This window comes from Rhinolophus ferrumequinum, chromosome 10, assembly GCF_004115265.2.
Source record: "Rhinolophus ferrumequinum isolate MPI-CBG mRhiFer1 chromosome 10, mRhiFer1_v1.p, whole genome shotgun sequence".
Classification (NCBI taxonomy): Eukaryota; Metazoa; Chordata; class Mammalia; order Chiroptera; family Rhinolophidae; genus Rhinolophus; species Rhinolophus ferrumequinum.
In genome coordinates, this window is record NC_046293.1 from 15,770,415 (window position 1) to 16,025,803 (window position 255,389).

General features: G+C 39.5%; 6 protein-coding genes and 1 long non-coding RNA gene across 16 annotated transcripts; 4 read left to right on the forward strand and 3 right to left on the reverse strand.

The window, feature by feature from the left end:
* Positions 1-12,959: 12,959 nt before the first annotated feature.
* NFYB (nuclear transcription factor Y subunit beta) lies at positions 12,960-29,487 on the forward strand. Of its 4 annotated transcripts, none has more exons than XM_033116497.1 (8): positions 12,960-13,098; positions 15,647-15,722; positions 21,995-22,088; positions 23,502-23,632; positions 25,588-25,785; positions 27,012-27,093; positions 27,889-27,968; positions 28,352-29,487. In XM_033116497.1, the coding sequence occupies exons 2-8, from the start codon at positions 15,717-15,719 to the stop codon at positions 28,382-28,384; spliced, it is 624 nt and encodes a 207-aa protein (XP_032972388.1). In that variant the 5' UTR covers positions 12,960-13,098; positions 15,647-15,716; the 3' UTR covers positions 28,385-29,487. The 4 variants fall into 4 exon arrangements, with proteins under 4 accessions (XP_032972388.1, XP_032972392.1, XP_032972390.1 ...); XM_033116501.1 differs by lacking the exon at positions 12,960-13,098 and adding an exon at positions 13,775-13,911; XM_033116499.1 differs by lacking the exon at positions 12,960-13,098 and adding an exon at positions 13,831-14,212.
* Positions 29,488-39,114: 9,627 nt separating this feature from the next.
* Positions 39,115-82,319, reverse strand: HCFC2 (host cell factor C2). 2 transcript variants are annotated; one of them, XM_033116495.1, is made up of 16 exons: positions 82,117-82,319; positions 80,533-80,681; positions 79,190-79,350; positions 70,047-70,255; positions 69,186-69,270; positions 67,656-67,762; positions 67,360-67,548; positions 62,359-62,526; positions 61,799-61,851; positions 55,830-56,007; positions 53,706-53,909; positions 53,086-53,159; positions 51,027-51,164; positions 49,300-49,485; positions 47,635-47,920; positions 39,115-39,702 (listed from the first exon to the last, which is right to left on the reverse strand). In XM_033116495.1, exons 1-16 carry the CDS (start codon positions 82,277-82,279, stop codon positions 39,644-39,646), a joined length of 2,409 nt encoding a protein of 802 aa, XP_032972386.1. In that variant the 5' UTR covers positions 82,280-82,319; the 3' UTR covers positions 39,115-39,643. The 2 variants fall into 2 exon arrangements, with proteins under 2 accessions (XP_032972386.1, XP_032972387.1); XM_033116496.1 differs by lacking the exon at positions 39,115-39,702 and having other exon boundaries at positions 47,416-47,920; positions 82,117-82,318.
* Positions 82,320-82,570: 251 nt separating this feature from the next.
* On the forward strand, positions 82,571-135,004 carry GLT8D2 (glycosyltransferase 8 domain containing 2). 3 transcript variants are annotated; one of them, XM_033117495.1, is made up of 11 exons: positions 94,628-94,900; positions 104,466-104,544; positions 105,422-105,469; positions 107,857-107,949; positions 109,956-110,127; positions 113,676-113,793; positions 115,251-115,335; positions 115,955-116,067; positions 118,081-118,247; positions 131,563-131,675; positions 134,420-134,939. In XM_033117495.1, exons 3-11 carry the CDS (start codon positions 105,451-105,453, stop codon positions 134,587-134,589), a joined length of 1,050 nt encoding a protein of 349 aa, XP_032973386.1. In that variant the 5' UTR covers positions 94,628-94,900; positions 104,466-104,544; positions 105,422-105,450; the 3' UTR covers positions 134,590-134,939. The 3 variants fall into 3 exon arrangements, with proteins under 3 accessions (XP_032973385.1, XP_032973386.1, XP_032973388.1); XM_033117494.1 differs by lacking the exons at positions 94,628-94,900; positions 104,466-104,544 and adding an exon at positions 82,571-82,593; XM_033117497.1 differs by lacking the exon at positions 104,466-104,544 and having other exon boundaries at positions 134,420-135,004.
* A 127-nt stretch (positions 135,005-135,131) lies between these two features.
* TDG (thymine DNA glycosylase) lies at positions 135,132-153,521 on the reverse strand. 2 transcript variants are annotated; one of them, XM_033118017.1, is made up of 10 exons: positions 153,344-153,521; positions 145,648-145,790; positions 143,244-143,485; positions 142,384-142,453; positions 140,817-140,952; positions 140,531-140,613; positions 140,357-140,451; positions 138,053-138,224; positions 137,500-137,625; positions 135,132-137,075 (listed from the first exon to the last, which is right to left on the reverse strand). In XM_033118017.1, the coding sequence occupies exons 1-10, from the start codon at positions 153,364-153,366 to the stop codon at positions 136,945-136,947; spliced, it is 1,221 nt and encodes a 406-aa protein (XP_032973908.1). In that variant the 5' UTR covers positions 153,367-153,521; the 3' UTR covers positions 135,132-136,944. The 2 variants fall into 2 exon arrangements, with proteins under 2 accessions (XP_032973908.1, XP_032973907.1); XM_033118016.1 differs by having other exon boundaries at positions 135,132-137,078.
* On the forward strand, positions 153,414-161,367 carry LOC117029040 (uncharacterized protein C12orf73 homolog). 3 transcript variants are annotated; one of them, XM_033118021.1, is made up of 3 exons: positions 153,414-153,526; positions 156,877-156,994; positions 158,709-161,367. In XM_033118021.1, exons 2-3 carry the CDS (start codon positions 156,887-156,889, stop codon positions 158,802-158,804), a joined length of 204 nt encoding a protein of 67 aa, XP_032973912.1. In that variant the 5' UTR covers positions 153,414-153,526; positions 156,877-156,886; the 3' UTR covers positions 158,805-161,367. The 3 variants fall into 3 exon arrangements, with proteins under 3 accessions (XP_032973912.1, XP_032973910.1, XP_032973911.1); XM_033118019.1 differs by lacking the exon at positions 153,414-153,526 and adding an exon at positions 156,417-156,544 and having other exon boundaries at positions 158,709-161,364; XM_033118020.1 differs by lacking the exon at positions 153,414-153,526 and adding an exon at positions 156,523-156,657 and having other exon boundaries at positions 158,709-161,366.
* A 1,817-nt stretch (positions 161,368-163,184) lies between these two features.
* HSP90B1 (heat shock protein 90 beta family member 1) lies at positions 163,185-179,373 on the reverse strand. Its single transcript, XM_033117560.1, has 18 exons — positions 179,189-179,373; positions 178,110-178,209; positions 177,249-177,390; positions 176,550-176,666; positions 175,279-175,610; positions 171,342-171,453; positions 171,004-171,123; positions 170,105-170,221; positions 168,668-168,805; positions 168,496-168,573; positions 168,298-168,363; positions 167,524-167,793; positions 166,988-167,233; positions 166,346-166,482; positions 164,654-164,732; positions 164,417-164,572; positions 163,978-164,094; positions 163,185-163,475 (listed from the first exon to the last, which is right to left on the reverse strand). Exons 1-18 carry the CDS (start codon positions 179,235-179,237, stop codon positions 163,446-163,448), a joined length of 2,406 nt encoding a protein of 801 aa, XP_032973451.1. The 5' UTR covers positions 179,238-179,373; the 3' UTR covers positions 163,185-163,445.
* Positions 179,374-179,448: 75 nt separating this feature from the next.
* Positions 179,449-218,348, forward strand: LOC117028696 (uncharacterized). Its single transcript, XR_004424154.1, has 4 exons — positions 179,449-179,822; positions 192,169-192,306; positions 199,957-200,151; positions 218,221-218,348. It is a non-coding gene; the product is annotated as an uncharacterized LOC117028696 (long non-coding RNA).
* Positions 218,349-255,389: the final 37,041 nt, after the last annotated feature.

Here is a 255,389-nt window from a genome sequence, read left to right on the forward strand (position 1 = left end):
ACTCATTATTTTGAAAACTAGTAAATAAAAGGAAATAAGCATTTATCTTGCCTTTTCTATACAAACTATACTTCAGGGTAACCAAATAATTGATGAGGACATCATTTTTTTTGCAGTGTTCTAAGTATTAAAAGAAAGAATGATAAAATTAGAATATGACAATTTTTCAACTTTTAATGAATTACTGATGGTCTAGGCAACAATCATCAATGGTTGCAGGTATCTCAAAAAGAAAGCCAACCAGACGTTGCCTATCCCAATGGAGGTACCTCTGAAAGAGGCATCAAAAAAAAAAAAATCCATCTGAATCTAATCAAGTCAATTAGAGGGGAGGAACTGAGGGATGGATTGAAAAGGGGAAGGGGATTAAGAAGTACAAACTTCCAGTTATAAAGTAAGTCCCAAGGATGTAATGTATAGCATGGGGAATAATATCATGTAACTATGTAGGGTGATGTGGTTACTAGACTTATTGTGGTGATCATTTTGTAAGGTACATAAATGTTGAATCACCGTGTTGTACACCTGAAACTAATATAATATTGTATGTTAACTATAATTAAAAATAAAATTTAAAGAACTGCATCTAAATCTAATCAAATAACTAGATCTGTTAACTCATAGTAAATACCAAAGAGAGAAGGTTGTGTTAAAGGAGGTATTAAAAGCGCACTGTGACAAAGTAGCAAAATACAGACGACTCTAAACTTTACAGGACAAACAACCTGGTTTATTCAAAAAGAAAAATTGTAAGTCAAAAGAAAAAGAGAAATGGAGGGGAAAACCTATATGTTAAACGGCATTTAAGAGATATTCATTTACAATGAGTGGACTTTATTTGGATCCTGATTGAAACAAACTGTAAAAAAAAAAATCAATTCTACAATAAGCACAAAAATTTGAACATTAGTTAGATATTTGAATTAAATATTAAATTTTTTTGTTGTTTTTATGGTTTTTAAAAGAGTCACTTTTTAGACATAAATGAATCATTTAAAAATGAAATAAAAGGATGTCTGGGTTTTTTTTTTTTTCCCCCAAAATAATACTGGATTGGGGGTTAGGGGGACAGGTAAAGGTATAGATAAAAAAGGAGTAGCTCTGAGTTGATAACTGTTAAAGCTGAGTGAAGGATACATGGCATTCATTATATTATTTTCTTTACATTTGTATTGGCTTAAACATTTTATTAATAAAATATTTTAAGAAAGTCTTTGGAAAGAGTTTTTATACTTTTGCTTTTGAAATTAAAGTATGAGTAACTCATTTAATATAGCTAGGATTTTTGAGAAATCAGTTCAAAATTTGGAATTTTTTCCGAATGACAAAGTAGTGATAATAACAACAATTAGTACACATCTAGTTCTCAGAATGTGCCAAGCCACAAGTCTAAGTGTTCTACTCATTTACCTTTACATATAATGTATGAGGTTAGAAGTATAATTATCCCCATTTTATATATGTGATTACAGAGGATAAGGAAACTGAAGCTCAGAGAGGTTGAATAACTTGCTAGAAGTCACACAGTAAATAGAGGAGACAGAATTTGAACAGGGGCAATTTGGCATCACAGTCCATGCTCTTGACCAGTATGTAAGTCTACAAATTATTATTATTATTTTCTAATATGAGGAAATTTTTTTGAATACTAGATTGAACAATTAATGAAGTTGACATAAAGATGCTTCATATACATTTACTTAATATTTATTAACTTATATTTTGAGATTTTTCTCTTTGTATTTTAAAGCAATACTTTTTTGCAAGGTCCCAAATATTTTCATAGGCCTCAAATATCTCACGGGCCCTCTGTCCAGGGCTTCTCCTGCACAGTGTATAAAACAGTCTGAGATCTAGGGCAGAAAACTGATGAATTCTCAGGTGTTACCTAAGCCTGATTCTCTCATCCTTTAGATCTCCAGGTTTTGTCAACTTTTAATATCCCTCCAAATGTTTTCTATCCATCTCATTTAGTGCAGCCACTCATCTTCTTGAGTGGACCCCAGTTAATTTTGATTCTTCATTCTATTTTGACCGCTTGTATTGGTTTGCCCCTAGAGAATGTGTTTTGGCTTTCTCAGTTCCCCTCAGCTCAAAGGTTCTCCCTCTTTGGTCAGAATTCACAGGATCTCTGGGCCGCAGAGAAATGTTAGGAGATGGGTAGGGTACCTCTGGCCTCAAATTTTCTTCCCAGTTGATACTTTATCAGTTCAGTTTATGCCTGAGGACTTTGAATAATTCTATCCAATGCTATTCTTGGATCTAGCTGCTGTGTAGTGATCACCTGGGTGTGGCCATAGCTTCACAAGTGGACCAAAAAAAAAAAAACAACACATAAAAGACCTGCACACAGTCAGCCCGTGAATTCCTCCAATATTGGAAGCGAGTGCGTTACAGGACCCTGGGCTACCTCATGCTTCTTGGTCATCTTGTTGTATGTCTAATTTTCTTCTTGAGGCTGTTCTTGGCATTAATTTTAGTATCACTTAATCTGCCCTAAATGTTTTGAGCTGGGAGGAAGGGACAGAGTGTAATTTGCCCTGAGCCCTCATAAGCTGGGGAGAGCTACTAGCACTAACCCTCCTTAAAAATAACTCTGAACACAGGATAAACATGTTTTAATGAGAGTTCTGTAATGCACCAAGAAATAAAAAGATAAGCATAGACTGACTCAAAGATCAAAAGGGCAGAAGAACTTTGAACTTCCAAATCAATGTTTCCTCCAAAACATGTGTTTACAAATTGTTATTGGCAGCAAACCTGAAGGATTTTGGTTTTGTGATCTCACATAAAAGCATATAGCCAACTCCAAAGGCTAAGGCCTGTTTGGGTTGGTTCCATTCTTCCTTAGAAAATAAAGCCCTATTTGTTGAAATGCCTCTATTGGTCCCTGCAGGGCCCCTATCTCTGCTAGGGTCTCTGGAATTCAAGAGTCGGCCTGTTCGATCTTAAGTGGTTTAGGAAATTGGCCCAAGGCAAATAAGATTCAGAGCCAGAAACAGCCTGCTATCCCTGAGAAGATAAACAAGAGAAGGACGGAGCCATACTGTATGTAAGCTGGTGAAGATTGATGTTGCTGTTTTCATCATTCCAATTAAAAGAGGGTTGGTACCCAAATAAAATTTCCTACGATTGTTGTGATGTAAAATAGTCCAGAGTGTGCGAGGTAAAGGTTTTCTGAGCCTCGTGGTGGTGTGGAGTGGTGGAGGGGGAGTTAAAATGGAGAACAAGTTATGACAGGTGTATGAAGGGTGAGTCACCATGTTGCACAACTACTGGGGACGCCATTTCTTACAGTCTGCATGAATGGTGCTCCTTGGTATTGTGAAGTCTGTGCCCTAAGGGTCTAAGAGAGTGAGGGAGCCATCACCTCACTAACCCAGCTGAATAAAGTCCTGGCAGACAGGCAAACACTCCTTTCCCACTTTGTCTCCCCAATGAGTGACAGCTACTTTCAGTTTTAGAATGTGTTTCATTGTCCCCATCCTCCCTGGATCTTTCCCTAACACCACACCCCCACCTTGGAAAGAATGAACAGTATCATCTTCTATATTCCATGTCTCCCTTAAACACAATTTGTTCACTGCATATACCACACCGAAATTGTAAGAATTACATGCTATTTCCCTTACTAGATTATTTTTTGAAGGCAGGAAACAGTGCCTGTTTTATTCATTTTTGTAATCCTAGTGCCTGGCACATAGTAGACACTCAGTAAATGTTTGTTGTATTGCACCAAATGCAAAGGATGGCGTCATCATCTCTTATATTCAAATCTAGAGACGAGACAAGCTTATCCTGAAGTGTGGCCCACAGGACAGTAGTCCTAGAGAAATGTTTTTCCAAAAAGGGGAAACACTGCAACCAATGTATCCATGTCATGAGACTCACAATGCACATTATATAATACAGACTCTAAGAAGTCCCGCAACTAAAAAAAAATTTTTTTAATTAATTTTGAACTCAGAATTTCCACACTTGTTTGGGCACGGGATCCCCCTTACCTCTTTCTTTTTTTTTGTAACATAACATTTCTACAGACACTTAAGAAACACTGTACCAGAGCATCTCGATGTATATAAAACAAGCTCTAGTCACAATCCTCAAATCCCAGACAATTTATATATTGATTGGGACTGTTGGATTGCAAGTAATAGAAACTGAACTCAAACTAAGGTAAGGGATAAAAAAGAAAGGTGGGGTGATTTATTGGATACTGGAGTGGTTCTCAGAATTGACACATAACCATTCAGCCTCTGAAAAGGCGAACTAGGAAAGTTCAGGAATTTCAGAGACTGAATTCAATTCTCTCTCTGTCTCTCTCTGTCTCTCTCTCTCTCTCTCTCCCTCTCTCCTTTTCTGCATTTCTTATCCTATGTGGACTAGCATTTTCTATACTTCAAGGGAGATGCCAATTGAGAACTCTCGGTTACATCATGGCTTTATCACCTAAGAGGAAAGAAAAGTTCTTTGCTTCTTCTTTCCCTAGATTTTCCCCCCTAGATCTTTTAAAACTCTGTCGTGATTTGGGTCACATGCCCAGTCCTCAAGCTAATTATTGTCGCTGTGGAGGTGAGGTACTGTGATCTCCTTAGCTTGTGTCAACTACCCACATAATATGATTGGCTGCACCCACTAGGACCATGTGGTTGGAGTGAGGGAAGAGCAATTGGCCCCAAAAAAGGAGAGTGATGTTCCCTGAAGAAGAGTGGAAAGGTGTGCTGGGCAGACAGTGACACACTGTATTCACAAGCAATGTCTGTTCTATTAATCATACCGACATAACAATTTTTTCTCAGTGCCTGCCATGATTACAGTGCTAAGATCCTTAGAGTGAGCTACAGGACAAACATGGCCACGTGACTCCTGCCCTGTTGGTGGGGGCAGTGGGGGCACGAATAGAGGAGAGGGCCACGAACAGGACATCTGGAATCAATTCAGTGTAAGGCATAGAGATTCTACCTAACAGTTTTCCAAGTGATCAGGCTAGACTTGTAAAAGTTCAATTCTAATGCCATAAACAAGTTTTTTCAGCTGAAAATTAAAAAAAATTGGAAGTCCAGTTCGCCGCGTCTCGCTCTGTGCACTCCTCTGTCTCACACGCTGTACTTCCTCAGTGCTCCCTTGTGTTCTAGCCTGTCTCTCTAACTATAAGCTTTGGGATGATTTCTTTTGCACTGCACGTCACCTGGGATGGTAGAGAGCTGGGTATATATATTAACTCAGATGAAACGTGATGACAAGCTGTAGCACAATGAACAAAAGTAACTTCCCCTTTGTGGTTATTATGTCTGGGACTTGACTTCAAAGACAAAACCCGGCTAATACTAGTTTGGACAAAATGGAGAACTAGAGACTAGAACGCTATAGAGACTCTCCTGATTCTCCTCTCTACTTCTCTGGTTGTGTGTTGGCTTTCTCCCCAGGGGTTGTGGCCAGGCACCTAACAGCCACCAGGCAGGTTCCTCCCAGCTTTGACATCAGAGAGAGACTGACACTTGCTCTCCTCGGTGTCCAGTTTACAATTCTGGGTAAGGATTCATACTTGGGATGGATTGGAGGTTGAACAAACACCAGTGGACAAATCTCAGATCTGCCTTCAGAGGTCAGGCAGGTCACATCAATGTGAGAAATAGCTCGGTAGGAACAAGGTACGGGTGAGGCCTGGGCCACCAGTAAAGAAGCCATCAACTTCAAATGACTTTAATTCCACCCTCCCCACTCCAAACCTTGCATAGGTGAAATAAACTCACGTGTGCTGCCTTCAAAGACCACGCTAGCTGGGTAGGAGTTTGTAACATTTCAGCTAGAAGATTTCAAGAATTTCTTAGCAATTCAGTAAACGAAACTCTGACTTTTTAGATAATAAGCAAACAAAAGTGGGAGGAGATTTTCCAGACAGGAAAACCCTATTTCAGAAGGAAAATTAAGGTGGGGGATGTGCCCATTTGGGAGGGGCACTTGGCAAGGGAGGCATCCTGCATTTTTACATTTCATAAAACTCAGTGACTTCGAGAGTACGGTCATAATCACGCTAGGCTCAGAAAGTAACACTCATGTAAATTCAGTCTGTGCTTCTCATTTTATAGCCTTTGGTTGGATTGGGTTGTCATTGGACTCAATGAGTCAAAGGCATGGTTGTAGAGGGTCTCTGATTCTTGAGGGAAGGGCAGTGTTAGGGTCCTGGAGACAGGTCATAGTGACCTCCACAGACCTGACAGAAAACTTTGTCTAGCCAATTATTGGAAAGGGGTGAATCCAGGTCACTCTTTTAATAATTTATGCATTCAGTAAACTTTCATTCAGCTTTGAGCCAGGCACTGTTTAGGGTGCAGTGACAAATAGGACAGACATGGCCCAGCTCTTACAGAATCTACATTTCAGAGGAGGTTGTGCTTTAGAGAACACGATGGATGTAATTCTGAGGCTTGGACTTGGAGAATCAGGAAAGGCTTCCTGGAGAGGGTGATATCTAAACTAAATTCTAAAGGATGTGTCAGCCAAATGGAAAGGGGTGAGGGGTCAGTGCCCAAAATTTCCCAGGTGAAATTACCTTTTATGCAAACCAAGAATGTGTTCAGGGACTAGCAAAGCAGGGATATCAGAAAATTAGGGGAATTATTATTATTTTTTTTTTTGGAAAGAATTTGAAATTGAAATACAAAGCAAAGTGCCCATTTTGGAGAAAGCAGAACTTAGTGGGACGTCCATCCATCTATATATTTTGCAGTGAAGCATCCATTTTATTTTGAATTACATACAGGAGACATGGCATCATAATCTTTTCGTTCAGAGCCACTAAAACTCCTCAGGGGCTGTCCTGGTCCCAGAGGTGGGACAGAGTTCTGTGGCCTCCCATTTCCTCCCCTTCAGGTACCTTGCCGAGCAGTTTCTTCCCCTCCAGGGCTCAGCCTGCCTCATCACATCTCCCTCAGAGGACCTTTCCCTAGAGTCCCTATTGGTATTAAATTTTACAACCCTTTTATTCCTTCCCCAGGCACCTCTAATCCACAATGATGATGGGTGTTACAGATCACATTGCGTATAAATTACTCCCATAGCTGGGTAAACCAGGTAACCTTTAAAGATGGCATGATTCCACTGTAATAAAAAAATATTAATAACTATTACACTTCTTGTATTCACAGTCATTCTTAATTTTGATTTCTTTTTCAGTCATCCCCTTCTCAGTAATTATAACAACAACAATAATGACTAATGACTGTTGGCCATTTTTGAATTTGCCATGCTCTCTTCTCAGTTCTTTATTCTAACTCATGCCTCCCAACAACCCTAAGAGTTAGGTTGTTATCTCCAAAATGGATGAGGAAAAGCATCACTTTGCAGGTAAAGAGATTAGGACATGCAGACATTATGTGTAGCCTGTGAACCCAAGGTCACTCAGCTGGTAGTTGATAGTACCAGGATTTTATACTAAGCAATCCAGCTCTAGAGCCTGTCCCACCTTCCACTCAAGTTACCCAAGCCAACCACCCAAGAATAAACCCTATTTATTCACTATTCCTTTTTTGGCACTAAAATGTTCTACCTCTAAAATGTATTGCCAACCTATCCACAACCTTCCATCTCTCTATTTTTAACACTGCCACCATAGCAGAAACCACCATGGAGCTCATCAAGAAATGAGTTTTACTAGAGCAGGGACTTGATCTTGTTCCCCACTTTCCCCCCAGGGCTGGCTGACCTGTTGTAGATATTCAATAAAAATGGACTGAATAAATGATTTTCTAACTGAAATCAACAAGCATGCATTGAGCCCCTATTCTGTTTTTCAGAGAAAACTGCTGACTTTCAACATATTTACTTGCAGGTTTTCTCTGTTAGTATTCATATAAATATAAACTTACAAAATCGGGGTTGCATTATATATCTTTGTGCCGTTTGTTATATTCTCAACATTGTATTCTGAACATCATCCCATATTATTAAAAATTCTTTAAAAAATTTAATTGCAGCATAATATTTTATTTTGTGACATACTTTATTTAAACATTTCAAATTGTTAGACAATTAGGTTGTATTAGTTATCTATTGCTGTGTAACAAATTACTCTAAAACTCTGGCTTAAAACAAGAAACATTTCTTATCTCGCAGTTTCTGTGGGGTAAGAATCTGGGAGTGACTTTGGCTCAGGGCTTGGTTCTCGAGGCTGCAACCAAGCTACCAGGTGGACTGCTGTCATCTCAAGGTTCAAGTAGGGGGAAAGACCCACTTCCAAATTTACTTGGCTGTTGGCAGAATTTGGTTCCTTGCTGGCTTTTGGCTGGAGACATGTTTTCATTCTCTCTCTCTCCCTCTCTTTCTCTCCATATTTATACACATACTTAAAGACACACCTATATCTATATCTATTTACACATCTATCTATCTATCTATCTATCTATCTATCTATCTATCTATCTATCTATATATCTATCTATCATCTATCCATCTAATCTGTCATCTATCCATCCATCAAAAAGTTACCAAGACAGCATTCACAGTCTCTTTGTAATCTAGTGTTACCTGCTGTACTCTATTCATTAGAAGCAAGTCAATAAGTCCAGCCTACACTCCAAAAGAGAGGATTATACAAAGGTGTGATTATACCATGAGGTGGGGATCATTTGGGGGACAGTTTAGAGTCTGCCTACCACATAGCTCTTCCCAAAATTTTTCTACTATTAATAGTAACAGTGCTCTTCTGAATACCTTATTGCCTAATTATCTTATTAGCTACATTACAAATGATCTCCTTATAATATATTTATTGACTAGAAGAATAAGACATTGTAAAGGCTGCTAACGCACGCTGACTAATTGCTTTCTAGAAAGCTTCCCATCATCAGTGTATGGGAATGTCCATCTCAACACATCTTCATCATTGTAACATTTTTTGCTTATTTGATAGGTTTCTCCTTTTGATTTGCACTTGTATTTTGTTTATTAGCCATTTGTATTTTTTCCTTTTATGAATTTTCTATTTTATGTTCTTTGCTTATTTTTCTATTCGAGATTTAGTGTTATCAATTTGTGTGTCCTTCCATACAAAGATATTAACAATGGGTAGGATTTTTTGGTAACAATTTTATTGGGATATCATTTACATATCATACTATTCACCCATTTAGCGCATATGATTCAATGCTTTTTAGTATATTAATTCATCTAATCCATGGAGAAATACTGCTGAATGATTTGAATATTTTGATTAACACGTTATAATAACTTGAGGAATTTTAAATATGTTCATTAACTCTGTTTCTCTGGAGAAAGATAACTCATAAGGCTTTGGTAATTTCATGGTCATTTACATTATCAATTAAAATATAGTTTTTTTCCAATGCTTGCTCATACATTCATTCCACGCATGCATATCTATGGAGCTCCTACTATGTGCCAACTACTGTTCCAGGCACTGAGAATACAGTGGTGAAAACAAGGTCTTTGTACTCAAGGAGTTTATATTCTAATAAGGTGAAATATTAAAAATCCATTCATTCAACAAATATTTATTGAGTACCTACTCTGTGCTTGGGATGCACTAGTGAGCAAAACAAGCAAAAATTCTTGTCCTGATAGAGTAACTTCTAGTGGGAAAAGACAAACAATAAGCCATGAACAAAATAAGAGGAAAGTCTATAGTTTGTTAGAAGGTGGTAAGTGTTATTGAAAAATAAAATAAAGCAGTTAAAGGAGAGTGGGGGTAGTTAGTTGAAATTGCAATTTTTACATAAGGGATCAGGGTTGGCTTCATTAAGAAATGGAAGGAGATGCGAGAGTGAACTGTGAGGACACTGAGGGATGAAAAATCTGTTCCATTGGCAGGTGGAACAGCCAAAGCAAAGGCTCTGATGCAGGAGTGTTCCTGCCAGAAATAAGGACAAAAAGGAGTGGACTGAGCAAAGGAGAAACTAGGAGGAGATAAAGTTAGAGGGGAAGGAGAGAGGGGACAGATCATAGATCTCATGAGGTCACCATTCATCTCTAAAAGGAAACAAAAAGTACTGAATATATTTCTTGCTAAGCAAAGGACATCTGCATTGTAAGGTAGAATATCTCTGAACAAAGAAATCTGTGGTCTTACATAGTGTTTTGGGAACACTATGAGGTTCAGGGAGTAGCACTTTTAGAAGCTGGATGGTTTAGGGATGAGCTGACAGATAGCTAAGGAAGCAAGATTACTGGGGTGTAGCTATTGCTGATTGGCTAATTTCCAAAACAAGGGGCTGTCCCTGATTGGGAGGTTGTCATTGATTGATTAATTAACATACATTCTGGTGATTACTTGTACTGTGGCCAAAGAACAACTAGACTTTTTCTTCTACTTTGAAGGATCACATGCTGGCTGCTATGTAGGCCAGGGTGGAAGCAGAGACACAAGTTAGGAGGTAAAAGGAGATGTGGCTTGAACCACGGTGGTAGAAGTGGGGGGTAATAAGAAGTGTTCTCATTTGGAATATGTTTATAGTCAACAAATAAACAAGATAATCCAATTAAGCTAAGTGTATTGGAGTGAACATAATATTTACCTTCACATAGGATGATACGACTGGATGACATTCTAGAGAGTAATGAGGTGAGGCTACTTTAGGAGTCAGAGAAAGGCTCTTTGAAGAGGTGAGACCTCAAAGATGAAAAGAGGCCAGTTAAGAGCTTACAGCAAGAACTTGGTGTGTGTGTGTGTTTGTAGCAGAGTCAACATGAGTCTGTCTAGAAGGTGGGGGGTGGGGGTGCGGAGAGAGGCAACCTAAAGCCCAGATCCTTCCAGGCCTTTACTGCATAGAATGGATTGAGAAGAAAGGGGGCAAGAGTCAAATCAGGAAGTTGGAAACAGGGACAATACTATAATAGACACTGTCATCACGGGACTATGAGGCCTCATTAAAGCAATAATGTAAAATCCAGCTAAGTCTTCATTGTGCCCAAGATTCTGGTTTTTTTGTTTGCCGAATTATGACTCATGTAATTGGTGGTATAAACTAAGGGATAGCTGTAGTGTAGGGACTGGGAATAAAGAAAGACCCCTCTCCTCTGTCCTCTGACTTTAATGCAGGATCTAGATTAGCTATAATGTCTTTCCCAAGACTAAGTTGTGATCCACATCTCTCTTACCACGTGAGCAGGAAAAATGGTTAACATTTATTGAGGCTTTCTGAATACAGGTATAAAAGGACAGGTTGTCCTTGGGATTCAACTGCAGAGAGGTTGTGGACTAGGTCCCCGTCACCTAGAATTAGCAACCGAGGGTAAAGTGAGTGCTTTGTTCACCTTTACAGCCTGGGGCTCCTCACACAAGTGCTTGGTAAACAGTAGGAGCTGAATAATCTTTTGTTGAATCTGAATTAAGCATGTAGGTTAGATCAACAGTACTGAAATAACATATTAACTCAGAAAACAGTCATCTTTGCATCGTTTGGTTCACTATCCAGTGTGTGGATTAGTCATACTTCTCGCAATTCCGCTACTGCCTTTTTTTTTTTTTTTGTATTTCCTGCTTTTGAGCACATCATTTCAGTCCTAAAACTCCACTTTATAGGTAATCATGGAGAAAGGGAGAAGTGAAATGCAGGCCAATTTTACTCCTGTTTTTTTTTTTTTAAAGCAAATAAGTTTTTAAAAGTTTGATGAAGATTAAAAATCATGTCCTATAAAGATCTTTAGTAATAAGCCAACTTTTCTTTAGTGCTTTCTATGTGTATTATGTGTATTGACTTTATGTTAATTCCAAACAAGCCTAAGAAGTAGCTAGTATTACCTCCCTTACGGAGGTAAGGAAACTATCAGGAAGAGGTAAAGCAATTTGGCCAGGATCACAAGTTGGCAAGAAGAGCTGGAATTCCAAACAGGTCGTCTGATTCCACAGTGGCACGCTGCTCCGTACTACTCTTGGAATAATTTGGAGACTTCATTTGTCTTTGCTTCCTTCATTGCTCCAGAAAAGTTAAAATATGTGGAGAAACAGTAGGAGCCCTATAAATAAAACACGTCTATATATTTTTAAATGATTAAAGCTAGAAGGATGAACGTGGCACCAGCCCACTTGTTTAGTGGAAGTAAAGGAGATTCCCGGCTCCCTTTGCAGAAATCCTGCCGCTCTTTGCAGCGAGTGGCTTCTGGCTCATTGCCCATCTATGATGGTCTCAGCCCAGGGAAGTAAGTCCCACCCAGACTGCAGTCCGGGAAAGTCAGTGAAGGAGCTTGGCTGCACCGAAGCAAGAACGGGCCACGGATTCCTGCAGCCTAAATGTCATCTGGTTGGGAAAAGCTACATGTCAGGTTGCAACTACTATGGAGGTGGCAGGAAATGCAACATTTTAAGTTCGGGGTGAAGGATGGCTCGACTGACGAACTTGTTAAACCTGAGGGAGAGGATTGTATCTTTAGATGAAATCCGAAAAAGCGAACACCGGAGCTCAGTAACCAAGTCAGAGGGAGCGTTGTGCATTTGGCAAAGTTAACAGCGGACGCAAGGAAAACACGAGGTGCTGAAGGCGTTCCAGGAGCTAACTGCCTTTCAAATCCACCCAGTAGCTCGGGTGTCGTCCTGGCTGGCGGCTTCTGCCCTTGGTTTCCCCTTCTTAAAAAATCGAGGCGCAGGCAAGCTGCACTCAGGCGGGTGAGACACTTCCACGTGGGGACGGCGGGGGCCTTAAAGAGAGGAAGACCTGAGAAATCACGCTTCGCAGAGGCCTGGGGAAAGACCGTGGGAAGAAAGCCCGCGGAGTCCTTAGCAGTGCGCCGGCTCCTGGCCCTTGGAAGAAGCACCGGCTCAGCAAACAGGCCGCTGCCACCCAAAACCTGCCGCGCGTGGCCCACAGCCCGCTCTGCAGGATAGCGCAGGGGTGGCCGCAGGGCTCCCGGGCCTCGGGCGGGGCCTCAGCGGGGGCGGGGCGGGGGGCGGAGCCGCGGCCGGCGGGAGGGCGCGCGGCAGGCGCGGAGGGAGGGTGTCGAGCCGAGGGAAGCGGCCCGCGGCGGAGGGAGGGGAGGCCGAGTGCTGGAAGCGGAGCTCCGCGCTGGGACTGGTTCCTTCGCAGCCATTTTCTGTCCAACCAAACAGCCGATTGGAGACGGGAGCCAACCAGGGCTGCATTGGAGGTTTGTGTCTCGCTTCGGCCAATGATCGCTCCTAAACCGACTCCACTTTAGCTCGAATGAAATGTCCGTCTCCTGCCGGCGCCGTCCCCGCCGCCAACGCCGCGGCGGCCGGGGGCACTCGCCTCCCTCCCGCCCGCCCTCCCGCCCAGGTCGGGGCCGGGGCCGGTTCGGCGTCTGCGAGGCCGCTCCCGCTGCGGGCCCGGCCGGGAAGCGGGCGCGGGGCCGCGGTGCGGCTCTTTGTGCGCGGGGCCGAGGAGCGGCGGGACGCTGGCCAGGCCGCCTCCCGCTCGTCGCCGCTGAGCTCCGGGCCGGAGGCCGAGAAAGGGGCGCCGGGGCTCCGTCGGGCCCCCCTCTCGGCGGCGCCCGGACCAGCTCCATTTTGCGTGGGGGCCTGCCGGGGGGGGCGGGGGACGCAGCTCCAGCCCCCGATCCCGACCCTGTTCCTTCGGCCTGGCAGCGGAGCGGGGGTCCCTGGGGAGTGCCCCCCTTCCGCCCGCGGGGGCATGGCGGGGCCGGGCCGCTTTGTCTGTCCCGGCAACCCTGGCACCGCCCGGCGGGCGGGCGGTAGGCGTTGGGCGCGGGCCCGGGGCCTGGGCCAGGCGTGTTGGGGGGATGCGCGCCAGGGGCGTCCGCCGGGCACAGGCGGGACTGACAGATCGGCGGGGCAGTGGGGCTGGGGCCAGCTCGCGCACCTTCGTGGGGAGGTAGCGAGGTCCCTGGGAGGAAGGAGTGGATTTGGTCTCCCCGCAGTCTGGTTTACACGTAAAGAATGCAACCATCTGGCGGCTTGCGGTCCCTGGACTTGCCCCGAAGGTGGGAAGGAAGCCTTTCGGATTGGACTAAGGTTTAATCTTGGATGGGAGGCGGGGAGGATATTCCGGGCCTTAGGAGCAGTAGTCTGAGAGAACAAAGAATTACAGAGCACCCACAAGTCGTGATCTCCCCCAAAGTACTGTAACAAGATAAATTTAAACAAGCTCAGGTAGCATACGACCTTTAAAAAAACAGCATCCCACTATCCGTCATGGGCTTCTCAATTCCGTGGTTCATGCTACGAATCACGGGTGGTTTGGGCTCTCAGTATGCAAACTGATCAGCAACCTAAAGTGATAAGGTAAACCAAACAATATAAGTGACATTAATAAATAGGGGTTTTATTTGTAAAGTATTGAAAGTTTCATCAGAATTCCTTAAAAGGCAATTATTGTTTCTCCCCACTGCTCTTGTAGCTTAATTTAAGGATTATTATTGATGCAAAACTCTGGTGGGGAAGAATGGAAGGTGGAGGAAGGGTCCGCTGCATTTCTTGGATACAAATTTGCATTTCTTGAAACCTTAAACAGATGTATGGGTTCCCTTGAGCTTTCTCACATGTATCATAACCTGCCTTTAAGAAAATATATACCATATGAGATGGTAGTGTTTTTCTCTAATATACTGAATCTAAATAAATACTCAACTGTTTGGGTGAGTGTGGTGAGGTGTGACTCTTCCCCTCCCCCAAGCAAAATACATAATATATACAGCTCTTATAAGTATTCTGAGGAATTTGTTTTTTCAAAGACATGCTTAACAAATAACACGGCTATAGGGAAGGAATTTGGGGGTTGGAGGACAATATTTGAAAAGAAATTAGAAATTGCTTTTACGATCATAGCAGGCAATGTCAGCCTGCCTTTGCTGCCTCCACCCTTGAAGTGGCTTTTTAAAAATTCAAATCAGTGGCTACAATTTTTCTGCTGTTTCCTAGATTTCATGCTGGAATGCACGTGTAGTTTTTCTTTCCTTAAAATTAACACTGAAAGGATGCTTTTTGACATCCCCCCCCTTAATTGTTTCACTTGAAAAAAAGGAAAAGAGCAAATGAGAAATGGAGATTGTAATTGATACCAATTTATTCAGCTATGTACAGTGAGAATGAAGAGCTAATGAATGTAGTTTTAGTCCAAAATGGTGGTGCTTTAAAATTATAAATAGAGGTCTTAATTGATTGTGTTTGTTCTATATATGTTCTTCATGGTTATGGGGCAGCATGGTTATCTTCTTCCCAGTATAATCTGAGATATTCAATGTAAAAGCATTACATTCCGAGGTAAATTTTTCTCTTTTGAGGTTTTGGACCCCTGAATTGCACTCTAAAACATTAATAAAACCATTCCCCCCAAATTCAGTTGGTAAGTGGGGTGTTTGTGCCTTGGGTGTTAATATTTTAAGTAATATAGATGTGTAATTTTTGGTCTCTTGCATATTATATAATTTGATGTGTTGTGATGAATATTTATGGGGAGCATGACTAACTTCAGGGTTATGTTGGAAAAGCCATTCCCCCACCCTCCGCAATGGAGTCAACTTTTAGAGTTCAGTTCTCCAAAATGAATCTTCCAATTCAACACACATTTATTGGGTGCCTGCTTTTTTGCACCATTTTATACCACGCACCCCATTGAATAAGAATAGTAGGTAAAATTATGTGTGCCTTTAAAATTTTTACTAGGAAGAAAGCCTGTAGGCTGTACATTTTTACTACTAATAGATGTTTATCTTCTAGGTTGAAATTGGGCAACGATTAGACACCATTTTAGACAGGTGTTCTTGAACGCCACTGACAACAGTATTTCATGACAGTAAGTATGTTTTACCATTTTTGGTTGTTAATTATATTTGCACAGTAACTAGCTGGAAACAAAATTATAACTGAGTTATGTTGGAGATTCCTGATAGAATGACTGCCTTTCAAGTCTAGACAGATGGTACCTATGCTCATTCCTAAAGCTTCCTTCTTTTTAGTGACTTGCATGTAGTATTTCCTAAGGGCCCCTAAGTGCTGGCAAAGCTACAGGGTAAAGCTTATCCCAGCTCTTAAGAGGCTTTCTGTTTATCTGGTAAGACTTTAGTCGAATTAAAAGAGGACAGTTATATGAAGAATGGAAAATGATGGTTCTAAGGATAGTAGTACACGTGAAAAGCAGAGGTGTGGAAGGCCGGGGTAGTTGGGAATGTCTTGGACGGAGCCTGTAGGCCTCCAGCTGAACCGTGAAGGATGATGCCATTTGAATAGGTAGAAGGTGCGGCCAAATGTAAAAGCCTGAAGGCAGGGACGAGTGACTTATGCTCAGAGGATGGGAAGTAGATCTTCATGGTCCAAGTGGGGATTTCATAGGATAATCGAGTGAACAGATACCACTCGGCCCCTCTGGATGCTCAGCTCTAGATCTGCTACTGTGATGTCAGGGCTGTCACAGCTTCCTTGAGCCCTGTTGCCTCACTGCTAAAATAAAAACTGCACCTGGTGATCCATAAGTAAGGCACATAGTGGCACTAAGATTTTATTACACTTAAGATAGAGTTGAAAACAAGATTCGGTAGGTTAAGTGGGGGATCCACTCTTGTACAGCCATGAAGACTTGGTCGCATTTGAAGACTTCTAGAACCATTATAGGTGTAACAGCTGTAGATGTTTTAGTAAGATTACTCTTAAAACAGTATGTTCTCAGGTAAGTTGGGTAGTAATGCAGTGGAAATAGAAAAGGAAGGGCATATCCGAAAGATATTTTAAAAGAGGTAACAGATTAGGTAGATCTTGGAGGAGATGGAAGAACGTAAGATGACACTGGTATAATTAGCCTGGAAGAGTGGAAGGATGGTTTTATTAATAGGATGGCCATAGTTGAAAAGGAGATCAAGGAGCTCACATCCATTGCCTCGTTGGAGGGGATGGAGAAGGTGAGTTTCATTTTCCAGTATCTTCCAGTATCTTCCGGCAATGATAGGATATCAGACATGTTCTACAAGCATACCTTATTGAGTGGCCAGCAGGATATGGTTATAGACTTAGGATTTATGAGCGTAGAAGTGATACTTAATGAATTCATTAAGATGGGAAGGGAAGAGAGAGAATACAATAACCTTGGATAAAAATAACAATTAGGAGATGGAGAGGAAAGAATAAACCCGGAAAAATATTGCTTTGGAAATCAAAGGAGAAGAGAATTCCAAGCGTAAATGTGGGGTTGGCAGTGGCCGGCACTATAAAGATAGTCAAGTAGGCTAAAGGCAAGGTCATTGGCAACTTCTAAGAGAGGTTTCAGTGTCATGTTGCAGTGGGGAAAGCACATGTCAAGGAATTTAAATAGGAATGAAGAGGTGTGGAAGGGTAGTCAGGGTGAGAATGAAGCTAGACAAGGGTGTGGAGTAGAATTAAGGCTTCTCATGCACTTCTGTGTGCTTAATGAAAGTCTAAGCATGTTCAAGGAAGAGGGAAGAAGCTGGTAAAGAGCACTGAAGATACTTTAGTGAGGAGCAGTCTTTGTATTTCTTGTCTTCAAAGAGATTAAAAGGAATCTGATCCACAGAACAGGTAGAAGGGGTTGTGTGAGAGAGAAAACTCTTTATGCCTGGAAAGAGGGATGAGAACTGGGTTTGAAGGGACAGTAATCATGCGAGGTTACGTTTGTTGAATTCTTACTGTGTACCATGCTCTTTGTGAAGCGCTTTTTATACAACCGCTTCACTTCTTACAGCTTCCCCACTTTAAAAACGGGGAAGCTGAATCACAAAGAGGATGGTAAGCAAAGACAGAGAGCTAGGAAGTGAGAGCCCAGCGTCACCCCTCCGTGGTCTGTCCCAAAAGCCCGTGCTGCATCATTGCCTCCTGGTACGGTGAATATTGTCCTTGTTTGAGAAGCAGCTTTAAATGTTTTCAGTGTATAGTCAGTAGACTTAGAATTTAGAAGGGGCAAATTAAAGATTTATGCTTAAGGCCAATGGGAAAAACTATCAGGAACAAATACTGTAAAGTACTTGGCAACTGAGACTCTGGATTTCAGTCCCATTTATTGTGTCACCTTTGGCAAGTCAGCCTCATACAACCGCAGTTTTTCTCATCTTCACAAGGTTGTGAACATTGCGTGAGATATTTAGAAAGTGTTCAATACATATTAAACATATTAAAGAGGGCACTATTTACTGCATTTGTACAACAAATTATTAGTACAGTTTAAATATCACTACAGAAAAAATTATAGAATAAAAATTTATTAGCTAAGCCAGCTGACCATTAATTTCACATAGTATTTTAGATCAGTATTTTCAACTAAATAATTAGAATAGTCAATAAAACTAATTTAATGGGATTTAACCACTTTATCCAAATTTATCATTTCCCTTGAATCTAATGATTTGTCATTTTACCCATTCTGTTGTCGTCAGTACATGCTCTTTCCTGTTTGTGGTCTGGATGAAATCCAGTGTTTTAGCTTCTCTGTTCTTATACCAGGCCTGGAAGTGTCACAACTGGACATATTGGTACTACTACACATTGATGGTCACCAATTGCAACTAGGCCTAACACTCCTACGTCTTTCCTTTCCCATTCTCTGCAGTGACGGCCATCTGTCGACCCAGCTAAAAGAATCACAGCATTACCCTTGGTCCTTCCTCCCGCTCTTGTTCAGTCAGTTACCCAGTCTGGTGATTTTACCGACTAGTAAAATCTCTCTGGTCTCCTTGCTCTGTTGATCTCCAGTGCTGTCGAGTGACCATCATCTTGCCTGAATTCATGCTCTGACTGCAGCATTATCGTCCTTACTGGTTTTCCACCACCATTCTTGCTCGCTTCCAGTTCATTTTCTACACTGGACTGTAGCCAGAGTGATCTTTTAAGAAAGACATCTTATTTTCCCTCTTTGCTAAAACTGTTCTTTGATTTGCTCTTGTCCACAAGGGAGTGCTTGGCCTCTACTTAGCTTGTTCCAATCCCACTAGTACTATGTTCCCCTATTTCCTTTCCCTGGAATATTCTTTTCCCATCTGTCTTTGCCTCACTCACATCTGTTCATCTTTCAGTCTCAGTTTAAATGTTATTTCCTAAGAGTCTTCTTTCACCCAGACTAGTGAGGTCCCTTTTGGAAGAAACTCCCAAAGCATGTACCAAAACCTCCTTGTTTTCCTTAGCACTTGACACTTAAGAATTAGTTAATTATTTGTAATTATTTAATTGCTATGTATAACATTTACAGAGCACTCCTACTGTACTAGGCTGTCTGTACATGATAAGTCCTATTCTCATCTTACTTGCTCAAGGTCTCATGCTAGTAAGTCGCAGGGAATTAAAAATGGTGATCTGACCCCAGAATCTGTTCTTTGGAAGTACTAATAGGTATGCTCCCCACCCCTTTCCTATGCCCCCATTTTACGTAACATTTGTCTTCTATGCAAGATGAGGACAGGCTAGTCTGTGTTGTTGACTGCTTCGTCACGAGGACACAGCACAGACTTGAGAAGTACTGTTTACGCGGTAAATAATTGTTGACTGGCTTACTTACAATCTATAATCTATTTTGTAAATTTTTTTTTTTTTTAACGGGGGGCTCAGCTCACAGTGGACCATGCGGAGACTGAACTGGCAACCTTGGTGTTGTTAGCACCACACTCTAACCAACTGAGCTAACTGGCCGCCCTATTTTGTAAATTTTTATAAGATGTTTTAGACCTAGAGAAAAACTCCCTTTGGGATATATCTATCAAGTTTTCCCCTTCATCCTTATATATGGATAGCATATTGTAAGCGTCAAAGATGAGGTTAATTTGTTGAATGGAAGATACTAAGTGCCTTGGGGATTTGAAGAAGGGAACACTACTTTTTGGCTTGGAGAATGGAGTAAATCCAAAAGATTTTAGGAGGATGGGGGAAGACTGGGTTTAAAGTAGGGGACACAAATTTTAATGGTGCAAAGAGGAGAAGAGGACAGAAGGTTTGGTAAAATGACAAAAAAGCTAAAACTTGTGGAACCAAAGACACATACGGCGAAGCAGATGATGGTGCGGCTTATTTTCAAAGGAGGGAGGAGGATATCTGACATCTGAGTACGAGACAAACATTGTCCTTGGCAGGTTTCTATTTGTTTAATTCTGATGACTCTATGAAATACTTTTGGAAATATTTCTTAGGAGACTGAGGTTAGGTGCTAATGCTGTTTGTCCAAATGATAATCTTGCTGCTCATTCCAGCGCATGACAAAATAATGTGACTCAAACTTTTTGCCTTTAGTATTTTTTTAATGTGACATTTATAAATTAATTAACCTCCTAGATCCTGGCTATTTGAACAGTGTCCTATTTAAAAAGCCTCATGGTATCCTGTGGACATTCATCTTGGAAAGAATTTCTGTTACTGTGTTTTTCCTCTCCTCCCTTAAAAAAAGGATTGTTTGCACTTGGACCGGGCCACCACTTTGGCCCGGTCTCCTGCACGCTGATCTCCCCTAGGGCATTGTAAAAACTAGTGAATTCACAGCTATCCTAATTGAGCTCTTTTGTATGGCTAATATATCCATCATCATTCTATCTGTCTGTTAAAGACTACTCTCCTAGTATCTTGTTTGCAATTTGGAGTCAAAACAGCATCTTTTATTTGGGTAATGTTCACATTCATTTATATTAGCCTTTTAAGATGGTGTACGTGACATTATTTCCATTTTATATAGAACTCCTTTTAACCAGTAGGGATGCTTGTTTTCAGGGATCAGTAGGAGAGTCAGTCAGAGCTCACTGACTGTTGTTTGCCACCTCTTGGCGGCCACTAAGAAGTATCAGTAACTAGGTACCCTGTACTTTCACATATTACTAAAGGTAGGTGAATTCTGTTTTTTAATCCCTTAAAACCACTACATAAATTATGGAAAGGTATCTATAATTAAATTAGATACCACAGTCAACAGATGCATCAAAGAGATGCCATGTTATTGAAGACTTGGAAACCAGCATATTTTAGTATTAGATAAAAATCCAACAGAGATGGAAAAGAAGACGTGTTACCATAAGCACTCAAATAACTGCAATGAATAACCTTCAGTTTGTGCTGGGTCCTGGGCCTCGATGAATATTCAGGATCAAGTGTCTTTTGACTTGGCTGAAAGCATGTCTAAATTACACTTAATTTTTGCTACACTGTTTATACAGATAATTAATCTACATTTTTCTACCTACAACTAGCCAGTCTCTTATTGTTTTGCAAAGCAGAAACATTTCCAGGATTTGCCATGTTGGTGAAATGGAATGTAGCCAGTTTAGGGCTTATGGTTCGGTTTTTTTCTAGATTTTCCCCTCTTAGAATTCTTATAGTTCTGAGCAAAATTAATTAAGCAGGCTTCTTTTCAAATAGTCATTTTTAACTCTCACTCTTGTCTGTGATTATAATTTCCCTATCCTTATATGCAGATCTCCAGTCTCTTTTTTTCTTTAAAGAATGAAAAGTTTGAGGTTTGGGGGAAGAGAAAACTAACCTTTGGCTAGAATTGGAGGTTGATGGGCTTGTTCAAAATATGGGTGTACTTTTTGGGCTGCATGGGTACAGATTGTATAAGGAATCCATATGCTTCTTACACCAAACAACAGTTTAAACCAAGGCATTGTTTACTGTAGAACTTCAGTGAGATCACAAAGAAAGAAAGTCTGCAGCAAGAACAAAAGGGTTTGCCTAGGATATCAGGCTTTTTAGCAGGAGAGCAAGAAGTGATGGATATAGGTGACTTCCAAGAGACTACTAAGCTGATTTTGGTTTTGCTTGTCATTCCAGGGATAAGTTAGGTTGTAAGTCAGGGTTGCCTGTACTATATTTGAGGATTATGCAGCTGAAAAGAGAGAGGTGTGTGTTTTAGCTTCATTTCCTTGTTTTGTTTCCCTGTTAGTCTTATGCTTATCATTTATGGAAGATGGAGAGGGGACTCTTTGATAGTTGACAAATTATCAAAAGGTTTCCAAATCAAGAAATAGAAATATTTTCTTTTAGTAAGCTTAAGCTATGAAAAAACGTAATTGACATCCTATGAGCATTGAATCTATTATTTTTTTAGACAAGTTTTATTGAAGGGTATTGAAAAACTTTTTTTCCTCATAGATGGATGGTGACAGTTCTACGACAGATGCTTCTCAACTAGGAATTTCTGCAGACTATATTGGTGGAAGTCATTATGTTATACAGCCTCATGATGGTAAGAAAGCCACAATTAGAAACAAATTCACAAGTCAGAACAAATTAGAAAGTGGAAATTTTATTAATATGAAGTTCTAGGTTACCTTTGTCTTTATAGGAAAATTAGCGATCTTGCATCACAGTTCAGTGAAAGTCTAAAAAAGGTGTATTTAATTAGATTGTTTTAATTAGAAATAGTCTTCAAAAGAATGATGAGTTCTACAAAAGAATTCTATAAAAGTATGCCTTTTAAAAACTGGTACAGTTTCTTTAAAAATTTGTTACTGATTTCCTATTTGAGTATTAATTTGGAATTATCTTATTCAATTGGTACAGTAAATAAAATATTTCCTTAGAGGGTGAGTTGCTGTTATATTTCTAGTAATTATGAACAGATTTATTTTTGTTTTTCATTCAGTACTGAGTTTGAATTATGTCAGGTATTAGAATGGCAGTATTATGTTGGCCTATCAGAAATAATTTACTTTTGTGGCATTCTGATTTGTTAGATTAAAATATATTAAGATATATTTTTTAGAAGGCAATTGGAAGAAGGCAATTAGTTACTTCATCCTAAAACATACACAAACAAGTTAATTTTTGATAACATTAACACATAAAACTGTATATTGAATCAGCTTATGTTGCTTTTCTTATTTAATACATTTAGAGTGGGAAGTTTACTTACAAGGTAATGCATTTAGTCATAAAAGGATAGCATTGGTACTGTGAAAGCTTCAATTATATCTAAATCTATATAATTTGAAAACTCACTTTTTGTAAGAACATTGGATCACTGATACAGCTTTGTTCAAAAGCTATTACAACATTAGTAATGATCCAATTGGGTCAGTAATAGTCAAGTCCAGTTTTTCCTTTCTATATAAACTTGACTTGGGAGAAACAAACAGCCTCTGAATCTAGCAGTATTGAAGGAGCCATAGGTCAAGGTCTCTCAGTTTTATAACTGAGTCGTGCAACATGTATTCATGAGCACCTCCTCTGGAAGGTGCTATACCACGTCCTAGGGAAGATGCGCGACTTATCCCTGTCCTCAAGCAGCAGGAGTCTAATGGGGGGAATGAGAAATAAAAAGAATTATAATGTGCAGACAGGCACCGGTGATATTTTGTGAAAGGAGAAGATGGTTTCTAAAGGTACCGTGGAGATGTTTTTGAGCTTTTTGGAGAATGGGTAGGTAGGATTTCAGTAGGCAGAGTTGAGGACAAAAGTGCTCTATACAGTGGGTTTGAAATAAATGAGCAGTTTTAGTTCTGGCCCTGAGAAAATTGTGAAAAGAACCACTGTCCTAATCCCTAAAAAGGATTAGGAAATGATCCAAAATGGTTCTTATCCTAGATCATTTTAGGAAGTCTATCTTGAAGTAAAAATTATGAGAAGCTTTAAACCTAAATTATTTTTATCTCTTTAGATACTGAGGACAGCATGAATGATCATGAAGACACAAATGGTTCAAAAGAAAGTTTCAGAGAACAAGATATATATCTTCCAATTGCAAATGTGGCAAGGATAATGAAAAATGCCATACCTCAAACGGGAAAGGTAATGCAGAGGAGTAGTTTAACTAGGTTTTTTTTTGGAGGGGGTGCGTGCGGGGGGAATACATAGTTCACAAATACAGTTAGCTCTTGATTTCAGTCATTCAGACGTTCAGCAAATAAAGTATTTCTTTCAATTCTACATACTTAGTTACTGAACAATGTTCCATTTTCAGTTCTGTCATGATCCCAAATGCTCCCTCCCCCCCACCCGCTCCCCCCAATTGGAAGCAGATACAATAGAATTCAGAATATTTTTAAAAACAGGTGCATCATCAGAACTACCATGTTTCCCCGAAAATAAGATCTAGCCCGACAATCAGCTCTAATGCATCTTTTAGAGCAAAAATTAATATAAGACCTGGTATTATATCGTATCATATCATATCATATATCATATCATATATCATATCATATATTATACCCCATCTTATATAAGACCGGGTCTTATAGTAAAATAAGTTTGGGCATATGATGTAAATTCTACAATATTGCAGCAAAATGAGGTAATTTGGGACTGATACGGATGTTGTAAGGATTTTTTAAAAAATCATATTTGAAAACAACTATTTTAATATAATTATAGATATTAACATACATTAAAATTCAACTGGTATGATTTTTTCAAAAGTAGTTTTGTTAGAACAGCTTTTAAAAACTCATTGTCACTACTCATCACTTAGTCTTAAAATGCACAATTTTTATACAGTTTTATATTGTATAACATACATCTATCATTGTAGCTTATAAAGTACAGATGAAAGTAAGAAAGATTATAAATAAGTATATTATTAAAATACATCACTGAGACTAGAAGTTCCAATTTGAGAGGTCCTCTTTATGTTTTGAGGGTGAAAAAACACAATTGCTGATTATTGCTTCAATAGGCTAGGCCTGTACTGCCCAGTACCATAGCCACGAGCCCCATGTGGTTATTGAACACTTGAAATGTGACTAGCGAACGGCGATGTGCTGGTAAATGTAAAACATACACTAGATTTTCAAGACTTAGAATGAAAAAAAAGAATTAAAACATCTCAATTTTTAAACTGATCCTGTGTTTAAATAATATTTTAGATTTATTGGGTTAAGTAAAATATATAATTAACCCTGTTTTTTTCTTTTTTTAATGTGACTACTAGAAAATCTAAAGTTTTTATACACACACACACACACACAGCTCACATTTTCTTGCTTGACTGCATTTATGCAACTCTTGTTTACTTTTCTGCATGATGTAACTTAGGCATGGAGGTGAAAAACACTGTTTCAGCAAGGATTTTGAGTGTCATTTCTGTTTTAAATAGCTTTGGAATTGCATAATTTAATCCATTAGAGTTTCACTTTCAAACCCCAGACCTTTAAGAGAAGCATTGTTTCTATAGTGAGGTGGTAGGTGTGTGCTTCTTTAGGTAGGCTTTTTAATAAACTCAAAACCTATACCTGATACTTCTTATCTTCAGTAGTAAAAATGTCACCAGATGTCATTATTTTATTGCCATGTAAGCCTCATGTGCATTCAGTGTTATTTTAAAACAAATTCTGGTGTCCTTATTCATGGAAATGCTAGAACACAGAAGTGGTACCTAAGTCTAGCCCACAGTATACTACATACATGACCGGATTGCTTTTCTTGGGGCACTTGGTTAGTAAGAGTGTCCATCATGGGTGGGAGGGACCTCTTGTGGTTGCTTTTATACCTCCGGTAAATTATAGCTGTTTCCTGTGAATGATTGTCAAGGCTTCTCTTACTTGTATTTGAGTTTTTATTCTCACTCTGAGGGTTGGAATTTTTATAGCACAAATTGTGTTAATATTATTAGCATACATTTCAAAGATTAAAGTCTAATAGTCATAAACTGAAGTTTGTATTCTTCTGAATAGCCTTCTATTTTTGCAAGTTGTTAGGAAGGTGATGATTATATTCCCTCCAAATTTCCCTGTGATTTTTCTCTTCAGATTGCAAAAGATGCCAAAGAATGTGTTCAAGAATGTGTAAGTGAGTTCATCAGCTTTATAACATCTGAAGCAAGTGAAAGATGCCATCAAGAAAAACGGAAGACAATCAATGGAGAAGATATTCTCTTTGCCATGTCTACCTTAGGCTTTGACAGTTATGTAGAACCTCTAAAATTATACCTTCAGAAATTCAGAGAGGTAAGTAAAATGTCTTCTATTATGCGTGTAAGAAAATAAGATACACAGTTCACTAACTTTTGCATGTATTATTTGCTTAAAAATTCATTTTATGCCAAATTAATTTCTCAGGAATATGTAATCACTTATATGACTGTAGTTAAAGAGTAAGTCTTTTTTTCCCCCTGGTATTAATAATGATAGTTACGTAATGATTAAGAGTGGACTCTGGAGCTCCGCCACCATGTGAGTGAGCTCTGTGACCCTGGGCAGATTATTTAAGTGCTTTAGGCCTTGGTTTCCTGGTCTGTAAAGTGAGGCTAATAATAGTACGTACTTCACAATTATTGAGAGGACTAAGTGAAATAATCTATTTACTGCACTTAGCTTGGCATATAAAGAACGCTCAATAATGTTAGCTGTAATTAAAGAGGTAGCATCTCAAAGCTTGTGGCCTTTTAGATAAGAAAGAGAGGGAATTGTAGCTATATCCCTTTCTTACTATTGACTGAATTCTACATTTCTTATTTGGTTTATCTTTGCCTATAAATTTTGTGAAAATGAATTAAGATCAGCGTATTTATTTCCACACTGCAACTTGGGTGTCAGATTCACATTAGCTTTCAAAGTATTTTCTTAGTATCTTTAGTGTTAGAATATCATTAAATTAGTGATACCTGCATGGAATGATTAAAGGAAGAAAATATGTAAATTCTTCCTAGGTCTTTTCCAAATCTTCAGCATCACAGAGCCTTGCTCTAAGGTGGACACTTAGAGGTCGTTGGTCCAAACTGTCATTTTGATTTAGAAATTTTAAACTCCCAATTTGCAGTTACAGTACTGCCCAGTTGGCTGAGAGCTGTATATATAATTAAGTGATAAACTTGAATTATTTGTAGATTTATTAGCTGAATATTTCTAGTATTTTACAGACTATTTCCTCTCTAAGTAGAGTTCTAGTTCCCTTTTGATGTAGTGTGGAATTAGAATAATTTTTTTGTTTTTACCCATAAATGTTTTAGATGCTGTAGGTCATTAACACTGTCTTGTGATGATTACTATTTATATAAAAAGTTAGCATTTTGAAGGGCCTCTTCATATGTAATTAACCAGAAGTGTTAATAAATACTCTGTGTAGTGTTTGTAAAAATAGAAGCTCCTAATTTTAGGAAATAAGCAAGCAGTCTAATTTAGAAAACAGTTTCTTCTGAATAGTGGTGATTACCTTTTCGGTTTTCCTTCCCCAGGCTATGAAAGGAGAGAAAGGAATTGGTGGAGCAGTCACAGCTACCGACGGCCTAAGTGAAGAGCTAACAGAGGAGGCATTTAGTAAGCAGTGCTGTGACTCATTTAGGCAACTAGATTTGTTCCTAACAAGTCACGTAGCTTGTTAGCGGTGATTTAGTATTGCAGATATTAATACTGAAAGTCTGCAGTGGTATTTTAGAAATATCAGCACTCGGTATCTTGACATAGCACAATCTTGAATCATTCTTATTAGTTCATGCCCTTATATGTGAAGTCAGTGAAGGATAAGTGTAAAATTTTAATTCTGCAGACATTGTAATCTTTTAGCAATATTTCTGATTTCCATAGCCCTTAGTTTTTGGTTTAAGATTCATATGAGATTGAATATTGAGAATTATAGATTTAAATAAATTTGAGCTGGTTTCTTTTTTAAAAAATTATCCTATTGTAATATTGGTGAAATAAAGGTCTATGGTGATTCTATTTCTCATGTAAAATTTATATGTATATGTTTTCTATTTCTCGTACGTAAAATATATGCTGCTTAGTTACCTAAGTGTTGCTCCCAGCCACTCCTTAGGCTGTAGGTGTACCCATGAAGCAGAAACATCCAGTCTTTCTGCAGATTTGTACACTTGGGCAATCAGCTAAAGCACACTTCAGAGAAATAAAGATTCAGAAAATCAAAAATGCCATAGATGAAATGTGCTTTTTAAGGAGCTTTTATTTAAATGGAAAATTTGGGGGGTTATGATTTTGCCCAAGATGACACTGATAAGCAACAGAAGTGTAATGAGACATGAATCACAACCTTAAGGTTCAGGCCAAGAAAGTGGGTGCAATTCTTTTTTCACTTTAACTTTTTTTGTCTTTTAGCTAACCAGTTACCAGCTGGATTAATAACTGCAGATGGTCAACAACAAAATGTTATGGTTTACACAACATCATATCAACAGGTAGAGTACCTTCTTTGTATTTTAAATTATTTAAAAAATTGATTATATCTATTGATTTTTATCGCATATAGTTAATTTCAACATATTATTAAGAACCTGATAAAGAAGGTTGTTAAAAATTGTTTTCTCAAAATATGTAAATGTGTATAGTATACTTTTAATGGTTAAAAATATATATACATATGTTCATATTTGCATAGATTTCTAGAAAGACACGAGAAATTAATAAAGTAGCTCCTGGGGGTAGAAAGAATGGAGATTTGGGGTGGCAAGCAGACTCATTTTTCATTGGCTATTGTTTTTATTCACTAAATGCTTATAATATGTATAAGTTATTTTTAAACTAACATTTCTTTAATTCTTACCGATTTAAACTTTCTTAGATTTCTGGTGTTCAACAAATTCAGTTTTCATGATCTGAAGAAATGATGGAATGGGGAGTATAGAGAAGCAAGACATCTGTATGATTCCGAAACAGAGACATTAGAAGGAAATGACTGCTGAAAGGATGTCTCTTTGTATATTAAATAGCTGTAATGTAGCTTCCTGATGCTTGACTAATTGAGGTGTTAATTCTGACTTGAGAATCTTTTTCATGAATGATTTTAAAGAAAAAATTTGGATTTTAAAGGTATTAAAATATTTTTGTTTTGTACGAGAGTTTGTTGCTCTGTATGACTCCTGTATGCATTGTATATTGCAATTTATTACTGTCAGAGATTTGTAGACAGTTTCTTATTTTCATATTGAATCATGTTACTTTTGTAATTCAAGTAAGCAGCTGGGTTAATTCATGATGTTTGCCCTTTTAATAAAATATAAGGGTAGAGTTCATTTTGAATGCAAGTTGCCTTTATTATAAATTTGAGTTTGTCTTGGTTATATAATATCTTGCATGATAACCTAGCTAGATTTTTAGCATTTGCCGTATTTATTAAAATTAATTTTTTTGGTAAAACATTCATAGCTTAAGCAGCACCATTTTTTAAAAAAATGTAATTGAAAAATCCAGTGTGAATGCAGAAGCAATTATTGTCTGCCCTATTAAACTTGGTGCCCATTAACAGTGTTTACACTGTTCATTGTGCCTGTTCAGATAGTTTTAGTTTATTGGAGCTTTGTTAAGACTAAATTTGTTTATGAGTTACATTATTATGAGTGTTGGAATTCATTTACGTTTAATGCAGTCTTAGTGCTCTTGAAATGGTGCCCGTTTCATTTTGTATATGATTTTTCTAAAGCATATCTTCAGATACTATAGTATCCTCTTCCAGAGGAGGAATTTTATAGTCTGATGGTAAATGGCTTCATTTTACCTTTTTAATTGAAATGTCAAGTTTCCTATTATACTATGGGAACCAAGACACATCAGACATCATTGTGTGTATACAGACCTTTGTTTGCATGGGTGAGTGAATGAAATGAAGAATAGAGTGAGTGCCGTGAATGGCGTGAAATAGAAACCGCCAACTTCCAGTGTGCTGTCTTGATCTTTGCAATAAACTAAACTTAGATAATGTAACTTTGTATAATTTAGTAGTATGTACTTGGGGTGTTACTTTTTTAAAGTGAGGATTTGTATTTTTTCATCTGTTCTTTTAGATGATAATTAACTTTTTTTAATATCAATAATTGCTATTTTATAGTTTGCTTAAAAGAGAGGGAGTTTAAGTGAGGGTCACCTTGGAAGGACGCTCCTATTTATAAGGTAGAAGAATTTCCCGGATGTAGGCTGAATAGAAACATTTACTTTGCCAGAAGGAGCCTTTGGGGGCATATTTGGGCTAATCTGAGGTTAACTACTCCTTTACTACCTTTCCCATTTAAAAAATAATCTTCATTACAGAGAATTCGAATAACCAAAAAACAAAACAAAACAAAACACAGAACGGGGAGGCGTGCTTAAGCCAAATCATCCGTCATCCTACTGGGTTGACATGACCAACGTTAATGCTAATATTTTGGTAAATACCATTTGTTCTTTTACTTTGCTAAATATGTATATTTTTATAAAAATAGGCTCATATTTGCATACTGTTTCATAACCTGCTTTTTTCACTTAATAGATACTGTGAACATCTTAGGTTATTACATAGTCTATTTTTATTCCTCTATTATTCTACTGTATGGCTGAACCATTATTTATTTAATACTCTAGGACATTTTGACTGTACATCTTTTCAGTTATAAACAACACTTCACTGAATCTTATGTATATCCATGACTGTTTTCTTAAGATCATTTCTTAGAAGTGGAATTGCTGGGTTAACAGATACACAAAAATTTTAAGGTTTTTTGATACTCACATAGTGTATTTTTGAAATACCTTTCATTTGATCCAGGCAGTATGTTACTATATAAGTGATTGAAGAAAAATGAGATGACTTTAAAATTTATATCAATATGTACCAAAACAAATTTCTAAAGTTAATAATTTGCTGGTAGTATTAAAGCTTTAAAGTAGCTAAAACCAGGTCAGCTGTGGGGCTGTATGGCCCTCAGACCCTTCTGGCATGTGTCAGGCACCTAATCCTTACGCACAGAAGAGGTGGTGGTGGCTTCTTACGTGGGCTGTGTTGCACCGAATTGAATATCATGTTTCCTTCGCCTCTGGATTTTAAGTATATAAGCTCCTACATTAACCTCAAAGTGGTGTGTTTTTTAAATAACTTTGTGCATCTTGCTTTTATGAGTATCTAAGCGAGAAATGAACTTCAGTGGCTAAAACAGATAGAAGAAGGGACTTGAGTATCTCCTGTCTATTCCCTCACTACCTCATTACAGTGGAGATGCTTTTACTTCCGAATTTTTTTTAATGCTACCTTCCTAATGTCATATACTTGGTATGATGATGTTTTAAGGTATTTGTATTTCTTTTCCTCCTACAGTGTAATATCCATTCAGTATTTTTCCTTTCTTTAAAAACATGCCTTAATGCCTGTTTTCTGGATTTGGATTGTCTTAGGGGGGAAAGGAATACCAGTTACCTTTAATAATGCTAATTGAACATAGTTCTGAGGGTCCAACTACAAGAATTTTACAGCAGTAGTAATTAGGCATGAAAACCAAATAAAATAGTTTCTACCATTTGACAAGAATAAAATCTTACAGTGCAGGTTTTTTTTTTAAAAAAATACTTTTTCTCTTAGGGAAAGTTTTTATCAACTGTCCAAAACAAGACAATATTTGTTGCTTTATGTGATAAAATGTACTTTTGAGTTCAAATAAGTGGTACTGGGTAAGATCTATGCCAAAAGTTAGTCTGTTTTAAATATGTATTTTTGGTCTCCCTGAATTAGATAATTTACATATTAATTTATATATATAGACTTTGAATTCATATTAAGTCATATATAGTATGCTGATGAGTAAAAATTAGAACAACCCTACTGGACTTTTGTTTTTCAAGGAGCTGTACTATACTGCCTGAAAAATACTCCATTTTGATGTATGGTTTCTTTCAGAGCTGGAAATGTTACTTTGCTTCCTTCACCAAATTGAGCTTCTTGCTCATATGCTCCAACCACCCTGATTTATTGTGTCCTTGAGCCAAGTTCCTTGCCCCCTTCCACCTCCCTGCTGTGGCCTTAAACACATATACTTCCCTCTGCCTAGTACATTCTTTCTTTCCCTCTGCCTGGCTAAGTCCCACATATCCTTCAGCTTAAATTTCAGGAAAGCCTTTAAAACTTTTGTAAAAACTTTATACTAATCATCACATACAGAAAATAGCACCACCCAAAGCTGAGTAGTTTTGTAATAGCCTAACAAAGCTGGCTGCTATAGCCCCTTAGATATTTCTTTCAAGACTGCTTTTTTTTATACCTGATTTTAAGGAATATAAAACCATTAGGCAGAATCCTTTAAACACTGGGTAGATGGTTGAAAACAAGTTGCTGGGCAAAGTAAGTCACAATAGGACAGTGCTTTTCAGGCAGGGCAGGTATGCCAAGAAGGCTTAGTTATGCATATGCATACGCATATATAATCCCCAATGCTAGGTTTACAAGAAACCAAATCCAAATCCTTATTTCAGACCAAAGCAATCACTAATCAACACAAAGGAATAATATTTGGGTTAACAGCCATTTCAGGGAAATGACGGGCATTTCTTTGGAGGAGAGGACAATTTAAAAAATGGTTTCTTTCTATACATTTCCAACCTTGCAAGTAGCAGTCCCGTAAAGTGCTGTCTTGCAGGACAGTAAAAGGAGGGAATGAGGCATCCTATAGTTCTATACAGACTACAAACTACCATGTTTCCTACTCACATGAAGGGCAAAGTAAAGCAACTTTTTATTTAGACTTCAATTCTGAGAGTAAGGCAGTCTAGATACCCTCAATAACTCCCAGTTTACAAAACCAAATGCTGAATAAAACCTAAGCAACAATGTGATATTAAATAATACAAAATATCTTCAAATGTATCACCGAGTTGACATGAAAATAATTCATCTGCAAAACTCCAAAAACGAAGTAAAAATACGAAACTGGTGAGGTGAGTCAGCACCAAAGTCTGATTTTGCCCTGGGAGTTCCGTTGAACTCGGGGGACCATGAAACAGCTGTGGAGTGGGACTGGACATAAAGCCCAAGGCGCACTGGGGTCTAGAAGGACCATCACAGCAGTGGGCAGCAAGGAACCTTGCTTGTCTCAATTTTGGTGTTGGGTGGAGGGGGATAAGTCACCAGCACCCTCAAATTCAACCAAAGGCCAATCCGCAAGGTCTGTGATCTGAAATCACAGAAACTTCAAGCTGATAGCAAAGTGGTTTCACATTAGCCTCTGAGTGTCTGGCAGAGCAAATTCTCTCAAGGATCTCAATTTCAGTACATACGTCAAATAATTCCTATTTTCCAAAGAAGGTAAGTTTAAAATACCACTAAACACAAGGAAAAATGGCACCAAAAGTGAAAAACAACACAGTTTATATAATGGTAGAATCTCCCACAAAGACTACTGGTATCAACACAGGAAAAAATGAGTGTAAAGGAATAGAAAGAAGTATGGAAAACATGAATAGTAAGCAAAAGATTACACAGAAAACAAACGTGGAGATTTTTAAAACCAAATAGGACTCAAGAAGATAATTGAAAATAAAAACCCAACAAATAGAGGAGGGCAAGAAAGAATAAGAAAATGAAAAATGAAAGACAAGGAAAGATGGCAGGAATGGACAAAAATGACATACGACCTAGAAATCCAACTTATATTTGTAATCACAATAAATACAAATGTACTAAACTATCCAGTTAAAAAGACAGATTTTCTTTGGCCTTATCTTGTGTGTCTCCTGCAAACTTAAAATGTAAAGCCAAAGAAAAACCTAGGATATTCAGATAAAGATAAATATTGCTATGGTTTAAGTAACAACAACAAAACAAAGGCAACAAGCATTCACAGTGACAGTCACTACATAGTTATAAAAGGTTCAAATCACCAGGGAAGATAGAAAAAATTATAAAATTAGTATGCCTCTAATAATACCACCCCCCAAAAAAGCAAACAGTAACAACTTCAAGAGAAACAGAAATCTACCATAACGAGATCTTGAGACTCTTCAGGAAATAAGAAATCAAGTATATGGTAAATCAGTAAAGAGAAGATCTGTATAGCACAACTAACAAGTTTGATCTAATAGACTCGATACTCCACAGTTGGGGAATACACACTTTTTTCAAGAATACATGGAACATGTATGAGAACTGGTCACATAATAAAGCTATTCTCAAATTTCAGAAAACTGAAATCTTAGTCCACATTCTCTGACAAAATGACAATAAAGATTAAGACAACTACAACATACCCCTGGCATTTGCAAATAACTTCTAAGATAACTAATGGGTTTAATATTCAAATCTCTGGAAAGAGTAATTAAGGAAAAAAAATGCAGAAATAAGCTAATAGGAAGGAAAAAGAGTCATTGGTACCGATGCTGTGAAAACTAAAAAGATAGATAACATGGATAAATTCATGTCAAAAAAATTTAAACTAAGATGAAATGGAGAAATCCCTAAAAAAAAAAAAAAAATAATCAAAGCTGACTCAGGAATAATAGAAAATCCTAATGATCCTATAACCCTTAAAGAAATAGAATTAACAGTTAAAATTCTCTTAATGACCAATGACTTTAAAGACAAGGTCCATGACCATCTGAGGGGCTTCTGGTCAAGACGGCACAGTAGGTTAATGCTGTGCTGATCTCTCACCACCACATGAAATTTACAACTAAACTACAAAACAACCGTCTTTGAGAATCACCTAAAATCTTGCTGAACTGAAACCTCACAGCTAAGGACGTGCAGAAGAAATCACCTCAGGACTGGTAGGAGAGGCAGTGACGCAGAATGGGCTGGTCTCACACCCACGTGTGACCATTAAAAATTGGGAGAGAGATCTCGGCTGTAGTGGTTCCCCCTGGGGGGGAGAGGTCCAAGCCCCACCCCAGCCCAGGGATCCAGTGCCGGGAGAGAAGTCCCCATAATTTCTCGTTGTGAAAATCAGCGGACATTGTGACCGAGTGAGACACAGGGTGGCTGGAGTTCGAGGTGCTCCTCCTAGACCACGCACAGACTTACCCACCAAGGGAATCACTGGCTCTGAGCTCCAGCGCTGGGACAGAAGCCAGAAAGGCAGCAGGGACACACGGGGGCGAACTGAGTTGTCTGACTTCAGGATGAGGGCTGGAGGCACAGCTTTCTTCTGGACAGAGGAGCTGGATGGAAGAGCTGGCGGGAGCCACTGTTTCTTTGTTGAGCCCTCCGCCTTCCTGGCGTGCAGACGCAGGCGGCGCCGTACCTGAATGTCCATCAAGCTGGCTAACGCTATTCATTTGCTGTTCCTTCCCCACGCTCTGGGGATTCGAGGCCATGCCCCGCCCAACTTTCAGGCACTCCCAAGCCGCTTCCGCTTCTGCTTCCAGTGGCTTTTTTTAAAATAAATTTTATTGGGGAATATTGAGGGACAGTTTCTCCAGGGCCCATCAGCTCCAAGTCATTGTCCTTCAATCTAGTTGTGGAGGGTGCAGCTCAGCTCCAAGTCCAGTCACCATTTTCAATCTTTAGTTGCAGGGGGTGCAGCCCATCATCCTGTGCAGGAATTGAACGGGCAGCCTTGTTGTTGAGAGCTCGCACTCTAACCAACTGAGCCATCCGGCCTCCCCTCCGGAAGCTCAGTGGCAGCTTGTTGTCTATAATCTAGTTGTGGAGGGTGCAGCTCACTCGCCCATGTGGGAATTGAACTGGCAACGCTGTTGTTCAGGGCTCGTGCTCTAACCAACTGAGCCATCCGGCTACCCCTCCAGTGGCTTTTCTGTACAAACCGCCTGCCTTAGCTCATGCTGCAGACCTTCCTAGGGTCTCTCAAAGGTTCGTGGAACTCAGACAAGCAGCATCTGGCTTGAGCGTCTCCTGTACCTTTGGCTGAGCAGCCCTAAGCCGGCACTAGCAGCAGCTGTTTTGGTTCACAGCTTGGCCTCTTGAGGCACTTCTAAGCATGGCATGGGCAGCAGCCATCTGCAGATTTCTTTTTGGCTCCTGCCAGGTGGCCCCAGGTGGGTCTCAGGGTACTGCTGAACTTGACCTGCAGTGGGTCCCCTCTGAGATAGCCCTGGGGCTGGCACCCCAGGTGGCCAGCGTTGAAACCAGCTGGAGCATTACTTAGCCACCTCCAAGAACAACACACCCAAAGGGCGGACTGGGCAGGCACCAGAGTCCTGCTGAGGCAGAGCCTGCTCTGTAGGATCAGCCCCTGCACAGCTCCTCCACTGTAGTCACGGTCAGTCCTCACAACTAATGAACCCAACGGTCAATCCCTCCCACTGATGTGTAAATAGCAACCAAAGCTGAACTATAAGAGGAGGGCACACACACTCACACAAGGGACACACCTGGAGTGCATGGCTAGTGACCAGGGAAACTGGGCCACTGAGCCCCACAGCACACCTACTACATAAGGCCACTCTACTAAGACCGGAAGACATAGCAGCCCTACCTAGCACAGAGAAACAAACACAGGGAGGCAGCCCAAATGGGGAGACAAAGAAACATGTCCCAAATAAAAAAACAGAACAAAGCTCCAGAAAAAAAACTAAGCGAAATGGAGACAAGTAATCTACCATATGCAGAGTTCCAAACACTGGTTATAAGAATGCTCAGTGATCTCAGGGAGAACTTCAAAAGAGATAGGAAACATAAAAATGGAGATAGAAAATAAAGAACCAGTCAGAAATAAAGAATACAATGGAAATGAAGAATACATTACAAGGAATCAACAGCAGATTAGATAAAGCAGAGGATAGAACCAGTGATGCAGAAAATAAGACAGCAGAAAACACCCAACCAGAACAGCAAAAAGGAAAAAGAATCCAAAGAAATGAGGAGAGTTTAAGGGGCCTCTGGGACAACATGAAGTATACCAACATTTGCATTATAGGAGTACCAGAAGGAGAAGAGAGAGAGCAAGGAATTGAAATCTATTTGAAGAAATAATGTCAGAAAACTTTCCTAACCTATTGAAGGAAATAGACATACAAGCCCAGGGTGCAGAGAGTCCCAAACAAGATGAACCCAAACAGGCCAACACCAAGACACATCATAATTAAAATGTCAAAGGTTAAAGACAAAGAAAGAATCGCAAAAGTAGCAAGAGAAAAGCAGTTAGTTACCTGCAAGGGAATCCCCATAAGTCTGTCGGCTGATTTCTGAACAGAAACTTCGCAGGCCAGAAGGGACTGGCATAAAATATTCAACATGATGAAAAGCAAGGACCTACAACCAAGATTACTCTACCCAGCAAGGCTATCATTTAGAATTGAAGGACAGATACGGAGTTTCCCAGATAAGAAAAGCTGAAAGAGTTCATCACCACCAAACCAGTATTACAAGGAATCTTAGAGGGACTTCTTTAAGATGAGAGAAAAAAAATTTTAAAAAATATGAATAAAATGGCAATAATGACATATCTATCCACAATTACTTTCACTGTAAGTGGATTAAACGCTCCAATCGAAAGATAGGGGGGCTGAATGGATAAGAAAACAAGACCCCTACATATGCAGCCTACAAGAGATGTACTTCAGATTGAAAGACACACACACATAGTCTGAAAGTAAAGGGATGGAAAAAACATATTTCATGAAAATGGAAACAAAGAAACAAACATAAAATCTGAGGTAGCAAAACTTATACCAGACAAAATAGACTTCAAAACAAAGACTGTAACAAGAGACAAAGAAGGACCTAGTAATCACACCTCTGGGTATTTATCCGAACAAACCCAAAATGCTACTTTGAGGGGCATGTTCATCCATATGTTCATTGCAGCATTGTTTACAATGGCCAAGATAAGAAGGCAACCTGGGTGTCCCTGAATGGATGAATGGATAAAGAAGAGGTGGTACATATATACAACGGAATATTACTCAGCCATAAAAAAGAAGGAAATTTTGCTATCTGCAACAACATGGATGGACCTAGAGGGTACTCTGCTGAGTGTAGTAAGTCAGACAACGAAAGACAAGTGTCATATATTTCACTTATAAGTGGAATCTAAAGAACAAAATAAATGAAACAGAAAAAAACTCATAGATACAGAGAACATTCTGATGGCTGCCAGACGGGAGGGGGTTGGGGGATATGTGAAAAGGGGAAATGAATAAGAAGTACAAATTGGTTGTTACACAAAGTCATGGGGATGTAGGGTATAGCATAAGGAATATAGCCAATAATATTGTTCTAACTGTATATGGTGTCAGATGGGTACTCGATCTATTAGGGTGATAGATGGGAGGGGGATTGGGGGCAGGATGAAAAAGGTGAAGGGATTAAGAAATCCAAATTGGTAGTTATAAAATAGTCATGGGAATGTAATAATATGGTAGTAACTTTGTATAGTGCCAGGTGAGTACTAGACCAGTCAGGGTGATCACTTCTTAAATTATACAAGTGTCTAACCACTATGCTGTACACTTGAAACTAATATAAAATCATACTGAATGTCAACTCTAGTTGAAAAATTTTTAAAGGGGGGAAAAGATCAATAATACGTGATAGCGTGGTACAGTGTCAGATGGTTGCTGGACTTACCATGGTGATCACTTCTTTTGCATAGGGAATATAATCAATATTGTGGTAAGAACATTGTATAGAGCTAGGATGGGTACTGTTGCATAACTATGATGTACACCTGAAACTAATATAATATTGCACGTTAGCTATATTTTAATAAAAATCTTTAAAAAAAAGACAAGGTCCAATCTTAAACTCTTCCAGACAATTGCACAACTCATTTCACGAGGGTAGTATAACCTTGATATCATAGTAAGGCAATGACAGGACATGAAAGGAGCATGATAGGCTGATTTCACTCATGAACATAGGAGCAAAAATGCTAAACAAAATATTGGCAAATTAAGTCCAGCAATGTACACACACACACACACACACACACACACACACACACACTTCCACACACTCACACACCCACACACACACCGTGACCAAGTTGAGTTTATCCTAGGAATTACAGGTTGGTTCAACAGTAAAAAGTCAATTATTATAATTTAATACATTAAAATTAAAACAATTCCACCATTTAAATAGATGAGAAAATGCAATAGAATTCAACATCTTTTCATAATAAAACTATTAGCAAACTAGAAATAGAAGACAATGTCCTTCACCCAATAAAGGTCATTTATGGAAAAAAAATACTGAACTGAAATGTTGAAAGCATTCTCTCTAAACTGGGGGTAAGACAAGGATATTCATCATAAGTTCTTCTCAACACTGTACTATAGGTCCTAGTCAGTTCAGAAACGTAAGAAGAAATTTTTTAAAAGTTAAAAGCATCAGAAAGGAAGAAAACTTCCACTATTTGCACATCACATAAATGTATAAAAAATGTAAAAGAATAGCTAGATACATTATTAGAGCTAATAAAAATTTAGCATGATTGCTGGATCCAAAATTAACACATAGCGACAATATATCTATAATCAGCAACAACCAGTTAGAATAGAAATTGTAATTTAAAAAAACTTACCATAGGACTAAAAAATATAAAACTCCTAGGAAGAAATCTAATATAAGACGTGAAGGCGTAATAAAGAGGAAAATTATTAAAGTTTATTGAGAGATATTTAAAGACCAAATAAATGGAGAGATATACAATGTTTTTGGCTAGGAAGACTCATTATTGAAAAGATATTAATTTTTTCCAAGTCGATCAACAGATTCAATACAATTACGAACGATAATACACAAACTGGGAGAAGATATATGCAACATGTTTAAATGACAAGGGATTGGTATCCAGAATATATAAAGAAATATGAATCAATGAAAAAAGACACACACCCAATAGAAAAATGGGCAAAAGACATGAACAGGTATTTCATAAAAGAGGAACACTTTTATATATGGAAAAAAACACTCAATTTCATTAGTAATCAGAGAAATGCAAATTAAACCCACAGTAAGATACCATATAATAGCCATCCAATTGGCAAGTATAAAAGACAGTCAAGACCAAGTGTTTGCTAAGATGTGGAACAATGACACTCCGGAGTGGAAATTGGTACAAATGCTTTAGAAAACAGTTCAGCATGACCAAGTAAAACCTGCTTCTTGGAGCAGCGGTTCTCAAATTTTTGGTCTTAGAACCTCTTTACATCCTTAAAAAGTATTGAGGACTTCAAATTGCTGTTGTTCGTGCAGGTTATATTTATCAATACCTGTTGTATTAGAAATTAAAACAGACATTTTCAAACACAAAAATACACAAGTACACACTTGATTAGCTGTCAGAATGATGATGTCATCATACATCCGGAAAATACTTAAACTTGTGAAAAATGAGAGTAAAGGATAAATAATGTCTTAGTATTCTTATGAAAATAGTTTTGTCCTCACAGAGCTCTTGAAAGGATCTCAGGGACCCTCAGAGGTCCCTGGACCACACTTTGAAAATCACTGCCCTAGAGCAACTCTGTACATGTGCATTAGGAAACATGTACAAGAATTCATTCATTCTTCAAAGCATCTACCTTGTGCCAGGCATTGTGAATGTCTAAACAGACTAAATCAGACTAAATCAGACCATATGGGCTTACACTGTAATTGGCAGAATGTTCACACCAGCATGGTTTGTAATAGGCCCACATTGAAAACAATCCAAATCTCGATGAACAGAAGAACCGATAAATTGTGGTATAGTCATGTAATGGAATACTATTCAGCAGTGAAAACAAATGAAATGCACTTACATGCATAAACATGGATGGGAATCTCAAAAACAGTTGTCAGAAAAAAGTCACAGAATACATTCAGCATTAATACCACTTACACAACAGTTCAAAAACAGGTAAGTCTAAACAACATATTAGGGACACATATATATACACGAGAGGACCATACATAAAAACATGGGAATTATTAACAAAAAAATCCAGAATGTTTACCTCGTGTGGTGTGTGTGGAAGGAGGACAAATGAAGGATTCTAGGTATCTGAGAATGTTCTAGTTCTTAAGCTGATGGTTGAGTGTATGTGTGGTCATTTTACCTATTTCCCAACAAATATTTTAAAATAAAAGATATAAGGTCACGCAATACAAAATTTCATCAACCGAAAGGGAGTATCTTCTGCTATTTCTGCCGCTGCTGTGCATTGCAAATCAGCCAATTACTGTAAGTGGTAGGGACAAAGTACACGATAACGTGAAAAAAGAAATGAGTATGTGCTCTTCCTCACAGAGGAAGCCCATAGAGTCAGGGTCCAACAAGATTGTTTTATTAACGGTATTACAGTACTGCTCTGCCAAGGAGGCTGGAGTCATGGGCATGATTCTGGTTAATTGGTTACTTTGTTCACTGGGTAGAATTATTTGTATAAAGCTGATAGATGATGCAGATCCCAAAGTAAACTGACAAAGACACTGCCTCTTTCCTGAACTCTGTTGATGTTCAAAAATACAAATTCCCTTTGGCACATTCTTCTAATAATGCATTTGGTGTTAAGTAATCCCAAAACACAGACAGTGCATGGTGGCTACTGACTGTCCACATTGATTGATAATAGGTGACAGGTCATAACAATTTTGCAATCACGTCTTTGCCAAGGTCATCGCTGGCAGTGCCATTTTGCATATTAAACAAGACACAGTTAAGGGACAATTTCTCCTGATTCAGGGCATTTAGCTAAATTTTGGTATACAATTTAAAAATTGGAAAAAAAAAAGATCTTGAAACGTTCGATCTAGCCTGTGTACCCAAACAGGGCAGGCTCAAGTTATCATGTTGAGCTAGGGAGCTGGTGCAACAGGTAGCCTTGGCCTGGCAATAAGTCCCTGGCACCCATGCCCAGGACATGGGGAAGTAGAAAGTGGATTCTCCAGGTCCAGTCTCCCCAACTGGGTCTAACACAAGGGTGCCAACTCATCAGGAATTTCCAGACATTATAGTGGCTATATTAAACATCTCAGGCAGCTGTAAGACCCCAAATCATACGCATATTTAAGCTGGAATGGACAATGTCACCAGGAGGTGCTAACCTGCAGGTAGCAGGATTGTTGGACCTGCAGCACTCTGCCCACTCTTACATGCTGTGTAGCCGTAAGTGGCACACGGACAACTTTGTTATATTAGATGGTAATTGTCATACCTGTAGCTTTTTCCTTTGTCACCAATGAGAAACAGAGAAATAAGGAGGGAACCTTATTTCCCTATTCCCCAGATAGGAGGAGGAATGGATAATCCTCTCGTTCAGAGCTGGACCTCTGCTGGACCATGATTTACTAATGGAAAGAGTTACTCTATGTTCAAAACCAAATGCCAGCTGCTACCTTCTATTTTTAAGGTGTATATTGCTCAGACACAAAGGGTTCTCTTTGTACTTTCCTCATTCTCATTCTGAGGAGTGAATGATGTGTCCTCTAGTTTCTTGTCTCTGGGTGGGAAGGAAACCAGGAAGGGGGAGTGGGTGGGATGAGGGCCCATGTCCTTCTCTGTTACAGCTTTCCTATCTGATACGGCACCATACTTTTTGCACTTTTATCTTCAGGGGCTCTATGCAAACACCCTCGACATCTCTGAGTACTCTGCAAAGACTGTTGAACCAGCAAATCCAATCAGGAAATAGGGAATCCTGCTGTTGCCTCCACAGCCGCATCCCTATGGCTCCCTGGCTTTCACTCTATTCTAGACCAAAAGGCTTCATAACCCTGTATTCTCAAGACTCTTGAATTTGAGGTACTGGCAGGAGTGGTTCAGATTGTGAATTTGATGAACTTCAGTACGAGGCCCTTGCTCAATTTAAGTTACCCAAGACACCAAATGGACACAAGAACCTGACACTGTTTCTGAGGGACTTGCTGAGATGTACAGGCCCATGAGTGGAAATTTTCCTGAATTTAGTTCTGCACAAGACAGGAAAGAAGCAAATGGATACTAATAAGATATAGAAATCTATTTTGAACAAGGAAGCTGGTATCCTTGGATATTATAGCCTTTTCTTTCTTCATTCAGTTTATAGAATTTATTGTTTCTCCACAGAATGTGTTTACAGGCATGATAAAAAACAAAGTCTTTTCCTGAGGTATAGGAATAGGTAAGTATAGGGATTCCCAACTATAGCTGGGAAACTTGGAAGGAAGGTGTGTCAATGTCATCTTGCTTTCCAGTAGTGTGAGAATCCTTTGTCCTATAAGCTCAGAGGTGACACCAGTGACCTGACTTGATATGTACCTGAATCCAGTGCGACTCTAATGCTGGTGTTCCGTGTCCTCCAGCAGTTCCCTGTGCTCAAACACTAAGTAGGTAGTAGTTTTTCTAATGTTACACAATTGCCCATGCCTTTCCTACATGGAAATCAGAAAGATTAACTTTACAAGTATCTTTAGCTTATTCTCCTGATCATCCAATGATAAAAATCATAATCCAGCAATGTCCTGGATCTCATTAAATGCTCAGGTCTTTTTAGACTCAAGACTTCCTCTAGAGATCTATACACACCGATACTAAATCCCTTTTAGCCTAGCACATATGTGACACATCCCTTATTTGTCCCAGAACTTCTCTTAGGAACCTACGTAACTGCAGGATAGGGTAAGACAAAGCTGGAGTTTGTTATTTCCTCATGAGGCTTAAATCTGCTAAAAACTCTTTCCCTTTCGAAGCCTGCCTCCCATTTTGACCCCAGTTTGAGGAGGAGGAGTGAGAGTATGGCGAGATGTAAAGATGACAATTTTCTTTAATAATTCATTAAAATATTCGAGTACCAGCTAAATGAGTGATATGGAAAAGACGTAAACACCCAGTCTCTGCCTCAAAGACCTGCCACCTGGCAGGGGGAGAGAAACAGTGCTAACAGACAAGGGCACGGAGTTTTTAGGCAGCTGTAACAGAAGGACACAGCTATAACAAAGGACAGTGGGGACACAAGAAGAAGGGGTCAAATCTACCTGGAAATGGACTGTGTCTGGAAAGGCTTCATCAGGTTGGCAACACATGACCTGAATCTTGGAAAAAACGCATGGAGGCAGGTGAGAGTGGAAAAGAAGAGCAGACAGAAGACGCATAAAGGAAGACAGAGAGCATGGTATCAGAGAAACTAGAAAATTGTGTAAGAGCCTAAAAGTTTCAAATGACAAGACTCAGTATAATGAAAGAATTCACTGGATTTGAGAAATGAGAAGTTATCCCTGACCTTTGCTAGAGCCATTTTAGTGGACAGAAGCCTCGCTGCTCTGACTTAAAATGGGTGAAAAGCAGAAGGAAAAAAAATATTAAGAGTAAATAGATTTCATTTATGTATGGAATTTAAAAAAACAAAACAGAAACAGACTCACAGATACAGAGAATAAACTGATGGTTGCCAGAGGAGGTGGTGTGTGAAGATGAGTGAAAAGGTAAAGGGGATTAAGAGGTACAAAATTCCAGTTATAAACTAATAAGTCATGGGGATGTAATGTACAGCACAGGGAATACAGTCCATAATATCATAATAAATTTGCACAGTGACAGATACATACTAGACTCATCATGGTGATCCAATCATAAAGTATGACAAATGTTGAATCACTATATCATACACCTGAAACTAATATAATATTGTATGCCAAGTATACTATAATTTAAAAAAATGTAAAGAGTAAATAGAAGACAAACAAGAGGCGACAACAAGTTTAGACTGTGTTTTGGAGCCACTTGCCTTTTTACTTTCAAGCATACTAATTCAGCTACAGTAAGGGTTAGGCTTTACATTTCTGTAAGAAAATGACTCCCAAACACAATGTATGAATTTAAAAACAAGTTTTTAGACACAATTCACTCTTTATGAAACTGCCTATATTATTTTAAGTGAACGATATAAAATCAACATTTCTAGGATTTACTCTGCCATTACTAATTTTTTCTTTCATATAGATCAAAATAAATAACACCTATAATTGGTTATAGTAGAAAGGTACTTTATTTTACATATCATTGGTACACAATACATAAAACTGCCTACAATCAGCCTTGGGAAACATAAGTGTCAGTTATACCTTAAATGGTCAAAGACCAAGTCTATTTTGCAACCTACTTCATTTATGACCAGATGACTGCAATAATTTTAAATATTAATAATGTATTCATATTCAATGTTACAAATTATTTTTACACTACAAGTGTTGCAATTTAAAAAATATCTTTAGCTGTAGTAGACCATATCTCTAACCAGAATAAACCTTTGCTAGTCTACAAGTCTTTAAAATAATGGATCAGCAGTTTCACCTTCTTATAGATGATGATATTTATATAATTGGATTATGGGGCAGGGGGCCGCATACATGCAGTCGGATTATTTCCGTTTAAAAAAAAAATGCAGATGAAAGTGAGTTTATAATACCCTATCGCTACTTAAATTGCCAAAACAGTTTACTAAATTAAAATGAAGTCAATACAATTATTTTAGAAAACATAAGTCTAAGAGCATGCAACGTCAAAATCGTTTTACTACATATGTGAACCAAAGTTGCAGAGCCCAGGAAGAGGACTGTGGCATAAAGACTTGTACATCTGAACTGCTTACCCAGCTGGAGGAGTAAAGAAAGTAATTTAACTCAGTGCAAATCCTCTTACGATGTCTGCAAAATAAAGCCCACTGCTACTTAAAAAAGTCTTCACTTAGAAATGTGCCAATCGTAAGAAGCTAAATGCACTTTTGTTATTATTTACCCCAATCCGTTCTGGTCATGAACACATAGCTCAAAGATCTCTTATTAACCTATTAATGTCAAAACCAAAGAGATTTCTCAACAGCATCTTTCAGTCACCAATCACTTATCAGAGAGATATATGTGACTAGTACTTAATGTACAGATACCAAAAAAACGATAACAGAATCTGCCTTTCTCTCTAGAAAATAAGACATGTTAGAACCACAGGTTCATACTCACCTCCTGGTCTAGAACAGTAGAGGCATTTAAGCAAACTAAACCCAATACTAAATAGGTATAAATGTGCACACTCAAATACTCTATTCTTTGTTTAAAGTCAACTTATCCTTTGTCATTAAAAGAAGTGCTTCAAGATGCAAACTGTTAATTAATGTAGAAAATAAGGGGTTAAAAGCCAGACCTTTTCCTAAGAAAGCAAGTAGATCATTAAAATAATTGGATTTGAAACATATACTTAATATAACTTTCCATTCTTACTCTTTTTATAACTAAACACACACATATACACAACAAATCCTAGCATTTTACATGTGCAAAATTGCTTACCATTCATTTTATTTAACTTTGGTTAAGTATTTCTTTAGACTATATCAGACATACGGAAGATATTCAAATGATTACAAACATAATAATGAGGTAAGTTAAAATTCTACTAGTGCAAAAAAGCAAGCATATGCCAAAAGCAAAAGCATATGAGTTAAACAAATGCAGAATGAAGCTCTCACCAAGGGAGGTGCTGGGATAACAAACCAGAGAAGCTCCTTGTAAACATTGATTGTAAAGTACATTTAAAGATTAAGAATTCATACAGCCACAAAAAACGGTATTCTAACATCACGAGAGTAGTGCATTTATTTTACCTTTAGAGTTTGGAAATCACTCATTACTTGTCTAACAGTTTGCATATTTTTTTTGAGAAACTTAATTAGTGAGATACATTAATTACAAATACTGTAGTATAAAAATCCCAGTTCTTTACAAAAATTATATATTAAAATATTCTATACACTTTAAATTAGTAACTGGAACATACATATATATCCGTTCTGCAAAATTAATCCATCTTTTCTGGGAATATTACACATGAAGTTTGAGGACATAGCTACTCAGTCAACCTAAACTGGCATAAGATTACAAGGTATAAAAAAGATAGACCTGTGCCCCTGCAGTTACTGCAGCTCTTAGTTTGAAATATCTTTTCTGCCATTATTGCTCTGTATATCCATTCCCAATTTGAATAGACAGTGAAACCATGAAATTCCTAAAAGGTTTAAAACAGGTTATGTGTAGCAGAGTATCCATAATGCCTATCTGCATCTTTAAGGTTGTAATGGAACCTGAGTATACTATCTAATGCTTATATCTCAGTTGTAAAAAAGTTTATACAATTTTGAGGTAAAAACAATGCAAAAATAAAACATTTAGAGCATTTACAAAAATTTTACAAATGTTTAAAACACTTTCAAAATTTGTGTCCTTTTAAGGTGCTTCTTTCTTTCTGCAATAAGGGGGACACATACTTTAATTTTGAATTTTAAATTATGAATGTTTTAATTTCAGCTAAAGCAAAGTTGGGCCATGAAGACAGATGTTAAAATGCTCAAGAATATACTTCACTCTGATGAAAATACAGAATTTAAGTGCTTAAAAGGGACCTTAAAGATAAATTCTTTTAACTTCCTCATGTAATGAGGAAATTGAGGGCCAGATAAGTTAAGTGCTTTGGCCAAAAATATATTCCAATATATTACCCTGGTATGAATCAAGAAGACCCATTATTCTTTTTGTATTTTGCCATGATTCTTGGAAGATAATGAAAATTCAAAAGCAGAGTTTCTGAATTTGCCTCTTTCTTTCTTTTTTAATTTCTTAAGCTCTGTGCTAACTGTAGATAAACAAAGAAATCAAATAGCTGCTAAAATTAGTATCACAAATATTATTCAGTAGAAGACTAGTTATAAGAGGACCACCGCTCATACAGAATACAGGTAGAAGAAGTGAGTACTCAAAGTCAGGGCCTTTACAACGTAGAGAACATTCACTCTATAAGACAACACAGTGTACAAACGCCAGTTACTAGAATCATGTCAATAACTCGAGGATGACTGAGTGACATGGCCTTTTATAAAAGATATTGGAGTAATAAAGCCGTCCCGCTTTTACCTTAATTTTACAATTTTCCTTTATAAAAATGCTATAACTATAAGGAAGAATCCATATACTACTTGTCAGACAGTCTTTGCTTCTTTCCTATTTTTTATTTGTATCTAGAGTTGAGCAAATACATTTTAAGAACAACTTACAAAGTCAAATTCATAACTACTAGAAATACAAAGAATACTCTTTTAAATGACAAATCTTCATAACCAGTTACTAATAAATAATCATAATCACAATAGCTTTAGTAAAAAAAAAAATTCAATTTAAAGGTGCTTTTTTATTGTTACCTTGAAGCCATCGAACTTGTGTAGCTGGTCCATATCCCTTTTCGTTCTTTGCTGATATCCTGAACACAATGGCAGGTCTGGATGTATAATCAATATGTGCATTTGCAAGCTGCCCAGCAGTTACTATACATGATGTCTTAAGACCACAATAAATCCTCATAAATACAAGTTGACTTGGATTATCTTGTATTTGTGCTGTGCGAATTGCCAAGTAGGCTGAATATTCCAAAATATTTCCAGAAGGTGAAGTGGGAGGTTCCCAGGAAAGATGGATACCCTCAACATTCTTGGAGAGAGGGAAGGAAAAAAAAAACAAACAGGTAAAGGTTCTCAAGTTTTCTCTCATATCAGTATATTGAGTCTATCTTTAGAACACAAAATGATGCTTTTTGCTGTGGTAATTGCATTAGATGTTCGAACTTTTATTGTTGAGTTTTAAAAAACCTACCTTAATTGGATCTGCAATGTTTAATTCATGCCCACTTTTCTTTTCCCCCTTTCTTCCGCCTCCCCGCTCCCCCACTCTGGTTCAAGTCATTGTTTCTCAGTCTAGTTTTGTAGGGCACAGCTCCCTGGCCCATGATGGTATTATGAGCCTTGCGCTTCCCCGGGCTGAGGCAGTTGGTCGCCAGTCATGGTCGGCACCACAGCAGCGGGCCATACACGCTGGCCACTGGCAGTACATAACAGCCCGACACAGTTCACGCCGAGCTTCAGCTACTCATGGCCGCCCAGCTCCAGGGAGAGCTGTTGTTCACAATCTCAGCTGTAGAGGGCGCAGCTTACTGTCCCATGTGGGAATTGAACCGACGATCTCAGCTTTAGGAGCGCCGTGCTCTAACCACCTGAGCCACCCAGCCGGCCCTCATACCCACTTTTCAACATAAATAGGCTTAAATATCTGCCTGTATTATCCCAAGAAAGAGATTTTTCTTACTTTAAAGCAGACTTTTTCTTTTCTAAGGAGGGGCAGGACCATAGGAAAAAACACAATCAAATTTCGTGTATTCTATTAAAATTCTCCAGCACAAACTTTTTGGTTCCATAAACAAGAACAAAATTAATATTAAGAAGCATACCAGATTTCCCTGACTTTCTCTAATTTGGATGCTGTAATTCTGCTTGAAATTTGGTCCTTAAAATATTGTGTGATTAGCAAAGAACATATTTTAAACTTTTAATCCACCTCTTTTAGGTATCTCTCATTGCCTCTTTTTTTTTTTTTGAAAGATTAAAAAAAAAGACAGAGAACTCCAAGGATTAATTTAGGCAGTCCAATATTTGACTGTAGAGTTCTAGATAGTGCAGAGAAAGCTGAAAGAAATTTTTACAAAATACAATTCAAATACAAAACAACCTGAAAACCAAGGGTCTCCAGATCCGGAGGGATCCCCTCCGCCAAATATTCAGGAATAAAATGAAGAGCCTTACAATAAAAAGTTAGAATAGTCTGAGAGTTAACCTGATAACACCAAATCCTGATTAAAAAAAACACAAAACTTCCAGTCTAAAACGCCAAAGCTGGGTCTCCAATCTAAACCAGTCTATCCTCATAAATCAACATCATATCATCAGAAACTAATAAAAATCTCTAAACTGGCAGTTTTATTTCATGTATCAAGTTTCACATAATTGAAATGACCAAGTCATGATCGGACATCTTACCTTTGAAATTCTGACTGCAGAAGGAGCTCCAGGAAAACCAGGAATACAAGTTTTAAATTCACTGATTTTGCTGAAAGGGCCTATTCCACAACCATTGATAGCAGCAACCCTGAATCTGTATCCTGTGCCTGGAACAAGATCTTGTTTCTTAAGTAAACTGTAGTCAGGGACGTCTGCATTTCCTATCTAAATGTAATACATGCAAAAGTAAAGAAAAGGTTCAATGAATTATTTTTAATTAAATGAAACTTTTAAAGAATGAATTATGTTTTAAGGTTCTAGTTCACATTTATTTATTTCTCTCTTTTCACAGCTGGAATGAGCCCTCCAATACAAAAGCAACCAAGCCCATAAATTGGTGATTCTTATTTAGAGGAAAAGTGCCTTTTCCAGTTGAGAATCACTGATTATAAAAAGCGATTAAGGGTATTCTGCACATGAAGAGTATGAATGTAGAAAAAAATTAACAACCACTACAAACGAAGTAACAACTAGCTCATCTCCATGCTGAATAAATGTTAAATTAAGTAACTGGACTGCATACTCTGAGTAGGAAGATTATAACATTGACAACTTTCAAACAATTTTTACATGTTCTCCCACACTCTTACTACACCTCTGTGAAACGTGTAGCACAAGTATCATCCCATTACTTTTATTTTTTATTAAATTTACTGAGGTGACATTAGTTAATAAAATTACATAGGTTGCAAGTGTGCAATTCTATAATACATCATCTACATATTGCATTGTGTGCTCACCACCCAGAGTCAAATCTCCTTCAGTCACCATATATTTGACTCCCTTTTTAAGGGAGTTGTGTCATCTCCATTTTTAGATGAGGAAACTGAGTCTCTGAGAGGTTAAACGAATGATCTGTCCAAGGACACACTGTTGAGTGCTGGAGCTAATGATTCAAACCAAGTTTACTGGTTCTAGATTTTATGCTCTTTTTATCTTTTGGGGAAAAAAGGTAGCTAGTAGGACCGTAGATATGGATATTTCCTTATATGAAATCAAACTGTAGCCAGAAATTTCATTAGGCATAATACTATCAAATTATTAACCAGGATTTCTATTTTTTCCAAGAATTGGAAAAATTCAGTATGAAAAAAGACACCAGAAGTAATATTACAGAAACTAAAATATAATGATAAATGACATATTCTCTATTTGTGTAGATCTTTGGGAGATTCAAACTGAATATCTATTTTCTTGACAATTCCCTCTCTGAAATTCTCCATTCCAGAAAAAGATTAGTTCAATATGCTTTGGGACTGTTACCTGTATCACAATTCTTAGAGGGCTACTCACTTACACATTTGGGGTCCTCTTTAAGGGACTTCAGAATCAAGGGAAAATTAGATGATATTCAACAGCCCACAGCAGCTTTTGAATTTTTTAAATTGTGAAATCAGAAATAAAAAAAATTCTCAGTTAAAAAAAAAAGTTCTATTCTCTGAACACATCAAGTAACAAAATTAGAGATATTTCAAAAAATCCTTATCTGTACTGGCCAGACTATGTTATTTATGACCTTCTTGTGATATAGTCGACAAAAAGAGCCTTTAAAAAAGAATACAAGATAACTACATATATAGAATTCTAAATTATAGATTGTGAACAGATCCCAATTTCACACATACAAGAGACTTCAATCAAGGTTATAAAAGAATCTCATTCTTGAGGCTTATAACTCATAGTGAAGAAAATATATCAATAGCTACCTTTGAGATGCTTTGTTTCCCTTTTGGCAGCAAATAAAATTGGCTCACCAAAGCTGTATTATTTTTAAAAATTCCTACATCACACCACTGCCGTTCTCCTGCTTTCATTGTGGCCACTGGATTTGAAGGAGTCTCTTTCTAATTTCAGAGAAAGAGAAATTTATGAAGACTCTTTACTGAGCATATAAGAAATTTCAAGATTTAATAAATCCATGCAGTGATCTACAAGTAAATATATGGATAAACACCACAACATTAATAGCTCATAAGTAAATAAACTCTTAACAGATTAGGTCAACTGACAGTGAAACAGGGATGCCAATTCAAACACAGGGAGTGACAGACATTGTCCAGGTCAGTAGCTCTGGACGACCAACCTCATTGGAGTTAGCATGCTTTGCAATCAGTGATATGTTAAAATGCCAGCTGTTTTATAGAACATTGTCATTTCAGAGATTCTCTCAGGAAATATAATCCCTTTAGTGTGACATTACAACTTGCTCCAAAAAGAGCACATAAGAAAAAATTCATTCCAAACTGGCTTATTTCTATATTCAAAAACAACTAGCAGAAACTCAGTGATCTTTACACTTGAAATACCTGTGATTCTCCAAACCTAAAAGGAGAAAAAATGTTCAAAACTAAAATGCAGTTTAAATATACTTTAGTATTATACTAAAGAGGAGCAGATTAAACAGTTTTACATTTTTTTTACCTTGCTTTAAAACAAACTTCCTCTACCTTAAGCTACTTTTAGTGATAAGTGAATGATACTTATCCCTGGAACTAACCTTTTTAAGCCATCTTCTTTATAAATGAGACACTGTTTCCAGAAGCTCAAAACAAATGTGCACTTTAGTTATTTATTTCTGTCTTAAATATATAACAGCAAAGGTACATGCTTATAATTCACATTATTTGTTGCTTAGGCTATCACACATGACAAAGTGAGCTAACTAGGCGTTTTTAAGGTTAAAATCAGGAGTAGCTTTGATTAAGTTGTAAAAACTCTCTTCAACAACTTTTATAAAACAACTGGCTCCAATTGAAATAACAAATATTCTGGCTGATGCATTGCAAAATAGATTTAAGAGAAAAAAATTCATTTTAATAATTCTTCTCTGAAAACAGTCTAAGAACACTAAGACTTAACATTCTAATGAAGGTAAATATATGATCAAATTCCCTAAAATCATTATTGAAAGAAAACTAAAACTATAAACATTTTTGAAGACACTAAAAAGTAAATATTAGGTAAAATAAAAACTCCTGCTCATAGCAATAAAGTTGAATGACTGATAATTTAAAAATAAATTTAAAAGTATGTACACACACATGCACACAAACATGTATTGTCCTCATATTTATCTAATTAAGACAATGTTGGTATATTTGTGAGGCACATTGCTAGCATTTTAGCTTGGTGTCATGCAGACCAATTCTGGTCTTCCATAAAACAACCCAACGTCAGAGAATGCTGGGCTATCCTACAGGAATGTCTAATCCAATATTGCAATATTTGTTGTTCTATTAAGTAGCTAGCAAAAGAGCCATTCAAGTTTTACGTTCATAACATGTCCTTTTACTCTTAAAACCGTTAATTTAATTTACATATACACATATATACATTAATTTACATATACACATATATACATAAACACATTTCTGATTATGAAAGTAACACATTTCATTATAGAAAAATATTTAAAGAACAAAGAAGAAAGTAAAAATTATCTTTGGCCCCACAACTTGGAAAAAGTCATAAAGCACTGTAGTGTGGATGTGCAGACTCATTTAAGAGTATGAATATATGTATTGGTTGCATTTTTTAATAAAATTGGGACCACAGTATATGTCTATATATTATTTTTTATTCAGCTTTTTTCACTTAATATTATACTGTGCACATTTTCCCATTCAACCCTTCATTTCTCACTCTATGTCAGATCATTTCTAGAGGACACCCAAAAATATTTCTGTGAATTTCTGGTGCAGTTGCTTAGCACTTAAAGCACATTTAACCAGCTGTAAATACATCATCTCCAGGTCACATACTTACAGAAAATGGCATTGCTGCAGGATGCGCCTCTACACGGCTGATCTTAGTTGCAGGCAGTGCACATGTTTCATCAACTAAAAATTAAACAATTCATCAGATAAGACTTACATAATTGCTTATCAAATAGACATATTAAAATATAATTTATAAATATACAAAAATAGTCAGAGGGAGAAAAGCACAATAATTAGAATTATGTACCCTCTAACTCAAAGTAATTCACCAAGTTCATTTTTCAAGGATTTGATAACTAGCTAGAACTTCAGAGAATGTTTACCAAAGATGAAGCACAATTCCTACTGCAAAAAAATGAGAATTTACAAAATCAGAAATCAATCAAGCTGGGAGAACTGTTACTCTATAGTTGAGAGGTAATCTTTTCTTAGGAAAAAAAATTGCTGAATATATTCACGATATTGTATTTCAGTGTGTGTGCTGATTTAAACATTTTATGTAAGGCAACAGAGAGTACATTAGATAATGATTTTAACTGAAATGCTTTTTATGTTTATATATGATTCAATCCAAGATGAAATGCCATACCCATTTAAAACAAGTAAGTTTGATGAATTTATATACAAAAATGGTGCAAAAGACAGTATGTGAAACACATTTCAAACCTTCAGATTTGGTACTGAATGTTGTTAGTGAAGTTTCATCGTTAACAACTGCCCCATTTGTACTGGATGATTCAGTTTTAATGGTCTGCTCGGTTACCATAGTTTGTGGGCTGGAAACAGTACTGGATACAGAACTTTCAGGGATTACTGTTCTTAAGTCCAGGCAACTACTTAGTACACCTATATTTGCTGAAGTGTGAGGACCTAAAATTAAAAGGAAACGAACAATTATTAACATAATACCTGCAGATAATTGGTGTATCTTATGGTTCTTGTTATACAATTTGTGGTATTTTTCAATTTTAAAATCATAAACATGAGCACCACAAATGTCATTTGTATGAATTAACCCTTAGGCATAAAATGTTTAGAAAAATCAAGTGTGTTATGTCCAAAACGGATGTCCTACTCCTCAGCTCCCTCTTCCATTCTGAACATTGAATCACTGTTCTCAAACTCTAAGTCATACATCAGATGGCCTTGCCTCCCATTTTAGGGGAAAATTATTGAGGTCTTCAGGGATGAATACCATCAATTTTCTGCCTTCTCCTGTCGTAAACTAGAAAGGCGTTTATCACTGTGCCCATTTTCTCCATCATTTCAGAGGATGAGCCCACCTGTCTCCTAAGGAAGTTCAATCGACCCTTCTGTGCTCTTGGTCCCATATTTTGGGATCCTCTCATCAATTATTCCTTTCTCTTCAGAATTTTCAGATTCTTTCTCTTTAGCAGTTTTTGGCCCTCAGTCTATAAACATCATCAAGTCTCTCAAGCTAACCAACACGCATCTTCCTTGACCCCACAGTCTTCTCAGCACCATTTCCCCTCACTAACTCCCTTCAGAGCACTCTCTACTTCTCTGACCTCCCCAAATTTGGTTTCTAGCACACTATGTACGTTAAAGAAATGGCTCGGGCAGATGTTGATGATTTCTAAGGGATACTTTTCAATTTTCATTTACCTCACCTTTCTGCAATATAAACTATGCTGACCACATACTCCTTTTTGCAGCTGTTTCTTTCTATGACTTACATTCGTTAATTCCACAATACTGAAGATTTACTATCAGACATTGTACTTGTTTCTATAATGGTGAAACAAAGGAGATATAGTCCATATCTTAATGAACTTATAGTCAGATAGTAGAGACATGTGTACACTAGTCACAAACTGATGCCCACTGTAGAGGAGGAAAAAATGATACCAATCTTTTTGGTTCTTTTCCTAACTTTCTAGGAACCCCTTTTCAATCCCTTTAGCTGGCTTCTCTTCTTCAAATGACTCTTTAAATGCAGGTGTTCCTAAGCCTTTTCTTTTCTCCCTTTACATATTTTCCCTGTGTTTTAACTACCATTCATGAATTGTACATGTGTCCTAGGCATTGTGCCAGGTGCTGGGAATCTAGCAGTGAACAGGTCAGACGAGGTCGCTGTTTAGTGAAGCTCACAGTGCAGATACCGTTAACTTCTAAATTTATACTGCTAGCCAACAACTGTGTCCTCAACTCCAGACTTAAGTACCCAACTGCCCATTAGAAATCTTTACTAATATGTTCCTCAAGTGCATCAAAAACAGTAAATTCGAAGTTGAACCTATCTTTTTTCCCCAAAATTTGTTCTTGTTCCTGTATTTCCTATCTTGATAAAGAGTATCATCACCCATTGAATGTTCAACCCAAAAAACTGGAGTCATGTTCAACTCATTTTTATTTCTCATATCCAACCAATTTCCCAGTCTAATAGAGGTTACTTTCTAAAAATCTGACATGTATTCTCTTCTGTCTATCCCACCCACTGCTTTAGTCTCTATGCAGCTCTTGGAGTCCTAAAAGAACCCCCTAACAAATCTCCCAATCACTTCCTATTATAGTTCTTCTAGACAGTGAGGTTAGAGGGCATATTGCATGAAAAACAAAACCTAATCATGTCATCATCCACTCTTGAAATACCAGCTACTCTGACCTGCAGAGAAAAAGCCCAATCTTCTTATGTTAACCTGAGACTGGGTAGCCATTCATTCACATTTGAGTGTCCATGATGCGCCGCATTTACTTTTTCAAAGACTCTAAAATTCCCTACCATTATTATAAAAAGCTTTAACTGTATTTAAAACGCTGTCTTTATACCTTCATTTTTCCTTAGCATATCCACCACACAACTATTATGATTAGAAGCATTAGCTGCCAAAGATGAATGGAAAATGGCATTAGAATCAGTTGATGCTTTGAGATCTGGTTTGTTTTTCACTGAAGTTCCTTTCATAGCTGTATGTTCAGTTTTTGCACTGTTCATTGTATCACTGATCTAGAAGAAATAAAATAGTTTATTGTAGCAAGCAACATTCAATTAAATAGAAATACATGTAAAAATAAGCAAAATAATTTACAATTTAATGCTTTTGTTGCAAAATATGAAATAGTTTATATTATTAATTTGTATAGGATTCTTTAAATTTTATAATAGCTTAAGAAAACAATTTATTTTCACTTAATCTCCATTCTCAAAAGATCGGTTCTGAAGGGGAAAAGGGAGGATATATTTTGACGGAAAAAAATCTACATTTTAATAAGTTGTAGTTAGTATTCAAGTAAATACGTACGTAATATAAGCTACAACATCAAAGCTACTGAGTTTAACATTCTGGTCAAATTTTCTTAACTAGGTCAGACATGTATACTACAGGTCTGATGACTCCTAAAGTAAAATCTCAGTGATCCAGAACCTTCAAGCAAATGAATTATTCTATTTAACTGAGTTTTCCATATAGATATCAAGATTTAACACATATACATATATTAACATGCTTTACCATTAAGCATTTTAGATAGAAGTCTTCCTAATTATATTTTCTTTTCAGTCTTGATGTGGCCTCTTCTTTATATCCTTAGTTATAGGGGTTCTGTTCAGCTAGTCTTCAGATGCTTCTTGAGGTTGATTGTTCTATCATTATTTGTAATTATGGTGTGATCCTGGGATGCAGTAGGTATAGCATTTACCTCATCCGCCATCTTGGACCTTCTCCCCTAATTATATTTTCTTTGCCTTCTTAAGCACACTATAATGAATACACTTAAACTTTTTGATATTTCAAATCATCAGTGTGAACATCAGTTATTATATAGCAATACCTGTAGGTCTACTGAACCATAAAAGTGATCTGGCTTCATTCAAATCCCCTATACTGCTGCTCCTTTTTAATTACCTATTTTTTGTTACTTTCCTGTTTCCACCTTCACTGTCAATTATAACTATATTGTGAATTACATCTCATGGCTCTAAGGAGGCTTGTCCATAATGTGCCCTGTACATCTCTTCCAATTAATAGTGATGGTACTACTTTAGTAAAGGATGATGATGATAGCTGTAACCATCAGGGAACATTATACTATGTGACAGGCATTGTGACACATATTTATAAAGTCTGTATTTCAATTAATCGTTATAGGAATTCTATAAGTTGGATAATATGGCCCTTTGCTTATATATGAAAAAAATGAGACTCAGAGATCTTAAATAATCTACCCACAGTCTGGCAGCCAATAAGTAGCAAAGCTAGAATTTGAACCTAGGTTTATTTCACTCTAAAGTCTCCACGTTAGAGTGTCTCTAATGTGCTGTTTGCTTAAAAATCAGACATCCAGTCTAACTAGAATTTTTTAAATTGTGAATAAATAAGCCCTGAGATTTTTGGTTAAACATAATAGATTAAACACATATGTTCAGGAGTTTCCTCCAAAACCCAACTCAAATAATCACAAAGGAATTTCTTTTTTACGTATAAAGGTACATATACGAAAACAGAATGGGAGAAGAGACAACAGTAGGTAAGAAGATATAAAGCAGAAAAAGATGAAAGCTCAGCGCCTGTGGGTAGAAAGTGACTTAGAGGCAAACTGTGCCGTACGGCCCAGAAAGGCTTGGGGATTGGAGGCATCAGGTTCTTTGGAGGCTGAGATGCAGAATGCAAGTAAACACCTGAGGACCATCATACAGAAGACCCCAGCTCTGTTCTTCCAGCACACAAAAGCACACAAATTCCTCTCTCCCTTTCTAACTGAAGATGGGATACAGGAAGAAAGGTTGACATGTGAGGCTCTGGACTGTGCTACAGTGTCCCTCAGGGGAGGCTGGACACCAGACCCCCATACTGACAATGAGGATTCAGTGAAAGTCTGCACGCTGAACACAGAAACACCACACACCTCCACATTCCCTCGCTAAGCTCCCAGAATACTGACAGCCAGTCTTATAACCCTTGGGCAAAAGTTTGGGGAATTCTCAGAGGAAACTCACTGGCAAAGAGAAAAGACCCAAAGATACTGATATTTGTGGATTCCCCCATCCAATTACTTTTGTTAAGGTCTACTAATCAACAAGCCATACCCATATGCATAGATCTTCTACTATGGTCTGAATGTTTGTGTCCCCCCACAAATTCATATGTTGAAACCTAACCCCCCAGGTGATGGTATTGGAGGGGGGTAATTAGTGCCCTTATAAAAGCAGCCCGAGAAAGCTCCTTTGCCTCTTCCACCATGTGAGGATACCATGAGAAGTCGGCAGTCTGCAACCTGGAAGAGGGTCCTCACCAGGACTTGACCATGCAGGCACCCTGATCTCAGAGTGCTGGCCCCCAGAAATATGAGAAATAAATTTATGTTGTTTATGAGCCACACAGTCTATAGTATTTTGTTATAGCAGCCTGAATGGACTAAGACATCTTCCAAGCTCCTTTTAATGCCTCACTTTAAACATGAAAGGGCAGCCAAGCATCACCAGGCATTCGAAAACAGCCTCTAATATGAAAGTCCAAGACCAAAAAAATTTTTAAAAAAGGAGCATGAAGAAAAGAAATATTACTGAGAACAGAATATAACTCCAAAAATTTTTAAAAGCATAATTCTTAAAGAGATAAAGGAAGATGTACTTATAAAGCAAGAATAAGATGTTATAAAAGAAATAAAGAATAAGATCAAGCTTTTAGGAATTAAATATGTGGTTGAAATACTTAAGAATTGGATAGAAGATTTATAACATAAATGAACAAGTTCTTCAGAAAGCAGAATAGAAAGATAGGAAGTAAAAAGTAAAATCAGAGGATTAGTGCAAAAGAAATGAATTATCATTCAATAACTACCAGTAGCTTAAAAAAAAGAGAGAAAATGGAGGGAAGAAATAATCAGTAATGAAAGCCATGAGTTTCCAGAATGATGGGGTCTGCTGAGCACACAGCACAATGAATGAAGACATAGGCACTTCACTGTTGGAATTTCAGAATACTGGGGATAAAAAGAAAAAAATTAGGTCGCATATAAATGATCAGGAATCCAAGTGGCATCAGTCTTGTCAACAGCAACACTGAATGCTAAAAGACAGTAGGAAAATGTCTTTAAATTTCTGAGGAAAAAGTTTTTAATATAGAATTCTATAACCCAGCCAAAACTACCAATTAAATGTGAACAGACAAAAGCATTTTCAGATATGTAAATTTTTACAACATTTACCTTTCATAAACCCTTTCTCAGGAAACTACTAAAGGGAGTATTATAACAAAAACAAGGGAAAACACCAAGAAAGAGAAAGAAATGAGATCAAGAAACATGGGCTGTAACACAGGAAAGAGATAAAAGAAATTCCTAATATGAAACAAATGGAAGTTCTAAGATGACTGCTGTATAACAAGCCTAGAGAAAACCAATAAGACTAGAACATCAATACAAAGGGCTCAGGAGGGATGGTTCCAAGGGGGAAAATAAGAAAGAAGGAAAAAAAACAACTACCTTATATGTTTGAATATTTTGAGAGGAGTTTTATAATTTGAGTATGAATTAATAATAGACAAGAAGAAAACTAAGCAAATGAAAAAGTGAGGCAGTTAACAATGCCAAGAAAAACAAAAGGTTATGTGAAAAAGGAATAATGCTCATAGTATACTACGTGGCTCAGCTGTAAATATGTCATCATCATAATGTAAACATCAAATAAATAAATTTTCAAATTCATCTGAAAATATTTAAAGGATGTGGAAAAGGGGAAGAAAGGAAATGGCAATACTTTAAGAGACCATCAAATCTTCATCTTCCATTACTAAAGACAACTGGTCTAAAACTAGAAAGTCAAGAAGTAGCAGCTTAAGGATTTTATTTAAAAGTACAAAGGTAGGTAGATACCAGAAGAAAGCTAAAATAGTTGAAAGTAGTTGTTTCTAGGGAGGTATAATCAAGAGCAAGCAGAGACAAAGTAGAAAACTATTGCTCTTTATTATAAACCTTTGCAGTACCATCTAAATTTGTAAGTATACGTATATATATATAAAACATATAATCGACATATAAAATACGTGTGTACAGCACTCCCTTATCCATGGCTTCACTTTCTGCGGCTTCAGTTACCCACACACAACTGTGGGCCAAAAATATTAAATGGAAAATTCCAGAAATAAACAATAAACAATTCATAAGTTCTATACTGCATGCTGTTCTGAGTAGCATGATGAAATCTTGTGCTGTCCCGCTCCATCCCACCTGGACGAGAATAAACCCTTTGTCCAGCGTATCCCTGTTGTTATCTGCGACCTACCCATTAGTCACTTAGTAGGTTATCAAGTGGACTGCTGTGGTACTGCAGTTCTTGTGTTCGAATAACCCTTATTTTACTTAACAATGGCCCCAAAGTGCAATAGTAGTGATGCTGGCAATTCGGATGTGCCACAGAGAAGCCGTAAAGTGCTTCCTTTTAGTGAAAAGGTGAAAGTTACCGACTTAACAAAGAAATTTAAAAAATCATATGCTAAGGTTGCTAAGATCTATAGTAAGAAGAAATCTTCTACCTGTGAAATTATGAAGGAGGAAAAAGAAATTCATGCTAGTTTTGCTGTTGTACCTCAAACTAAAAAAGGTATGGTCAGAGTGCATAATAAATGCTTAGTTAATTAAGATGGAAAAGACTTGAAACTTGTGGGTGGAAGACATGAACAGAAAACGTGTTCTGACTGACGACAATGTTGTGCCAGAAAGCACTGAGACTATACGAAGACTTCAGCAAGGGATCCCCTGAAAGGAGGGACCACATTCACATAACCTTAAGTGTATTGTTACAATTTTTCTATTTTATTATTAGGTATTGTTGTTAGTCTCTTATTATGCCTAGTTTATAAATTAAACTGTATCATAGGTATGCATGTATAGGAAAAAACAGTACATACAGTGTTTGATACTATCCATGGTTTCAGGCATCCACAGGTGGTCTTGGAATATACCCCCTGAAGATAAAAATAAGGGGGGAATACTGTGTGTGTGTGTGTGTGTGTGTGTGTGTGTGTGTCTGTGTAGTCTATTAACATGGGCTTTACTTGTTACATACCCTTCCTGACATAATAAACCTTTTCTGCTTATTGCTGGTCCTCACCCATGTTTAGAACATGTGAGCCTATACTTACATCCCTTCCCTCGAAAAGAATCTACTGTGAATGTAGACAGCAGTTTGCCAGATAAAAACCGTGCAAATTCTAGTAAGCTTATTCATTAGTCTCCACAAATACCTACTGTGGAGCACTTCATAAACAAGAAATAACCTCACAAACACAGGTGCTCAATTTAGCAACTCATATTCTTTTGTAAACAAAATATATACTAAAGAAATACTTTTCATATACATTTTTGAAGTATGAATTCATTATGAATATCTTTACAAATTTAAAATGAATGCATGATATTTAGAAATGTCAAAATATAGATTTCAAGATAACTGTAAGTATAAATTACGATGGATTGGCCTCTAATGCTACGTGTAATGAGGCTAGACTTCAATCTCTTGGCCAGGGGTTCTTAATTCAGGCTGCTGTCACAATGATCTGCGAAGCCCTCCTTAAAAAACAGAGCTCCCTGGGAATCATCCTAAAGCTTCAGCTACTAGATCTGGGGAAAGGCTTGGGAATCTGTTTGTGTTTGTTTTTTAACCTCAGAGATGATTCTGATGTGCAGTCAGGGTTGAGAATTGAATCCCTGTCCTAGAGTAATATGCTAAAAATATTTTTTTAAAAAATGGGACTATAACCATAAACATTCATTTACCACCCTAAATTTTTTTAACTTACACTGTTGGGAACGATGCTATTACTGCCTTGTCTGTGAGGGTCCATCCTGACTCCTGTAGGAATGAGAAAGTTCAGACTGATATGCTCTAAATTAACTTCAATAAAATATATTACAATCAAATATTTTTAAAAGTTACATATTCAGGGTTTAAAAGGTAGTATCTTTATCAAAGTTTATCTGCTTTCTCAAAAGTTTGCTTAATATTTGACTCAAATCCTTTCTGAAAGAACATATAAAATTAAATTTGCTTTTACTTTCCAAGTGCCTGTTAGTTAAAAACACTTTTGGAAAAAAGCAGAAATATTTATTACACTGAGTAGCTTGTCAAATTAAGAAAGTCCATCAAAATGAATTGCAGAAGAAACATTCTACCCTACGTATCTATGTGTTCCAATATATAATAATGGTAAGACAGTCAAGTTTCAGAGTGGAAACACAACATATGTAATTTACCAGGCAGGAAACATCTTATTCAATTTCACAGACTTTTCTGTAGTATCTTTTAAAAAACAAACAAACATATGAGCATCCATGCTTTAAGCATGAAACTTATTGTTACCTTGCATATTTGGTGCTGCTGAAGAATCCGATGATGCAGCTTGGTATGGCAAGTCCGTATTCAACTGCAAAAGATAACCCTCAACTGTAGGCACTTCATCCCATTTGACATGAAAAGAGTTGGTAGTGGCTTTGATCAGTTGTACTTGTGAGGGTGCTGGTGGTTTCTCTAAAGAACAATATTGATATTATACGTTTAAGTTTCAAATGTATTAATAGTTTGCCTATAAAATTTCTGTGGACCTGGAGCTCTGAAAATGGCAGCAATGAATATTTCTCAGATAATTTACTCAGATAAACATAGCTATAGTTGGTCAAATGAAAATAGTTTGGGGTTCTGATTCCATTTTCTACAAACAATCTAGTTCCAAGCTATTTGAGTCATCAGATTCAGAAAAAAGTGTTTAGTCCTAGAAAGGGAGGGGGGCAACCAAGTATTACATAGTTATAGCCACATTAATTTTACCCTCTCTGTAAGTTTTTAATTTTATGAGCCACTATTTAGCCAATAGCATACATATCAGCAATACTGTTAATGTTAGCAAAAATGACTCAGATACGATATTTTGGAAAAACATAACTTCTTTGAAGTTAATACCCTCTTATCAAAACTTGCACTATCCAAAACAGGTAATTACTTGGGTATAAAATATTACCAGCATTTCCCAAACAATTAACAATCATAGACTCTTAGAACTGGAAAAAAGCACCTGAGATTATTTCTGCAATATCCTTGTCCTCTTTTAATTTACCTATCAAATCATGAAACTCACAATTCCCAAGGGAGTACATTCCATCTATGTACAGTTATATGAGGAAATTTATTCTTCTAGTGAGTGGAAATCTATAAACTGTAATTTAATCCTTGATAGAACAAGTCTAATATCTATGTCTCTGTATCTTTTAGAATAAAGGTCTGCAAACTATGGCTCAGGTGCCTGGTTTTGTAAATAAAGTTTTATTAAAACACAGCTATGCTCACTTATTATGTATTATCTATGACTGCTTTCATGCTACAACAGCAGAGTTGAGTAGTTATAACAGAGACCACATGGCTCGCAAAGCCTAAAATATTTACTACCTGGGCCTTAACAGAAGAAATCAGATGGGTCTGTTTTAAAGGGTAACTAAGCCTAGTTCCTTCAACTATTCCCATGTAAATTCCTCCATGATCCTATTCACAATCCAATTAATTTTTTTCAAAGGAAGGCAACCCATACCTGAACAAAGGCAGATAATATAAGACAAGTCCAGGAAGTACACCCCCCACAGAAAAGAAGTTACATGAAGAGAAAACAGTAGGGTGCAAATCAATAAAATAATCAAGAAAATCCCCAGAACTGAAGAACATGAATTTCTAGACTGAAACGGCCCACTGAAAATTCAACACAATGGATTAAAAGAGACGCACAACAGGCATATCATCATGAAAATTAAGAAGAGGGGGGATGAAGGAAAAAAATCCTAAAAGCTCTCAGGGGTGAGAGGAAGGTCACACTTAAAAAGACCAAAAATCAGAAGTGGTTTGGATTTCTCAACAAAAACACTAGAAGTCTGAATATATTATAACAACGCTTTCAAAATTCTTAAGTGTAATGACTTCTAATGTAGAATTCTTTTCCCATACAAACTGCCAATTAAGAAGGAAGGAAGGCTGAATATATTTTAAAACAATGCAAGATCTCAAAATAAATTTGTCACCTATGCACCCCTTTGCTGGGATGTGTTCCATTAAAAATGAGGGCGTAAATTAAGACAGGGGACAATATGGGATCCAGGAAACAGGGAATCCGGCAGAGGTGAGAGGCAAAACATATCCCCAGGAAGATGATGAAGGGAGATTCCAAGATGATAGCTGTGCTTGATTTGTGGAGTGCAACCATCCCAGATTGGAGCAGAAGAAATTTCTTCAAAATGATGAAATTTGATAAAACATCTGATGCATCTAACCATAATGAGATGAAAGAAGATTTAAACAAATAACAGAGTATGGATTGAATTAGTAGTAAGTACATACAAACCTAAAATAAACAATTATTAATCCATGGCAAATAAAAAATATGGAAGGTATTCACAGTGTTCTACATGGCTCACCTGTGAATAGTGTTTACAGAGTCATGATGCAAAAACTCAATATTAATCTAACAAAATTACGGTATAATCATACTGAGAGACTAGGAGGTAGGGAAGATGCACAGGAGGTGAGGAATAGTGGAAAGAAGAGATAAATCCTTAAATTCCATAGTAGAAAGTGAACACACTATGCCTAAACTTAAAAAACAAAAAATCAAAGTAAATGTGTGTGTGTGTGCACGTGTGCGTAGAAATATATGGAGATGTGGAAGTAAATACCAAGAATTGTTTAACAGAGTTGAAAGCCGATGCTTGTGAAGCAAGGAAAATGGGAGGAGGATGGGAGCAAAAGACAACTATTTTTCATAAAAAGGCTTATGGAATTATACTACTCTTAAATATTATAAAATTCACAAAGTTTAACTAAAAGTGAAAAAAGGCAAGCTGAAGAGCCCTCATTCCCCATCCCCAAAATGGACGCCAACTTACCAAAAGAAAAGCAAAATTTAAAATTGCCCTTATGATAATGGCCATAACTTTTAGATAGATATTCATGTCTAATGCCTTTTTTGGAAAGGTTTATGGAAAAACTGGCCATTCAGAGCCAATGACTTTTATCCTTTTAAAAGTCACAGATCCCTTAGAGAATCTGCTTCAAGTGACATATTCGCTACTGAGAAAAACTTATACACGCTTATTTTTCTTCCAATCTCAGAGACTGAAGCTTATCCTTGGACTTCAGTTAATAATTCCCAATTTCAAAGATGAATCAGTAAGTTGGATTTTCTATATTTACCTCCAGCTTGCTAGTATGTGCTTCTTTCACAAAAAGCATTCAGTCTTTAATTTTGTTTCATTTATTTTTTCAATTATCTTAATTTTAAAATCAAACTGTTTTTACATTACCAAAGTAATGCATGCTACTGCAGAAAATACAGATGAGAAAAACTTTTAAGAAAATGTATAACCTCACCTCTTGGATAATACTTTGGTACACAGTGTATCCTTCCAGATTTTTCTATATACTTCAAAAAAAAGTGGAATCATAGGTACGTTTTATAATCTGCTTTCCTCATATAACAACACATATTACACCTCCACATCTGATCTCTCTAGTGGCTTCCAGACTTCTATATTCATTCAACTGCCTACTTGATCTTGTTATTTCAAATTTAGTGTAGTCTAAATGGAACTTTTAATATTCTCTATAAGCTCGTTTTCTCCTCAGTCTTCCCCATCTCAGTAAATGGAAATACAACCAAATTCTTCCAGCTAAAATCTTCATCCTCCACTCTCTTTCTGTCATCTGCCACACCCAATTCATCAACCAGTTCCGTCAACAAGAATTCCAAAATACGTTTTGAATGTATCCATTTCTCCTCACCTCATTGTCACTACTATAATCTAAGACTTCCATGACTACTGCAAAAGCCTCTTAACTTGGCTTGCTGCATACGCTTCTGACCCCTCCAACTTATTTTCCACATAACTGCAGTGACCGTTCCAAAATGTTCAATGGATCATGGCACACCTCTCCTTCAAGAGGGGTGCTGTTCTACTCTAAAAGCAATTTAAACGATCATGACGTTCAAGGCCCTCCATCATCTGTCGGTGGTCACCTGTCTAACCTCCATTCCTGCGCTCTCCTCTTTCACTCAGCTCAAATCTGTTGCCAAACACGCCAAGTACTCCCAATCTCCGGGCCCTTGCTTGCACCTGCTGTTCACTCCTCTTGCAGCGTTTGCCCCAGCGTTTTACACGGATAGCATCTTCTCACCATTTGGATTCCATCCCAAATGCCATCTCATCCTTTTCTGCCTACCCATTCTGGAGTGGCCACCCCTCCCCCGCAATCCCACTACCCACCTCACTATCTTATTGTTCTCTCTTACTGTCTTCACAGGTTTAACAGAAATTGAACTTATTTTGTTAATTTGTTTGGCTATTGTTCATCATCTCCCTGCCCTCACGCGCTCCTGGAATATAAATTCTCTGACAGCAGGAATATTAACAGTCTTGTTCACTGCTGTATTCTCAGCACTTGGAACAATTCCTGGTACACAGTTGTCAATCAATAAATACTTATTGAAAAATGGATGTGAGTTCCATATTTTAAAATTTTTTGGTGTTGTAATACTTTTAAAAAAATCTTTTTGTTTTGGAATAATTTTAGATTTACAGAAAAATTGCCAAAAAGAGTTCCCATATACCATTTACTCAGTTTCCCCAATGCTAACACATTTGTGAAAACTAAAAAATTAACATCAGAGCAATACTATTAACTGAACTACAGACTATTCAGTTTTTCAATTAATGTCTGTTTTGTTCCAGGATCCAATGTAGGGTTCCACCTTGCAAATTTACTCATGATATCTCCTTATGTCTCCTCCAATTTGTGACCATTTCTCAGTCTTTCCTTGCCTTTCACCACCTTTAAAATCTGAAGAGTACTGTTCATATATTCTGTGGAATGTTCCCATATTCTGAAGATTTGTCTCATATATTCTCATAGTGAGAGTGGGATTGTAGATTTTTGGGAGGAGTACCACAGAGGTGAAGGTGCTTCTTAACATATGATAGGGGAGGCGGGGCAAATGATACCAACATGACTTATCACTTTATTACTTGATATTAACTTGATTACTTGATTAAGGTGGTGTTTGCCAGGTTTCTCTATTGTAAAGCTACTATTTTTCCCTTTCCATACTCTATTCTTTGGAAGGGAGTCACTAAACCCGGTGTACACTCAAGGAGAGGAAAATAAACTCTCCTGAAGTGGGAAGTATCTACGTATATTAATTCTTCCATGTATTTTTAATTATGAGAAAGCGAGGCAGTGGCATTTGCAGTAAGTCTCTTAATGACAGACATTATTCGAATACTTATTTACCTAAAGGAGAAACTGTATTTGTTAAATACTCTTACCTACCAGTATCAAGATACCAAAGATCCTTGCAGCAAACTTGACTGTTCAGTGCTTTTTTGTAGCCATCTCTTCCACTCCAAAAATATAATCGAGAGCCAACTGCAACAGCGCAGTGTCCAGCTCTCGGTCTTGGTCTTGAATTTTTTTTATCTTCCTGAGAATCTGATACTAGGGTGGTCCACTCTGCTGTATCTAAAAAGATAGAAATATCCATGACTAATCTATTATTCTTAAACAACAAAACAAAAATCCTTTTATTAACAAATTGTACTTCAATAAGTAACTCTTAAAAGACTCACCCAGATTTAGGTAAGAAAATGAACTGGTACATCTCCATTCACAATCATGCGGTGAAGTCTCAATATTTTCCCCCTTATGAGGAACCCATCCACCAAAAATATACATCCTAAACAGCAACGAAAAAGAACATAAAGTAGCTGACATTTTTTCTAAAGCTTTAATTTTATTTTTTAGATTAAAATTCTAAGAATAGACTTAAATTTCTTATTTGTTAACGCCAAGCTACAGAACTATTCACTCGCTTATCACTGTCAAGGTAATGGGAATAAGATAATGAATAATGTAGTCTTTCAAAAGTTTACAATTTTACGAAGCAATAAAGAATCAAATTATTTATCTCTGGCAAGTTATTTAAAGTGGGAAATATTTCAATTATAATACATTTGAAAATCAATATTATATGTAACATATTATGGGTATCTCAGTCAGAAAGATATTCAAATGATCTATGACATTCAAAGTCAAATTTAGAATTGTATGCATATAGTAACCAAAGAGGATTAGTTTCATATAACTTTGGCCACTGATATCACTGCAATAAAAAACTTTAAACCATGTTCCTCAGGGCCCTAGGGGTTCTTGAGACATGCCTAATTGCTACTAAAGGAGAAAAGCTCAATCATACCAGAGTCGACCTCAAGCCAACCAGAGAAGCTCTGTTTTTATCTATTTTATATATTAGAGTTCCAATGAAAAGCTACATATTATAAAAGGTTCTTCTGCTTTAAAAATGTCTATTTTGTTTATGTCTGTTTTTCAAAAAGAACTGATGAGGTTCTAATTACAACTAGTTGTTTCCTAAAACATTACTTTTAAGATAAAGTCCCTATACAAGGAAATAATATGCAATCCTGGCCCGGTGTTACACAAATAAGGGACCTTGTCGATGATAGTAACAACACACCATTAAGAAGTGCTCTCTATGTACCCGGAACTGTTTGAAGCATTTTCTATGTATTAATCCATTTAATCCTCATTACGACCTTGTGAAATAGAATGTATTATTATTTACATTTTATATTTGAGGAAATTGAGGTACAGACAGATTAAGTTTCCTTGCCCCAGGTCAAAGGACAAGTAGCAAAGCTGAGACCTGAATTCAGGCAATCTGGTTAGAGTCTGTAGTCTAACCATAACTCCATCAAAAGTATAACCATTGAGTATACATATCAAATCACGCACTACCAAAAATATGTAAAATATGTAAAAAGAAACAGTGAGTTGGGTGTGTCAAACCTGTCTATACAGAACCAATCAGTTTGACAACACTCTGCCTTACACTTAAGTAATACCTACTCTGTGCAAGGCATTGTAAGGAACGTAAAGAAGTGTAAGGGGGCAGCATGATAAGAAAACAGCACATTAAGTATTTTAACTTCCATAGGCATGTTATTTTAGCTCCAGTAAGCACAAACATTATTAAATTCAGTAATATATTTCCAAGAAACTAGTAGCATCACACTTTTTTAGTGTATCTTTCTTAAATTGGTTAAAAAACAAACAAACCAAAAAACAAAGAAACACCATACTTGTTTCCTATAACACTGGCTGTGTGAAGGCTTCGTGGAAGTGGCACTGTCCCTTTAGTTTCTGGTTTTGACCATGACATAGTTTCTAAAAGTAAAAATAAGTACATCAGCAACTTGATCTAATAACAGCAAATTACATGAACTGGCATAATTTTAGAAAAGGACTTACTAAAATAAAGCAAACATGTTTCAAATTGTTACTTGAATTTTATTTTAAAATAAACATTTCCAGCTGACATGAATTGCCAGTCACAGAAATTATTTACACTTAAATGTTAGTAATTATAATGATGAGGTGTATTTAGGATACCACTGATTTTGAATTGAGGCCAGATTAGGCATATTAACGTTTTAAGTAAGGGTACATTGTGTAGAAGATAGTCAAGAGTGAAAGGTACGCCTACTCCCCAATCATTCATTCCTAGGATCTCTTTAAGAAGAGCTACCCAAAGGTTTTCCACTGACCAGCAATAACATTCCTAATGCTATACTTCCTGTACATGTAGTAACTGTATAAATTTGATCATCCCCAACTGCGACACTTTACAAAGTGAAACGGGCTACTATTGATAATTACATGGTACAATAAGCATTCCCAGGCAAACCAGGAAATACGGCGGCCCTACTTATAGGGAGTACAGAAGAGTTAGTATCATAAATCAAACAATCATTTGTTTAACCTCATTGATCAGCCATCATTCATATCACACCACAGCTGCCCCGGAGATGGCTACAAGTGCTAGTCATAAATCTAAGTGCAACTCAATAAATACTGTACTCAAAAATATTTTTCAAAGCAATTTTTATATTTGCCTTTATCAATCATAACCAGTTCCTGAACCTGAATCAAGTTAAGCTTACCTAAGTCAAGTTGCCATAGGTCATCCAGGCGAGAACCACACATTCCACCAAAAACATACATTTTAGGACTCCCAGAATCTTTTTTGCAATATATAACAGCTGTGTGGGATTCTCGCGGCGAAGGCACAATCCCTTTCGTCACTGGAATGCTCCAACCCACAACACCAGAGCCATGCTGTAGCTCCAACTCATAGAAATCATTTAAATACCTAGAATATCATACCAGAAATTAAAAACATTAACATAATATGTACCTTTCATTTGCTTTTTGTTTCTATCTACAAAGATAATATATGCTTACTGTGAAAAATTCATATAGTATAGAAAGGCATTAGGAGAGCAGAAACCCCATACTCATTCATTCAACACGTATTTATCAAACACTGCTGTGTACCAGGCACTTTTCTGGGAATAAAGTAGTAAACAGAAGAGATCTAAAAAATTTCTGCCACCAGTTAGACAATACTCTTGTCCATGACAACAACAGTGATGATTTCAAAACAGCCACAAATTCTCTGACACTCTTCCTACCAGGAGGTAGGGTCTATGTCCCCACCGCTTGGTTCTGGGCAGGCTTGTGATTGCTTTAACTATTAGAGTATGAGGAAGCGACACGACGTGATTTCTAAGGCTCGGTCACAGAAGGTCAAAACAACTTCACTATGGAACACTTGCTCTTGGAATCCTGCACCACAATGTAAGTCCAACTACCACAAAAACCACCATTTAGAGAGGCCAAATGTAGACACAGAGGATGACAGTCCCAGCTGAGTGTCCTTCAGCCGTCTCAGTTGAGGCATCAGACACAGAAGTGACCATTCACGACTTCCCATTTGAAGCCTAATCTTCACTCCCGTATCCTCTATGAATTCCTAATGACAGAATCCATGAGCATAAATAATGAAATGGTTGTTACTTTCCATCACTAACTTTTGGGGCAATTTATTACATGGTATGTGATAACCAGAAAAATCACTATTGACAAGGACTGGTAAGACCGCCTGCTTGATGCATACCCACACATGTATAAATGAGGCATACTACAAATGCTGCTTCGCAAGTTTTCTTTCTTTTTAAAATTTCACTCTACAACGTTGTAACAATATTCTACATAGCTTTTTAATTCTAGAAACTGGCATTAAATTTCTCAACGGTGACATGGATGTTTCCAATGTTTTGAGCAAAATGACTTTTATAGAAACCTATTTCCTATCAAATTATTACTCAGGTATGAGGGGAAAATTAAAACATTTGAGGATACATAAAACTTCAAAGTTTAGCCATATAATTGTTTTGGGGAAAAGTGATTCTAGACCTCAATCAGGAAAAATAAAAGGAATTCCAAGAAAGAATACACTGAATAAGAGAAATGGTAATGCAAAGAAAGCAGTAATTTATAATTACATTTAAATTCATGTTGATGATCTTGGTCATCTAAATAATCACTAAGAAAGACTAACGAAAAAATTAATTTCTTAACATTATTGTAATACGGAATAAGATTCAAGACTATAGGGAAATATGGAAAAAGGAGGAAAGCAAAAAAAACCCCTAAAGGTAAAGATAGTAATCTATTCCCAAATGTGTGTGATAATTTCTGAGCAATAAGGAAGCACAGGATTAGCATGTATAACTTTCAAATCATTAAAAGGAAAGGAAGAATCAAAGAAAAACAATAAATTAAGAAAAAGTAAACAGCAGGAAAAAGAACCAAAGCATACCCTATGGAAAGCAACTACTAAGATGATTAGAAAAACAATAACACTATAAATAATGTCAAAAGAAAAATGATAAACTGTGAAAGCAAATTTGGTACACATCATAGAAAAAGATTAAATTTCTTAATGTAAAGAGCTCCTACAAAATCAAGATAATGACCAATCACACAATAGACATAGATAAAAGGATATAAAGTAACAATTCCCAGAACAGGAAATAAAAATTATATAAATGTATATGTATACACATGCAGATACACAGATATATAGACATACATACAAATACAAACGTTTGCCCTCATTTAAAAATATCTAGTAAAGGCAGGAAAAGTGGGGCAGGGTAGGGGGTAGCAACAACAAGCAGGGTAAACAGAAGACATAAAATAAAAGGGGAGGGAAAAACTTCCTTATTATAAAACAAAGTCTCTTGGGGGCAGGGGACATGAAGGGGAAACAAAATAAAAGAACCCTGAATCCATCTATAAGCTATTAACAGCAAGGATTATATTAAACTATTTAACAACTGATATGGCACAGACTTAAACAGATTAGAACAGACCCCAGCCAGTATGCTATACCAGTTCATACTGATTAATTGCTAGTCTTATTTACAAAAGATAAGTCTACAACAAAATAATACACACAGGTTGGAAATTAGATATACAAGAAACAAAACACAAATTCACAAACACTAGCAGACTTTAAAATATTCAAAAGTTGATATAACCTTGTCCCCACCCAAAAAACCCCAAAACTTTGAATAATAATTTAAAACAGTGATTTAATAAAGAACCTTGTACCCAGTCAAGAACTCACAATCTTCATGAACACCTATGGCATAATCACAAAAATTGACTGTGAAACAGACCACAAAGACAATCTCCAGAAAAGAGAAACCCCATAATCAGCTTTTTTCTTTTAAACGCAATATAGTAAAAGTAAATATTAGCAACAATAACAAAACTTTCCATGTGGAAATTTAAAAAAATTATGCACTATTACTTTTGGATTAAAGAGAAAATAGAAATTAATGACAATAAGAGCACTATATATCAAAACTGATGAAATATGGCCAAAGCCGTAATCAGAGGAAAGTATATAGCATTTATTAGAAAACAATACTGAAAATAAATGAATAACCAAATTATTAGAAGTGAGAAAAAGTTTTAAAAAATGTTAGAAAAAGCATTCAAACTATTATTAATAGAAGTTTAAAAGAAGCCAGGAAAAAGGGAAAAAAGAAATGGAATAGAGTTAAAGAAAATAAATGAGAAATATTTTAATAAAACAAAAAAATGGTTCTTTGAAAACTCCAATAAAAAAACAAACCACTAGCAAGTCTGATTAGAAAAAAGAAAAGACAATCACATACATTTCGGAATGAGAAAAAAGATGGTAACCACAGATTCAGAGGTTTTAAAGATACACGGAGAATTGCCATAATTTTTATCAATAAATTTAAAAATCTAGATGAAATGAGTGATTTTTCAAGGAAGATACAAATTACCAAATGACTCAAGAACAAGTTAGAAAATCTAAATAGATCAATAACTATAAGAGATATTGAAAACGTAGTCTAACATCATCCCTTAACTTATTATTAATTCCAGAAAATTATGGAAAATTACTACTAAATATTCAAGAAATATTTTTTAAGGATAATAAGAGATGGAGAACTTCCCACAACCTCAGAACACAGCCCTGATTATGTTCCCAGGGGTAACATAATCCTGATACTCAAATCAGATTATAATAGCACCCCATTATCCCAAATAAAGACAATAAGGGCAAAAATCGCTAATGACTCCAGATAGCTTAAATAAATGTCAGCAAAGTGAATTCAGCAAAGCATGAAAATAACACGGTAACACAATAATGTAGGGTTTAACTAGGAATAAAAAGGTGGCTCCTATTGCAGAACCTAATAATATGTGCACAAAATTAATGGTTTAAAGAAAAGAACAATAGGCTCATTTCTCTACCTGAAATGAATTAGAACTACCTCAACATCCATTTTCTGGTTAACAAGAGAGGAAAAAAACTAGGTGGCAAAATAGAATTTTAAGAAAACTTCCTTAATCTGATCAAAGACATATACTAGAAACCTATAGCAAACATCACAATTAATGATAGAAAAGAAAGGTAAATATATTAATGAAACAGAATAGAATCTAGAACATGAGTTGACAAACTTTTTCTGTATTGGGCCAGATAATAAATATTTTAGGCTTTGCAGGTCATAAAGTCTGCCACAACTAGCAAACTGTGCTCTTTTAATAGAAAGCAGCCAGAGACAATATGCAAATGAATAGGCATGGCTGTTTTTCAATAAAACTTTATTAACAAAAACAGACAGCAGGGGACTGGCCCGGTGGCTCAGGCGGCTGGAGCTCCATGCTCTTAACTCCGAAGGATGCCAGTTCGATTCCTACATGGGCCAGTGGGCTCTCAACCACAAGGTTGCTGGTTTGACTCCCGCAAGGGATGGTGGGCTGCGCACCCTGCATCTAGCAATGGTAACTGGACCTGGAGCTGAGCTGCGCCCTCCACAACTAAGACTGAAAGGACAACAACTTGACTTGGGGGGAAAAAGAAAAAGCTCTGGAAGTACACACTGTTCCCCAAAAAAGTACTGTTCAAAAAACAAAACAAAACAAAATACAAAAAAAAAAAAAAAAAAACCTTAAAAAAAAACAACAGACAGCAGGCCAAATTTGGCCCACAGAGTGTAGTTTGTAACTCCTAGTCTAGGGAGAGCCTAGAAAAAGACACATTTATATGAGGATAAAGATATGACAGAGATGGGACTTCAAATGAACAGGGAAAAAATGGATTATTTAATAAATGATGGTGGGAGAATTGGAAATCTATTAGGAAGAAAAAAGTTAAAAGCCTCACAGTAGTCACAAAAATACATTTCGAATGTATTAATGTTTTAAACAAAACACAAAGCTGTGAATGTACTAGAAGAACATATAGAAAAGTTATTTTTATAATTTTGGTGTAGGAGAGTCTTCCTAAGCAATATACAAAACCAGAAAGCCATAACAGAAAATATTGTCAAACTTGATAAAACAAAAATGAAAACCCTTTAAAACAAAAACAGCAAATAGAAGACTTGGAAAAAATATTTGGAACATATTAAATGCGATGATATATAAAGGGCTCCTAAGAATCAATAATAAAAACTGAAATCCATGAAAATATGATTAAAAAAATGAATTCAGCAAAGTCACGATACAAGATCAATATACAGAGACCAATTGTATTTCTACATATTAGTAATGAACAATCCAAAAATGAAATTAAGAAACCAAATTTATTCTTAGTCATCAAAAAGAATAAAAAATTAGGAATAAATTTAACAAAATAAGATCAAAACTTGTACATTGAAAACCTCAAAATAGTGCTGAGAGAAATTAAAGATCTAAGTAAATGGAGAGACATTTCCATGTTCATGGACTGGAAGACTCTGTTAATGACAGCAATTCTCCACAAATTGATCTATATATACAACACAATCCCTATCAAAATCCTGCAGAATTTTTTGCAGAGATTGACTAACTGATCCTAAAATTTACAAAGAAATGCAAAGCCTCTAAAGTAGCCAAAATACACTTGAGAAAGAATAATAAAATTTGCGGCCAGCCCGGTGGCTCAGGCGGTTAAAGCTCGGTACTCCTAACTCCGAAGGCTGCCAGTTCGATTCCCACATGGGCCAGTGGGCTCTCAACCACAAGGTTGTCGGTTCGACTCCTCGAGTCCCCCATGGGATGGTGGGCTCTGCACCCTGCAACTAAGATTGAACACTGCACCTTGAGCTGAGCTGCCTCCCGGATGGCTCAGTTGGTTGGAGCGCATGATGCTCTCAACCACAAGGTTGCCGGTTCGACTCCTGCAAGGGATGGTGGGCTGTGCCCCCTGCAACTAGAAAAGGGCAACTGGACCTGGAGCTGAGCTGCGCCCTTCACAACTAAGATTGAAAGGACAACAACTTGACTTGGAAAAAAGGCCTGGAAGTACACACTGTTCCCCAATAAAGTCCTGCTCCCCTTCCCTAATAAAATTAAAAAAAAAAAAAAAGAATAATAAAATTTGAGAACTTACATCTTCCAATTTCAAAACTTACTACAAAGCTAAAATGTGGTACATATAGGTCAATGGAATAGAATTAAGAGTCCAGAAATAAACCCTTACAATTAGGGTCGGTTAATTGATTTCCAAACAAGATGCCAAGGCTAGTCTTTTCAACAACTGGTACTAAGACAACTGGATATCCACATGTTAAAAGATTTATTTCGACATTTACTTTACCCCAGTCGTAAAAATTAATGCAAAATGAATCAAAGAGATAAATGTAAGAGCTAACATTATAAAACATTTAGAAGAAAACAGAGGAACAAATCTTCATAACCTTGAGATAGGTAGAATTCTTAAATATGACATTAAAAGCATGACTCATAAAAGAAAAAAAATTGATTAATTGGACTTATCAAAATTAAAAACTTTGTGTTTCAAAAGATACCATTAAAAGGAAATGAAAAGACAAGCTACAGATTGGAAGAAAATATTTGCAAATCACATTTCTGATTAAAACAAACTTGTATCCAGGATATATAAAGAACTCTTAGGATTCAATAATTAGAATACAAACAATTTAAAAATCAATTAAGATTTGCATAGAAATTTCACCAAAGGAGATATACAAATGGCTAAAAAGCTCATGAAAAAACGCTCAACATCACTGGTCAATAGGGAAATACAATTTAAAACCACAATGAGGTACCACCTTATACCCACTATTTTGCTACAATAAAAAAAGACAGACAATAACAACTGTTAGTAAGGATGTAGAGAAATTAGAAGCCTCAGACATTGCTGGCAAGAATGTAAAACGGTACAGTCACTTTGGGAAACAGTTTGGTAGTTCTTAAGAAGTTAAACATAAATTTACCACATGACCCAGTAATTCTGCTAGGTTTCTGATGAAAAGAAATCAATACATGTCCATACAAAGACTTGTATGCAAATGTTTATGGCAGCATTATTCATAAAAACCAAAAAAACTATCCAAATATCTAGAAACAATCCAAATATCCATCAACTGATGAATGGATAAACAAAATGTAGTATGTGCATACAATGGAGTACTATTCAGCCATAAAAAGGAAGAAGAAATATTTGATATATGCTACAACATGGTTGAACCTCAAAAATATTACGCTAAGTGAAAGAAGATAAATGCAGAAAATCACGTTTATATGAAATGTCCAGCAAAGGCTAATCTATGGAGACAGAAAATAGATTAGTGGTTGCTTGGGGATCAGGATGGGAATAGGGACTGACTGCAAATGGATAAGAAGTTTCTTTTTGGAGTAATGGAAATGTTCTAAAACTAGATTGTGGTGATAGGTACACAACACTGTGAATTTACTAAAAATCGTTGTATTGTACATATAGAAGGGTTGAATTTTATGGTATATAATTTATATTTCAATTTTTAAAAAAAGAAAAATGAAGAAGGATATGACTAAGTTCAAAAATTGAACGGCAAATGTTCAATAAGCAGTTAATCAAGCTCATTCCCAGGTTTTAAAAAGTCAAAATAAACCCATGAATTGTATTCACCTATTAGCTTAGCAAAAACTAAGAGAGAGACAAGCTAGTATTGCCAAAGATGTAGGCATTGTCATACACTGTTACCAGGAATATAAATGGCTTTGTCTCTTTGGAGGTTGATTCAGGAGTACCTAACAAACTTAAATGTAAGCACCCTTTGACACCCCCCCAATTCCACTTATAAGTATCAATCTTACAAAATATTTATACATGTGTGAAAACTGTAATAAAAAAAAAAAGAAAGAAAGAAAATATTTAAATGTCCTTCAGTAGAGGAAAGGTTAAATAATTTGCATAATTCAGACTACTTTTCAGCCTTAAAAAAAATAAGGTCAATTTGTGTCTACTGCCATGAAAAGAGCTCCAAGATTTATCACTAAAGGAAAAAAACAACAACAACAAACAAACCCAAAGTCACAAAGCAAAAAGAAAGATCTCACTTCTATAAGAGAATACATGTCTGTGTAGGATCAAATTAACGCTCCCAACTCTCCTCTCCCAGTATGTAGAGCATACATCCCTGGATCATTGACTTAAGGGCTTGGCCTTATGGCTTGCTTTGACCCATGGACTGTGAACAGAAATGAATGTACTAGCTTTAATCAGAGGCTTTAAAAAGCATTGCATGTATCTATTTGCACCCTCAAGAATGGTAAACTTGAGAAGCTTGCCTGTTAGATACAATAACCTAAGGAAGGCTGACTGATACAATGTATTACATGAAAAAGGTCCCCAAAAATACACATCAAACTGAATTACGTATGTTTGCCTAGGTTAGGGGACAGTGATGTTATAAGAAAAAACTTTTTATACTTTCTAATTTCTTGAATTTTTATGAGTCTCTACCTAAACAATCTGTTTAATGGAAAAATGAAAAAAGACGTGCTAAAAATAAAAGTACATCGATTAGTGTGGTGGGATAAATATTTTTTCATTTCCTCTAGTTTCAAAATTTCCGATGATGTTTTAGTGTATGTTATTTTTTAAAGTTTGGGGGGGAAAAAACGGAAAAAAAAAACTAAGACGTCAACCTAACGTAAGTAAAAAGACACATTACACAGTCATAATAACTATTGTACTATATGTGGATGGCAACTTGAAAGTGCTTTAAGAATTATGCCAATGACTTTATTTAGCTATCACAATGACACTGAAAGATAGGTGTTTAATCATTCCCATTTCACAGTGAAGGAAAACGAGCCTAGATTACTGGTACTAAAGGACACACATAGTAAGCAGTGATTCAGAAAACAGCCTTTTGGACTCTAAATCTCCAAATCCTGAGTGCTAATAATGACAAAGTGATCAAAACACTATGTGAATAGAAAAGAGATAGTGATTAATTCTGTTTGGAAAAAGGAGGGGAGTATTGGTTCAAAAAGTATTTGCTTTTGTGAATCACTCTAACAGCTTCCTGCATGAAAAGTGGAAATAATGGCCTTTTTATATTCAGATTTTTGTCTCCAAATTCCCAAAGAAACCTAATTTGAAAATAACATTTGTTACTTTTCATTTTCACTTATGATAATTAAAATACATTGTGGCTCAATAGATACAAAAATATTGCTACAAGCAGTTACATTAATATCAATTTAATAAGGATTTCTGATTAGAAACGGCATAGTTTTGAAAACAGATATACTCCACGGACTAAGGAAAACACAAATGCACACAAATTTGTTCATTGTTAAGTTTAAAGGCAAAAGGCTTAGTTTTATCCCTTTTAATAATTAAAGGTGAAGAAATTAAATATTCTTAATCTAAATCGTAAAATAAGCATTTGGTCTGAAAAAAGAGTCAGCATACCTGGGAACATTATTGTTGGAATCTTCACTTTCATTTGCCAGGCCACCAAACAAATAGCATTTGTTACCATATAAAGAAAAGCTATGTCCAAGCCGAGGACAAGGAGGTAAACCAGAAGAAGGGGGATGGGGTTTGACTTTTTTCCATAACCAACGACTTGCCTACAAAAAGAGCATAAATACACTCAGACAAAATCAGGAAAGCATTCCTATATTGTTAATAGTGTAACATCATCTCAATACTTTTTAATCTGAATCCAATCAGAAGCGCCAATAAGTTACTTGTAGGACAAATGACAAGTAAGCAGATTAACTTCTAGAATTAAAATAAATGTTCCAATAGAAATTCAGTCTAGTCTTCCATATTCACAACTTTCCACAATGGCAAACTAAGCTTATAATAATAAACACTAACAGTCCTAAAATATTTTGCAAATAAAAATTATTATCTATAGCTTTAAGATTAAAAGTAATTTATGTGTTCCTACTTTCTGAAATTAAGTAATCTATGAATGGTATATATTTTAACCTTTAAACAAGCATAAAGACCATTTAACAAACAAAACTCCAAAACTTATTCTCTGGCCATGGATGATTTCTTTATCTAAAACTATCTGTGAAAAGAGTTGCTTGTAAATAGGTATAATCCACCTACCTCTGCCAATTACCAGACGCCCTCATGATCACGGCCCAGGGAACATATGCACAGTTCAGGAATAAAAGTCAATTAGGGCTGTCACAGAGGGCTCTGAGTCTGGTTTAGTAGTGAGTCAAATTTAGAAAGGATATGCGAAACTGTTACCTCTCTTTTGTATGTACTGCCAGAAAAAAAAATGACTATTAGTGTGAGGGTAACAATTTCTATAACTAAGGCAGAGGTTTTCAAAGTATTGTCTGGGGACCAGCAACAGGTGGGAACTTGGTAAGAATGCAAATAGTGAGGCCCCACTAGATAATACTGATTCAGAAACTCTGGAGGCAGGGCGCAGCGATCTATGTTTTCGCCAGCCCTCTATCTATGTTTTCATCAGCACTCCGGGTGCTTCCCTTGCAGGCCAACCTTGAACTACTGCACCAAAATACAAAAGCCTAAATATGTAACATGTACAACTGATGATAAGTAACAGATATCTTAATGTTACAAATGTTGCACTGGGTATTGGAAAAAGCCTTACATTAGAAACTGGCTTTTTAGTGAAGTGGAAACAATTTCTTCAAAGCTATAAAAGGTGAATCTCACAAATTTAAGTATGTTAATGAACTATTTTGCAATCTTTCGAAGATTTATGAGTAGTGTCATTATTAAAGCTACAGACTGAAATAATAAATTTGAAAGGCACTTACTTGTAACTCATATAACTCATTGCTGTATCTTCCATATTCAACCATTCCCCCAAATACTAATATTCTGGTACCATCACAGACAAATCCATGGGCAGCACAGCCTGGAGGGATGTCTCCTCTAACAGCTGGTAGGAACCACTGATTTGTAACTAGTTGCCAAAATAAAATTAAAAGCAATTATAATAAACAGTTATCACAAACTATCAGTATGTAGTTTTTATGTAGCACTGATATATATCAGTGGTTCTTAACTGGGGATGATTCTGCTCCTGCCCCCCAGAAGCAAACTAAAAATTCTTAGTTGTCATAATTGGAGAGAGAGGTTGCTACTGGACACTAGTGGGTAGAGGCTAGGGAAGCTGCCAAACTTCTACAGGGTACAGTGCAGCCCACTACAACAAAGAATTCTCCGGTTCAAATGTCTATAGTGCTGTTATAGAAAAACCCTGATCTGTAACATTTAATTCTCACAAAAACCCTGCTTGATGAATACCATCATCTCCATCTTGCAAGTGAAAAAATCTGACACTTAGGGTTGGTAACTTGAGCGCTGAGCATGAGCAACTGGCAGAGCAAAATTCAAACCAGGTCGAACTTATTCCAGAGCCAGGGTTTTGCACTACATCAAACTGTCCAATAACTTTTTAACTTTATTTTCTGGGGTGCCAGGAGGAGGAGAAGCTGAAAAAATAAAATGTCTCCTACTCCAATAGTTTATTGACCTTTCAATGACCACTATGATTAAGTGGATGGGTCAAAGAAAAGTTACTGATCGTGACACAGACCCAAAATGCAGTAATTATCCTTATACCAAGGGAACCGCTCTCTCACGATAGCTGGGGCATTTACAAGTGGCAAATATGATATTCCAACCTCCTCCCTACTCCATGGGGGCACTCAAAAGTAGGGCCTCTCCGGGCGGGGGCACTTGCGATGTGCAGCGGCGCGCAAGCTGACAGTCCGCTTTCTGAGCGGTGCACACACCCAACTAACGCTGGCCTCCCCCACGAACCGGTTCCCCGCTAGTTAAGAAGGTTACCAACGGAGTAGAAATCTTGACTGCTACCTGCCAGAGACGGGGCTGTATTTGGGGTGAAAGTGCCAGAAGGCCTCTCGTTTTTCCCACCTTACCCCGCCCCGCCTAGATTCTCTTCCTCCTGAGGAAGCAAAGAAGGCAAAGACGGGAGGGCCGGAGGAGCTTCAGTTTGGGGTTGGTTTGGGTTTTTGACAGGAGAGGGATCGCGGAGCCCGCGCCCCGCGCCCCGGGCTCCGGAGTGAGCGAGACTTCGGAAAGAGGCCCAGACGGTTAGAAACAGTCTTTCGCCTACGTCCGCCCGGGCTGGGGCGGGGAGGGGTTCGGGACCGCCCGCTGGGGGGCCGGTTCTGCCCTGCGGGTACCGGGCAGACGGAGCGGCCGCCTGGCACACAGCAGGACCGGGGCCGCTCGGCCGAGCCGCCACCCCGCCGCCGGCCGGAGGAGGCAGGCAGGGCAGTGACAGCTGTCAGGGCCGCGGTCGCGGCTTCGCCTCCCCTCCCCCTCCGCGGCTCCCACAGGCGGGGCCGAGGAGCCTCCGCCGCGCCTACCCGTGTTGTAGACGTGCAGCTCGTCCGCGATGCCCTCGTTGCCCCCACCAAAGATGATCATCAGCTCCCTGATGGCCACGGCCCGGTGTCCGTGCCGGGCGCGGGGGACGGGCCCGGTGAAGGAGGAAACCCGCCTCCAGTTGAGGAGGCTGGGAGCCGCCATCTTCCCAACCCCCGCCCCTCTGCCCACAATTCACCGCGTCGGCTCCGGCGCCTCCGCTCGCGGGGGTGGGCGGGGACCCGCCCCCAGCTGTGCGCCCGGGGCGGGTGGAGGGGATGTCACATGACCGCGGGCGGCCTCGGCGAGGCTGGAGGCCCGCGGGGAGCGGCGGGGTCCTGGCCGGGAAGCCCCGCCCACATCCCCGGCGACGTGGCGGCCCGGGCACCTGTGGCACCGGTGCTTTGGGGAAAGAACATTTCCTACCGACCTATCTTCCCTCACCTCCAGAGCCCCCAGTTTTGTATTTGCGAGAGAAGGTACAGCGTTTTCCTTTACGGCCACTTTGAGCATCTATGATGTGCGGGCGAGTCAGACCCTTTAAACAATCACAGTACCACAGGAGGGAGGAAAGCTCGCGTAGAAGTTCCAAGTGCGGGAAACGCGGGGAGGGAAAGGAAAGCCTGTCTTGACGGAGGGCGCCCGCGAATGCGAAAGGGGGAGAGGGAGTCTGGGTCACCATCCAGCGGTCCAGAGAGCTGCTCCAGCCGTGGCTACCACCTGAGGGTAGGTGGGAGCTGAGCCTGCAAAGGCAGATTAGGCAGACCAGGTTTTGTGGATGCCTCCCCAAGAAGTTTAGGACGGGTGAGCCACGAAAGGTTTTTTTCTCCTGTTTTGTTTAATTTAAGCAGGTGGGAGATTATATATACCGGAGGTGCCAAAAAAAAATGTATATAAGTGGACACTTGGGTCAACCTCAAACAGTAGTTCATCGTAATCGGAAGTGTCTGGACGCTGATGGTAACCACGTTTGAGCACCTCTTGTAATTGCAGAAGTCAAACGTGACTTGTATTCATCTTTTGTTTTGGTATATATTGAGTATCACAAGTTTAATACAGTTTTCCTTGCTTAGAATGTGTATACATTTTTTTTGGCACCCTCTGTAGATTTGTTTTATTACTAACATCTGAGCGTCTTCCAGTGTCAAGTACTGACTTTATCTGTATTATCTCACATGATTCTCCCAGCAATCCAGTGCAGAAGGTACTGTTATCTCCTTTTCATGGATGGGAAAATGAAGCACAGAGAAGTAAAGTAATGCTCCCCTGGGCACAGAGCAGAAAAGAACTGGGATCGGGATTCAAACGCACCGCTGCTGATTCCAGGGCCCCAACCCCAGTACCGCCTCCGACCACAGTCATATGTGTCCCTTGTAAGGCTCAGCTGCCTTGTGATCTGGTTCTACAGAATCACACTCAAAGAGAAAAAGTATTGAAAGTAAATCTGTACCTCACACTCTCGAGCAGGTACTGAAGGAAGAATACACACAAAGTACATCAAATTTCCTAAAATTTCTTTTTCCTCATCCTTTATCGTTTTCAGTTTCTCTCCCATGCCTAGCTCAACCCTTTCCTCAACTATCTCAAACCTAAGCATGCCTCGTCACCTTCTCATCCATCTAAACTTTGTTTTGAGGGGTGATTGTCTACCTCTTTTTTTTTATTTAAATTTATTGGGGTGACAATTGTTATTAAAATTACATAGATTTCAGGTGTGCAATTCTATATCACATCATCTATAAATTACATTGTGTGTTCACCACCCAGAGTCAGTTCTCCTTCCATCACCTTATATTTGATCCCCCTTACCCTCATCTCCCACCCCCCACCCCCCACCCCCCTTACCCTCTGGTAACCACTAAATTACGTTCCCCAGATTAATTTTCAAACCCCGTGGCCATCCTGTGGTCACCAACTGCCCTTCAATCCCTTCACCCGCCCCCCCCCCCCGCCCATCTAGCAATCCTCAGTTTTTCCTCTTTGTCTCCGACTCTTTTTTTTTTTTAAGATTTTTATTGGGGAAGGGGAATAGGACTTTATTGGGGAACAGCGTGTACTTCCAGGCCTTTTTTTTTTTCCAAGTCAAGTTGTTGTCCTTTCAATCTTAGTTCAGCTTCAAGTTGTTGTCCTTTCAGACTTAGTTGTGGAGGGCGCAGCTCAGCTCCAGGTCCAGTTGCCGTTGCTAGTTGTAGGGGGCACAGCCCACCATCCCTTGCCGGAGTCCAACCAGCAACCTTGTGGTTGAGAGGATGCACGCCAACCAACCGAGCCATCCGGGAGCTCAGCGGCAGCTCAGCTCAAGGTGCCGTGTTCAATTTTAGTTGCAGGAGGCGCTGCCCACCATCCTTTGCAGGACTCGAGGAATCGAACCGGCAACCTTGTGGTTGAGAGCCAGCGCTCCAACTGACGGAGCCATTGGGAGGCAGCTCAGCTCAAGGTGCTGTGTTCAATCTTAGTTGCAGGGGGCACAGCCCACCATCCCTTGTGGGACTTGAGGAGTTGAACCGGCAACCTTGTGGTTGAGAGCCCACTGGCCCATGTGGAATCGAACCAGCAGCCTTTAGAGTTAGGAGCATGGAGCTCCAACCGCCTGAGCCACTGGGCCGACCCTGATTGTCTACCTTTCTTTTTTTTTTTTTAATTTTATTTTTTAATTTATTGGGGTGACAATTGTTAGTAAAATTACATAGATTTCAGGTGTGCAATTCTGTATCACATCATCCATAAATCACACTGTGTGTTCACCACCCAGAGTCAGCTCCCCTTCCATCACCATACATTTGATCCCCCTCACCCTCATCCCCCACCCCCCAACCCCCTTACCCTCTGGTAACCACTAAATTACGTTCCCCAGATTAATTTTCAAACCCGTGGCCATCCTGTGGTCACCGACTGCCCTCCAATCCCCTCACCCTCCCCCCCATTGTCTACCTTTTTGAAAAGAATCCTCACAATTCTTTCCAGCTCCTGCTTCTTAAGTTCTTCCTCTTACTATTACCCCTATTTCAAATATGGTCAAAGAGAATTTGGGAAGGGAGGGGAAAGATGGCTGGGAACAAAGAAAGGAGGCTATGAATATTTATGTATTAATATTTTGCTCTGTCACATACATAACATGGGCTCCTAAGTGTTTCTGTTACGAAGTTGTTAGGTATCGGAAACAAAACTGGAGAAGTTGGGATAAAGCAATGAGTTTTTTATAAAACTTAAAATATTTAATTTAAAGAACTATACTTTATTGCAAGTGTTCAGTTTTAAAATGTCCTAACTTTTTATGAATGATGCTGTAAATAGGAGGAAGTTTGGGTGTTTTTTTTTTTTATGTCCTTATAGCAAAAGACAAAGGGCAAAATTAAAAAGTTGCAACCCCAATGTTGATATTCAAATTAAAAACACAAAACTGGTCTAGGATATTTGAAAGTGTGAAAATCCCTAAACTAGGAGAAAGATGAAGGCAAAGTAGTCTTAAGACAAAAGAAATTATAAATTATACTGGTTGCTTAGATAAGGAGCTGCAGGACATTGGAGGAAGTATATATCAGTTTTCTAGGACTGCTGTAAGAAAGTACCACAAACCAAGAGGCTTAAAACACATTTGTTGTCTCACAGTTCTAGACGCTGGAAATCCAAAATCAAGGTGTCAGCAGGACCATGATCCCTCTGAAACCTGTAGGGCAGAATGCTTCCTTGCCTCTTTCTAGCTTCTGTTGGTGGCTGTCAGTCATAGGCAATCCTTGGCTTTAGCTGCATCACTCCAATCTCTACCTCCATCATCACTTGGTATTGTCCTGTGTGTCTGTATTTCTTCTCCTCCTCTTAGAAAGTCATAAGTTATGTTGGATTAAGGCCCAACCTAATGACCTCGTCTTAACTTGATTATATCTACAAAGACCCTATGTTGGTATTGGATGTTAGGACTTCAACATATCCTTGGAAGGGGGAGACAATTCAATCTATGGCTAAGTGCTTAATCCAGTGGGAAAGATATTGTACCAGAGCAGCTTTGACTCAACTCTGCTTAAGTGAGGAGTCTAGACGAGGTCCCCAATTTTCAAGATAACTACCTTTAATCTTGGAAACTACAGGAATGGAAGTTACCATGTAGGAGTATAGAAAGGGAAGAGAAGAGTGAAGCAGAAAAGCGCCTCTGAGAAGCCAACATTTAAGAGGTAAAGCCAGAAGGAGGTGCTCCTGAAGGAAATGGAGAATGAGGAGCCAGAGAGGTCAAAAGGGAACTGGGTGAGAGTGAAGTCAAAGAAGCCACAGGTGAATGGGGTTTCACAGGAGCGGAAGTGGTTAACAAAGACAAAAGCCATAGATAGAGAGGTCAGAGAGCAAAAAGACGAAGAGTCTGTTTGATTTGCAAACTGGGAGGTTATTAGTTGCGTAGGTAAAAATAGTGGAGTGGGAGGAGGATAGGCAGAGAAGATCGAAGAATGAATAACAAGTGAGGAAGTGCTAACACCATGTATAGTCTACTTTTTACAGAGATTTTCCATGAAGGGAAATTAAAAAACAGTGGCTGGAGTGGAGAAATGGGTACAGGGCGTAAATGAGACTTGAGCATATTTATCGCCTCAAAGAAGGATCTAGTTGAAAAGGGAAGAATGAAGGAACAACAGAGATGTTTTATTCTGTTCGTGATGTTATAACAACGTGCTACTGACTGGGTGGCTTACAAACAACAGAAATTTATTTCTCACAGTTCTGGAGGCTGGAAGTCCAAGATCAGGGCCTTCTGAAGTATGTCTTGCAGGTTGTACAGGTGACTTCTCACTGTATCCTTGGTGGAAGGGGCCAGGAAACTCTCTGGTGTCTCTCTTATGAGAACACTAATCCCATTCGTAAGGGCTCCATCCTCCTGACCTAAGCACCAAAATACCAAAGGCCACACCTCCTAATACCATCACCTTGCAGGTGAGGATTTCAACATATGAATTTGTGGAGGGACGTCAATAAGAACATATTTAGAACATAGCAAGAGAAATGTCATTTGGAAATGCTTTCTGTCACAAGAAGCAGAATATTCAACACACGGTGGCTAAATGATATGGCTCTTAATTATCTTGCACCAGAAATCTAGGGCAGGTGGGTTCAGGGCTAGTTCAGCTGTTCAGTGGTATCACGGTTCTGGGTAGTTGCTTTGAATTTCTCTTGACCTTTCCTTTGTGGTCATAAGGCTGTTGTCGCTCTGGTCATTGTGTCCTCACACAACCATGCCCAAAAGCATGAAGCAGGAGGACAGCCAGGATTGGGTTGTAGAGCTCTCCTTTTACAGGAAGGAAAAGCATCTTGCCCAGAAGCCATCCAGCACACTTGCCCTTAGGTTTTGGTGGCCAGAACTGGGGCATTGGGTATATTAAGATTATGTTTCTGTAGTGATAAAAACACCAAATTAATAATGGCTTTAAAAGTTGATGTTTCTCCCATGTAAATGAATTTTGGAAGTGGCAGTGGAAAGCTGGCATGGCAGTTCTGTTTCACTAAGTCCTCAGGAATTTGTAAACTTTGTGGATTGGAATTCCTTCTTCCAACTCGTGGTCCAAGATGGCTGCTCCAGCTCCAGCTATCACATGTGTATATTCCAGCCAGCAGGAAAGAGTGAGGAAAAGGAATCTTTCCCTCTCCAGAACACGTTCTGAAATTATATATATTGTTTCTGTTTACATTCCATAAGCCAATATTTAGTTACAAGGCCACAACTAGTTGAAGGAAGTTTGGGAAAGGTAGGTTTATTCAGAATGGCCATGTGCCCAACTGGTATACAAGGTTCTGTTACAGAAACAGAAGGGGAGAACAGGCACTGGGGGTCATCTTGCCAAGAGGGTGGCTACAGGAGTCTATCAAAGTGGTTGTTTGTTTGTTTTTAACCTCAATAATGAGAAGCAAGCAAGGGAGAAAAAAGGTTGGAAATGACTGTTGGTTGAGCTAACCAGCTAGACCTGCCTCAGGGAGAATTAAGCTTGATGGAGCAAGCTCCTAGAGGATTACAGAAAGATGGATTGAGAAGTACATGTAGAGTTACATGTATACTAGGGTTGAACATATTTCTATATTATAGGTTATGTAAATATTTATATTCTGTAAGTATATAATAGAAAACAGAAAGCTCTTTTGGACAATGCTGCTGTAGCCTTTTGAGGTAACATTAGAGAAGGTACCTTTATCTAGCACTTTCTCTCCTTCACTCCTGCTCCCCCATATCCAATACCCATCATGTACCTGGACTCACACTATGGCATAGGGGTTAAGATCATGGGATTTAGAATCCAATAAGTGCAGCCATTTACTAGCTGTGTGGTCTGGGTCAGATTATTTATCTTCTTTGAGCCTCGGATTCTTTGTCCATAAAATGGGGATGATAATAGCATCTATTTTTTAGGGTTATTTTGAAGATCAAATGAGATAATATATGTAATGTGCAGGCAGTCTTCCCTTTGCATGGTAGTGCAGTTTTGTAAAAATGACCATGTAAGTTGAAACACTGCAAAGCAATTTTAATTCGCAATGGGAAAAAATTACGATTGTTCTGTGACCTTTAAAAAATTTTGTCAAAATGTTTGAAACACTCTTACTGTTGGTTTTAAATGGCTAAGGAAGTGAAACAAATTAGTCCACCTAATATTTGTTGTAATTTAAAATATTGCAAACATTGAGAATGAAATGTTTTATTTTTCTGTATAAAATTTACCACAGGGTAGTTTGAACAGTGCTTCCCTTCTTGTTGTATCACTTATTATATGGAGTGGGCATCTTTTCTGTGCCTTGGCAAATTGTCACACTCCTTTCTAAGTTTGGGTCAGCCTCTCATATTTTATTCTTTGCACTTTCAATGTCATGACACATCTTTGCGAGTTCCTTTAATGTGAACTTTTTTGCCCTCGTCACTTCCTCTGGAACGTCTTCATCCTTTTCATCACAACCACTTTCCTCATTTATGTTCGTAAATTCACCTCCAGTAAATTTTTCTGACGGTATATCTAAAATTCAATACTGACAGAGTCTTCCTATGGCGAGCTGTTTCTTCTCTACCTCCATTTACTTTTCATTTGAACTTCACTCCCACTGTTATCACTTTTTGTTTCTTTGTAACACTTTTGTCTTTGTTGGCCAATTCTCTCTATTATCCATTTTTGTAAATATCACATGGATTTATCACTGGGAATAAAGGAAGCAACACAACTACAGGCTTTGCCGTCTGCACATAAACTGAATAACAGACACCACTGACCAGTCACCAACAGACACACTGCGTAAGAAGTGACGTGAGTGGTGACAGCTCATGATGTGGATCTATTCTTTGCATAGAAATTTGGTGGACTGAACAGCTAGCAGCAAAGTTTGTACGTCCGCCATGACTCACAGTTAATATCCTCTGGTAACAGATTTCAACTGTGTTGTTGGCGGGGTGGGGGCTGAGCTATTCAACTAAACTGTGGTGACTGAAATGTGTGCTGTTGCTGTGCAAAGCGAGCGCGGTGCTGCACTTAGACCATGCCTGGCATGCCGTTAGCGTTTAGTAAGTAGCACATTGTTTTACCTCTGTCATCATCGTCATCATCACTATTTTCATTACATTACTACTGTTTCTAGTCCTCCTCCTGAGCTACAAGCCACCGAAGTGTCAGCTTCAGAGGAGGGGCTGGTGCTGGGAGACGGCAGACAGTGCTGTTTTCAGCCAAGAGTGTAAATTGCCATGTCCAAAGTATACCTGAAACTCAGTTGAGGACTCAGGCCAAGGGCTTATTGGCAGAGGTCTGAGAAAGGGTTTGGGGATGCCAGCAGGTAGGCTGAACTCCACAGCAGAGAGCCTGAGCAGGCACTGTTCCCGAGATGAAGGAAGCAGATGGTGTCTGAGAGGCCTGTTCACAGATGGCAGGGCTCTGGCCATGGGTCTCTGCTAGAGCTGCAGCCAAGACATGGACAGGGCAGCTGCAAGGCAGAATTCGAGGCCAGCTAGAGCCTGCAACATTTACCAGAACAGAAAATGGGCACAAGAACCAAGAAAGAAAAACAGTCATCTCATGTGGGAGAGGGAACCCAGGTGCAAAGAAGAGGGTGCAGGAGAAGTTGCTGCAGCTCGGGGGGGAGCAGGGAAGAACCCAGAGCAGGTGACCCATCTCTGGGTGCCATCAGGCAAAAGAGGGAACTGAGGCTCCTGTAGCTGCACTTCCTGCCACGCGTGGGGTAACCTGGGAGACAGAGGCGATAAATAGCGGCTTGTCACACTGACCCAGTTAGTGATTCACTGTCACCACAGTGTGCATCTTCCTTTCTTTCCAGTTACCTTTATCAGCCTTAACCAATTTTATCTAAGACCTTATCTACAAAGTAATACATTCAGCAAGGCAGGCTCATTGGGTAAGAAGAAATGATGAACATTTGATTTTCAACGAATAAGAAATAAGCACGAGCTAATAATAACTCAGATACACATTGCGTTGACTAAGGATAGCAGAAATTGAAGACGCATGTGAAACACATACGGATCTCATAGGACTCATTCGGGCATAGAGCTGGAACCTGACTGGGGGGACAGAGCCAGGAGGGCAGTTTCCAGGCTCTCGGCCTCACGTGGAAAGATGCTGGCTCAGGTAGTAAATGGCATCAACTGTGATTGGATGGCCATCAGCTGTGGCTAGTTGGCCGTCAGCTGTAACCAGTGAGCCATTGGCCACTAATATAACTGCCATGGCTTCACTAGCAGAAAATGGGGGGCTAGCGAGAAGATGGTGGCTGAGCGAGCAAGCACGGATTGCAGAGAGGCGGATGCCGCCAGCAAGAATATAGTGGTATGACTCCCCTACCTATGGCTCCGTGGGTGTTCCTGTTTGGCCTCACCAATTCCTGCATTCCTATGTGGGGAGCGGGAGCTGAGACCCCCGCATGACACCCTGCATGACACTGACCCAAGTGACTTAAGCCCATGAGGGTTGCTTTTCCTCACATAGCAAGATGTTCCTTAAGTCGTTCATTCAGAACTGCTTTGGTGACTCCCAATGCCATCAGGGACATCCTCCTCCTGCGTTCTTGCTCCACCCTCTAAACATGTGCGGGCTGTGAATCACACGCCGGGGACCCTAGCCCCACTGGACAAGGATAGTTTCCATTTGCTTATACAGATCTACCCTCCACTCTTGAACCTGTTGAGTGCCCTGAGAGGCTGACCGAAATGGATTACATCACGGTCTCCCTTTCCCTCTGACTTCCAGTTGGGTTTGGCCAGTGGGAGACCCCACCAACAGGAGATTGTAAGGTTGGGGGAATTAGCCCCCTAGTCCCTTTTGTGGGGGTCTACACAGGGAGCCCTGTCCATGCAGCTGTTTTCTCCCAGCCCTGCTAACCACTCCCTTCCTTTGTCCTGCAGGGCCGGGTGGAGTAGTGACTCCCTGCAATGGCTAACCCCAGGCTACTTAACCATGTTGTCCTAACACAGACTACACCTTTTCAAACAGTGCCTTTTTCCAAGTCTCCACCATCAGCCCATTGGAGGGAGCCCTCCATGCCCTGCCACAACCCTGGTGACCAACACCGCAGTCTCTGCACAGCCGCTGTGACCACGCGCGGCAGACAGCACAGTGTGGGACTTCTGTCCTCAGAGCTGCAAGACGCTGCTCCACCTCCAGGCATCCAGGTTGCATTTCAGACAGGAAGAAAGGGCACAGGGCACCAGACAGCTCTTTGCCAGGAAAACGGAGCTTTCTAGGAAGTCGCAGACAGCTGAGTCTGCTGCTCACATGCCACTCTGGCTGCAGGAGGCCTGAGGAGGAGAATATTTTTAACTGGGCAGGACGCTGCCCCAAGAGATCGTGTTTCTAGTTGAAGGGAGGAAGCAGAAAGGGTTATAAGTAGGCTACCAGCAGTGCTTGCAACACCGTAGAACTTCCTTGGACTTTTTTTCTTTAATTTGTAATCACCTCACTGTTGCACTTCCTTTCCCTAGTTCATACCGTGAGCGTCTTCATGCAACAAGGCGAATCACATCCATGTATTGAGCCCTTACTTGGTGCTTTACATGCATGGTGACTTTTAACCCTGGCACAGGCCCTATGAGGCTTCCCCACTTTAAAGATGAGGAAAGGGAATGGAGATTTTTAGTAACGTGGAAGTATTAGTAATATCCGGCCTGAGCTAACACCTACAGTAAGTATGCCTGTCTCCAGAGCCCATGCTGGAAGCCACTGCACTTCCCAGAGTGGCACCTATATCCTGTGTCTCTCTTTGCTCTCTTCACATCTTTCCCAGGAAAGACTCTATACATAACAATGTGGAAATCCAGGTCATGGATAACAAGCCTCTTGTATCCTCAGAACATGGCCCAGCAGAAATACAGGAGAAAGAACCTGGAGTTGGAGACAGTAGCGGGTCAGGGAGAAAGTATACAAAGAGCAACGACCAGAGAGATTTGGGTCCACGTAGAAGCTAATAAGAATAGCAAACAGGGTCTACGAAAACAACAAAATTATTATTTCAATTCTGCATGCCCCTCTTGGCTGCTTTGGTTGTCATACTCTCTGAACCTACTTACTCACCAGCTCTTACACTGGATCAGGCATTCTGCTAGGTGGATGAAAGATGCAAAGGAGGAGAAAACACGATCTTTGGAGGAAACAGGAACGGGCAGGAATCCACTTGGAGTGCTTCCCACAACAATGCCTTGGGATGTCCGAGGGACCCGTTGTCCTGCTGCTCCTGACAGCACATCCTTCTGGAAGGGCAGTGGCAAGCTGTGGAGCAGGAGCTGTTCATGTTATTTTTGCTCATGTGGGTTCAATGAAGACTGGAGCAAGAGTGCTTGGAGCACCGTACCCTGGCTGCCACTGAATCTTCTGACTTCCCACAAGGTTCAATGTGTAAAAAAAATTTTTTTGGCTGCAACCAGAGATAAATATCTTACAGCCATGTCATTAGCTAAAACATTGAGTGGAGCTGTGGTTTAAACCAGAGTACACCTTGCTGGGAGTTGAGAGGGAAGAAGAATAGCAAAATGTCAAGCCTGCTCCAAAGAAAAATGACGCACTCGTTGGATTGGGTGAGGGCCTTAGGGAACGCCACCAGGGCAGCCAGTAATTCTGTATAAATAGTGACGTGGTGCTGAAGCATGACCAAGCGAAGAATGCAATAATTGGGCATTCATTTTAACCCCAGAGTTGCAACCCAAAATCCTAGTATCTGAAACATGTCTCAAGGAAGAAACAGCTGAGAACAGCTGAACAGGAATTCCGGTCCTGGCCTCATCACCAGCTTGCTTTGGGAGCTTGGACTTTAACTTACTCAAAGCCTCAGCTTGCTCATCTGTAAATTAGAGCGAATGACATCTGCTCAACTTACCTAACATGAATGTTGTGAGAATAAAATGAAATAGAAGATACGAAAACGCTTTGTCAACATTCAAAGTTCTATACAAACGGAAGCTACTCAGGATACTCCCACTCTCCAAGTTCAAGTCTGAGAAAACCCCGCTAAATGCTTTTTCTTTCAATGACTGTTCAGTACAGGAACCACTACCCACATTGGCTATTGAGTACTTAAAATGCGACGAGGGCAACTGAGGAAATGAATTTTAAATTTTACTTAGTTTCAATTAAATGGAAAAACATAATCAATTCAGTTACTGGAAAACTTGTAAGTTAGAACAACCTGGGTCTGTGACTCTTTGTACATTTTATGAAATCTTAATACATATCGATTGTTTCTGATGAAATTTAGTGTTTAAATTGAGGTGTGCTGCAAGTGTAAAATACCACCAAATGTCAAAGACTTAGTACCAGAAATAAATAAATCAATAAAAGTTTGGTGAATGTTTTATATTGATTATGTATTGAAGTGATGATATCATTAAAATTAATTTTGCCTCTTTGTACTTTTCTTAACGTGACTACTAGAAACTTTAAGTTTCTAACGTTGCTTGCATTATATTTCTGTTGGGCAACACCACTTTCGGAGGCAGTGCGCAGTGGAATCCTCATTTCCTTATAAGAACTAGGGAGAGAGGCCATTGCAGACATAAATTCCATGTTCCCAGGCAAACTGCTGGCATCCTTTCCTGGGTTTCTGAGAATCTATGGGTGGGGTTGACTCCTTGCCTGATTCCTTCCCATGTTCAGGCACAAACACACCATCTTAAAACTTCTGTCACTGTCATTACGTTGGTAGAATGAGACCACAGCTGCTATCTGGGCTTTGATTTGGGGACAACAGGAATTGAATCGCTAGGAGATTTCAGGAGAAGCTAGAGTCTATGAAGATATTTTTTAAATCAGTCTGAACTTATTTTCCACTTCTGCTCTTTCGAAAGTTTACTTTCTACATGTGGTAGAAATGCACCCACCAAGCATTTGCTTTTCCTCAGTCTCAAATCTTTTCCTCCAGAGCAGCCTTGTTTTCAAAATGATTTGCACGCAGACTGTTGGACCAGGATGTTGGAGGAAGTCTAGCCCTTTGGAGCAGGCCTGCCCAGCACATCTGGAAGTGGTTTCAAGGGCCGCCTCCCTCCGCCAGCACAACGCCCGCCCGGATTCCCAGCTGCTTCACCCAGGGGTAGAAGAGAGCGGAGCTGCTCCAAAGTCAGCGCAAGCAAAGGGGGGTGCGGGGAAGGGAGGAATACTCTCTTGGAAACGTCATATTGGCCTGGGCTCTCCAGCCCTTTGGCTTTTCCAATGGGATCTTAGAAGCAGCAGCAGTATGGTGAAGGGCAGCAGCCTGTGACCAGCCACGATTTGGACACCCTGCCCTGCAGCTCTTCTGGACGGAGGATCCCAAAGCCCTGCCCTCACCGTTCACCAGGTAAACAGAATTTTACGAGCAGTGCAATGTGGCAGCCTTTCCATTTTACTCTGTAGCAGCCTTTTATTTTGCTACAGACTCAAGAAAGTAAATCAGAGGCAGACTGTCCCACACAAACTTTTGCTTTCAGGAGCCCCAGCCAATGTTTGTAGGATTCCAAAGGATTTTTTTTTCTTCTTTTTCTTTCTTTTTTTTTGCCATCATAGCAAATCTAGGATACTCAGTGTGCAAGTTTTTCGTATCCTGTACTTCTTTTCCAGACCTGGGTTTATCCCCACCCACACCAAATGGTGTGATTTACTATTTGCATCATATTTTAAGCATGGAAATCAGTGGTTAGCTAGGGCACAGATTAATGCTAGTCTAGCATTTAATGCAGGTACATTTCTGAGCCAGAACAGATTTAATTGATCGGTGATTCATGTTTTCAGAATCTGTCCTAGGAAGCTGTTCTGAAGGGTCCCAATCCCCCCAAAAAAGAACTGGCAAGTGTGAAAATCTAAATCAGGCTGATTGTAAATATAGAGTTATGACCAGGACAATAGCATAGTCATAGAGTTTGGATTGAAAATACTTTTTAACATTCAGAAAAAGTCTTATTCTCACTTTATGAGCAAGTGTAGTACGCTGGAAAGCCTGATATACCCTGATGTATAACTTACAACATAAGGAAGGATAGTTACTACAAGAGTAAAAAGAGAGAGGAAGAAAATAGGATGATATCTAAACATCTGGTTGTGCTGTGGGGAAAACCTCAGTCCTCTTAGCAGTTTGGCCTTGTGCAGCTAAATATCCAGTGACATTGGTTGGTTGGTTGTGTCTTTTCCGCCAAATGTTTTGGTGTCACATTTCTATACAGTATGCTCTTTGTTACAGTATCCTCTTTGTGTTATGTAATGACATTCCAGCCCTCCCTCTAATGCAGTTAGAAGTCAACTGGTGCGGTGTGGTGGTGAGAGCATGGGTTCTGGGGTCTGACTTCCAGAGTTAAATCTACGCACTGCCATTTACAAGCTTTATAAGCGTTGACTCTGGGGGAGTTAACTTGTCTGTGACTCTGTTTCCTTATCTGTAAAATGGGAATTAAGTGAAATCCTTTGTCTAAAGGATTTGTGGAGTAGTGAGTTCTCAGGGAAGCTTAGCTTCTCTGGTGGTGCCAATGACGAAGATGGACCATATACCTTTCACTGGGCAGCAGCCTTGCTTTTGCCACCTCATTCCCTCTGATAGCCTGGTCACCCAGGTGTTTCTCCTGTCCTCACATGTTGTCTGTCCCGGGCCCTGCTTTCTTCCTTCCTTCAAACAGCTCTCTGCTTTTTCACGTTAGCTCTCTTTATTTTTTCTTTGTTTTCCTCCTTTCCTTGCTGAGGGAAAGACATGCTTATTACATCATAGCCTTCATAGTTTTGATTTCTAGTTCCCATGAGCATGATTCTAAAGACTTCTTTTAGTTCATCATTTGCCAAAGAATGTTCTGCAGAAGATAGTGCCATGGGAAAAATGAGCTTTGTGAACCATGTCACCCTCTCAGAAATCTCAAGGCATAATGGCCTTTTAGAAGCTCTGAGAGGCCGGCCTGGTGGCTCAGGCAGTTAGAGCTCCATGCTCCTAACTCTGAAGGCTGCCAGTTCGATTCCCACATGGGCCAGTGGGCTCTCAACCACAAGGTTGCCGGTTCGATTCCTTGAGTCCTGCAAGGGATGGTGGGCAGCGCCCCCTACAACTAAGATTGAACACGGCACCTTGAGCTGAGCTGCCTCCCGATGGCTCCGTCGGTTGGAGCGCAGGCTCTCAACCACAAGGTTGCCGATTCGATTCCTTGAGTCCTGCAAAGGATGGTGGGCAGCGTCCCCTGCAACTAAAATTGAACACGGCGCTTTGAGCTGAGCTGCCGCTGAGCTCCCAGATGGCTCCGTTGGTTGGAGTGCATCCTCTCAACCACAAGGTTGCCGGTTCGACTCCCGCAAGGGATGGTGGGCTGCGCCCCCTGCAACTAGCAACGGCAACTGGACCTGGAGCTGAGCTGCACCCTCCACAACTAAGACCGAAAGGACAACAACTTGAAGCTGAACTAAGATTGAAACGACAACAACTTGACTTGGAAAAAAGTCCTGGAAGTACACACTGTTCCCCAATAAAGTCCTGTTCCCCTTCCCCAATAAAATCTTTAAAAAAAAAAGGTTCTGAGAAGTCCCGCAGTAGAGAAATCTGCTTAAACTTCTTTAGCACAGTGGTTCCCCGTTGAGCCCTGAACCGTTGTATCACATTACGTTGATTCTCATTCCTTGGAGCACACTCGGCAATATCCTGTTCTGGCCACATCTTTCTGTTCTCATTTTGGTTCCTCTTATGGACATCCTGCTTCATCACGCCCTTGGGGAACACCCATCGGACATCTTCTTTCTTCCCTAGTCCTGGACATAAGATTGATCGTGTATGCCATGTTGATACCTAGAAAATCTGGCCAAAACTGAAGAGTAGGGATCATTAAACTTTTCCTGCAAAGAGCCAGATAGGTGATTTTGTGGGCCATGTGGTCTCTGTTGCAGCGACTCATACCTGCTATTATAGAGTGAAAACAGCCATAGGCTAAATATCAAATAATATGTCTGGCTATGTTCCAACCAAATTTTGTTTACAAAAACCAGTGATGGGCAGGATTTGGCCCGGGGGATGTAGTTTGCTGACACCTGGTCTAAAGCCATTTGGTGGAAGAACACCTCATTCCCACACAGCAGAAAGCAACCTGGGTCCTCCTGCACGGAAAAGTCCCTCACCTGGCTTCCTGTCCTGTGTATTTTGATGGATCTTGAGTAAGCCTTTCATGTTACAGCAAAAGTAAAAAGGCCACAGTGTTTTGTTAGAGCCCAGATTTCTGGGTCCTGATTTTGTCTTTCTCTTTCTTCAGGTGAACCCTTTTTCTTGTCCTGTTCATGACTCTTGTTGCTTGCCTGGTTTAAGATGAACTGCTCTGTAAAATGTGTTTTACAGATGTGCGAACTTTAGGGTGCAAGTCTTACGGAGTTAAATTAAATCACAGAGCTTATGTCAGTTGCCTGACACATAATGACAAGTCAGCAATGGAAAGTGGTTGGCTTCTAGTAGCTATTAAGGTGGTGAAGAATGCGAACTGAGAGCCAGGCTGCCTGTGTGTGAATCCTGGCTCTGCCACTCATTCATTGTGTCACCTTGGCAGGTCCTTAACCTTTTTGAACTTCAGTTTCCGCATTGGTAAATTGGGGATAATAACCTGATAGGATTGTTGTGAAGTAAATATATATATATTACTATATATATTTATATATATATATATGCATATATATATATGCATATATAAATATATATATATTTAGAACCATGCCTGACATATAGAAATTGCTATGTGTTACGTATTATTACATGTTATTTATTTAATCTGTAGAACAGTCCCATTTTACACATTGGGTTTTATAAATGCCCAAGATTATACAGCTAAGAAATGGAGCAGAACCAGGAATTCAAAGTGAACTCTGTCTAGTAGCAAAGCCCATGATAATTCCACTCAGGTACATGCCCTACCAGATTTAAGTCATTCAACTATACCTTTTAGAAGCCCCCTCTTTTAGCTTCCCCTTTGAATTCCAGGTCCTTCCCAATTCCTTCCTACCTGAACCCGTGGCAGACATGATTAATCAATCATAGCAGGTTTGTTTGTTTTTTCACCTAGTCAGCTGATGGCTTTAGATTCCTTCTCAATTTAGCAATACCAAAAGTCCTACCAACTGATTCAGGTTAGCATATAGAATAAAACCTTTCAGGGGCTCTGATTTGGGATATTTTTCTCAAGAGTCCTTCCTACTTTTGCCTTTTTTTCTAAGACAAAGCCAATCCCTTTAGCCACTTCCAGGTCTTAAAACATTTTTTGCAGATTTGGCTACAAGCCCAAACTCCTATGTTCATCTGGTAAAATAGTGCCTCAGGCAAAGTCTTCAAAGGCCTGCTTTTAAACTTAATGGTCCCTTGTCAGGTCCAGCCCAATTTCCTAAGTTTTCCTTTTCTTCCTTAGTCACATGCCCTAGGACCTCAGCCTTCTTTCCTCCCATCTTTAAAGCTGCCACCATCCCCTGTCTTGCCTAGGGGTTCCTCTATCCATCACTGGGTGTGTGGTGACTCCCCCGCTCCATCCTATTTTTCAGTTACAGTTGACATTCAATCTTATTTTATATTAGTTTCAGGTGTACAGCATAGTGGTTAGACATTTACATAATTTATTGCCGTGATCCCCCTTATTAGTCTAGTACCCACCTGGCACTATGCTATCTTGAAAACAAGCCTATGGGCTCTTAAATGCTAAAGGCTTGACTATTACTACATGGAAACCACCACACAAAGTCACTCAGCCTAGGAAAGTTTACAAAGGCACAGGAGACACAGTTCTGGAGCTCCTTGTTGTGACGCGAAGAGAAAGGCAGGTAAGAAGATGAGAGCCCTCTGCTTTTATTCGTAGAATGGGACCATCCCCTCCTCCTGGCTTTCTTCCTTAGTAAAGGCATGCTGACTCCTTTCTTCCTGAGATGGAAGAACAAAAGAAGAGCCTCTTTCCCTTTCTTCCTCTCTCCTGTTTCTCACTCATTCATCCCACACATATTTATTGAGACTCACAGAAGTGGGGTAAGCCACAGGTCCTCTCTTGAATCCTTTCATGATCTACTGGAAGACAGGCACGTCCATAATCTTAGAACACAGTGTTCTAAGTACAGAAATAGGAATAGGAATGGAGATCAGGAGAACACCCAGGTAGGGTAATCAGGTAAGACTTCCTGAAGGAAAGGAAGCGATGCCTGAATTGAGTCTTTAAAGCAAAAGTAGCAACTTGCTGGGGAAAGAGGAAGGGAAAGGGCATTTCAGGCAGAGCAGACTTCATGAACCGAAGTCCAGAGGCAAGGAAAGCATAGATTTGGTGAGGAGGATAGTGGAGGGCTTTGGAGATTAACCTTCAAGCAGTTCAGCTTGGACAGAAGGGGTGGCATGGAAGACCTTTGGGCATCTTAGCTTCCAACCTTAACCTTTTGGTAGTGGGTTTCCAGTGATGGGCTTTAGGCAGGAAAGGGACACTCAGAATTGTGTTTTAAATCAGTCAGTAGAGTTCTACAAGTCAACTGGCTTGTCTGTTTAAAAAAATTTAGGTCATGAAAAATAAAAAGGTAGTGTGGGGTGGGATGGGCCTGATCAAAAGTAAAAGAAACTAAAGATACGACAACCAAACTAGAAAAGGAGATATTGGAACAATGGGGGAAATTTGCTTATGGACTGCTTATTGGATGTTGTTAAATTCATGTTTTTTCTAGGTGTGATAATGGGATTGTGGTCATATAGCAGAATGTCCTTGTTCTTAAGAGATGCATGCTGAAGTATTAGGAGGTGAAATGTCATGATAACATGATGACATGACATATATATATATGAGAGAGAGTTAGAAGAAATAAAGCAAATATAGCAACATGTTAGCAATTGGTGAATTCATTGTAGGGTATATGAAAGTTCATTCTTTCAGTAGACTTGAGCTGTTTCAGGTGATAAGAAGGAAAAGAAAATGGAACAAAAAACTAAGGGTATTCGTACTGCATGTATGTTTCAATTTAATATAATTATCAAATGACCAAAGTAGTCACTATGGCAGCTGTACCGATGATAGCTTGGGGAAGGAAAGGGACCAGAAATTCTAGAGGCAGGAAGGCCAGGTGGGAAGTTATTGCAGAGTGAGGGAGTGCATGAGATGAGGCAGGATAGGCAGGAGATGGAGTTAAGGAACACTTATGTGGCGAAATTGTAGGAATCACTGAATGTGGGACTGGGAAGGAGAAGGTGAAAAGGATGCTCAGAGAACACCGGAGAAGGAGCTCCTATAGGGGAGGTGCTGTGGACGTATGAGGTTTGAGGTGCTCGTGCAACATCCTAGAGGAGAGGATCACAGGTGCACCCCTTCAGTCTGTAAATATTTTTGAGGGTTTATATTGCTAGGCACTTCTGCTGGGCATACGGGTATGGCAATAAACAAAACAGACAAAATTCCCTGCCTCCATCTAATGTTGGGAGGGCAGACAATAAACTAGTAACGAAATAAGCAGGATGTCAGATGATTGTACATGCCAAGTAGAAGTGATTTATGTATTGCTGGGATTAGGGGCTTCTGACTAAGAGTCTGAGGGAAGTGAAGGAGCGAGCCATGTGGATATCTGGGAGGAATGATCCAGGTGGAGGGAACAGCATGCTAGGTAGGGAACAGCAAGTGTGAAAGGCTCTGAGGCAGGAGAATGTCTGGCATGGAGGCCAGTGTGATCATGTAAGATCTTGTAGGACACTGTAAGGACTTTGGCTTTTACTCTGAGAGAGACAGGGAGGCCTAGGTGTGGAGCTCCGCCAGCCATGTCCAGGAAGTGGGTAAAGGAGGAGAGAGACAGCAGGGGGTCTGCACCTCCCATGCACCCGGGCCTCATTTCGCATAGGAATGATTACTACGGGGCATTTCCTCCATGAAGGAACTGTGTTAACCCAGAAGCTGCTCTCCCAGGCTCTGCCCCAGACATTCCGGTTTCTCTTGGCCCCAAAACTCTGCATCGTATTCTACGCGTTCTGAAGATGTTCCATGGCCGTTTCCTCCAGCTCTCGTCCCTGACTTCCTCCTCGGTTTTCTGCCTCCTTACAATTCTGATCCCTCTACCAAACCCACATGATCTAGGAGCTGCAAACATTCCTTGAGCACCTACTTAACCTATTAAATGCTTCTGACTGCCAATACCAGAAATACCGATCTACAGAAGCTTAAACAGAAAAAGCCACTACCACAGATGAGATGAAACTGGAGAGGGAGAGAAGGAAGCCAATCAGACATGCCAAATCTTTATACAACTTCATATATTTTTTAAAATTAAATAAAACAGACTGTCTTTTGGAAGTAAGGACTTCATTCTGCCTCGTATTCAAAAAGCAGCTTAAAAGGTTTTCTATAAGAATCTGCTTCAGGAACTCCCCTCCTTGGCTCACCACTGCTGTGCCTTGCAATTAAATGTGCCATTATCAGTTTCCTGAAGCCTTTTGTTTTATCTTAATGAGATTTTAGAATTGGCAACATGCTGGACAGGGGAGAGACAGAGGGGGCCCCCTCCTCCAATGAGTCAGCACTTACTGTTTCTCTGATTCTGGCAGGATCTCAGTAGGTAGAGTAACAGAGCACTCAGGGGCAAGCAGACCATCTTTCTGTGAGCTGTGAAACTTCATCAGCACACAGTGACATCTGTTACTTGGAACCCAACTCATGTGCTTTCTGGAGTAGCCAAAATGGCCCTTCAATAACTCCAGCACCTCATGGTGAAAAGCATGGGCATTGAAGTCAAGAGCCCTAATTTGAAATCCCTGCTCTGCCATTTACTAGCTGTGTGATTGTGAGCAAGTTATGGAACCTCTCTGAGCCAGGTTTCCTCATTTGAAACATGAAAATAGTAATATATGTACCTGAAAAATGTTGGAAGAATTAAAGGAGATAATATACGTAAGTAGTCAGTATAGAGCTGGATGCAAATGAAGCTTTCAATAAATGGTAGGTGTTATTATTATCTGGCCCCTGCACATTTCTTCCTATATGGGCACACCATTCATTGGATTCTTGTTGACAAGAAATTGAACCTCATTTCAAGGCAGTTTAAGGAAAAAGGGGGAATGTATTGTCTTGGCTAATTGGGACACTGAGGGAGGAGCTGGTCTCGGAGTCAGAGCTCGGATCAATCTGCCCTTCCCTTCATTCTCTCCCGTGATACTGGATGGCCTTCCTTCGTGGAGTGGAGGGGCTGGGGGCATGTGGACAAAGACCATTCTAGGCTTACATCATCTCAAGAAGTTAGCTGAACGCATGTCATCTAAAGTCATAGATGGATTAAGTACCTGAACCAATCTCAGAAGAATTCTAAGTACTGTGCGGTTTTGACTCAATTCTTTCCCAGGTGCAAGAAGGGGAGAGAAGGGTCGCTTCAGCAAATGTGCTTAGACCTCTGAGTAGACAGTCTCTATCCTGGGAAAATAAAAGGGACATTGTAGCTGGTTGTTTACAGTGAATTAAAGACTTGAATCAAACCCCTGTTGAAGAGTTCCCCCAGATCACTTCCAATGAGTTCTCACAACACTTTCGTTCGTGAAGAGACCCTGGGTACCGTGACCTCCTGCCTGTCCTCATTGGGTCCCCAGGCACCTTGCTAATTTCAAGAGGGTATTAATCCCAGTTCTCTGCCTGCTGCCTCAAGTCAAACTTCGAGTTCAGAAGTTCCTTTGAAGGACCATAATTGAGAAGGATCAACTTAATTAAAAATAAACTTTGAGTTTTCAAGACAAATTGTTATTTATAGCAAAATAAATTTTTTCCCCTAACACAAAGGAAGTCCATTTCCAGCTCCTGGGGTGATTGGCAAAATGCCACAAAGAAGTCAAAGAACATGCAAACATGACAAAATTGAATTTTAGATTTCCAGATGGAAATGAATTTTATAATCTAAAATTCTTTTCTAACGGTTTAACTCCAGCGATCCCCTGCTTCTCCCAATGCCCACTGCTTCTTTTAATGACTATATAAGGTAATATATATTATATATTGTGACTATATATTGTAATGAGCATATCGATAAATTATGAATTGGGACAAGCAGGACACAGTTGTCACAGATGTGTTTTGAGAACAGAGAGTTTGTTAGTGCCCTTGGATTTCAGTACAAATAAAATACTCCAGAATATTGGGAAAAGATATGGCTTGAATTTGAGGAAGTATTTGGTTGAAACTTTTTCATGATGTATCAGCCCTTTTCTAGCCTCCTTAAGCCTGGCGCTACTTTGAGCACATTGTTGAATCTCTGTTTGATAATAGAACTCACTTTTTAGCCCCTGGTGGCTATCCAAATCTATAATCCAAGTATAAAGAATCCTCTTGTAGAAATACCATTTGTGTTTCCATGGGTGAAGCACGCTTTCTAATTATGGAAGATCACAAGAGGAAATTTATGGAAATCTAGGAAGGCACAAAGAAATTACTTTGTCAGCGTGTATCAAATATCTTGGCAGAAAAAATAGTTCTCATAAGGCTAACTTTTTATTCACTGAAAAAGCATTTGGCCTCATCTGTTCAAAGAATTTGTTCCTGGATTATATTTAGTTGATAGGCCTCTTTGCCTTGAATTTGTCTCATGCAAAGCCAAGGGCTCGGTGTAAAAAGTAAAAAGTTGGTCTGGTGGAAAATGAGAATGGCGGATGATGTGACAGCAACTCCAGTTGCTTATCAGAATATGCACTGTGTGAGTGTATGTGTGCGGGCATGTGTGTATTTAGAATCCCATGTGTTTAACTGTTTGAATAGATAATCCATTCATGTGATTCAATATTCTATAGGTACCAAGGCTGCTGTTTATTAGTCAGAATACACCAGTGGGACAACGGTGGTGCCCATTTTAATTGATTGGAGCCAAGAGCCATACTGGTTATTAAATAAGTTCAATATAAGCTCTGTAAGAATATCAAGTGAAAAATCTCCCTCTCTTTTGTGTTTTAGCCCCTTCTTTATTTTATGTAATCTTCGATATAGAAGCAGAAGGGCTTTTCAACATTGGTTTATATGAAGTTGTATAAAGGTGGGTATTTTCATTACTTCAAACAGTGTACAGCAATGCAAAACTGACAAAGTTTACCTTAAATCTGTCTCTGGCTTCTCTCAAGCCTTCCTTTGAAGATGACTTCCCTCTGATCAAATGCCATCTCCTCCATGAGGCTCTTCCTGATTTCTCTTCCTGATATACTCTCTACCTCTGCTGATCTGTATCCCAACGCCTCCATTGTTTCCTTCATAGCACTTACCATAATTTAATGATTTTATTTGTTAAATCTTAGTATCTGTTTTCCGCTGTGGGTTGAAAGTTCCACAATGATAGAGACCAGGACAGATTTGTTCATTGGTCCATCCCCAGTATGTAGCACAGTGCTGGGCTTTTGTTAGGATTTTAATAAATACTGAATGAATGAATGAATGAGTGAACGAACGAATGAATTTAGTGTAGGTGTGCCCCTCTCAGGGATGGCTCTGTCTCCACAAGGAATTCCTGAAGATGTAAAAGATTCCTTATTAAAGGAATGAAATTATAATAGCAGGAAAAAAAGGCATGGGTTGATAGTTTAGTTCAAGGAGACCTTGTGTGACACCTCTTCCAATTAGCGCCATCTGATTTGCCAACCCAGAGGGCTCTTTTTGGAGAAGGTAAAAAAAATAACCTGAAGACAAAGATTACCTCTTGGGGGCCATTTGTACAGTTTGTATAGCCAGCGAAATTAATTTGAAGAGGTGAGCTACACATTCAAGAAATATTTAGTTTCCAAAATTCTAGATTCAGGACAGTAAAGAATGATTGCACAATTCACCACATCCCAGACGGTCAAAGACGTAGTCCTTAAGAATTGTATGGTGACTTTTGGGTTGATTCACTGTTAAACAAAATTTTATTCTTTAATCCACAGGTCACAGTTTTTTATCCACGTGAACACAAATGGCTTTGTTACGAAAAAGTAAGATGACAATTTTTGAAAACCATGATTAAAAAGAGATTCTGGAGGGCTGTTTGATGCTGGGTCTTGGCTTTTTTTTTTAATCGGCTTTGATTTTCATTGCTAGTTCTCCCATAGGCCGTTCTTGGCATCATTATTTCAGGATGATTCCTGTGGAAAGTTGTTAAGTATTTTAGTCAGAGGTGCACTTCTCATGAGAGGGATCATATGTTTCTATAAAACTTGCAAATATTTATTTTTTTCATTCTAAATATTCATGTTTCTGTCTAATTTAGCATTTGTAATTTTACATTATTGTTCTTAAAGACTCACCTGAAGTTATATAATCTCAGGCCCCATCAAAACCCTGATTTGCCTGATTTTAGATCAAGTAGTTTGTGAATCTGGGGAGAAACATAGTAACCTAATTTTGTTACTGTTACCCCCAGAGTACAGTTGCCCAGTGTAGCAGATGAAAAGGTAAGATATCCAGTTAGATTTGAATTTCAGATAAACTATGAATAATTTTTTTAGTATAAGTATATCCCAAATATTGCATGAGACATACTTATATTAATAATAATAATTAAAAAAACATTTTATCTGTCAACTTTACATTAGCAGTAACAGCCGTGGTTGAAAGGGTCAGATGGTAGTGACATTGAGCCACAACCCCAAACTGGCTGTGGAAGGTGAATGTTAATCAGATGTATTGATAAACTATTGAAATTTGTCCCTTATCTTCTCTATAGCTTTTTTTGTTTTGTTTTTTGGGTTTTTTTTTAGTTGAGTCTAATATGTGGTTGTCTCTGGCTGAATCTGATAAAGCAGAGGCAGAGAGGAGCTGGATGTCAGCAAGGTAGAATCATTGGGCCTCAGAATGTAGCTCTGGAAAGCATTGTTAGAAACTGTCCAACTCCTTCATTTTACAAATTTTACATATGTACAGACAAAAGCCTAGGGACCAGAAAATAGATTTGTACGAGGCTAATAAATGTTAAATATCTTACACAAAAAAAGAATAATACATGACAATTGTAAAATCTTTATTGGGCTTACATTGCTTTTGTTAAGTCTCAAAATACCACTGTGAGATAATAATTATTATTACAATTCCCATTTAGCAGATGAACAAACTGAGACTTAGATTTAGTAACTTGTCCAAGGCCACACAGCTAGGAAGTAGTAGAAATGAGATTTGAGTCTGACTTCAAATCCCAGCTTTTTCCCCTCTACCAAGATTTTCCAAACTGCAGGCATTTGTATACCACATATGGCAATGTAGCGCCTTCACTATTTTTCGTCATTTGTGTTCCTTTCGTCCTGTGCATGATTATTTTCTTTATTTGACTCCTTTAAAAAACTATAACTGTACTTTATAATAGAAAGTTTATATCCTTACTGTTGATAGAAAAACAGTTATCTCCTATCTTAAAAAGGCTGTTGTACAACTATATATGATTAAAACAATGTTATACAATTCTGCAAAGCTTTTATTGCCAGTCTGCATATGAAATTAGGACTGGCTTCTCACACTGTGATTTAATGTTACTTAAATCACCGCCATGGTTACTTAATGCTAACATGGTCTCCTTTTAATTTAACTGCCTCTTTAAAGGCCCTATATCCAAATACTGTCACATTCTGAGGTACTAGGAGTTTGGGCTTCCACATATGAATTTTAGGAGTTATAGACAATTCAGTCTATAATAGGATTTAAATTATGCCTCAATAAAACTGTTTTAACAGAGAGAAAGGAAGGAAGTCATACAAGGTCAAATGTTGTCTAAACACAGACCTCCTGAATCATTTCTGGCATAATCGGTGGTATGTGCTCCATACTTCTGAAAACACTGCCCTACACCACTCCACTTCCCAGTAGATCTCAGGGGCGAGTGTCGCTGTTCTGGAACAAATGCTCCTGGAGGCTTAAAACTGGAAGACGTATAGAGGTCTTCCAACCTCTTACCCAAGGCAAGAATTTTCGGTACGTCCTCCTTGACCGGTGGTTGAATTAACTGAGAAGAAGCTGGGTTCTGATGGCTAAGAACTGTACTCATAATAAGTACTGGCTCATCATAAGTGTTATGTAAATGTTGGCTATGATTCGAAACCAAGTGTTCATGCACAGAAAAGGCAGCCTTGTGTAGACCTTGCGGTTGTAACCTCTGTTATCAGAGTGCCTGGGTTTAACCCTGGATCTTCCTTAAACTACTTATGTGTGTCCTTGAGCATCAACAGTCCCCCAGGTTAACTCTGCACTCCGCATGCGCTCTGCTTAAAGGAAGGTCCCAGACCCCCACTCCTGTGTATGTCACTGGAGGAATCTGCTCACGTGGCTGTGCTAAACTTTCCCACAGTTTCAGCTTGACGGGTTAAACTTGAACATGTTTTTATTTTTATTTCAGTTAATCAGGTGTTGCTGTTCCTTCTGATTGTGACCCTCTGTGGCATTCTGTATAAGAAAGTACATAAGGGGACTGTGCTCAAGAATGAAGCAGGTATGTTAAGTGAAATCAGCCAGTCACAAAAAGACAACTACTGTGGGGTTCCACTTACATTAGGTACTTAGTTAAAATCGTAAAAACAGAAAGTACAGTGGTGGTTGCCAGGGGCTGGGGGAGGGGAAATGGGGAGTTATTGTTTAATGGGTATTGGGTGTCAGTTTTACAAGATGAAAAGTTATGGGGATGGATGGTGGTGATGGTGGTACAACAATGTGAATGTACTTAATGCCACTGAACTGTGCACTTAAAAATGGTTAAGATGGTACTTTTATGTTATGTGTATTTTACCACAGTTAAAAATATATTGTTAAAAAAAAAGAGTGAAGAAGGTAAGCAGGCATGTAATCCATCAAGATGGGATACCTAGAAACTCGATTTAAATATGTCCTTTTGAGTCCTTTGAATAGTTGGGCACAGAGACAAGCATCATGAGAGACATGTACATCAACTAGTGAATAGATTAAAAAAACCCAGTATATTCATACAATAGAGTACTTTTCAACAATAAAAAGGAACAAAGTACTGATATGCTTTGATATGGGTAAACTTCATAAACAGTATGCTAAATGAAAGAAGCCAGACACAAAAGACCACATATTGTATGATTCCGTTCATATGTATTTTCTAGAAAAGGCAAATCTGTGGAGACAGAAAGCAGATTAGTAGTTGCCCGATGCCAGGAGTGGGAGTGAGCTGACTACAGACTGCCTCAAGGGAAATTTTTGGGGTGATGGAAATGTTCTAAAATTGGATTGTAGCGGTGGTTGCACAACTCAATAAATTTTCACACAAAAAAAATCACTGAACTGTACACTCACAATAAGTAAATACAAAGATATCTGTATTGTTTGTTAGGACTGCCATAACGAAGTACCACAGACTAAGTGGATCAAACAACAGATATTTATTTTCTCACAGTTCTGGAGACTGGAAATCCAAGATCAAGTTTCCGGCAGTGTTTGTTTCTTCTGAGGCCCCTCTGCTTAACGGGCAGATGGCTGCCTTCTTCAGTGTTAAAATAAAAAAGAATGGGTGTTATGAAATACCATTCAACAGAGCATAGTGTTGACATGGAAAGATGCCCACGGTATGTTGAGTGGGGAAAAAAAGTTGCCGAAGACTATGAAAAGTATGATGGCATTTTGGTTTTAAAATAATACACATTTGTATTATCAGTATTTTGTACTATAGCCAAGGCTTAAAAGAATAATCAATTATTGATCTAGTACATTAATCATGTTTTTCATTTACCTCCTTTTTCTTTCTGTCAACTTTTGAGACACTTTACTAAAGGGCAGATATGGGAAGGAAGATCACAAGCAGAATATTTTATAGCAGTGTAGGCGAGGTCAATATTCCAGTTCAGGAAAAAGTTGAGGAATTGTTGAATCAAATGAGGCTTTTCAGTTCTTCATATATTTTTCAACTGTGTGTACATGTTAGGCTATCCAATTGACTTCTGTAAGAAAGTGCCAAAGTAATAGTGACTTAAGCAAAATAAAAGTTTATTTTCTCTCTCAAGTGCAAGTCTGATGTATCAGTTCTACAATCATCCAGAGCAAGATTCCTTCTTTCTCATGGTTTTAGTATCCTCAACAGGTAGCTTCCTTCTCTTGGTCCAAGATGGCCGCTCCAACTCCTGTCATCATACCAACATTCAGGCAAGGGGAAGGGGGTAAGAAAAAGGGAGAGTAAGTAAATTCCTTATAAAAGCAAACCCAGTGATTGCACACATTACTTGCACTAACATCCTACTGGTCAGAACTTGATCACATATAGCTGCAAAGGAGTCTGGAAAAAATAGTATTAGTGGTTGGCTATTTTGCCAGCTAAAATTTCAGCATTCTATTTCTAAGGGGAGGAAGAGACTGGATACTGAAGAACATTCAGCAGTCTCTTCCATACTATGCTATCTTCCCCCAGGAGTGTGGAAGACAAGTTAAACTGGTTCTACTCTTAAATTCCTTCATGTTCCAAGACACTGATTTTGATGTTTCCAGACGATGACTCTGAGACTCCTGAGGAACTGGAAGATGAGATTCCTGTGGTGATTTGTGCAGCAGCGGGGAGAATGGGTGCTGCTATGGCTGCCATCAATAGCATCTACAGCAACACTGACGCCAATATTTTGTTCTATGTAGTTGGGCTCCGGAACACACTATCTCGAATACGGTAATTTGTTTACAATAGACTTTGGAGTTTTCTACTTTCTTTTGATCTTCCTTGTCTTTCCTTAAATGGATTCCCTTCTTTTTTGGTTTGAGAAATGTCATTCGAATTAATGAGGGGATGACCTGAGGTTTACTTGGTGACCTGACAAATGTGTTGCTTAGCTAAGGGATTTTCAGCAAAACCATAATAATCTGGTTAGGCAATGCATCATTCTGCAGAACTGAATTGTCTAATGAACTGAAGAACCCCAATCTTTAAGCAGTTTATACAAGTCTATTTCTAAAATGGTTTCTCTTTTCTCTGCTTTCTTAACCTGAGAGACTATTAATATAATATAATCCTTTTAATATGGCTCAGAATCACCACTAATTGTAATTTTTGAACTGTGAAGTGATCTCTTTCCTATCACACACCACACTAAAAAAATGAATTGGAGCTGGATTTAGAAGAAATAGACAAAAAATCAAATTTTAAATGTATTATAAAAATATGGGGCAATTGTATAATTTTGGTATGGAGACTGACTCCCAAAGCCCAAAAATTGTAAGGAAAAAATTGACGTATTTGACTGCATAACATTTACACACTTTAAAACAATGAAAAACAGTATAAAAAGTGAAATTTATTACACAATAGATTAAGCAAAATATTTTTAACATGTATTTTAGACAAAGGATTACTATCCAAAATATGTAAAGAATTCATACAAAATTTTTAAAACATATAAGCATCTAGTAGAAAAATGAGTATAGAATACAGAATATAGAAAAATGAGTATAGACAATTCACAGAAGAAAAAATAGTCAACAAACATGAAAAGATGTTGCATGTTACTAATAGGGAAATGCAAATTAAAACAACAAATGACATACAACTTTTCACTCATTGGAATGGTAAAAATGAAATAATATCTAGCGCAGGAAAATGGACATACTTACTACTTGTTTACACAATGTGCACTTTGTAAATTGGTAAAGCATTTGGAGAGAGCAATATGGCAATATCTATTAAAGTGTTATACAAGTATGAATATATATTTTGACTCACCATACCACTTCCACTGTTAGGAATCTGTGCTACAGAAATTCTGGTACATAGTACCAAAATATATGTACAACAATGTTAATTTTAGCATTATGTGAAATAGTAAAAAAAAAATAAATTGCTAAATGCTTAAATGTCCATCAATGGAAGAATATTTAAATGAACTATGGAATATGATCCAGCTATTTAAAAAGAAAGAAGGTAATTTGTGTACACTGACATAGAAGATTTCCAAGGCAGATTGTTAAGTGGAAAATGCAAATTTTAGTATATCTCATATAGTATGATCCATTTTATGAATATCTTAATTCATTCTGGCTGCTATAACAGGATGCCACAGACTGGGTGGCTTATAAACAATAGAATTTTATTTCTCACATTTCTGGAGGATGGGGAGCCCAAGATCTAGGCCAGCAGATTCCATGTCTGCTAAGGGCCCTCTTCCTGGTTCATAGAGGACTGCCTTCTTGCTGTGTCCTCATATGACATAAGGAGTAAGGGAGCTCTCTGGGGTCTCTTTTATAAGGAGAATGATCCCATTCATGAAGGCTCCACCCTCATGACCTGGTCACCTCCTAAAGGCCCCACCTCCAAATATCAACACATTGGGGATTAGGTTTCAACATCTGAATTTGGTGTGGGGGGAGGCGACACAAACATTCAGTCTATAGCAATGAAAATCAAAACCCCCAAACTTTATATGTGTACGTGTACATATGTGTGTTTCTGTGAAGAAAAAGACCTGGAAAGATCTCTTAACTGTTAACAGTGACTATCTCTAGGGAAGATGGAGGAATTGGAGACAGCAGTGATGAAGGGAAGTTCAAGGTATTTCAAGTGTTATTTCCATCATTTATAATGAGAATGTACTTATGTATGGCTTTTATAATTAGATTTTTGGGTAATAGCACAATTAGGAGATACTACTGAGATATGTAAGACATTTGCTCCTGATCTAAATGGTCCGTGACAGCCGTAGGTTTTGAGAGCTTATACATGCTTTCCAGTTTTTCTGTCTCATTTCTCACTCTTCTTATCATTTATTGTTGCAGATTGTTCACTTAGCTTGTCATGAACAGCCGTTTAATTATCTGTGGGTATAAAAACCAGATAACCAAACCCCAAAAAATGGCATGCATCATGTGTTCTGAGGAAGGGTTTGTACTTGAACAAAAGGCATGAGCTTCAGGACTGTATAACATTTGAGCGAGGCATGATTCCAGCTCTTGATTATCCAGTCCACCTCCCCTTGTTTTAAAATATTTTAAAAACTGTTTTCATTGAAGTATGACACAAAAACAGAAAACTGTATAAAGCCTGTGTACAGCTGAGTCATCACAAAGTCAGCACACCCACGTAACAACTGCCACGCCAACACTTGGTGTAGTCAGTCTTTTTAACTTTGCTGTTCTGATGAGTGTCTACCAGTATCTCATTGTGGTTTTCATTTGAGGTTCCCTTATTTCTGATGAGGCTGAGCGTTTTTCCCCTGCCACATTTTGTGGCCATTTGGATATGAATGTTTGAGTGTTGTCAATTTTTTAGCTGGGTTGTCTATCTTTTTCTTATTGACATGACTGTTTCCCCCTCACACCCCGCCACCCCAGCTTTATTGAGATATAATTGACATATAACATTGAGTAAATGGCTGATTTTTTTATGGTTCAGATTTTGCAGATCTAAATTTTGTTGGGAAGATGGAAGTCTTTTGTCGATTTTTTAAATTGAACTTATTGGGGTGACCTTGGTTAGTAAGAGCACTTAGGTTTCAAGTGTACAAGTCTATAATACATCATCTATATATTGCATTGTGTGTTCCCCACCCAGAGTCCGTTCTACTTCCATCGATTTTTAATCAACAACAAATGCTACCATGTGTGGCTTTAGTCATTGGAAATTTTATTTTGAGGTTATGTCTACCAAGGATCTTGTTATGAATTGGATAAAAAGAGAAGTTCTGTAAGACAGAAAATGTAGGTGGAGAGGGCAGGGAGTAAGGACAGATGGGGAAGATTGAGAGACAGAGACAAAGGCGAATTAAAATCGTCCTTGGAGTCAAAACAGCAGTGCAGAAGTGACTTTAGTCACCATAGCAGGTTGAGAATGTCCTGCTTCATAACATTACAGAGCTGTTAGCATGTGGCAAAGATAGTGCTAGCAACCATAGATGCGGCTTTATAAGAAAGAAGGAACACTTTCTGTTCTTACAGTTTGCTGTGGAGATTATGTAGATCTGGGGAGATATTTGGTTATTGCTGTTTTGTTTCATTTCCTTTGCAGACAGAGTTATGTGAATTTAAAAAAAATAAATAAAAAAAGCTTTAAAGCCCGACCAGATGGGGAAAGAATCAGAAGGATTTATAGACTTAACTTGACTAAGGTTGCCGACATTTTGTTTTTTACTTTCTAAGGATGTAACAGATTGACTCTGAGGCAACAGGCAAACTGAGGAAAAGTGGGAGGTGTGTACGAGAAGGGTTTTGTTGTTGTTGTCATCTCTTTAGAAAATGGATCGAACATTCTAAACTGAGAGAAATACATTTTAAAGTTGTGGAATTCAACCCTATGGTCCTCAAGGGGAAGATCAGACCAGACTCATCGAGGCCCGAATTGCTCCAGCTTGTGAGTAGGAACCGTGCATGTGCTGGGGACAGTCCTTGCTGAGACCTTGTTCAGTATGGAGTCCTGGGATGCAGATGGAATATTTGTGAGGCCTCACCATTGTTAGATTTCCACCAAACTCCGCTTATTTGTCATTTATAAGCCACCTGCTCCAGAAAGGATTTAAGATGATTTCCATAAACATAGTGAGGTTATTAAAGAAGCATAAAAATTATTAAATGAAGCATAAAAAAATGTAGGATGCATTTTTGTGTGTAACTATGCCTGTAGGGGTGGGGGTGGGGGATCTGGGCCAAGTAGTGAGGCCAGGAAGACATATTCCCAACCCTACATGCTATTGTGTGTACTGTGATTGGACATGAAATTTAGTTCGGAGAATCCCAGCAGCTAAGGAAAAACAGTAACATGATGGATTACATGCTTTCTAGTATCGACTAAGATTATATTTTCAGGAGACACCCACTTTTTTTCTTTTTCTTTTTTTTTTTGGTTTACCCCTTCTTCCGCCTCTCCCCACCCCCACCTCTGGTTCAAGCCATTGTTTCTCAGTCTCGTTGTGTAGGACACAACTCTCTGGCCCACGCTGGTATTATGAGACTTGCGCTCCCCCTGGCTGAGACAGTCGGTGACCTCGGCGTTAAGAGCATGGGTGTTCCCACCACCTGAGCCACCAGGCCGGCCCCCCACTTGTTTTCTAGTTTGGGGAATCTTAAAGTATTTTACCACAAGAGTTCTTACAAAAGGGACCCCCCCTCCCCTGCATAAAGAGTGGTGCTGATGGCAAGTACAGAAAATGTAGCCATTTTCTACATATAATTGTTACTTAAATCCATCCTTGAAAATGTACTGCATTCTACACCTTCTAATGACATATCTTTCCTCAATTCCAGATATTTATTATCGGATTGCAAGCTGAGCTAGGACTTTGGATTAAGCCCTGTTGTGGCTAATAATACTCACTCTCAGCCAGTGCTTCTCTGACTTTTTTCTGGTTCAAGGTGCTAAGAGGTTGAGCTTACTATTAGGGATGATGCACGCGTCAGTGTGCGTGCATGTGTGTGTGTGTGTGTGTGTGTGTGTGTGTTTGTGTAGCTGATTAGTTGACAGTAGTTAAATGAATGAGTGTAAAGGAAGGCGGGCAACTTGTGGCCTAAAAGATTGACAAGGAAGCCTCTGTGACTCCCACTGTAGCCGTCCATGGAGATGAAATTGGCGGCCGTCTGAGCCGTTGAGGGTTTGGATCTAGGAGAAGTGCTATCTGCCAGCACTGGTTTCAGCCCCAGGGCCCAGATAATTCGGGCACCAGAAGCTGAGCGAGGCATCTCTGTAGCCTGGTTTTTTCTACTGTAAACCTGGAGCTGGGCCAAGGCCATGGTCAAAGTCGACCCTCCAGCAACCCTGGAAGACACTGAGCCATAGTCTCTTCCTTAACATTGCTTCTTTTGTTGTTTTAACAGCTGAACTTTGTTCGATTTTATCTCCCTCTGCTTATCCACCAACATGAGAAAGTCATCTATGTGGATGATGATGTGATTGTACAAGGTATACTCGCCGACTGCCAAGACCACTTGGAAAAGGAGCAGCTGATAAGTAGAAAGACTGTCTCTCTTCATTTTCCAAATAGCTAGCTGCCCAGTGATTTTTGACTGCTTATTAAAGTTGGGAGTATAGTATTGTAAATTCAGGAATATTTTGAAAAGAGGGTTTGATGCTCCCCTGGATAGTTCAGTTGACTTTCTGAGAGCCTCTCTCTGATAGTCAAAATCTATGATAAATAGCTTAGTTGCCTTTCCTTTCTCTGCATCCCTAAAACGTAGGGAGACAGTCTCACTGATGACATTCTTAGAAGTGAGCTAAGTTTTGGTGTTTAAATGTTGCCTCTTTCTCTCCCACTTGCAAATCAGATTAGCATTGGTGTGGTACCTACATAGCAACAGAAATAAAGAAATTTGACCAATGCTGATCAGAGCGTCTTATCAAATGGCTTTCCAAATTGGTACAAGCTATTCTTATTAAGTAAATTGCCAAGCCACATGACACCAGGGAGGCATCACATACTTCTGCCTCATAGCAAAACTGGGCATTAGTTTCAGCTCTCAGGCTCTATCCAGCCCTAAAACAAGTGCTATAATATTTTAACTCCTGGTGTTTCTAAATTCAGGTGATATCCAAGAACTGTATGACACTACCTTGGCTCTGGGCCACGCGGCTGCGTTTTCAGATGACTGTGATTTGCCCTCATCTCAGAACACAGACAGACTTGTGGGGCTGCAGGTGAGCACACTGACTCAGAAGTCCTACCTTCCCCTGCCACGCTCACCCCTTCTCCTCCCACAACTCAAAATGAATGTAAGCTACACCTTTGAGAACCCAGCCAGTATGGGCTGCAGAAGGCAGACCACCACAGGGGCCGGGGCTTCTGGTTCTCAGCGATTCTGGGGCAAGTTACTGAACCCTGTGAGTCCCACTTTCTGTATCTGAAACATGATACTAATATCTATGTTGTTGTGTTTTTGTGAACTGTGATGAAATAACATGATGTCCAAGTGTCCCGTATATAGTAAATGAGCCAGAAAGGATAGTTGTTATCTAGGTCACGGTTAACCACCCTCTGTGTCAGAGATGGTGTTTTCTGTATAAGAGACTCACTGAAACTTTGGTTCTATTCTCAGAGCTTTGACCATTGCTTTGTTTTTCTTTCAGCAGAGGAAAATACTGATTTTGTTCAAGGGTAAAGCGCTCTTTCCCCTGGTGGAAATGAGGAAAGTTGAACCTATATGTAATACTGAAACCAAAAGAATGGCTTTAAAATACAACATGCCATTAGGAATCGAATGCTGTTCTTCAAAACAAGTTTCAGGAAATAATTTTAAATGTCTGACATTTAAGATGTGACACTTTAAGGCTAGACTCTGGGGCCAAACACAACCATGTCAGGATCTTGACTTCACCACTCAGTGGCTTTGTGATCTCATCTAAACTTACTGCGTGCAATTAATGAGATGCCTGTGGAGTTCTTAGAACAGTGCCTGGCACACAGAACGTGCCTGCGTGTGTCCGTTACTTCCATGCCATATTTGAGCATCCCACTGAGGTGGCTTATGGCAGCCTGTGTGGGTGAAACAATATGTCCCGCCTCCTGTTACATTCATTTAACTACCTACTGAGTTCTTGCTATATGCCTGACTCTGTTTTAGGTACTAGTAAGACAGCAAACGAAACTAAAATGCCTGCCTTTGTGTAGCTTACATTCTAGAGGGAAGACAAGTAAAATACTTATTAGACGTTCAGGATGGAGGTGGGGCTGCATTTTAAACAGGCTCTGCTGAGATGGTGTTGCTGAGCATACACCTGAAAGAGGGAGAAAAACATTCCAAGAAGAGGTAACAGCAAGTGAAAAGGTCCTGACGCGGGAGTGTGTCCAGTGTCTTAAAGGAATAAGGTCAGCGTGGCAGAGGGATCAAGGGGAAGAATAACAGAACCTGGAGAGATCATGGGAGGGCAGATGGTATAGGGCAGGGCACACCATTTTAGGAACTCTCGCTTTTACTCTGAACGAGATGGGAAGCCACTGGAGGGGCTTGGAGCAGATGAGTAACATCGAGACAGAGGGGGGTTAAAAAGGATGGAAGCAAGGACATGGGTTAGGAGGAGCTTGCAGAAAACCAGTGATTGGTAATTAAGGCTTGAAGCAGGAAGGCAGCAGTAGAGGCACTGGGGAGTGGTTGGCTTCTGGATCTATTTTGGAAGATGAGACCAATAGATTTGTTGACAGATTTGTATGAAGAGTGAGTGAGAAAGAGGAGTCAAGGATGACCTAATAACCTTGGGGTTTTTGCCTAAGGAACTAGAAGGACAGAGTTCCCACCAACTGAGGAGGGCAGGTTGTAGGACAGCACATTTGGGATAGGATTGGGAGCATTTTGGATGTAAGTGGACTTGCCTTATTAAGCATCCAGAAGGAGACACTGTGTTGGCAGATGTAACAGGAGCTGGAAATCCAGAGAGGTCAGGATTATCTACACTGATAGTCTGTAGAGCCATGAGACTGGATAAGGCTGTCTAGGAGTCAGCACTAGAGAAAGGAACAGGAGCTGGAAATGAGACTAGGGGCACTCAGCTTCTAGAAGTTGGGGAAATAAAAAAAAGCCAGCAAAGGATGCTGGGATGTGGCCAGTGACACAGGAGGGAACCCAGAGGCACTGCACAATGGTTTGAAGAAAATTATCATTTTCCAGAAACAAAATATTCGTTGATCCAAAGCACGCATATCCTGTTCCTTTATAGAACACATATATGGGCTATCTGGACTACCGGAAGAAGACTATAAAAGACCTCGGCATAAGCCCCAGCACTTGCTCTTTCAATCCTGGTGTGATTGTTGCCAACATGACGGAATGGAAGCACCAGCGTATCACCAAACAATTGGAGAAATGGATGCAAAAAAATGTGGAGTATGTGGAGACCTCTTTACCATTTTTTCCGTGCTTGGGAACAAAATCATTCAATTAATACATAGTTATACATTCTATGTATAACTCAGCGGTTAGAAATATTTTATACACATCTGAGATACTTTCCCACAGAGGCACTGTTGAGAAAGGGGCAGTAGATGAAAATTTATTCTCAAATGACATGTCAGAGGAAGCAATATCCTGTGGAATTCCTTATTATATAAAATTTTCTAATAAATTGTTTAATAATGTAACTTTAGATCTTCTCCCAGAATCCTAGTGAACCTTTCTACTGAAAATCATTTATCTCAGTCAAGTTTCTCCTTCTTATGTAGATTTTTATTATTATTATTTTTTTAAATTAAAGTTTACTGGGGTGACAATTGTTAGTAAAGTTACATAGACTTCAGGTATACAATTCTGTATTACATTATCTATATCTCACATTGTGTGTTCACTACCCAGGGTCAACTCTCTTTCCATCACCATATATTAGACCCCGTTTATCCTCTTCTAGAGCCCCTTTCTCCCCTTACCCTCTCTTAACCCCTAAACTATTGTCTATGTCAATGAGTTTCTGTTCCTTCATTTGTTTGTCTTTTTTGTTTTTAGTTTTATATACCACATATCAGTGAAATCATATGGTTCTCTACTTTTTCTGTGTGACTTATTTTGCTTAGCATTATAATCTCAAGATCCATCCAAGTTGTCACAAATGGTACTATTTCATCTTTTTTTACCGCCGAATAGTATTCCATTGTGTATATATACCACAACTTCTTTATCCATTCATCCATCGAAGGACATTTTGGTTGTTTCCATGTCTTGGCCACCATAAATAAAGCTGCAGTGAACATTGGAGCACACATGTCTTTATGGATAAATAATTTCAGATTTGTTGGGTAGATATCCAGGAGAGGGATTGCTGGGTCATACAGTAATTCTGTTCTTAAATTTTTGAGGACCCTCCACACTGCCTTCCATAGCGGCTGCCCCAGTCTGCATTCCCACCAACAGTGTCTGAGGGTTCCTTTTCTCCACAGCCTCTCCAACACTTGTTACTATTTGTCTTGTTGACGACAGCCATCCTAACTGGGGTGAGGTGATATCTCATTCTGGTTTTTATTTGCATTTCTCTGATCATCAGTGATGTTGAGCATTTTTTCATATGTCTATTGGCCATTTGTATGTCCTCTTTGGAGAAATGTCTCTTCAGGTCCTCTGTCCATTTTTCAATTGGGTTTTTTGTTTTTTTTGTTGTTGAGTTGTATGAGTTCCTTGTATATTTTGGATATTGGTCCCTTATTGGAGGCACTGTTTGCAAAAATCTTCTCCCATTCTGTTGGTTGCCTCTTTATTTTGTTGATGGTTTCTTTTTCTGTGCAGAAGATTTTAGTTTAATATAGTCCCATTCATTTATTTTAGCTTTTACTTCCCTTGCCTTTGGAGTTAAATTCATAAAATACTCTTTGAACCCAAGGTCCGTAAGTTTAGTACCTATGTTTTCTTCTATGCAGTTTATTGTTTCAGGTCTTATGCATAGGTTTTTGATCCATTCTGAATTAATTTTGGTACATGCAGACAGATAGCAGTCTAGTTTCATTCTTTTGCACATGGCTTTCCAATTCTCCCAGCACCATTTATTGAAGAGGCTGTCTTTTCTCCATTGTATGTTTTTTGCTTCTTTGTCAAAAATTATCTATCCATATTTATGTGGGTTTATTTCTGGGTTCTCAGTTTTATTCCCTTGGTCTGTGTGTCTGTTTTTCTGCCAATACCATGCTGTTTTGATTATTTTTGCCCTGTAGTACAAGCTGAAGTCACGGAGTGTGACACCTCCAGCAAAGGGCTTCAGTTTTTTACCGTTAATTATGATATTAGCTGAGGGTTTGTCATATATGGCCTTTATTATCTTAAGGTATTTTCCTTCTATACCTATTTTATTAAATGTTTTAATCATAAATGGATGTTGTATTTCGTCAAATGCTTTTTCTGCATCAATTGATATAATCGTATGATTTTTGTCCTTTATTGTGTTTATCTGATGTATCACATTGATGGATTTGCATATGTTGAACCATCCTTGTGCCCCTGGCATGAACCCCACTTGGTTGTGATGAATAATTTTTTTAATGCATTGTTGTATTCGATTTGCTAGAATTTTGTTTAGGATTTTTGCATCTGTATTCATCAGAGATATGTTTGTAGTTTTCTTTTTGTGTGTGTTATCCTTACCAGGTTTTGGTATTAAGGTAATGTTAGCCTCATAAAATGAGTTAGGGAGTATTGTCTCTTCTTCAATTTTTTGGAAGAGTTTGAGTAGGATTGTATTAGATCCTCTTTGAAGGTTTGGTAGAATTCACTAGTGAAACTATCCGGTCCCAGACTTTTGCTTTTGGGAAGGTTTCTGATGACTGATTTAATTTCCTTACTGGTGATCGGTCTATTTAGATTTTCCAAATCTTCATGATTCAGCCTAGGAAGGCTATATGTTTCTAAGAACTTTTCCATTTCTTCTAGGTTACTGAATTTGGTGGCATGTAGTCCTTCATAGAATTCTTGGATAGTCCTTTGTATTTCTGTGGCATCCCCTCTTTCATTTCTGATTTTATTAGTGTCTTTTCTCTTTTTATCTTAGTGAGTCTAACCAAGGGTTTGTCAATTTTATTAATATTTTCAAAGAATCAGCTCTGTCACATTAATTTTTTTCTGTTGTCTTTTTGTTCTCTATTTCATTTAGTTCTGCTCTGATTTTTATTATTTCCTTTCTTTTGCTGACCTTGGGTTTCATTTGTTCTTCTTTTTCTAGTTCTTTAAGGTGTAACGTGAGGTTATTTGGGATTTTTCTTGTTTCTTGAGATAGGCCTGTAATGATATAAATTTCCCTCTTAAAACTGCTTTCGCTGCATCCCAAAAATTTTGATAGGATGTATTTTCATTCTCATTTGTTTCTATGTATCTTTTGATCTCTCTTATTTCTTCTTTGACCCAGTCATTCTTTAAAAGTATGTATTTTGTTTGATCTCCACATATTTGTATTTTTTCCTGCTTTCTTTTTGTAGTTATATCCAATTTCAAAGACTTGTGATCAGAGAATATGCTTGGTATGATTTCAGTCTTCTTAAATTTGCTGAAGCTAGTTTTATGTCCCAATATATGATCTATCCTTGAGAATGTTCCATGTACACTAGAAAAAAATGTATAGTCTGGTGTTCTAGGATGAAGTGCTCTATAAATGTCAATTATGTCCATTTTATCTAATGTCATTTAGGGCTGCTATTTCTTTATTTTCTCTTTGGATGATCTATCCATAGTTGTCAATGACATATTTAGGTCCCCTAGTATAATTGTGTTTTGGTCAATTTCTCCCTTTAGTTCTGTTAGTAGTTGCTTGGTATATTTCGGTGCTTCCTGACAGGGCCAGTGGGCTCTCAATCATAAGGTTGAGGGGCATCACTATTGATGACTGTTATGTCTTCTTGTTGTATAGTCCCCTACATCATTATGAAATGTCCATCTTTGTCTCTTGTTACCTTTTTTATCCTGAAGTCTGTTTCATCTGATATCAGTGTGGATACACCTGATTTTCTCTGGATACCATTTGCTTGGAGTGTCAATTTCCACCCTTTCACTTTGAGTCTATGCTTGTCCTTGTAGCTGAGATGTGTCTCTTGGAGACAGCATATGGTTGGGTTTACTTTTTTGATCCAATCTGCTACTCTGTGCCTTTCTATTGGTGAGTTCAGTCCATTTACATTTAGGGTGATTATTGATATGTAAGGATTTCCTAGCTTTCTGTCTTTGGTTTTCTGATAAGACTATGTCTCCATTGTTTCTTTGCCTTTTTGTTATTGTCTATTATAATTTCTGTGTGGTAGTATTCTATGATTTTTCTCTCTGTTTCTTCTTTTATTACATTATAAGTTTTAGTTCTGGATTTTTTTGAGTGGTTACCATTAAATTTATGTAAAAGAATGTTTCATATTTAGAGTATTCCATTTTCTTCAGCATGCTTACTTTCTCCATTCCCATATTCTGGTTCAGGCCTTTACTCTTCCCCCCTTTTATGTTTTGGTTGTCACAAATTATCCCTATTTACGCTGGTCGAATAGCCTCCTTCAGTATTTCTTGTAGTGCATGCACGTCATGTGTTAGAAAAGTCCCTCAGCTTCTGTATGTCTGGAAAGGTTTTTATTCCTCCTTCATATCTAAAGGATATCTTTGCTGGATATATTATTCTTGGTTCATAATTTCTCTTTCAATAGTCTGAATGTTTGATTCCACTCCCTCCTGGCTTGTAGAGTTTCTGCTGAAAAATCTGATGATAATCTAATGGGTTTTCCTTTGTAGGTTAGCGTCTTCTTTTCCCTGCCTTGAGGATTCTTTGTCATTAATTTTTGACAGCTTCAATACAATATGCCTTGAAGAAGGCCTATTGGGGTTGAGGTAATTAGGTGTTCTATTTGCTTCTTGAATTCAAGGATCCAGTTCTTTCCACAAGTTTGGGAAGTTCTCGTCGACTATTTGTTTGAATATGCTCTCTGTTCCCTTCTCTCTTTCTTCTCCTTCTGTATGCCCATTATTCTTATATTGCTGTTTCTGATGGAATCAGAAAGTCCTTGTAGAGTTCTTTCATTTCTTTTAAGTCTCAAGTCTCTTTCTTCTTCCATCCGTGTCATTTCCAGATTTCTATCTTCGATGTCACTGATTCTTTCCTCCATCTGGTCAATTCTACTAACCTAAACTGGCTATTTCATTCTTCATTTGTTTCACTGAGTTCTTATTTTTTTTTTAAATTAGTTTCAGGTACACAAGACAAAGTAATACTTAGAAGTTTATCATTTATATCCCTCACACTGTGAACACCTCTCCCCCATCCACTATCCCTCTGACATCACACAGAGCCATTACATTTCCACTGTCTCTATTCCTAATGCTGTACTTCGCTTCTTGTAAGTATATACATATATATATATATATATATACACACACACATACATATAAAATTATAGTTGGCATTCATTATTGTTCAGCTTCAGCTTCAGGTGTACAGTGCAGTGATCAGGCATCTACATCATCCCTGAGGTGGTCTCCCAAATGGGACAAGTGTCCATCGGATAACCTACACAATCTTTACAACATTATTTATTACATTCCCCAAATTAATTTTCAAAATCCCGTGGCTATCTTGTGGTTACCGACTGTTTTCTAATCCCTTCACCTTCCCCCTTATCCCCAACCCCCCGCCCATCTAGCAACCCTCAGTTTTTCCTCTATGTCTCCAGAACTGTTTCTGATTAGTTCATTCACTTATTCTTTTCTTTAGATTCCACATATAAGTGAGATCATATGGTATTTGTCTTTCTCTGTCTGACTTATTTCACTTAACATAATGTTCTCTAGGTCCATCCATGTTGTTGCAAATGGTAAGATTTCTTTCTTCTTTATGGCTGCGTAATACTCCATTGTATAAATGTACCACAGTTTCTTAATCCAGTCATCTACCGATGGGCATTTTGGTTGTTTCCATGTCTTGGCCATTGTGTATAGTGCTGCAATAAACATAGGGGTGCATAAAGATTTTTGAATTAGAGTTTTGGATTTCTCTGGGTAGATATCTAGGAGTGGAATTGCTGGACCATAAGGTAGTTCCATTTTCAGATTTTTGAGACACCTCCATACTGTTCTCCATAGTGGCTGCACCAATCTGCAATCCCACCAACAGTGCACAAGCGTTCCCTTTACTCCACATCCGCGTCAGCACTTGTTGTTTGTTGATTTGTTGATGATAGCCATTTTGACTGGGGTGAGGTGGTATCTCATTGTGGTTTTTATTTGCATTTCTCTGATGGTTAGTGAGGTTGAGCATTTCTTCATATGTCTGTTTGCCATCTGTATGTCCTTTTTAGAAAAATGTCTCGTCCTCTGCCCATTTTTCAATTGGGTTGTTTGTTTTTTTGGAGTTGAGTTGAGTGAGTTTTTTTTATAAATTTGTGATATTAACCCCTTATCAGATATATCATTGGCAAATATCTTTTCCCATTCAGTAGGATCCCTTTTTATTTTATCGATGGTTTCCTTTGCGGTGAAAAAACTTTTTAGTGAGATGTAATTCCACATGTTTATTTTTTCTCTTATTTCCCTCGCACGAGGGGATATATCAGTAAAAATCTTACTCCGGGTAATGTCTGTGATGTTTCTTCCTATATTTTCTTCTAGGAATTTTATGATTTCAGATCTTACATTTAAGTCTTTAAGACATTTTGAATTTATTTTTGTATATGGTGTAAGGAGGTGGTCCAGCTTCATTTTTTTGCATGTGTCTGTCCAGGTTTCCCAGCACAATTTATTGAATAGACTGTCTTTACCCCACCGTACATTCTTGCTTCCATTGTCTTAGATTAAATGACCATATAGACATGGATTTATTTCTGGACTCTCTATTCTGTTCCATTGATCTATGTGTCTGTTTTTATGCCAGTACCGTGCTGTTTTGATTACTGTAGCCTTGTAGTATAATTTGAAGTCAGGTATTGTTATACCTCCCACTTTGTTCTTATTTCTCCAGATTGCTGAGGCTATCCAGGGTCTTTTATGGTCTCATATAAATTTTAGGATTATATGTTCTATTTCTGTGAAAAACGTCGTTGGTAGTTTGATAGGAATTGCGTTGAATATGTATATTGCCTTAGGCAGTATGGACATTTTAACTATATTAATTCTTCCTATCCATGAACATGGTATGTGTTTCCATCTATTTGTATCTTCTTTCATTTCTTTCTTCAGTGTCTTATAATTTTCTGAATACAGATTTTTTACTTCTTTGGTTAAGTTTATTCCTAGTCATTTTATAGTCTTTGAAGCAATCATAAATGGGATTGTTTTCCTAATTTCTCCTGCTGATGTTTTATTATTGGTATATACAAATACAACTGATTTCTGAATATTAATTTTGTGTCCTGCTACTTTACTAAATTCATCTATCAGCTCTAATAGTTTCTTGGTGGAGTCTTTAGGGTTCTCTCTATATAATAGCATGTCATCTGCATATAATGACAATTTTACTTCCTCCTTACTGATTTGGATGCATTTTATTCCTTTTTCTTGTCTGATTGCTGTGGCTAGAACTTCCAGCACTATGTTGAATAGAAGTGGAGAAAGTGGGCAACCTTGTCTTGTTCCTGATCTTAAGGGGAATGGTTTTAGCTTTTCCCCATTGAGTATGATGTTAGCTGTGGGTTTATCATATATGGCCTTTATTATGTTGAGATATGATCCCTCTATTCCCACTTTCTTAAGGGTTATCATAAATGGCTGCTGGTTTTTATCAAATGTTTTTTCTGCATCTATTGATATGATCATGTGATTTTTATTTTTCATTTTGTTAATGTGGTGTATCACATTAATTGATTTGCGGATGTTGAACCACCCTTGCATAACAGGGATGAATCCCACTTGATCATGGTGTATGATCTTTTTAATGTATTGCTGAATTCTGTTCGCTAATATTTTGTTGAGGATTTTTGCATCTATATTCATTAGAGATATCGGCCTGTAGTTTTCTTTTTTTGTGGTGTCTTTGTCTGATTTTGGGATCAGGGTGTTAGTGGCTTTATAAAAAGTGTTTGGGAGTCTTCCGTCCTTCTGGATTTTTTGGAAGAGCTTGAGGAGAATAGGTGATAATTCGTTTTTGAACGTTTTGTAAAATTCACCTGTAAAGCCATCTGGTCTAGGGCTTTTGTTTGTTGGGAGATTGTTGATTACTGATTCAATTTCCCTGGTGGTAATCAGTCTATTCAGGTTTCCTGTTTCTTCTTGAGTTAGCCTTGGAAGGTTGTACGCCTCTAGAAAATTGTCCATTTCTTCCAGATTGTCAAATTTGTTGGCATATAGTTGCTCATAGTAATTTCTTAAAATATTTTGTATTTCTGCGGTGTCTGTTGTCACTTCTTTTTCATTTCTGATTTTATTACTTTGTGTCCTCTCTCTCTTTTTTTAAATGAGTCTGGCTAAAGGTTTGTCAATTTTGTTTATCCTCTCTAAGAACCAACTCTTGGATTCATTGATCTTTTGTAGTGTTTTTCTGGTTTCTATTTCATTTATTTCCGCTCTGATCTTTATTATCTCCTTCCTTGTACTCCCTTTGGGCTTATTTTGCTGTTCTTTTTCCAGATCCCTTAAGTGTGAAGATAAACTGTTGATTAGTGATGTTTCTTGTTTCTTTAGGTAGGCCTGCAATGCTATGAATTTCCCTCTTAGGACTGCTTTCGCGGCATCCCATAGATTTTGGGTCATCGTGTTTTCATTTTCATTTGTCTCGAGATATCTTTTGATTTCTTCCTTGATCTCCTGGTTGACCCATTCATTATTTAGTAACATGTTATTCAGCCTCCATGAATTGGTGTGTCTTCCAGTTTTTTTTTTTCTGTAGTTCATTTCTAATTTCATAGCACTGTGGTCAGAGAAGACAATTGGCATGATTTCAATTTTCTTAAATTTATCAAGACTTGTTTTGTGGCCTAACATATGGTCTATCTTGGAAAATGTTCCATGTGCACTTGAGAAGAACGTGTATTCTGTAGCTTTGGGGTGAAATGCTCTGAAAATATCAATTAAATCCACATGGTCCAATGTGTCATTTAAGGCTGTTGTTTCCATATTGATTTTCTGTCTGGAAGACCTGTCCCTTGTTGTCAGAGGTGTGTTGAAGTCCCCTACTATGATAGTGTTACTGTTGATCTCTTTATGTCAGTCAATATCTGTTTTATATATTTAGGTGCTCCTATGTTGGGTGCATAGATGTTTACTAGGGTTATGTCGTCTTGTCGGATCGATCCCTTTATTATTATATAATGCCCATCTTTGTCTTTTAATATGCTCTTCATTTTAAAGTCTATTTTGTCAGATGTAAGTATTGCAACTCCAGCTTTTTTCTCATTTCCATTTGCATGAAATATCTTACTCCAACCCTTCACTTTCAGCCTGTGTGTGTCTTTTGATCTGAGGTGAGTCTCTTGTATACAGCATATACAAGGGTCTTGCTTTCTTATCCACTCAGCCACCCTATGTCTCTTGATTGGAGCATTTAATCCGTTTACATTTAAAGTGATTATTGATAGGTACATAGTTATTGCCATTTTTAAATTTGTAGTTAGATTGTTTTCATCTTTCTTCTATTTACAGAAGTCCTTTTAATATTTCTTGCAATGCTGGCTTGGTGGTAATAAATTCCTTTAGCTTATTCTTTTCTGGGAAGCTCTTGATCTCTCCATCAACTTTAAATGATAGCCTTGCTGGATAAAGCAATCTAGGTTGTAGGCCTTTGTTTTCCATCACTTTGAGTATCTCCTGCCAGTCCCTCCTGGCCTTCAATGTTTCTGTAGAAAAGTCATTTGATAGTCTTATGGGAGTTCCCTTGTATGTAACCCTCTGTCTTTCTCTTGCTGCTTTTAGGATTCTCTGTCTTTTAACTATAATGTGTGCCATTTTAACTATAATGTGTCTTGGTGTGGGCCTGTTTGGGTTTATCCTGATTGGAACTCTCTGCACTTCCTGGGCTTGTATGTTGGTTTCCTTCATCAGGTTGGGGAAGTTTTTGGACATTATTACTTCAAATATGTTCTCGATCCCTTACTTCCTCTCTTCACCTTCTGGCATTCCTATGATGCGCATGTTGTTGCGCTTGATGTTATCCCAGAGGTCTCTTAACCCATCTTCATTGTTTTTTATTCTTTTTTCTTTCTGTTGTTCTGTTTGGGTGATCTCTGCTAACTTGTCTTCTAAGTTGCTGATTCGATCCTCTGCTTCATCTAACCTGCTGTTAATTCCTTCAAGTGAGTTCTTTATTTCAGTAATTGTGTTCTTTAGTTCTAACTGGTTGTTCATTATGATTTCTCTATCCTTCTTTATGTCGTCTCTAAGCTCCTTAAACATTTTTATCATCAGTGTTCTGAACTCTTGTCTCTGATAGGTTGGTTACCTGTTTCATTTGGTTACATTTCTGGAGTTTTCTTCTGTTCTTTTATTTAGAACATGTTTCTTTGTTTCCCCATTCTAGCTGACTCTCTGTGTTTGCTTCGATGTATTAGGTAGATCCCCTAGAGTTCTTAGTTCTTGCTGAGTTATCTTATGTAGTATGTGTCCTTTATATTTGACTTGCACTACTTCGTTCTTCTGCTCTGCGTGTGCTCCAAAGGTGACTCTTGTGTTGTGTATATTGTCCTGTTAAAGAAGATCTTTAATTGCTTTTCGCTTGTGAGTAGGTGGGGTTAACTCCTAGGCTGACTAGTTGTGAGACTTGGCTCTGCCCACCGCGGGGTATTCTGCTGCGTGAGGGTTGACCACTTAAATGTGGTTTGGCCTCTATGGGCTCTTGTGCCTGCAGAGAATTCCCTCTGGGTATGTCACTTGTAGGTCAAATCCGGTAGTACTCTGGTTTGGTCTGGAGTTGGCCTCTGGGTATGTTGAATCCTGTGCCTCTTAAGCTGGGCCCTGGTAGAGCAATTTCAGAACAAAGCAAATCACCAAGGACAACAACAACAACAACAACAATGAAAAAATCAAATACGTTCACACATAAAAACAACCAACAATCCCCCCTCAACACAGGCAAAGATATCAAAGTTATAAAGACAAAACAAAACAAACAAAAGCAAAAGCAGCGCCAGTCTTGGCTTAAGCCCACCAAGTAATCTCCAGGTTGTCCTCTGCTGTACCAAAGAGTCCTCTGTGTATTGTGCAGGCAGAGCCAGTCACCTGGTACCCAGAATGATGTTGGAACTGCAGATTTAGATGCGGGGGGCTGATGGGTCTGGATGGTAGTTTCTACAAAGTCAGTGCAGTTTCTGCTCTTGCCTGCACATATGCACACTGAGAGTAGCACCACCAGCCCTGTGTCCAGTTCTCCTGAGTCTTAGGGCACTTCTTCCGTGTGTGTGTGTGTGTGTGTGTGTGTGTGTGTGTGTGTGTGTGTGGTGGGCGGGAGATTTCTGAGCTGCTGAAAGCCTAGAGCTGCGTCTGTCGCTTACTGCTGATCCCTGGGAGTGTCTCTGCAGTTGTATTTGCCCCGCCCTAGGCAGGCCAGAAAGGGTGGGGGCTGGGGATGGAGGGGTATTCTCTCTCCCAGCCCAGCAGTATCACACTCTTCCCGCAGGCCAGAAAAGATGGTGGCTGGGGGTGAAGGAGTCTCTTCTCTCCTAGCCCAGCAAAAATCACACTCTTCCCAGCCTCTTCCCTGGGTCAGAGCTGCACGCCAGTCTTCCCAGAGCCTGAGCACTAAGGCTCCTCTGTAATCTGACACTACTCAGTTCAGGGGCCAGTTTAAGTCTTTGGAAGGGCGGAGGGTAGGATTGGAAGAGGGGGGAGGGGCCCCGGTATGGAGTTTGTGTGCTTTGTCCGGACTAGGGCCCAACTGGAGGTCTCACTGAGGTCATTGCCTCAAATGCTGGATATGCTGCCCCCTCGGTGGGAGAGATCAGCTGTGGGACGCAGGGAAAGAGGCCACCTCCTGGCTTTTGTGTTCTCTGTTCCGTCCTGGGATCCCCTATGTCTCTGCAGCTGCGGATGCCGGCCATGTTTCCACTGCCGCAGATGCGGGCCGCGTCTCCACTCTGCTCCCTTCCCTCTTCCCCTGCTCGCCCAATTTGCCCACCGTCAAGTAATCCTTGCAGAAGTTTCTTAGCTGTTCTGCGTGACAAGCAGATTCCTTTGATGAGTTATAGATGTCCCGTTTGTGATAAGATCCGGAGAACTCAAAAAGTGCGCCCCGCTGCCGCCATTCCTATGACATCACTCTGAGTTCTTAATCTCCAGAAATTCTATTTGGTTCTTTTCTAAGATTTTACTGGGGAAGGGGAACAGGACTTTATTGGGGAACAGCGTGTACTTCCAGGTCTTTTTCCAAGTCAAGTTGTTGTCCTTTCAGTCTTAGTTGTGGAGGGCGCAGTTCAGCTCCAGGTCCAGTTGCCATTGTTAGTTGGAGAGGGCACAGCCCACCATCCCTTGAGGGAGTCGAGTGGGCAACCTTGTGGTTGAGAGGATGCGTTCTAATCAACTAAGCCATCGGGAGCTCAGCTCAAGGTGCCTTGTTCAATCTTAGTTGCAGGGGGCGCAGCCCACCATCCCTTGTGGGAGTCGAGGAGTCAGTCAAACTAGCAACCTTGTGGTTGAGAGCCCACTGGCCCTTGTAGGAATTGAACCGGCAGCCTTCAGCGTTAGGAGCACAGAGCTCCAACCGCCTGAGCAACCAGGCCGGCCCCTATTTGGTTCTTTTTTAAAATTTCAATCTCTTTGGTAAAATGTTCATTTTGTTCTTTGATTGTGTTTCATTAAACTGCCTGTCTGTTTTTTTGCATCTCAGATTGTTTTAAGAACTGCAATCTTGAATTCTCTGTCATTTAAGTCACATATTTCCATGTCTTTAAATTCATTTTCTGGAGACTTTTCATTTTCTTCCTGAGTTGTATTGTTACCTTGGTTATCCATGGCAATTAATGATTTATTATTTCTCTTCCTAGACACCTACAGGAGTGGGTTCTGCATCAGGTTGATAGGTAGAGTTCTGTCTTTTGTTTTCCAGTAGATGTTGGTAGAATATTTTATTTTCTCTCCAACTGCAGCCTTTTATTCTCTCTCACACTGTAGTGTTATATTTTCTCTGCACTATTCGAGCTTCTCACACAATGGGGGGGGGCGTTCCCTGGAAGGTGGGCTTCTCCTCTGTGAACAGTTCGCCTGGGTCATAGGACGCCGCCTCCATGGGGGGACGTGGAGAGCTTCTGAAGTTCCAAAGCTCTTCCTATACCAGATTCCATAGATTTATTTTTAAGCATTACTTTATAAAGGCAACTTTGTTTCTTAGGGTTGAATTTTTCAAAATTTATCATTTTTCATTATTGAAGTTTTAAATGGAGAAAATTAAACTAACACAACCACTATAATCATGACGTTGTATTTCCCTTCTTTTTTTCTGGACACTTTCAATACTATGTAATCTTGAATTTGTGAATAAAGTTATTCTAAATAATGTAGGATCAGAATTTGATCTGTTTGCCATAAAAAAAGCCTGAGAATTAAAATGGCAAAGTATTAGCACTCTGTGTGAATGTAGGTGAAATACATGGAAGTTCATGTTATTCTTTTCACAATTTTGTGTAGATTTGACAATTTTCAAAATAAAAAGTTGGGGAAAAGTGAAAGGCTATAGTTTTGTTATATAGTGAGAGACTGTCTTACATCTTTTAAAATTATTAGATTCTACCTTATCTGAGTCTGTGGGGCTCCAGACCAAATGTTGCTTTTCTATTCCTTTTCTTAGGGAAAATCTCTACAGCAGCTCCCTGGGAGGAGGGGTAGCCACTTCCCCAATGCTGATTGTGTTTCATGGAAAATACTCCACAATCAACCCCCTGTGGCACATAAGGCACCTGGGTAAGTACTTTAGAAAAACGCAAATGAGCATTTTATAGACTCAGTGAGCACCAAGGTGGGGAAAACATGCTATAGCACCAGCTTCCTCAATTCAAATCCTCCTAGGTGACCTTGGAGATTACATTGGACACATTATTTAACCCTCACTGCTCAAATTCTGCAAATGCAGCTGATAAAAATGGCCGACCGGAGAGGTGTGTTTCTAGGAATGCATGAAAAGCAATTAGATTCAAGGCCCCACCCCCACCCTCCTTCCTCCACTGGAGGTTCTTGGCATACAACATCCATCAGAATCAGATTGATTTTCCACACAATGTTACCTGGCATCTGGGCCTCTCCATGGATACAAAGTACCTATATACTATCTATAGGAATTCCAAGTGTGATTACAGAACTTATGTGAAGTTTTTTTTAATATGTAAGGAATAAATTACCTAATACATGTAAATTGCGTAGAATGGAACCAGGCACAGAAGACATTCACATTCATCCAAACACGTGGCCACAACCCATGAGCCAAAACCACTGGGCTAGACCTGTTTATAAATTTAGAAAGGTTTTGAATTTAAGAAAGGTAATGTGGTTCACATACTTACATTATACAATACCCCGAGTGGGATCTAGGTTTTGCTGCCATAGAAGTTATTAAAAATCCTTTTGTTTACAGACGTTGGGGATTTTAGAATTGGAGATGATTATGGATTTATCTTTACCAGGTGCCCACTACATTGCCAAGAACTGAGCTAAGTTCTGGTGATAAAGGTGAACATTATTTCTAAGAACAATCCTGCAAGGTGGTAGTCCGTTACTCTCCCTTTTAAAAGAAACGACAGACAAAAATGGAAGCTGGGTTCCTGTCTCCCCTTTATGAGTTCCTGTCTGCCCTTAATGATTCTGTATAGATTTGCTTCTGCCTCATTACCAGAATCTTTCCTGATTTTCCTGAGCATCTGTATGTACGTAAGAGTGACATGGGGAAGTTAAGGACACTATTTTTCCATCTGGTGTCATTTATAGTAATGTTGAGTTCACTGTTAGGTCAACTATCAACATTTCTGTGTAATGAATGTGCAGAAAATCCCATCAAGGTAGAATGTCTATAAAAAATGTTGTGTAGAAACAGCTATGCGGAGCTTAGATCGATAATGTTAGAGCATGTTATGATCTTGGAACAGAGACTCAGAATTACATCGTATAAATTATCTAACTTATTGACAAGTAGGAAGGGGCATGTTCTTCCAAGGGGGAAATTCGTTTTTCTTTGTAGAACAGAACCTTTTGTGTACTGAAGGTTTTGGAAGGAGGGATGGTCTGCAAAGTAAATCTACTCGGTGATCATTTGAAAAATGACTCGGTTTTAGAGTGTTCTGAAAGAAGAAAGCAATGTAACGCTAATGGGTATTAACTTTGAGTCTAAACAGAGAGACTTAAGATTTTAAAAGTTTATGAAAACTATTCAGCTAAAAGGAAAACTGCAAGCTCCTACAGAGCCCTTCAGTCACGGAGCTGAGAGACGTCCTACTTAGTGGAGATTTATCACACGAAGGTGTCTCTTCCCAAATGAGTATTACTTTTGTATAGATTCTTTGGAAGTTGGTGATTATTCCAATTATGCCACTTCAGCCTGAAATACTGAGCTCCTCTTCTGCAACTGCCCTCACAGACATGTTTATGAGTAACAGAAGACAGTTTCTTGGTGTTTTTTTTTCTCACATTGTATGTTAAACTAGAATAACATAAACTAGAATAACATAATTCTAGATATTAACATCTCTTTACTCAATGGACTTTCAGTTGTTTTTCAAAAATATCAAATTCCCTTTCTTAGAAAATTTAACACCATAGAGGATATATTTTTAAAAAGATTTACATTCACAAGTTCTTAACGTCCTTCTGAAAGAGATGTTCTAAAACTATTCTGAGCAACGGCAATATTAGGGTAAATGCATAGTCTCTAAGTAATTACTTATGAGGGGAATACTATTCCAATGGAGATAGCTGTTTGTTAAAAAGTAGATCTTTTCTTGGTCACATTTCATACGGTAAAAATAAGACCATTTAAAAGAAAATGTTGCTATATTCAGGGAAAATGTAGAAAAACAAGAACTCCTATAAACACTGGGTTGGAGGGGAACTATTACAAGTTCTTTTGTGGACAATCTGGCTCCCCCGCAGCAAAATGTAAAAGGCACACACCCTTCAATCTAGCAATTCCACTTAGAAGATTTTATCCTACGTATATATTTGTATACACGCACAAGACATGCATAGAAGACTGTTCATTGTAGCAATGTTTATGCTAGTGAAGGGACAGAAACAACCTAAATCTCCTTAATAAGAAACTCCCTAAATAAATAATCATATATTCAGTCTATGTAGTCATTAAAAATAATTCAGTAAATCCACATGTACTACTGTGGAAAGTTTCCTAAGACAGTAATTTTAAAAGACAAGTTACAAATACATTTAAAAATACATCTACAGTATGTGTATGTACACACATACATAATATATATACATGCATATTTACATACATACTGCTGTACAGGTAGAACATTACTGAAAGGATTTCATGAGCAACTCTAACAATGGTTATTTTTGAGATTTAGGATGGGTGGTAATTTCATTGCATACTCTTTGATTTGTTTAATTTTTATGTTTTTCCTAATGAACCTGCATTCAATTTTCAATATAAAAATTTTATTTTCTAACAAGCCTATTACTTTTCTCTAAACACAATGAAGGCTGGAATCCAGATACCAGATATTCGGAGCATTTTCTGCAAGAAGCAAAACTACTCCACTGGAATGGAAGACATAAACCTTGGGACTTCCCCAGTGTTCACAACGATTTATGGGAAAGCTGGTTTGTTCCTGACCCAGCAGGGATATTTAAACTCAATCATAATAGCTGATGTAACTTGACATTTTAAATATTTTCTGTATAAAAATGTGGACTCGTCCATTTGTAGCCTACTATAACACCATTCTTTATGAACAGTATCTTTGATAGATATGATCCACAGTATGAAAAACAAAAGCTACTTGTGCATATAGTACCTTGGATCACACAGGTATTGATTTACTTCCTTAAGCACAAGTGATAATTATGGAAATCAAGATTATGTGAGTGAAATATGTTGTTGGAAAGAAACAAACCCATCTGGGTTTCAGCAATCAATTTGCTTAACTCAATAATAATTATATCTAAAAATTTTTCAAATTTATAAATGTACTTTTCACATGTAGGTATTTTTTTTAACAGGTTGCCAATCTTTTGTATTACATTTAAAACATGAATGTCTGAAAAAATAAAAATCATAGATTTTTAAATGATTTTTCACTATATATACACTCTTCATGACAAATAGAAGGTAAAAAGAAAAAATAGAAGGTAAATCGATTTCAGGTTTAAAGGAGGAAAGAATAACATTCTTGCTAAAGAAAAGCCTACAACTTAAGGATAATCATTCTTAATATTTTTTTTATTGTAAAAACCATCAGACTTTCAAATGAATTTAAAAATTTTTTCAATATTACTTAATGAAAAAGTCTCATATTGTCATGTATAGGATATATCAACATTTACTAGTCATCTGTCATATTTAATGAAAACACCATTATTTTATGCTTGGAAAATCCTCAAACCTTTTCTCTAGTGAGTGTACATCATAATTTAAAGGGTACTTTCTCCACTTAAATTAAAAAAAAAAAAATTTATCGTAAGGCTACAAATTATTATATACCAAAGCAATACCTAGTTACATGCTTTACAAAGTCCCATGAAAAAATAATTCAGTTGTTCCTAATCCCTGATGCAAGGCACTTCAAAGCACCCGCACAAAACATCCATGTAAACAGCAGTACAGTACATGATTTAAATAACATGAATGACTTTACACAGCTTGACCTAGACTAAAGGAAACATAAAATCCATTATAGCCACAGCTAAAAAGCATGTTAAGATTCACAACAAGGATTTGTTTCTCTTATTATAAAAAGAAGAATAAGCCATATAACCTCTTAGGGAAAAAACAAAACAAAACACACCTCATAAATATTTCCATATTGAGAAGCATGCTCCTTGGGTGTAAGTGATCAGGAGTAAATGCAAATCGCATTTCCGAATACCCAGCTTTACATGTGCCAGGTCTAGGAGTGTGGACTATTCATAGCACCACGGAAAACACGTTAGAAAATCAAAGGTACGTTACTTCAAACTAACCTTACCATGAGGTTCACTTAGTCCACAGTAACAAACAGCAATGATGTAGACAAAGGATTTTTGAAATTACTGGCTTATTAGATTTCCCTAGTGAGAAAAATTCTGTATTACTTGTATCAGTACATCTCATGGACATAAAGCACCAGTTTAAATAAGATTATCAAACAGCTCCAGCATCTTGTTGCTCAGCCTGAAAGTTCATTTCTCATCACTTTCCACGTTACATCCTTAAAGCCAAACAGGATAAAATCCGAATGATGATACTGAAGAGAGAAGTTCAGTTCTTTCCCTATCAAATGTATGTCTTTCAAGTAAAACACAGATGAAGTAAAATTAAAAAGGTCTACTGCATTCTCTGGAACCTACCATTCCAGCAGAATAGTTTCTGCCTATTAGAGGGGCGAGGAGGCCAAAGCCAGGGCCCGATGCCCTGTCAGGCAAGGCCACAGTAGCCTTGGTGCCGCTGCCACACTCTACATTTGTATGACTAAGCAACTCTCACAAATGCTCACCACTGGGAAAGCAGAGGTCTGAGTACAAATACGACTCTGGGAGCCCAGGAAACACCGCTAAAAGCTACCAAATGAGGCTCCACGGAGGCTGAACATCACACATGAAAACCAACACGTGCCTCTTTACCAGTAATTCTAATTATTAGCATGCCCTTCTTAGGCATAAAAGGGATAAAGGTGGACCTAAGTTTATGCAGTTAATAATCAAGTATAAATATTCAGACTCTTACATTTTAAAATTACAGATTAAAAGTGACTCACAAAAGAAAAATCAATTTTTTCATAAATGAAAGACAGTTTATAAAATGCTGGAATGGTAGTTAAGTCGAATATAAAAACTCGTATACAAGAAAACCCTACTTTTTCCTTCCACACCACGTAGGTTTATACAGTTGATTCTACCACACAACTGTTCTATGATTATGTCACCAGAGTAAAACACTAAGAAAATTCTTGCATTAGCAAACTGAGGGCCAGTTCTTGACAACTGCATTAAAACTGCAGCATCGGAGCAGAGCTGAGAAGCACCGTTCTTACGCGTGGTTTCCTCCCTCCTGTTCTTGTGTCCCACAATGATTATTAAAGGAAGGAATCTGGTCTGTAAATGACTGGGTCATCCACGGCGCATTTGGAATGTCACTGAAAGGTGCGTCTCCACTGTCAGCTGCTAGGGGGAAAAGAATGTCAGTTTATTGTTTAAAAGTTTTAAATGATCAAATTAGGAGATTTTAACTGTCCAGTGAAGGGGAACTGTCATTAAAATAGTTAAGCAAGCTTCTTGAATACAATTTCAAGTTTCTGTTCGATTTTCAGATATAGGACTAATAAATCTTCATTTGTTATTTAAGAAGGAAAATGCAACTAGGAGACTTATTAGAGTCACGGACTTAAAGGAAATGAACTGTGAACGTTTGTGTAGTTAAACATTAAATAACAATCAAATTTTCTCTATGAGTCACTAAATAGATTTTTATATTACCATTCATTCCCATTCTTCAATAATTTTCTTTAAAAATATTTTTTCCCCAATCCTGACAAAAGAAAGTCTTTGAAAGAACAAACGTGGGGCGGGGAGTGGGACGACATACTCAGCCCATTTGAAGAGAAGCCGCAAGTTTCACTACTGCACAGATTTTCACCATAAGCACCACCATACGCTGCTTCATAACCCGGATCGTATTTTTCTTCCTTAACAGCCATCTTCTTTGCATCCTCTGTGAGGAAGGTAAAAGTGATTTAAAACTGATTTTGTACAACAATTTTAAAAACAGCTTTATTCAGAAATCATGATGAAGACATCTTGTTCTTGGATGTTCACATATACTAAGGTACATCTTTTGCTATAATCTTTTAAACTCTTTGTACCATGTATTAAATTAACTCATAAGAATGTTAAAAGCCTGTAAGATTTAATTTTAGGTGGGCTACTACTATGTTTCTTGTATTTTCAGTATCTGTAGGAGCACCCAAAGTAGATGGAAGACCTTGGTAAAAGATTTTAACAGTGACTAGTATCAATTATCACAACACTCTGGCTACAAATATAATTGTTTTCTTTTCTCCTGCTTTGAGATCCACAACATACCTTCTGCAACGTACATATACATAAAATGAATGCAAGGATTGATAATGGTGACACACCTTGGGCAAGCTGTAGGTCAAATGTATATTGCACCTCTTGAACCTCTGTGTTTCGTTCAATGCCTTTCAACTGATCTCTTAAGTCTTTCAGCTTAATGTAGTAATGAACTTTGTCCTGGGCTCGAGGAAACTGAGCACACCTTGCACTGGATGATGGCATAACATAGCAGAGCTAGAATCATAAAATTTTATAGTTATAGAAATAATTCTATTGAATCCACTCATATTGAGATTAGAAAATTAATCTTTCTTTGGGTTAAATAACGTGATACTTGCCACATATCAATATATGCAAAATCAATAAAAGTAGTTGTGTTTGAGTTCAAATTTGTAATATCTACTTATTACAAGTCAATAAATCAAAAACAATGAGGCTTCTCCCCACACACAATGTTCATCTATCAATTAATAGTCTTTTCTTCTTAGTAGTACATATATGGTTCACAATTCCAAAGGTAGAAAAGGGCATATAAGTTTACAATGAAAAGTCTTCCCTCCCAATTCTGTCTCTATCTACCTAGTTCTCTTTCCCAAGGGCAATCAATTTGCTAGTTCCAAAAGTATTCCATAAATATACAATCAAACGTGTCTGCATGCTCCCTCATCCCTTTAAAAACACACATAAATGGTGACATGCTCTATTCTCTGTCCTGCACCTTGCTTTTGAGATAATTCTGTATCAGACAGCTATATCAGAGTAGAAAGAACTTCCTTTTTTCTAACTATGTAGTACGTTTCATGTTTATTTAACCAGAGCCCAACTGTGGGCATTTAGGTTGTTTCTAATCTCTTAATATTGCAAGCTGTAGTGAAAAACCTTGTATATACTCAATTTAGAATAGGTGTGAGAGTATTTGTTGGATAAATTCCTAGGAATGGAATGGTGAGGGAGAAATACATTTACATTTATCATTTTGGATGATGGTGACAAACTGTCCTTCGCAGAGCATAAAATATATAACAATGTATCTCTTATACATTTGGGTGTGAGACTACTAGATTATGGAATTCCCAGTTGCAATTTTTGTAGTTTTTAAATTGGCCTCCAAACCACGTATTACAGAAAAAAAACATTATTTACTTATTTTGTTTTGTTTATGAAGAATTTAGAAAATCCTGATTCACAAAGATATGTAGGCGCAAATGCTACCACGTTTTGTAACAGCACATTTTCTAATCTCAAGATGTTCTTTAATTACAGTGATTCAGAAATTTGAAAAAGTAGATTTTTTTGGTTCAAAGATGAATCACTTAACATTATCAATAACTGTGAATATTTCATAAGAATAAAATTTAAAAGATAAATGCACTCACAGCTCATTATAAGAGCTAAAATTATCTATCATGATATGATTCAAGTTCACTTATTGCAATACTACAATCACATATCCGAGAGATGTACCTGTACCTCATGTGGCACCGAAGGGACAATAATTCAGTCCTCTATAGGAAGTAGTGAACTCACCTGTGCAATTTTACCTAAGTAGACAAGGGTAGGCCTCAATTTGAAGAAAGACCAGTGCTACAACCCACTTTATCAATCACATATTTATAAGAAGTTAAAAACAGAAGAAATTTAAAAAGGAGAAGTTCAAATGTATGTAGGTGGCAGAAACTTTATTCTGAGGTCTCCACAAACACCTGTCAACACACTGGCTTCTCCATCACTTAAAATGCTATCCGTAACACACGGATCTGTGCATGTGTGTTTTTTAAAAAGTTGTAAACGAAACTTAAAACTATATTTAAGAAGCAATGTTTGAACCAAACGTCTGCAGAAATGACAAAGTTTGAAAACCACGGTGGTGTTTCATGACACCTTCATGCCTAAGACAATGATAGTACCAAGTGCCGGTCAGGTTGGCTGGATGTGTCTATGACTGCACAGTACTATTTATAAGGTTTTAAAATGAAAGTGGACTAATATATATATAAATGGGGCAATTAGCAATTTTACTAATTGGGATGTCTATATTGACATGTTTGTTTCACAACTGAATAAGGGTTAACTCACTTGAATTTGACAGAATATGCCATTAAATGTGTTTTGAACATAGTGAGCTAGCTCCTCTCAATGTTTCAGCCAAATAACATAACATCAAATATTTCTTTTCCTTATAAAACTGTAACAGTATCTGAGTTAATTTGCAACTATTAGTTCAAGTTGATATACAGATATTATTCAACAAAATACAGTTTTTTTCATGGAATAAATTACAATATATAGGACAAATAAAAAGGGGAAAATAGCTACAATAAAGATTCATATATAGGTGATTTACAAATGTAATTTTAAGGACTTACAGTTTCTGTGTCTGGGATCTTATGGGGTTGAAGTCCAAATTCTAAGTTCTTAACCTTTACTCCAAAAACTTCTTTACTAAAAATTTCATAAATACCTAGAATAAAAATCAAACACATTTACATTGCCCATAATGTTAGCAAAGAAAAAAGATAAAATTTAAAAGTAAATCTTACATTTTCCATTAAACACTGCTATTCGTGGCTGATATTTCTGTAATTTTTGCACTAGAATACGTCCTCCTTCACGAAATTCTTTACTAAAATTGAATTAAAAAGTAGTCAAAATATAAGTATGGCAATATTTATAATGTGCTAGATTCAGATAGCTTTCAATAAAAGATCAATTCATATACTATTTGTTAAGCTCAGCTTGAACTAGATACATATGATGTTCCTCGAGTGCATGAGGCACCAGAATGGCCAAGGTTCCAACCTATAAAAATAAATGCTATATAATTACCTGGAAAGATCCTTGCTGCCTGGTGTGGTCCTTTCCACCATATTGGTAAATCCAATACCATACTTCCCTGGTAAAGTGTGATCATCCATATGGTTCAGTTGGACCTCACTCAGTCCTGACATAAACAGACACTTCCCTGTGAAAAAGAGTTCAGTTTATTTCTGTAGAAGGTCAAAGGTTTTTGTCCTATGGACTGATGTGGTAGTCTCCATTCTATTCTTGAAATTAAAAAAAAAAAAAAGATTATAACATAGATCAAATATCGTTATCGAGCAATTACTACATGCTTGGTACTATGCTAAGTCCTTTGCATGGGTTATCTCAATCAAGCATCATAATTATCTTATGAGATACTACTATTATTATTTCTTTTTCATACTACTATTGTTACTATGTCGGTAAGGTATGCCTATCAAGAATACAGTTAGGGGCCGGCCCGGTGGCTCAGGTGGTTGGAGCTCTGTGCTCCTAACTCCGAAGGCTGCTGGTTCAATTCCCACATGGGCCAGTGGGCTCTCAACCACAAGGTTGCCCGTTCAACTCCTTGAGTCCCGCAAGGGATGGTGGGCTGTGCCCCCTGCAACTAGCAACGGCAACTGGACCTGGAGCTAAGCTGCGCCCTCCACAACTAAGACTGAAAGGACAACAACTTGACTTGAAAAAAAGTCCTGTAAGTACACACTGTTGCTCAATAAAGTCCTGTAAAAAAAAAAAAAAAAAAGGAATACACAGCTAGTCAGTGTAGAAAACTTTGGAACTGTTTGTTCTCATTTTTAATAATTGGTGATACCACCACCTGCCCCTGGAACACCTCCAAAAGATAAACATATACCAATGGATTCGGAACATTGAAACACTTTCACAGTGGAGAAAACATAAAGTTCAAACTTTTCTAGAAGAAAGTTTTTGAAATAATGGAGACAGTATGTTATTAGTTCCCAAAACATATTACTATCGTTTGCCCTAAAAGTTTTTAATGTTACTTAGATAATCATCTAGTATTTCCCAAAGGCCTACTGCATGCCTTGTTCTATTAGGCAGTGTTAGGGAAAACCATTGATACACAGGACTTGGTTTGAAAACTCCCTCTTCAAGTGGGAGGCTTTAATACTATTTTCTGCCAGATACAAAGTATCTGTCAAGAATGTTTCCAATCACAGCATTTCTTAACAACTACAACTTGACTGCCAATGATCAAGACATTTCATCTCTCCTAGGAAATAATCAGCAGAAATCTGGAGAGGTCAGTCTTCTGTCTGCACTGACACAACCATGCATTATCATACTATGTCTGTAAATAACTGGAAAAAAAAATCCTTAAAAAAAGTAGTAAAACTCATTTGAAACAATTCAAACAAAAGAGAAATACTCCTTTTCATAAACCTAAAGGTTAACAGTGACATATCATTTTGAGCCTTTTATTTTTGTGTACACAGAAAACATGTAAGTGTATTCACATATATACAATCTCTCTTATTAAAAACACAACTTGGTTTAAGAAAAACCCAAACTATTGACAAAGATACCTAGTTTAAAAGTAAAATAATAAGAAAAAGTAACCACTTACAAAAATGGTTTCCAGGTCCAGGGTAATGATGCCCTTTGTAAGCAGCCATTAGTCCTGGGTTGATGCCAATCTACAAGAAATGTTTATACATTTTAGTCTTGAAAAGTAAGGTTTAAACCTTACGGCTTCTGTGGAGTGGTGGACAACACTGAATTTATTAAAATAAAAATTTAATCTGACATCATAAACAGTATCATTTATCAATTAATTACCTACTTTTGATCTGAACAAAGTATTCCATTTTGAGGAGAGAAATTTCCTTTATACTAGAAGTTTTGCTGGGTTTTTAAAAACCAGTTTGATCCCTCATATCCCCAGGCTCCCCCACCCTCCCAACTGGGGTGGAAAGAGGTCCTGGGGCAATCAGTCAACCTGAGCCCAAGTGCAGCTACAAGTCTGCTTCTCAACTCCAACCAACAGCTTACTCCACATCATCTACAGTTGTTGGCATACTGATGTTTCTTAAAGTTATAGACAAAAATCAAAGTTCAAAATCAGTGTTGTCATTTATGGAGAACTCACAGGTGTCATGTAATCTAAGTGATTCACGTGGATTCTTTTATTTAATCGCAACCTATGAGGGCGGTACTACTATGATCACCCTTGTTTCACCACCGAGGTTAAGGCTTATCCAGGGTCATACCTACGCGGCGGTGGGACTGGAAACCAGACAGCCCCACTCTGGAGCCCACCCTCTTAATTAAACACTCCCACATAATTCAACCTCATGAAGGTGACAGCATTTCCTACCAAAAGGATTCTTAGAAATGGTTCTGTTCAGCAAAATGATTTGCAAGGATAAAGGTTAAGTTAAACCACTGATGCTATTTATAAAACTCAGTGAAGACAAAAATCCTTACAATCACAATGTCCAGATTGAAGGTCAAAATGTCTGGGAGAGTCTTGGTCAGAAGTTCAGCTTCAGAAACACCATTAAAACGGTCAACTTTTCTTTTCACTTTAAATGTGTCTGTAATTTTTTCTTGCTTTTCTTTTGATTTTTTGGCCTTGGCAGATTTTTTGGCCTCAGCAGGTTTTTTGGGTTCCGCTGGTTTTTTGGGTTCTGTTGTTCTGGGTTTTCTTTTCCTTCCTTTTGGAGTCACTGAAACACAATAATTTCCAGAATGTAGATGCAGAAAACTTTAGACAGCTTTCCCAGAAGTCATCCTGTCAACATCCTTTTTACCTTTCTCTTCTGTTTCCCAACATCTGCAGTATCTTCCCCTTGTTTCACCCTAGAACGGGGTTCATGTGGCCCCACCCCCACCCTCCTTCCTCCACTGGAGGTTCTTGGCATACAACATCCATCAGAATCAGATTGATTTTCCACACAATGTTACCTGGCATCTGGGCCTCTCCATGGATACAAAGTACCTATATACTATCTATAGGAATTCCAAGTGTGATTACATACATAGTTGAGTAAACCACTGAAAGAATAAGTAGGTAGAAAAACAAGGAGGAAGGGAAACATTTTAACTCAATTTCCTTCAAATTCTGAGTGGTAAAAAGCCTCAAATGGCCTGAGGGCTTGTTTTAGAGATTTTGATTGTATATTGTTCCACACGCAGCTAAAAGAGATGAATTTAGAGGTGCTGGGGATGAAATCTCTGGTTGGCAATATTTTCTTTCTTTTCTTTTTTTTTGACAAGAATTACAAATATATTTAAATCTCAGACCTGGGAAATGGACTATGCACAGCCTTCTAGGGAAGAAGAGAAATGCCTTCTGTGCTCTGACAGCACTGCACCTCTGGCCTGCTTTCAGTCGTTGGTGAAACTGGTGGGAGAAGTTTTTCAAAAGGCAAGACTAGGGATCTGATCTCGGGACCTAAAGCAAAGTTTCTCAATCTCAGCACTACTATCTTAGGCTGAATAATTTTTGGTTGTGGAGGCCTGTCCTGTACACTACAGAATGTCTAACATTCTGTATTTAACAGCCATCCGCTAGATGCCAGTAGTACCCTGTCAGTCGTGACAACCAAAAGTGTCTCCAGACAATCGTAAATGTCCCTTGACCCCTGGTCAAGAACCACTCACCTAAAGTACCCCCCAGGAAGCCTTGGTTTTCTAACCTGCAGTTCTTTAACATCCCTCTTATCCTTTCTAAGGCTCTTGCGTTTTCCCAACCCAGCCTCCGTCCTTCCCTTTTTCTACCTGACACTCCTTTAGCTACTCCCTATGCCAAGGGATCCACATCCACTGGGGGACAGCTGGGGAGGTCCTAGTGTTTCCTGCCCAGAAAAACAGGAGTCAAGGTCAGAGGCATCTCCAATGTGGTGGAGTTAGATGTGCTCTTTCCTGGACTCATAAACGGGAACTCGGAGCACATTTCTCATACAATACTGCTGCAATGGAGAAAATCATTACTTTCTCTCCACCGCCCAACCCCCAAATCTATTCTCTGCTAATTCTCTATCTTGGTGAATGGTACCTCCTTCATTCGATTGCCTGAGTTACTTCCTTATTCCTCCTTCTCCCTCATTCCCCACAAGAAATCCATTTCCCATGGCCAGGTAATTCTACCTCCTGAGTAGCTCCTAATTCTGTCCTCCTCCACCCTTTCAGGTCCTCCACATGTCACGCCCGGATTATTCAGAGTCTCTAATCCACTCCTTGCCTCCAAATTCTGCTTGCTCTCTACCATCCAATCTGTGCTCTGTAATAATTCTAGGCTGATACTTTAAAACACCATTATATTGTCACCCTCTGCTTACATTCTCTCAGCAGTGCTCCACTGTCTTTGGGACAGGAAATATATATACATTCTTCAGGTTAAAGAAGCCTCAACTGCCCCATCCAGCTTCATCTCTCACCATTTCTTTGCTGTCCCCAGACTCCAGTGACAGAGAATCACTGCTTTGGTGCATGCTGCTCCCGCGGCCTGGAATTTTCCCCATCCCACTCTTCATGGGGATGAAGTCCCCTCAACCCTGTGTTTCACAGCTCTGGGAAGCTGCCTCCGGGTCTCCGTCCCAGTTAGGTGCCAACCCCGCGAGCTCTCACAGCACCCTATGCCCTTCTCATCGCATAATGTGTGTTAACTTATTATTTTCCCCTCCTAGATTACCAGACATTCGAAGGCAGGGCCCATGTTCTTTTATTCCCCCAAATCTATCATAGTGCTTGGCACATGGTAAGTACTTAAAAAAATGCATTACATTTTTTAACACTAAAATAGAGCTAAAATTCATCATTAAACACTTTCTTAAATAAACTGGCTAGTCCAATAGCTAACTTTCTATCCTGTCCTGATGAAAACTACCTTTTACAGGTTCCTCAGCAGGAGACGGGTCTGGAACTTCTGCTGGTGCTTGCTGTTCATTCATAACTTCCATATTAGGAGCTTCTGCCATCATTTGTTGAAATGGAAATGTACAAAAAGCTTGAGCCTGCTCAAGTGAACAGCTGAAAGAACAATTAAATATTAAGATACGAGGGTAAAGTTACCTAAATGTAAGTTTAAACAACCAGCTATAAAAAAATCTTCAGGATCCAAATATTCTGAAATCAGCCTTTACTATTTATTTAGAGTTGATAATAGATGAGAAGAGAGGAGAAAGATCCTTTCTCATATGTACACAGCCAACCTTTGCTGAGTGCCTACTAACCAAACGTTAATTACTTCTCTCACACAGTTTAATGACAAGATGTGTCATCAATAAAACTTACCAGTCCTGTCAAGTCAGCCTGTACTTTCTCTGAAATGAGATCATGGGACTTTTCTAGTACAGAAACTTCAGAGGCCGACCACAGGGTTAAAATGTCCACAAACACAGTTTGTGTTCTGACCTTCAGTATTTAGTCCTCTTGTCACAAAGATTCCCTCCAATCTAACTTTTCCCCCCAGCCTGGCTCGCCCCTAGAGCTTTAAGGAGACATAACTGAAACACAAAACACTCTGTACGTTTATGGAGTACAACATGTTGATTTGGTACACTTACATACTGCAAAGTGATTACTGCCCTAGTTTTAAGCTCCATCAATTCACATAATTACTGTTTCCTTTTTGTGGTGAGTACATTTAAGATCTTCTCTCTTAGCAATCTTCAAGTAAATAATACAGTATTGTCAGCTATCATCACCACGCTGTACATTAGTCCCCAGAACTTGTTAATCTTATAACTGGAAGTTTGTACTGTTGACCAACACGTCCCCATTCCCACCCTTCCTCCAATATAATTTACCGTTCTCTTTTGGTTTATTTGCCTGTTTACTTATTCATTCATTGGACCTGCTTTTTTAAATTATTGCTGGGTTTTTGCTTTTTTGCCATTGAGGACTAGTAGTGGATTATTTTGTAAATGTCTATGAATTTATGGCAAAAACCACTCTAAACTTCTCTTCTGAACATGATTTAAACTTTGTTCAAAATATTCCGTTCAATGTAAGGGACAGAAAATAATTTCCAAAAGATATTTCTGATTACCATAAAACACTATTTTCAGCTGTCGCCACCAGCACAAAGGGAAGTAAATACATTTTATGAAACTCAAGTTACAGCTAATACCAAATAATGCCATTAAATATGCAGTAGGGAAAAAAACAAAACACTAGGAAATAAAGTATTAGGTCGGCGCAAAAGTAATTGCACTTTAAAAGGTTAAAAATTGCAAAAACCCCAATTATTTTGCACCAACCTAATAGTTAAGTAGTAAATGCCGTTTACCATTTGGAGAGAAAATTCGTATTGTCTATGGCAACATACCCTACTTACTAGTTTTCTTTCTCCCTGACATGTGGAGAAAGAAGATAGGGACTCAGAAAGAAGAGATTAAAAAGACAAACTAGTAGTACACTTTAAACAGGCCAACTTTATAGCCTGGAAATCAGATCTTAATAAAATGGTTTTTTTAAAAAAAGGCAAACTAAAGCATTTCTCCTGGAAAAGTGTAAATGGCTGAGACAGACACAAAGAAACAGGCTATTTATCCATGGTGGCTGGGCTGCTGGAATGTTAAGATTCTCCAAGAAAAACAGGGGCCAATCCCCTTCTTTATCCAAAGGACAAGCCACTGGAGACATTTTAACTTCAAGCTATCTTTAAGGGTAAGCTGATTTTTAAAAAGGTTAAGAATTAGTGAAAAAGATATTAAATTATTATCTTAGGAATTTTATTTCTTTAAATATACTGTTCTCCAGTATATTTACTATACTGTATATTTATACTCTATATACAGTATATTTACTATTATTTAAATATAATGTTCTCAAATTATATTTAAAAAGATGATACAATGATTCAGTAAACATTAACATGAGAAAATATTATGCAGCCCCTAAAAATTAAATGTACTGATATTCTGTAAGAGCACAGAAAATGTTTAATGTATATTTTAAAGTGGAAAAGAATACAAAATAATACTGCAAACTAAGCCTACCCATAAGGAAAATACGTAGACAAGGACTAGAAGATAAAATGTAAATAATGAAGATAAGTGAGATGTCTAAATTGTGCCCAAAGTAAAACATACTTTTTCACACTTTTACTACTATTCATAACTCTTTTCAATAAAATGTCAAAATATCGGTTGTTCAATGTCTATGATTTAAATATTCTACTGAGGAGTGGGATAAGTCTAGGTTACTGGAAATTCTAGTAAAATGAACTGTAACTTTTGGTTGTGGCCAGTGGCAGTTTTCTGAAATGCTAACAGCCTCTTTCAGATGAAATATATAAAAGATGTCACAATGAGAGGACAGAACTATGCACGAAGTCTGTTCTTATTCTGTCACACTGTTAGGAAGGCAACCGACCACTCTCCCCTATGTGTCTTGCTACCACTCTCAGAGTTTCACTGATGTGTCCCATGTTGAATACATCAGAAAAAAATCAAACTTAAAATACACAAATTAGGGAGCCACCATTCACATTACAAAAGGATTCTGAACTTTTAAAAAAAAATTTCCAAAATGTGGCTCCTTTACATAGTTAGGGGTCACTAAACATCTTCAGAAATTTTGGGGCTCAGAAAGTGAAAATTAGTATTTTTGAAATCAGTTGACTAAAGTGAAAAATAATGCAGCAAAAATCTGGAGTTTTATTTTAGAGCTATATATCAATTTTGAAAGAAGTCTAGAAATGTGTCTATAATACTGATGTGTCCTTAGTCTTCTAAAAATGATCTTTGGCACTTTACGGTAAGTTAAATTAGAACAGAAATAAAAAAATAAAGTTGTGGAAAACGGAACATGTAAGTTTTGAGCTAATATATACCATCTTTGAATATTAAATTTAGCTTGAGCATCTTAATAGCTTCCTAACAGCTAGAACAAAAGAAAAGAGGGTAGATTACAACATTCTTAATTACTTGGCAGAAGAAAGCATTCCATCTGTACAAAAACCTTAATGAACTTGAAGCCTAGAAAACTAGAGTTCTGGATAATTTAATTTCCCTTTATCTAATAATAGTTCAATTTGTAAGCAGCATAATCTCTTTCAACCTTAATGTGAAAATATTTCTTAAACACATTTGTTGTATTTATATATGGTAATCGCCACTTCATAATTCAGAATTCTGCAATGTTTATGAACAATAATTGTCTCTGTCTGAGGAACAGCAACAGAAGAGCACTTATTCAAGCCATTTATCCTCTCAGGACCTATGTTCCCTCACCATGAAAATGAGGGATGAGATGTGGTGATTTCTACATAGAAGGAGAATGTGTAGGAAATAGGACCAAATGTGTCCAGAGTGTGGACGCACTGCAAGAGTTTTTATTTTCTGTAACTCCCTGATATCAAACTTGCAAATATGAATGATTTTATTTCCTCTTGTTCATTTTTTCCCCTATTTTTTGTTCCCATAACTGTTGTGTGCTACCCCTCTCCTTTTCCTGCCGTTAACCCCTTCCTCTCTCCTAGCCTCCATTTGCACCCCCCTTCTCTTGAATAACAGCGCTCAAAGGATTGAGTTTTATAACTGTCTGAAATTGATAAACTTTATTTTCCTGATGTTTCCAACAGTCATTCTCAAAATGTACACACTTGTGTGCACGTATACGAGTGCGTGCGTCAGTGCATGTACACACACACACACACACACACACACACACACAGGAGTCCAATTAATTCAGATTTTGCTGTATTTCAAGCAACTAAATCCTTTAAGGTTTTCTGTAAAATGAACAACTCCAACTTCTTTAATTTGTAATTATTTTCCACTATTTTAAAGAATTAAGTTGCTCTTTCTAAATACATTTGGCTTAGTCTATTCGGGCTGCTGTAACAAAATACCACAGACTGAGTGGCCAATGACCAAAAAATATCTCTTTCTTTCTCCTAGTTTTGGAGGTTGGAAAGTCCACATTCAAAGCGCCGGCAAATTTAGTGTCTGGTCTGGTGAGGGCCCACTCCCCAGTTTACAGAGGGCCGCCTTCTCACGGTAGCCTCACTCAGTGGAGGGAGTGAGGGTTATCTTTGGGGCCTCTTTCCTAGGGGAACTAATCCCACTTAAGTAGGGCTCTGACCTCATGACCTAATCACTTCCCAAAGGCGCCCCTCCAAATACTATCACACCGGGGGGTTAGGTTTCCACATATGAGTTCTGGGAGGACAGCAACATTCAGTCTATAGCAACACTGTATTACCTTTCATTTAAACAAGCATATACAACTGAATACTTACAAAAATAACAATCAATGCTAAATAATCCAAATGCTCAACTAATAAAGGACTAAGTCTACAAACTACGATGGAATACCATCATAACTATTTAAAGACTACATTCAGTATTGCTAAGGGGAAGTGTGTGCCTTCACCATGCATTACTGGGTACTTACTGTGCACAGTCTACTAGAAACTATAAACACAAACATTTAGAATAAGCCAAAGTCCCCAGTTCATATAACTAACTTCCTACAGTATGATTCCAAGTTGCCTTGGTCATTTTTTGGTGCTCAGAAGCAAGCAAACAAAAAATACTCCCGTCATAGCCACATCACCCTGAAACTGAGCAGGACTATCAAGTTCCTTATTCTAGAGATGTATTACAGAACCCATTACATTAGCTTTACCAGCACCCATTATACTGCTTATTCATACCGAGTTCACCATCAGTGAAAAGTGCCCTTTTATCACCTCTCCCTCATCTTACACTGCATCACTGATTATTCCACACCTCAGTATAGGATTGAGCCTCTTTTTGTAAAAGATGATTCACCGTTCCAGCCAGTTGGGTTTATCTGGATTCTGATTCAAACTATCAATTCCACAAACACCTCCCAGAGTTAGGTCGCTGACAGATGTTATCAGCATTTCACTGGTACCTTGAAGTTGTTAAACTTCTGAAGAAAACCAAGTTGGGGTAGAACTAAATGGCACATCAGTATAGACCTCTCTTCAGCTGGCCCTTGACTCAGTAGTAAACCAGTTCTGATTTCACCTAATTAGACTGCCATCAGTCCATCTTCAGCTTGCCCGCCCACCCACCTCCCACACACAAAGTGGTATGGCACAGCTGTTAGGGAGGAAGCCTTTGAAACCACACTGCCTGGGTTCAGATTTCTGCTCTGCCATTTACTAGCTCTGTAGGCGAGTTCCTTAACCTCTTCATGTCCCAGCTTCCACATTTGTAAAATGGGAATAGTCACACCTAATTCGTTGGTTATGAGGATTAAATTAGTTAACACATGTACAACACTTAAAACAGTGCCTGGTATATAGTAGTTTGCTGTAACAATAAAGACAGCAGGAGATGACTAAATATTTTAGGTATCTCTTGTCATCCTCCTCCTGATGCTGTCTAGTCTAATATTATTATATAAAAAGGAATGAACCTAGCTTGGTTGGTCTTGCTTTTTCCTGAACTTATTCAGAAGCCTAGTGATCACTAGTTCCTTTTAAATATGCTCAATAACCACTAAGAAGTAAACTTTTTGTTTAGGATCAACGTTAATAAATTGGAGGACATATTCCACCTTTGGAAGAAATAGGAATCCATCAGTTTATTTTCAGGCTTCAGACCCCTCTCCTGTTGTCCACAAGGACTGTTAAAGACTGCTGTAATCTGGTCTCTCACTTGAAATCCAACGCCAGGACATACGATTTGTTAGAGCAGCTAAAAGTTCTCTTACCTGCCCTTATTGGTCTTGAGTTTTAAGTCTCTTACGGATATTCATCCTGCCATTTCTAGTCTACAATCATGTTTCTTAACATAGGAGATGAAAAATCAAAATCAGAAGTGCTTTTTTTCTCTGTCACCTTTGACACCATGCCAGGAAACGAGGCAGAAAGCCCAGAACTTTCTTGTCCTTTCGTTGTCCACACTTAACTAAAAAAGTTATTCTTGGTCTCTAACATTTCTAGAATGCCTGATCTCATCTGAGGGTTAATCTTTCCTGTCTGTATTCTCAGTGGTCCATGTCACAATTTTTCAGTCCATGTCACACTTTTCCAGTCATTCTACTTCCAGCTTTGGTAAATGTCCTTTTCATGCTTATCTCATTAGAAACATACTGGTCTTCTTTTTCCTCTCTGGTTAGGCTGTTTGCTAGGACCCTTGAACTATGTTTTAAAGATTCTGGCTATATCCATGGAATTTTTTTCTTTGAATTTTTTTGAAATTAATCTTCCGAAATAAAAAGCAAATTCATTACCCAGCGTTCCATTCCATTCCTTGATTAGCACGAAGTAAAGGTGACAGAGAATCACTTTCTCAGGATTATCTGGGGCCTGTCATTTCAGAATCCCCACAGATACACACTCCTTACAATATTAACACAGAATTCTCTGTATTTCCTGAGGTTAAAGTTTTGCAAATCAAAATAAAAAATGATCAATCACCCTGGGCATGAAGTGAATAGAGAATATAAGTCAGACGGTTTTGAGCTAAATATTGTACCAGAGACCTATTACTTTGCTGTGTAAGGCACTGAGTAAGGTCTTATAACATGTAATTCATTTGATGGTAGGCTTTATCCAGGTTTCAATTCTGATGTGAAGTAAGATCACAAAGGTGAGAGTGATTTCCATTAAGTTCTGGTGAATTCTTTTATCTGTAAAGTTTTTCTGGGAGAGAAGTGGAGTGCTTTATTTTAGGATGATGCACAAAGTCAGTCCAACGTCCCCACTATACACGTATGTCCTTTCCTAAACTCGAAGACTCTTTTGGAGTCTCCCTTCCACATGACACATATTCACAGCATGTCAGAACTGGATTCCCAAGATGCCCTATTTTACAGACATGAACAGGCCCAGAGAACTTGCCTAAGTTCATGGCCCATCAATCACTGAGAGTCAGGATAATCCGCAGAGGTCTAAAAGCATTTTACTCCAATATAAATCGTCACCTTCTAAAAAACACCCTCTTACCATATCTAATTCTTTATTTTTTCATTTCGTTTTCTGCCAGTGCAAATCTCGTATCTCTTTTGCAAAACGTTCTCTCCACGCGTCTAACAGTCCCCAAAGGACATATTCAAAGTAGATTCTTAAGTTCGTCCCCAAGACCACTATTAGATATTTTTAGATGATTTCTTGGGAGTGCTATTCACAATCTCAGAATTCAAGAGCTCTAGGATGGCAATGTTATCTACCCTGTGGCCCTTGACAGGCTTTTAGTAAACCTTTGGGGAAGGGAAGCTACAGTAAATCTACGAAATCTAAAATGAAAACTCCTGGACGGATACGTGATACTCCATCTTTACAGCTCTTTGCATAAAGAGGGGTGAAGGGAAATGTAACCAAGCATGGCAACCAGAAATAGTAACAGGAGACTGCCGGCTGCTTACTAACGCATTTCAAAGCCGACTAAATGCCGGACAGGACTGAAGAGGGGTCCAGGTGCCGGAGTCGGCCCGGCCCGGGTGAGGAGTGGCCAGAGCAGGCGGCCAGTGCGCACGCGCAGCCCCGGCCTTTGTACTCCGGCGGCGGCACTCAAAGACCCCTGCGTGCGTGCGCGCTCCCGGCAGCCCCGCCGGAGGGGCGCGGGGGGAGGGGCAGCGCCCCGCCCCGGCCTTACCTGCCCGCGTTCTCCGCATCCATTCCCTGCTGCCGCTCGCGCGAACGGCTACCTGCCAGGCAAGCGAGCGACTGGTCGCTGTAATACCCCGGCGTATGTACAGCGGTACGACAATAACCAGACTTGGACACGATTGCTTGGCAGAACTGGGACGGCGGTTAACGCTCAAGCTCCTCCCACAAGGTTCTAGTTCTCCTTTCCCCCCTCCCCCCAGCGCAAACCCCACTTTTGCGCGCGGCTTCCGTTTGCTGAGGGCCAAATCCCACAACTTGTGGGAGTCAGGTGACGCAGGGCAGCCCAATCACGTTTGCTCCCCTCTCTTTGTGGCCACTGCTCGCCGCTTGGCCTTTCGGGAAGGGTGGAGGACAAAAAAAGGTGGGAGGCGAGTGCTCTGATGACGTAAACTTTTGTTCGCCCCGACTCTTTGGTGTTGGGCGGATGGTAGGTGAGTGGGTGATGGCTTCTGGGGGCGCTATTTAGCGTGGGCGGTTATGCTTATCAATCAAGATTATCCGGGCATTTCCACCCAAAATTTGATCCCGGTTAAGAACTTTTTCGTTAATTAACAAGCGTATTATGGAGGAAAGAAGAGACTATGGATCAGAAAACCTGGGAGTCGAAGCCATTGTATCATCTTGGGCCTCAGTTTCCTAATCAGTAAATTGAGATGATTGTACAACTGCTTTGTAAAATGTAAACCATTTACATAAACCATTGTGTGCTTTACTTTGCATGTGCAAAAATTCTAACGTTCGAAGTCTATGATAATAGATGCCATTGAGGCATCACGTTTTCCTTATAACTTTAAAGACAACCTCTTTTTCCCCCCAGTGGCTCTTATAGCTAGCATTTGTTTCATTAGTTCTCAAGTTGTCATTGGTGTTTGTACAAGGACTTCATTAAAAACTCTTAATGGAGATAGGCTTTCTTTTTCTCTAGTTTGCATGATGAAAAACATGGCTACCGTCTTAGTTCACTTTCCTTACGTAAGACGTAACAAACGACTCCAAACCTCAGTGGCTTACAGCAACAAAGATGTATTTCTCACTAATGTAATATGTGAACTGGGAGATGGCTGTGGCTCTTGGCTTCATGTGTCTTCATTCTGGTATCCAGGAAAGGGCTTTCATGAGAAGTACAGAATGATTAACTTGTATTACACATCAATTGCTTAAATAAAACTTTTAATAGTTTTAAACTTTTCAGAACTTTTACAAATACTGTGTCCCTTAGTAGGTACTACTGAGAACTTGACTCACGGTAGGTATGTGTAAACCCTGGCTTTTTTTTTCCCCTCGTAATGCAAGTACCTAACTTAAGCTTTGATTGTGGAGACATTCATTTCAAAGAGGCATCTACTTTGTAGACTGGCTTTCTAGAATAAATGCATTGCCAGACACTTGACTAGATGAAGAGCCAGGCCGCCTCCCCCAACGGAGGCTCCTGTGTTTTAGAGATCTTGGTTGATTTTAATAACTGACCACTTGGACTCTTCCTTGTTTATTTCTTTTTCTCCCATTTAAACTCCGACTCTTATGTTTTAAATTCACTAATGAAGAGTGAATCCGTGAAACCCCAAGCCCCCACCCTCCACCTCTGTGCAGTGTGGCTCCAGGTAAGCTTGTAATTTCCAGGTCTTGTAAGCAATAAACCTGTAACTTTCCAGTTTCCTGATGGCTGTTGCTGAAGGGTGTCTTGCAATTATAAGAACCATAAGGGCTGGTTTAGTCACAGCATTGGTTAGTCATAGGCTGAGACCAGTACAAAATAGGTGGTCATTGAATATTTGTTGAATTAATGAATGAACAACAGCTTAGCCTCTCTCTCTCTGGTTTTTCTCATCACTCAGGACCACAGTCTAGAAACGTTTTAAAGCAAGTGGCTTACCTCACTGATTTCAGAGAGGATTCTGGTAACTGAAAGTGTATGTAAAGAACTGCAAACTTTTCTCAGGATGTATTCACTCATGAAGAGTTACAGTTGGGTAGCAAGGGTCTCCCTCACTGTGGGGTCCTGCCCCTTCTGGGTCTGCCAGCTCTATTCGTAACAGCAGACCAGGGGCCTCTGCTTAGTTCCATCTTGTAAAAGGAAGCGTTTACTGGAAGAGTTGTTGGGGAGCAAAACATTGAACTTGGAAATGGTGAAGCAATCACAACAAAGTGGCTCTTAGCCCCTCCAGCTCTCTCTCACCACTCTGAATCTGAGTCTGGAAGACAGACTTGTTCTGCTGGTGAGCCCTGCCCCCCAGAGCTTGGGGAAGCCTAGGAGAAATGTCTTTCTCCTGTCTTTGTCAAATATGTCTTATAGGACAAAAAGACGGGCCAAGTCATTTTCTCTTTTCTTCCCAATCTTCCTCTCTTTCAAGAAAGCTTGCTTACAGTGGTTGCCCAAGGAGGGAGGCACAAAGAAACTTTTAGTAGGTGATGGATATGTTCATTATTTTGATTGTAAGAATGATTACACAGGTGTACACATCAAACTTCATCAAATTGTATGCTTTAAATATATGTGGTTTATTTTATGTCAGATATATTTCCATAAATGTTTAAAAAGTGAGTGTATACACACAACCATAATCCTTCAGAATTCAATCTTGCATTAACCTTTTGCTAAAAAATCAATCCATAACCAAAGCACAATCTAAAAATACATAAATATTGTCCATTTCAGTGTTCCTTTATTCCAGTAGCACCAAAGTACAAGGGCATAGCTCCCATTTGTTGTCTTGGTGTGGCTGTTGTCTTGATGCTGGGCACAAGGACGGAGAGTGCTTTTAACTTCATTCACTGGAGGGTGACCTCACCTAAGCACTCACACCTCAGTGTGCCAGTCTCCACCGGTTACTGAAAGGTAGTTGACGCGAGCAATTTCCTTGTGTGTGCTAAAGGACAAATGGTGCAACAATCCAGCCAGAGCTGAGCCCCAAACTCGACATCTGCCAGGGAAATCCTACTATAGGGAGGGTGATGACCGAGACAAAAACCCGGGACTGGGAAGCGGTTAAAAAAAAAAAGACTAGCTCGGGCCCCGAGTCTCACTTCCGCCCAGGTCACGTGCCCGAGCCGGCAGTGCTCCCGCTTTTCCATCCGGCGCAGCCCCCAGCTCTTGCACTTTCGGTCCGGCCTGTCGGCCGTGTGTCCGGCTCCTGAGCGCACTTCCTCCGGTGCTCTGACCGGCCGCCGAGCGCCTGTGCACTCCGCGGTACAGGCTCTCCCCCGGCACGCCTGAAGGGCGGGTGGGAGTGGGGTCCGTAATTTTCCTAGTGTTCCAAGGAGCGCAGGGAAGCCACGCGGGGTCGGACTTGCGCTTGCTCGGTAAAAGCTGCCTTTAAATTCTGAAGGCCCAGCCCCCGACACTAAGAAACCATTGAAGGCGTGGAAGGGACGTTCGTCCTCTCAGCGTCCTCGTTTCATAAACGACACGGGGCTCGGGGGTGGTGTGACTCCGTCTGTACGCTGCCGTGATGTTTCCCGGCGGGGTTTAGTCGTGAGCTGGGAACCTTTTAACACTGCCCGCTTTCCCTTCCCGTCCAGCCCGCCGACCATGCCCGCGGGCGTGTCCTGGACCACCTACCTGAAAATGGTCACTGCCAGCCTCCTAGCCATGTTCGCTGGGGCCCAAGTGGTGCACAGGTACTACCTGCCGGACCTGGTGAGTGCAGGAGGGTCCTGTGCCTTGCTCCGGACCACTCCCTTCTCCCCACAGCAGCAAAAGTGACCTTCAAACGAAATCAGGAGCAGGTCTGCTCTGGGACTAAAGCCTGCATCCCATTGCATTTAGGGCAGTGCATGTCTTGCCCTTACACAGCTTCACACTGAAGTCAAACAGTCTTAAAGTCTTACACAGTCTGGTGCCTGCCTGCCACTCCCTGGTGCCTGCCCTTATACCATCTCCCTTTTGTGCCCCCGCCCTCCTTGCCCCCGCTCCTGTTGTAGCCACACTGGCTTCCTTGCTGTTTCTCAAACTCATCAAGCCTGTTCTCACCTCAAGGCTATGTTTTTCTCTTCTTGAAATGCTTTCCTCCCAGATCTTGGCTTGGTTTCCTTCTTCAAAACTTCAAGTCTCTGCTCAAATAGCTCCTCCAGCAAGGAGGGTACTTTGGATAGCTTTAGAAGGATTGCTCCTCTGCTCTTCTGTCTGAGTCCTTTGTTTCCATAGAGCACGTGTCACAATTTGCAATTATTTTATTCCTTTGTCTTTACTTGTCCTTTGTTTCCTCCACGAAAGGACTGTGCCACAATAAGATACCACTTCATAACCACCATGATGGCTATTAATTTTTAAAAAACAGCTAAAGACAAGTGTTGGTGAGAATGTGGAGAAACTGGAACCCTGTAGTGCTGTTAGGAATGTAAAATGGTGCAGCTGCTGTGTAAAACAGTCTGGCAGTTCCTCAAACAGTTAAACAGAGTTACCATATGACCCAGCTATTCTACTTCTAGGTTTATACCCAAGAGAAATGAAAACACATGTCCACGCAAAAATTTGTACACAAATGTTCACAGAAATACTATTTATAAGAACCAAAGAGTGGAAACAATCCAAATGTCCATCAACTGATAAGTGAACAAATAAAATGTATATCCATATAATGGAATATTATTTGGTCCTAAAAGGTAGTGAAGTACTGATATGTGTGTCAACAATAGATGAACCTTGAAAACATGCTAAGTGAAAGAAACTTCACAAAAGACCACATATTGTATGATTCCATTTATATGAAATGTCCAGAATAGATAAATCTATAGATACCAAAAGTAGATTAATGGTTGCCTAGGGCAGAGGCTTGGCTGTGTGGAAATGGGAGTGCCCACTAATGGATATGGGGTTTCTTTTTGGGGTGATGAAAATGTCCTAAAATATATTGTAGTGATGGTGCACAACTTTGTGAATATACTAAAAGCCATTTAGTTGTCTACTGTAAATGGGTGAATGGTATGGTATTATATCTCACTAAAGCTGCTGCTGCTGCAAAAAAAGTCAGTTTCTCAGGACTTTCCTGATAGTTTTCTTGAAGGCAGTTTCGTATTTTTTTGCTCACTGCTTTATGCATTGTGGAGACTCGGTAAATAGTGCAGGAGTGAATATTTCCAAATGGAAAGCTTTCTTCAAATTTGTGATCTGTCGATAGTGATGCAAACTCTCCCTCTAAGTCCTGAAGTACTTAAGACATAGTTTGGATGATAGAGTCACATAAATATAGGGCTAGAAAGGGACTTAGATCACCTGTGAGTTCTCATAATAAAGATTATCACTGAGTAGCAGGGGACTTTTTGTTCCTTTTTTTACTCTTTCTTTGAAGTCTTTCAGGTCACATTTAATTACAGTCTAAGAAAGCATTGGCATCTATTTTTTTTTTTTATAGACAATACCTGATATTCCACCAAAGCGTGGAGAACTCAAAACGGAGCTGTTGGGACTGAAAGAGAGACAACACAAACCTCAAGTTTCTCAGCAGTAGAAACCTCAAACTACAACTCTGCCAAGAACTCTGTGAACAATATTACAAGTCTTAAATATATATTTTTGAAATTTATTGAGTCAATCTACTTGTCCTTATGCACCTAAAACAATGCTGACTATAAGAGCAGGTGCTCAGTAGATATTAACTAATGCATTGATATTTATTTATGATTTAACCAATGTTTCTTGACAACTGCCAAAGCTTATATATATCATCAGCTTCTTGAATATGGTTTGGCAGATATTTAGTTGTGAATATCATGTGAGATAAGAGTATTTGCCAGGACTCCTGCCCTTATAATTCTAGATTGTTTCTCTGAATAAACTTGACATAACAGCAAATAGGAATTATAAATTAACTATAATAAAAGTGACATTGACAATGCATATGGTGATAAGTTAATGTTTCTCTAAATATTGGAAAATACTATTTGTTAATTAACAAACTAAGTTGAATTAAGTTAAAATATTTAAAGTTTGAAGTTGGAATTGTGTACATAACAAAACTATAACAGTTGTGACTTGGATTGTCACAATTTCTTTACCCCCAAATTTAATAAACCATGTTAGTATTTAATTTTTCTTATAAAATGTATTTAAAGATAACTGAAAAACTTAAATGAGCACGTTATGGGTTTTGACTCGTATCCCTCCCCCAAAAAAGAAATTGAAATCCCTAGTACAGGTGAAAGTGACCTTATTTGGGAATAGGGTGTCTGCAAATGTAAGAGTTAAGGGGAGGTCATTAGGGTGGGCTCCAATCCAATACGCATCGTGTCTTTAAAAGAAGAGGAAAATGCCATTTAAAGACACACACAGGGAGAACGCCATGTGACAACAGAAGCAAAAATTGGAGTGATGCAGCTACAAGCCAGGGAGCACCACGGACAGGGCCACCAGCAGAAGCTGGGAGGAGTCAAAGAAGGATGTTACCCAGAGTCTCAGAGTATGGCCTGCTGACACCGGGATTTCAGACTTCTGGCCTCCAGAACTGTGAGAGAATACATTTCTGTTCTAAGCCACCCAGTTTGTGGTCCTTTGTTGTGGCAGCCCTAGGAAATTAATACAAACATTTCAACACATTTCTGAGTCTAAATACAGGACAAAAGTAATTGATAGAGCAGTTGGCTTTCTTGTCAGTGCTATTTTTCCAACAGAAGTTTTTTAGAATTCTGCATTCTTAACGATAATGCAGGCTTACTTCTTATCCAGTTAGCAAATTGCTGCATGATGTAGATCTTTAGTGTTGAAATCTTAAAAATAGTAAATCCCTAAATAGAAGCACAACACTTTTGTTTTACTCTCCATAGTAAATACCCTTTTCAGTTTAATAGCATAAAGCAACTAAATGAAATGGCTTATTTCCAGCCTTATATACAAGCTCTTTGTTTTCTGCTGCCATGTCACTTGGTACCGTATCATATGCTTTCAGCACAAAAAGGATCTCCGATTGTCAATGACAGATGAGCAGTAGCCCACCCTAGGGAAAGGGTCGGGATTCTCTCGTAGAAGATGGAATTTTTAGTTGAGACTGCTTGCTCTTTGCTAGTATTTTATTTACTGTGAACTTGTACATGAGACGTATCTTCTCTAGATCAAATTTTCATAGCTACCATTACTTGAATATTTTTCTTGGAAAAAAAATTGTATAACTTTACAAATGGTGAAGCTTGCTACAGCTGCCATTGCAAGGGCTTTGTGTCAGACGGGAAGAAGTTTGACTTCTTTTTTAATTCAAAGAATTTAAAAATGGGTTTCTAAACACTAATTCAGTAATTCTAATCTGGGTGCCTAACTTCCTCAAAGAGTTGGAATTCCAAAGGTTTCAGAAAAGATACTTGATTTAGTACAAATCAACAATAAAATCATTTTTTAACTCTGAACTAGTTTCAGCAATTGAATTTGCTAGGTGGGGTTTTTCTCATTGCTAACATTTTCAAATTCTAGTTCTCCACACTTTAGTACATGAATGCCAAATTGGTGAGCTCTGACAATGCATTTTGTAGATACCAGTGAGGAGCTCCTCAATCCATTCCAGATGAAAGGCTGGGGCATTGCTCACCCTTTGCATGAAGGACTCGCCCCTGGGGCACAAGGGGAGGACCCTCCTGCCATGGATGAATGCAGTGGACCATACTTTAAAAGCACCCCCCATACCTTTCTTTTATAGGTACAGAGTGATTGGTCTGGCTATTGAGGAAGAGTCATGATTTGAACCCAACTCTCCAATAAGAATGGCTTCATGAAGGTGAAAAATTAATTTTATAGTTAAAATCTTACCTAAAGTAAAATTAAAATCTTAGCTAAAGTAAAAATGCCATTATTTCAATAAGTGCTGATTCTAAGTGACTTTCACCAAGATATAGTTTTCCTTTTTTGAAGTTGACCTTCATTATGAAAAATATACATTGTGGTGGGTGTAGGAATGTGTCATCCAGATTCACCAAGGAAAGGCTTGTGGCCCCAGTGCTCAGAGCAGCCTTTAGTTGTCAGCTCATCAGGATTGTCCTAGCTAGCTGGCATTGTTCAGGGCCACCTGGAGGGGCCATCTAATGACTGATGGGGTAGAAAGGCCCTATCACTTCAGCCCAGGAGAGGGTGAGCAACGCTGAGGGCCTCTGCTGAGGGCCTCTGTTTTCGCTCCACAACTCCCCAGGGAGTTGGCTCAGAGGCTGTCTTTGGACTTGCCTTACAGCTCAACTCCTGCTCAATCCCATTTCCTTTCCTTCCACAGGTATTGATAGAAGGGCACTCCTTAACAAACATGTATACTCAACTCCATCTCAGTGCTTTGTGCAAAACCAAATATGTGATACACATAAACCAAAAATTAATAGTAGTACTAGATTATTCCTTCATAAAGCTATGGGAGGCAAAAAAAAAAAAAAGGTCCAAGATAGATAGTTGCAACCTGTTTGGTAATAAGTCAGTTAAACAGTTACTGTGTAAAAGTGTATGTGACACAGCTGCTTGTTTTTTACTGCAAACTGAGGGAGTATGCTTTTTATGCTTCCTGCTGGAAACAATGGAAATTCAGAATTTGTAATTGGAGGGTTAAGGTTCAGATGTCACTAATAAAATCTGATGGCTTTAACTTGTAGAACAATCTTTATTAAAAATGGTAATTTATTGTGGCCAAAAAATTGGAAACAAATATTGTAATAGCTAATGTAGCACTATCATGAAAGGAAGCTTATATCTCCATTATAGCATGTTTCTCTATGGCTGAGCTCCCATTTATTTCTTGTAAGGGAAAAAAGCAGCAGCAGATTTCTAAAGATACATACTTTAGTAGCGTAGTGGATAATTTCAAAGTGATTATTTGGAAATGAACCCTAGATAAATAGCTTGGTGGAAAGAGGTAGGAAGCATACAATGAACAGAAGCAATAGAATCCCGGCAAGGGGTCCTGGATTATCAGAAAAGTTGAAGTCCCTAACAAAAAAGTTAGTCCCTAGTTCATAAAATTAGATACTACAGAATTTTCTAACACACTCATAATCTTTGAATTTGCAACTGATTAAGATTCTCTCTCCCTAACCAGTTAAAAAACAGAAAGACTACCATTTTGGATGGCTACGTGACTAGTGAAATTAGAGAAACTGTTTCTCCCATAAATAAGAATACATTTCAAAAGAAATTAAATGATAGCTCAATGAGCACCTTGCTCAATTATCTGTAGTTGTCTGCCTGTGGGTGATTTTTTTAACGATAGCCTTTTTTATTCCTGTAAGTTTACATTTCTAGGAAACCTGCAAAGACATTACCGAGTTCCTGTATACATTTTCCCATTTCCATGAATGCTATCTTAATAACCATGGTACATAGTACACATGTCAAAGGAACCAATTAACTCTATACCCTAGCCTTTATCGGATTTCACTAGTTTTAATCCAGGGTGCTATATTTCATTTAGTTGCCCTGTCTCCTTAGTCTCCAGTCTGTGACTTTCGTTCCTTGGTTTTGACCTTGAAACTTTTCTTAGAGAGTATTGTTCACATGTTCTAGGTTTGTGTGCTGTTTTTCTCATTAGGTAAAGGGTATGGGTTTTTGGAAAGAGTACCCGAGGTGAAGTACCCTTCTCATCACATCATATGAGGGGATCCACATCACTAGTAATGTGATCAAGTAACCTTGATCCCTTGGTGAAGGTAGCATCTGCCAGGTTTCTCTCCCATGAAGTTACTAATCCCTTTCCATACTCTAGAAGATAGTCACTAAATCCAGCCCACACTCAAGAAGGATTAAGCTCCATCTCCACAAAGGGGTACATCTACGTATATTATTTGGAATTCTTCTGTAAGGAAGACTACCTTGTCTCTCTCTAAATGATTTTTAAAAATATTTTTAAAAATTAAAAAACAGGCAAGACACTGAATATTTGGGATCTTTTTTATTTTTATACACGACAAGATTTTACACCGATATTCAGTTAAATAGTACAAATTTACATTCATGAGGAATGTTAAAAAAAATTCAACTAAAAAACCCTCTTCTTCCTGTGACCCACAATCCTAACATTTTACAGTGCAGGGGAGAAAGGGGTTGGGGGGAGCATCCAAAACAAGTCTCTCCCAAAAGAAATGACTTAAATTTCACATTCCCTCTCCACACAGGATCCAAATGGTGAGAGTATAATTTACAATTCATCTTTTTCATCTGTAGATTTCTGTGAAAACAGAAAAATCAGAAGACATTAAAAGCTAGCAGAACAAAACCCTTTAGCTCACAAAAGTTTGCATGTAGGAAAAATAACTGACTGGTCTAAGCTTATTTTCATTATTTCAGTGGTAGATTAAAACCTCACCTTGGTAATCTGTAAGAATTTTAGATAATTTAGACCCCACCAAAAGGAGCAATGGCCCCTGAACACAACAATCAAAAATTTAAAACAGCCTGTTACTATATAATAAGGCGGAAGCAAATGGCCAAGAATATATACAGAAATATTGTGGACTAAGGAAAAATCTATTTAAAAACATCAAGAATGGATGACTAAAATAAAGAATGAAAGAAGTGGGAAGATCAAAGTATACACTATTTAAACAAAAAAGGTGATTTGCTCCAGCTTTCAAATTTGATTTGAAATGGCTATTTTGGGGCAGATTTCTATGTTACAGTCCTAACTCTGCCAGAACTAGAATGCAAGTCCCATTCTTGAGTTGCTATACCTTTGTTTCTTGTTCTTCTTCGTCTGTTCCGACATCCATTTCTTCATCATCTTGCTCTGTGTCTTCTGTGGTGTCCTCTGTTGTTTCTTCAGGCTCTTCTTCAGGTTCTTCTTCGACCTAAAGGAACATTTATGTGCCCATTAAAGGATCTATTTTCACTTTGCTCATTTAAATGTTTAGGATCATAATTAACTTCATAATCCTCTAATAAGAGTTAACAGTCAAGGTAACAAAGGGAGATTAAAAAAAAGCATGTAAAAGAATTTGTTTAACTTCTAGTACAGTGCACGACACTGGGGACTTAAAAAACACTTAATAAATTCTTTCAAAAGAATAGAAATTAGTCCAATTTCTCAGAGCTTTATCACTTAATCATGGGAAGCCTTTTCTTAAAAAAAGAAAAAAATTAAGCCTGTGTTGGAAGGCTGGGGATACAAACCTTTGCATCAGGGTCAATGTTTAAACTGAGGCGAAGCATTCTTTCTATTCTATCTCCATACTCTTTAGTGTCTGGTAAAAGATATCCTGACCGCAGTGTTGCTGTTTCAAACAAAACCACGGCAAGATCCGAAACTGTTTTGTCATCTTCGTCTTCCTGAGATGGAAGAAATCACACTTGATTAAAAGGTACAAAGTATTCAAATGAAAAGATGAAGGAGTAAGACTGTAATATTACCTTAACTCGTCGAAGCATGTCTCTGATCAGCGGATGTCTGGGATTAATTTCAAATGTTTTCTTCTGGCTGGCATAGTAACTTGAGGGGACAAAAGTGAACATTAATTAACATATCAAAAGTTAGGGTTCATACAATTCCCTTATTCTATTACTAAGTTTCATAATTATAATGAAAAGCTCTTGGAGAAATCAAGATGTACTTATATTGCTACATCATGCTTTCCCTTTTAAAGGTGGATGGACACCTTTAAAGGTGGATAAAAGAGTTAAAGAGAACTGTTTTATTTACTAGTGAATCCTGTGTCTAGAGCACTTGGTTGAGTGGATGAACTGATTTAATGTCTTGTTCATCCCCACTTAATTTATTGTCACTACTTTAAATGTAGCTGTCTCCCAGAGTTCTGAGTTCCTAGGCAGCCTCTCTGTGCTGCTCAAATAACTCCAATACGGTTCTAAGAAAAATTGCTTTTTATCTGAGCTCAGTTCTCAATGCATTCTGAACATACCTTCATCATCTTTCGCATTTTACTGTCAGTTGTGACTGTTCTCACTCCTATAGCTGCATGCTGAGGACAGGGAGGGTCTACATTATCCCCATCCTGGTATACTCATTATCTGTGCTGGGCTTAGGAGCTTATGACGATACGTCATTCTGACTACTAGTCACTGTCCCGAAGATAGCAGTGAGGACTGTTTTAGACCATCAGTGTATAAACATAATAGGTGCTCAAGTGTTTGTTAATGTATGACTGAAATAGGTGGACATTTATTAAATGACTACTATACTGTTGTAACAGGATATAAGCAGAAACCTGTTCTTCACCTGAAATTTATAATCTAGCTAGGGGACAAGACATGTAAGACAGCACCTTAGAATTTTATTGTATAAACATTATATTGGTGAGGGTGCTAATTATGAAATGTGTGTATGTATATATGTATTTATTTTAATGAATACATTTGTGAGAATCCCTAAAACTAGGCCTTGGGGATAAAGGTATGATGCAAATAAGAAAGGTAGCAAATAAGAAAGAAGTTATTCCAGGTGGGAGAGAGAACAAAAGCAGGCAAAAAAATTGTTTATAAGGCCGTTGTGACAATACAACAAGCTTGAAATATGTATTTCTTAAAAATAAAGGGTATCAAAGACCCACTTATCTCTAGTACTTGGACCTTGAGTTCAAATACTTGTTAACTCATGGGTCAAATTTTACCTTTTATTTTGTGGGCCATATTATCTAGGGGAGGGGTGTGGTGGTTTAAAAAGACTTAACTCATTTGAGAAATATAATTGTCATTAACCTCATCTATAACTTATAACTCTTAATATTATCTAAAATGTAGAAGAGATACCAGGTCAAGCATATAGTGTAATGCAAAAATGCAGACAATTTATGTGTAACAGAGTAAGAAAATTTGCATTTGTATATAAAATAGATCATGAGTCTAAGACCTTTCCTTTTATTTTTTTCCCTAATGGGCCATCTTGGACCATTTCTGTCCCAAGACCTTTTGTTTATCCATCTCATGTAGGAGGAATCCCTTTATAAATTTGTTGTCTACCTACTATATAGTAGAGAGTGGTGGAAACTTAAAACACATCCGTTCTTTGTATAGAAGCTGGCATTATCTCCTGAAGGGAGGCTGGACGAGAGCTGACACCTTGGTAGAGACTTTCCCAAGGACACTTACTTTGTGGAGATGTCCTTGCCCGTTTGGTATGCTTGAGCTTTCATGATTCTCTCCATGTTGCCAGACCACCCGTACTGGCTGGCCACAAGAGCACAAGGCGACTCTGTCAGGCGCTGAGAGACCACAGCCTTTTCAATCTTAGGACAAGAACCAAAGTTAGAGACATGAATATCAATAGTTAAAAGTTATTCAGTAATTGCCTTTCAACTCTTTAAGGATTCATCACTTAAGATCATAAACATAGAGGCAGGTCATAAAAGTACTCATTCAGATTCTCAGGAGACACTGTCATTTAATAGTCTGAATTTTTCAGTCAGAAATACTTAAATCACCAATTTTTAACAACATATAAAACTTAACCTGTTACAAGAGCAATATTAAACTACAGAAAACTTTCAGTTGTAAGGAAAAAAACCCCCTAGTACCCTCATATAGAATAACCACTATTATCCTTTTAATTCTTTGTAGTTCCTAAATTTTAAGGTTGTCCCCCCTAATAATTTAACCACAATATTAAATGTTCTGACAAGTTTTCATGGTTACAAAGTTACCAGTTGCAAAGTTTAGTATGCTGACAAAACAATTTTTAAAAAAAAAACGCAGATGCTACAATTTTCACATTTCTAATTTCCAGAAGAATACCTTGTCCTTGAGGGCTTTATCTTTCATCCAATTGAGCAGAGGCTCAAATTCTTTCTCAATTGCTTCACGATTCTCCTTAGTTTTCTCACTTTCATCAAACTTCACTCCTTCCTTGGCAACATTCTGGAACCTCTTCCCATCAAACTCAGGAAGAGCCTGAATGCAGTATTCATCCACAGGTTCTGTGAGATAAATCACTTCATAGCCCTTTTTCAGAAGTCGCTCAACAAATGGAGACGATTCGGCCTATGAAATTAAGGAAATTAAAGGTTAATTCCAAGTCTAGCCTCGGTATTTATTTGTTCATCTATGTTTATATAATATCTATATTTATATAATAGTAACAACCCCATTTTACAGGTGGAGAATTAAGAGGAACAAAGAATATAAATGACTTTCCTGTCAATGACTGACCAGACCTCCAAACTATCATAGTTCTTAATTACAATTAAATTTTTCTTTTTTTCCCCACTCAAGAGTTGGTTATAAATTCCCAGCTATATACCATGATCCCTGACAGGTTGAGTTTATCTCACCTCTTTTCTGCTGGACCCAGCCATGAAGTAGATTTTGTCTTGTTTCTCCTTCATTCTTTCCACATACTGGTCTAGACTAGTAATTTCACTTGGGTGATGAGAAGACTGGAATCGAAGAAGTTTAGCAAGACGTGTTCGATTGGAGTGGTCTTCAATCACACCAAGCTTGATGTTGGTACCAAATTCTTTCCAAAAAGTATCATTGTATTTCTCATCAGCAATCTTCTTGATCATGTCCAGAGTTTTACGGACAAGCTTCTTTCTAATCACCTGAACAAAATTAAGGAATAATTGATTAAAGAACTTCATCTCAAACTTTTGAGAACCTGCAATATGTGAGGTAGTGGAGGAGTAGTTGTGAAAGATACTATGACAGGGCATTATCACTGCCATTTATCAAGGGACAGGGAAGAAAGAACACTCCTAAGTCGGACTGAGCAGAAACTCAGTTGTCCCTGGAAATAGTCACAAGATTGCTTTCATGTTTACACTCTAACTTTAGACCAGGTTGTGTGTGTGTATGTGCATGTGTATATGTACATATATGTGTGTGTTCACTGTACAATTCTTTCGACTTTTCTGTTTGAAAATTTGTATTATAAAGTGGGGGAAAAACAACCAGATTCTCAGGATTTCAGAATTCCAGAGTAAAATTAAGTTCTTCATCTGTAGAGCCAAAGACTAGTCTCAAAATCTGGTGACTCCACTAATGGAAACTGTCCTCTAACTCAAATCGAAGAGCAAAGCAGCCAGTCTCGTCCCAGAGACACTCACCTTAAGCAGCTTATGCTGCTGAAGAGTCTCACGGGAAACATTCAAGGGGAGGTCATCTGAGTCCACCTTCAGATGGCAAACGAAAGTTCAGTGAGCAAAACACACTGGAGAAAACCAAAACCAAACCACCTCCTCCCACCACAATACTACCAGGTCCTCAACTCTAATGCCCCCTCTCCCCAATCTTCAGAAACTTACAACACCCTTGACAAAATTAAGGTACTTGGGCATCATATCATGGAAGTCATCCGTGATGAATACTCGGCGCACATAGAGCTAAGCAGAGACAAAAAAAACAAAACAAAAAAGTTACTTTCTGGAAATTACACTTTCAAATTTTAAATTCAGTTTATACTACTTAAACACCCACCTTAATATAATCACTCTTCTTAGATCCATATTCGTCAAAAAGACCACGTGGAGCTGATGTGGGTACGAATAAAATTGATTTGAAAGTAACTTCTCCTTCAGCAGTAAAGTGGATATAAGCCATGGGGTCATCGCTTTCCTATGGAAAGTTGGTACTTAGTTACCCAAACGGCACACAAGAAAGGCAGTGCAAAAGCTACGGTACAGTTCAGCATTTAATTAACCAAACGAGTGCCCTTACCAAAAAAGGGGTGGGGAGTTTACGGAGGGAAGAAACGACTAAGACTGCAATTCTAACTGCCTAGACATAGTCCTTTTGATGATGACTGTCAATAACATTATGTACTCCTAGACTCGGGAAGGATGGGTGAGTCCAGGTTCCACATGTGTGAGAACAGGATGGGAAAACCACCATCCTCAAGGACAAAACCATAAACATTACTTCAAGAATGGACTGGTCAACCACAAAAAGGACTCAGGAACAGATTTCTCCCTTGGAATCTGGACTACAGTTATGGCTATAAAGAGGTATGTAAATAGCTACAAAAGTATAAAGACAGGAGTTCCCTAGATCTGTATACATTATCCATTACTGTACCCACACATGGTTAGTCTGAATTGAGATGTGATGGTAAGTGTAAGATACACAGCCAAACTTTGAAGACACGGTACAGAAACCTCCCAAAAGTAAAACAGCTTATTAGGTGGCTCACATTGTATTTCTAATACAGCTGACCTAGATGAAAGTACCTTTGCATACACTAGGACTTTAGAGTTCATGGGAATGAAAGTGGAGGCAGAATCAGGGCAAGTTTTTAGAGGTAAAAAGCCTAAAGGATGGCTGGATGTTAACATAAGGAAAACCAAGAAGGTTAAGGAACAAATCTACAGGTGGAATAAAGAGTAAAGAATAGACAGACTCATACAGTATTAAGTTTTATGTAGTCATGCTAAGTCCATTGAACTATTATTCTACTTTATAAAAAAAGCTGTTTGGGGAAACATTACCTTGGAACAATCTTAATGCTAGTTGTGGATTCAAGAGTTACAAGGGTTCAGTAAAAGGAGAAAAATAGGCAAGGAAACAGAGTTAGTAATTATTCCTACCTAGGCATATGACCTCACAGTAATTGTTTGATGTTGTAAACAAGTTCTTTAAAGATTACATTAAAAGCCATTCAGTAAGATGACTTTGTTTTATGGGTTCTACAGTGGAAACCACACATCTGCCCATGTAGGTACTTCTTAATCTCTTTTGTAACACAAACCCCTTGGCAACCTGGTGAAGGCTACAGATTTCTTCTCAAATTTTTTTAAATACACAATATAAAATATACAGCATTAAAAATGAAAACAATTGTGAAGTATTTATAAACTGTTTTAAAACATTTTGATATCATAATATTTCATTATCACATTATTCTAAAACAATATTTACCTTTGAAAATGATTTGTAGAAAGCTTTGTATTCATCATCTTCTACTTCTTTTGATGGTCTCTGCCATATTGGTTTGATATCATTCATAAGTTCCCAATCCCAGACCGTTTTTTCAACCTGAAGTTACAGTATTTGATTAGTCTCTCCCAGCACCATTCAGCAGTTACACTAGTGGAAATCATAGCTTTAGGACATTTCAAAAGAATATGTGAAGCACCAAAGGATACCTCTAAGCTAGTATGTCCCTACCAACTGAATCAAAAATTAAAAATGTCAACACTTAAGGCTGATATTTAATATAAAATAGGCAATTGCTTATCATAATTTATTAAAATCCAATTAAGGTTTCTTCATTGTTCTTTATAACTAGCTAAAATGTTATTTCTTGAAAATATGTTGAGGTTAGAAAGATACACATATTATATATTCCTATTTCATGACTTGTAGAAATCTAACATCTTCCAATAAAAATTCCTCAAAACCTCCCACCATTACTTCTGCTACCTACCTATGATAGGTTAATTTCCAAGACGTATATTTTAATAGCAGACCAGAGAACTAATTTTATAGTTAATACCTGTATAGTTAACGTGACAAAAGATGCAGAAAGTTTTTTAAGATTTTAAAGTTCAAGACATGTTATAAGCCACCAGTCTTGAGCAACATGTAGAAGTTAGAAAACTCTTAATAAACATAACCTGTGTTTGGTACTTACAACTTTCTGGAAGCAGAAAACACAAAGTCCTTGTTTTTAAAAGATGGACTTAACATTTGGGAAAAGGTGAACTTTAAAACTTGAAGCTTGCCTCAAATCAGTCCGTGCATGCTTGGGTTTTCAAGTTTTCTCTAAAATATCCTAAACAATACTTTAAATATGGAGATGAACCAACCAGACTTACTTTTTTAGTTTTGGGTTTCTTTTCGTCTTCTTCTTCTTCTACTGCAGCTTCATCATCAGGTTCTTCTTTTTCTTCTTTTGTTGTTTCTTCTTCTTCCATGGGTTCCTCAACAGTTTCAGTCTGTTGGAGTAGAAAGTAGAATTACTGTTAAACTCATCTTTTTAATAATTCTGACTTGATTTTTAGAATATAAAACAAAATTACAACTCAAAAAAATAGGTCTTTTAGAAAATCCTGCAAGTATCAAAACTGAAAAAAAACCACATTTCATCTTCATTAAGTATTAAATATTTAAATATGTGCCAAGGTAATACATATAAATTTCAATATAGATTTACCTTGCTGCTCCATACATAAATAGGAAAGTTTATGAACTGTGAGTATTTTTTGACAAGATTTTTAATTGTATCCAATTCAAGGTAATCAGATGCTTCTTCTTTTAAAACAAGGCTGCAAAGAAAATAAGCCATTTATAAAGACACACGCATGGTTTAAAAGATTTGATTATAAATTCATCTAAATGCCTTCATAACAATGCTAACAGCCAGCAGGTCTGTGTAATCCAGGATGGCCTGTGTTATTCATGTTAGGACTCTCATCATCAATAAGGGTTTGTGAACTAATATATCAAAGATGGGTACGGTAAAGGGAAAAATCTTCCTTCCATTTCCTTAAGTGGAGAACATCCTTAGTTCTAGGTAGAAAATGAAACTGTTCCCAACCTTCTAAATATATTGGGGTTTTTTCATTTGAAGGACTTCAATCTTAAAAAAGCTCAAGGTCTAAAAACACTGAAACATTCTGGAGAAAAGTGTAATTATATGCACTGATAGTTAATCTAGAGATCCAATGATTATTGTAGATAGCGAACCCCTAATAAAAACACATTCCTTAAAAAAGCTAGAAAATTAATCTGAACTATTGTTTATATCTGCACCATCCAAAACAGTAGCCAGCCATATGTAACTATTTGAATAAAATTTAAAATTCGTTCTTTAGTTGCACTGCCACATCCAAGTACTCAATAGTCACATGTGGCTGGTGGCTGCCATACAAGACAGTGCAGACACAGAACATTTCCGTGAGCGTTCTCCTGGATAGCACTGATTTAGCTAACTCCAGTATCGACAACTGTAGCATTGCTTCCTCTTCTCCCTTCCTGCCACTTCTGCAAACCCTTCCTCCACCACCCCAAACAACAAATGACAACATAGTCTCACAGCAGGTGGCCCCTATCTTCATGTTTGTGCTCCCAATAAAAATGAAGGATGTTGTATCCATGGTACCCTTCCTGCCTCAAAAAGTGAAGGTTAGTAGCATCTGCCAAGAAGTAGACAGTACATGATGACACAGCCTAACATGGTGACTAAGTCTCTGGTCTTAGAGCCGCGTCATCTTAGTGATGCTGGGTTGGGGAAGAGTTCAGTTTTGGATGCAAGCTGAAGCTGATGGTTCGACATCTTTGTTAGATATTTAAATTAGATATATGAGCACAGAGCTCAGTTGTTAGGTCTAGATCAGAAGTCGACAAACTATGGCTAGAGCACGTAAGAAATTTTATCAAGACACAACCTCATTCATCATGTTGTCTACGGTTGCTTTCAAGCTAGAACAGCAGAGTTGTGCCCTGTGACTGATCCTATAGTCCACAAGCTTAAAATATTTACTAGTAGGCCCTTTAAGAAAAAGCTTGCTGACTTCTCATCTAGACTAAGAATATAGATTTGAGAATCCTGAGAAAAAGCATGACAGAAGTGAGACTAAATAAGGAATACAAGAATAATGAGAAAAGGGCTGAAAGTTAAATTTTAAAGCAAGAGAATATCAAAATTTAAGAAATGGGCAAAGAAAAAAAAAGGTATGCAGTATCATGGAAGCTGGGTACTAAGTGAATTGTTTTAAGGACTGTGTAGCAGAAAGCCAATTCTGTAGAAAACACAAGAGAAAAACTAAGAAGAAAAGAGAATCATTGCTGGAAGCAATGTAAGTTCAAGAATCCTGAATGCATTGGCTTCAGGAACAAGGGTTACTTACTGGTGACTTTATTTCAATGGAAAGGTGGTAAAGTTGACGTAAAGTGGACTGAGGCATGAACAGAAGGTGAAGGAGCAGCAAAGGCAAGTCTACTTTAAGCTCAACTGTGGAGGAGAGAGACAAATAGTGTGTGCCTGACAGTATAAGGGAGCATGGCACTACCCACCTTCCTTCCTTCCCCCAGAGACTAGAACATGCTTACACTTTGATGGGAAAGAGGGAGGTGTGTGGGAAAGGCTGACTTTAAAGATGGAGTAGGAATTAATTTATGCTTCGTCCCTGAGGAGGTTAAGATGAAAGACAACAGATCACAAATGGAGACTAGCTTTAGGGAAAAATGTAGAACATCTCCCTCATTGTGGTAAGAAGGACAGAAGCAATTACTTCAGTTTGCATTTACTGGATGTGGATTTCATGCCATCGTTTAATCCTCACAAAATCTCTCAGACGGTAGGTACAGTAGCAGCTAACTTCGGGGTGATGGACAGGAGTAGGTAGGAAACTGAATTGTCGGGTGGCTTCCATTTTATCGGTCAAATGTAAGATGAAGTCATGTATATAGGCAGGAGCTTGACCTCGTTACTTCCTTGCCTTCACTGTTTTCCTTTGGCCACTCTAGACCTTCAGATCCTCGCATGGGCCTCTTGTCTCTGAAACTTTCAACATGCTGGGCTTGCTGCTGCCTGGAGTATCTGAATCTAACTTCCCACTATTTCAGAAAGGCCTTCTGGTAAGGGAAGTCTCTTAGCTTCCCTTCTGGCATTTCCACTCTGAAATGACTTCATGTTTTTCTTCCTTACTAGAATGAGCCACGTGAAAGCAGGGACCTCATCTGTCTTCTTCTCCACTGTTGCCCTAAACCCTAGCAGGTGATAGGCACTGAAATGAGTACCTATTGAGTGAATGGTGGGGCAGGAAAACTTGAAAAGGCAGTTTTGCCCAGGGAAAGCACAACCTGTTGGCAAGTTTCATTTACTGATCAACCATCCATGCTACCCGTGTGAAACTGTCCTGATACCTGATTCATTTATACAAGTATTTTGCCAAGCAAGAGTTAGATTCTGGGAACAGCAGTCAACAAAATGTTCGCTTTCTTAATGCTTATATCTAGATAATCTTGCCTGTCTTGCCTGTCTCTCAGTATCCTAAGACATCAGCTCCTCCTGGGACATACCATGTTCTATCTTTCTAGTTAAGAGATGTGATTTACCTATGTATGCCCTTAACAGCTAATGACAAAGGGCACTGGGGTATAACAGTGATGCCTCCTAATGAGACCGAGAGATGTGAAATGGTAATGACAAAGGCAAGGGAAGGTAAATTGGGAAGAATAAATTAGTACAAGTACTAAAATGCAGTCATCTAATTAGCCTTCATTAAGGAACATCTGTGCTGATGAAGACAGGAAATGTTACTTTTCGGGATGAAGAAAATTGGTCAAAATGATAATGCTTCTTACCTACTTGAGTATTTAAGCATTCTTACTAAGAAAATTTAAAACTGAACGAAGGAAAAAAAAAAGCCAGACTTCAGGGACATTTTTCACTTGGCAGGACTGGGCAAGTCAACTGACCTCTGGGAAAAAAGGCAGAAAGCTGCCCTGTGGACCTAAGCTCTGTCTCATCTGCACAAACAATAGTTACTGACTTAAGACGAATTCCAACTCAAATTCAATCATTACTAATTACCCTCATACGGGACATTTTCTCCCAAAGAAATTTCATGACTTTGTTCAAGCTCTTTATCTCTACTTGTTCTCTCCAAACCACAACCCCTGTTGCTACCACAGATCTTGAATGTTTTCAGTGGTCACCCAGTCTCCTGTCATCCAGTTCTGCCATCCTCCACACCCTTCAGAAAACTAATTCCATGAATATAATGTTCCGCCATGCTTTACCCACGATGCTCCACAGACTGAAACTACTTTTCTAAGTCTCGCTTCCCTGGAAAACTTGGACCAAGACACTGCTCTGTGAGGCCTCCAATTTGCCTTCTTCCCTGGAAGAGCTAACCCTTCCTACTTTATGTCCTCCACAAACAACAGCCAGCACAGCTCTTTGTGTCTGGCTGGGCCTTAGGTCCTCAAAACATTTCCTCAAGTGATGAGCACAGTTCAATTTCCTCATTTTATAGGCAAGGAAATTAAGGCCCAGAATAAGCTGTTTGCTCAGAGAGCCCGAACTGGAGACTCAAGAGCCTCACTACGACCATTAATTCTTATTAGGAATTAGTAACACTCACGTAATTGTAGTTCCCCGTCCTAGAGTGTTTCCTCTTGGGTCAGCAATTACAGAAAATTCATTGGAGTCAGATTCCCAGATGTGCTGGGTGTCGTTGTTGTGTTTTGACGTGACAATGACCTTATCTGCTACAAGGAAGGCAGAATAGAAACCGACACCAAACTGGCCAATCAATTCAGAAGTTGACTGGCCATCTTCTTGTGCCTCAGTCATTTTGTTTAAAAACTCGCTTGTCCCAGATTTGGCGATGGTACCAAGGTTTTTAACCAACTCTTCCCGGGTCATTCCTATACCAGTGTCTGTGACATGTAGCAGGTTCTTCTCCTTGTCACACTAAAAGCAAGACAAAAACAAGATCGTTATATCTGCTTACTGCTCACAGTATGAGGAGTAAATACTGAGCTATATACATTGAGAAACTACCAGCTTTGGGCCACCTCAATTCCAATACAGAAAACTAAACTGAAATATTTTCCTCCATATAGTATGTTATGGCCTTTTAAGAAAGTGCCCATCTTAAGTACAAGCAACTTCCTTTATAGAGAATAATTATCAGTATCAACGAGAGCAGAGACTGGTCTAAATGTCAAAGGGCAGAGATAGACTAAACAAAACAAGTTATTTTGGAAGCAAATATTCAAGAAAAATACAATTTTATGTTTTGCCTATTTCTCTGATAGAAAAGTACAAAACTTGAATGACTTCTGTATTTGGAATCTGTGGTGGTCAACGTTCTTCACTGAACATTCCCGGCTTTCTGCCTTCCAGAAATATAACAGGAATCGACGTCCTCCATTTATGGTTGGGTAAGGCCATATGCCTAGCTCTGACCAATGAGTTATAAGTGAGAGGAGTGTGGCTTTCAGGATGGAGCCTTTAATTGATGTAAGACCCTCCAAGCTCTCTCTACACCATGGCAACCAGCTACATACACTCCAGATGGCGGCTGCTCCATCAGCCTGTGTCCTGGAGTGAGGGTGACACAAAGCAAAGGCCACAGGCAGCCAGTGACTGATGATTTAAGCCAGGGGTGGCAACCTTGGTTTGTAAAAGGGCCAGAGAGTAAATATTTTAGGCTTTGTGGGCCATATGGTTTCTGTCACAACTACTCAACTCTGCCATGTAGCACAAAAGCAGTCTTAGATAATACACAAGCAGGCGTGGCAGTGTTCCAATAAAACTTGTTACTGTAGCATAACCTAGTCTATCTTGACTAATACAGATTCTCTATCTCCAAGGATTTCTTTTATTGTAAAACTGTTTTAAACTTACCTTAATTTTGACCGTTAGTTCCTCATTGCCAGAAAGAGCATTTTCATCAGTCAGTGATATTAGCCTTATCTTATCTAAAGCATCAGAAGCATTTGAAATCAGTTCTCTCAGGAAAATCTAAATGGAAGCCAGATTTCATACACACTCAGGTTAGCTTCAAGATACGCCAGACATTAAATTTAACGTCAAACTCATTTTATTTCTCCTCTGTACTCTGAAAAAGCACTCTTCAAGGAATGATTTCTTATCATTCCTCAGGTAGAGGTGCCTTTACTCTCCTGGTCAAAGGGGGTATAGCTCCTTACACAGAGGACTGGAGCAACTCTAAGGGATCCCTGCACTGGTCAGAGTAGTTACGCTCTATTCTCCTCCTAGTGATCTCTAGGTATGCAGTGCATGAGGCCTGCTTTGTGTGACGGCCCTTAACACTCACAGTATTTAGCACGCCATGAACACATTTGGAGGAGAAAGGGAAAATGTCTAATAATCCCTGACTCAACCCAACACACACACACTCGCACACACACGTACACACACGCGTGCGCACGTGCAAACACGTTACCTAGTGGCAATTCTTGTACATAGAGTACAGGGTATTTAAACCTGGCTAACTACTTACTTGGAATTCCCATGTAAGTACATTTACTATGAAAATAAGTAAGTATGCTACCAAACAAAGAGAAAATAGTATTTGCTTACCTCTTTATTTTTATACAATGAATTGATGATAAGTTTCATCATTCTGTTTACTTCAGCTTGGAAGGCAAACTTTTCTGATTTCTCTCTAAGTTCTCTTATTTGGGATGCATTCAATCCATCCAACTGAATAGCCTCTTCCTCTCTAAGGAAATAAATTTGATAAACAAATACTGCATTGCTTAGTTTCCTCCAAATATATAGGATCTGTGATGAGAGCACAGTGATCTCTTAAGAGTGTCTGTTGTGTTAAAAGGGTGAAATGGAGACCTTTCTAAACTATTGCTAATCTACCAGCTCAGTATTATTTTACCACAGTCGTAGGACACCAAGATGGAAATACTGTTCCTAAAATTGTCAGAAAAATAAACCCAGCTTTCCTCTACTAAAAAGCAAAGTCATACTCATTTATGTTCCCCCATACATGGAACTGCCCCTTTGACAGGGAAGCTTCGGCCTTTTAGGGTCTACAAAACTGTCAGTTAAGTCCTAAGAGGCCAAATTTTAAAACACTGCAACAGACAGAAATCCTGTTTTTAAAACTACTAAGTGTACACACACTTACTGAGTACAAAACCAACCGAAAGTCTCTCCTAAGGTTTTAGGACGGTAATAGTGCTAGTATTTTGCAATAGTTATCCAGATAATTTTCAAAGGACTTCAATCAAGTTTGACCATTCTTAGGGGCAAGTTAGGCGATATTTATTTATGTGTGCACATGGCTTGCTACATTTTGAAGGACCATTTTCAAGGTTATAAATTCGGGTGTTACACTTCATCTGGACCTTTGGAGATACAAAAGAAACCACTGTATTCCACAGTGTTCACAAGAGCTTATCTGTATAGTTTCAAATGAACACAAACCTCTGTACTACTTCATCATCTGTCCTTGAGCCTTCTCTACTTTTACCCAGATCCTCTTCCACTGTACCATCCACGTCAACTTCATCAGCTCGCACCGACCCTGAAGAAAGATTTAACACCGAAAAACATTGTTGTTGTTATGTGTACTTCTCAGAAGGAATACAATCAGACAGGGCAAGGGTAGGGGCTGCATCATTCAATTGGTAAATACGGGAGGTGGGGATGGGAGAATGGATCCACTGGTTGAAATACCCAATGTAAACCCAAGTCTGCACAGTTCTTATTTAAGCCCAGATACTAAGGTTCCCCAGGAGATTCTAAAACACCGAGGCAGCCATCACTTCTAAAATGCCACCTTCGGATCCTTTATAAATAACGTTTAGCAGTTGATACTAGGCCTCTTCTACAGTCACACGTGTTGCGCGCAGGCCAAGAGAAGGCCTCCAAACTGACCATATCAAAACTTAGGCCTTCAATATCACAGGTCAAAATACAAATAGGATTTGTGCAACCTTTGGCGAAAGGAACTGAAATCCAGTCCAGGGGTCGGAGAAGGGGAAGACACGTTAAGAGATTTTTATGATATTATGGAGCTGGAGCAAAAGTGAATCAAACACGCTAACACTGCCTTTCTGGTAACCCAGGGCCCCACGCTTCCAAGACCAGCATGGGCCTAAGAAAGGAAACGCGCGTTCGCTAAGGGGTCGGAAGACATGAGGGTCCTTAAGCTCAGACAGCGAAATATTGAGACGTCTGCAAAAGTCCGTCGGACGGGGCACCTACAACGATCTTGGGGGTAGCGAGAGCTCGAGAGAGACCCCACATCCAAGCGACTGAGATCTCCCAGTGCGGATACTAGGAGATCTGCAAGGGATTTAAATAATTCTGTTCTTTTCTTCTTTCCAGAGAAGAGTAAACGAAAGACCCTGAGCCTCTTTCGAGGAAAGATGATGGGCCCCTCCGCCCAGCGCAGGCCCTGTTATCCCCCTCCCAGGCTCAACGCCCCCAGAACCTTCGAGAAGACGCCGCGCTTGAGGAGGGGGGGCATCCGGGGTGCCCGCTCCTCCGAGATCACTCACCGAAGGTCAGCAGTACGCAGCAGAGGCCCAGCACCCACAGGGCCCTCATGGCGCACGGCTGCCGAGGCTCTCAAGTCCCTTTTGATCGCAGGAGCTGCCTCCGCCCTGCCACCCCTGGGTTCAGATCCTTAGACCTCAAGCCGCGCGGTCCGCCCACTGCCCCCCAAGCCGGTCTGGCCGCTTTTCACCCCCACTTCTTGAGGGCGGGGGACGGGAAACACGAACTCACCAATCCTGCCGCACCACGCACCTTCTGTAACCAATGGGGACTCGCGGGGGGGACCGCAGTCCACCAATCGGAGCTGTCCAGGTGCGGTGCCCGATGCCCGAAGCGTGGCTCCTTCCGATTGGTCATCCATAGCTGCTACTCTCCAATCAAAGGGCTCCGCGGGCCCCTTTCACGCGGGACCGCCCCTTTGCCTGGGAAGCTTTGGCCTCTTTGGGAAACCGTCCAATTAACGTCAGCCCAGAACACATCCCTCTTTTTGGAGAGGTCACAGCGAAACCACTTCCGGATCCTAGAGAGCGTTTATTCCGTGACCAGGGGAAACGGTAGCCATGGCAACGCGTTCTTCATCTTTCCTCTGACTACACGTGGAGTCACGTTGGGAGGATTCCAGTGCGAATTTTCTCAGTGAGCTTTCTATTTGGTAGTACTTCTCGGAAAAGAGAAATACGTGAGAGGTAGTTGACAATCCCCGGGTCGCTTTTAGATGGGGATGGGGGTGGTGTGTAACTTCAATCCCGGCATGCAACACAGTAGGGGGTACACTGTATTGAATGCTGGGAATCGTAGTCTTTGGCCAGCTGCATAGTTTGGCCCTTTTTTCCACATTATCCCTGCAAGTCCTTGCGTGAACTCTGCGCTGCGTGTTTTAGAATTTTACGTTTCCTTCCGGTCGCAGTAGCGATTTGTACCTATTCCAGGACTCTGAAATGTACACAGCTTTTGAAGCGGGCCTAGAAAGCCGGCACGCCTTGGCCGAGGCCGCTCTGTGTTATGGGGGTCGGCCTGAGTCTGGGTTCCTCCTCAGGCTCGGAAACACGCGTTTCCAAATCAGGCTTCTTTTGTCACTTGGGCAACTTGACCCTTCCCTTCAGTCCCTCTGCGCGTTCCACTGCGGGAATCCCGAGGCCTCCCTGATTAGGTTTACAGAAAAAGGTAGTGAGGGTTTTTATTTATTTTTTTCTTCTTCCTTGAGGGAAATTGCAAACAACTTTGATGCCCTCAACTTCTTCATTAAGTTCAAAGGCGGTGACCCGGCAGTCTTCAAGTCCCTGCTGTTAAGTTAGGTGGCGAGCATGGTCGTAAAGTTCGGTCTACGGTACCACAGAAAAGGAAAAAAGGTTTCTTTTCAAGAGCGCAGGAGGATACACCTGCAGGTATTTGAAAGCAAAACCTGTCGAGCTGTAAATGAAAGGGGGGGTGCTTTGTAACTTCATAGAAATACCCAGTCAGCGATCAGAAAGACACATAAAGCACCAGGTGTCTTTCCAATGAGGGAAGTCCCTCGGAGTAGGCTTGTGTCTTTGGACATATTTTTTATGTCTCTTTAATCTAGTCTTTACATAACCCTCACCCCGGCTCGCTCCCCGTTTCCAGCTAAAACACTCCCTCTTCCTTATTGTTTCCTCCAGGAAAATTAAACTTCGAATTTGTTTTCATCTAATCATCCGAATTCCTGAAGACAAGCTTTTCAGTGATAGTCTCTCGTAATCTTTTATAACTTCCCCTATTTAGGTTTGCCTATCTTATTTCTGTGGTTGGTGTTTACACATTGTGGTGGTGTCTTATTTACATCTGCCCAAATTACCAACATTTGTTATTAGTAAGCGAAGGGTAGTTCACTCAGCCTTTTTTTTTTTAATGCTTCTGTGCTTGCATTTTTTTTTTAGAGTATATTAGGGTGTTAATTACATTCAGAAATCTCAAAGAATTGTGTCTTTGTATGTTTTCACTCTTATTTTTTTGTCTTTAGAAAAAGATGAGTTTCTTCACTTTTCTGCATTTCATAGCTCAATTTTTTCAGGTTTTCTCTAGCTCTGAACAAGTCAGTAGCCAGTTCTGAAACTGCTAATTCCATCTTAACTGTTTAGTGGTGTGTATGTAATTAGTGCTGCACCTGGAGGGAACTGAGAATGAGACAGGCCCTCCAAAATAGATCCATCGTTTGTGAGTATATTTTTTTTGCAGGTGATGGTAGGAAATGTATGAAGCAGGCAGAACACAACACAGTAGACTGGCAGAAGACCATGGCTGGCTGTTGTCTGTCTCAGCTCTGCCCCTTTAAGACAGGATCCCTGGCTGTGCCTTCTGTAAAAGTAAGGGGCAGCTCACTCAGTTCGCAGCCTTGCTGTTTCTCCACTGTGGTCTCCACTTCTGACTTTTGACCCATTATTTATCGTCAGTTTCCGTCTTGGTCCAGCTCCTTCAGAATTTATACTGAAGATTGATATTAAGCTGCCTACCTTTGGCTCTGATTCCCTTGCTTCCTAATTTTAGTTTGTCCCTTTTGACACTCTATGTCCATGGACATTACTGGAAACAGCTACCGTTGTTTTTGTTGTTGTTAGGCTTCTTCTTGGAAGAAAAAACCAGATAGGCAAAGGGATGTCCTTTGAGGCAATGCATCGCTCACCTGGTAGATAGGTGTTGTCCAGCAGTGCGGAGTCAGGGAGAATGCAGACCTGGGAGATAAAGGCAGGAAAGCAGTTGGCGTCAGGGAGCATTAAGGAATGGGGCTGAGCACCAAGGTGAATTTGTTGGTTGGTTGATTGGTTCACTTATTCATTCATTTATTAACGCAGTAAGTGTTGAAGACCTGCTATATACCGGGTAGTATGCAAGGTGCTGGCAGTGTAGGGGTAAGCAATATAGATATGGTCTCTATTCATACAGAGCTTGAACAAATATTAACAGTGGAGTTGCATCATAAGCACCTGTATCTTATTTATTTAATTTTTAATTTTTTTATAAGGGTTTATTTGAGCCAAACTGAAGACGTGTGCCAGGGAGCAAGATATCAAATGCTCCCCGCATGTATCTTATTTAAACTGAAGCAAAGATATAAAAGCCTGACTGCAAAAGAGTATGAGGGACCTTTTTTTGGGTGATGGAAATACTCTTGATCTTGATTTTAGTGGTGGTTAAAACTTATCAAACTGTACATTTGAAAAAGTGACTTTTCTGATATGTAAATTATACCTCAACCAAAAAACAAACAAAAAACCCCACCAAACTAAAAGCAACTCTCATTCTAAACAACAAAACACTGAAACCCGTTTTAGTAGGAATCAGGAACCAGAGATACCCTCTATTCTCAGTATTGTCCCTCACTGTTTAAGAGAGTGCAACAGGATGACAAGAAAATGAAGTAATTGGCATTAATTTTAGAAAAGTTCAAGTCTTTTATTTTGAAATTCCTTCTTACTGTTAAAATGACTGTATATCCCAGAAAACCTGCGAGACTGTAGTCAGGGGTGAAAAGCACACACATGCGCGCACACACACAGCCACAATAAATATGAGAATCTGGTAAATTATTGACTATAAGATAAATATGTAAACACCAATAGACTTGCTCTAATCTTGCAAAAACACATAATAAGTGGAAATTTTTAATGTTTCATTCATATTAGAGACAAAACCCATAAAATACTTAGGAATAAACTAGACAAGAAAGACATAGCTCCTATGTGAAGAAAACTAGAAAATCTTATTGACGAATATAAAATAAGTGGAGAACTTCGGTAAGGTGCTGTACTCTATGTATTATCTATTGCCGTGTAACAAATTCCCCCCAAACTATGCAGGTTAAACACCAAATGTTTCTCATCTCACACAGTATGTGTAGGTCAGGCATCTAGGAGCGCTTAGCTGAATGGTTCTGCCTCAGGGTCTCTCAGAGGCCACAGTCATCCAAGGCTTGACTGAGCTGGAGGGTGTGCTTCCACGATGGCTCATTCACACAGCTGTTGGCAGGAGGTCTCAGTTCCTCATCACATGGGTCTCTCTACAGGGCTAGTTGCGTGTGCTCACGGTATGGCAGCTGGCTTTCCCCAGACTGAGTGATGATCCAAGTCAGAAAACAAGGCAGGGACCACAGTAACTCATAACTAACCTTAGAAATCACATACCGGTACCGTCATTTCTGCAATAACCTTGCTCAATGAGAGAGGGAATTACACAAGGGTGTGAATACCAGGAATCACAGATCACTGGGACCCATTTTAGAAGCTGACTGCTGCCACACACTAGCTTTAAGGGAAGCTGAGAAAGGCTCTGACATTTTTAGCTTCTTTTGTGAGGGATGGGCTCATATGGATAGAATCGTAAGATGGGGATTTTCTCAAATATAGGAAGGGGATTCAGATGCTGCACAGTCAAAAAGAATAATAAATGTCCACTACATGTTTGAATATACAAACAGATCAGTGCAACAAGAGATAATTCAGAAATAGACTTTCAATATAATATACAGCAAAAGCGATGCTTCAATTTAGAGGGGAAAGGGTAGTTTATTTCATAAATGATGCTGGCTGGTTATCCATTTCAAGGAAAATAAAATCGACTCCTATCTTACACCATATAGAAAGTAAATTCAGCTTAGGAGAAAATAAGAGCCTGTGAGTACATGCTAGGCATTGGGGAGACCTTAACTAAGACTGAGCATCCAGAAAATACAACGGAAAGCCTGGGTTTACCAGGCCTTCTCCTCGGTGGGCCCTGAACTCCAGCTTTGTCTTCCTAGCACCATGAAGCTCCTGAGCTTTGCTTAGCTTATCAGCCTTGCACTCTCTTCTAAGAACATTGGTTCTATGTGGCATAAGAATCAGCAAGTGCTTGGAGGGGAAAGGCAACAGAATGTAGGGCTCACTTCTCTAATTTTTCTCTTCTCTCTGGAATCTTGTCTCCTCAAACTCTTGGTTGCCTGGGTAGCTATCTGATGCCTTTAAATAAATTCTCAAGAATCTTATCAAGCTTGTCTACAAACACACACACATTTCTGGAAGGATGCATGAGAAACCTCTAGAGAATGGGAACACTGGAGTGGGGCGAAACTAGAGCTTTCTATGCTAGGAGGGTTAGTCTCCTTCAAATTGTACATTACAGTACTGTTGACCTTTGAACAACATGGGGTTTGGGACACTGATCCCCTGCGCAGTCATAAATCCATCCATAACCTTTGATTCTCCCCAAACTTAACTCCTAATAGCCTAATGTTGACTGGAAGCCTTACCAATAACATAGTCGATCAATAGTTTTGTATATTATATGTGTTGTATACTGTATTCTTGCAATAAAGTAAGCTAGAGAAAATAAAATGTTATTAAGAGAATCATAAGGAAGAGGGAATACATTGACAGTACTGTACGTATTTATTGAAAAAATCTGCCTATAAGTAGACCCATGCAGTTCAAAACTATGTTGACTCTGTCTTATATTAATTTTTGCTCCAAAAGACACAGTAGAGCTGATTGTCTGGCTAGGTCTTATTTTTGGGGAAACACTGTATGTTAGGGACTTAACAGTTTTAGAGCTGGAAGGAATCTTAGAAATCATGTAGTTCCATAGTGCTCCCTCTCAGTTTTAAATTATAAAATTAATATATTTTCATGGTTAAAAAAACCCAAATTGGAATGGAAAAGTATAAGATCAAAGGTAAAAGCTCTAGTTTCGCCCCACTCCAGTGTTCCCATTCTCTAGAGGTTTCTCATGCATCCTTCCAGAAATGTGTGTGTGTTTGTGTGTGTGTGTGTTAAAATTAAAAATGAAATGTTTAATTTTTTTAAAGCTAAATGGAACAATACTCTACACATTAGCTTCTTCCATGTTAATACATCTTGGATGTCTCATTTCCTTTTATCTACTCCCCTGTTTGATAGGCATTTGTCTTGTTTCCAGTTTGTTGCTATGACAGTGCTGCAGGGAATGTTTTAATATGCACAGGTTTTCGCATTTGTGCAAGTTTATCTGGAAGATAAATTTTTAGTTTTGGAATAGTTAGGTCAAAGAGTATGTGCATTCAAAATTTCATGGATATTTAGCATTTCCTCTACAAAAATGGCTATACCAATTTATACTCCCATTTCAAGCCTCCCCAGTCTTCCTTTTCTAAAAAAAAAAAAATCTTATGAAATTTGAGGTCCAGAGAAATTAAATGAGATCCCAGAGTCAGGTAATGGCAGAACAATGTAGAACTCATATTTTAAAAATGTCTTACATTGTTTTACCTACCACATACCTCTTGACTACCTGAAAGAGTTTGAAAGCCTTTTTTTTAAAGAAAAAAATTTTAATGATTTCAAGTCACAGATGTGTGTTGTAAAAAATTTGGAAATTAAAAAAAGGTCAAGGAAGAAATTAAAATAACCCATATGCCTTTATTAGATATAGCACTATTACCATCTTGGTGTCTTTGTTAATATTTAACATAGATATTTTAAAATTAAAATTAGGATCACACAATAACACTGTTTTATAACTGCCTTTTTCACTTGCCAATATGTGCTAACGTTGTTAAAAACAAATATTTTTACAAGATACCTTTTAATGGGTGTACATTATTTCATGTCATGACTATGTCATAATTATCCGATTTATTATTTTGAGACCTTTAATTTGTTACCATTTTTTAAACCATTATAAATATTTCTGCAATGAAAATCCTTAGAAAAAAATCCTTAAAGACAAGTATTATAGAATAAACTCTTAAAATTGAAATGCTTGGTAAAAATACATGACTTGTTTTAAAAGGCTTTTAATGTACACTAGCAAATTGCCCTCTCGGAAAGTTGTACCAATTTACATTCCCACTGATTTACATTTTAAACATAAAAAAGCTTAAAAGAAAAGGTACAGTTTGGGGCTGTCAGAGTAAAATTACTCAAATTAGATGCAGTGATCATTGGGAGTAGAGAGTGTGGCATTTGAATATAGAAATTTCTAAGGCTTAAAATATTGAAATTTCCGTAAAAGGTCAGAGGAACATTTGACCAGTTAATTGATATTCTCAGAACTTTTAGTTATAAAGTGCAGTCATAAATACAGTGATAACATTGAGGCTGCTTTATCGCAAAATATGAAGTCAAACATTTTTGGTAGAGGTAATATTGACACTGAAAACAATAGAAATAGCAAACATTTATTAAGGGCTTAGTGTGTACCTTGTAGATTGTAAAATGTAAATTAAACCATGATAACTTGCTTAAGAAATCTGTGGGAAGGATATTTCTTAATGAGAAGTCCATTTTAGCAGTATTAAAACAAATTTTAATTTAAAAAATTTATGAGGTGCTTATTATACAAAGTCTCTTAATCCCGCCCAATGGGTGTGGTCATTATTTCCAGATTTACAACTGCAGGAAATAGTGTCAGAGTCAGACCATGAGGCTAGGTTTATATTGACTCCAAATTTTTTTGACTTAAATTGTTTTAAACAAAAAAAGTCATGTCCTACTTCCATTTAGGTCTCCTATGTTTTTTGTCTTTGCTTTTCCCCAGTTAACCCCCTCTTTCTGCAAAAACAGCAATTGTGGATGTGATTATTATTATTTTTGACTTAAAATTCTAATTATAAAATACTATAATTATAATTTACAGTCATTTTGTTTAGAAAAATAGATTTGCTATAATCTCACCATTCTAACACAGCTACTTTATCATTTTCTGTCCTGTTTTTTCTTCATATGCATTTGTTCTAATTAAGATAGGTAACATTCACTGAATATTTGTTATAGGCACTGTTCTTAACATTTTGCACCTAATAACTTGTTTAATCTCCTCAACCATTTTATGACATAGGTACTGTTATCCCTAGTTTGCAGATGAGGAAACTGAAGCACAGTGAATTTAAGAAACTTACTGTAAGGACTTGAATCCAGGGGGTTCTTCTGAGCTTGTACCTTTAACGTCTGTACTGATTCCCATATTTAGCCATGTTTTATTAGCACTATTGTTATTGTGGCGTATACTTATTTTTTTCTTTTCCACTTAATCCTTACTTACAAACACTCTCCTCTTGCTATGTAGTTCTTAAATTTTTAAAAAATTAACTTTATTTTGGTGTAATTTACATAAAACACAGTGCACCTGTTTAAAATATTCAGTTGATAAGTTTTGATGAATGCCTACACCTAACCACCACGCTAATTAAGATAGAACTTTCCCATCGCCCTAAAGAGTTCCCTGTGAACTCCCCAGTAATTTCTTCGCCCATCCTTCACCAGGAAATCAGTGATCGGCCTTCTGTCACCATTCTAATATTTCTTTTGACTTCCTCTTCAACGAGTTATTTAGAAATGTAATGTTTAATTTCCAAAGATTGTGAATTTTTCAAGTATCGTTTTATTATCAATTTCGAATTCAATTCCACTGTGGTTAGAGAACATGTATGTGATTTCAGTTCTTTCAGCTTTGTTGACTTTTTGGTTTATAGCCTAGAATGGAGGTTGGCAATTTATTGTTTAAAGGGCCTGATGGGAAATATTTTAGGCTTTGTACCTATTATGGTCCCTGTCAACTTAGCTGTTGTAGTATGAACTTTAGGATATGAATGGGAGTCGCTGTGTTCCAATAAAATGTTCTTTATAAACATAGCCAACAGGTGGGCTTTAGCCTTCAGGCTGTCATTTGCTAACCCCTGGCCTAGAATATGGTCCTTGTTCTATGGGTGCTTGAAAATAACCTGTATTCTGTGGTTGTTGGGTGGAATATTCTAAAATACGGCAATAAGGTCAAGTTGTTTTGGTAGTGTTTCTCAGATCTTGAATATCCTTGATGATTATCTGTCTACTTGAACTATCAATTACTGGGAGAGGAATGTTGAAATCTCTAACTATGTTAAGGGTCTGTCTATGTCTCAGTTTTTGCTTTGCGTATTTTGAAGCTCTGTTGTTGGGTGCATACACTCTTAGGGTGCATTACATCTTCTGGGTGGACTACTTTATCATAATGTAATGTCACTCTCTAGTCTGAGTAATACTCTTCTTCTGAAGTCTGCTTTTTCTGATAATAGTATAGCTCCTCTAGTTTACTTCTCTCAGGGGTTACACTCCTGGACTGCCAGATGTCTAATGTCTGAAAACAGGTGTTTCACATATTTTGTCCAGTTTTCTTATTTTTGAAGTGGGTAAGCAAGTCTAGTCCCTGTTATTCTAGCATGGCTGGAAACAGGGATCCACAACTGTCTTTTTAGTAGATGCACCAGCTGCCTTCAGTGGTTGTACTTTTATCCTCTTAGTTATTCCCTTAGTGAAGACTAGTTTGTTTTCTTTCTTTTGTCATTTTTTCTATCATAAACAATGCAGTGAACATCTTAATGACTGTAGTTTTTCACTATTTTGATTAGTTCCCTGCAGTAATTCTCAGAAAGTAGGATCATTGAGTCAACAATTATAAATAATATATTTTGAAGCACATTGCCATTTAGTTTCCAAATATACTTTCCACTAGTTTTCCAAAATTAATAATTTACAGTTCCATAGCTACATAGGAGATAGAAGTTTCACCAATATTTAGATTAGCTATACTTTAAAAACAATCGATATCATTACTTATTTTTAAATTTCTTTCAATTCTAGAAATGTTGAATATGCTTTTATATGCATTCTGGCATTGTTTTTCTTTTTCTCTATTTGTATATTTCACTTAGTAGTCTACTAGGGTGTCAGTCTTTTTCTTGGAATAAAGATAAATTTATTTGTAGCAAATATTTTTTATAGTTTGTATGCCTTTTAAGTTTTTAAAAAATGTAATTATGTCGCCATCTTTTCTTTTGTGGTTTCTTTTACAGCTTATGACTTTTGGAAGTCCTCTCCAGGTTTAATAAATATTTAATTATGTTTTTTTCATTAAAAATTATATTAAAATTTTTCATGCAACAAATATTTACCTAACACCTACTGTGAGCCAGTCATTATACTAGGTGTTGGGGACATGATAGTAACTGAGATAGAAATGACGTCTGATGACATGGGAATAAGAGAAAGTGGGTATTTTCGAGGGCTGTTAATCTAATTCTAGCCTTCTATGTAGGTGGCTGGTGAGAAATATATGAATTAAGCACCCATGATGCCCATTCTGTCATTTTTCAGAATTATTTTTGGTACAATAGTGTAGGATAATGGAAATTAATTTTTTCAAATCACCACCTGTTTTTTACAACAGTGTTTATTGGGTAGGTGTTTCCCATCCATAAAGATATAGTGTCTCGTGACTTAGAGTCTTATCTCTATAATAATGAAGGCAGTATAATGTATGTGTTCTGGAGTCAGGCTGACCTGTGTTTTAGATCCTGGCTCATTAGCCAAGTAACTTCTGACATGTTGCTTATCCTGTATGAACTTTTGTTTCTTCATCTGTAAAGTCGGGTGGTAATATTATCTATCATAGGATTATTGTGACAATTAAATGCAAAAGTATTAACACTTTTTAAAAAGGCACTGCATTATTATATAGTTGTCAGATGATCTTGATGAAAAATTGCCCTATGCATTATTACATGATATGTTTCTCCATAGGTGAAAGCACCAAACATAACCCCAAAAGCAACCTTTGGTGTGGAAATAGTTTGCATCAAGAAAAATCTCATTCAACTAGTTGTTTTCATTTAATTTTTTGTTTCTGAGCTAGATGCAAGCATATCTACATTATTGTTAGAGGGTGTGTGTTTTTCCATTAGCTGAATTTAAGATTAAAAAGAAGAAGAAGAAGGAGAAAAAGCACAAAACTCCGCAAGGTTCTTAGATCCAGACTTCGTTGCCTCTCAGTTGCCAGGTGCATTCCTGGTCTTGGGCCTTATCATACTTTGTTTCTTTGTCCTGATGTCAACTTCATACCTATTTTCATTCTTGCTTTGGGTCACAGTCACAGGTCGTGGCTTGTTCTGCTCCTAGATACCTAAGGCTACTTTTCTGGGTTTGTCTTCCTTTTCACACTCTCAGCAAGACCCCTTGCATAATTTTCAAATCCGTAGGGGGCAGAAGTAGCAGCTGGCTAAGGATCAGGGGAAGGCAGAATGGGAGGCTGGGGAAAAGAGGGAGAGCTCTGTCCAGTGTCCACTCCCCTCATGGCTCTCAGCTCTTCCAAAGCAGTTTTGGGAGAACAGGGGAGACATGAACTTGCTGTCTTCCTAAAATGAATGTGTTTTTTCTTCCTTTTTCAGTGCTAACTTAATTGAGATTGTTTTCAACTCTGATCTGTCCGCTGGTTGGCATTTCAAACCTTCAATCGTCGGTAAGAAGGAAGCAATTCTGGGGAATGATTTCAATCTCTTTGTAGCAAACATAATTAGGGGGAAGTCTTAGAAGCAGTGGAGATTGGTGGCTGTGCCAAGGTGAAAATTGTTGTGTTTTAAGTGTGATGTCATCCTTGAGCAAAGTGAAATAAACCAGCAGGCAAATGAGAACGCAGACTGGTATGCCAAATTCATTTTAAAGCCCCAGACACCCATTCAACCTTACATCTGCTCAACTCTGAATGATTTTCAAGAACAGAGAGACTTTGGCCAACGCCATCTTCCCTCAGCTTAATGAACTCTGTAGTTCCCGGGGCACGTGTGTCAAAACTGTAGACCTGAGGTGGTTGTCATTGAAGGCCCAAGCACCTTTACCATCCAACCTGTTTAGACATCATTTTGTCTCCACTCCCAACATCTGGAGCTCTGGCTTGACTATGTGAACAGCTGTTTTTCCTTCTTCCTCTGCATGCTGGGTGAGACATATGGGGACTTTCACCCTGACTATTCACCTTTCGTGTTCGCAAAAGCCACTGACTTGTCAAGTTTATCCACAGTAAAACAGAATCTCTATGTTGCTGCAAAACCCGGTTATCCTTGCGTCCTGGAGAATCCCATCGGCAGCCTGATGGAGTTTGAGATCATCCAGGCAGTATTTCTAAATGAGTATCAATTTCGGTATTTTAACTTTAGGACCAGAAATATGCTGCTGAAGGCTTTAGACAAGGAGAATAGGCTGTCCTCAGGTTCTCTGATGAGTGATGACAAAAAATGAAGGATTGGAAAGCTTAAAGTCAAGATTATTATCAAAGGGCTCCCTGTCAGATTTTATCGAGATCCCCACGAGTTGGGTGAGCTTGTTTTCAAGGACCGGTTGGTTGATATAGAAAAACTTGACCCAGCCACTTTCATGACTGAAAATATAGGATAGTAAATATGGAGATAGCTAAATCTATTATCAGCATAAGGTTAATAATGTATTTTGTATGTCCTTGTGAAAGGAATTTTAAAATGATTGAAAATATTCCTTAAGCATTTAAAATCGTTACCATATTCCTGTAACATGAATTTCTTCATTTGAAGATTTTTTGAAACTGAAATTAAGAGCAAATAATGGATCATGGAAAACTATTTAGGAAGTTAAGGTGCTCACAGAAGACCTGAAATATCGGCAGTTGTAGATCTTTTCTGTAGAGCTAGAGCAGAGGTTCTCAACCAGGGCCGATTTTGCCCCCAGAGGGACATTTGTCCATGTCTGAAGACATTTACTGTGTCGTGGTTGGCGTGCTAGTGGCACCCAGTGGGTGGAGCTCAGGGATACTGTTAAACACCCTACGGTGCACAGGACAGCTTCCCGTAATAAAGCATTATCCATTCCTAAAGTCACGATGGCCGAGGTTGAGAAACTGATATGAAGGCATCAGAACTGACTTTTACTGTCTCGTGCAGGGGTGTCCAAACTTTTTTCAACGTTTTTCACCACGGGCCATATGCGGTAAAATACACAAACAGCCGGGCCACTCACTCGAGGTGAAGCACGTATTGCCTCACCTGGTTTATTTAAATAAACTAAATCTATTTTTGGAATTTGCTGCAGGTCAATTAACAACGGATTGCGGGCTGCAGTTGGCCCGCGGGCCGCAGTTTTGACACGCCTGGTCTAGTGCTTTGTGTATGTTACAACATTTAATCTACAACGTTTAGCCATGCAAGGTCTTAGGTCCTATAATTCCTGTTTTACAGATGAACAAATGAAAGCTGCTGTATGACACTTAACTCACTTGATGTCATCATCAGCGTGGGACCATTTCAAGATCTGAACCCAGGTCCTTCTGACTCCAAAATCCCTGCTCGTTCTCCTTCACCCTGACTACTCAGAAGGTAATCATCCATGGACCAATAGCCTCAGCATCACCTGGGAGCTTGTTGTAAATGCAGGATCTTGGGCCCCATTGCCGGTCTGCTGAATTAGAATTTGCATTTTAATAGGATGACCAAAGGAATTGCATGCACATTAAAGCTTGAGAAGCACTGCCTAACATCCTATTGCCTCTAAATGAAACTGTTTCCTTTATTTTTGAAAATAGTGTCATATGGACATGTACCAGATTTAAAATAGAAGAGCAATATCAAAATACGACAGACTTTATGTAGACAGACTTCAGGAGGGATCTGTGATACCCTTAAAATTATATGAAGACCAGAACGTTTGTATGCATATGTGTGTTTTGGCAGTAGGAAGATGGCCTGTGTCTTTGATCAGGTTGTGAAAAGGTTCAGTGATCCCCCAAAAAGTTATAAATAACTGTTGTAAGGGCCCAAATAATGTGGGAATACAAAATGACAGCAGGTGGGATATTCTCAAAGGCTTCCAGGGACCCGGTAGGCAATATTCCTTGTCATATGACAGGGAGCAGATGGACCTGTAGTGAATGGGAAGAGTTGACCCACCTAAAGTCATTCAAATGCAGTGTTGGGTGGGAGGCGTGGGGTAAGGGCAGGTGAAATCCCACCTGTGCTGGTCAAACAAAACTCTGCCAACAAGTCAAATGATTTTGGAGCCCTGGAAAAGAACACTGTATCAAGCATAAATCTTTTGGTTTTAAGTGACTCAAACTGGCTTCAATAAAAAGGGAATTTATTAGCTTATATAACTCTAAAGCCCGACATTGGGTCTGGTTCAGCTCAGGCTTCATCCAGCGGCTCAAATGATATTACCAGGCCCTGGTTTCTCATTCTTTCTCAGCGTGGCTCTGCTCTCCTGATGGTGCCTTAACTCCCTGGCTCCTCCGTCACGAAAGGAAGATGCTCCAGGTTCAAGTCCAGCAGAAATGGCTAGAGTCCTAGCACTGAGTCCATTTCTGATTAGCCTGACCTGGACCATATTCTTGTATCTGACTCAGTCACTGATGCCAAGAGAATATGATGTTCTGATTGGCTAATCCTGGGTCACATGCCACTGTTAGAGCAGGAAGTGGAGTCAGACTCACTGGAATAACATGAATTGAGAGTTGGGACAGGGTGGGATGTCAAATAACAATCTGGGGCTGTTACTGAAAGTAGGGTTGGGTGAAGACCTGTGGGCAGCCAAAAAGTATCATGAATATTTACAACAGGCTTGGAGTTTTGTAATAGAATGTCTAAGGACAGATATGTTCTCAGATGCCAGATTTTTCAGTTCCTAGCTGTGTGACCTTGAACAAATAATTTCATAACAGTAAGCCTTTGTTCTTCTATATAATGTGTTAACATTAACCACCTTGAGAGTAATATTGTGTGTAAAGGACCTGAAAACAGTGCCTGACACATATCAGGCACAAGGTAAATAGCTAATGAGAATGAAGAGTAACGAATGAGTTATTGTATATATATTTGGCTAAAGCCTGAAATATGGTTAATATGGTTAATATGGTTAATCAACTATCTCAATTTGAACTGTATCCATTGATTAATATTTACTAAGGTGTTCCAGTATTAAGCCTTTCTGTATATTTGGATTAGGGACAGATCATTTTTCCATAGTAGTCTCCCTAGTCTTTGATTTTGGTTATTATTGAAAGATTAGCTTATTTTAGACTTTAAATTTGAATGTATAATAGGTGGAATAAATGTCTGAATTAGAAAGTACAGAATGGATAGATTCTTTAGAAAGAAGTGCTAAATTATTTTTCTTTTGGATCTTTGATACTCTTTAATCACCCAGGTCATTTCAACATCTCACAGCTTGGGTAGCAATAAGCCATTTGGGCAGCTGGTCGTTATTATAAGGCAATGTCGAGGTATCAGTTCATACCCTTGACCCTTTGAAGCACTTCTGAATCCTTGGAGATACTGATATTAGTTGGTGATGTTCGTTTAGCTCAGGAGAGACCCATTGAACTGTGGGGTAATCCCAAATTCTGTCTAAGATTTTGAAATTGGAAGTTCACCTTGACCAGATTGTAGTTCCCCCGGGTCGTTCTGGGCCTCCTATGAACCACAGGGCAGCCCAGTTAACTGTGGAGGTACAAGGTGAGTATCTCAGAAGTCTCAGGCTAATCTACCTGGTGTCCTGTTTCCTGCCTAAAAAGCCCCCCGCCCCCTTGCCTATCCCCTACTTGCCCACCCCCAGGGAATATAGGTGTCTCCAGAGACAGGAGGGTACTTTGGCAGCCCAGAACACACTGACTTTAGGCAATGAGTTTAGAATCACTGTATGTTTAGAATCATCTCAGCGATGATCCAGTTGTCTGGACCTGCACCTTATTTTACCAGAGAGATTAAGGGACTTGCCCAACGGTGAAGTTGTAACTGCACCCATGGTTGTCATTGGATTAGGGCATCTTACCCTAAAAATTAGGATTAGGGCGTCTTCCCTAACCCCTGCCATAGACGGACAGGCACACATACCCCACACCACTGAATTAGGTATCTTCAACCTTAGCTAACAATCTGAAACGATGAGGTAACATATGTAGCAAATCTAATTTTATTTTTTTGCTTTTGTCATTCTGAGGTCATGCAATACCTTGGAATCCTAAGTAGGATTTCAAGTACACAGAGCATTAGGAAGATTAAGTAGTTTGCTTTCATTAGAACATGGAATGGGCTGTGCAATGTGGTGCCAACATAGAAAGAAGGTGACGTAGATACAGAAGGGCAGATCCCTTCCGGGGCGTTTATTAGCAATAATCGCACCTCGGATAAACCTCATTGGCTACGTACGATACTGCCACTGCGCAAAGCTCCTGGGCGTTTATAATAATCACATGTAATTGAAAATGTGAAACTTGAAAACTAAGATACTAAAAGTTATCTTTTTGACTATAAAGACTACAAGCACGTTTTTATCATGCAGTTTACTGAGAAGTGCCAGGAGGTGTTTGTTATTTCCAAGGAGTCAAACAGAACCTTTGAAATCTTGGAGAGGTTTGTCTCAAAGGATGCGGAATTTGATTTTAATGGTGCCCCAGCAGTTTCCAGTTTAGACTCTGTGCTCAAGTAAGATGTCAAGAAATCTCAAACCTTTCAATTGGGCTCAAGGAAAAAAACCTGACTTTAGTAAAAGTGATTCCTCAAATTTGGAGTATGTTCCCTCATTTCCCTCACTCTATGCCCGTCCCTTCCTGCAACACAGGCTCCCTGAAAGCCACACCTGGCTTAGACTTTCCTGATCAGATAGCGCTCTGCATCTGCAAAGGTTTCCTGGCTATTTCACAGACTTTCTTCAGTCTCCTCAAGAAGATTGGAAACTCCTGGGGGGCAGAGTGTTTGCCTTGTTTCTCTCCCATAGATCAAATTTGGTCTAAGTAATTCCTGACAATGATAGAATGACTTTGAGGAGAAGAAATTAGATGAGGAAATAGGAATAATGGCTCTGTACAGTATTATGTATTTTACAAAGAGCTTCCTCATACATCGTCAGCTTATTCTTAATTACATTAAGATATTCAGCCTGTACTAACTAAACGTCTACTCTGGGCCATGTCACTATTTGTGTTTGTGTCTAAGGAATGGAGTTACCTTACCCAAAGCGTGTACTCCTTCATGTTTTATCCAGGGTCCTCTACATTAAAAGCCCCAAATCTTTTCCAACCCTGGGCAATGACATAGTCCGTTCACCACCCACAGGCATGAAGAGGCTGAGGGGTGAAGTATGAATGGGGCTTGTCTGCGTGTCCATCCCAGTCTCATCCCTAGAAAGAGGGGGCTTCTTCAGATAGGTTTATTTCTTCCATCCTCATCCTTCAGTTATTACCACAGATCTTATTTATTCTGGGAGAGTTTTATGGTTTGAAATAAGGCCACAGTGGTTGGATGGCTCAGGGCTGTCCTCCACCATCTCTGCCCCATCTCAGCACCCGTCATTTTAGCCCATGGAGGTGCAATTACCAAAATTCTTGTGATGCTCGGAACCCCTGCCAAGAGAAAGATGAGTTGTTTGGTTAACACAACATGGTGCTCAGTCAAGATATTAAAGACTATTAGATAAGGACTATGAAACGTATAGGTCATGTGTTAAAAATCTCAGGTTTGAATAGGCAAAGCCGTAGAGACAGAAAGTAGGTTAGTGGCTGCCAGGGGCCGAGGGTGGAGGGAAAATAGAGAAGGACCCCTAATGGGTGTGGAGTTTCTTTTTGAGGTGCTGAAAATGTTCTTGAATTAGATGGTGGTGCTATTTGAACAGCCCTGTGGATATACTGAAAACCACTGAATTGTGCACTCTAAAATGGTGATGTTGGGGGGTGTATGAATTATAGCTCACTCAGTTTATAATTTAGGTATTTTGGAGTGGATGAGATGTAATAAAATCTATTGCAATTAAACAACTCCAATTGTGCCCAATAAAAATACAACAATGAAATGAGTCCTTTGAGCTGAGCTGTGTGGAAACATTCAGGGTATTGTTTGCTTTGCTGGTGGGAGACAATGCTGTCCCCTCTGAGTTCCTGAACTGTGTGCGCAGGTGACAGAAAAGGGCCTTCTGAAGTTTCAAAGCACTGTCTTAATAACCAACCATCTAGAGCAACAGTATTCTTTTCTTCCTCTCATTTTGAAAGGAACCACAGAATGCTTTGCAATGTTTCCATTTTCTGTTCGTTCTTGAAATCATTAAGACCCTAGTCTAATGATGTAGCCTAATTACGAGTATACGAGATCTGACAATTAAGTTCGCGAACTCATCCTAGAAAAAGTGCTGCACACCTCATTGCTGAATATCACTATGGTCACTTTCGAAGTACTCCCCTTGGGAAGCTATGCACCGATGTCAGTGTCTAGTGCACCCTTCAAAGCAACTTTGGAACTCTTTTTCTGGAATGGCCATCAGAGCTGTCTTTGTATTACCCTTGATGTCCTGAATGTCATCAAAATGTCTTCCTTTCAATATTTCCTTTATCTTCAGGTAAAGAAAGAGGTCATTGGGGACCAGATCAGGTGAGTAGGGAGGGTGTTCCAATACAGTTATTTGTTTACTGGCTAAAAACTCCCTCACAGACAGTGCCGTATGAGCTGGTGCATTGCCGTGATGCAAGAGCCATGAATTGTTGGCGAAAAGTTCAGGTCGTCTAACTTTTTCACGCAGCCTTTTCAGCACTTCCACAGAGTAAACTGGGTTAACTGTTTGTCCAGTTGGTACACATTCATAATGAATAATCCCTCTGATATGAAAAAAGGGTAGCAACATCGTTTTGACCCTTGATTTGGACTGACGGAACTTTTCTGGTCGTACAGAATTGGCTGACTTCCATTGTGTACTTTGATGCTTTGTTTCAGAACCGTATTAGTACACCCATGTTGCATCACCAGTGATAACATGGCCCAAAACACTGTCTTGCCTCTCCAAAAGGTCTTGGCAAACTTCGATTCTCCTTTGCTTTTGTTTATCGGTGAACTCCTTTGGGACCATTTTTGCACACACCTTTCTCATGCCAAGATTTTCAGTTAAGATTTCCTTAACTGTTTCTCTATCGATGTTTACTTGGTCTGCTACGCTTCTCAGTCAGCTGACGATTTTGACATACAATTCGATGAATTTTTGCAATGTTTTTGTCAGTTCTCCTTGTTACTGGCTGCCCTGACCTCTCTTTATCAGTGATGTGTTCTCTCCCCTTAGAAAAATGTTTAATCCATTTGTACACTGCTATTTTCTTCATGGCATTATCCCCATAAACTTGGACTAACATGTCCCTAATTTCACATCCACTTTTGCCAAGTTTAACAAGAAATTTAATGTTTGTTCATTGCTCTAATTCAAGCTCAGACATTCTCGTGATGGCACACAACAATACACAACAATAATGAACACCAGTCAGCAAGACATTACCACAGGTCGACAGGAACACAGCTGTGAGACACTGATGTACCAAGGTTATGAAACCTTACTGAGCTGTTTGTACAGTGCTGCCAGTGTAAGCACATGGTGGCAAGTTCGTGAACTTAATTGTCAGACCTTCATATATTCTAAGGTCTACTGTGAAAATCCATAGAAAAAAGACTAAAGGGATACAGGATGAAAAAAAAAGAGAGACAAAAATCCCTTCCTCCATGGAGCTTACATTATAGAGACTGGCAATAAACATAATAAATATGTAAAATATAGTAAGTCAGGTGCCTTTAAGGACTATGGAGAAAGATGAAACCTTGAAAGGGAGCAGGCCATCTGGTAGGAGAAAAGGAAGCATTTGGGTAACTACTGGAAGTAGATGAGGGAGCAAGCTATGCAAATAGGGGTCAGAAGGATATCCCAGACAGAGGGAGCAGCAAATGCAGAGGTCCTGAGGCTGGAGGAATGGCAGGGCGGCCAGGCTGCGGGAACGAAGTCAGAGCTGTAGGGCGGGCGATGGTGAGACTGCAGAAGTAGTGGATGGGGAAGGCTGTGAGCTTTGTCTGGTCTCACAGGTCACTGTAAGGGCTTGGGCTTTCACTGTTCTGAGCAGAGCAATGACCTATATGACGTATTTGACAGGCTCACTCTGGCTACTTGGCTGAGCATAAACTGAAAGGGGGCAAGGTGCCAATAGAACAGAAAATCAAATTCTGCCGATCATATTTGATGGTGAAATAATTAAAGCAATAAGGGGTTGATTTCTGTTCGTATTAATGGAGGCGGAATTCTTGTGGAGTAACTACTATTTACGATCTTACTTCAGGTTTTCTATTTTAATGGGTTTTCAGACCGATCCACTTGCTTTGCTGAACCTGAGTGTCAGGTTTATTGACTTTATTTCATTTACTCATTCAGCAATTTATGATCAGTCACTAACTATCCAATAGTGAACAAAATAAGTCTGGTAATTGCCCGCATGGAACTTACATCAATGAAAAATCACTAGACATGTATTTATTAAATCATAGTGCTTAAGGAGCAGGTCTAGACTCTATATGCAGTGGTTCCCACGGTCCTGTGTTCTTCTGCATCTCCAGAAGCTTTGCACTTAAAAAAAGGGCGGGGCTGGTGGGTGGGAGGCAACAGGCCAAGTCATACTGTGCTCATGCCAGTTCAAAGAAATTGTGTTTCTGCTGCACTGCCGCTACCAGCCAAAACACCCTGGCAGAGGAGCAGGCTATTCCTCAGTGAGTCATTAACAATTATGGCCATTTCATTGAGATTCTAATGTCATGGTCATCGGGATTGATGGGAGTCCTTGGCATATGAATGTCTCAATTTTTTATTCTCTCCTACGATGATGTGATATGGAGGACCAGTCTGGTGGTGGTGGCTGTGACCTTGGGAAGGGATGAGCAGGGTGGATACAAGGGAACAGCCTCCCTCCCCGGGCTTTTAGACTGCCCCAGGTTGATATTGGACCACCCTACTGTCTGTGTGGCTAACCTTCTGAGGTTACCATCTCTCTGGTCTCCTAATTTTACATAGAACAAAGCTAAAGCCCACAGGGTGAATGACTTACTTGGAGCCAATCGAGGCCAAAGTTGACAGACTAGAATTTCATATCTTTCAGCGACCAACATATTTGGGAAAATTTTCCCTCCCTCCTTCCCTCCATTCCTTAATAAATATTCTTGACTATACTTTACCCCTTTATTTTTCAGAATGAATTCTCTTCCAGCTTCCAAGTCTATTTTGCTCTTGGGAAGTCCACTCTGATTGCCGACTGGGTGAATCACTTCAGAAGAAACAAATAGCTGAGCATGTTGGTCATTCATTTTGTGGGCAGCACCTGTGAAAGCATGACATCATGTCCGTGATACAGTCCTTCATCACTGAATTACAGTATAAAAACTATGGTAATGGAATCAAACGTTTCAATTCATTCAGAAAATTTTTGTTAGAAATTAGTTATTCTGTCTTCTGCTCATGTGGCTATTTTTCTCTTGTTCCAATCTAAACCCTGTATGTCTCACCTACATATCTACCCACCTCTTCCACTCACAGAATTGAATTTCCTCCCTCGCACCTTCTTTCCCACCCTCTCTTCCTCTGCTCTTTCCCTCCTCCTCTCCTATCTTTCTTCTGTCACCAAATGTTAATTTCGTACCTGTATGTGCCAGGGCAGTATTCTAGGCAGTGGGGATACAATAATGGACAAAATGGACAAAAGTCCTTAACCTCACCAAGTTTTTGTGTTATTGGAGAGTCGGGGAGGACCACCCTCAGGTCCTAAAGAGTTAACTAACCAAATAAAAGACGCAATGTTTGATGATAAGTTCTATGAAGAAGAATAAGCAGAAAAAGAAGGTAGGCAGTGTGTGTATGTGTGTAAGAACTGTAGGATTTAAAAACTGTAGCCTGGGAAAGCTGCCCTGAGAAAGGAACATTTGTATAAATCCGTGAAGGAGGGAGCCAGGCCGATGTCCGAGGGGTAGCATTCCAGTCGAAGGAAATAAGTCCAAGGCCTCTCCGGCAGCCTGTGCCTCTCAACTCTTGCTCCTCCTACTCAATTCAACAACTACGTACTGAGCACATTCATTTACTCATTCATTCATTACAGTATGTCTATAGGTTGCCTGTTCCGTGCCGGGCACTGTCCTAGGGGTACAGGAGTGAGTCAGGCAAATAAGGTCATGGCTCCCATAGATATGATGTTCCAGGTGAGAAAGGTAGGTAAATAAACAAGAAACACGTGGAACAGTAATAAATGTCATGCGGAGCGCTGTGATAAGGTGACAGGGTGGCTCTTTAGGTTGAGTGGTCAGGGACTCTGTATTAGTTAGAGTAACTCTAGCTGCCGTAACAAAGAAATCCCATTAAATGCAGTTTACTTCTCACTCATGGAACAGCCCAGTATGAATACAGGGTTCTTAGTTAGGTAACAAGTGGCTTTCCTCCCTGTGGTGATTTGGGGATACAGGCTCCTTTCATCTTGAGGTTGTGTCTTCCCCTGTGGCCTCAGAATTCTTTGCTTTTGGCAAGAGAAGAGGAAAAAGGGTGGAACAGGCACACGTGTTCTTTTAAAGTTGGGGCCTGACAGTGATACACAGCCCTTCCACTCTCTTCTTTTGGCAAGAACTTGGCCACCGTGAGCCCGCATGGTCACACTGGGAATCAGGTGGGGATAGAAAGCCAACCCCTGCTCTGGAAGGGGGAGCATGAACTTGCAGGACAGGTGGCTGTCTCCACAAGATGCTCCCAGGAGGAGCCAGACATGGGGAGGTCAGAAGAAAACAGTCCAGGCCGAGGGAACTGCTGAGGTAATACAGGTTGTAAGCCAGGAACAAAGTTGAGTGAGGATGGAAGGGAAAGAAGACCAGTGGGCTGCAAGGGGAGTCGTACGAGACGGAGCAGAAGGTGAAGGCCGGGCCACTTCGTATCTGGGCTCCATAGGACAGAATGTTAGCTTGGGCTTCTGTTGAGTGCTACTAACCTGAAAATAAGAGGACCAAATGAAAGGCAACGACATTTATTGGAGATCAAAAAGAATAGCTATTTGGGAAGCACTGATTCAGGCTAAAGCCCAAATAGTATTCTGATTAGGAGGCAAAGGCAAGGGGTATTTATGAGAAAGGGAACGGGAACAATTGCATTAGTACAAGGAAGGCATTTTTATTACCGTGTTTCCCTGAAAATAAGACCTAGCCAGACAATCAGCTCTAATGTGTCTTTTGGAGCAAAAATTAATATAAGACCTGGTATTATGTTATATTATATATTGTGTTATATAAGACCTGGTCTCATATTATAGTAAAATAAGCCTGGGTCTTGTATTAATTTTTGCTCCAAAAGACGCATTAGAGCTGATTGTCCGGCTAGGTCTTATTTTCAGGGAAACAGGGTAGATGGTAATAAGCTAACACAGTGACACTGATTCTAAACAATGTTTCTAATTTTCAGTCAGGTAGTCATCAGTCTGATAGTCATAATATCTGCTTTCTTGTTATCCTTGCAAACAGTTCTTTGGGACACAATGTTGCTTCAGGCCCAGTCCAATGGTATTATGCCCTGTTTTAATATTCCAAGGGTTTGAGGCATTAGACGGGCAAGGCAGTTGCTCTGGGATGGCGGCTCCGACTCCCATCTTGCCGTGGCTCCGTTTATTTATTTATTTTTTTACAGCGCATTGGGAGGCCAGTAGAGGGACATGGTTTCATTGATACTTTTGAACGCTCAAAATCAGCCTGCAGTGTGGAAAGACGATGCAGGGGAGCGGGCAGGGGGCAGGGCACCTGTTAGAGGCCATTGCGATGTCCCAAGCATGGGATGTAGGTGATGGGAAGGGGGCCGTGGCGGTGGAGGTGTGGGCTTTGGACGGATGGAGAACTTGCTGAGGAATGGAATGGGGGGGGTTGAAGGATGGGGGGCACTGAGGATGACTCCTAGTTTGGGGCTTTAGGAAGCCAGAAGGACGGTGAGGGCTGTTCACTGAGATGGGGCTGGGGGCGGGGCCAGCAGGTTTTGCGGGGAATTAAGAGTTCTGTTTTGGACGTGAGATATTTACGACACAAAGTATGTATAGGGGGTGATGGTAACTGTGTGAGATCTACCCCTATTCTAGCTGGGGAGCCCAACTGCTACTTAGCTGTGTGACCTTGAACGTGTTATTTTAACTCTGGCTCCATTTTCCCATTTATGAAATGTGGATAATAAAAAGAAAAGTGTCTTACAGGTAGCTGAGAGGATAACTTAAGATAAAGGATGGAAAACAAAGACACTTAGCACAATGGTTGGCATACAGTAAGCACTGATAAATTAGCTATTATTGTTAGGTGCTTGCTGTGTATGTGCACGTTTGTATGTGTCTGACTCTGCCTGCTTTTGGGAATTCATCTGTTCTCACCTGGGGCTTGAACCCATGTGTGCCCCTGGGTACTGAGCGAGTTTGTGGGGCCCAGGGTGAGTTTTGATGGATGTGGATTATCTCTGTATAAGGGGACAGATATTTGAGGTTCTTTCTGCGTGTGTGGTGAGTGTGTGCAAGTAAGTAGGGCGAACACGTGGGCATGAGTTCTCTCTGGGAGCATTTTTCTATGCGTGTGAAGTGGATAAAATCAGAGTCACTAGCAGCAGGTGTGACTGACTTTCCACCAAGGCGACTAATGCTCCTCACGCACATCCCAGAAGTGTTCAGTCTGGAAAGACTGATGATGTCAACTCAATCATACATGCCCAATTATGACTTTATTCCCAAAGAGAATTGTTATTTTAATGATGTGTTTTTAGGTGCTGAAAGCTCCTAATAAAAACAGCTGCTATCTTTCAAACAAACAGATCTGTAGGCTGACAAAGTAGAATAAATTCAGGAACAGCCGAGGAATACTTGGCAGCCGGGGGACACCTTCTATCCCAGAAAGAACATACTTCCTTCTTCACAGCAGCAGGAGGCCGAGGGGAAGGGCTGTGGTTCTGGATTTGGCCCGCCTGCACATTCAGTTCTGGTTCTGCTACTTATTTAATAGCTGTGCGATCTTGGGCAGTTTACCTAAGCAATCTGTGCCTCAATTTCTCATCTCTAAAATGGGAATGGGACTAGCAGTACCTGTAGAAAGCTGTGTGAGGATTAAGAGATCATACACATAAAGAATTTATGTTGTTGCTATTCCTCACTGAGCTAGAGAAAGAGGCAGGGAGTGGGGCACTGCTAATGGAAACAAGAGAGTCTTATTTATCAGCTACACTAGGGAGACGAGGGCAAAGCAAGAGAGTTGGTAGCTGTCGCCCGCCCCTGCAACCCAAAGAGGAAGTTGAGGGGGGCCCGGCAGGCTGGGCCCAGGGTCAGGTGACCACAGCTGTCTTTGCAGGGAAGCTGGGTTTTGGGGGGTCGGGTGAGGGGGATGTGGGCAGGGGAGGAAGAGCTACTGCTGAGATCAGCGGAGCCTGAGAGGTCCAGTCCATGGAGCTCTCAGCGTCTTTGCAGAGAGCATTTTCCTGTGGTTGCCTCAGCTATCTGCAGCTGCTGCTCCTGCGTGGGCTGTGAGCCCTGGGTGGGGTGGGGCTCCCTAGTGGGGATGCCGGGATGTCCCTGTGTAGCTCACATTTCTGCTCCCCTCTCCTCATCCCTGCTGCCCAGGGTCAAGGGATCTTGCCCATGAGAACTGCCCACAGCCAGCTCTCCTGACTCCCCATGCCCGTCGCCTGCCTTGCAGGCAGCTGGTGTCCCTTCTGCGACATGCTTCAGAAGGTCTGAGTAGAACAACTGACTTTCTCACTTACACGTTTCCTTGTCCTGTTGCCCCCTGTAACCAGGTGGCAGCCCCGGATAACTGAGTTCCATGTATTGAACTGGCTTTCTGGTGCCAGGTACTATGCTAAAGGCTTTATCAGTGTGTCATTCAATGCATTACTGCCCTAGATAAGGAGATGGGTCATACAGCTACACATAGGCACGGCAGGGAGTTCAAGCTCAGGGCTGTGTAGAGCTGGAAGTCCCTAGTCCCCATTGCTGCACTGTCTTGCCCCCTTGGGCCAACAGAGGGACATTTCGCTCTTTTGGATGATTTCCGTCCGGGTCCTTCACCAGCACTGGCTCTCAGGAGAGTCTGCACTCACGTCAGTGACGTGGAATGGGCAGAAGTAGTAGCAGGAATCCTTGGCAGGGCGTGCCAAGCCTTGCATCCTGGGCCTGGCTGTCTCCTTTAGTGTCTCTGTCACCCTCTGGTCCACAACTTTGGTCTCCTTGGAGCAGCCAGTCACTTCTGTCCTGCCACATCTATCCCCTCAGCTCCGTCTGCTGGAATGCCCCTCCCTTTTCTCAGCTCAGTGAAATCCTTCTCATCCCTTAGGTTCTATTTAAAGGTCACCGTCTCTGTAAGAGGCCTGAGGGGTACCTCTCTCCCTCATCCCCAGCTTTGACCAGGTGCACATACCGTGAGCTGGTCTTCCTGGTCCCGCAGGTGACTGACACAGGGTCCTGTCATTATATGTTTTATTGTCTCCTTCTGTAGTGCTGTGAGTGCGGGGACCACGTCTGTTTTATTGGCCATTGTCATACTCAGTGCTTGGCACAGCGCCTGGCAGATAGAAGGTTCTCAACAAATCCACGTTGAATGATGAGAGACACCACCACCAAAAAGTGAAGAAGTTAGTCAATCACTAAGTCATTTCGTTACATTGGAACGGTATCACTTGACATTTTTTCTCTCTCCATAAGTTTGCCTATTTATCGACTGGGTGTTTAAACATTTGAGATGTTACCATTTCAATTAGGTACTAGGCCATTGTAATTTAGTAGAGACAGTTTGGTCCTGCCAGAATAAGGAGAAATGTTTAGGATCATTTTCCAATATTAGTAATGTTGACTTTATCTTCAACATCACTTTGAGGAAAAATAATTCTAATCACCCAACATGTGATTTTAATAACCGTGAATATATGCTTTCCTTTGTATACAAAAATATACATCCACAAGCATCATCCGTGAGTACTCTTTTTGGCCTAGAATTATTTTTTGATTACTATTAGTGATATTGTGCTTTATGACAGTCAGGCTGTGTGTACTTTTTGGGGTTCATTCACCTCCGTTTTGTCACGTCACCTCTACCTTTGTGAAAGAGGTGAACAAACCATGCCTCCCAGATGTGACTGCTGATGAATCATACACACCAAGAAATGGTGACCCACACAGCTTGCTATGTAGTCTTTAAATGATTACTTGTTATTTTAAGAAAGACTGTTACAAAAATAAGCGTTTTAGAAGCTCCCAATGATCTGTGTGTTCAAGTCTCTTCACCTCTCTGGGCCTCAGCTTCCTCATGTGCAAAATGAGGGGTGTGGACTAGACTAGATGATTTCTAAGAATCCTTTCTGCTCTAAAATTCTGTCATTTATGACTCGAAATCTCAACATTGCCCATATTTTAAAGCATTAAAAAAACAAAACAAAAAACAACTCAAAGGATGAAGCATCAAGATCAAGTTTTCTCTCCCCATTCTATTTTTCTTTATTTTAAGTTTATTGGGGATGACAATGGTTAGTCAAGTTACATAGGTTTCAGGTGTACAATTCTGTAATATATCACCTATATATCACATTGCGTGTTCACCACCCAGAGTCAGTTCTCCTTCCATCACCATATGTTTGATCCCCTTTTACCCTCATCTACCGTCCCTGGTGCCCCTTACCCTCTGGTAACCACTAAACTATTGTCTGTGTCTATGAGTTTTTGTTTCTTCATTTGTTTGTCTTGTTCCTGTGTTGTTTTTGGTTTATATACCACATATCAGTGAAATCATATGGTTCTTGACTTTCTGTCTGACTTATTTCGCTTAGCATAATAATCTCAAGTTCCATCCATGTTGTCACAAATGGTACTATTTTATCTTTTCTTATGGCCAAATAGTATTCCATTGTGTATATATACCACAACTTCTTTATCCAGTCATCTATCAAAGGACACTTCGGTCGTTTGCATATCTTGGCCACCGTAAATAAAGCTGCAGTGAACATTGGAACACATATATCTTTACAAATAAATGTTTTCAGATTTTTGGGTATATACCCAGGAGAGGGATTTCTGGGTCATATGGTAATTCTATTCTTAACTTTAAAAAAATAATAATTATTAAGTTTATTAGTTATTATTTTTTTAAATTTTATTGGGTAACTGTGTTTTTCCCAGGCAGGACCCATCAACTCCAAGTCAAGTCGTGTCCTTCAATCTAGTTGTGGAGGGTGCAGCTCAGCTCCAAGTCCAGTCGCCGTTTTCATTCTAGTCGCAGGGGGCACAGCCCACCATCCCATGTGGGAATCGAACTGGCAACCTTGTTGTTAAGAGCTCAGGCTCTAACCAACTGAGCAATCCGGCCACCCCTGTTCTTAATTTTTTGAGGAACCTCCATACTGTCTTCCATAGCGGCTGCACCAGTCTGCATTCCCACCAACAGTGTCTGAGGGTTCCTTTTTCTCCACAGCCTCTCCAACACTTGTTACTATTTGTCTTGTTGAGGATAGCCATTCTAACTGGGGTGAGGTGATATCTCACTGTGGGTTTTATTTGCATTTCTCTGATGATCAGTGATGTTGAGCATCTTTTCATATGTCTGTTGGCCATTTGTATGTCCTCTTTGGAGAAATGTCTATTCAGGTCCTCTGCCCATTTTTTAATTGGATTGTTTGTTTTTGTTGTTGTTGTTGAGTTGTATGAGTTCCTTATAATATATTTTGGATATTAGCTCCTTATTGGAGGCGTTGTTTGCAAAAATCTTCTCCCATTCAGTTGTTTGCCTCTTTATTTTGTTGATGGTTTCTTTTGCTGCGCAGAAGCTTTTTAATTTGGTATAATCCCATTCATTTATTTTAGCTTTTACTTCCCTTGCCTTTGAGGTCAAATTCATAAAATCCTTTTTGAACCCAAAATTTATGGTACCAAAGTCCATAAATTTAGTACCTATGTTTTCTTCTATGCAGTTTATTGTTTCAGGTCTTATGTTTAGGTCTTTGATCCATTTTGACTTAATTTTGGTACACGGTGACAGATAGCAGTCTAGTTTCATTCTTTTGTGCATGGCTTTCCAATTCTCCCAGCACCATTTATTGAAGAGGCTGTCTTTTCTCCATTGTATGTTTTTGGCTCTTTTGTCAGAAGTTATCTGTCCATATCTATGTGGGTTTATTTCTGGGTTTTCAATTCTATTTCATTGGTCTGTGTGTCTGTTTTTCTGCCAGTACCATACTGTTTTGATTCTTGTTGCCCTGTAGTACAAGCTGAAGTCAGGGAGTGTGTCTCTCTCCATTCTTGAGACATATTTTTTATTGCGTGACCAAGCTCAGACTATCTTTTTCGATACCTTCTCCTCCTCTATGTCTCACATTCATATATTCATATAACTTTCAAGCCATTGATTTTATGGTCATTTTCTGATATAAAAATATCTATAAATGTCAATATAACACTTTAATATTATATAACAGATGAAGATAGAAAAGTAATTGATTATAAAACAATATGTATTTTAACATGTAATTGCTCAGACACGATTCAATTAGAAGACGCAGTGGAGTAGGCATGTGCCTGCTTCTATATGGAAAACAACCGTGAAGGCGATAGCTAGGAGTATAGACTGATGTGGGTATTCTGTATTCAAGGCTCAAACATTGGGAAATATTACCATCAGGGTTGTGATTTTATGAAATGGTGAGCAAATCTTGGTATCGTTTAAGATGAAATAATAATCTCCTATCAGTTCATATGGCAGTTGCATTCCTAGAAAATTTAATGTGTTTTTAACCCGTGCAAAAAAGACAAAAAACCTTTGTGTTTACATGTAAAATGGAGTTGGTGTCTAGGCTAGGTAATTACAAAGTCTCCCCCACCCCCACCCCCCACTGTGTGAGTGACAGAACATTTGAAAGTCAGATAGCACCCCCCCCCCCAGAGCTTCATTGGGTGGGACTGTCCTGTGTTGTACGATGTCCAGAATTCCTGGGGTGCTCCTGATGAGTTCACTGCTCCGAACAACTTCCTGTTTCCAAATGTTCATGTACTTCCCTACCGCCTATGCCCTCTCTAGTTTGAGATAGCCTTGCCCTTACTTCCCCCTGTGCATTCTTCAAGGCTCATCTCTGATATCTTCTGCATGAAGCTGTTCTTCATTGTGATGGTTCTATATCAAACTCCAGTAGCCTTTAGACTCATACTCTGCCTTGGAAACGGGTTATTTGGATACAGAAGCCATTTCCATTTCCCTTAATGCCTTGACTTTATATTACGGATCATTTTATCTCCTCTGTCTCCAAGGGATCTAGCACAGAACCTTTCACATGATACGTAATCGATACATGCAGAGGGTGCCAAACAAATGTATACACGTTTTAAGAAAATGAAAAACTGTATTAAAGTTACGCTGATGGTAACCACTTTGAGCACCTCTTGTAATTGGAGAAGTCAACTGTGCCTTGTGTTCATCTTTTTTTATTGGTATATATTGAGTATTACAATTTTAATACAGTTTTTTCCTTTCTTAAAATGCGTATACTTTTTTTGGCACCCTCTGTATTTGATAAACATAATTGCTCCAAATGATTCTAACAGAATCTTAATGCACTTGAGCAACTTAATCCATTAAAGCTTCTTTGCATAACTTGATTTTCTAGATTCTAATATGCATACATTTCTATAGAAAATACTGCTTTTGAAAATTAAAAAGCAAGACAGAGTTGTATGTTGTAAAATGCTTTTAGAATACTAGGTAGTTGATGGTACTTGTAATTTTGGGTTGCTTCTACCATGTCACTTAATCACAGTTTGAAAGTTGATCCTCTCAAATTACTTATTTTACCCTTTGCTGGTTCACAGCTTAATTCTCCCTGAATCCAAGATCTGGGGTCCAATATTGTGGGTAGAGTTGTTTAGGATTGGCCATATTAGGGTTAAGATGGGCTAGGACTGAAGAGACTTCTCTCTCTCTCTCTCTCTCTCTCTCTCTCTCTCTCTCTCTCTTTCATCCTGTATTTCCTGGCTTATTAAACAGTCATAACCTTCATTCATTTTTCCAACAAATAGAAATTGTGCACCTTCCCTTGGCCATGGACTCACCAGCACTGCTGACATAGCAGTGAACTAGGCCAACAGAATCCCCAACCTCATGGGGCTTACAGTCTGGTGACCATAATAACAGATTTTTGAGCATTTGTCATATGCCAGTCTCTAAGTCAAGTACTTTATATGTATTATTTTGTTTGATTCTTATAAAACCTCTATAATAATACTACTATCTTGATTGAAATTATGGGAACTGAGTCTCAGAGAGGTGAGGTGAGTTGCCCAAGGTCTCCCAGATAGTTAGGAATGGATTCGGGCTATACATACCTCCATCCCTTTTGGTAACTTAACCATGTAGCTTTTACCTTTATTCTTATTACCATGCGTTACTTATGTAATTTTGGAATTTGTCTGATCCCCTAAACCTCCATGGGGAAGTACCCAAGCGATACTTCTAAGGATACCAGTGTGTTGAATAAAGCCTGGATCCATCTGGAAATGTGTCAATGCTTAGGACATAGGGCAGAGGAAGGAGATAGGGGGTAAGAGATGGGGTGAGGGGAGTTCCGTATGTCAGAGGAAGCTGATAGCTAACCAGAGGAAGATTAGATCTCCAAGGTGGTGTAAGCGTCCTTCCTGATAATGCCACAACTGCTTGTCATAACACGGGTATGTCATAACATGATGGAAGGCGCTGGGGGCTGGGGGTTGAAAGTGGGAGGAAATCACCTGTTTCAGGGTGTAAAATTTCAGGATTTTCTGGTATACATGAGCCTAGTTCAGAATGTGTCCCTTTGAATTATACCGGAGATATTGATAGGGCCTTTCTGGTGATTCTGTAAGCATGTTACCTATTGCCATCTAACAAAGGAGCAGGTTTAGGGGACGGAAGCCACGTTGAGTCTGGAGTGACTGTAGAATGTGTGGGGGAGATACTCTCTGGGCTCCGAGAAAGATAGCTGGGTCAGGGATCCATACACACTGTGGGGACTGAAGCCAGGAGAGGCAATGAGAGCCTTTAGGAACAGGAAGAAGAGAGGTGGGCCTAGGAGAGTGCTCCAAGGGGAGAGCAGAGGATGGTGAAGCAAGAGGAAAAGAAGGAGGGGTTAGACAGGTGGGAGGCAAACCAGGAGACTAAGGAGTTAGAAATTCCCAACGTGAGGATGGGTGTCAATTAAATGTATTTAATTAACTGTCTACTATTCCATTTTAAACGATTTTCTAATCTGTGTTGTGTTGAAACCCCCCTCTGACACCCCTACATTTTAAGCAAAATTCTGTTATAAATTGTTTGGGAGCATGAAGGAGAATCCACAGAGTTCCATATTTAAGGCAGTATGAATCAGAGAGGGGACAGCAAATAGCCTCACGAAGCCGCACCGGAAGCGCAAGCCCAGGTGGGACAAGGGGCGCAGGTGGGAGCAGGAAGTTTAGGGCGGAGAGCACAGCACAGCCAGCATCCCCAGAAGCAGGGCTAGCCTGGCCAGGAAGTGGATGATGGACAAATTCCTTTCCCCAAATCCACCAGTGGAAAGAGTTTTGAGGAGGGGAGGGCCAGACCCCGCTGTCGGGTGCAGACATGCTTTCCGGGCAGGCATGCTGCAAAGCAGAAAGAAAGCCCCAATATATGGGGACGGTGACAGTGTCCTCCCCACCGCAGTACCTAGCCTCCCTCCCCACACGGGATGACTAAGAATTTCCTTTTGAGGCTCATTCTTCATCATCCCCATTCTGTTCTGAAAGGTAAATGGACTACTTACACTTTTGACCCCTGCCTGCTTCTGGAAAGGTAGTGAGAGTTTTCCGGGGGTACCCAGTCTGTTTAGTCTGATAGCGGAGTGGAAAAGTCTGATGTAGCGCCACCTGCACGAGGCTGTTGGTCCAGGATGCAGCACACGCCCAGCTTCTCGGTTCCTCCTTCCGGACTGTGTGGTTTGGCTCCCCTTGGTGGCTGCGACGAGAACAAGCAGCCTAACTTGTTAACGTTGGCGTGATGCGCAGTTCCAAGTCTGGAACTCGCTTCTTCCTGGCGCTGGAGCTTGCCCCTCCTTGCGGGAAGCATCTGGGGAAGCTGCATTTCTGATTGATGGCCACTAGAGAGATCTTTGAGCCTAGAGGACAACTTTTGTGGCCAAATCAGTTTTTGTAGATTCTCTGCGACATGATACTCCTGTGTTTGGCTAGAGCCCTGGGTCACATGAAAGTGAGGAAAACCCATTTCTGGCTACACATTTTTTTTTTTTGGACAATGTTGAAGATGTGAAGAGACAGACTAAGAACAGATGTGGCAGAAGGATAGGTCCCAGCATAGCTCCATCTTGGCGGATGGCTGGCTGCCTTCCAGATCGCGGATGTGGTGTAGGAAGAATCATCTTGTCTTTAAGGGGCAGGCTAACTAGGGCAAAGGACAAATGCATTGCATTATAGAATCTTGTCAGAAGGTCTAGGAAATGCGACAATACCAACTTTTCATGACTAATGTAATGAAGCTTTGCCCTTGATACCTTCAGAAACCTCTAAATATTTTTGGTAACTGGAACAAAATGGTTTATTAAATTTTTAAAAAATAGCTCTACAGAAAAATAAAAAGATACATTCACAATGGCCACAGAAAATATGCAATACCTAAGAATAAATTTAACAAGAAGTGTGTAGGATATTTAGTTTTATAAAATTTTCAGAATTACAGAAAATAAGCTTTCAATATGTAGAGAGACAAACCATATTCTTGGATGGGGCAACTCAATGTCGTCAAGCTAACTATTCTTCCCCAATTGATTTATGGACATAAGACAATTCTAATTGATATTCCAATGGAATTAAAATACTTCTAATTTTTCAAAGTGATTCTAAAGTTCTTAGAGAAAAATATATGTGAGAATAACAATTTAAAATAATGAGGGCAATTTGAATATCAAGTTATTTAAACCTATTATGAAGCTATAATAATTTTTAAAATACTACTAGGAACAAAAATAGCTCAGTGAAACAAAGTAGAAAGCTCAGACACAGACTTAGGTATAGATATAAAAAATTAATAAGTGATAAAAGATTTTCAAATCGGTTGGATTATGGAATAAATAAATAAGTACTGTTGCGATAATGGCCCACTATTTGGTAAAAAAAAGTTACCAGAAACATTATACCAAAATCCAGAAGGATACGAGTTAAATACAAGATAATGAAATTTTATATTAAAAAATTATAAGAACCTGTAGATAAATCTAAGCAAGAAAACGAAAGTGTAAATCACGAAGGAGAAGATAATTGATAAATGTGTCTAAATAAACATGGAATTTCTATATGTAAAACAAAATAACACAAAACAACTGAGAAAAACTAGAAACAAAAGGCAAGTGAGTAATTAGGTAAAATATTTGTAATGTATATAACTGACAAAGGATTAATATTTCTAATATCTAAAATGCTCTTAAAAATCAATAAGAAAATGATGAACAGTTCCATAAAAACAAGCAAGATCATGAGCAGGCCATCCAGAGAACATTTCCTGTCTTTGCCTGACTTTACTTCTTAGCATCAGTGGATATTTTTGACCATGCCCTCTCCTTCCAAACACTGTGGTCTCTTGGCTTTGCTGATACACACTCCCCTGTTCATCTCGCATTTTTCCGGCTGCTCCTTATCTGTCTATTTTGTTAGTTCCTCCTCTTCTACTTGGCTTCCTTAAGGCTCTTCTCCTTTCATGGTTTAATTTTCCCATAAGCCTATGTCCATGGCTGTAGTAATTGTCCATGTGCACGCGATTCACATTTATTTCTCCAGCCACAGAACCATATATCCAACTGCCTACTTAACTCTCCACTTGGATGATGTCTCCAAAGCAACTCAAACCCAACACGTGTTAAATTGAACTCACGGACATCGCTCCACAATCGGGTTCTTTTCCAGGGACCGTCTTTCAGTTTACTACCTTGGAGTAATCCTGACACTTTTCTCTCCTTTACTCCCTCCCCATTTCATCACTGAGCCCTGACATTTTTCCTCAAACTTGTCCACTTCTACTACCGCTGGCCTTCTCTAAGCTGTCAGGACTGTTGTATACAGCTGTGAAGATTACTAATAAGCATTTAAGATTCTTCTGTGTCTTTTCATGGCCTGATACCTCATTTCTTTTTATTGCCATTGTGTGAATGTGTCACAGTTTATTCACCTATTGAAGGACGTTTTGGTTGCTTCCAGTTTTTGGTGATTATGAATAAAGGTGCTATAAATGTTTGCATGCAAATTTTTATATTTACATAAGTGTTTTTTTTTTTTTTTTCTTTTTTTTTTTTTTTTTTGTACATAAGTTTTTAAATCAGTGGGGAACTACCTAGGAGCATGATTGCTGGATCGTATGGTAAGACTGTCTTCAAAGGGCTGTACCATTTTGCAATCCCACCAGCAATGAATGAGAGTTCCTGTTGTTCTGCATTCTCACTAGCATTTGGTGGTGTCAGTTTTTTTTTCTTTAGCCATTCTAATAGGTGTATAGTGGTATCTTATAGTTGTTTTAATTTGCAATTCCGTAATGGCAAAGTTGAGCATCTTTACACATCCAATTGTTGATTTTTAAAAGTTCTTTGTATATTTTGATAGAAATTGTTTATTAGACATATATTTTACAAACATTTTCTCCCAAAATGTGTTTTGTCTTTTCATTCTCATAATAGTGCTTTTCATAGAGCAGACATTTTTTATTTTTTTAAATTGAGGAATACTGGGGAACAGTGTGTTTTTCCAGGGCCCATCAGCTCCAAGTTGTTGTCCTTCAATCTAGTTGTGGAGGGCGCAGCTCACTGGCCCATGTGGGAATTGAACCGGCAATCCTGTTGTTTAGAGCTCGCGCTCTAACTGAGCCATCCAGCTGCCCCCAGAGCAGACATTTTTAATTTTAAAAAAGTCTAACTTAATCAATATTTTCTTTCATGGATTATGCTTTTGATGTATTCGATAACTCATTGCCAAATCCAAGATCACATAACTTTTTTTCTGTTTCCTTCTAAAAGTTTTATAGTATTTCATTTTATATTTGGATTTATGATCCGTTTTGAGTAAATCCAGGTTCCTTTAAAAATTTTTTTTGCATATGGATGTCTAATTGTTGCAGGACCGTTTGTTAATTAGACCATCTCCATTGAATTGTCATTGCCACTCTGTCAAAGATCAGCTGAACCTCCATGGAGGATTTTTATTGAGAGTGCCTTGAGTCTATAGCTCAAGTGTTTTAGCAATGTTGACTCTTCCATCTATCAACATGGAATATCCTTCTATTTCTTTAAATCTTCTTTGATATCTTTCTTCAGAGTTTTATAGATTTTGCATGCAGATACTGTATATATTTTGTTAGACTTATACCTAAGTATTTTATTTTTTGGGTGCTATGATAAATGATAATTTAGATATTTTAAATTTCTAATTCCAATTATTCATTGCTGGTACATAGGAGAGCAATTAGCTTTCGTATATTAACCTTGTAACCTTGCTATAATTGCTTGTTAGTTCCAGGAGTTTTTTTTGTTGATTTTTTTTTTTTGATTTTCTACATTGACAATCACATTGTTTGTAGACAAAGACTGTTTTATTTTTCCTTTCCCAATATATCTTTATTTCAATTTCCTGTCTTTGTGCACTAGTTAGGACTCCCAGTATGATGTTGAATAGGAGGGGTGAGTGGGGACATCCTAGCCTCATCTTTTCACTGGCGGCACCCTCCCACCCTCATTTAGCCACAAAACCTTCTATTCTTTTTTTAAAACTCTCAAATCAATTGTCATTTCCATGAAAAACTTTCCTCAGTTCATATCACCACCATTTTCATGGTTCTTTTCATAGTATGAATTTATATTTATTTGTGTGATTATATGATGGCCTGTCTCCCCAACCATTCTGACAGCCTGGCTGGCAGAGCCCAGGTCTGTTTGGGTTCATCCTTTATGTACTGCACCCAGGACAGTGCCTGGCCCACAGCAGGTACTCACGGTGCTCAGTAAATGGTTGGTGCAGGAATGAATTCATTAAAGAATAAATACTGGATTTCATTGGTTCTAAGGAGCGGGCTTTCTCAAAACGTCCCATTTCTGAAATAGAGATGCACTTGCAGTTGGTGGCGTTCAGAGTTGATGAAGAACATATAAATTGTTAATCAATACAGTATTCTGTTCCACTAGTAATCAAAGAAACGGAAATTAAAATAACGAGATGCTGTTTTTCAGTTACCAAACTGACAATGATTTTTTTGTATAATGAGTTTTAAAAACAATAATATTGGTAAAGGTGTGAGGAAATAGATATTAATACTTTTTCATGCTACAGTAAGAGTTTATATTGAGATAGTCTTTCTGGGTAGCAATTTGGCAATGTATATCTAAAGCAGGGGTGTCCAAACTGCGGCCCGCGGGCCAACTGCGGCCCGCAATCCATTGTTAATTGGCCCGCAGCAAATTCCAAAAATATATTTAGTTTACTTAAATAAATCAGGTGAGGCAACACGTACTTCACCTCGAGTGAGAGGCCCGGCTGTTTGTGTATTTTACTGCATATGGCCCTTGGTGAAAAACGTTGAAAAAAGTTTGGACACCCCTGATCTAAAATCTTAAAAATATTAATATCCTGTAGGTCGTTCAATTTCTAACAGTTTCTCTAAGGAAATAATTAGGGATGTTTAAAAAGATTTCTGCCAATAAGTCTCACTGGGTGACAGTTTATAATACTGAAAAATTGACTTATGATAATCTGTAAAATGGGATACAATCCAGTCATAAATATGTACATTCTCAAACAATTCTTAAGGATATGGAAAAATATTTACAATACAATATGTTTCCCAATAGGCTATAATCTCTATGAGGTCTGGAGGCACGAATATTATATTCAATATATATTCAACATGTAACACAGTACCGACATATAAATGTTTGTTGAATATGGAAGTAAAAAGCACATTTTAAACTTATGGATGATACCAATTTTAAGTTAAAAAAAATGACTGTGGGGACACACAAAAGATCAGAAGCACGTACAGCAATATGTTAACAGAGACTATCTTTGAATGAAGCAATTATGAGGGATTTTTCTTTGTACTTTTCTGCATGTTTCAATTTTTCTGTAACGTACACATATTATTTTATAATGAGAAAATTTACTTTCTTGTCTATTCCAACTATGTGTTGGTGCTGAGTGAACATGAGGGGGTAGTCAGTGGGAGGCAGGATTCATGGATGGATATTAGCACATAGACTGTTCAGTTGAGCATTAAACACGGTGATGGACATTGTCTGTTCCAACCTGAGACCCTGACAGGAATCTGAATCCAGTAACCCTCCTGGAATGTGCAAAGGCCCCCTGGGCAGGAGCCCATCCCCCGGCTGTTTGTCCAGACCACCCTCGTCTGCCTTCTCCGAGCAGCTGCTTATAGTTCCTAGGTGCCCTGTCGTGTGGCTTGGTCCCTCAGTTCTCGTACCCACCTCAGGCCCCTTTGCTCCAACGGCGCCTGTGGACAAACGGCTTGGACTCTGGCCCTCAGCGCTCTCTCTCCCTTGGCTCTGATTTAGTGTTTGCTCTCCAACTTGAGGCACAATAGCTGTGGTTCAAAGCCACCAGGCCTCCTTGCAGTGCAGAGGGATGCAACTCCACGTGCTATGCTTGGCGTTCAGAGCCTAGAATGCTGCCTGACACATAGATGCTCGATAACTGTTTACTCTGTGCCTGAATGGTGACCCACAGAAAGGGTGGCAGAAAGAAAGCAGGGGGGTAGTTAAGGTCTGAGTGGCCTACAGCACGTGCAAAGGAGCGGGTGAGGAACAAGGAACATGTCTGTGTCAAACACCTTAGGCACAATAATTTGAAATGTAACAAATGGACAAATGTAGAAGTGTAGATATTGGTATGTCTGGAAAGAGAAATTCTGAAAATAATGACTGCAATCCCATGTATTAAATTTGGTCTTCAAGTTTAAATAATTTCTGTATATTTTCATTTGTGTCTAGTAAGGTGTAACTACACACACACACTCTGACACACACGGCACGCTCCTTATTTTGTTCTTATAACTTTCTGTTCTTTCTGTTCAGTAATTCAAGATAGTTGGCAACAGAGGGCAGAATTGTGTAAGGAATTTAAACACCTTTTTCTTCTTGCCTGAAAGTCACCCCCAAATACAAATTATAGCACTATATGGATTGAGTTATAGAAATACTGTTCTTTGACTCTCTGGTTTTCAAAATTTACATACCAAGATTATTTAAAACCTCTAGAGTTATTTTTCATGTCGTAGTTTAAAATACTTGGTAATATACGTAAACCTGAACAAAAAGCAAAATGCTGATCCCTTGAGAGAGAAACACTGAAATACAGATAATATATTTAACTGCTGTATATAATGGGAGCTCTTTGTTCCTTTCCAAATATGCTTCAGGATTATTTGCTGTTCTTCCCATTCTAGTGCTGGAATGCAGGCTTTCGGAGGTTACTGCCACAGACAAACGCCAATTAATGTTCTTCACTGGAAGATTTTTGAAGCTTATGGGCAAGACCAATGAAACTGAAGAGTTGTTCTTGAGTGTTGAGAACCTGTTAGGGCAGATAATGTGGGTAATAATTTTAAATCCTTCAAATGATATTCCCTTTGTGTTGGATAGTTTCAAATACCCTTTACATTTGGTCCTTTACAATTTAGTTCACAAATCAAGGAATCAATTAATTATATTCATCAGTGAGGAAGTGATGACTTTAATTCGTGCCCCGCACTGGATATTCATGACGAGAAGCAGTAAATGGATGGGAGTCACCGTAGAATGAATGAATACGAATTGGTGTCATTTGGGGAGGAAAAGGAATGTTCATAAAGCAAAAGGGGAAGTTGAGTAGTGGGTTGGAGTGAATTAATAAAAGACTGGTTAAAAAGTTGGCTATAATTTTCATAAAGATGTTCGGGAAGGTTGATTGATTATCTTGTCTTTATATTAATTTATTTTTCCTGAACTGTGAACGTTTCACTTTGTTGAATGTAATGAAAGTTTTACTCATAACCTATAACTACTAACTATGCTTAGGATGACATTTAATTGCCCTTTAAGAAAATGATAAATTTTCACTAATTGTAGTATAATTTGTGGACCAAGGATAGCATAACCCAAGACAAAACTGTCTTTCTTTTCAAGCAAAGACTTTCAGATTTTCATAAAACACTGCCTCCAACCCATTGGCACACATCTCTCTCTATAGAAGGAATTCTATGTAAAGAGACTTGTAAGATTCAATATTGCAAGTCTCTTTATGGCAGAGACTATGCTTATTTACCAACTTTTGTATCCTCCATGGCCTATTACAACCCACAGGTGCATAATAAATGTGACAAATGTGACAAATTTGAATTGGCAGATATTTCATGTCCTCAGAAGGTAGCATGGAGTAGTGAACTGAGAATGGCTGTTTTCAGGCTGACCCAGATTTAAAGTTCTTTGGCACTGACCGCTGTGTGACCTTGGCAAGAACGTTAACCTCTGATTCAGTGAGTTCTCCCTGCTGAGGATTCTAGTAACTATCTCCTGGGGCTGCGAGCAGGGTTAAGTGCAAACGTGAACAAAGCGCTTCACACAAAGTGTGGCACATAGTGAGATGTTAAGAACTGGTAGCTATTTTGTTATTACCACCTATGTGTTATAAAGTAACTGAGGCCTAGCTTAGGAATCATAAGAGAGTTTGATTTAAGCCATTTTGACCACTCTTCATCTTTCGGAGAGTAGAGTCCAGTGATTCTCTGCTGTCTTATTATGACTGGAATTTCCCCCTGCACCACATGTTTGTTTCCCCATGAGGTCTCCTATTTCCATCACTGACTCGTGTCTGTCTGGAAGCACTAATTATTTTATGAGGTATTGAGTTTCTGATTGCCACTATTTACTCATTCATTCACTTAGCTCACATTCACTGAGGGCCTTGCCCAGCCCGAGCACGGTGCCAGGGGTTAGGGCGGAAGTGACAAGCGAGGCGGGTACAGATTCTGCCCCCACGTAGCTCCCAGTCCATCAGGAAGCGTGGCTTGTGAAATACGCTGGTCGTGAAGGGAGGAAGCTGGCTTTGTAGGAGGCGTACCAAATCTTAGACATTCCAAAAGAATGTCCCACTTTGGAGCACTCCTTTTGGAGGCACCAATCTTATGATTCTATTCTCAAAGTATTTTTGCAACAATTCCTTGAGACTGACCACCACAGAGACTGCTAAACGAATTTTCTTGGGGCTCTGAGGGCGCTTCCAAAAGAGAGGTTCTAAAACGATTTCATAAGGCAATAATGACTTCTTTGAAACATGTGCCTCCCATTCTTCAGGGGAAAGATCTTATTATTTGTGACACATACATTCTGGACTCGACCACATTTATCATTTCTTCAGCTTAGGTTGTTTTAAAATTTTAATGTAGTGCTTTTCAACTGGCAGGCAGTTTTGTCCCCCAAGGAATATTGGACAATGCTGGAGACCTTTTTGGTCACAACTTGATGGGGGTTGCTACTGACTGCCCCCACCTGGCTCTTTCCCCCCTCCACACACACACACAGCACAGAGTTATCCTGCCCCAAACGTCAATGGTGTTCAGGTTGAGAAACCCTGATTTAAATGGCTTGTTGGTTTAAAAAGTAGGTCTCGTTACTCTCCCCGCTACTATTTCACAATGAGTGGCCCAGGCAGCTATTTGTGAAATCAAAGGATACATTTGTGAAGGGTCCTGTGTTTAGGCAGCAGAGGCTCACTTGTCTAGAAAAACTGTACAGAGCAGGCCTTGGGTGATAGGTCTGGGTTGGACACCTTTGCTTTCCTACTTGACTCATAGACGGGGGATGGATAAATGAGGTAAAAAAATGGAAAGTAAAAAATGTTCAGGACAGAGAATGAACAAACTGTTGTAAGAGGAACAGTGGTACGTTTTCAGGGAAATAAATGTCATCTACTCTTTCTCAACTTTGTGTGCATGCATTAGAAGCTGTCACTTCACAGACAAGTTTCTTTTCTTCCTCGCTTCTCATTTACTGTCGTTTGACTTCTACCCCCACTGACCCCGTTTTCTTCTCCTGTGGAAGTCACCAGGGACATCCTAAATGCGTGTCTGTACTTTGATCTTGTTGGTCCTCACCTGCGTCAGTGTTTGACGGTGTCAGGTGCTCCCTTCCTGAAGCAACATTCCCTTGGCTTCTGAGATGTCCCCGCCCCCATGGTTATCTTCTCTGGTTATGCCCTCTTGGTTTCGTTCGTGGGTTTCCTCTTTCTCTCCCTGACGCTTGTCCAATGGTGGTGTTCTCTTGGGTTCAGTTCTCGGACTCTACGCTTATCTCCATCTTAGCACCTTCACCACACCTGTGTAGGGCTTCAGCCATCATTCTAGGTGGTGATGGCTCCTTGTCTCCATCTTCTCAGACCTCTATCATCAGCTGCACATATGTGCAACCATCTGCCTATTGGACATCTCCATTTGGGTATTCCAGAGTATTTGGGCGATCCAGAGTCTCCATTCTGAAGACAGAACACATCCAACCCCTTCTCCTGACAAAAGGCTTTTCCCATCTTACCCGGTGCCGAAAATATAGTATTATCTTAATGGTACATCTTCAGGATATTTATCATCAGTCACTATGCTAAATTCATTATACATTTTCTCATTTAATCCTCACAATAATGCTATCATCTTCATTTTGAACATGAGAACACTGAAGTTTAGGAGATGAAGATACTTGCCCAGCTTTGAAATGGCAGAGCCAGGATTAGCACCTGGGAAGTTGGATTGCGGAGTCTCTGTGCCCAGCTGTACTGTCACGTCCAGGCCCGCCTGAACTTTACAGCTCAGGATCCTAACCACATCATGTTACTGCTCGTGGAGATGCCCCAGTGCTCCCAGCACTAGGGCCACAGCATTCAATGTGACACCAAACCTTAGCAGGTCTCCTTTCACATCAGCATTCTTCCTCTGGACTAACTGGTCTCCCAGCCTTTAGCCTCACCTGCTTCAGTTTATCCTTCACATGTCTACTCAGGAGAATTTTCTAAAATGCAAATAGGGTCCCATCATTCTTTTAATGAACACTCTTTGATGTTAAAGTCCCGAACCCTTAGATTTACACTCAATGCCCATCATGAGCGGTCGGTCGTCGGTTTCAGTCTCCAATCTCTCCTCCTACCTCAGGAAATTCTCTGAGGACAAGGATTAGTCTTACTCATCTTTGCACCACAGCCCTAGTGCCAGCATTCAGTAAGTGTATGTTGAATGAATGATAGAATGACTGCAATGCTTTTGCAATGCAAAACTAACTAAATTTCTCTTTTCTAGAACCAAAGAAAGCAAATGATTGAGTATTATGAACAAGTAATAAAAATGAAGGAAAATGCAGGCACTCTGGCCAACTCTTCACTCCTCAGCAAGCAGCTGAGCATCAGCCTAAGTCATACTTTGTGCAAATCAGGTAAATTGCTCTGATCTGGTTCCATTAGGAGCTTGTGACTTTTCCCTTTGTTTCACCTGCATACTTTGCTTATTAAAAAAAGTCTTCGTTTTTGAAACGAGCAACTCCTGTTCCACATACTTTCAACCTTTTTTTTGCACGTACTTTCCCTCATTAGGAAGTGTCTTAGTCTGTTTGGGCTACTACCATATAACAGAGTACCACAGACTGGTTGGCTTAAAAAACAGGAATTTATTTCTCATAGTTCCAGAGGCTGAGACATCCAAGATAAAGGCACCAACAGATTCAGTGTCTGGTTAGGGCCCATTTCCTGGTTCCTACACGGCCATTTTCTTGCTGTGTTCTCATATGGTGGAAGGAAGGGGCTGAGAGCGCTCTGGGGTCCCTTGTATACGGGCACTAATCCCATTCATGAGGGCTCCACCCTTATGACCTAACCATCTCCCAATACAGTCTTCTTGGGGGCTAGGATTGCAATATAAGAATTTGTGGGGGGAGGGAGGCACACATTGAGTCCATAACAGAAAGATATCTTTTTATTTTAATTTTTTATTTTATTTTATTATTTTTTTGGGGAAGGGGAACAGGACTTTATTGGGGAACAGTGTGTACTTCCAGGACTTTTTTTTTTTCCCAAGTCAAGTTGTTGTCCTTTTAATTTTAGTTGTGGAGGGCGCAGCCCAGCTCCAGGTCCAGTTGCCCGTTGTTAGTTACGGGGTGGGGGCACAGCCCACCATCCCTTGCGGGAGTCAAGAAGTTGAACCTGCAACCTTGTGGTTGAGAGCCCGCGCTCCAACCAGCTGAGCCACCTGGTCATCCGGCAGCTCAGCGGCAGCTCATTGACTTCAATCTAATAGTGGAGGGCGCAGCTTGCTGGCCCATGTGGGAATCAAACCGGCAGCCCCGTTGCCCAGAGCTCGCGCTCTAACCAACTGAGCCACCCGTTGGCCCCAGAAAGATACCTTTTAAAAGATTTTTCCATCCCATTTCTCATTCCTCTGTAGGCAGACCACCATGCCCAACCGTACCCTCCCTTCTTTAGTCAGTATGGGTTCCCTTCTTTCTCAAATTTGGTTTTAAGACACTGTTTTATAGGAATAGCCTTTTCAGACTTCTTCCTGTGACACTAAAGCAACACGTGACTGGAAATAATAAAATGACTGTTCACATGGGCCTACCTTTGATGTTACTTATAGAACATAGACCTCAGAGCTGGCCCAGAGACCTGAAGGCACTCTGATTGAAGGCCAAAATAAAAATTTAAAAATGAAAGTTAAAAATTGCAATAAAAATTTGGCCTCAAATCTTCCTAGGAGGGGAGTTGGGTTCATTCGCTCCTCTTGTTACTTGTTGCTTCTGTTATTACTGTTTTGTTCCCCTTCATGGGAGGAGTTTCCATTTTTTCTTTAAATTTCTTCCATCAGAATGTTGATCTTCTTACCTGTGGTTTATAGTGAATGTTCAGTTTCTTCTACACTGGTGCCAGCTCAATTAGGTGGAATTTATTCACACGTCGAGGGTGGTCTTCCATGGTCACTCTTGGAGAACTCCTCAGAGGCCTCACGAGAGATGGGGCCCACTCTCCAGGCTCTTGCCAGGGACCAGAATGGCCGGACTTTCCCTTTTACTGTCTCAGTACTTAGTTGGCCACTCAGTTGGCCCAGTAAGCCATTAGCTTGTTCTGTAAATAGTAGCCACTCATTAGTTTCTGTCATTTGCCTGGAATGTTGCTACCAAACTTGGTGGTTGAGGAGAGTGGAAAATTGAATTGGAAGTTGCAAGTAATGCTTGGACAGAAAGTTGGAGATAGGCCACAGCTGGAGGGTGGAGTGGCGTGGGGTGGGGGTAGTCAGGCGCTTGAGTCCCCCAGGGCAGTGCCTCCCACTTTTTGTGCGTCTGATGAGTGGGTTTCCGGTGTGCCAAGTAGAGATCTCTCAGCCTTGGACGGCTTTGTTTATTTCTCCTAATAGGCTATAAAGAAATCTCATTTTCTATAAGTGCTGGGACTATACTTTCGGAGTGCCACAGGGCACAATCTTCTTCAGAACAAAAGTCTGGAGACACTTTGATGGTCAGGACTGGGGGTGGGGGTACTGCTGTCATTCAGTAGGTGGAGAGCTGGGATGCTGCCAAACATCTTACAGCGTGCAGGACAGCCCCCCACAACATAAAGTTATCCAGCCCCAAATGTCCAGAGTGCTGAGATTGAGAAACCCTGACTTAAACCAACCATTTCCCCCAGGATGGATGTTTACCATCCATTTTGCAATCAAACATTATTGTTTTCAGCCTTGTCATTTGCTGGGGGAGGGGTTGTGGGGGATGGAGGTGGGGGTGGAGGAAGGTTAAAATACCTGATATCTGCAGGGAAGGAATATTTTCAATCTATAGATTTAGGAAGTATATGTGTGTACATATGTGTGTGTGCGTGCATTTTTGTTTTTTTCCGATAAGGTTTCCAGGCTGAGTGCATGAAGGATTTTGTTTACAACCAGAAAATGCAGATGTGAATCTAGAGAAAATTTATGGAAAAGGAACTAGGATATCTAATCTGGTTGTTCCATGTAGTAGTATCCTGTTACCAGTTTTGGTGTCTGGTCTATGATGGAAGTATAATACATTCATTTACGTTCAGATAAGAAGGTGTATGGAATCAAAATTGCAGTGTTTTTGTGACTTCTTAAATAAGTCTTTCCAATATGTTTCAATTTTGCAGTCAATTTTCCATGTGGTTATGATCAAGTATTTTTTCTGGAAGAAGCCCTTTCTTGCCACCATCTTATTGTTTTTATCTCCTGCTGTTGATTTATTTAATATAAGGCCTACTTGTGGCTCACAGGAGTATTGTAGATGGTTAGTCCAGCTGTTCATGTGGGATTCTTGTACTTCTGTTTCAATCCGTGACGGGGAGAGCAGACCAGTATCTTCAGCATACAAGGTGACAGTGTTGGGAGGAAAAGTAGACTGTTTATAGAGACTTTTGAATCAGTTGTCCTTCAACATGTAAGAAGTATTTTTAGATCTCCTACGTAGAGGAGGAAAAAATTTTCCTTAACTGTCTCAGGGTCTCTGGCCGGGCCTGAAAATTAAACTGAAAAGACAGACTTTACCACCCTCGTTCCACTGGACCCTGGGGACAGAAATCCAGGAGGCCGACTTTGGTAGGTAGTTGAACCTTCTGCAGTTTTTGTCTGAGGTCCAGGATCTCTTAACTTCGGCTTCCAGATGGAGGGAGGTGTCTCAATGATGGAATTCCACTTTCATCACCAAAACTGTAGGGGATTGTTTTTCCCTCTCCCCTTCCTAGGTTCTCCCACTGGCGTCCTGTGAAATTTGACTAACAAAAGACAGATTAACAAGGGAACATAAGGCTGAAGTTCCCCAGCAAATGCATCATGCTTATATATTTAGTGATGTAACTGACTCCAGGGCATGGTTAGAATATGGGGTCTGTGTACCTAACAAGGGTGAGGGACGGGGAGAAAGGGCACTTATAGAAAAGCAAGTGATTTGGGGGGAAGATAAGTGGGCCCTGAGTAGACCAGATAATATGTTTTTGTAACAATGCCTGCCTGGGAGTGGTGCCAGTTTTTTTGTGTCCTGGAGGAGAAGTTTTGAGTTGCTCTTGGGTGGGGTTTTATGACACTTGAGTCCTGTTGGGAGGCTCTGCTTTTAGGCATGTATGGGAGTTTAGGAATTCAAATGCCTTCAGCTCAAAATAATCCTTAGATCAATGTGGCATACTTTGGGGTGGCATACCCACATCCTCTTTACCTACCTTTAATGGAAAATGTCTGTCTAAATGGAATGTGCCCGAGTGGACTCCATAAAATAAGAAGTAAACCAGAGCCACATACGGTTAGGACTCGTCATCATTAGGTATTTTTAAGGAAGGCTTAGGCCCTCTGTAAAAGTGTAACCAAGCATTAGTCATCAAAGCATTCCTCCTTAAAGTGGACGATGTATTTTTGCATTGAGGAAGAAGAACAACTGTGGTATACTGAGGATTACGTTGTATTTATTCAGCAAGGATTTAAGTGCTTTCTACATTGTCATCCATGGTGGAGTTGTGAGGGTGTGTCATTTTCCCTGACTAGTGGGTAGATCTGGGGTGGTTTGGGAGAATCATTCACCCTATAAAGATAAGTAAGCCTGCTACCACTTCTACCTCGGAGAATTCAGCAGGAACCTGCCCTTGTGAACGGCAGCTCAATTGTAAGTCATTGCTTGCACCTGCCTTTGTGATTTTAGTTTGAAGTCTCGTGTACGAAGCTACTGTTTGTTTCCTTTGTAGTCTGTCTCCCTTTGGTGTTCTGCAGGGAGCTGCTTGTCACTTTGCAGTGGTCCCCTAGGTCTCCCACTGCGGATTTTATGAATGCCACATGGCCTGTATTTCAATTCAGATCTTCCTAGATTCTAAATTTGGTAATAGCGTCTTGGCCTTTTCTGGATGCAGTAACAGGAAAAGAGAACTAAATGGAAAGTAGGAGTGTCCTACGTGTTCTGGGGGATACAAAAGCAAAAGACGATAGGTAAACTCCTGCCTTCAAGGAAGGTCTTGTTTTATTAGGAGGTAAAACAAATCTATGATGAAAAATGTAACACATACATACAGTTTAAAGCGTAACCTGGTTGGCGGGGCCTGCGCTGGGGTTTAGTTTGAGGTCTGCCATAATCAGCCATGTGACCTTTGGCAAGTCACAACTGTTACTGATTCAAGGTTTCTGTGCCCCATGCTTCAAAAGTCCAGTATTTGAAATGTCCGAGTTTGGAATAAGGAGAGGTTTATTGATCAAGAAGACACAAGTGTGAGAGGATGGAGGTCTTAAATACTTCAGCAAATCCATCTTAAGAGCGCCCCAAATTCAGCTGTGTTTTATGTCACAGGAGGAGGGGGGTGGCGGTGAGTAAGGACCGCAGAGAGGTAGGCAGTCACAGGGCTCCAAGGAAGAGCATGACATCTCTAAATCTCTTTGTCCCTTTTTGGTCCGTTGACCCCTCGCTGGTCTGAGTCGTCTTGAGACTCCTGTAAATCTTTGATAAACAGTTATCGTTTTGTACATATTTCCCCACTTCTTCAGGAAAGGCACCTTCTGACCAGGGGCTGTTTTTGCAAAATACTCAAGTCTCAAGCAGAATTCTTCTAGTTAATGAGCATTTCTGGAGCAGGAGCTATTAGGCTGAAGCCTATGGGAGAAATGCAGCCTAGAATTTATGACAGTCAGAGAGAGAGACAGAGAGAGAGAGAGAGAGAATTTCACTGTCACACAAGCTCCCTGGCCCTGGTCTATCTCTGGGCCCATCTGTAAAATCTGGGTGTTGAGTGCTTGGAGATTCTCTGCAGAGTTACATGGTTACATGTAAAGGAAGGCAGTAATCAGTAGGGGGAGGTTTTTCAGGAGTGTCTCTTGGGAGGGACCTTTAAGGAAGTAGAGGATGTGAATTGGCAGAGAAGGGGCCCTTCTATGCAGGTCTCAGTTACCTTTAGCTTAAAATAATCCCCATACCACAAAGGCACACGGGGTGACTCATTCTGAACCCCTGCAATAGTCATCACAAGGGATTTTTAATATAATATGCTTAAACAGTGTTGTGACTCCAGAGTCACAAAGGAGCTTGAAGGACTCTTTTTGACACTCTTTTTCTGTATCTTTCCAATGTATTTTGACCTCTCAAACAGACTGTGAACAAGGGTCTTCTGATTTATTCCTAATATCTTCAAAGCATCAGAGACGGTGTTAACTGTACATAAGGCTCTGTCAAGGCGGGAAGGGTGGGAAGTGGGTAAACATGTTCTTTCTGGGTATTTACACCGTTTGCCTGGGTATTCAGCAGAAGTGCTGGCTGTGCTCCAGCTCACAACAGTGAAAGAAATGGCTTAGATGGTATTTCAAACTATTGAAAACAATAATCGTTAGTTGACTTTTCAGATTTCAGTTTGGATTATAGATTAACGATGATAATTGCTAACTTGAAAGTCTTGGCACCGTCCTGAGTCTTTTATTATTACATTCGATCAACCTGTAGAATACAGTGTAATCCTCCACAGGGTATGAACATAGTGAGCTTCCAGAAATGATAATTCAGATTTTAATTATACTCATCACATTTTTATGCATGAGATTATAGTAAGCACCAATTAAAATGATGGATTTGTGAGAGGGCGCTGAATCCAAAAATGAAATCTTTCTGTTTAATGGATCCTTTACAGCTCATCTCATCTCAACTTCAATCCAGTTTCAAGAACAAATCTAATAAAACTATCAATTCTAGAGATTTTAGTACTAATCCTGACTATAAGAAGAGGGCTTTTATGATTTATGTTCCAGGCTACCACTCACACAGAGGGATCTTATTATTCTCCTTCTCTGATAAGTGGTTTCAATCTGCCTATTGAGAAAAAAAAAAAACACTAGACGTGTGGCTTTTCATATTCCATTATATCAAGCTGAGTGTTCTGTATTGAATTGTTTACTTTGAATGAAGTATGGTAGACGAACATTATGTGACTTCCTTCTCCCTGGAGTTCTTTTATAAAAAGAAATGCCAACCATCTCAGTCAAATGTGGAAGGAAGAAATTAAACAAAGGCTCTAGTGGTTGACTTTTAGGAAGGTGAGTCAGTCCTTTTCTCCTTGTTTGATTTTAAAATGCTTGGCTCAGCCAGAAACCTCTTCTCTCTATAGGTCCCTTAATCTAAAATGTCTGGTAAGTGATATCAAGACAAAATTTGCATTTTAATTTTAACTTATACATATACATGTAATTCCTTTCCCCAGTTTTAAATTTAGAATCAAGGTCTCTTTCAAAAAAAATTTTTTTTAATGGGTCCTCTGATTGGTATTAGATGTTATCTTTCTCAAAACGCATCCCGCACGATTTCTAGTTTTGGCTCCTGTAGAGTGAGAACTTCGACAATTGTGATGCAGTGTGTGCAGGATCCTTTTCAGTTGCCACCTCTTGCCTCCCTCAGTCTTTTATGGTCATCTTGCCCTCTCATAATTCAAAAGAATTTCAAAACATTCAGCCTGCTTTTCATAGAAAACAACTCTCTTTCATTTCACACTGATAGCTTATTAGCTTATACCATACTTCATTCAATCACCGGAATTAGACTAACAAACCCAACTCACTCCTGGTCATCTAGGACCCAGCAGTTAGGGACAGAAATATGCCAGCACGGTAGTAATGAGCCTACTACTAGCTGCAGGCATTTAGTGTGCCTCCGGCATCAATCAGGTGGTATGTTTTGTAGAGGACGTAGAGGGCCCTGGTTAATCCAGCAATCCAGTTTATAACTGTTAACAGAGCTTCCTTTTTACTTGTTGTGTAGGTTTAATCGTTTTTTCATGGGTTACATTTGTAAATGCTCCTGTTTGCAGGAATACATCAAATAGTCCTCATAAACTGAGAAAACTTTTAAACCTGGAAGGGACGCTAGAGATTCCTCAGCTAATTTTAAAGCTGAAGAAATAGCAGATATGTCATATGACCTACCCCACTGCAACTGATCAGAGAATCCTATGAATTAGATATTAAAATTATGGAGTCTCAGAAAGACCAAGGGGCTTTCCGAAATCTTGAAGGTGGTGCATAGTAGACTCAGAACTTGGAACCCAGTCCTCTGACCCCTGTTTGTGGGCTCTTGGAGGTTGTGGTATTGTTGCGGAGATAAGCACATAAGAGATAACTGAAGTCCAGTGTGACATGTGCGGTCACAGACATTGCCAGAGGGTAAGGGGAAGCACATATAAGAAGCAACAGGGAAGACTTTTTTAAAATTTTATTTTATTGGGGAATATTGGGGGACAGTGTGTTTCTCCAGGGCCCATCGGCTCCAAGTTGTTGTCCTTCAATCTAGTTGTGGAGGGCACAGCTCAGCTCCAAGTCCAGTCGCCGTTTTCAATCTTTAGTTGCAGGGGGTGCAGCCCACCATCCCATGCGGGAATTGAACCAGTAACCATGTTGTTAAGAGCTCGCACTGTAACCAACTGAGCCATCGGCCGCCCCAGCAAGGAAGACTTTTCAGAGGAAGTGACTTGGCTGCGAGTCCTGACAGGTGTTTGCCGAGTGAAGAAGGTGAGGAAGAGCATTTCAAGCAAGAAGGATCATTGTGAATAAAGGTTGGTGAGGGAGGGTGAATTAGGGTGGTTTCTTTTTCCCCAGGAAATAATAAAGGTAACACTTTACTTTTTAAACACTGAAGGAAAAGGGGGAGGGGTGGGGCTAGGAAATCTTAGCATTTAAAATCTGAAAACAGATTTTCGAGGAAGTTAGTGGACCTTCCCCCCTATTCCCAACCCCAGTTCACGCTCTGTTGAAACTAAGGTGGATGTGGCTCTGTCAACAAGTACAAAATGGAAATGGTAACTGATGGTTCCTTCCTGGCTGTATTTTTTGGGAGAATCTCCTAAGGAACCAATGTGACAGGGAGAATAGTGTTCTCTGTTCCCACTTCTGGAAGGTATGGTCTTTGGATCCCAGGGACCTGCATTTGAATCCCAGTTTGGCTATTTTCTGGGCTTGTGGACACAACCTCTCTGAGTCTTGATTTTTTTTTATCAACCAAAGGGGATAAAAATGTCTGCCTATAGGATTGTTCTGAAGATTTAATGAGATAATACATACAAAACACCAACAGGGTAAGCAGTTAAATGTTAGCTTCCTTCCCCAGCCAGAGCAAAGATTGGAAGTGGGAGGAGAGTCGCTGTACCGGCCCCGAGGGAGGATGGGTGGACTGGGGATGGGCCGAGGCAAGAATGTCCTTTCCTGGCAGCTACTTACTATGCTTGTGCCAGAAAGGATAGTCAGATTGTGTCCCCGAAAACTTCTGAAGTCAGCACTGTAGGTACAGGTCCAGAGTGGGTCCTGAGGGCAAAGGAGCCCGAGGAGCTAAGGGGTGTGACCAAGAGAGAATTTGGGGAGCATGAGCCTGAAACAGTGTGTGCCACGGGCACCAACAGCCGGTCGGCGTGACACTCTCAGTCCCCAGCAAGTCAGAGCCTCTTACAGGGCGGAACGAGCCGTCTGCCGGACCTGGATATTGCCACCAGAGGGTCTCTGAGAATGAATTCTCGCTCGGCCACCACATGAGACGTTCTGGTTCTGTTCTTCTCCAGGTGGCCTTTGAAGGCCAGTGAAAGCCAGTGCAATGTGGCTGTCTTGAGCAGGGTCCTTTCACAAGTGCATTCTGCCGAGCCAAATTGGGGCACCTGGGAACATACTAGGGAGACATGAAAATAATCCAAAACGAAGAATAACCACAGATTGCTAAGCAGAGACAACAGCTGACAGTCTCTGTCAGATTTCCAGCAGAAGCTACAGGCGGTATGTGACCCGGGCTATGAGCCAGGAAGCAGAGCTACAGAGAGAACATCTCTGCAAACAGAAGCCACAGCTGAGGCTCAGAAGGCAACGGGGTAAGAGGCAGCCTAGGGTCGCAGTCAAGGGCAGGGGCTTGGGGCTGAGGGAGACCTGGGGTGGTTCTACTGTGAACGGGAGCGAATTACTTTGATCTTCTGTCAGTTTTCTCACCTTTAAAAGATAGCAAACAGCCACTAAAAATTCTCTGGGAGGACGCATGCTTTAGGAAAAGACTGCACAGAATGGGGACTGAGATGGGAGAAACACTTTTCACTTTATCTCTTTATATGTTTTCATTTTTGAACCATGTGGATATAGGTCCTGTTAAAAAGAGTAAATGAAAAAAATAAGACAAGTGATGATAGTTTATACCTTACAGGAGTATACAGGCCTGACGGATGGTAATTACGTAAATTTTCTGTGATTGTTATTGTTAAGCACAGGGACGCTGGCTGGGTCATCTGTCAGTGCTTTTTGCCCTTCAATGCTTAGAAGTCTCTGTACATACCCAGATGGATGCCCTTCATGCACTGGCCTTACAGTATGCTTATAATCAATGGTACAAAGTCAGCCCCTAAAAAGCAGTCTTGTAAATGGGTAAAATGAATGAATGAGTACACTTGCAAATTAGATTGTAAATGTATTTTTTTTTAACTTTTTTAATATTAGTTTCAGGTGTACAAAACAACATAATGATTACACATTTACACCCCTCACAAAGTGATAACCCCAAGTCTACTACCTATCTGACATCGTACCTCGTCATTACAACGACATACATTACATATACAAAATACATATATGTGTGTGTGTATATACGTATATATATATATTTAAATTATAGTTGACAATATTATTTTATATTAGTTTAGGTGTATAGCACAGTGGTTAGGCATTTATATAATTTATGAAGTGATTTCCCCTGGTAAGTCCAGTACCCATCTGACATTATACATAGTCTTTACAACATTATTGACTATGTTCCCCATACTGTATTTCACACCCCCATGACTATTTTGTGACTACCAATTTGTACCTCCTAATCCCTTCACGTTTCTCACCCAGCCCCACAACCCTTGCCATCAAGCAACCGTCAGTTTGTGCATCTGTATCTATGAATCTACTTCTGCTTTGTTTGTTTGTTTATTCTTTCTGTTTGTTTGTTGTTTTTTAGATTACACATGTAAGTGAGATCATATGTTATTTGTCTTTCTCAGTCTGACTTATTTCACTTAACATAATACACTGTAGGTACATTCATGTAGTCACAAATGGTAAGATTTCATTCTTTTTTATGGCCCAGTAATACTCCATTGTATAAATGTACCACAGTTTCTTTATCCAATCATCTATTGATGGGCATTTCGGTTGTTTGCCTTGGCTATTGTGAATAGTGCTGCAGTAAACATAGGGGTGCATATATTTTTTTGAATTAGTATTTTGGATTTCTCTGGCTAAATAACCAGGAGTGGAATTTCTGGGTCATAAGGTAGTTCTATTTTTAAGATTTTGAGGAAGCTCCATACTGATTTCCATAGTGACTGCACCAATTTTCAATCCCATCAACAGTGCACAAGGGATCCCTTTTCTCCACATCCTCGCCAGCACTTTTGTTTGTTGATTTATTGATGATGGCCATTCTGACAGGAGTGAGGTGGTATCTCATTGTGGTTTTTATTTGTATTTCTCTGATGATTAGTAACGTTGAACATCTTTTCATATGTCTATTGACCATCTGTACATCCTCTTTGGAGAAATGTCTCTTCATATTCCCTGCCCATTTTTAAAGTGGATTGTTTGTTTTTTGATGTTAAGTTGTATGAGTTTTTAAAAAAATAAATTTTGGATATTAGCCCCTTATTAGATGTATCATTGGCAAATATCGTCTCCCTCTCAGTAGGATGTCTTCTCATTTTGTAGATGGTTTCCTTTGCTGTGAAAACACTTTTTTTTTAAAAAAAAAAATTTAAGTTTATTGGGATGATAATTGTTAGTAAAGTTACATAGATTTCAGGTGTATGATTCTGTAATATATTATCTACATATCACATTGTGTGTTCACCACCCAGAGTCAGTCCTCCTTCCATCACCATATATTTGATCCCCTTTACCCTCATCTACCACTTCCCTCTCCCCTTACCTTCTGGTAACCATTAAACTATTGTTTGTGTCTATGAGTTTTTGGTTTTTCATTTGTTTGTCTTGTTCTTTTTGTTGTTTTCAGTTTTATATACCACAAAGCAGTGAAATCATATAGTTCTCGACTCTGACTTATTTCGCTTTGCATTATAATCTCAAGATCCATCCATGTTGTCGCAAATGGTACTATTTCATCTTTTCTTATGGCAGAATAGTATTCCATTGTGTATATATACCACAACTTCTTTATATATTCATCTATCGAAGGACACTTTGGTTGTTTCCATGTCTTGGCCACCGTAAATAAAGCTGCAATAAACATTGGAGCACATATGTCTTTATGGATAAATGTTTTCAGATTTTTTTGGGTAGATACCAAGGAGAGGGATTGCTGGGTCATATGGTAATTGTATTCTTAATTTTTTGAGGAACCTCCACACTGCCTTCCATAGCGGCTGCACCAATCTGTATTCCCACCAAGAATGTATGAGGGTTCCTTTTTTCCCACAGCCTGTCCAACATTTGTTACCATTTTTCTTGTTGATGATAGCCATTCTAACTGGGGTGAGATGATATCTCATTGTGGTTTTTATCTGCATTTCTCTGATGATCAGTGATGTTGAGCATCTTTTCATATGTCTGTTGGCCATTTGTATGTCCTCTTTGGAGAAATGTCTATTCAGGTCCTCTGCCCATTTTTCAATTGGGTTTTTTGTTTTTTTTGTTGTTGAGTTGTATGAGTTCCTTATAATATATTTTGGATATTAGCCCCTTATCGGAGGCGTTGTTTGCAAAAATCTTCTCCCATTCAGTTGGTTGCCTCTTTATTTTGTTGATGGTTTCTTTTGCTGTGCAGAAGCTTTTTAGTTTGATATAGTCCCATTAATTCATTTTAGCTTTTGCTTCCCTTGCCTTTGGAGTCAAATTCATAAAATGCTCTTTGAGCCTAAGGTCCATAAGTTTAGTACCTATGTTTTCTTCTATGCAGTTTATTGTTTCAGGTCTTATGTTTAGGTCTTTGATCCATTTTGAGTTAAATTTGGTACATAGTGACAGATAGCAGTCTAGTTTCATTTTTTTGCACATGACTTTCCAATTCTCCCTGTACCATTTATTGAAGAGGCTGTCTTTTCTCCATTGTATGTTTTTGGCTCTTTTGTCAGAAATTATCTGTCCATATTTATGTGTGTTTATTTCTGGGTTCTCAATTCTGTTCCATTGGTCTGTGTCTTTTTCTGCCAGTACCATACTGTTTTGATTATTGTTGCCCTGTAGCACAAGCTGAAGTTAGGGAGTTTGATACTTCCAGCATTTTTCTTTTTTCTTAGGATTGCTTTGGCTATTTGGGGTCTTTTGTGGTTCCATACAAATCTGATGATTTTTTTGTTCTATTTCTTTTAAAATCGCCATTGGGATTTTGATGGGTGAAAAAACTTTTTAGTTTGGCGTAGTCCCATTTGTTTATTTTTCCTTCTGTTTCCCTTGCCCGAGGGGATGTATCAGTGAAAATATTACTTAGAGTAATGTCTGAGAGTTTATTTCCTATATTTTCTTCTAGGAGTTTTATGGTTTTGGGTTTTATATTTATGTCTTTAATCCATTTTGAGTTTATTTTTATATATGGCATAAGAAGGTGGTCCAGTTTCATTTTTTTTGCATGTATCTATCTGTCCAGTTTTCCCAGCACCATTCATTGAATAGACTGTCTTTACCCCAGTGTATATTCTTCTTTTGTCATAAATGACCATATAAGGATGGATTTATTTCTGGGCTCTCTATTCTGTTCCATTGATCTATATGTCTGTTTTTATGCCAGTACCATTCTGTTTTTATTACTATGGCCTTGTATAATTTGATATCAGGTAGCATGATACCACCAGCTTTTTTTCCTTTTAACACATCCTAGAGAATTATGTTAAATTAATGGTAATGGCACCTGGCAATGTATAATGAACACCTGTATAATCTTCACCTACATTCACCAATTGTTAACATTTTTCCACATTTGCCTTCTTTTTCTTTCATATACACACAGACACATACAGTTTTCTCTGAACCATTTAAAAGTTGCTGCTATGACACTTTTACCTCTACTTCCACTTGTGTCTTCTGAGTACAAGGACATTCCCCTCATAACCACACTAGAATTATCAAGCCAAGGACCTTGAACCATTACTGATTTTCTCTAATGTACAGTCCATGTTCAGGTGTTTTCAAGTGTCCCCAAGTGTCCTAGCTGTTTACCTTTTGATTCGGAATCGTATGTAAGATCTTTCCTTGCATTTGATTGTCTCCTTTAGTCTAGACCATTTAAGTAGGCTTGTTTTGTCCTTCGTGACATTGACATTTTTGAAGAGTTGAGGTCCGATTCCATCCTACCCTCCCTGCCCTGATGTTCTTCAATTTGTAACTGTCTGATTGTTTCTTTATAAGTAGATTCAAGTGAAATGTTTTTGGCAGGGATACTGCAATAGGTGATGTTCCAGTGCCATCTTTTCTACATGTCTTTTATCCTTCTCTCTTAAATATGTGAAGTCAGGAGTAATTTTTTAAAATTCTCATATTCTTATTTTCAAATATCCAGCAGGTCAGTTACTGTTCAGTGACTTTTGTCATCAGGTCGTGATTGAGGCACTGGGCTATTTGTACAGATCATTTGATTTAAGGGTGACCTACCTGGGATCTTCTGATTCATCAATCCATGGAATGCTGCCGTGAGTTTCTGTTCTAAATCTCAGGAAGAAATATGCTTCTGGTTATTCATGTTCCATGTAGGACATCTTGACAACTTTTGATTTTTTGCAGCCTTCTTAGGGAAATTGAGCAGATTCGGGGGAGGAGATGTTGGCCTCAAGGGATGAGCTAGCGCCGTTCTGAGGGTTCTAGGAATGGCACATTATGGGAGAACTTGCTGAAATTAAACTACCATAGTGCCCAGAGTTCTAAGATAGTGTGAGTTCTGCAGTGTGCATGAATACAGGTAAGTCAGAGAGGGCTAAAAGCACGGACTTGGTACCTTGTGCAATTTCAGAGAAGTCAAAAGGTGCTTCCAGAAAAGGGAAAAATGTCTTGAGACCCATTATTTCCATTTCTGCTGAGAAGACCCAACAGAAGACACAAAATAATGTTGAAATGTGGAATGGCCCAGAAAAAGAAGCAACAAAGAAAAAGAAAGATTATTCCTCTAAGACTTTATCTGTGGGTAAAATGCGTAGTGTAGTAAAGCTTTCACAGTAACGGATTTTGTCAGCTGAAGTGGAGAGTGGAAAAGTGCAAATAACCACAATTTACCAGCATCCCCTACTATGGCTTTTTAGCACAAATAATCCCTGGGAATCCATATATGACCTCATTTTAGAAAAGTGGCTTTTTCATAGCGCAGATAACAGTTCAATTCCTCAGAAGTGTTTTTGCAGAGATCTCAGTTTGAAAGAAAATTGTTGAAGACTTCAAATGATACTAATAAAGAATAAAAATTATCACAGACTCTTCCGCATCTGTAATTTTTTTCTACTTTATTTAGAACTCTTTGATGAGATATTTTCTTTTATAACTCCTAGCAGTGATGTTAATCAAGGTCTAGGGATTTGGTTTTATAGCCCCTTAAAATACTGTAACAGGTTTTCACTAAGAAGAATAATTTTTACGTGATTCACATTTTTTGGTAGATATATGAATGTTGATCTCACAGGGCTTCGTATCTAAAAGTATACTGAAGCAATGTTATAAAAGTTCTAATTGTGTTACTTTTACATTTCAATAGTTCATCTGTCGCATCCAGCGCAACATGGGCAGCGAGAGAACAAGAAGGGACGGCGAAGGGTTAAGAAAGAAATAGAAATCAAGAAAGTTTTGAAACAGGGGCTAAGGGTCTCACAGCCTCAAAGGACTGAGAGCCCCGAATCGGGCCACCTTGTGGCTTTTATTGATGCACATACAAGGAAATAGCATTGTTTTTTTCTACGGTCTGTGAGTCTCATACACCATACCAGAAAACTGGTTCAAAACAATCACGCTTGCCTGCCGAAAGTCCCATGACTTAGTAATTGTTGTCTGTACCTCCCCAGGGGACAAAACCTTTATGCTGAAACTTACTGATAAGAATAGATGGAGAACTGATGTTATCACATCTGGAATCACTTCCCAAGCAGGTTGTGGGAAGGAATACAGACACAGAGGTAGATGCTCTCCTTAGACGGGGGAAGGTGGGGTCTATGCCCACCTCTATTAACCCCGTGAGTTCTCCTGGTGGTCCCCACGTGACTGTGCCTGTCTTAGGTCGTTCCTCTCTTGAGGAATCTTACCCATCATTGGCTAGCCAGCCATCTTTTGGGGGACAAACAGCGAGACATGAGGTGTAAGCACAAAGGTGAAGCAAAGTCCCTGAAAGGATTAGTCTCACAGACTATTCTTTCTTTTTAGGGGTAGGCACGAGGGGACAGACTGGCAGGCAGCTGCGTGACAACATTTATCTATTTTGAATTTATGAATTAATTCTCCATGTAAACAAAATTTACAGTTGCTATCACCAAAACATTTTCTATGAAACATGAATAAGAAAAGATATAAATTGGAATAAACTAAAACCATAAAGTCAGTTTAAAGTACCAGAGTCCATGGACTTGATATCATATATGTTTTAAACATTTTAATTGCCTCTCATTTTATCAATGATTAGTGAGATATTACCTGTTAAGGATTACTTATTGGTTGCCTTCTTCCTTATCACCCAACTAAATCTTACCTAGTATGTTAGGAAGCTAAATGGAAGAATGGGCTTAGTTGTGTGAACTTTGGAAAGTTATTTTAGTTCTCTTAGCCTCAATTTCATTATTTATAAAATGGGAGAAATTTTTTTTTTTTAAAGATTTTATTGGGGAAGGGGAACAGGACTTTATTGGGGAACAGTGTGTACTTCCAGGATTGTTTTTTCTAAGTCAAGTTGTTGTACTTTCAATCTTAGTTGTGGAGGGCACAGCTCAGCTCTAGGTCCAGTTGCTGTTGTTACTTACAGGGGGCGCAGCCCACTATCCCTTGCGGGAGTCCAACCAGCAACTTTGTGGTTGAGAGGATGCGCTCCAACCAACTGAGCCATCTGGTAGCTCAGCGGCAGCTCAGCTCAAGGTGTCGTGTTCAATCTTAGTTGCAGGGGGCGCTGCCCACCATCCCTTGTGGGACTTGAGGAATCGAATTGGCAACCTTGTGGTTGAGAGCCTGCGCTCCAACCAACTGAGCCATCTGGGAGGCAGCTCAGCTCAAGGTGTCGTGTTCAATCTTAGTTGCAGGGGGCAGAGCCCGCCATCCCTTGCGGGAGTCAAGGAGTTGAACCGGCAACCTTGTGGTTGAGAGCCCGCTGGCCCATGTGGGAATCGAACTGGAAGCCTTTGGAGTTAGGAGCACGGAGCTCCAACCGCCTGAGCCACTGGGCCGACCCCAAGGGAGAATTTTTTTAAATAAAAATTAAAAAAAAATTTTCAATTACAGTTGACATTCAGTATTATATTAGTTTCAGGTGTACAACATAGTGGTTAGACATTTAGATAATAGACAAGGTGATCCCCCTGAGTCCAGTACCCATCCGACACCATACATAGTTATTATAATATTATTGAATATATTCTGTAATCTGTACCTTACATCCCCTTGACTGTTTTGTAACTGCTAACCTGTACTTAATCCCTTTACCTTTTTCACCCAGTCCCCCAAACCTGGCAATCACTAGTTTGTAAAATGGGAGAAATTATTCACCTACTTTTCAGGATTACTGAGAGAATTGCATGAGTTAGTACACACAACATATTCTTCAATACATAGTATAATAGTTACTAGCTGTCACGGTCTAACCCAGAGTCCACCTTTTTCCATGAAGCATCTCCGGATCCCTCCAGCTCACAAGTTAAGCCTACACTAATACTTTGTGTTATTTGTCTTAAATCGTGCCCCACCTCTTTCACATATGGCTGTATGGTCTCCCAGGCAGAGTGCCAACCTTGAGAGTTATTCCCTGTACTCCACGCAGCACCCTGCTCAGCGGTAACTGCAGTAACCAACAGCTTGGCAAGTCCTCACAGTTCAATGATTCTCAGCCAGCTCCTCGGTGGGCCACATCAGTGTTTCCTGCAGGAGCTGAGTCTGACTCAGTCACATGGTGGGGGGTACTGTTGCTTTGGCTTTGGTGGAACCACAATGCACAGAACAGGTGCAGCCTATAGGTCTGATAGGTGCACCGCGTGGGTGAATGTGGGCAGGAGCTGAGGCTGGGTGGCGGTGTTCTGAGGGCCTCCCTAGCTAGGCAGAAATCTCGGGAGGAGCACTGACCTATCAGGCTGTACATGGTGTGTGCCCTTCAAACACATCAGCCCACGTGTGGGTCCTAGGCCCAACTGCCCCCTCCTGGCCCGTGGGCATTCTAAGAATACAAGCCGGGCTTCTGGAGACATCCCAGAACCGCCCCCGCGATCCAGGGGAGATCCAGAATTCAGAGGCCATTAATGTATAGAGAGGTCACCTCCTGAAGTCGGGGCATGAGGCACTGCCTGTGAAGCCAGGGTCGGGACAGCCACAGACCGTGGGAGGAAGATGATGTGGAGCTCCGCTGGCAGCGCGAGAGTCACGTTTAGCGGCCCAGGGCCAGCAACGAGTCATCCCTTTCCACGTGGCCTCGGCCTGACCCGGCGTCCGCCCAAACGCTCGGCCACCCAGGTGCGCCTCAGGGTCAAATAGTGATTGCAGCCAACTCGGCGCGTGGCCCCGGCCGCCCGGCCCCGCCCCCGCGCGGTAGGACCAGCGTCCGCCCACCCTGTGCACGGCTCCGCCCCCACCTAGGCCCCGCCCCCGAGGCGGCCGAACGGGTGGGCCGCGCCACCACGTGCTCCGACGCAGGGAGCCGCCCGCAGCTTGGCTGATCCCAGGGCAGAGCTCTGTCCCTGCGGCGCCACTCGCAGCTGGGCGGCGGTGAGGATGGCCGCGGGGGCGAAGGCGGCGAAAGCGGCGGCGGCGGCTCTGCGGGGCGGCTGCGGGACTGCGGCCCGGGGCTGGCCGCGCGCGGGCCCCCCACGGCACTTGTGCACAGCACCTGGGACTGCCCCGGACATGAAACGTTACCTCTGGGAGCGCTACCGGGAGGCGAAGAGGAGCACGGAAGGTGAGTGCGGCGGCGCCCCCCCACCCCCCAGTACCTGTGGGGGCTCCCGCCGGGCTGGGGCGCCAGGTTCCCTCCCACGCGGCCAGCACCCGCAGCCCCGCGCAGGTCCGGCTGCTGACCTCCAGGGCCCCGGGTCGTGACCCTCGGTCGCCCCCAACCCTTATCGCGGGCGACATCGCCTCTGCAGCGCAATTTGGGGAAACGCGGAAAAAAGCACTTCCAGAAACTTTACAACTTTTGCGTTTCTCCCGTTGGGAAAGCTGTTTTATCAATTCTTGGGATTTTAACTAGAAATCTGCCTTGGAAGCGCTTGGGGTTCTCCCGGGGATTCCACCGACATCGCTTGGGAGACGGTCACCCCAATCAATGCTCCAGGAGATGTTGTTATTAACAAGCAGTAACAATGGTAACAGCCGGAATCCTGCAGGCGGCGGATTACTCTGGAGCAGGGCTGCTGGGCAGGTGGCAGTAAAGAGCCAGTGATAATCCACTGGTGCTGCTTCTTTCAAGGAAAATTTAGAATAGAAAATTTTAAACTGATTTATTTGGAGTGATGGTGCAGGTGGCACACAGAGATAGAGAGAGACTATTTGTTGGGAGAGAACATTTTGTAGGATCACATTTTCCTTTTGGCCAGAAGTCAGTTTAATGAGAGAAAGCAATTGGGGTACTTTTCTGAGGGAATTCAAAGTGGCTGTAATGCAGAATGCTAATTAAATGGGGCTTATTTTCTTAGTTTTCCTTTGCTCAGAGTTAATTTTGCATTGGTTTTTGAAGTGGTTGTGTGGTATGGTGGAAAGAAGAGTGGCTTTGGGGGCATTGGGAATTGCAGAGCTTTCGTGAAAGAAATCTAGGTCATCTACCCCAGCTTTGGGGCAGACGACTTTTTTAATTGAAATTTTTCATTGAGATAATTGTATATTTACGTGCAGTTGTAAGAATTAATACAGGGAGATCTGGCATATCCTTTACCCAGTTTCTCCCAATAGTAACATAGTAGCAAAACGATAGTACAGTACAAAAACCAGTATATTGATACAGATACGTTTCACAGCTTTTATTCATAGTTCTCTAGTTTTACTTGTACTTGGATGCATGTACATTTAGTTCGATACAGTTTTTTCTTGTATGCAGCACCACCGACAAGATACAGAACAGTTCCCTAAGAGGATCCCTCATCTTGTCTTTATAACACACTCCCGTTCCTTGTGCCTGCTCTAATCCCCGGAGCATTATCCGTTCTCCATTTCTAAAATTTTGTCATTTCAAAAATCTTGTGTAGATGGAATCACATAGTCTGTGACCTTTTGGAATTGGCTTTTTTCACTGAATACTCTTTCCTGGAAATTCACCCAAGTTGTTGAATGTATTCTTTTCATTGCCTAGTAGCAGGCATTCCATAGTGTGGATGTACCACAGCTTAACCTTGTTTAACCACGGTTCCCTCTGACATCTGGGTTGCTCCCAGTTTTTGACTATTACAATACAGCTGCCCTAAACATTTGTGTACAGGTTTTTGTGTGAACATAAAGTTTTCCTTTCTCTAAATGCCATGCCGTTGCTTGGTTGAATTGCAATTACATGTTTAGTTTTATAAGAAACTGCAGACAACATTTTTGCCACTCTTATTGTGTGGACGAGGTGTGCCGCTTGCAGGCTTTGAGACCCTGGGGATGTCAGGAAGCCTCAGTTTCCTCATTTGTAAAGTGGGATGCTGGTAGTACCGACATCATAGGGTTGTGGTGAGGAATGAGTGAGTCCATGCATGAAAGGTGTTTGGAGCAGAGTCTGTGAATGAGAAGCTGAAGTGTTGGGTGGTAAAGACTGCCATCGGCCAGAGTTTGGGCTTTGATGTGTGACAGTCTCAGGGGGATTTGGGAGTATGACAGAGGGAGATTTTGAGATTTATTAGCTCTGTGACATTGGTGGAAAGTGGTTTTCCTCTCCGACCTCAGTTTTCTCAACTGTAATCTGGGGATAACGTGAGGATTTTTAGTGTGGGCTTGGGACTCAGCAGATGCTCAGTAGATAGCAGCTATCATTATTAGCTATTAAATAATTCTTTCAGGTTTAGACACGCTTAGTAAAGGGTGGAGGTAGGTTAGTTAGGTCTCCTTCACCGAGGGCAGCGCCATAACTAGCTATGTGGCCTTGAGCAAGCTTTGGTTTCTCCCTTTGCAGAGTGAGGCTGCTGGACTAAATCATGTGTAAATCTTGTCAAGTGTAACAGGTCTGTGAATCAGGTTTCGTGTGCCTCATCCCATCTTCATACCCCAGCACATGGTCCCTCTGTCACCTCCTGGAACACAGGGACTTTAATTTGACTTTTCCTTTTTTGCCCTGTTGGAGGCTGTACCATCCCTACCCCCTTAGCTGAAGTCTGTATGAGTATATGTGCCCAGCCTGCGCTCATTCACTAAGCATTTATTAAGCACCTAGCAGTGGGCTCAAAGGTTGTTGATTCACAGGTGGATGAGTCTGAGAGGGAGGGACCCACAGTGGCTGAGCCCCTGCCTGTTCCAAGCATGGGACTCGTGCTGCCTGGATGGGGAGACTGGTAAACAGATAATGACAGTCCAGCTTGGGGAGATAAACAACAGCTCCAGGGGCTCTGAAACCAGAGCAGATCATTGCTGGGGGATGCAGGAAATGTTTGCCTAGGCTGACACTTGAACTGTGTCTGTAGGAGGGAGAGGTCAGAAGAAATACTGATGTTCATACAAAAACATATAGTTTTTGTGGTTGTTGGTTTCATTTTACAAGAAGACTAAAGAATTCTTTCTTCTCACTTCCTGATTGTTTCTTTCTGGCCATTTGATCTCTTGCTGTAATCCAACCTGTTCAGGATCTTCCCTTCGAAGGGGCTCCCAGAATGAAGCCAGCTCAGGGAAGACATGATTTTTACTCTGTTTTACTCTTTCCCTTCCATCCTTCTTCCTTTTGTTTTTTCACTTTAATTCACTTTTTTTTAATAAACTTTATTTTAAAAATCAGTTTTAGATTTAGAGAAAAATTACATGTTTTTATAAATCCTATACGCAGTTTCCCCTATTAACCTCTCACCTGACATGAGTATGGTACATTTGTCACAATGAATGAACCAATATTGATACATTGTCAATATGTATCAGTCTTAACTAAGGTCCATACTTAAGAATTCCTTACTTTTTGACCTAGTGTTCTTTTCTACTCCAGTATCCCATCCGGAACAGCACACCACGTTTAGTTGTCGTGTCTCCTTGGACTCCTCTTGGCTGTGACAGTGTCTCAGTTTCCCTGTTTTTGACTACCTTGACAGTTTTGAGGAGTACTGGTCGCATACTTTGTACAATGTCCCTCAATTGGAATTTCTTCCCTTTTTTAGCTTAAGACGTTTTTTTGAAGTGTAATATTTATGCATCCTGTATCAAACTCAGCTCAAAGAAAAGGTTTCTTTGTATTTGCAGGAACAGAACTATTAGTTTGTAACCTCTAGCAAAAGTTTCCTGTAGAACTGTGGTTCTCAACCAGAGTGGGGGGGATCTTGCTCCCCGAGGGACTTTCGGCAATATCTGGAGACCTTTTTGATCGTCACACCTGGGGGGAAGGGGATGCTGTGGCCTCTAGTTGGTGCCGGCCAGGGATACTGCGAAACATCCTACAGTGCACAGCCCAGCCAGCCACCCACCACAAAGAATAATCCAGCCCCGAACGTCAGTGGTGCCAAGACTGAGAAGTCTTTTCTTAAAATGGTGAATTCTAAGAAATCATTGTGCCATTATAATTTAAAGGGGCAGATGTATGTGTATGTGGTCTGTTATTTCCTGTTACGCTGCATGCCGTGTGTGTCTTTGAACGTAATCCCCGGCCTTCCCTCATCAGATGATTAGCCTGTCCCTGTATGTCCAGACGGGGAGCTTTCCTCTTCCTCCGAGAAGAGCTGCTTCAGCTGTATGCACATTTGGAGAGCTTGCTGGGTTCTCCCCGCCTTTAAAGTCATTTCAGAGCCTGGTCTTTTTTAGAAGGTTTGGCTACGTGGCTGGAGCTATAAAGTATATTGTGGAAAAAAATACAGGGATTAACGTGAAGTGTTAGAAGCTTTACAGGATGTTGAAGGATTTATTCAGAGTTCTTGGTGGAGAGCATTGAGTACTTAATAAAAAATTTTGGACTTTGTGTAGCACAATGAGGTAAGCTTGACTTGTGCAGAATGAGCATAAAGTGCAACCCTTAGATACCTGTGAGATAATTTAAAAATTAGACCTGTGTCCTCCCGTCTTCTGAGAGATGTGATTAATGGAATGTGGAGAATACATGTTAAAGAAGAGTCTTTACAGATAAGCTTATCAGAGCTAGTGAATCAGAGCCTTAAAAATGCAGGACTTGCCAAGAGGGAGGATGTAAGTGCAGCATTCCCCAAATAAATTTGACCATGGGTCCCTTTATTTGGGTAATGGCTCAAAACAGAGGTTCTAAAGAACATTTTTTGGGAATTTCTAATAATATGTATAACAAGGATATACATTATAATGCCCAGAGATGTTTAATTGTACAACCAGAAATACGCTTTTTCTGTATAGCCTCTGTGTGCCAGTTACTTTAGCTATAATAGTGAACAAGGCAGGCATAGCTATAGCTAGGGTCTGAATTTTCTACCTTTTAGCTCTCAGGACTTTTTTGCACATTTAAAATTATTGAAGATCCCAAAGTTTTTGTTTATATAGGTTATAACCAAAATAGTGACTGTATTAGAAATTAAAGCGGCGATTTTTAAAAATAAGTATTTATTCATTTATTTAAAACAACAATAAATTGGTTACCTGTTAACATAAATGACACACTTTTTATGACAAGTGACTGTTTTCCAAAATACAAGAACTTTAGAAGAATGCCTAAACTTTTTCTAAGAACCTTAGAAAATCATTCAAAGTTTTGCAAATGTCTATAAAGTCTGGATTAAAGGGAGACAGATTCTTGGATCTGATTCTGCTTCAGTCTATTGCAGTATCAGACTTCACGTAGCCTCTGGAAAACTCCATTGCATGTTAGTGAGAGAACAGGAGTGAAAAAGGCAGTTAATCTCTGCCTTAAATCCTTATCACTCCTGTAACAAATTCCCACAAATGTAGTGACTTAAAACAACACGAGGTTGTTACCTTATGTTAATAGTTCTGGAGATTAGCAGTCCGAAGTGGATCTCACTGGGCTAAAATCAAGGTGTTGGCAGGACTGCGCCCTTTCTGGACCCTCTGGTGGAGAACGTTTCCTTGCCTTTCCAGTTTCTAGAGGCTTTCTGCATTCTTTGCTTTATGGCCCCTTCCATTTTCAAAGCCAGCAATGGCGAGTTGGTCTTTCTGACATCACATCACTCTGACACTGAATCCTGTGCCGTCCTTTTCCACACATAAGGACCCTTGTGACTACATTGAACCCATCTGGATAATGCAGGCTACTTTCTAAAGACAGCTGAGAAGCAGCCGTAATTCCATCTGCAACCTTAATCCGCCCCCACCCACCCTTGCCACGAAAGGTAACATATCACAGGTTCAAGGGATTATATGTGGATGTCTTTGGAGAACCATTATTCTGCCTACCACGTTTTGGTATTATTATTATTATAAAAATAGCTTTGACCTCAAAGATCCCCTGAAAGTGATGGGGCGAGGATCCTGGGTTATGCTGATCTAGGAACAGTGTTAGCTGAATGAATGGATGAGCAGAGGAAAGGAAAAAGGACTGACATTTATGAAGCGCCATCTGTGTGCCAGACATTCAACCTACATTTTCAATGTTCAGTAACTGCAACCTTGGACCATTTACTTAACTTCTCAGCCTTGTTTTCTCATCTGCTAATTGGGGACAGCAGTATTTACCTTATGGAGTTCTTGGGACATTAATTGAGATAATGAATGACATGTTCCCAATGCATGGCACATGGAAGATGTTGATATTCATTCCTTTTCTATGTCCTGTATACTTTGATGAAAAGTTCTTGATAGTTTGCCTAGGGTGTGATCTTTTGATTTGGCTACATTTTCTTTTTTCCCCTTTCTTTTGAGCAGTTAAGTTTCTTTTTTTATTAAATGAGTTATTTTAAGATTAACTGAACCATTACGGATGGTTCATCCTGAACCATTAAGGATGTCATTGAACCATTACGATATATAATTTGATTTCAAATATAGTTGCATGTATTTTTATTTTTGGAACTTTGGGAAGCATGATGGATTTCTACAGAGCAGTTAGAACCACACATACACTTACAGAGTAATGAGAGATTAATTTTAACTTTTGGTGGGAGAGGTATAAATGTCATATGCATTGTTAATTATTCAGATGAGTAATAATTTGTCATGGATTGATTTTTCCTGGAGATAATACAAACTATATAAACTAGTGAAAAAAATGAAAGCTTCTTTTTAGATGAATAGATGCAATAAAAATGGCTTTGAATTGCCCCCTCCTCGGGGGCACAACCAGCCCTGTGTGAAGTTCCTCTTATCTCCACCTGTCAGAGAGCCATTTCTTGGTCTTCCTCACTGCCTGTGATGTTGCTCATTACAGTTTGTGCTTTATTATTTTTATGTATAATCCCTGCATAGTGCCCCCTACAATATCTAACACATAGTAGGTGTGCAGTAAATGCTTGTTGAAAAAATTCCTGAAAGTTTAGTAAGTGGGAAAACCAATTTACCAAAACACTACATGCTGAATGGCTTTATTTGCATAAAACCCTAAAAAATGCAAACGAATCTGACCCAAAGAACTGCAGTTGCCTGGGGATGGGCAGGGGTGTGGGAGAGGGGTGGACCTCAGAGGGGTGTGAGGGAATGTTTGGGGATGTTAGATGTGCTCGTTTTCTTTATTGGGATGATAGCTTCCCCGGTGGATACGTATGTCAGACCTCATCACATTGTACACTTCATGTGTGATGTATTATACATCATTGTCCTCAATAAAGCTATAAAGACAGGGCAGTAAGGGGAGGACTGTCGCTTTGCCTGGCTCGAGGCAGGTACCCAGGAGGTGGGACCCTAGGAGTGGTCCAGCATGAGGCAGGTCTTCTACTCGGGAGAATTTTCGTAACCACTAAAATTCTCTGGGAAGAAAAGTTGTTTCTTTCTCCCTTTTTCCTCTCCTTTCTTCAGGGAATTCAGATCTGTATATTCTTTTTTCTAGGAGAACAGTTTGAAGTCTAGGGCATATATCAAAAAGAAAAAGTCGTAGTTTAATTAATTAGTCATAATTAATAATCTTTAATAAAGAAAAATGTTATCTTCCTGTCTCTGGGATTGTGGTTTGCCTTGCCAAAAAAATTGAACTTCAAGGATTTTTCAAGTTCATTTCAGCTTTTCTGGTTGATCATATTCTCGTGAGCTCGTTTTGATCCCTGAGTTCAAATACCTGAGATGTATATTTGGGCCTCCACATGGGGCATGTTTTCTCCCAGTTTTGCTTTACTAATATCACTGTAACCAAATCTTTGTATATAAACATTTATCCACATTTCTGAATATTGCTTTAGCATAGATTCCTGGAAGGAGAATTACTAGGTCGAAGTGTATGAATATTTTTAAGACTCCTGCTACTTATTACGAACTTGCTTTCCAGGGAGCTCGAATTGATTTGTATGTAAATGGCAAGGAATGGGACGGCCCAGTGCCCGCACCAACTCTGTGTTCTGTCATTAAAAACAAAACAAGAATAGAACCCCCCTGCCCCCCAGCCAACACTTACAAATAACAACAACGATAACAATAGAAATACTGCTGTAATCTGATAGGAGGAAGATGGCATCTTGATTTCTTCGCCAAGGAACACATGCTTATTATAGGGGGAAAAATGTGAATGAAATAAAGACAGTGAAACCATGTGTAATTCCATCTTTAGGAGAGAGCTAGTACTGTTAAATGTCTACTTGTTTTCATTTGCTTTTTAAAAATAATTAGGATGGTTGAGCATTTGTGTTTATTAGCCATTTAATTTCCCCTCTTATGGGAGACATTCTTTATCTTTTTATTTGTTGGAGTCTCATTTTTGTTACAGATTTGTATGGAATTTTTAACACCAAGGATATTAATGCTTTGCTGTTTATGTTTTGATTTCTTTGTTGAGTATATCCCTTCTCTCCCAAATTACTGTTTTTGATATTTTTGGATACACAGAAAATTTTATGTTGTGAATCTGTCAATGTTTTCCTTTTGTGATTTATTCTATTGCTTTTATATTTGGAAAGTTATGTTTTATTAAGAGATGAAGTAAATAGTAACCTGTATATTTTTCACCTTTTTAATGTTTAAAAAAATTAACTGTTTGATTCACCTGGTGTTTGTTTTGAGACATAGTGTGAAGGAAAATCGTACTTGACGTTTTTTCCATGTAGCTAACCAGTATTTAGACAGAGAGACAGAATACTTCAGGTGAATTTAATTTAAGTCAGGACCCAACTACAGTGTATTCTGGAGAGCACAGAGTAGTAGATTACCCATCTTATTGAAAATAGGGCATATGAAGGAGAATTTAAGATTGAAAAGGTAGATTAAAGTATAAATGGGAAATGCCTTTGAAGCCAGGTTAAAAAGTTGAACAATTTCTAGGCAGTAAGAGTTTTGCGTGGCTGAATATCCTTGAAATTAACTTTAACTTGGGACTCCTTCAGTTGCAAGCAATAGAAAACTCAAACTGATTTGAATTTAAGCCAAAAATAAATTAAAAAGAAGAAGTTTTATGGGTTGGTATAATTGAAAAATGCAGAGGTAGCACTAGCTACCTCAAGTCATACTTACGATTTGACCTAAGTTGATATGACGCGCACTGGGTTGCTTCTCTCTCTCAATCGTGCTCTCTTCTCCGTTGGCCTTTTTCAGGTTCCCAGTAGTGGCGCCTCCCATCTTCAGATTTATATCCTCTGAGGTCCAAGTTTAGAAGAATAGAATGACTGCTCTTTGATATGCCCCTACAAATCCAGAAATTTCCTTATTTTGCACTGGTTGGTTCATTTTGGCTGCAGGAAAAGTACAATGATGATTAGCTAGAGGGTGTCCTATGCTTGCCCCAAACTCATCAGTGTCGGTTGGGGAGGGAATTCAAGGGCTCTCTTTGGCCAGCCTGGTCACCGGCTCTCCTCTTGGAGTTAGGAACCTCAAGGACACCATGTAGTCTGAATTTTGGAGAGGGGTGTTTTCCCAAAGAAATGCAGCATACTGGACGAATGGAAGGTGCATCAGTCAGCTGAGGCTGGCTTTTGCTGCAGTGACAAGCAACACCAAAATCTCAGTGGCTTAGTACAGACAACTATAACTAAAGTTTATTTCTCACTCATGCAAAGTCTTCTGGGGCCTCGGGCACTTCTCTGGGACAGTTGCCCTCCATGTGGTGGCTTAGCCTTCCCAGCTTCTTCCATCTTGTGGTGTCTCCATAGCACATATTGCCAGGATAGGTACAGTAGGGAAAGGGAGTGTGCTGTGGTCTGGAAGTGGCACCTGTCACTTCTGTTTTGACCAGAGCTGGCCAGAGCCAGGGGTGGGGCTTAGAGGGAGGACTGTAATCCTCCCCGTGTGCCTGGAAGGAGAGGTGAACAGAATGTGCGTGAGCAGGAGATGGTACAGCCACACTGGGCGAGCACAACCACTGCTTTCCACAGGGTGCCTGTAGGACCTCGTTTTCTCAGGCCCTCCCTCGTACCCGTCCTGTCTTGATCTGACTCATTCTTGGGATAATGCTGAGAGCAAGTAATGTAAACGTTTAGAGCTTTTCAGTGCCGTGTGCCAAGGGCTGAGTAGTCATCACGCTGCCTTTCTGAGGACATTAGGAATATTTCTTGTCATGACTCACGCCCCGGATTTCTCCTCAGGACTATCCCACACACTGCTCTTTTAGACTGGAGGCTGCTATTGAGGGAGATGTCGTTTCGCATTTCTGAACATTGAAGGGGACGAAGTCCTTGGCAAAGATTATATTTCCCAGTCTCAGGTCTTTACAGTTTAGAAATGTTTCCTTGAGTAGATGGGAAATGTCTGACTCCTGTACCTAAGTACTGACTTCATTCATTTCTCTGTCAGTAGTAAAAATAAAAATTAGGCAAGGAAGGAATTCTTCTGTGGTGGTCTTAAAAAAAAAAAGAAAACAAAATGATACAGTGGCTATGGAAAGCAGTATGGCAGATCCTCAAAAAATGAAAAAGTGAATTACCGTGTGATCCAGCTCTTACACTTCTGGATATATATCCTGAAGAAGTGAAAAGCAGGGGCTCAAAGAGATATTTGTACACCCACGTTCATAGCAGCAGCACTTGCAGTAGCCAGAAGGTGGAAGCAATCCAAGTGTCCATCGATGGATGAGTGGATATGCAGAATGTGGTGCATACACACCATGGAATATTATTCAGCCCTCAAAAGGAAAGGAATTCTGACACATGCTATGCCATGGAGTAACCGTGAGGACAGTGTGCTAAACAAAATAAGCCCGTCATAAGAAGACAGATGCCATATCATTCCCCTTATCTGAGGTACCTAGAACAGTCAAATATAGACAGAAAGTGGAGTGGTGTTCAGGGCGGGGGAGGAGAACAGGGCATTACATAGTTTAATGAGTACAGAGTTGCAGTTTTGCAAGATGAAAAGAGTTCTGGAGGGGGTGGTGCTGATGGTCGCACAACAATATGAATGAACTTAATGCCACTGAACCATACACTTAAAAAAGGGTAACGTGGTAAATTCTGTGTTATGCATGTTTTACTACAAAAAGGTTTGCCCCCCTGCAAAGCTTACATATTTTCCTATAGGTTGCTCCCCACATTTTCCAGTACTCCATGGGATTAGCAGACGAGAAACTGGAAGCTGCTGAGTGGGCCATTGGGTGCCCCATCTGCCACACTGTCCCCTGAAGGGCCCTTGCCCTTGGCTTCCAGCTCAGGGTGTCTGCATTGGAACCTGGCTCTGGTCAGAGCATTGGCCAGAGCAGCAGAACTGTCTCTCCATTTCCTTGTACTAATTGTATGTAGAGTCTTGCTGTCATCATCCATTGGATACAAAGGGAACTCACTTTCTAAATTCGTACCCACTTTTGTTCTGCTTTGGGAAAGTATGTAACTGACTAGTCAAGGTCCCGTCCATTTATATTTTAGAGTCTACAGTTTATACAGACTGTTTCTCTCTTGGTAAGTGGTTGACATTTCTTTCTTTTGCTTTGTAAGTATTTGTTTTATTCTTAGCACTTTTTGAAGTGGTTGCAGGGGGTGTTGAGATCCCTTTTAAGCTTCTGATGTTCTTCCTGTTTATTTTTAGTGATGACAAATTAAACCTCCAAGCCCTTTGGTGATGGTCATGTGATTAATATGCCCCATGCTTTCAGTCCAGTGAGGGGTTTCAGGGCACCTTTTGGCTGCTAGTGATATTCCTTTTAATAGTGTTTCCTGAGCGCGTCACGTAGTCTTCTCAGGTGGTAGAAAGGGAGAGAGACTTCATTGCCAACACCATTTCTAAATATAAACTTCTAATTTAAACAGGCTGTTAGAACTTCCCTTGGAAAGTTCATTTGTGAAAGTAGAGCTTTAGTCATTCTGTAAACCATCCCGCTTCACTTACCTTATACCGACAATGCCACATGGTCAGATTTAGAAAATAGCGTCATCTGTGGTGGCCCATTGATTACGTAAGGCCAGAAGGTCTTTGGTGTTTCATGCTGAAGAGCTTGGCACTACCCGCTTCTCCCCTCCGCACTAGTTCTTGTGTGCCTTCCGGTTTCTTAAAATGTTACTGTTTTCTGTCCTTGGATTGGTCTTATTTGCAAAAGAAAAAAAAAAGCCATGGTTATCATGTCATTGATTTTGACAAAAGAAACTAATGAAGAAGTGGAGTTGGTGAATCTTGACTATTTGAGTTTTCAGTAGAGTCAGCCATATCTAGATTGTCAGGGGAGGGAAATGCATCCATCTGTCCATCCATCCGTCCATTTGCCTCCACTGACCTGGAAGTTGTGTGTGAAGATGTGAAGGCGTGGGTTTGAGTTAGTGTAACATAGCAACTTAACTGGAGACATGAATAAGCTTCAGGGGTCAACCTCCCTGAAATTTTGTGCAAAATCTATATGTGCATATTTCTAGGGAGAGGATTCTCTGTATAGCTTGTGTTAGGTTTTCAAAGGAATCCAAGCCCCAAAGCTGTAAAGAGCCTTCTGAAATGCTAAGAAAATAATTCATTGTGGCTGGGACTGTCCCCTGATTGCAGCTGTCACGCTGCTAATGTAGTACCTTTTGAGTACTTCAGGTGGCCCTTAGGACGGAAGAGGATAACTAGACCTTTGCTAGTCCGAAAGAAGTGAGCAACAGGGAAAGAGGAAGACTCGATGATAAACACTGAAATGACTAAGGATTGAGTCCATTTAATTTTTGAAAAAAGTGTGCCCTCCTCAAATGCTTGTTGATTCCCATAATCCTGGGGAAGGGAGCTAACAGCAAAGATTCTGAAGCCAGATTTCCTCAGTTCAAAGCCCAGCTCTGCCATTTAGTGGGTGTGTGTCCTTTAGCAAATTACATAATTTCTGTGTGCCTCTGGTGTCCTCATATATAAAATGGGGCTAATAGAGTATTTGCCTCATAAGGTTGTTGTAAGGATTAAATGAGGTAATATAGAGTGCTCACGACTCATGTAGTACATGGTAAATGCTTAATAAATATTAGCTATTATAATAGAGCCAGTCCTTAGTAACATAAAGAATAGTAAAGCACAGCCAGTTCCATTTTAGTAGTGAGGTATGGACAGGTCAGTTTTGTGTGCCTATGTTGGAGGTTTTATACTTGTCTCTCAAAAGTCACCTGCCCCCAGCATTTGTCTCCTTATGAGCTGTTTTGAGTAAATTATGGTCAATTAACGTCATAAAAGGTGAAAGAATGCTTTCACATCTCCTTTTAGCAAAATAGGATGGTTTGTGTTCCTGTCACAAAATGTTACATGGTGAGGTTCTTACTGTTAAATGATTACCTGGGAAAACTGGATGAGAATATCAGATGTCCTTTTTGTCTTTAGAAGTATACCGTGCAGCCTTTGATCTGAAATTTCATCTGGGATATGGTCGCTGAAGACTCATAGTCTTGAGATTTCACTGATACGATCAATGTCTCCATCATCATTAGACTAGAGAGCCGCTTTCTATCTCTTTACATTCATCTTCTGACTCATCTAATAATTGTGAAATGTCTTCTTCTGTCAGTTTTATTCTTTCTGCCATTACGGGTAGAAAATGGAAAGCTATGAATTTTCAACTCTGTTCCATGAAAGCTAAGAAAATGATTGCAAAGATGGTATCTTCAGACTTCTTTTATACCTTCTTGAAAATGATATACTTTGGGCCGTGAAATGAGGAAACTGAAGGACGATGTCATAGTGAGGATTTATTTTACTATTGTACTATCTCAGGCAACCTTCTGTCATTCTCCTATTTTCTTAATTTAGTCTTTTTTATTTTATTTTTTATCATAGGTGGAAATAGTTGATGGGTAATGATGAAATAATTCCTGCAATGGTAAAATAGCAAAATATTTCAAGATGTTGGAAGAATAAGATCACGGACATCCCATATTGCATCTTAGCTTTTTAAAAGGGTCCAGTGGACTCATGGGAAATGTAAGATAGAATGAGTTTTTGGAAAACCTCCAAGGAAGAATAAAAATTATGAAATAGCTATGCTTACACATACTCAGACGTACTCAAAAAGAAACTCCAAACTATTCAGGTTCGTGCAAAAGTAACTGGTTTTTATAATTATTTTTAACCTTTTAAATGGCAATTACTTTTGCACCAACTTAATATTATTGGATCCAGGGAACCCTGATGGTTTGCTGTGGGTTCATCATACTTCTAATAAACCATCTGAAGGAAATAATCTGAAGGGTAAAAGTTAATGTATGAAGATACTTATTGGAGTGTTTTTTTTTTTTTAAATAGGAAGAAACCTAAATGTGTAACATAGAGTAATAGGCCGATTTGGTACAGGATATCCAAATCTTATGTAATGGTTTAAAAGTTATATGCTGAGAAAGTCTGTAATGATAGGAGAATACAATCATGATAGAATATTAAATTTAGAGAGCATGATACGAAGCTGTATATACAGTGTGAGGTCAACAATGTAAAATATGTACATGGAACAATAGTGGCAGCAAATACATAAAATGTTAATAGTTTTTTTCTGGGTGATGTCATGATTTTTGACATTTAAATTTAATTATCTGTTTATCTTCTAAAGTCTGTAACTGACCCGTATTATTTTATGAACAATGCAAATCTTTTTGTGAAGTTGAAGCAACTATTCTTTTTTTATTAGCAGTTTTGTTAAGAGATTATTTACATACCATATAATTCACCCACATAAAGTCTTCCATTCAGGTTTTATAGTATAGTCACAACAGCTCTTCAACCATCACCATAATCAATTTTAGAACATTTTCATCACTCCAAAAAGAAACTCTATACCCGTTAGCAGTCACTCCACTTCTCCCCATCCCCCCGAGCCCCAACAACCACTAATCTCTCTGTATAGA

What these genes read in the sequence shown, in the direction of transcription:
- TDG (XM_033118016.1), bottom strand. Translation starts at nt 153,366, where the DNA reads ATGGATGCGGAGAACGCGGGCAG. An exon ending in TCAATCTGGACATTGTGATT is followed by an intron (nt 142,454 to 143,243) that starts GTAAGGATTTTT and finishes CATTTCTTGTAG; the next exon opens with ATTGGCATCAACCCAGGACT. An exon ending in CTTCTCTTCAAATGGGCTGA is followed by an intron (nt 137,079 to 137,499) that starts GTATGTCGTCCC and finishes TTTTCCCCCTAG; the next exon opens with CAGCTGACAGTGGAGACGCA.
- GLT8D2 (XM_033117494.1), top strand. An exon ending in AACACACTATCTCGAATACG is followed by an intron (nt 110,128 to 113,675) that starts GTAATTTGTTTA and finishes TCATCTCTTTAG; the next exon opens with AAAATGGATCGAACATTCTA. An exon ending in GGCCCGAATTGCTCCAGCTT is followed by an intron (nt 113,794 to 115,250) that starts GTGAGTAGGAAC and finishes TTGTTTTAACAG; the next exon opens with CTGAACTTTGTTCGATTTTA.
- HCFC2 (XM_033116495.1), bottom strand. Translation starts at nt 82,279, where the DNA reads ATGGCGGCTCCCAGCCTCCTCAACTGGAGGCGGGTTTCCTCCTTCACC. An exon ending in ATAGCATCGTTCCCAACAGT is followed by an intron (nt 56,008 to 61,798) that starts GTAAGTTAAAAA and finishes TATTTCTTCTAG; the next exon opens with ATCAGTGATACAATGAACAG. An exon ending in CTGCAGCAATGCCATTTTCT is followed by an intron (nt 51,165 to 53,085) that starts GTAAGTATGTGA and finishes CTCTGAAATTAG; the next exon opens with AAAGAGACTCCTTCAAATCC.
- HSP90B1 (XM_033117560.1), bottom strand. Translation starts at nt 179,237, where the DNA reads ATGAGGGCCCTGTGGGTGCTGGGCCTCTGCTGCGTACTGCTGACCTTC. An exon ending in GATGATGAAGTAGTACAGAG is followed by an intron (nt 177,391 to 178,109) that starts GTTTGTGTTCAT and finishes TTATTTCCTTAG; the next exon opens with AGAGGAAGAGGCTATTCAGT. An exon ending in ACATGCTTCGACGAGTTAAG is followed by an intron (nt 164,573 to 164,653) that starts GTAATATTACAG and finishes CTTCCATCTCAG; the next exon opens with GAAGACGAAGATGACAAAAC.
- LOC117029040 (XM_033118021.1), top strand. Translation starts at nt 156,887, where the DNA reads ATGCCCGCGGGCGTGTCCTGGACCACCTACCTGAAAATGGTCACTGCC. An exon ending in GGTACTACCTGCCGGACCTG is followed by an intron (nt 156,995 to 158,708) that starts GTGAGTGCAGGA and finishes TTTTTTTTATAG; the next exon opens with ACAATACCTGATATTCCACC.
- NFYB (XM_033116497.1), top strand. An exon ending in ACCTTCAGAAATTCAGAGAG is followed by an intron (nt 25,786 to 27,011) that starts GTAAGTAAAATG and finishes TTCCTTCCCCAG; the next exon opens with GCTATGAAAGGAGAGAAAGG. An exon ending in GCTAACAGAGGAGGCATTTA is followed by an intron (nt 27,094 to 27,888) that starts GTAAGCAGTGCT and finishes TTTGTCTTTTAG; the next exon opens with CTAACCAGTTACCAGCTGGA.